The sequence below is a fragment of the Mugil cephalus genome, chromosome 4 (genome assembly GCF_022458985.1).
Source record: "Mugil cephalus isolate CIBA_MC_2020 chromosome 4, CIBA_Mcephalus_1.1, whole genome shotgun sequence".
NCBI lineage: Eukaryota > Metazoa > Chordata > Actinopteri > Mugiliformes > Mugilidae > Mugil > Mugil cephalus.
Genome location: NC_061773.1, coordinates 22255780 through 22526391, shown reverse-complemented (window position 1 = coordinate 22526391; position 270612 = coordinate 22255780). Strand labels below are relative to the sequence as shown.

Here is a 270612-nt window from a genome sequence, read left to right as displayed (position 1 = left end):
TGCAGGGTTACACCCTCTGGAAGACATTTAATAACTGAAATTGGAAGATGTGAGGAGTCTGAAACCCGGGACCTGCTGCTGCAAGAAGGGAGATTCATCACCGAGGCATTCTTGAGGAAAGAGACTGACAGGGCAGTGTTTATTTCTGTCGGCTGAAGGCCAGTGACTGCATGTGAGTGTGACGGCTCAGACAAGCTAGCTCACAGCTGGCCTCAACCTCTGTCTGTTTATTCGTTCAAATTCCAGAAATTACACGGAAGGCCATGAATCGCGAAGGAACCGCCCAGGACATATTTCTTTTAATCAAGCATTCAGGTGAAGTTGCTGCTTGAAATATTTCAAGAAACGCCTCGATCCAACTCTCTCAGCATCTGTGGTTTCCCACTCTGCAGGAACTGCCGTCTCTTGAACATTCCTCTCGTGTTTTTCTTTCACAAAGAGAAAGCCATGCTAATTTGTCTTTCCCCCTAAATTACAAAAATATGTGGGTGACGTTCTTGAAATGTGGTCCGCACTTCAACTTTAATGTGGGCATTCAAGCCACTGAAGATGTTTTGCTGTTTGTTGAGATCAGCATGAGAAATACTTTCATTAAACCTGTATACAAAAACTGAAAAGCCAAGCCATGGAGTGCAATATGCATAATGTTGACAAGAAACAAGAAATGGCTGGAACATAAACGTCTGAAGCTGTAAACACCACACTGACATATCAAAAAAAAGCTTTTGTACACATGTTAACGGTAAGGATGTATATAAAAATACAAATCAAGTTGATTATCACATCAATCACATCAGTCTATGTTGCTTAGTAGTGCTTTGGGACTGTGAGGTCATTGGTCCAATCCCATCATATGTGCCTTGAGCATTCACCTAAAAAGGCTCAATCTTCTCCCTGGGTAACTTGCATGCTGTCCATTGCTCAAAGCCTACTTACTGGAATGTGTTAAATGTAGGGAATAAATTGTATGTGTGTAAATAAAGCTGACATGATTTCCAATGTTTTGAGTTGATCCAAAATTCTCAAGACTTTGTTTGACCCAAAACTAGAACCAGATGTAACAATAGTGATGTCACCAGAAGTGATAATTTGACTAAAGTTGTTGTGGAAAAAAACACTGACACAAATAACGTCCCTCTCACCCTCACGGGATGGTATCTGTGTCATCCTCAACTCGGGTCCTCTACCAGAGGCCTGAATGTTTGTGGGTTCTGCACAATATCTTAGCTGTTCCTAGGACTTCGCTCTCCCGGACTTAGGCTTCAGGTGTTGTTCCTGGGATCCAGGCACGCCTTAACCTTCCACATCCGTTCCAGCTGCTCTTTCAACCCTTGGTACTTCTCAACCTTTTCGTATTCCTTGTTTCTGATGTTGGCGTCAGGTGGTATCACCACATCGATCACCACCACCTTCTTCTGCTCTTTATCCACCACTATGTCGTGTTGCTTAGCCAGGTTCTGTTTGCCAGTCTGGAACATGAAGTCCCACAAAACATTGGCCCTGTTCTCAACCACCTTCTGTGGTGTGGCCCATTGGGATTTTGGGTGCTTCTATTCCATACTGGGTACAGATGTTCCAATCATATGCCTCCCTGTTGGTATTACATGATGGATAAGTATCTGCTTGTATTTCTCAGCATTGAGGACACCATTAATCCTGACCGAATCCCCAAGTCCATTTGCAGAAATGCAGCTCCAAACTTGCATGGAGCCTCCACCATGCTTCACCATTGCCTGCAGAGACTCATTATTGTAGCACTCTCCAACCTTTCGGTGAACAAATCGCTTTCTGCTACAGCCAAATATTTCAAATTTTGACTCATCAGTCCAGAGCACCTGCTGCCATTTTTCTGCACCACAGTATGTATGCATAGTTGAGCCGCTTGGCCTTGTTTCCATGTCAGAGGATTTTTGGCTGCAACTCTTCTATGAAGACCACGTCTGGCCAGACTTCTCTGGACAGTAGACGGGTGTACCTGGGTCCCACTGATTTCTGCCAGTTCTGAGCTGATGGTACTGCTGGACATCTTCCAATTTGGAAGGGACAATAAGCTTGATGTGTTTGTTATCTGCTGCTCTTTCTTTGGCCGATCACTGCGTCTGCGATCCTACAAAATCCCTGACTTTGCGAAAGTGTACTTACAACGACTGATGCTGGTTTGAAGGCAAAGGGTAGTAACGCCAAATATTGACGGAACTTCCATTTTTCTTTCCTTCGCTCACTTGGCATTTTGTAAGTTAATAAATCAATCATTATTTATATTTTTGAAAGCATTCTTAGTTTACAGAATTCTTTCCACACCTGCCTAAAACTTTTGCACAGTATTGTTTATATAATTGTTGTCATTCATTTCATTAACTGAAATATCGCTTGGTTTGAGGATTGTCCTAGCTCTTAACGGTAGTTTTAAGTTGAGCTGAGTGTTGCTCATAACATACAAAGGATCAATTTTGCTTTAGAGAATCATGATGAAGTAGATGTGGAGCGTTAATTTGTTGCTCGGCTAACTATAAACTTTAAAACCTTGTCTAATGCTTTCTCTGCAGGTAGCGTACATTTGGTGCCGTCAGTTTAGACTGTATGAATATGTAGTATCAGAAAATGTTGTACTGTAGCATTTACATGGAAATTAAATTAATGACATGCTTACATTATCAGTTCATGAAGGAAGAGCCCCAAGAACATACATTGAATAGTGTACAACTCAGCTATCTACACTCCATTTCAGAAGATCTTGTCAGTACACCATAAAGCTGACTACCAATCACCATTAGACATCAAAAGAAGAAAGAGCCCAAATTTATTAGAACTACTAAAACCACATGTCACAAAACCATCCAAATTTCATACTTTATTAGACTTTTAACATTAGTGATCGTCTAGGGAGCAAATATTCATATGAATATGACAATTGTACATCTGCAAGTGTTGTTGCAGTGTTCTCTGAGGATGTAAGGCAATCTATTATTGTTTTCGTTTTGTGTCAAGGTCCAGACAAATCCAGGCTTTCTTCTCACCAGATACGTGACAGTGGAGCTAAGAGTGGCCGGGATGAAAGCAGGCCACAGCGGGTTGACACTCAGTTTTGACCCTTCCAGCGCTTCATGAAAACCAGATGGGCTGTACATCTAAACTGAGGAAGGGGGTGGGGGGGTGGGGGGTTGGGGGGGTCGCCTAATCTTCATGAGTCACAGAATGTGGAAATTTTATAGACATTACATGTAGGTATTCCCGCAGTGAACCAGACGTAACTAGACAAAGTAAAGTACACAGATTTCAGATGGAGCGTCGGAGCTCAGGAGATAATGCCTCAGACGGGAAGTCTGGAGCACACACCCTCACCAGTTCACTGAGCAGCCATATAAACAACATGCTAAATACAGACGTAAACACATCACACTCATTTATGTACACAGAAAAACAGAGCAGGATGAGACCCTGAGCGCTCCATCTTCGCTGCCTCTCTCCCTCCCTCCGTGTCTAATCCCTTCCTAGTGGTGGTGGGGGCCCCGAGGCAAGCGAACAGGACCCCTTCAGTGATTTACTCGAAACCAGCGGTTGCCCACATAAACCTCCATGCACACTTAGACACAGCAGCATACAGCCTTGACAGTCTATAAAGCGTGACTCACACTGAGTGTACACACAGAAATCATCATTAAAGAGCGGGAACCCACCAGCTCTCCTCTTAGCAATCTACCCCCAGCATCATTTCTTGGATCAATTACCTGACTCTATTTGTTCTCATGGCTTGTAGTCATTAACTTTACGTTTCACAGGTTGTTTTCATTTAACACAGGGGAAAAACACTTTATCAGCATTCATCATTCATGGACCGTGTCCTGCTCTTGTAGCAGGGCCAGGTTTTTTACAGCACGTCTCAGCAATATTAATATCAAGTTTTCTGTCTCTGTGGCAAATGTCTGAATAGCTTTCTGCTGTAATCACTCCCGTCTTGATGAGACAAGTTGAAAGCAGGAAGGAGAAGACAAAGAGGTGATCTGTCTCTCCCCTGTTTCACTTTCCCAGGATGAAGTGCCTTATCAGCGTCTGGAGATCTGCTTTTGTGACTGTGACATCATTTCCTGCCCGAACCCAGCCTGTCAAGATTAGGAGGCCCGAGGCATTTAGGCATTTGTGATCTTTCGACAAAACAGGAGGGGCAGAAGTGCTGGCTTCTTCCCCATCAATATCTGTCCACAGCGCAGATGTTTTTTTTGTGTGTGAGGCATTTCTAGGCCCTCTACGGGCCGATGTTTTGAGTAGCTTGTCGTTCTGTGTGGCACTAAAGACAAAATAAGTGAAGAAAAGGTGCGCATTCAAGTACAGTCCAGGTGTCAGTGGGACTCTGGGACTCGGTGCATGTGCGTGCTTGTCTCTCACTCTTGCTTCGCGTGCCGTCCAGGCGAGTGACACATTTCGACATTAAGTGTTGAACGCATATCCATCTGTCCATTTGAGTTCTACCTATCGTGCTCCATTTTTATGACTAATAAAAGACAGGACAGAGGCGCCGCCAACTCTTTAAATTGCTTTCCATCTGGCCCACTTTAATAGATTTGTTCCCCCTGAGATTTCGTAATGAGACATTACATCCTAATACAGTGAGGAGGTCTAACTGGGATACAGATATGTCCTTTCTGTGGCCAACTGTCGTCCTTATAGCAATGCTAAGACTCACAAACATAGCAAATAATACAACAAATCCATTTACTCTCATTTACTGTGTGAAAGTGATGCCTAGGTGATATATATATAGAAAGTTGTCTTGGCAATATGCACTAAGCCATATGTAAAATTCATTACAATCATGTATTGATGCCCACAGTGCAGCAGTTCGGATATCCCCACGGTCATGCTCTCAACATCTCAGATAACGCTGCCCTCGTATTATAATATCACAAAATCCTTTTTTATCACAAATCCACAAAATGAGCTTCAATCCCTTTTGGAAAACAATGCGCTTTGACGATGAATTTCACTCTGCGATACAGCCTGAGTCTGTATCTGTGTGAGGGCTCAGTTGATCAGACGCTAAGAATAATGGGCCGTGCTCGCTCTGCAGGAAAGGAATGAGGCATTAAAGGCAAACTGGAAGCATCTTGAAAATGAAATACCGTCCCATATTCTTCCTGCAGGCTTTAGCAGGAAGTCCAGGCAGGTAATTGTATGTGAAGTGTTTACGGTTCGGTAACATCACATCCACTGCCAGTGTCGTTATTGAGGTGAGAGGTGGAAATATGGAGTATGTACATGCTGTTGGTACTGGTTATTAGATATTTTTATATAGATATATAAGTGAAACTCTCATGGTAGACAAACTAAGCAGTTCCACATGTTTTGGTCGGTCCCTTTCTGTCCTGGTGTGTTTTTTATGCATGACACAGCGCTGAGAGCCTTTAACCTCAGCTGGCCACTGCTGAGTGCGCATCCAGTGTAGGAAGCAGGTGTTAAATTCATAACAGCACCCTGAGAATTCTCAGAGGAAACAAAAAAAAAGTGTCTGTAAGCTGAGGCACAAGAATGTGGGAGGCTTGGGAATTTGCCTCCCCGAGTGTCTTTCCCCCTCTTTTCCTTATTAGAATAAATAAATTCTAAGAGCCATAGTAACCCTAATGTAAGATAATGCACATTGCTCAACAGAAAACAAGATACTAACAAAAAATAACATATTCTAACTGTGCTTGAAATGTTTACGCTGATCGCCTTGCTGCGACACCACTTAAACAGGCCTAAAGTATGCTGCGATTCTCTATGCTGGCCAATCCTGAGTTCAGGCAGGAGGCGGACATGCCATGACATAGCCTGGCTGGCCTGACGTCTCTCCGCATTGTTTAACCAGCGGTCCCACTACTCAACGTGGCGCTAATGACCTCGCGAATTGATCACTAGAAGCTTTTGATGTGTTCCTGGATGACGACCGTGCATGTGTGCCCACCTGAAGCGCCGTGGGTTACGGGGCTCTGCACAACAGCAAGTTCATATTTATCATCATCATCACAATCAGATTATTTATATTGCGGGAAGGAGGAAACAGACCAGAGGCCACAACTAATGCTGCAAATTGCGAGCGATGCAGATCCTGTCTAAACAGTCCAATTGGTTGGGAGCCAAAAGGGAAATGAGCGGCACTTTGCAGCATTTCTGTCATGCTTAGGCTGTCATGGTATTGGAGTTTAGGTTAAGGAGAATTAATGTTGTTTTATTCAGTTAGTTTTTACTTCCCTTTCGTTGCCTAGTTCATGTTTTACTTTGAAAGAATCGCTTGACCCGAGTTGTTGTGAGTTTTACTTCTTTCCTGTGTGTTTTTTCCCGCCCTTGTGATTGTCCGATTGTTTCCATCTGTGTCTTGTTACCCTTTCCTTCCTTGTGCGTGTCGTCTAAGTGCTCTTTGTCTCTTCGTCGTGCTCGCTCTCCCTGTGATGTTCTCCATGAATGTGTTCTCCTGAAGTTTTTCCTGTTTCTAAGTTTTTGAATATTTTCTTAAACTTTTACACTGTTTCCAGGTTTCGTTCATCGTGATTTCATGATTTGGAATTTTTTTTTCCTAACCTACTTCCTGTGTCCTGCATTTGGGTCCTCATTTAGTTTGAACCCTAAGACATATCCGTTCTTAGATTTCATGCATTGTGCTTTGTTACCCATCGATGTCATGCTACGCTCTTGAGTTGAGTCAGAAAACTTTATTTGTCGCAGGGGGAGGGGGCGATTTAAGGCACATGTGAGTATCCTGACTTAAAAAACAAGACACTATATGTACAAAAGCTGTGCTATATACACTACCAGTCAAAAGTTTGAGCACACTCTGATATTTCTTTATTTTTTTGTTGAAGGGTATGCAGTTTCATTTTACTCTGAAATGAAAGCATAGACCAAATAAACAACTGAAGTTAAATTTTTTTTTTTTAAAAAATTATGCAATCAATTTATAACCCAAGATATGTTCTAATCTTTCACCTCTTTGGCTGATTCAAGACTTGTGACATTCTTTCTTTCTAAAATTGAAATCAAATATTTTTCAGAGAGTTCTTCCCAGATTTGTTGCAGAAGTTCCCAGAAATCACAAACCAGCTCATGGGGTTAAAGTCTAGAGACTGGGCCATGGTCCACTTCATGTTTTCAAACTTTCCATCTTGTTTTTATCCTGAGGTAGTTCTGGTGTAGCTTGGATTAAAGTTTTGAGTCATTATCTTGCTGTAGGATGAGGCCCTGACCAACTATACCGAAGGACACTGCGTGCTTCTCTAAAACTTTTGACCAATAGTGTGTATTTGAAACATTCCAAACCATCCTTAGAGAATGTAAACATGGCCGTATGAATAAAATACACAAGGTGCAGACAGGCTAAGTCTAAGCAGGAGTTATTGAGACTTTACATTCACATGTTATCGCAGGGGTAGAATAGATCAGAAAGGACTAACAACAGAAGGCAGGTGCACAAAACAAAAGCCGCCACAGCATTCAGTGCTTTCATTTGGGCAGCCTGTTTTTTAACTCCCCCCTCTGTTACGGTCAGCAAAAAAAATAGTGGTTGATGTTACGCTTGAAGTCAGTCTCTTTTACTTTTGCTTTTTAGTCATAGAGTAGAAATCGCATCCATCTGTGTCACTGGGGGGAAAACACGGTGCCTCCAATTGAACTCAAATTCCTCATTCAACCAGCGGTGTCTGTACCAGCAACTAAAGTATTAGTGGTCAAGATAAACTCAGTGCACTTGAAGACTGTGCCAAGGCGACATTTAATGGTTAATTTCCAAATCTACGTGCTTGTGTAAGCAAAGCTGTTGACACAATGGTGTTTTGGGAGAGCTGTGTATGAAAACATTCCCTGCCGCCAGGCCATGGGAAACGGAGAGACCCAAACATGCAGCTGAGTCACACTACCGCACTCCTGGCCCGTGTTGTTTCAGGTGAAGACGACAACGGTGACAACAGGTGTGTCTGTGTGTGAGAAAAGAGTAGCTCGGACGAGATAATGTTCTACCTCTCTCCCAGCACATGCCCGGTGAACATCTAACAGTGCGCTGAGTTTGAGATGTTTGTTCCTCACTTGATCTGAAATGAAATGAGAGAAAACTGTCTGGTGAGGGGACAGATATCAGCTAAGGCGACGGGAATGTGCAGTGATCAGTTAAAGTCGCAGATTAATGCTGTGTTTCCCAGGGTTTGACATGTGACTAAACACACATCATCATTTTGTAGGGGGAAAAAAAAAACTGAGACAATATGCGAGCTTTATTAAAAAGCCACCGAGTCACCACAAGTCTGAGTAAATCTGATCTGTCAGCTGTCCCCACCCCTCCCTTTTCCCCGTCTTTCCCCGCTATCTGTCTCGTCAACTGTCTCCTCGCGGGCTCGAGGGAAAACTTCCCTCTGACCGCCTCCAACTGCCTTAACCTCTCTGATCTCTCAACGCTTTTTTTTTTCTGTTTCTGTGAAACCCTTGCATCTTCTTTCATGACTTCCTCCTGGTACCCCCCTGTCCTTTCCACCCTCATCCTCCTCTCGTTTCTTGATCTCACTGCTTCAGTTCTTTGCTCCACGCTCCTCTCGCCCCACTCTCTCCTGTCTTGTTTTTTACAGTAAGCAGCCCAGAAGCAGCTGTTGGGAGGGTGGCTGACTCTTTTGTAATCTTCCTGATTTATCACTTCGCAATTGACACTCGAACTGGACGAAGTTTGTAATCCTACACTGAGGCGCTGAGCACGGAGAACTTTTATTTGTGCATCATTACCTCACCCATTCCCACATTGTTCATTATCTCCTTGTCACAAATCATTTTTATTTCCTTTGGAACATTCTATGTTGCCCTTTCCTTTATCCTCTTTGATTGCATTTTAACTTAATGAAGGCATGTCTGCCGACCTAAAACAGTGTCGTTGTTTTTTTGTTATTTTTTTTACTTTTTCCTGCTTTCTTTGGGAGTGCAGCAGATGTTGTGGCTAACCCTATAGTGTTGCCACACAGCTCTGGGCGGACAATGTAAAGGACCAGCCCAGAGCGGACTGCGGTAACAAGATTTACTGTTCAGTGAACAAAAGACAAGGGACTAAATTATCAGGAGGGTGGAGGCGGCCAGAAAAGGTGGATGTGTTCATAAGTTTTCCTTCTTTCGGTTCAGCGAGTAGCAAGTCGTTCCAATTACACACATTGTAGTTATGGCAGTAGTTTATTTTTCTAGGTAAAGTGTTTGTTTTGTTTATGTGAAAAGCCCAGCTCCATTTGCCACACTAATACATGAACATTTGTGCAATGCATAAAATGAGACAGAACTGCAATTATTTAGTTTTAGTGTATTTTAATGGAATATGATGAAAAATGACCCCCCATATATAGGCAACTTCCACTAAACATGTGAGTTCCTGTGCCCCGTTGTGTTTGGTTTCCCTTTGCTATCAGAGCCTGCAGTAACACATACCACCACTAGGTGTCATGCTTCATCAACTGTCACAACCGTGTTGTGATTGTAATTTGAGTCATACAGATGAAACGTCTCTTTCTTCCAAGCACGACCACAGAAAAAGAAAGCTGTGTGCTGTCAGCACTCCGTTTGCCCTCCACATATCATGTCGACTTCAAAGCGGCTGAAACAAGCATTACTTTGAGCGTACACTTCCACCGCAGGAGCAGCCGCTCCTAAAAAGGACAGGATGATAGACTGAAACAAGCCCCAGCCAAGGGAAACGTTCCCCGTGCTGCCAGGTAAAGGTAGTCATTTAACCTGACAAGGTAAATTGATCCAGATGGCACGGGGACTCTAACTGCATTATGACCCTCTCCTCACCTTCCTCCTTGTAAGGTATTATTACCAGCAGGCCCCAAAAACATATGCTTAGCAGTGCCGTGTGATGCACACGCATAGCACATCTGTCTCCACAGAAAGATTTTATTAGCTGGCTTCTACACGCGAGACTTTAAGTCCAACTCCTCCAGCGGAGGAGTGGATGAAAGTGAAACTCGATGTGTCACATAGTTAATCATCCTAAAACGAAGCTCGGTTTGCTGTGAAGAGAAGTGCAATATGAAGGCTAGTGAGGTAAAATGATTCCAAGTATGAGCTCGACAGTGTTTCAGCCAGCGAAGAAGATCAGACGGATTAAGTCACACAGACAAAACAGGATGTGTCTACGCACAGAGTTGTGTGTGTGAGATGGACTGTGCGTGCACTTGTGCGGTGGATCTATGTCTGCAGCTGTGTAAGCAACAGGCCTGACATTCGCATTAATAGCAATGAGCCTAGTCTTCAAGTAAATACCCCGCTCAAGTGCACGGACAACACCCGAATGTTGCACGCTGAACAAAGAACAAAATATACTGTACACGCTGTGCATGCATGGCAGCCTGAAGACCACGGTCAACACACGCCGTGTGATATGTGTAACCTTATTACGGCACAATGACGACGACGGAAACTTTCCGTTCACGAAATGCCAAAATCTTCTGACTTAATTTACCCAGACAATCTATGGCACAGTTGGAAGTGAGATTGAATTACTGATTGCAAATTGTAGATTGTATAATGCAGCTTTTAAAAAGCGACACGCACGACTGACTTCAAACGCGTGCGTGCGCGTTTTCATGCTTTTCAGTGGCTTTTCTGGCACACCTGTCTGTCTGCGCCTGTGTTTGCCCGGGATTGTAAAGCTTTCCATTCTAGGAAAACGTTAAAAGCTTTTTGTTTTTTTAGTGCCGCATCTGCTGTGAATGAAAAAAAAAAAAAAAAAGGCAACTAATACTCACAGGAAAGACCAGATTAATGAAGTCACTCCAGGTCTTTTTATGACTTGTGGATTAATTGTGAAATGTGTATCAGTATAATTTCCTGCTGCGTAAAGAATTTGTGGCAAAGCATTTCGCTCCTGTGGGCCGTATTGCTCAGGTTAGCTAGTAAGTCCGGTTAATTAGAGCAGAGGCAGCTGATCCTGGAGGAGACCACAGGAAGCTAAGAAGTCATGACCTTTAATCCCCCATGACACAACATATCCCACAAGTCTAGTAAGAAAACAACAGATACACTCATGAACACATCGTGTGTGACCAACAGGTGGCTCGACGGACAGATCCCCGAAAAAGGACAGTCAGTGAAACTCACGTTTTTGTTTAGACAGACAGGCCTACGGGTAGGAAATGTGACCTCCAGGATCATTTGAATGGATTTTACCACTTGAGAAAACACACTGACCTACTTTGTCCTACTGGCCATTGTCTAAAATCCGACAGAAATCCATCAATTTATTGTTCCGTCTCACTGTGGGGCCTAAAACCATAGCATGTATCACATCGTTTTGACGCTTTAAATATCAGGCTCACCTGTCTGTTTTTCTTACGGCGTGTGATGTAGTCAAAAATCAGGAATGCGCAAAAACAAGAAAGAGATTGTGAGATGAGAAACCCGCTTGCTGCGAGTCCTCCACTGAAAATTGCACAGATCTGAAAGCGTACAGACAACTGAGCCGAGATAAGCTTCAAAGAAAAGTTTAAGGAAGGTTTCTGACACGGAAGAGATTAATGTAAAAAGTCAAAAACGGGGCTTAAGGATCTGCTCATCGGAGTGACATGGCCTTTAACTTGAAATTCAAATAACACTATTTTATAAATTTTAATGAATTCACTGCGGGAATCATGAGCTGAAGGGAAAGGTTGCATATCACATCACGTATCTGTTAGCACCTGATTTATTTTTTATGTTCTTATTCTATTCATCTATACGTGTCCATGCTTCTCCTTCTGAGCTGTTCTGCATCAAGGTTCCTTCTTTAAACAGTAGTCACCGCTAAAGACTCTCTTGCAAACAGTTCATCTGTTTCTTAGTAATAAAACACAAAACATCTACCGTGACCCCGACGACACCTCACTTCTGAGATGAAACAATAACACTCGCCTCTGGATTTAAAAACACAGGAAAGCGTGAGCCTCATCGGGGCAGACAGGCCCTGAGGCAGAGTGTTTTCTACACTCACGCTGTTGCCTTGCACACCTAGAGGCCAAAAATAAGCGAAAATAAAACCTGAATCTCTGCTCACTCTCGGCTCTTATTTGAGCATCATTAAATTCGGATTATGATATTTGAGTCCCGCGTCAAAAAAAAAAAAAAAAAAAAAAACAGGAAAAAACACAAATAACAGAGGGAAATACACAATTAAAGAAAAACAGTTTGAACTTACCTTGTAAGGTTGCTCGTCCAACTAGAGAATCGCATACTCCTTGCTGTGAAGGTTTGAAATGCTGAAGAGCAAGCTGTAACAACAGCAAGGACCCGTGCGACAGGTGTATCCTTGGAGGAGGAAGGGTGGGGGAAAGAAGGAAAGAAGGAGGGCTTAAACTAAATAGAGACGGGGGAGTTTATTTGAGGTGGATGAATCTTTTTGGGAAGCTGCGGTCGTGCTACAACAAGCCCAACTTTTCAGATCCCTTTGTTCGCTCTCTTTCATTCTCCCCATTTGTGAAGTGTCTAAACTGAAAACATGGCGACCTACATATGATATTTGCCTGGGAAAATCCCATGTTACTATGTGCATTTTAAACCTGAAGAAATGGTAGAAAACCTACACACGTACCCAAACTTTAATCTGAAACAAAGTAATTCTGGCCTCGTTATACACTTCGCAGAGAACACGCTGGCCTTCATAAGGGAAAAGCTGCTGGTGGAGGTTGCTGGAGGTAACCTCTTTTGAATAAATATAGCTGTGTACTATCTCATGCACAGCCCCGACCCTGTTCTCAGCGCGCCCAGTGTGCCTGCCTTCCACCCGTCACAGAAAATGGAGCTCTGAATTTGGGTCAAGCAGCCCCAGGAGTTACGAGGCCGCCTTGTTCAGGCTGCAGCATCACCGCGTGGATTTCATATGTGTGTCATAAAGCATTGGTCATGTTCTCGAGCTTCTTTCTTACCTTGGCGCTCAGGTGCTTTGGCACAAAATTTCTGAGATCAGTACCATGAGGAGCGATGGGCTGGTAGGGAACATACAAACGTGACCTGCACAAAAAATGGAAGTTTTACACACAAGGTGTAGTGTGGTAGACTTGAATTCATGTTCTCAGAGCTGTATATTAGAGTGAGTCTGGCCAACTAGGGAATGGACCTTCTAAGCGTGTTTCATGGGCGCCATGTTACATTCATCTAACCAGTGTTCACCCATAGAGAAGTGGCAGTGACAGAGAATAAAACTGGATTAAAAGCTAAAATATGCCACAGTCCTGTGCTGGAGTCTACGAGAAAACCGTAGAAAACCGTGAACAAAAACGGAGAAAGTTATGGGAGCGGAAGATTAAAAGGAAGAACTGGAGGTCAACTGATTTCTCCTTGTTATTTGAGATAAATGTCAATGTCTCTATTTGACATTTAAGGTTTTATATAGGAAAAATAAAGTTATACCATCATTAATGTGTACCTTGATCTCAAAAATGCCCAACACAAATGAATGAAGTCTGAAGTTAACCAAGCCTCATGCTAGCCTTATGCTAGCTAGTTATCTAGACTAAAAGCTTAGAAAAATAGGAGCTACCGTCATATATACTGTGAAACCCATGCGTACATGTAATTTATGTCCATGTAGATAGTTTAGACAAGTTTATTTTACAGGTAACTTTGCCTCGGATGAACACGGGAGACTGAGGAGAAGGTAAACACAGCTCTGTGACTGATGAGGCGATTGGGCTACAAAGCATTTTACAGGCTCATTTAACATATTTAAAGTAAGTAGACGCTGGGTTATTTAAGTGAGGGCTTTGTACATATTGACAGAAATTGGCAATAACATTTATATAAGCCCGTTAATGGTGAAAATAGGTGATTTATTTCAGTCTTCCCTCCAATGTATCTAACATAGCGCCCATGATTTGAGTTAGCCAGATTCTCTCTAATATATGGCTCTGCATGTACACGTTTGTTGGCCATTGCGCAACCATGAAAATACTTTTGCCCATCCCAGTGGGCTTCTTTAAGGCACAGGAAGAATTAGTTGAGCTCTGAAGATTATGTCTAAGCCTTTGTATTCTTCTTAGGAATATACTGTATTTTTTTTTTTTTTTTTTTTACTGATCTCCTTAATCTAATGCCTTGCAAAAGCATAAGCCTTTTTTTCCGATTTTGCTCTCACCAAAGCCATGATTACCTGGAAATTAATCCTGTAATCTGATCTTTCTCTTTCTTTTCCTCATCAAAGAAAGAATCACATAAAAGATGAATAATACAGTGATGAAAATAGGAAGAATGATGCTAACAGTAATTAAATGATGACATACTGGGATGAGATGTGCATTGAGTCCAAATTGTAAGAAACAAATAGTCAAAACTCATTTCAGACCTCTGCTAAATTATAACATAATATGTTAATACCGTTTGATCTCAGTATATTAGATATGACTACATTGTGGTTTTCATGAGCTGAAAATTTGACTTGAAACCATTATAATTATGTGTTTTTATTTCTGTCACTTTTTGCTGATATGGGATTCCATATAACGGTGATAATCTCCGTTCGGAGAAAATGCTGTGATCTCAGAGACAGATGGCGTGCTTTTAGACAATGACATGTGGATTTATGGATTGGCGCTTCACATGCTCTGTTCTTCACTTCCAAGACTGTCTCAGTTTAAGCGTGCCTCCTCTTATGGAAAGGATGTTATCTGCAGCTCCCTGCTGTGTTGTTCACGCAGAGATGTAGGCCACTTTAAGTGTGAGCTTTAATCCTTCCCTCTTAAAGTCTTTAATTATTAACAGTGGTTCAGAGACAGGGCATGGACGTGACGCTGTACAACTGCAGACAGTTATCAAACACAAGTTTTTGTGGCGAGTCCTTATCTCATACAGACGTTAAGAGAAGGGGATGCAAAAATTAGGATGGAAGACCACACAGACAGAAAGACTTGACTACGATTTTATTTTTTTTCTTGCAAAAGTTCCCCCCTTTTCCTGCAATTACACTGCGGATTAGCATAGACCAGTATACTCCGATCAAGCATAACATTATGACCACCTTTCGAATATTGTGTAGATCTCCATTGTGCCTCCAAAACAGTTATGGTTCACTAGAGAATTGACTGAAGGTGTCCTGTGGTGTCTGGCAACAGGATGTTGTTAGTGGGGGACCTTGGGTTTTTTGAGTTGTTCCTAAACTGTGTGTGTGTCTGTGTCAGGCTGCATCCTGCTGGAGACGGCTGTTGCCATCAAGCAGTGTCACTGCTATGGGGTCGGGGGGTCATGGTCTGGTCTAGGTGGGTGGTACATGTCTAAGTAACATCCACACGACATGGCAAAAGTTTCCCAGCATAATATTGCATTGTCACGAGATGGTCAATGTTATTTACTATTCCTGTCAGTGGTTTTAATGTTGTGTACGATGTCACCATACTAATAAAAACTTACGGCGACAGAAACTGCCTGCATTGCCACGGCCCTGAGGCTTTGTCTCGCAGGGTTTTACGGCACACTCTGTGGGGTTTGGATGAGGAAACCCCCTCAGGATCAACGTGACATGTAATAGGTGTCAAATTAACAGATTAAACAGAAAACAGCAGTTCTAAGTGTCATAATAATACATTGTAGAAGTGCAAGCACACAAGCATTTTTTCAGTATTTTCTCAAATGTAAAATTAAGTATAGAAATATAAAATAACCCATTGCCATACACATTTTTTTCAAAAAGTGATACCATTGCACAAATTCAACGGTGTGGATTTTTTTTTTCCTCTTCTTTGGATCCTTGACTTTTCCAGCACCTTGAAAAAGACTCGGCCAGGTTGAGCAGTAGGCCTCTTCCAGATAAGACTGTTAAAATGTGTGTTAATGTTTGTTATCACCGTTAAGCTGACAATTCTGAGATCACAGCATAATTTGCTACCTTTTGCTACGATGTATGGAAGAAACTGTTGCAGGCAATACAGATTTTTGCACAAACAAACAATTAATGATGAAAGCACTCGATATGCAATGCTGAAAGTGAGCATTCTGCTCCAAGACCGCATGTTACACAAACAGAAACACTAATGAGCTGGATTGTGATCCGCCGTAGGGGGGCGCAGGTCTGAAACCAAAGCGAAATATCGGGAATTCAACATTTGTTCGCTTTGCCTTTCAGATCTTATCAATGAGATGTGCGGTGGGTGCTTAGCCACACATGACTGCGCTCCTCTGTAGGGATACTAGCTGTCCCAAGGCTAACTCCGACTTCAAAGATGTGTATTTTTGGGCAAATATGACTCATTTCCTCCTGTCAACACTTGAGCATGCACTCAAACAGGCATGTCGTTTGAAGCACAAATACGTTTATGTGCTGTATGAATGAAACATGATTCCTGGGCCCAACTTTGCCGGAAATAGTTTTTCATATGGCAAACAGGTATAGAAGATATTATAGCTTATACTGCATGCTTACTACTGGATTGTTGAAAATAACACAGATATGACTTTGCCTCTAGCTCGGATGTCATTAAATACCTCTGCACAGACCCAGTCAATAGAGACAGTCCTGCTGTGCATTGTGCCACTGTTGGGGATAATATGTGCTGCAAGTAGAGAGCTCAGTCAATCAGTACTGATCTCCTGATGCCAAACACGTACAAATGCAAACAATCCCAATGACTTTGAGTGACTCGATGTTAACATGACGTGACGGAGAAACTAACTCTAAAGATCCTCAACTTTAAATGAAGCCAACAAGCAACCCCCATCAGCAAATCAAAATCAGACAACGTTGGAAAATGACATGAGAGAAGGGAAATTAAAATGAAAGTAGTACAATAGAGCAGTTACTTGCGGAGAAGTGAAGGAGCATAAATCTTTAACTTGAAACAACACGGAATACGAGACATTTATGATGAGGAGGACAGAAGAGGAGAGAACAGAGTCAGACTTAAGATGCAAGTTTTCATTTTATAGTAGTTCTTAATAGTTAAGCAATAATTTATTTTAATGGTCTAATTTTTTTTCCTTTTTTTCTGTGTTTGAAACAGCATTTTCATATATTTTGTATGATTGTGTCCTCTACTTGTTTTTTCGTTGATGGTATTAGCTCGCCTATATAGTAAATGAGGCACTACACTTCTTCTTTAGGTCAGGTTTAGGTTACTTTTTTAGGTTAAAGGTTACATTATTTACAAAAAAGTATCAGTATCGGATCGGTATTGCAGATAGCACCCCGAATTTTACTCATTATCGGATCAGAAAGGAAACTGACGGTATCGGACATCACTAGGAGACACAGAGAAACACAAGAACGTCAGTTCTCTGCGCAAATTATAGCACACTGCGGTGACGTGGTCAGATACCACCGTCTTGAATGGCCCTGGCTGTTTGCTGCTCAAAAAATGCAACAAAAATACTTGAAGCGCAAGACAGTTAGTGGGGCAAGTTTGGTAGGATTTTACGATCCCGTAAAATATAGATGAAATGAAACTTTAAAATGAATTAACTATCAGTCTTCCGGAGCCACAGTCACTGTCACCTGCACTGATTGCAATGACAGATGTACATGAAGATCTTAATGAAATTAGCTGTCTCTTTCATCAGGAGGGTGTACTGTGTAGTATAGATGCAAATAAAACAAGTTATTGAAATATTCACTGTTTTAAAACAGGCATAGTTTCCCAAATTTGCAATTTGCTTTATAAATCTGAAACTATATATTGCATATTGAAACAGTTGATATGTAGTTTCTAAAAAATGAATGAACCCAAACATACATAACAGTGTGAAGCATCTGACCCTTACTGACCCTTGCTGTCTGTATCCATATCACTTGAGACCTCTTACAGACCAAACTGCCTATTGGTTATTGTATAAGTCTCCTGCGTCTCTTCTACAGAGAAAGCTGTCTTGCTGTTAAAGTGTTGACTGTTTTGAGCATGAAATCAAACAGATGTAAACCGCACAACAGGAAGGTGGGCATTAAAGCTGCAGGGGCCAGAGGAAAAAGCAGGTGTTGAGTACATGTAAGTGTAATTTAAAGTGCAAAGGTGTACAATACATGAGCAACAGCAGCCTCTAGTGGATCGCGGGTTCTGGGTGGGTGGGTGACTCCTGCTTGGTTAGAAGCACTGTGCCTGTATGTGTGTGTATGTGTAGAGAGAGAGAGAGTGAGAGAAAGTGAGCATGGGGGCGTACAGACATCAATATTGTGAAGTCTGCACATATACTGTAAAAGTGTAGGTGTGTGCCTGCAGAGCTCAGAAAATTATTAGGCAGAGAAATGTAGCTGCAAGCGAAAGACAGTATGTGCGCGTCAACGTGGGCTCGCCATGCGACTGAATAGCATTTGAATGTATCTGATTTTCGCTTACACTCATCAAAAAGAGGATGTTGCTGCACGGTGGTGGCAGCACTGCAGACGCTCGCTGACACCCACGGAGCATCAGAACGTGACTACCAAGTCTCAAAATCTGACTTTTTTCAAATGCGGCGTTAGCATTTATACATGCAGATGTCAGAAATCTTAGCGGGAGGCGATTAAATGCACTTTATGTCACATGTTTAGTCATCGCTCCTCTGCGGCAGATACCGCTGGGCGTTGAATGAGCTGGGACAGGGACTGCCAGCTGTGAAGCTACGGTATGTGGAGGGATGAATGACGCCCTGAGATCTCACCACCTTCCTTCTTTCATCTTTTATTTAATCTTTCTCCAGAAGGTGGAGAGGATTATTTATATATACATATATATATATATATTTATAGGAAAAAAAGGAAGGGAAGATGTAAGGTGAGACATGTTATAACAATTGTATGTGCAGCTGTACATGCAGCAACATGAAAATGTGACAACAAACAAAATGAATACAAGAAAAGTGTTATTTTTTAAATGTTTTTTTATTTAATTTTTTTATTTAAATACATTAAGTTGCTGAGGCTTGCAAAAAAAGTGAGGGGGAATTCCTTTTTCGGTTAAATTGCTATCAGCTAATCCAAGCTAGGGGTTCAAGCTAGGACTGGAGACATGATATGTTACTTGATTTAAAGGGTCATAAGCTAAAGATAAATTTAAGGCTAACAGCTCTGCATCTCAGATAAACTGAGACATGTTATGGGCAAATAAATAAATAGACAAAAAGGAGAATACAGACAAGGTCTTTCAGGTCAACACTGTTGAACAGGGTGGAGAAGGCCCAGCTAATGGATTCTTAAGTTCATTAGACTTCGTACAACCAAAGCACGACAAACCCTAAAACTGTAACCCCACTGGCAGCCTAGACGAATGACATTTCTGTGTGATCAAATCATGCAGATTAATGACGCAGCGTGTAATTGCACTTTCATTTGGGTGTAATCACTATGTGTCATTTCTAAAATGAAGAACTGAGGATGACCTAACGAGAAGGAAGAAAAAAAAAACAGATAGACTGACATGAATAATTGAATCCCTGGGTTGCAAGGGGCTAAATACAGACACCAAGTCATCAATATCTGGGCTCCTTAATTAGACACTACCAGAGATAATCAAAAGCTAATTGTTGAGAATGATCTTCACAGACACTGACGCTGGCCTCTCAAGAGACTGTGTGAAGAAGAAATCACTTTCTTATCCAAATAGAGCACTTCACGTGTTATCATTTAAGCTTCCTAAACAATCTTTCTGGATACAGCACATATTCTGATCGGTACTGAAGGCAACACATTCACACAAACACACGCATTCCTAGAAGCTTCTAAATCTCCCGTCCTCGGGCCGATGCTGGATGACAGAGTAAAACCTCAATTATGCACATGACTGAGACAGACATGAGTCGTCACTTTGTACCACAGCCCACATAAAATCTTCATACACAGCCTCCGCCGTGAACCGACCGGCCTGAATGTCCTGCAGGTTATCGTGACAGTAAAAACACAGAGAAGACCGAGACTCGAGAATGTGGTTAACGTCTTGAGTGTGAATTGTGTTGTTTTAAGTGGTGTGGGAGCTGGGGAAAAAAAAGTGCAGATGTTCATTAAAAATTCTAAAACAATATTTGAGTTACGCTAATTCTTCTGAATTATTCAAACAGGAACTCAGTAGTTATTAGTAATGGACACTCTTCATGTGTGGCTGCCTATTTGTGTTGGAAAACCAGTATGAGTTTTACATGTTGAAATAACATTTGCTGAACCTCATATGGTCATTTTTGAGAAACGGCAGAACATTCTCCTGGATAACCTGCCTAAATAATACACAGGACTTCTTAATATTCACAAAATAAACTCAAGAAAACAAACAGTGATGAAGACAGAGGCTTTAGTTTCAAATATGATCTTTTTATAATAAATGCTTAGTTGAGTGAAAACCATTGATATGCTGCTAAAGGTGAGCTAGCGGAAATGTGTTTGCCAGTAAAATAAACTAAAATAATTTTCTGCTATTCAGCTCAAGTTGTGGTGGGTTTGACACTGATATTGTATACGTGCTTCTATACATACAGCAAATCAGAAAAGAATCATCCACTTAAAAAATAACGTAATCCGCTAGCTAACGGTTAGCTAACGGTTAACTATGCTACTGAACCGAACAGTGAGTTTCATTGAGCTCTGTGTTTTTTGCTCAAATTAACCATCAAACTAACTAAAAATGTAACTGAGCCTTTAAAAGAGGTCAAATAAATAGAATATTAAAAAAAAAAAAAAAAACAACACATCCAGACTCAACTAACTGACTCATCAAAACAGGACAGAATAGAAACATTACATAATGACTGGTCAGACCAATACAAACAACAACAAGAAGGGGACAACATAGGCAGAAACAGGAAATGCAGTGCCTGGATACACCTCCCCTGACAATGACAAAAGAAATATACAATCCTTAGTTAGAGTACAGTGCAGTGTCAAGCAAATAAAACTTAATGTGTATGTAATGTGCAAGCCATAAACCTGTAAGCATTTCTTATGTTGAATGTGGTGAGACAAGATGCATATTACCGTATGCTGTTTATACGGCCGTAACATCGGTTTATAGTGACAGTGATAGAACAAGTGGAACGACTGGATTGAAAACACAAAAAGCAACTGAAGGAAAGGAACGGCATTTGACTGAGCAAGCGAAATGTTTTTGGAATGCAGCAGGATTTAGCTAAATAATCTTACTAGCTGAAATGCTAACCGTAGCTAGGTAGCAGTTTTGCTAGATTTAGTGACTTACCAGTGGAACCACATACGGCTAAGTCGACTTGTCTTACAGCAGAATGTACAACACTGTGTCAGCAACCATACTTAGTAAAACAAATAGTTTTTTTATTTGCTCGTAACTTTGACACAAAGCTCTGGATCAGCTTTTGTAGACTACTGTTAGGCTACCGGTGGACGCTAGATGCTTAACTCAATGTAGTAAAACCTGTAAAGGCATAACAACATATAAAACCATTGGGAATATCGTTATTTTACACAAGTCAAGTACTAAAAGCTTAAAATGATCGTATTTTGAGGAAAATTATCGTACATACCCAATTTGACGTTGCTCAGGACTATCTGCTGCAGTAAAACATCACCACTGGCCATGTAGTAAAGACTATAGCTTAAGATGCAGTTTTACCTTTTAATAAACAAACAGCACTGTTTGTTTGCTAATACCAAGTACTGAAGAGGTGAAATTAGTGTACATAATGGGATTTTTGGAATTACTGATCGTACAGAGGGTGATAATATCGTACAAATACGATAATTATCTGGCAACGCTGAGGCTGCTCTTATAGAAGCTTCTTTTAAACGCGATAAACATGACCTCATTTGGAGGCAGTATAAGCTACCCACCCATTGGCTTGCTAACCCTTTAACTCTCTCGGTGGCTTCTAGACATCAACAGTAGCAGATGAGCAACAACTTCCATTTGAAGCCAGCATACCATTGCATTTTTTTCAAAATATCTCTGGGACATGATGTCACCCTGCGCTGTTAATCACTACGCCACCATATTTAATGACTATTTGGTTGACGACTGCGAACAACTAGTTAATTAACATTGTGCTCCAGGATGCCAGAATAACATTGAGTATTTAGCACAGTGATTAGCTCGTTACATTATGCTGCCGTTATGGTGAAGAGACACTGTTTTTAGCCGACGATGTCCAAAACTGGATGTGCATCAGGAAGCCTGACTGCGTCCATCTGGACCCCTCCAGGCCCTTGAATGCTTTCAGTGACTCCGGAGTAGGACGACGGGAAGTTAATGAGGTAGTTCTGTGTATCCGGATACTGCAGGTTAGAACATTGCCCTTCCTGGCTGTTTTAAAGCTCAAAAAAAAAAGCACACCTGGGGCATGATAAGAGTCTGTGATATGTAATCTGTTGAGTTTTGCCTTGTACTGGTCGTTTTGTATCTGTTTAAAGTGCAGTAAACTCTGACGGCCAGAGTTTCCCTGCCAATATGGCGGCATCAACAACAAAGTCATGTGACATCCGCAGCTCTATAGTGTTATGTTCATAATAACTTTTTTTTTTTAATTGCAAACACGTCTTTTATAAAAGAAGAAACATTGTGCTAAAGGAGAGGAAAAGAGAAATAAAATGAAATATTCACATGAGTACACTAGGGAATGCCCGATCAAGAAAGGAACCGGTGCAGCCTTCTGGGTTAAACGTCTGCAGTCCATTCAATTAAACGGCTTGCTGGGACACTCAATGCCTCATTCAGGAAATCCATATCAGCTGTGCGCTTCCTGCTATGATAATATATATAATAGATATTTAAAAATATCATAAAGTCTGATGTGGACAATACTGAATATGCTTGGTTTCAGCTTCCAGTAAAATTGAGAGGCAAAGGTTGAGAATTTGTAACGTTAACGCTGTTAAAGCACAACGCAACAAGAGCAATCGTGTCTTTAGAGCTTTGACTTCCACTGTAAATGATGTTATCGCACTTTAACTGGATTCGCTTAAGCTGCGTTGGACGCATTGGATGCGCACTCTCATCGTGTAAAAACAAAGGAAATGATGATGCCTGAAGCGGGGTGTGTAGATAAAGGCAAAGGGAGCTTGCGCGAGCCTGCGGTACAGACACGCATGTCCTTATCACAAACTCACAGAATCTGCTTTTGTGGGGACATTAAAGGAAAACAAACTGGCACAAATGTGAGAAGTGAAAACCTCCTTAAGCATGGCCGACATAAGCATGTTTTATAATAAAGTAAATAAAGTATGAGGACTATGCGTTACATTTATATGTCTGTCACTTACAGATCATATTGATTTACACAGCCCATCTGTATGCAGAAATAAATTAGTGATTCATCTCTGGGAAAACATAAATTGCAGCAGCGTGCACTGCAGCCAGAGCCTTTTCAGTATTAACAGACTCGATGATGCGTTACACTGAAATTGTAAATATGCTCATACGTGAAGCATTAAGAATTAAGTCACATTTCATATGCTATTTCATGTGACTTAGAATTTTTACCTTTATGTTTCTTTGGGGCTCAATATCTTGGGCTGCGTACTGCATTACCATGTGAACAAGCGGGTACAAGGATTTTGAACCGCCAACCCAACGCAGCTGAGCTCAACCTGCAGCTGTAAATCCACTGTAAGTCAATTTATGCACTTGGACAATTGATCAATCGTTTCTCGACATGGCTCGATGCTTGATTAGATACTCTAAGCATGATAAATTTATTTCTGAGTCTGTTTTACTCAAGCTTTGGCTATGTATTGAGAAAATCCTACTCCTACAATGGCTAAGTACAACAAATGTGAGTTTATGCTTCATATAGAAAGAGAGCAGTTCAGAGACAAATTGCAGCTATTTAAGCTAAGCTAAAATATTATAGTTTAAAAAGGCGCCAAAGACAAAGAATTCACGTGAGGCTCATCTACATGTTGTGGGACTATTTTGCACGTTTAATAATAACCACTGTCGCTCCTTCGGTTCTGCCTAATGCAGTATCCCACAAAGGCATAGAAACACTTCGCACTCTGTTGCCTTGTAGGCCTGAATAATATATTAATGCACTAGTGCAGAACAGATGCGTAGTAGCCTATGTATTTATAATGCATAACAGATCATTCAGGGAGATGAACTGGCAGCTGGTGCGGATTTTCTCCGGAGAATCATGACCGGCAATTTCACATTCATGTGAATGGGATTTCTGCACATTGTTCCCAAACAATATTCTGTTTTGTCTTCTGTGTTTAACTAGATTAATAGCTCTTTCTCTGTTTCTTCTCTTGGAACTTCTATTACAGGACATAAACTAATGTCTATGATCTCACTACTTTCACACAGAATTGTTAAGCTTTTCACATATGATCTTGGTTTGATGCCATCAGACAAATCTGTCCCTCTGGAAAATCTACAAAAATCAACAAACATTCATGACGGTGTTAATGAAGAAGAAATGTCTCGACACTGTCATCAGTGAGTTAAAAACTATTCAGGCTTCGTTAGCCTTTGCACTTAAACATGCTCGGTAATCCTTCCGTCTCTACCTTTGCAGAAAAGCTGCTTCTGTTCCCATTTGGCTGATTTTATTCTTTTTCGCCCCCCATCTCTAAATGTCCATGCTAGCATTAAGGAACCATCTGTGGCTGTGTTTCATTGGCCACTGGCTCAGGGCTCTGGTTTTTAAATAGAAGCAATGGAAGACTTAGCCCTAAATGGAGCATGGTCTGGTTTTGGAAATGTGTGTGTGTGTGCATGTGCAAGCACGAATCTGAAAATAAGAGATAGATAATTACAGTGAAATGAAAAATACCATGTTAGGGTTAGAATGATTCCCATTGTCTGTTTAATATATGGCGGATAGAGCGGTCAACGTGATCCGTGATCGATAACAGTTCGTTCCGCGTCCTCGTCTCCACCACGCTTTAAAAATTCTCCCGCCTGCAGCCAGTGATGGAGCCAGCCTTTTCTAATCGGTTTGTCTGTTGGTGTCACTGACAGTAATGCTGCTCATCCAGCAAACCACAGCAGAGAAAATGGTGCCACGACAGACTGGTGAAATATTTCATGGATCTTGCTACACACATTGAAGGATCTTAACTTCCTCATTTCAGTTTGTTGGCGATGGTCGCTCCCAGGTACTTGTACTCCTCCACCACCTCCACACCCCCACTCAGGATGCAAAGTTGTTTCCTTCCTCCTGAAATCGATCATCATCCCTTCGATCTTGTCCACATTAAGCAGCAGCCGACTTATTTCAGCCCACTCCACAAATTTATCCACACCCAGCAACCTCAAAGTGATCAGAAAACTTCATGAGTTGTGCTTAAAGCCACATGGTACCCTGAATGCCCTCCTGCATCGGCACTCTGTTTCCATGTTTACATACAATGTAGAGTTACATCACTATTTCTGTGTCATCACAAGTCATTACAGCGTCGGCACCACTGCCGCACAGTCGATGGATTTGCATTTTTTCAAAAAAAATCACTGTCAATTAAGTTTTTGCTGTGGGTACAGCTTCACCAGACGTGTTTCTGACACACAGAATATTACTGAGCTTTTCTTCAGATCTGCAAGCATCAGACATTTCAGGCAGCTCTTGCCAACCAGTTGCAGTTCTCTCTAGGCACAATAACTCTTAACTTTTGGAACTAACATACTAGTTTGGATTTCAAGCCTTTATAAAGTGTGCATGTATGTGTGTGTGTGTTTATTTGTACAGCTGTCTTTCTGAGGACCAGCTTGAGTTTTACACCATCAGAGTGAGGACATCCGTGCAAAGTGAAGATGGACTTCTTATTTGCAATGGGCAATGGTTAGTCATTCATTATGTCAGTGAATGTCCTCACTAAGATATTTCTACAAACATTTTTTTTTTCTGTCCATGTGTTAATGCTTTGTTTTCTTTTTGTCTGCCTCTATACAGTTTACTTTGTGTATACTTTGGGTTACTGCAGAAGGGAGGAGGCGTTTTTTATATATGTATTTTTTAGTTTTCTGCCAAATAATTAATTTTGCTTAATTGCACATTAACATGAATCCAACATATTTTAGCGAAGGGATAAATAGAGGCTATCTTTCAGTCACCACTTCACACAGAGCGCCGCAGGAGCCGAGACCCGTCAATCTAAGCTTCTTGTACACAGTAGGCCCCGCCCCTATCGCTGCTGAGCCAATCACGATATTACACTCTGACTCTGTCCCCAGGTGAAATCTCAGACACACGCTGCAGAAGAGGAGCTAGCAGTGCAGCTCGCTCCCATCAGCCAACTACTGAAGCCACAGCGTTTTGGTGAATCGCTGTCCCTACTACATTTAGCTATATTTAAAGGTAAAGGTATGTATGTTTATGGCAGTTGCACAGCCACCCTACTGGTGCACATGTCCGAAATGTAAACCTGTGTTATTTGAATAGCTTAATATTGAATTCAAAATGATAATGTATATTTATAAATAGCACTAGGCCAAGTTTAATAAAGAACACATATAGTAGGTAGGGGGTCCCTACTTAATCTCTCCATCAGTTTGGGGGTCCTTGGCCTGAAAAACATTGAAGACCCCTGGCGTAGACTATACATAGGTGCCAAAGCTTGTGCGTGTCAGTGTCTGTGGTCGCAGATCATGTGACTGAGCAGATGTCGACGTGGTTAGTCTGCTGATGAGAACAGAAGGAGAGACGCAAGCTTGAAAACCGTAAAGAGAAATAAACTGGGTTTGTTTGGTGAGTGAGAGGCGGCACATTTTTCTGACATTTCTTCCGGTGACATTTACAGTCTGACAGAGAGAGAAGAGAATACAGAGAGAAAGACACGTAACAACAAAACAATGTGGAAATTTGTCTCTTTGTCTCATGATGAATGGACTGAGGCTGCCGCGCTGCCTTTGCTTTGCTTTCACACAGGAAATAATTGACATAACCTCTGAGAGCTCAACACAGATCAATTATCTGGGTTTTTGTGTCAGAGCCGTCTTGTTAAGAGTCTGACAGCGGGGAAAGGTCAGAGAGTCAGCTGATAGTGCTGGTACACCTCATTCAGTGGGAGAGGAGGTGTTAGGTGAAATTAAGACAAAGGCTTTACAGTAGATTAATAGCTTTGTGCCAAAAAATTTGGATTATAACACACTCTGTGTGATGACAACAACATATTTTCTTTCATTTTGAAAGTTATGAGGAATTTGTGGAGGCCCGGAAAGTCATTTACAGATGTACAGATATGGCTTGAGATGAATTGTGCAATATGTTCCAGTAAAAAAAAAAAAAAAAACAGAACAGGAAGGGACTCCTCAGGACAAGCAAAAGAGGCTACATTAACGACCGGCTGGATTTTTATATATATATATGTATTTTGGCTGGACTAAAACTGGTCAAGGGCATAGTGTAATAATAAATAAAAAAATAAATCTGCAGCTGTTTGTTTCTAATTCTTCTCATTCAAATATGAAAAGGCTTAGTCTCCCTTCCTCTACAGAGGCAGAGAGATTAATTCATTTAATTTTCAGTCTGCATGGGATAAAAAAAAAATACTGACGACAACTAGTTATAATGATATACTGTAGCATTACCATTACCCTAACCATACAATGGTTATTTTTAAGAGGGTATTATAATAATTCCCAGAGCACTTCCATCTGATTGTTCAAAGATAAATGTTCTCTTTTCAGTCACACGTAAAAGTCCAGCACTACAATGCGCTTTTGATTGCTAAAGTCCAAGGCCTGCTTTCGTCTGAGGCAGTAACCTTCACTGGACATAATCAACCAACAGTTTCTCCCAGTGGCCCATAAACTCCCCCATGTTGCTGTCACTGACTTCAAGTCTCATTTTTCGGTCTTCACTCCGGGGACCGGAGTCATGGAAGGAAATCTGGCTAAAACCAGAAACAAGCCATCCACAGTCTTGCTGCGACCTCCTGTCAACGTCTGAGCTCTGAAAAGCTCAGCCATTCTATCAGCTGAGGCCTGTGGAATAATCTGTATAATTAATGCTGAATGCATCTATTCTCTGTTGTATTTCACTTGTGTTTGCTAAAATTGGCCTTCAGTGTGCCTGGCTGGACTCAAACAGCACAGTTTGAAACGGCCCTGTTTGTTCGGGCAGGAGGTAAAATAGTCGCAAAGCTATTCCACAAAGGCACTCATCACCCGAACAACCACAAAGACATTTCCAGGATGCCAAGAAGAGATTTGTGTTCTTGGGAAGGATGACGTGCCATCGCCATGCTTACGGTTGATCTGCCAGTGTCAGTTCTCCTGACTGAAATATTTCAATTGTTATTACATGGAGTGACATGAAATTTGGCATAGGCAATCATGCTCCACGCAAAATAAGTAATAATGATCGCGATGATCATTTAAATTTTTTGAATACTTCAGTGTATGACCAAAAACTATAAAAGGGCGTTAAAAAAAAGGCAACTGGACTCGTAGAGTTCCTTGGAGATGTTTTGCAGTTCATCTAAGGTGCTTCTTCAGGATGAATGAGAACCTTCACAAATATTTATAAAAAACTATAAAAGCACAGCTTGAGCGCTTTGATAAATTTAACAGATGTTGACATGATAATTTCATGAACAATGATGGCAAACATTACCTGCTGAAGAGAAAGATGTTACAGATGTTAAAGCCACATGGACTAAAGTGTGACCACAGGCTGCTAGTGGGTGGGGCTTAGCTGGAGGCAAAATAATCCACGGGAATATGTTAGCTAATACGAGACAATGGTGGAAGCAAACACCATTTTTTTTATATAAATGAGGGAATTCACTCTCCAGGATCACTAGTGTAACTTGAAAAATAATTACTACACTGGACAAATTTGGCCGATGAGTACTCAGTAACACAATAGATGGACAGTCTGATGGGATTACCTAATGTGCAATGGTCGGACACTTGATAGAGAAGCCAAGCATGTACACTAAAGAAAAAATGACACGTATCTCATCATTCTAACGTTAGATAGCCAAAATTGTTGATGATCGCTTTGGTCCAATCCTCATTTCATCTTTTTGACTCTTGAGGGTCTTGCTATTTTGAGCGCGAATGCATTGACGCTGAGGTGCATAGAAACATGTAGGACAGTACCTGGGTGATGTACATATAACGGTGAAGTGATGGACTCCTCTCACCCGCAACTGTCACCATTGAGTGTGAAAAGAACGGCAAAGGAAACTACAGTTAAGGTTGGAATAGTGAACAGATTTATATTATCCATGTCCATACAAAGTGTTTTTGTAACCTTCTGCTGTTATCTTCTACTTTTCGGCTCTTTGTGTGTTTATTGGGTTAATTTAACTGCCTGCAATGATCGTAGGCCGCAAAATGCAGCAGCAAGTGTCAGCTCAGTAGATAAGCTGGTAAAATGCTTTCAGTGAATAACACAACTTCCTTGATTTGAAACAGCACTAACCCATTTAAATTCATGTATTATGTAAGCTAATGAACAGCGCACACACTTTTTAATATGGCCATGTAATAATGGAAATATGTAATGTGGGCTTTTGTTAGTCTTGTTCAAAAGAACAATATAACTTTGGACAAATTCAGCTCCATAATTGCGTAGCTTAAGTCCCTAACATCATTTACTATTCTTTAAAGCTACAACATCTGAGGTGATAATGAATCAGATGAGCAGAGAGAATTATTTTTTTGTTGTTTGTATCACATTTGAGAGGTGCTGACAGGGCCATATATAGCACTGGAATCGCAGTCGACTGAAATCTCACATTCGAGCGGTACAGTACACTTCATAATACACTCACGCTACAGGCAGCGCGTGCTTATTTTATGCACTGGGATAACAACCTGACTATTTCTCTTAAAGACTGATTTGTTAGCATGCATTGGGAGAGATCTTTGGATGCCTGTTTGTGCGCTTTGTAGTCCGGGTCCCATGTGGAGTCATTGTGGGACAAAGAGCAGCGGCTGAACTGGATGTTTCGCAGCAGATCAACAAACTGCACGGGGTAGCATTACAATGAATAGTAATGATGTGGATAATGCGGATTTGTTGCACTTATAATAATAGAAAATATAAATCAAATGTTGTTTCATTTCCACCACCTCCATAACCTGACCGTGCCCTTTCCTCACTGCGGGAAGCTTTAAATTTCAAATCCAATTACACAGCAAGCACAAAGCGGTGTGCAACTGACAACAGCTGCCGATTCAGACGGTAACATGTAGCAGAGATGGACACGTGCATCGGTATGAATGTGCCTTAGCGCCCGTGTGCGTGTTTTCGTTCGTACGTCGGCAGTGCTCGCTTTCGGCTGAGTTTATGAAGCTTTCAGCCTCCATTAAAATGAGTGATCGCACAGGAGGACAGGTGTTTGGCATGGGTCGACGCTTGAGAGCGGATGGTCATGACTTGATTAGCGGGGTGCAAACCAGGCAGGCGGATTTAGAAATGGAAGAAAAAAATGTTTTTCTTTAAAAAGAAAAAAAAAATCAGCAATGAATCAAGAAATCTCAAGAGAGAAGTCATTGATATTAAGTTCAAAGTTAAAAAGCTATTAAAAGTGACTAATTAAAAGTTATTAAGAGAGTAGAAATCATGTGGCGTAATGGTAAACTGCCACTGTATTATTTCTTCTTCTAATTCCCAGTGTCCAACGAAACACACAAAAAGAAAAATGTGGCAAAGTTCTGCGTACCTACGCAACACCAAGCTCAGATTTGAATCACAGCTCTAATGACTGCCCTTCTACTTCTGTTTTCAATAGTTAATGAGCTGCCAAGCCTGTTCTGACACCACATGCAGTTAATCAGTGTTGTCTGCGAGGTTGATGAGCAGGTGCAGACATCGTGCACAAACAGAGCCATTTCCTTAATTAGTCCGGGCCATAGTCACACCAGCGTTCATGGAACAGAGCGAAAGGGCCTCTCCCTTTCTGAGAAACGGCGTGACTAATTTTGACTTGCAGAGCTGAAACTCAAAACTTCGTTTTATTTTTCACAAAAAAAATAAAATAAAAATGGAGCAGCTTTCTGGTGTGTCTGCATGTGTGGGGCATCAGAAGTTTACTTTGAGGACGCCGCACTTTTGAGGAGACAGAGCAAAGGGAGAGGCAAAAACAAAACTCACAGCCCTGGAAGACCAGCTTATGTGTGAGCTGGCAGCAAATCGGGAAAGCATGGAGAGAGAACAGGAGCCGCGACTTCATGTACCATTCCTCAGCTGTGCACTTTGATTTGGAATAATGACTCATTGGAAAAGCTTCTTTCTGTGTCACATTTAGCTTTTAATACACTAACCATCTAATGTATTTTTGATCCCTCATTTTTCAGAAATGTGCGACTCAAAGAAGGCAAAGATGAAAAAGGAGGATGTACATAAGAGAAATACATACCCTCTTTTCAACAAGAGCAAGAAGGAGTTTGAAAATAACCCAGCTGAGACAATGAAAGTTAAGACGGTGAGAGAAGAATTAAGAAAATATTTTAAATAGTAATAGTAAAATAATTCATTTTTTCCAGTAGGGGTGTGGAAAGAATCCAGTATTTGCTAAAAGTATATGTATTTGTATTCAAATAAAATTCAAAATACGTGTAAAAATCGATTTTTTTGAGTTACACTTTTAATTTAGGATATGTATGTGTAAAGAATAAGTATTCTATATTATGGATCTATATGCAGTATTGGTTGGTGTTTTGCATTAAATGCAGCTAATAGAGGTGATTCAGGCTGACTTAAAGGGGCAGAACATGACTGTGATGATGATTTAGTGTGAGACTGTGGCTAGGTGGGTTGAGTGGTTATCGGTTCAATCCCTGCAATGTACCACAAGCCAAGTGTCCTTGAGCAAGACACTGAACCTCCAGTTGCGCCCATTGCGTGGCACTGTTGTGTGAATGTCTGTGTGCTTTGTGTAAGCGAACAGGTAGATGTGTCTGTTTCTGTGAAGCTCTTTGCGTATCAATAGGTGGAAAATCGCCTTATAAAAGCGAGGCCGTTTACCATTTACCATGAGACAATAGTCTGAAGTACCGAGCTAACAGATGAATGCCGACATGAGAGAACTTGACTGCAGATGCCTCAATACTAATGTAACACAACAGAATAATCTCCTGGTCAAACTCTGCTTCCCAACAATGATATGTTGCCTCTGCAACCCAGTTAAGGTAAAAACAAACTGTTTTCCAAAACTAGTGATGCAGTTAAGTCGTTTTTCATCCAGTCAGAGCCTCCTCTGTTACGGACTCGAGATTTTTCACCCTGACTCACAAAAAATGTTCAGTGCGTTAACATGGGGAAAGGCGACTTTTTGATAGGACGTTTGTCTTGTTCTCAAATATAAAATTTATAAATATTTGTTGAATATTTGTAAAAAAAACAACAACAAAAAACAAACATGTTATTTGTGTCTTTCCGAATGCTGTATTCGAGTTCGCCTGTACCACTACTTTCCAGCTTGAGACAAACTGGTGCGTTATTGATGCTAAATAAATAAACTGATCTGAAGAAGCACGTTGCCCTTCACCGTCCAGGAAAAAAAATATGTTCGTTGGCCTCGGTTTATAGTCACCATCTTCCCATTGCTGCCTGAGTACATGCCAACAGTGACCGTGTGCTAAAAACCCAGTCTCATTTTTTGAAAGCTTAAAATTATTTACATTTGACTAATGAATTATGTCGAATTTGATATTAACAGTTGCAAGTCTCATGTTTTCTAAAATACCAAATAATGAAAATAATTGTGGCCCAGACAGACCTCTCTTATCACTGTATGTCTCACATGTCTTGCAAGTTTTGAATAATGGCGATCAAATGTCAGCATTTTTGAGAAAGTCTTTCTGTGAAAAACTTAAAAAACATAATATATTGCCCTTCTGCTCAAGAACACACAGAATCAACTGTGTTTTGTAGGCATGTAGGCCTTTATTTACTGAAGCACTTATTTTTATGGAATAGTTTTGCCTGTGAACTCTAGTCCCATGTTGGGGTCATGAAGGAGAGTCGCTGCACATACACAAGGAATTTTACATTTTTCCGATGTTCATTCAGTGGCACACTTAATCTCATTTTCTCAGCGTGTGTGTGTGTGTGTGTGTGTCTGCATGCATGCGTGGGTGTGTGTGTGCACGGGAGAGATTGGGAGACCATCTGTTTATCATCTCGACTATCACAGACATTACTGCTCTATTCTCTACTTCATTTGAATCTATTAATGAATTGCAAACAAATGCATGTTTACCTCAATGACTTCTATGGAATTTAAATGCAATCTGCTGCTTTGGCAATTAAAGTAAATAAGCTAAAATATAAATTAATGGCGTTTTGTTACGTCTAGCTATATGGGCTTTAATGAATGCCGTAATTAAATACTATCCTGTAAAGCAATCACTGAGGGAAAGCACAACTAAATGCCCGTTAATGCATTTGATTGCTTATGATTACTCCCGCTCCTGTGCGCTGTGAACGTTGTGCCCTGACACCCGCAGAAAAAAACTCACCTCCCCTAATTAAGCAGGTAATCCTCCCTCACATTCCCTTCGTACGCAGCACAGATGCTGCTGAAAGAGACATGCAGGGAGGGAGAAAGAGCTGGAGAGCTGCTTTGATTCAAATGCACATGAGCTGGGATTATCTAAAGGGTTCGTGCCGAAGCAGACACGATCAGAAATCATGCAGGTGTGCCTTCCGTGTCTTGTGGGTACAGGTCTGGATCTCGGGGGCTCATCCTTTCAGCTCGTCCTGTGAGAAAGCGGAGCTAGAAGAAAGGGGCTATGAAAGGGTAAGGCACAAAGCCTGTCTTTTGTTGCACCTAAGCCTGTAGATTCTTGTCTCTTCTGGAGAAAGAGTCAAATCAGTTGTGGAGGAGTCACCTCATTACAAGTTAGGTTCAAAGCATTTGCCCCAAAGTACTTGAAGGGAGGTCTGATGGACGAGTGATCAATAAGCAACAACACTGTCCTGCTTTGGAGGAAAATGGTTGCTGTATTGCACAGAAATTGATTGAGTGAGAGAGAAAGAGTGATGCTTTGGAACAGAATCACACTAAACTACCATGCTTCAAAGCACTGGTTCTTGTACTCCTACTTCAAGCTAAAAATGATAAAACAGAAGTCAGAAATGCTGATTAAAAAGCCAATTAACTCATTTGTAATAGGCTCACCGTGTGAGTGTGCAAGAAAAAGAGAGCGTCATAATGCATCGAGATAAACGCCGACCCATAAAGAGATACTTGCATTTCTTCATGGCCGTCACCTCCTGGGATCAGAGCAATCAAATATGACAGGTGGAAACAGGCATCTAATAAAGCAGTAACCCTGGAGTCCTCCTGCTGCATTAGCTTGACTAAATCTTGTTTGATGTCTTACCACACGCCAGTCTTTCTCAGTCTATAGACGACGCTCCGTGTTTCCTGCTTTAGCGGTCTGTGGGTGTTATGATTTCATAATAATAAAAGTCCCGGTCGTATACCCTTAGCGTGCTCCAAACCGAATTTAGATCGACTGACATCATAAAACAGGTGACGGCAAGAACACGAGCAAAGCGTTTGGCCTAGTTTGGCTGAGGACTGAGAGCTGTCCGTGGTGCTGATTCCATTGCATACTGTACCTTTCTCTCTTTTACCGCTTTCCTCTCTTTCGGCTCCCTACTTTATTTGTAGTACACACAGACTCCATATGGGAATAAAGAGAAGGTTTACAAAAGGAACTCCCTGCTCAGAAACAAATGAAAAAAAATGAGAAAAACAGGTGGGCAGATCCGGTGTTATTAGATGGCTAGAATTAAAGAAAGAATTGGACACAAACAGTGTCTGGACACACCTTCTTATTCTGAAGTTTTTCTTTATTCTTACTCATTTATATATTCATGTCTTCACTATTCATCCGAAAATGAAGATTGCACAATAAGTCGTATCCAAACATTCGACCCCCGCTGCGTATTTGCCTGCATTTTGGTTTATCCGTGCCTTATGTTTAAAATTGTCGTTTTCAAATGCTTTTGTTTGATTGTTTTGTTTGGAATCCGTCCGTGAAGGGTGTGAAAATGTTTTGGCAGCAACTTCAAGTCACAAGCGACATGATTGTTTGAAGCTGAACCCCCAGAATGTGCAGACTGAGTCTAGACTTTCCACTATAAAAGATAACAGGCCTTCAATCAAAAATAATAGGGGCACCACTTCAATTTCTCCTAATCCAAAGCAGATGTAGACTTTGTGGTCATGAGTGGTTGATGATGGCGTTACAGGTACCAGTATTTGTTCTGAAATGCTGGAAAGCTGGGACATTTAGAGCTTTTAATACCAATGGACATTCATTTTCTCTCTCATCATATTTTCCCAGTCTGTATAACATGTACAAAAACAAAATGTCAAACGCATTTTGACACGTATAATTTCCTTCATGTCTTAACACCAATTTTGGTGTTAACACCAATGAATGCACTCACCTAAATCTCAATTTAGCGAATGAATTCAAGCCAAATAATTACATCCACACAAATGAGATCACACTTTTGGACATACATCCCCTTGCCAGTACATTAGGTACACTGGTGAACACAGATTCTACCATCACACCTTGTTCAAGTGATGTCGAAACAACCCCAGAAAGGTTGTTATTCAACGGTATGATAATTTCCGAGGATGTAGTTTGTGGTGCTGTTAAACTGGTTTAAATTAAACGCTGAATTGTTTCTGTTATTTACCCTTGGTCGCTGGCTACCAACCTCAAAAACAACAGAAACATGTGTCTATACAACTCAGTGCAACAACAAACTGCTGCCTCCGCCAAAATGAAAACACAGTTAAATCAGCAGCTCTTTCAATGATTTGACCTTCATGAAGCTAAGATTTAGTGCGTAACTGTAAACCGAGAAAGCGTTTCCACTCGTGTAAGTCAGCCTTTTGCGCGTCCATTTGGATTTGCATAGTTAAGGGCATCACTCTGAAGAAGACTTGATATTTATTGTGATGGATTTTCATTCCAAATGAAATGAAAGTGAGAGGTAGACGGATGCTTGACGAACTGCCTGGTTATGGCTGGTGTTGCTAGTACAGAGGAGCCTCATAATGAAATAACTTGAAAACAGCTGAATGCAGCTTAACTAACTACAACCGGATGAATGGTGCCCTCCGCCCCCTCCCCCTCCCCTCTCCCCTTCCTCTCTCTCCCCCTCTCTCCTCTCTCTCTCTCTCTCCTCTCTCTCTTTGGAGTTTGTTGGTTGCAGCAGTGTCTCAGTCTCTATCCCGGCTCGCCTGACAGACGGAGGCAGTCCTCCTCTCCTTCCACCTACCTGTCTGTCCGCCTGTTTACACGTCTGCCTTTAAACGTGCAGATAGAGCTCGGCGATGGAAACGCCTGTGGACCGGGGCTCTTGCTCTCTCCCCCACCGGAGACGCGCCAACTCACAGGACAAATAAGGCGTCAAAGGACAAACACCGGCTTTCAACGGAAACCACCAACACCACCACCACCGCTACTGCTGCTGTTGCTCCTGCTCCTCGTCACTGCTCGCCACTGTGTCCCTCTTCTTCTTCCTACTCCTCCTCCACCTCCTCCTCCTCCTCCTCCTCCTCTTCCTCTTCCTCTCCGTGAGCACGTCTTCGCAAACAGATGCCCTGCTCGGGAAGTTACGACCAAGACACGGATAAATCCTCCCAAGTCTCCAGCTTTGAAGAAGCGCTCTCGCCCGAAGGTAAGGCTGCTCCACCAAAGAGACCAAAATTATAATAATAATAATAATAATAATAATGATAATAATAAAGATAAAAAAATAAACTGTTGAATTACCGGTTGATGTTTGTGTCTAGCAGCCCACGTAGCGCCCACTGAACGCATGTGTGTTTTACATATTAAGTCAAAACCCGTCAGACAGGAGTGAACATTTCGGATAAAGTGGGTGGGAGGGTGAGTCATGCTGATTCCTCTGCTTTTTTTTTTTTTTTTTTTGGAGCCAGTACTTACACTGCGCCTTTGCGGGTTTAAAAGACACCCATGTTATTTCCTGGAGAGGAAAACATGAAAATCACAGACGCTCTCGCAGGACTTGTGCTTGGCTCGTGTGGTCAAACAAAACGATGGGCGACGTGTCCACCCCAGCGAGGTTTTGACGTGCGTGTGGAGGGATGGCTCCTCAGTATTATCTTTGACAGGAGGAGAAATGTGCGAGGGATGCTTGGTGTCAGATTGGGTTGATGATAAACTGTGTTAAGCAGCGGCTCCTGGATTAGTTCCTTTGTGTAAATTAAAGACACATTGTGAGTAGAATAATAAAGAAAAAAGAACCCCAACATTCCTTTTGGCACTAATAGACACGCTGTGGTTTAACCATCTGAAGCTTGTTTTTGTTGATGTGCTCTCCTTGGTGTTGGTGTTTTCTTCCTGCTGTTGAAGTAGCACATCTCCAGTTAGTACATGCTGTTCTTTTTAAATGGGAGATGCAATTTGTCCATCGAGGTTTAATGTATTTTAAAGCTTCATATCACATGTTAAAGTAGACACAAGGAAATTTTGTGGGCCACGATGTCGGGTGGCACCCAAGGCAAAGGGTCTCTGTTCAGTGGTGCAAAAAGCGCGACTTCTTTTCTCTTAAAAACACCCAGCCCAGGCCGTGTTCATGGCTACGACTTAAGTGGGTTATCCTGTTGTTTTTTGCACTGAGAATTTGCACAACCGCATCTGAAAAAAACATACATTTAGAAAAAAAAAAGACGGAGACGGGGAGAGAAGAAATGGACACTTCAGAGACATCGATTTCGCACAGGCTCCCAGTCCCGTATTTACAAGGTCAATTACTCCACAAACTCAAATGAATCACCCATCCGGCCCTGTCCATTGAGCAGCCCTTTCCTCGCAGCGTGGCTGAGCGGGAAGCCAGCTCAGCCACGCTGAGGACAGAGAAGACGTTCACCGCGAAGAGAATCGGAATCAGCAACGTCGGCCAAAGACGACCTGTGAAAACCGGAGAGGGGCCTCTTTCAGAAAGAAGCGACACCATTAAACTGATCCGCGTCCAGCTGTGCTCGGCCGGGTTTCCTAATCAAGATAAATCAATGGTATTTTTCCCCAACAGTTTAATCAAATTAGTGCGGCTCTACTGTACAGATGACATGAGGTGACTTGTAATGAGTAGATGTGCTGCTTTGATCCTTTAGTAGGTTGCAGTGTCTTACATTCCATCAAATTAACAATGGATTTAGGTCTAGCTACCCTTTTAGCACGGCTTTTTGAGTGACCTGAAAAGCAGCCTAACTGCTGCGTTAGTGGCCTCAATTTGCTTCAGCTGCAAAAAAAAAGAAAAAAGAAAAAACCTAAAAAAAAAAAACAGAAAACGCTAGTAGGCCATGCTAACTCATAGCCATTTATGCCCATCTCCCCTCTCTTGTACTCTCGCTGTTTCTCATCCACTTTCACACACTCCACCTCTCTCTCCCCCCTGCTAGTATGCACTCACTCAAACTGTGTCTCATCGCATCTCATCACTCTCAGCAGCACTCTGCCCCCTCTGCTTGTCTCCGGCAGTCGCGCGCACGCACACCCGCACAAAAAAAAGAAGCACACCAGCCCTCAGCCATGTTGGATATTATTTGATGAAATCTGTGATCTTTGCACTTATCTCTCATCCTGAGCCACGGTTTCTTCCTCTTTATTTCCTTCGCGTTCATTCGCCGGTACCCCGCGCTTACTGTAGAGTTGACGTCGGCTCTTCCCGAAGACTTCCCTGACCTCAAAACAAGGTTGTAAGTGTCCGCGTTTTTTTTAAGCCGCGTATCGTACAGTCGGAGAGAACAGGCGTCAACTTCCAGTCCCTGATGGAATTTCAAGGCCAGGTCATTTCTATTTTCTCTATTTGCGCAGTGGAGAGATGACATATTGCGGAGGTCCATTTATAATGTATAGAGGAGTCCTGTATTAAATATCTGCTCAGTCAGGGAGGCTAGATTACACCATATTGCATCAATGGAGGAATGAGGGCAGTTTGAGGAAATTGAAAAAAAAATCCTCTTGCGGAGAGTGTGCGAGGGCGCTGCGACTCTTCGGAGTGTGTGGCCTCGGTGATAATTAATATTTAAGTGGACGCTTTAATGTTTTACTGCAGCAAATATGAGTTATGATGGTATCTTATAGGAAAAGCCAAAAAGCTGACATCACTGTTCCTAAAGTTTCCGGCATGAAACATAAAAAAAAAGTCTACAAAAGATCAGTTTGATGGTCTGTTCCCTTCACAAATATGGTTAACAGACACAATTTAAACGGCTCACTAGACAGATAAGGTGCCGTCGCTCCTCCCCAGTTGAGAAACAGTGTCTGCAGAGGAGACCAAATATTTTATATCTCTGTGTTCTTTTTCTCCATCTCAGTTAAGCTTTGAAAAAATAGATCACAGCTTTGCATCTTTTTGCAGTGTTGTCCGAGGCTTTTAGGATCAAGCGCGCGCGTCTGTTTACAGTTTATTTACCTTTCGTGGCAGTTGCTTGGCATAAGAGCCAAACAAACCGGAATAATGCGCGCGGTGGAAATGTCAGTTGATCGTTGTTTTTGCTGTTTGCTTGTAAAAGAGTCATATTTGTGGGATACTGTATGGCGCGCAAATTGACTTAGTCGAGACGCAGGAATCTGAACAACGGCACTGACAGATAACTGGATTATGTTAAGCAAAAAGCTCAAAGTCCTTATCAGTTCATTTATTTAGGAAAATGCGGCGAATGCCAGGAAGGATAATGTCAGCGAACCGAAGGAGCTATTGTCATTCAAATTAGTCACAGCACATTTCCGTCTGCTGATTACTGAATATAGCTAAAACTGTGTATAATTTTGGAAAATGATCCTGTCGGCGTCAGTGCTACCCTTCCTTGTTTGTGCTTTTTTGTCCTTCTTTCTTTTTACCTGTCAGACGTTTCAGTTCTCCTAAGCACAAAGTGTCTTTACTTTAAAAATAAAACAAAAGAGGCCGCGTGCCCCTCCCACTCTCGGTACCTCACTTCCCCCCTTGAAATCACAACACTGCATTGTGGGAGTATCTGACGAGAAGTAGGACACTTTTGACATCAATTAAAACCTGCTCTACTTGTCCAAAACACGACGCTATCCTCTCTAATTAGAGCCTACGTCTCGCGTCCCCACAGGCCGCGGGGTAGGGAATAGGTGCCAAGCCTGCTTTTCACCTGCCCTGCAGCTAATAGCCGTGCTGGCTGCGCTGTGCTGGGACAGGAGGGTAGGCACAGGTTCATGCTGGCCAGAGGGAGCCTTACCGCCCAGGCTGTTGTAATTCTGCGCACAACAGGACATGCTACTATTGTTGGTGCGATGCCAGGGCTCACTCACAAATAGCTTTTTGTGCAGCTATTAGTCAAGGATTGTCTGTCCACCAAATTCTCACTGGGCCTTCAATCGCCTGTGCTACTTTCAGAAGCAAAAGAGCCACATAAACAGCCTTCCAGCATTAACTTACAGTTGTCAGCGATGTGAGGGAAAGGCAACCTGTGAAAACGGGAGGTTAGAGTTCTGAAAAGCACACGACTTTGAACTCAACCTAATCTAATGTCCAAACTAGTTGACCCCAGTGTCTATTAAGTAGTGAGCATTGCTGCATTTTGTTTTAAAGGAAAACATAAAAATCTGTTTGCAAGTGCTGCAAACGACATTTTGTGAAGTATCACAGTGCAACAACACGCATGGCATATCATCTAAAGATGGGAGGCTAACTTGTTCGAGTCCATTTTAGGTTTCTAACTTGAGTCTTGAAGAATTACGGGCATGTGCATGCGGATCAGTCCTAAATCTCTTGCTTTCATTTCAGTATAAAATAATAAGGTTGAAGTTTCTGGATATGCTGCAAGTACTAACCTTTGGTTGATATGGTTATTTCTGATTCGTTTCAGCTAATACTGGTGCTGGATAGAGAGCGCACAATGAACTGTGGTCAAGTTATAAATCAGAGAAAACATTCAGGATTATTGTCTTTCCTGTACCCAACTGATTAGTTGAAGATTATATTATAAAAAAAACGACTCCTGAGGCATGTCGTTCAGTCCAGAACTATCCAGTAAAGACTTTCCTGGCCAGATTCTAAATTATAACTTATGCAAAAGTATTTCATATTGATTTGTCGAATGTACATCTGCTGCCTACTGTGCTTGAATCGGTGCATTCAAATAACCATCCATCCAAGTTTCCGTGCTCCACAGTCTTCTCCTACAAGCCGTAAGGAGCATTAAATCCTTAGTCAACATAAGGTCCAGAGGTATGGTCGGGATAATTATCATGTTTCCAGCTCAAAGCCATCTGCAGTACGCACACCGTAATAAATACACGCCGCATCTGAATGGAGCACAGTCTCTGGATAATGACATCCAGTCCGTGGACCTTTGCGTTTTGCATGTTCACTTGGTATTAAAACGCGTTCTCATTATTGTCTGTAGTGCGGCCGTATTGTGATCCACTCTCGGTATGCAAATTAGTTAGGCCTAGCTGGCTGGCATGTCAACAAACACGGTGTCCCAGGGCGGGGGAAGCAATGTGGTCGCAATGCATGCGTTGGCTTTTATTACTTTTTCCATCTGCGAAGCTGACATTGCTGCTGCTTTCTGTTGTTTTTTTTTTCCTGTCTTGTACGTGTCAGCAGGAAGAGGAGGAGTTTGATTTGCTGGAGTTGGATTGCTTCAGGGAAACGTCCAGTGGTCAGTCAGTCGCTGTCTGAGCAGCCATATAAATGTTCCTTCTTTGAAGTTTGAAGGATTTAATTTCTTTGTGCATCAGTAATTAATTTGCCCCTTTTCAGCATAGTAATTTTCAGGAGAGCTGCATTTTAGCTGTTTGGGCCGAGGAGAGAAATTATTTCTTTTAATGTGATTGAATACATTTCCATAAATAGAGAATCAGAGCAAACTACCACGGCTGAATTATGAAGCGTGCTAGTGGAGCGCGACACACCGTTCAGGTGGACCCGTGTTGATTTTGTGCCAGAAATGTTTACATGTCCGTGAAAAATCCATTTCCTGTGTGTCGGCATTAAGTGGTGGCCGTTTCTAACTGGAATGCAGAAGTCCTTTGAAATGCTTCTCTCACAGTGAGCAGATCTGCCGGCCTAGTCAGGGAGTTGTTTTTTTTAAAAAAAAAAAAAACGTTAACTCATTGATCTGTATCAGATGTATTTCTGGCACTGGTGAATTTGTTTTTAGTTTGCACCGCTTTAGTCATTCTCGGCTAAAGAAGATGACAGAAACTTTTATTTTATTTATAGGGCAATTATTTTTTTTCCCCGAGGGTGACCGTTTGAATGCAAATCGTGCAATCATTAAGAAATTGTGCTGATAATAAGTTGAGTCGAAAGAAGGAGATGGAACAAGAAGTGGTGTTAAAGACGATTCTTTCCTGCTGTTATCACTTCTTTCCTAACCTTAATCCTGCACCCTTCCAGCAGCTGCCCACCCAGCCGCTGCATCCTTCTCCCTTGCCAGAGAGCCTCCTAATAACAAGGCTGTTCCACACTCCGGCCTGCATTAAGATGCAAACCCCTCTCTCTCTCTCTCGCTCTTTCTCAATGGCCTTAATCCTTTCCTCCTCTCTGCTATGAATGATAGCCTCAGCAACCAGTCTCCTGTCTCTGGCAGGCACATGCCTGTTGCTAAACATAATGGTGAGAAAATGGCTGCAGTCAGAGATGTGTCTTGGTGAGAAGAGGTCAGGCTGTCAGCTGCTCAGTCATAACGGTCAGAGACATGGGAACCTGGTAGAGAATAAAGGTCCCTGTCAGGACCACATCAGAGAACGTGGTGTCTTGGATGGTAGATGCAAACTAAGCATGTTGGCCGAAAAACGGCAGTCAGGAAATGTAATCATTTAAAAATATACCGATAAATAAAACACAAGATGATTGACAGGTTGTGTAACTATTGCAACGTCTATTGAGGATTTGCTGTAGTGCTACGTTGCACCACCATTCTTGCTGCAGCAACTGATTTCCCCTAAGTGTCATCTAATTGTGAGACGACTTGAATTCTCTGGACAAAGTAAGGAAAAGGTCCCTGTTTCTGTTGACTAGTTGGGAAAAATGAGTCTGGTAGCTTTCCAGTTTAGCTAGCTATTTTAGGGCCATGCTAATGACAGTGTCAGATTACAGAGAGTAGCTCTATCGGTTAACATCTCTTTGTGTTCAGAAGCACCATTACTCTGATGCATAAAAACAGCAGAAATATTCACTAAAAGCTCCTTCCAGCAAATAAACAGTTCATTTCTAGCCTCGGGGCCAAACCTGCTGGTGGTCACAAGTCCCTCCGTTTGGACCTGATCATAATCCGGCAAGGATCTTCCAGGTCAATCAAATTATTTTGGCGGTGTTGATGCGGTGCAGGGCAGGAGACATGGTTCTCTAGTGATCTGAGTGAAATGGAGTTGAATTTGAATACAAAAAAATTACTTGGTTGGTTCTGCGAGTATCAAATTGCGTGCAGAGCTTTTTCCTCATGTCCTGGTTGAAAGATGCCCGATAATGAAATCCAAAGGATACGTTTTACGATGGAGGCCAGGTCAACACCTTGTGCAGTTATTCATCTTTTCCTAAACCGTTGATGTGTCTGTGACAGGCTGCATCCTGCTGGGGATGGGTTGTACATGTCTAAGTAATGGCCACATTAATGCCAGGCCCGGAAGTAGATCATTGTATTGTCACAAGATGGTCAGTGTTATTTACTTCTCCTGTCAGTGGTTTAAATGTTGTGTATTTAACCAAGCAGCGAATGGTTCAGAATGTGTGTGGAGCATTTGGGAAAAACAGCCACTGACCTGTATGCATTTAAAGATGAATTGATTATTGGTTGTTGACCTGGCTACTGGTTAAGGAAGTTGTTTGAAATGTGCACTCCTGAGTTCAGTTTGGAAATAGTTTGACAAGTGTACTTATCAGTCATTATTTGCAGTATATACTGTACTGTAGCACCATTTCTCAGTGCTGTTGGTTTGTAACTTGGCCCCAGCAGCTCTCCGTCGTACTCGCACATAAACACTCTACCTGATTATGCTTGCCATAGCTGCCCCTGTGCTCTCCTGCCAGCTTTCTAATAGCAGGAGAGAATTGTTCTTTATTAGCAGCGAGACCACTTCCCGGCCGGACAGAGACTCATCGAGATGCAAGACCCCCGCCGGAGCACTGAGGGAAAAAATTAAATTAGAGGACACAAGAACAAGCAGAGGGGAGGCCAACCTCTATGTTCAATTTTCTTGTTAAATCTACTCACAATGCCTCAGTAATCATCTCTCCAGGTTTCTCCTTTCACACACACACATGCACACACACGCATGTTTGTATGGCTATCTTTGTGAGGACACTCACTGACATAATTATTTCCTTAACTGTTACCCTAATCCAGGGGTTTTCAATGTTTTTTAGGCCCCCAAACTGATGGAGAGTAGCTCTCTCTCCCCCTTATCCCTTTACTAAAATATGTTGGATTCATGTTAATTTGTATTTAAAGAAATTTAAATTTGTGGGGGAAAATTGAAAAAATATATATAAGAAATGTCTAATCAACCAAAAATTTTGCGACCTCCCTGCAGTGCCTCCGTGCAAACCCTTAGGGTTGCAGACCCCCTATTGAAGACCTATGCCCAAACCATGACGTAATTGTAACCTTTACCCTGCAGAGCTGTCAGCTTCTGACATTTAGTTTTTAATGTTGGCTAAAAATAAAAAATGTAAATAGTTCACTCATTAATTTGATAACAAGCTTAAGCCCAGTCCACATGTAAAGCTATTAGCTCATTGCCCATTACTTTGTCAGTGAGTAACCTTCTTCTATATTTCCCATCCCAAATGATCCTGAGAAACAAGTAGCACTTAGAGATCTTGCTTCTGTACGGACCGAGTTAACTCCTCTTATTGGCACTGCTCTCTATTTGAAAAGAGGTAAATCTGCCGGTGCTACATCTAAGTTCCCTGAACACTCTGAGCCTGACATCAGCATGGTGACTCTGGTGGTGGAAACCAAAACCACAGACATACGGTGTTTCCATGTAGTAAACATTGGGGGGTTTTGTGAAAGTCATATGTCAATAAAGTGCATCAGTGTAGGTTGTTCAACGTGGTCCCCGCCCACTTTGCACATGCAGCGTTTTGTGTTTCGCTACGACTCACTGCATTTCATTCACTGCTTTGAGTCGACACCTCTGCTGGCCTCCTCCTGTGTTCGTTTGCACCCCATAAGTTAAGCTGTTGTTTGGGAAATTGTGTGCACTCCCACGTATTTACATCCTTAGACAAATATGAAGCAGTAAACCCTTTTATGCCACAAACACCAAGGCAAGTTCTTGTCTGATTCTGATCTTTTGGAAGACGAAGGTTCTCGGGTAAAGTGTCAGTCTAACGGTTGAACAAACACACGGCACCTGGTCCTTAAATACACAAACCAAAAGCATCCTGGTCTGCGCTCAAATTAACCGGGACTTGACCCAAAGACTTTTATGGCCGCATTGTTGCTCTCATGTGGCCTCAGAACGATACATGTGTGTTTGTAAATGCATCCCGACTGTTACGCTACAGTACAAGTTACAATACAAGTCAATAGTATGACAAATCACTGAGTTAATTTAAACTAATACCATAACCTTCAGGAAGCTAAGATTTGCTGTTGGGATGCATTTATTTTCATTACTGTACTCAATTAATTGTCCAGTGAGTGTGTGTATATATTACTGTGCAAGTAATAGACCCAAACTATACTCACACAAGATTAGTTTTTGTATAAACAGAGGGCTGGATAACTTGGCACCATATCAAGATTAAGCATCCAGTGGATATGTAAGAGCCTTTAACTTAATTGGACTAATAAACTTTATTTTTATACTGATGCTGCAGCCTAAGAGCAACATCTTTATCCTTGCTTTGATCTCTACAAGGCAGCAGATAATTCCTTTCATTTTGTCCAGTTTCCTTTAGTCTAAGGGCTACAGTTGTCTTTCTTTCTTTCCTTTTTTTTTTGCCTTCAAGTACCTTGAGGTGTAGACAGCCATTTCTCATCTGGCTTCTTCATCCCTATGAATGAAAATAGATTTCATAATATTCCAGAAGAAGAAGAAGAAGAAGAAGAAGATGATGCTTGTTGGCGTTCAGAAAAGAACAGTCTGACACCGTCCGTATTGGTAGAATCTAAAGTGCGTAAAGCCACCCACGCCGACTGGTGCACATTTATATGACAATGTCGCAGACCGTGATGCGTAGCTGCGTTGTTGCATTGGGCTGACTTTTTGACGTGGATTGTATATCATCCAAATACAGCATTCGCCACGCGCTTACTAATACAGCGTGGCAATTAATGTCGCTGAAAAGACCCAAGGAACCAAGCTGCAAACGCATACTGAGAAGGTTTCCCTCACTAATTGCCTGACACGATGCGGATGGATCTGTTGCCCAAGGCATAACTTATTAGCCACTTGATTGTGTTCTAAGAGGGCTTTGATTAGTGTGTGCAGCTCATGGGAGAGCGTTATTGTCTCATGTCTGATTCCAACTGAAAGTGCTTGTCGTCCTAATGAAAACTGGAGATGGTCATTTTGATAAAGCTTTGTTTAAGTGTTGAGACCGTGCGCAGCTTAATATTTTCGGCTGCATGCGTGAATGCACATTGCGTAATTATTTACGTCCGGCCTTACAGCTTTTGTGTTCGCTGCTCCATTGTTTAAGTTTTAGCCTCTTTTTTCCCTTGATCCTCTTTTTATTATTTTCTTGTTTCATTCTTTTAATATATATATATATTTTTTTTAGTTGCATTGTCTCTTTAATATGCCCTGCGTTTGAAATAGAAATAACCCTGTTGTGGCTTTCGATATGAGTTGTTTTGGAGTAATTACTGGAGTCCTCTGCAGCGCAGACCTGCAGGTGACTCATAAAGGATATCACCGAGTGAGGGAGAAAACAGGGACGGGGGGAAAGTGAGGATGGTGGAGATAAGCAGACAGTGGAGCTGCCAGGTTCAGATGCCGGTTCCAGAAGTGCAGATGAACAAATCTGACACAAATGTATTAGTAACGTGGTATATTAATAAATCTATATATTAATGACAAAGATTTCTTATCTACTGACATTATACAGATGTTTGCTGTTCTCAGACCATGTCCACTAAAGCTATGTTGTTGTTTTTTTCTTTTCTTTGCTGTGCTTAGCTTCTAGAGGAGCATTTTCATGTGACTAAAGGACTAAAGGCATTTGCACATCAAGTCTGCATTGTATTCTTTTGTTGAATAAAAATACAGGACAGTAGGCCTTTGCACTAATTATTTAGTGCACTGACATAGAATGATTACAATAACATCATAAAATGTACTCATGATGACTCATTATCTGAATCTCTAGCTCCTGATTTTCTTTTATGCTGTGTAATGTCTCAAAGCATTAGCATTTTAGCATGCTGACATGCTAAAATGAGCTAATTCTGAATGTTAGAATGTTTGCGTTATCATTATCAGTATATGTCATCAAAAGTACGTGCGGCTGGACGCCCTCATGTTTTTTTAGAACTATATGATGAAAACCATTAAAATTATGAAATGCTGCTTGTTTATCTTTTAATTTCAGAAACTGGTCACTGAATATGCATTTTTTCGCTAACCTTTCCAAGACTTTAACATGATACTTTCTGATGTGGGCTTCTCCACCGCATCATATAAACACCATCACTTCAGAAAGCCTTACAACGTTAGCCTTGGAAAACCAAAAGCTTATCCAGTTATGGAAGATTAACTGGCTGTGTTTGCCATCAAACCATGAGTTAGTCTTGACTGACTGGCCTTACGTGACCTTAGCTTTTCTGAGGCGAGTGAAGCTAATTATATGATCCTTTTTGCTGAACCACAGAAGCTTAACGCTGGGGTAACCTTCCTCCCCTACTCTTATTGAGCAGACTCATTGACAACTTGTCATTGCACTTGATGAGTTGTGGAGGTAGGAATAAGCCCTCTTGGCAGTGGAGCACCAAACATTATTACCATCGGTGAGAGCTTTTAACATTCAGTGGTAAAGGTAAAAAATCTTAATAGACTACCTTCAGGTTTCTGTTTAAAGGCAATAAAATATTTCCTTAACGGATCCATACTGGTCTTTATTGACACAATTTCTGTTAGATGAGTAAGATACAGTAAGTGATATTTAAGTTAATTTAATTTTAAATCACTGAAATCAAAGCCCCATGGTTAAAAAGCGCCGCTCCAAGTTCTTATTTAACAATAAATGGAGGCCAGGCGTGTACCTGGGGGATAAATGTTGTCAGTGACACCAGCCAAACCTTACAGTGAAGTCTAAAATTGGATTACTTGTCAACCGATGCCAGAGTTAGAGGTCTGGTAAAAAAAAATCCTGCCGGCTGCATTCTGCACTGTGGCAGGAGATGAACAGATTTATATAACAGCCAAGATTTCATGCCCTTTACTCGATAAGTTTTTATCCCCTCCTGTATGACATTGAAAAAGCCGGTATCTTGTGCTCTGTCTGGTCTCAAGATGACTTTATTAGAGCTGATGCTCCATTCGATACACCTGTGGTGGAGTTATTAAGCCTTTATCAATGAATGATAGAAGGTGTATGCAGGTAATGAAAAGCTCTGCCGCACAATGAAACACAGGGAAACGCTTTACAGCTGAGTGCAGCTGATATACGTTGTGTTGGGCTCCTCCGGTAAACCGCACACAATGAGGAGCGAGCCGAGCTTTCTAACACTCATAACTCATCTACATATCACACTACTTACATCCCACTCTCTCTTTTTGAAGACAACCGCACAGTGCTACAAGCTCATTGTTGTTTTTTGAATAATTCATTTTTCATTTTTATTTTTTGCAGCAAATGCATTCAGTTAGCTGCTTCAGCAAGAAAATGACAGAAAAATACAAATTCAGAGAACACTGCAGTCAGGGAGCATGATGGCAAGACATGCAACTGGCTACAAGTCCGTGTCTTGCCTTGCCATCGTGCTTTAAGTTGACTTGTTATAAATGTGGAGGAAATGTGGCCCTGTGAATGAAACAACATGCTTATTTAATTAGCCTATTTGCACTGGACTAGTTTTACCTGGGGAGCTCCGCTAATTTAATTGCGCGGAGGTCATCCGTGAACTTAATCCCGGCCATGTCTGTAATTTGTGAAGTAAAAATTACCTACCCCATTTCTCCCAACAAAGAGGTCCTGTGATGATTCTAATCCGGTGTGAATCGGCATCTTTGTGATTTGTGTGTGCTTATTTACTTTTTCAAAGACTTTTGTTTTATTTATGGCTTTTTTTATTCAGCTTCTTGTTAGGGTGCATAGTTGAGATGCTGCTGAGCCATTCATCCATTTAGATGGATGAAATCATTAAATCAAGCATTAATGTGTGGGGCTGATTTAAATGCGGCCAGGTTGTTTGTAGGTTCATCCCAAGGATAAATAGTATCATTATATTTTATTTTTAAAAATACTTGTTTTATATAAAGCTATTTAAGCTATTTTGTCCAAATGAGCCACATGAAACACAGACGTAAGGAGGATGTTTCTGAATCACATGACGTCCTCAGGTAAAACTAATCCCATGCGAATTAAGCTATTGTCAGTCAACTGGAAAACTATCGTATAGTTGCCCTTTTATATCATATAGGCCCTGAAACTATTATATAAATATCTGGTCCACTCTGAGACCGTTCTTCACACTTTGTCTCTGGCTCCAAAATCGCAAGATGGTGCTGCCCATATCCCAGGGAAAATAATAATGTAAGGAAGTGGAGATGTGGTGTTCATATTTATATACAGTCTATGTAACAATGAATTTTCTTTTAAAACAGTCATGGTGCTTCTCCTTTGTTTTAACATTTTTATAAAACATATAAAAATGTAATACAATATATAAAAATTGACTAAAAGTATGCCAGTTTTATGAAGTCATTAAATAGGCTTTAATAGAATATTATGCTCATTAAACAACCAGTTCTAGTTGCAGGAGAAGAGAACGTTTCTGCGGAGCGTGTCGTTGACCTTTTAAGTGCTGCTTGATCCACGCTTTATGTCTTGAGGCTTCAGTAATAATAATGAAGCCCGGCCACTGTAATTTTAAACATGCTCCACTGATGATGTAATGCGGAAGTCCTTTTTAAAATAAACTAATCCCCCTGATACAATGTATTCATTCAGGCTACACTCGGCTGAGAGGCATTTCCAATATGATTAATGTCAGTGTATATCATCATATGAACCCTGTGACCTCAATTTTACAGTCCAGACATTGTCAATTCCAGCATTCGCCAATGACAGTGAGTCGCCCAAAACATTTCATTCACTGGCTAAAAGGAAGATTTTGTTTTCAGTTGGACAGGATGTTAAGAGTTTTTTCAACCCTGGACATATTTTTCTGCTCTGTTTGTTTGGTGGCGCATAAGGTTTAGCCGAAAACTGTTGTGAGCTTTTTACATAAAATTTGAGCAGTGGATGAAAGTTTACCTGGAACATTTCTATCATACAAAACTGTGTTAGTCAGAAAGGGAAATTGTAAATTTATTTGTGGAGCAATTTGTTACGTGTAACAGAAAATTCATCTTTGATCTTTCGTGTAGAGTCACGCAGTGTGAAGAGAAAACATGCCACAAAAGGACCTTCCATGATGCAGTGCTCCTCTTCAGTTTTCGCCTGTGATGTCCCGCAAATAGCATTCATGGCATCCAGCAGAGAGATTTTGTTCTCCTTCCACAAAATTGAATCTGCTGTTCAGAAGTGGCTGTGATTACGCTGCTGACAAGCTCCACATAAACAGTTGACACAATTTCTGCTATTTTAGCCGTTTGCCAAAAACATACTAAAGTCTGACGGATATTGGCTAAAAGTAGAGCCTCAGCTTTTATTCCCATCCAAAACAGAGGAAAACTATGCAAAAGGGATGCATATTACAATTTTATACGTCCCCGCACTTCCCCCTATTGAAAGGATGAGACAAAGAAGAACTCATTTGCAGGCAACAGGCCGCCTCAGTTGTGGAACCTGTGGACATCACCAAAGGGTTTTCTCCTTTGCGATGTTTTGCCAGGATTTTCCTTCAGTTGTTCGTTCATGTGTCTAATGCATCAAGTCGAGATCAAGCAACTCGGCCGTTGCGGAATATTCCACTTCTTCTTCCACTTGTGTATGATGATGTATAATTTTCAATGTAATGCCTCAAATAATGAAAGAATGTATAAAAATCAATTTGGGAGAGGTTTAGTCAATGAGAAAATCGGAACTGTTGAATGAACAAGGATCAACCAAAAGCAATAGAAAACTGCAAATTCACGTGACCTGATTTTTCTTCTGCGTGTGGAGACTCTGCAGGCGCACCAGCTGCATGCAGCCACCATGAATCTGGCCCGTGTAAGTTAATGCCATTACTGAGCAGATTAAAATAAATCATATTTGAAGAGCATTTATTTATACACTGCGATAAAAGAAATACAAATAGACTGCATTTGGCAAATGGCCACAATTTTTATAAATGCATGTGCGATTACGCTGAATGGTTCTGCATTACACTTCCCTGACTGCCCATTGTATGAATACATTTAAAACGGGACTGAAATGACACAATGGACTGGATGCACTGTCATACTTGTGCATGACTGCTGCTCTCTGTCTGTCTAGCCTCCAGTCATGACCTAATCAATGCCTTATCAATGGCACCCAACATGGTTATTTGACTCTGCCGGGGCCAACAGAGAGAGCGGCTGGCTGGTGAAATGACGCTTAAACCGCAAGCGGGACAAATCAGTTGATTTCAGAAGGGAAGCAACATTGACTGCACTAGAGCACTTACTGTGATTAACAGCTTGATTTGACTAAGCTCTTTGCCTTGGGTGGGGGTTACTGTGTGCACGCGTGTGGGTGTCTGTGTGACACACTGCGTTTTCTGTTTTGGTGGCAATTATGTGTTTTTTGTTTCTTTCCCCTCTCAATAAGTCCACAGCCATACTAGCGGCACCAGCGTGAGGATTTATTTAAACACGGCATTGCTTTGCTTTGCTTTGAGCTAAACGTCTAAATGTCTGTGTGCTCACAGCGCCAGTGCTAACATGCTGATGCTTAGCATGAGTAACGTTTGCTGTGTTTGGCATCCTAGCTTAGCATGTTTGAGGGCTCATTGGCTCTGTAATGGGATTATTGATTTTCAAGTTGGACAGATTGAAACTGGTGAGAGATGAGGGGTCAGAGGGGCTTCTCGTGGTAAATGGTCTTGTTTTTATGTAGAGATTTCTACCTATCGTTACTCACAGTGTTTTACAGTCACAGATGCATTTACCCAGCAGCCAGCCGGCCAGATACATTCAACTTCAAAGCTGGCGCGACATGAACAGTAGAATGGTTTCATCCTCTGGAGACCAGGAATGTCTGTAATAAATTTTATTTTATGGCATTCCATGCAGTCGTTGCTGACATGTTTCAGATCAGTGACCTTCGGTGGTGACCTTTCTCTCATCATGTAATGCAGTCAGCTGGGGCTGATCAGGTCTGAGTGTCAGTGACCTACATTAACAAAGCACTGAAGGGACACTTATGATATGTTGGTCTGCGAGGCCTCACGAGAATGAGTATCGATTTTATTCGTCCATTAATACACACACACTCCAGTTACATGTTGCTCATATATATGTGTGTGTGTGTGTGTGTGTATATATATATATACTTTTCGTTACAGCAGCTCCTACCCAAACTGTACCAGTGTTAACCTGTTTAATCCCAGTTTTTTAGGTTAGGTTATATACTCTGCAACAATTGTTGCATTTATTATTTTTTTTTTTTTTAATTGCATTTCAGGGTTTCGTTTTCATTTGAGCCTTTATTGCGCGGTGGGGTGTCAACCTCTGGGCATCTTCTTATTCAGTTTGGTAGCGTACTGTGGGGGAATCACTAGTATCACGTGATATTGTCCATCCCTTAGGGGTTTGGGGTTGTGTAGAAAAAACAAGCAACTAATACAGAATAAACACCATAAAACTTAGCATAACACTTGGCATGACTATGTTTTATGCAAGCGGCAACAAATGTTGTCATGCTTATATTTACTCTTCTTATGACCAAACAATGCACAAAGGCATATAGTTCACATCATATATCAGTAGTAGACCCTTTTAAGTATGCATGTTGAAAATATTTTAGTTATTCCATTACATTAAGGTATTTCACCTACTTCCTCATGTAAAAGTTTCCTTCCGGAGGCGCAGACTGTAAGTAAAGAGGCCTAGTGATGTGACCATTCACACTACAAATACATACAAGTATATGAAAATAATGAAGGGAAGCATGTGTTATTGCACATCTCAGGATCAGTATAGTTATAAACATGTGTTATTGCACATAGTAAAGACCAGAGTCCCCTAGCATGCAGGGAATATGTACTAGTATAAGAGATGAATTATTGTACATTATCAGTATGAATGTGTTTATAAATAAATATGGGTTATGACACTCAGAGTGAGGAGTTGCACAGGTTAATGGCCACAAGCAGGAATCTATACATGTACATCTAGCAGGATACACTCTAACTCTCACCCTAGCAGTGAAAGCTAACTTGAAGGAACTCAATAAATAAGAAAAATAACAGCTATGTGGCAGAGAAGGCAGCAAAAAAGAAACATTCTTCCCCACGTAAATGCTCAAGGTACCGGTGCATGCTCAGTGGTGCACTCATACAAGAGAGCACTGACGATAACAGGATGGTCATTGTTGCCTCAAGGCTGTTTCATACCGACAGATGCTTGTTTTCCTGCTCCTGCGGTGACCAGTGCTCGTCCTGAAGCAGATTCTCCTGCAGTGATTTTCCTGTGATCCACAGGAGTTGTTGGGTGTAATATAAACGGCTGGAGAAATGAATTGTGTCACGTAGGAATAAAACAGAATTTTGTGATCTGCCATAAGCGGAGTAAGTGTCCCACGGCAATGGTCGATAAGTTCATCGCGTCACGAATGGCGATTCGGTCAGTGAGCCATATGGACACGATTCAGCGTGTTCAGCGAAGTTCAGCGTGAATTTGAATGATTTTATTACTAATATGAGCTGTTCGTGGATCCATGACAATTGCAGGCCAATTTGGACGGTCTCGAAACATCAGATCACTCTGTTGTTTTAAGTTCAATGACCTGAGTGTTAATCAGCTCTTCTAAACTGCTAGGCTTCGATACACTGACTTGCTTGACATCTCACAGGTCATGTCGTGGGCCCAAGGTCATTAACAGAAGCCGCCCTGTGATTGCGTGAGTCTGCTGAGCCATCTGGACATCGACTGTGTGTCCAAGACGCTGTTACGACAACGCTGACCTTCACAAAGACAGTACACTCTGCTCTTGTCTTGTCGGTGTTGTTGGCTGACCACATGATCCACGTGACAATGAAACCCACACCTTTCCTCTCTGAGAGTACAACAGGAAGTACAGCAGAAAGCACTGTAACAAACCTTCGCAAATGCTTTTTTTTTTTTTTTTTTGTATGAATCTGTGAGCTCAGTTCAGTCCAGTTCCTCGTGCTTTAAATGGGACAAGGGACCTGATTGCCAGCGCTGCTCTCAGTGGAAATGAGACTGGTGAGGAGCAGGTATAAGTGACGCTGAAGTATAACGAAGGCAGTCAATACAATGGAAGGATGTGGAGATGGAGTTGGGGGCATGCAGCAGATGGTCTAGGGCTGCTGAAACGGCCACGCATGGTCACCGCATTCACACTTACAGATATGTGCATGTGCACACACAAAAACGCACACTCAGACTCACAATGAAGCCAAAAATAACCTAGCAATTTCGACAATACCTCGGAAAAATTGACATGCGGAGCAAACTGTTCTTCGGCGAGTCTGCACTTCCAGCAGCACCGCAGCTTCTGTAAGAAAACAGAGAGCATGTTGACGGGCAGCCCGAGGATCGCATGTGTCTCCGTTTGAGGGGGGATAGGACAGACAAATGCATGTGTTTGGACTGGTCTGTAGCAATTTGGCTGATTGGACGCATCAAACGTGGATTATTTTGAAGTGGAAAGCTCCGATTTGTTCAAATCTGTGCTCCGTTCTGAGCAATCTGATACCGGAGTGCTCTGAGGTCAGCTTCTGTCTCTTTCAGTGCCCGTGCATTGTCTTCTCTGCGGTCTGTCCGCTCCTTTCCCTTCCCTTACTCTTTTTTCTTTGCTCCCACCCCTTTCCTCCCTCGCCTCTTCAAACTGCCACTGTCCTTGTTTTTGACCTATATAATGACCTGGACTATGTCCTGACAACACAAGGAACCATCAGATTTATTTATTTATTTATTTATTTTTTACCCCTACGCCAGCTGTAGCTGCACCAACTACAGTAACTGAACATGTGGGAGTATGTAGAAGTATGGTTTAAGATGACTCTGTGTAATCGTTATTGACTCAGGGCAAAACCCAGAATACTGATGTGCTTTATGAACCAACTGCAGATTTCACATCGGCTTGATTTGTGTCAATACTTCTTCCAGCGAATGTTCCGAATACGAAAGTTTGGCAGGGATTGATCCATCCAAGTTATTTCAGGTTATTGCTCTAGCATTTGACGATGGCTACGGGAGGATTACCATGGCAGTTGATTAAGAGAATAAATAAAAAACTGTTAACACTGATGTGACTCATGCCACCAAAGCCTGCTTGCTTTTCTTCAGCGGGATTTCATGCACCACTTTGCATGAGCTCCGCAGAACAATCTCAGATGGCACATGCTGCCATACCTGGGGACATTCGTTAAATATGCAAGGGAAGACTGCAAGCTCCTTGACTGGCGCTCACCTACTTTCTGGTACCTTTTCGTCTCGTCTGCTTCGACACATCGGCCTGCTCTAATTTAAGGAAATGATTAAGGGGAGAATAATCTTTTTGCAAAGGCAAACTCCGCCCCAACCGCAAAAAGAGGAAGCTCTCAACTTCTCAGCGTGGCATCTGCAACGGGATTAGCAAATCGCTCTGACATTTGAACCCTAGGGTAGAGCTAGCTGGTGAAGTTAGGCTGCTGATAGTTGATAGCGATTGGGTTGTGACAGCGCCTGTTGGTGTTATTGTAAATGGTTATAGTGCGCCAGCGCTATCCCTGGGAGAGCTTGTGTCGTGGTTTTTATGATGGGGTCAGATTTAAGAAGGATTGCTAGTTAATCCCTCAGGGGTCGCCCATTCTCTGAGATAATGGGTCACTTCAGCCGCAGTCAGACAGAAGAGAGGTAGGTTGTAGCGAGTAATAATGCGTTGCAGAAACAATATGGGCTAGGCTGAGATATTCTATAAAGGCTTCTTCGGATTGCTGTACATTTTTGTACGGGCTGTGTAATTCTCAAGGTCTAATCCAGTTCAAGGACAATCATGGCAGAACATAGCATCTATGAATCCACCAGCCTTTCAAAGATGCACCTGTAGCCTTAGGTGCCGACCGTTTGTCTCAGCTGTGATTGTTTTATGTATTGTGTTGAGCTCTGTCCTTTGCCGGATGAGTTTCAGGCGATTCCGTCGCCAACGTCCATGATCTTTAGCCTCGGAACACTTGAAATGTCAACCATATCAAATTTCCGAATTTCCTAAATATAGCAAAAGAAAAGTCGGATGCTTTTAGCGTCCTCCGCGAATTAACAAAATCCCCGATGAACCTGCCCTCGTTCGCTCCACTTTGTCTACTCATAAGTGTGCTAATGCAGCGCGCCAGCTGTAGCCATTCCCGGTCGAAAAGGTATTCAGGCGGACCTGAGCCACATCTGAACACAGAGGTCAGGACTAGTTCAGCTCATTAGAATACTGTGCTACTACTGCAGCAGGCCGGCGCTGTAAGCCTGAGTGAGTCAGCTTCTTCAAAGCACTGGCCTCATTTGGGGATGTGTTATGTGTTTATGCAAAATTGTTTTTGTGGCAGATGTTCATAGGTTTGTCACCTGGAGTTATAATAACCTACAGATACTGACCTTCCTCTGGAGTATTAACTGTTTGTCTTTTCGAATTATTAGTTCTATGTTTTTATCTGATGTGTTGCATTCTTTCAATTGTTATTCTTTTTTTTTTTAGCTATTTTTTGCTAGGACAAAAATCCACAGAAAAAATGCCCCCAGCTGTGAATCAAACCGGGCATCTACTGCTCTATCTAGCATTCACCCAAACCACTCCTCCATCATCAAGTCTTTCTGTCCCATTTTTTTTTTATTTATTATTTTTTTTTTACAGCAACTGATTAGCACAATAAAGCACGATTCTCTTGTCAGTTGTAATCACGGCGCACAACTTTGCAAAGCGGAAATATGAAGCGGCGCTTCGAGACGCGGGCGTTCGGATACGAGGCCGGGGAGAGACTTTGCAAACGGACGCGTTTGCAGGTACGCGGGGAGTTGGTCTCCGCATAAAGCCTTTTCAGAAATGTTAATACAAGTACAAAATGAGTGCTCAGGCCCCAGAGGGTCTTCACATCCCAGAGTTCGCCTTTTTTCAAACAATAAAAGTCTGCAGAGCTAATTCCGTGTAATTCTAATTTGGTGCACCCCGGGCCCAGTTTTGTGCTTTTCACGCTAATTCAGTGTTCGCACACTTCACACCACCGCAACAAACCTGGCAAAGATTCTTATGCGCCTCTAGTCAAAACAGCTCAAAAACAAAAGCTTGGCAACTCCATGTGTGCATATATTTAAGTGTTTAATATACCAATATGTTTTCTCTCCCCCCGTGTTTTCGTTTTTAACACACTCATTTTAATACGAATGATCCTTAAATTATGCATGACAAGCACGAATGTGTTGGGTGCACATAAGTGGAAGATTAAGCCGAATCCTTTAGTTGTAAAATCACAGGCTAGCTGTCATTATTTTTGTTAAGTACGCAGTGGCTTTCTGGCTTTGTTATTTCTTTCATTAACATGTTTAATTGCTATTTCTTACTTTTACTACTGTACTGTATTTAATTGCATTTGAATTAACATTCTTTTTATGAATTCAATAAAATTGTAAAATACAGAAGAAATGAGTCACAAGTTTGAGAAATGTTTCTGTTTTACGAAAGCCCGACCAGTTCTCCTGTAACGGCATACGTTGTCACGGTTTTGCCGGAGCTGTGCTAAATTCATCAAAAGGTTTATTAAAACTAAACTTGGCAGCGCCACAAACCCGCGGCGTGCCGTGCAAAGGGAGTGAAAGTGTGTGTCTCTGGGAGATTGCGACGCTAGCTCCAATCCCAGGCTCTAAACCGCAACCCCGCATGACAAGACGGGCCGAGGGAATCACTGGAGCGTTTGCACTTCTTATCGGAAAGGACGCGGCGCTCATCTGCGTGGTGGAAAAGGCCAGGTTTGCGAAGATGTTAAAAAATAATCGATTCCAGTATAAACCGCCAGGCAGCAAATATCTTGCAGAGTCTTGCAGAATCACGAGAGGAAAAAAAAGAAAAAGGGAGAAGATGTTGTTTTACTCAGCGACAACAGATCTCTGGACCAGCAGAACCATGTAACCTGAAATGAGGCCGACTGCTGATTTTACTCACGAGGACTATTCTTATGTGTTCTTTGTTGGTGTTAATTTTCTGCTTAGCAATGTCATGTTTTTGGCCATATCCAAAGTGCTCCCTCCTAACCTTGCTCACTCCTTCCCCAGCCTCTCCTTTACTCCCACTTCTTTATCTACTGAGTGCGCTGAGATGCTCTTTATCAGTGATTTGGCAGAGAGAGTGTCGCTTACATCCATCTAGTCCTCCACAGTCAGCTGTTTGAGCTAAACACTTTGTTTCAGCTACACAGCGTAAACACAGGCCGACACAGACCTAGGAAGTTACACAAAACCACCTTCTTGGTTGTTTGCTTTAAAAGCTGTACTAATCTTTGTATGTGTTTGTTTTGACTTTCAATCTGCTCACGTAATCTGAAATGGGCCACTCGTGTGATAAAGCCTCAGCCGCGGCTGCGCAGCCTCATTTGACTTTACATTTACCGCATTTGACAGCCCGCAACTTTAATAGTTTGGTTCACTTTAACGTTTTGTTGTTTGCTGTCTGCCCAGTGGGATGGGTATCATTAAGGTTTTATCCGATACCGATGCCAAACCGGTGCTTTTGAAACGGTGATGGTGTTTAAAGAATGGAAATCACACAAACTATAAAAATTACCTTTTTATTTTGTTAAGGCATATTTGTGACGTGCATGTTGAACAGAATATCAATTTAAGTAATATAAATACGACTAAGACCAATAAAAATGTTAATTCACAATAAACCGTCATAGTTCTCATAATAAAATCGATGTGACGATCAAAGACGGTACATTTCTAAGCTTTTTTTAAAAAAACAAAATGCTATGCGTCATCAGATGTTTAATCAAACTCAAGGTGTTACCTTCCTTGCAAAATATCTTGCTGAGTCTGCAGCTTTTGAGGTGAAGTGCAACTTTTGACCGTTTTACCTTACCCCGGATTTGCACCGGACTGATGTGACATCACATGTAGCGTCGGCTCAGCAGTAGAGCTAAGGGGCCGGTAATTAAAAATTCAGTAGCACAGAAATGAAGCAAGGAAATCTGTTTTTCGGTCTGGTCACTTACGTCAGCACCGGTGCCATTATGGTGCTGGGCGTCTGTACACATCCCTACCGCCCAGCATGCAACAGGCAAAGTTAATGACTAGCTGGTCATAGTGGAGTATTTAGCTGCTAAAAAGTCAAATAGGTTCCCACAGAATTGATGGAAACCAAACAAGAGTTGTTGCAGTGAATATTTATCAGCTCATAGCAAGGCAGAACGCGTTTATGGCTTGGTCCACACTCCTCAAGTAACCAAATGAATCAATTATGCGCATAGATCAATATTAATAATGTGCCGTGCAGATAGCGGCTAATAAATAAACCGTTGTTGTAATCTCTGATCATACAGCTTGAAATAGGGAGAACTTTGTGTGGCGTGTCTTTGGTTTGTTGAAAAATCTCACTTCAACTGATCCAGTCTGAATGTAAGGCAAACATTGTGTTCTCTGCTGCAGCGTGTGAACTGAAACTCTGCAGCTTGCTTACAAGTTTCTGTGCACCTCAGGGAGTCAATGAAAGAGGCAACCGGAGCTGCTTCATACTCAAATAGTTTGTTAAAAATAAATTTGACCAGTGGCTTTGTTCTTAACATCTGTTCCCCTTTTTCTCCTTTGATTTCTGAGAATGGTGTGGACTGGTGTGTGGTCCCATTATGGTAAATTATGTAGCTGAGTGGTTCAACATCCAAATGTATGCACCACTACTCTGTACAGGATATAAGAGATAAATACTCGGAGCTCTGATGAAATATCAAACTGCCTGTGTTCTTCTTGATATGTTACAAAATAGCACGTCATTATTCATTCGGAAACGTTACACATCTACATTTAAATGTAGAATGACCTGAATTTTGACTGGCTGCTGTGAGTGTGAATGCCTACAGCTGTGCGAGTGACGCATTGCAGCCCTGATCTAATCGTTCGTACACAACAGCTGAGAAGTTTGCCAGTGAAGAAGCGTTTTTCTTCTCTGTTCAATCAGATGATGTTCTTCTCCTGCTGGTACAATACAGACCTGCGAGTGCAGAACAAGGTAGTGCCATTGGATAAACAGAACATCAATATATATATATTTGCTTTTATCCCTTCGTCATGTGGAAGAGTTACTTGTAGGTGTCCCGAGATGAATTTTCAAATCACAGTATTGATCTATTCAGATAACCGCCTCGCCAGCCCATTGTTCTGCACGTCAATACGATAACCGTGCACAGCGTACAGAACATCCAGTGCTATCGTTATGTGTCAGTGCAGGGAGTAGGATGATGTTGTGTAGATGTGGAAGTACAGGGTCCTGTACAGAGCTGGAGAGTTGGAGCTTGATCCTGGAGGCCAGATCGGTCGTCCCACAGCTTCACAGTCGGCATCAGTTGTTAGTGATGCCCTTTTATAAAAGTTTAACTGTGGTGAATCTCTGCTTCTTACTTTTAACCAGAGACTCTGGTTAAGGAGTATTTTAAAAATATATACAGTACCTAAGTTAAAGCTGCATTTGCACTTTTAGTTTTTCCTTGCCTCATGCATTTTTGATCAAGTCCGCAACAGCATCTCCATGTGCTTAAGAAAGCTGGAATCCACCTTTGCACCACTGAAGCGAGGCCTGAAAGTACAGGACGCATGGCACGTGGAGATGTGATGTAACCCGCAGTCAGCATTATGATAAATGAAATGCAATAAATATAAACACATTACCATGTGACTGAGTGGACTATTGCTGTAAGTGCACTGGACAGTGTATCATTATTCAAATATGAGCCGCCTCTATTTAAATAACCTTCATTTACATATCCGGACAGCAAATTTAAATTTTTTTCCCCATAGATTAAGAGTTTTAAATAAAGAAAAAAAAGAACACATTGCCCCACGTTTTTATTCCATTTATTTCCATTTTTTTAATGGGACAGGTTTTTATGCTGCCCAGGGTTGCGCAAGTGTAGACGGAGGCTATATTATAGTAATCTAAACCAGAGTGATGGGACCATGAATCAGGAGCCAGAGAAAATAAGCTCTGTGGTGAAGCTGCCTCCACAGCGTTGCTTTCCCTTTCTCTTTGACCCCCCTCCTCCCCCTCCTTCCCCCCCTCTCGCTCCATAAGTGTAACCCAGCTGGATTTTGTCTCCATGGCGATTCTTATGGGTCTGTTTGGCAAGGTCACCTTCGCTGGAGAGTAAATGTCACCCATAAAAGACGGAGGAAGCCATCTTTAGAAAACAAAAAACAAGATTTTTTTATTTAATTATTTTTTTTAAGACAACTACAAGGGACTGTGACTAATAAGCAGCAAATGAGGAGGGAGGGAAATAAAGGGGTTGGTAGTGGGGGAGAGAGACGTCAAGGGAGAAGGAAGGAGATGGTGGAAAGCAACAGAAAAGAGGGAACAGGAAGGGGGAGGGGTGCATAAACAAACGAATCCATGAGCGGACCTCAGACCGGTTAGCGAATGATGTATGGACCGCTCACTACGTACACCGACTTCCTTGGATGAAGGCTCACATCGCTGGGTGCACATGATGAAGCCAGCTGCCTGTTGCAATACAGTATATATCCGTACTCACAAACTTCAAACACCTTTTGTCCTCGTTTGCTTCCCTCCACCCTGCCTCCACCTTCCGTGGCTCTCCCCTTTTGCTAAAAGTTCACCCGCTCCGCCTGGCTGCGGGCCCCGGCCTGCACCCCCTGCGGAGTGCGCTGTAGGTGGCCTTCGCCTTGGGACATTAATATTTCAGACTCTCTCAGCGCTCGCGCTCGTGGGGGTACACGGTCCGCTCAGAGCCCGGAGGGGGGGGGGGGGGGGGGGGGGGGGGGGGGGGGGGAGGTGCTGACGGAGAAACAGAAAACCCGGGAGAAGGTCAGAGCCTGATGAGGGATAAATTACAGTGGGAGGGGCGAGGAGACGGAAGCACTGAGAGGTGTGGATGGATGTGGTGCGAACAAATGAATAAGAATGTAAAAGGGAGAATGCAAGATTCACCGTGGCATGTGAGAGTACGCAGATTGATAGGTGGGGCAGTTGCTGATTGCACATCGTTTCCACTGTGTTTCTGTATTGATGGCGGCCGGATTTGTCTGGATTCGTAAATGTAGTGTTGCACGGTGAAGCAAACCTTGGGAAGGACAGAGTGAGAATGAGATAGAGGAGAAAGAGGTAAATAATTGTGATGATGCTAATGATCTGTATATTTATGACGCCGAGGATCCATTTGTTTGAGGAGAACATTAAGCAGTTAATTGTCTATTGAAAATGAGGTAATAACAGAGAGAGACAGATGAGAATACAAGGAGCAAAGTGGCCAAGAGACAGATGAATCTACGAATGGATGCAAAAAAAATAAAAAAGTAAATAAATAAAAAACGGGATGGAGAGATGGATGGATGAACAGAGGGGAGTTTCACCAGACGCAGATGCATACCCCATCTGACTGCTGATGACAGAGAGCCTCGTTGCCTCTCTTCCTCCTCACCCCCTCGTCCTTTTGTCTGAGTGTGAAAGAGCTTCGCTGGCCAACTGTTGCTACGACTACAGCTGTTGCCACAATGGTGGTCATTAGGGTTCGTTACCACAGAAAAGGACGGTCCCGGGGGCAATCAGAGAGGAGACGCTGCACCCACTGTGGCTGTCGATATGCGCTGAAGTTTTTTTTATGGGCGTCGTGTCAAAGCACTCATTGGAGTAGCTTAGAGTTAATTAGCCAACATGATGTTAAATTGATTAGAAACTCAGCTTGATCTTTCGCTGACCTGTGAGCGTATGCGGAATTCATCATCGTTATGTAACTGAGCAGGTTCAGTAGGTCAGAATACAGAACAGGATGCCATGGCATTAGACTCTTCTGCCGTGTCGGTGGCTCTGTCGGGGCTGCAGCAGAGCATTAGGATGAAAGCAAATATTAGCATGAGGAAAAAAAATTAGAATGCTAACGATGTTTACCACGCTTGTCATTTTTGTTTGGTTGACGTTAGCATGCTGTCTTGAGTCCACGGCCGAGGATAATAGGAATTTTATTTTTCAGAAATACCTCAGTCATCAAGAAAAGCATTGAATAGATGAATTATTCACTATGGGTGTCCAAATGTTTTTGCAATCTGCCTGTGAAGGTTCTCAGCCATCCTCCAAAAAAAAACAAACCGAAACAGGGGCTACTGGACTTGTTAGATATCTTGAAGATGTTTCACCACTTATCCAAGAGGGTTCATGGGCTCCTAATGACTGACGGGGAGTTTAGGTGTTTATTAGGAAAGTCACTGGGTGGTTCCCACGTTAAACAACCTCATACAGATATTTGCAATCCGTGCCAGATGAGATATTTCTTCTCGAGTCCCTTAAAGGAAAACGCTGCTGTGCTTCGTACACAGGAACATGTACACTCATAGGAATGACATTGTCTGGGCAATCTTATGTGCTCACTACAAATGAGTAAATTAACCTAATATATACTGTGGTAACTTGTATCCAACAACAGAATAGTGGTACTTAATGAAAGTGAGTGAGCGGACACAATGTAAAATTTGCATGGTGCTGTGCTCACTGCTTCTAATCTAACAACTGTAGCTTCCTCCGCTGACATTTTCTGTATGTGGTCGTTACAGCTGGTTGATGGCGCCTCTCCTCCCACTGCATAGCTACAACAGAGCCCATTTAGGTTTTTAACTGTGATAAGTACACCATCTGGGTACTCAAAGTGTGCTGCATGCTGCCATACTTGTCAGCGTGAACGCACTTGTTCGCTCAAAGCAGAGAGTATTGAACTACAGGATTTGATCTTTGGGCACCAGGAATGTCTATGTGTTTAATAGCTGTAGACACACACAATTAATTGCATATTCTCCTTTTTTTTTTTCAAGTTGTCATTGACAACTTTTAGCATGTCGCTGTCACTACAGCATTTGTCAGCAATGATGGACTAGTTCAAGGAGTAAAAGTATGCCGGAGCAAAATAACTTGCATATAGGGGACAAGAAGTGGAGCAGGAAGTAGAGCAGGAAAGTAGCACTCGTGCTGATCTAAAGCACGTCTCTGCAGCGTTCCCCCGGGAGTGAGCTTTACTTATACTCTTCAAATGACCAGTGAGATATTTGACCACGGCAGAGACGGGTAATCATTGATCCTTTGAACAAAGGAAAGGACGAGTGAACGCTGAGACACCTCGGACCTGTCGATTATGTCACCCTGAGGGAAAGCGAGCGTGGTTGTGACGTGTTGATGTGATGCGAATCCCCTGGTGAGATGATAAAACCCTGTATAATTGCACCCCAGTTACCTTGGTGTGTGTTGTGTGCGCGCAAATATGAGGCTATTAAGTAGCTGTCATTATCTCTGTAAACAGAGAGGTCGATGAAAGATCCACCTTTGGAGGCTTAAAAGACCTAGCCATGACCCACCATTCTAGCTCGTAGTGACTAGTTATACTCCTGTAACTGGCTGGAGAGGATAGTGTGTAAATCGTCCACATCCAAAGTGCACCGAGGTTAACGTGCAGACACGACATTATACGAGACAAGTAGGTTGTGTAAAAGGGGAAAAAAGACAGGTAAAAAAATGTAGTTAAAAATAGATTTTTTTCTTTTTACTTCAAAATCTAGTCTCTGAAGGAATGAAGTTGATTGTTGATTTACAAAGTGCCTGTGTCAGTCAGAACAAAGCAGCGATGTGAGCAACCAACCGGGAGTTAGCAAAAACATAGATGGGAGAAAGAAAGCAAGCCAAGAAGACGTGTGCAAAGGGTTTATGAAAAAACAATTAGACGGAGTGGCAAAGCAAAACATCCGTGGGTCAACAGATGGAGAAATGAGAGATGAATGGGAGATGACAAAGACCTGGGGCTGATGAGCAGCGCAGAGGCCGCGTGGCCTGCAGTGAAACACTTAGATCTGGCTCAGAGTGGCTGCTTCAGTCAGCTGAAAGTGTGTCACAGGAAAGCTAGGCTAATAACGCACCGTGCTAACGTTGCTTCCGTGAGTCCGCGCTGCGTTCAGGCCTCGCGGTTAGCGCTTGCTGTTACTGTTAGAGCAATGAAAAAACATAGCTTGTCCACGGGCAAAGCAGGCCTGTAGTGAAACTGTGAGAGCCCGCACTTGTCACTAATTGTTGCTAAGTCGGTAGAAAAGTTGTTTTTTTTTTCTCCACAGATGACCCTAAAAGGTGGTTGGCAAAGAACCAGAACTCAGAATGCTAAAAACCAAAGCTGTGTGCACTTTCCAGGATCAATACAAAACTGTCAGAATCATTGATCTCAGTGCATGCAGTGGTATCAAAGCTAACATTAGCTTATTATTATTAATATAATACCTCCTCATTTGTAGTGAATAGTACTTATTTAGTTTATTGTCAACACGAAACATTTGAAATGACAAATTGTTAATAATTTTTCAATGCTCCGGTTGTAATGGCCTGTTATTTTACGCTAAACAGTATAGATACCACATATTTCTTTTCTTTCTTTTACATTTATACAGATTCATACTTATTTTGACCTTGTTTAGCCATTATGCTACATCTTGTAGGTCCTGGTTACATTGTTGTTTAGCATTACACATGATTACTAGTAACCAATTGACCCTTTGTTGGCCTTCTGCTCATTTGCTGACCCACCAACCAGAAGGCTGCTACCATGGTTACCGTTGCTAGCATACTTAAGGGTAGACAAACAGTGAGCGGCATTCTGTCAATGGAATGAAAGTGAGATTAAGAATGGAAGGATTAAGACAAGGAAACTGGTTAAAGGTGTGCAAAACGGTTAGCAACCACGCTAACAACGATGTCTGAAAAAGTTTGTTTGTACCATTCCTACATTCACATTTCTGAAAGCTCCACCTTTGCAGCTGTTATCCTTCTGTGCATGTTGGTAAGAGCATGATATAAAGAATAAGACGATCTGCTCATCAAACATTAATCAACACCACCACTGGTGGTCAGAAACCTCTCCATAAATACAAGGCCACGCAATGCGTCAGAACCGATGCACAGCAAATCTTGGCCCCTGGAGATGTTCTTCTTGGTGTCGTTCATGCTGTTTGTAATATCTCTCTGTGAAAATAGGCCTCATTACTGCTGCAGTCTCATGAATGCCACAGACACGTTTGATTATGGCTGCAGGCTGTCAATTATACTTCAGACGTCATTATGCGTTCCAGTGGATTGGTTTGATTTCTAGAAACCTTTCTCGCGAGAAAGGAGTCGTAATTAGTTGTGGTATTGGCAGTTGTGGAATTATGACGCACACAAACACAGATACACGCACGTATAAGTTATATTCAGTTATGAGTCACTCACTCGGTTGAATGCAAATATTTTTGCAGGGAGCTTAGACACATGGATCACACAGCTGGTGGCTAATGAAAGATGAACCCAGCAGATAAGCCCGGATGACTCTCGGAGCAGTTTAGACGTTTAGCCTGCCTCGGAGCTTTGAAGTAGCTCCGCTCTGTAGCTGCAGTGTCTCTGTAGCTGCAGCGGTAAGGTGAAGGTCAGTTACAGTTACTGATCCGCCCTGCCGACTAATATCCATGCAGATGTCATCACCCTCAGAGAAGATGAGAAAAACACTCCTGTTTTTATGAATTCCCTTGCTGAATTTAATTAAAATACACTTTGCAGCGATGTATTATTAAATACTTAGCGGTTTTATCTTCCTTAGATTAAAGATTAGATAACAGCAAAGACAAGGCTCTGTAATAATGAGAGCATTAAAAACCCGTTTGCAAACAGGAAACAGTGTTCAAACTTAAATAAGTCAAATTATTGCAATGATTGTAAGTCAGGATGCTCTTGAACCATAAAACAACCACTACAGCAACTTCTGTTGTCAGCTTGAGCGCTGCATATTGTCTGAGTATCGGTGTCAATTCGCCCTCTTTGTCTCATCCATCACTTCCCGTCTCTCTCCATTACAGCCCGTCTAAATGAAACCATAAAAGTTCAGCAACAACAGAACAGAACTTTCATATTTTCTCGGGAATAAATGTACTCTAAGAGTTATTGCGCTGTTCTTTTGAGCTTGTTATCACTAAAAAGTATTAGCTTCATAGGTGACACATGAAAGTGATGTAGACATTTCACAAGTCAAGACATCACACAGGAGGAACCCTCGGAGGACTTGTGCAGAGAGCTGAAGCTGCATGCAGAAAAGCATGTTCACTGGAATAGTGACTGAATCCACAGTTACACTTGAAGAGGTCATGATAGGTATCTGAGTAGCAGAACATTTAATTTACAATAAGTTAATTATTAAGGATAAATCGTTTTAATTTATGGATATCAAGATGAATGTATTAATCTCCAGACAACACGTCTTCTGGATGTCACTTCTTTCTTCTTAAAATGTTAATTATCTATTCATTTTGTTTTTATTTTTATTTTAAGCCAGTGTTTAAAAGGATAAAACTTGTGACATGAATGTGTAAGCTCAACAGTATAATACAAATTTAGCCCTTTTAATGGAAATTCTTACCTGAAAACATTCTTACATCTTATGTCCTGTTTCACTTTATTGTCAAGTGTTGAAGATCCTGCAGCTGTTTCAGCAGCTCATGTTCAAAGAGGTAACTCAGTGCACCCGGGGGTAATCGGACCACAGTAAAAAAAGAAAAAGACGACAGAATAAACTAATAATAGCTACTAAATAATAGAGGGCACCGTTTGAGGTAGCAACTGAATCATAGCAGTCTCGTTCATTGTGTCTTCTTGTGTCGTGCAGGCATTTTTCATTGGAAATAGTCGACTGCTTGCAAACATTTAATGTCAGACTGAAGCAGCAGTCTAAAATTAGGGTCTGTTTTTAACTCTCTGTAGGATGTTTGGCCCCAAAACGCTCTAAATCGCTGTATTAGTGACTGTATTAGGAGATAAAACTTGTTGGAGGCATTCTCTTGGTGCTGTTTCTGCTGTGCTGAGTTCTTTGAAAGTCACCCCTGGATATGAAATATATAGCACCATACACACTTCCTGAGGGCCACCTGCAGGAAACAGTACCCAAAAGTCATATTATATAATCAGTTGAATGTTTTTTTTTTTTTTTGATGTGCTTTTCTGCGATTTTACTGCTCCGGGAAGCAATTTCCTAATCTCATCTATGGTTTTTAATTGAAATGCTTTATCATTGTCATTTTCCTATCTGGAAAAGCTAATTGATTTTCCAACTGAATGAAAGACAATAAGAACTCTTGAAGACAGTGGAATCTTCACAGCAGTCTTTGTCTGGTTATATATATTTGTATGTTAACTGATCATTGTATTACACATTAAATATGCACAGCTGACGAGCCGCCTCTCTTCTGCAGGATTCCCTCCTCTCTGAGCCTGCAGCCCTCCGACTCCAACAACAAACTCTTCAGCCGCTCCAATAAGGTACAGTTCGGCCGTGCTTCTGTTTGCCTCCGACCCTCAGGAAAAGTGATGTTCGGTCTCCATTGTGTTGCATCTCCTGCCAGCAGTAGCGAGCTAGTGCCGATGTGACATTGACCTGCTTGTTGCTGTTGTTGGATGTATGGGGAATGACTGAACCAACGAGAGAATTAGCTCCAAAGCTACAGAGAGACAGCACGCCTTGACCTTGTCTAGATTGAACTAGATCCTGAAGGCATTTAGACTGTCAGACCGCAAAAAAAAAAAAGAAAAAGAAAAAAAAATTGCATGTGGGCGGCAGAACTTGTTGTCCTTTGTACAGGCTAATAAATCTCAGGGGGCCTGTGTTTGCTGGGGCTCAGAACTGATCGGAATAGAAATGTCAGCGTGTTTGATGTTAAATAGTTTGAATGTAGCATGAGTACAGTAAGTGCACTGGTGTTCTGCTGTTGCGTGGATGAAAGGGCATGTTGTGCTGTGCAGACGCTTGCACGGTGTTGCCTGCAGAGCAGCGAGCGCCGATGGAACATAGCTGCAGCGCTCAGCATCATGAGTGTCCTCGGCCTCACGGGGCTTCCCCGAGGTACGACGCTGGACTCGCCATTTCACACTGGATTAATTTCATTCTGAGCGCAAATCTCTTCTGCGATACTGTCCGTATAGCAAGCTGACACTCATGCCGTGGAGCAGAGGAGCATGCGGGGGAAATACTTTGCATGCAGGGCGGCCGCAGAGACTCTGAGGTGCAGGCAAAGAATTCGTTTGCATCTTATATTCTGCAGAGGCCGCGTTGTTTGTTGCATTTGAGAGCGCGCGGGTGAAAGTGGTCAGAAGTCAAATTAGCAGTTTTTCTCTCAGAATCGCAAGGAGAAAGAAAAGCTGCAGGGATCCATTTCTGTGTACTTAAATTTCCGGAGTCCCTGGTGGCACCACCTCGTGCCTGTGTACTCTGAGAAACGAATCGATATATTTTCTGCGGCATTAGTGATCTTTTTTTCTTTTTCGGTTCCACCGAGCTGCTCCGCGTACGTAGAAAGCAGAGACCCATTCATCGGGGCACACATCAGAGGCGAGAAGTTGAAAAGCCCACCTCCTTTACAGGCTTAGAGACAAAAAACACATTTATTAAATGTTTGAACAAATGCTGACCCCTGCAAATATTGATTGAATCAATATTGCCTTAAATAAAACCGCACTGTTCCTGTGGAGGAATCAGGCTTGGAAAAAGCACTGGAGAACATGGACTTTTAGACACTGAGCAGACATCCATGTACTTCCCCGGTAGCAGTTGTATAAGAAGAAATGTGAGTATCCTTTAATTAATGCTTTAGACTTTAGCAGAGACATATTATTTATATTTTGCCTTTGATTATTTAACAAATGCATTTTTTTAACAGTGATTTAAATAACATACACATTTTTCATTTACAAAGTGGGACATTTAAAGTCACCCTTAAGCACCCTCCTAGGATTTGAACCAGTATTTCAGTTAATTATGCACCCATATGCTCAAAGCGGGGCTGTTGTCAACGGCCATAAGCAGCACCTTCTTATGCCACACTGCATATTTTATTAACACTGATATGGGTGGATTTGCAGTCAAGATATTCAAATTTTTTACATTTTTTTCCCCCCTCCACATATTGAAATTTCTTTAAATACACATCAACATGTGTCCAACCTATTTTAGTAAAGGGATAAATGGAGGCCAGTCAGCCCATCACTCATTTGGCAATACAGCGTGATGTCTCAACAGCGCACCGTTTCACACAGAGCGCCACACTAGCCAAGGCCTGTCAATCTTTAAGCCTCCTGTACACAGTTGCACAGCCATCCTAACCTTGTACGTGTTTTTAAAAAAAAAAAAAAAAAAACTGTATTATTTGAATAGCTTAATATTGAAAGCAAAATGATAATATGTATATTTATAAAGAGCACTAGGCCAGGTCTAATAGGTAGGGGGTCCCTACTCAATCTCTCCATCAGTTTGGGGTTCCTTGGCCTGAAAAACGTTGAAGACGCCTGTTTTAAAACATTTGCCATGCACCACGATTGCTCATCCATCATAGGAAACTGACAAAATTCAAGATTCCCCCCTGTCGCTCTGAGCTTAAGATCCATTAAGATATAATGAAGAAGCTGTGTGTGTCTCTCAGCTGCATGCAGCAGGCCACTGTCACAGCTTGCACTCCGACAGGGGATTTTGTCTCTCATGAGAACACTTTGTTTTGGTAATTTGCATAGTGGCCAAGGCTGGGCTTGAACGAAGTCGCAGTGAAATTCCTCGTTGCATTTATCAAAGTTATTTCTAGAGTACTAAGTACGATGTGGTCAAAAGAATTAAAGCGCAGATGTATCTGAGATGAGTGTAGCGCTTCACTAGCTCTAATAGTCACTGGGCCCTATAATGGAACAGTAATTAGATATTGTAAGGCTGCTGCATCGCTCATTCTTTTGTGTTATTTGCAGAGCTACATTTGGGAGGAAAGAAACGTTCCCCCTCCTCCGACTCCTAGTGGCGCCAGTGAGCTTCAGTCATGCTAACCTTTGGAAAAAACGCCGATACTCTTAATTTGCATGATCTGACTACTCCTGTTAAAGTACCTGTGCTCACACGCCACCGTCTCTCCTCCTTCCGTCTGTGGGAGCGTGTGCGCCGAGTCCAGTTTGTGTAGGAATTGCATTAACAAGGTTTAATCCTTCGCATGGCTTATTGGATACAAATCCCTACCAAAGCTTTTAAAGCCTCTGCCTTTTCATTTCTCTCCCTCTCTCTGCCTCCATCTACGTATCCATCCATCACCGCGGTGCTACTTTCCACATTTCTCTTTGGTGGCACGGCGTTTGAGTGGCTTTTCCCGCTTGTCCATTTTGGTGGTCGACTCATCACACGGTGTAGAACGTGATTCTGTTTATTACACATACTAGACATAACTCAACTGAGGATGGTTTGGCTGTGCAGAGCCACGCCCGGACGGTCATCCCTCCTTGCTGCGATGCTCACTTCACATCACAAACCTCTCTACAAAAACATTCCTTTGCCGAAAGAAAAAAAAAGTGACGTTTCAAAGTTTGTCAGCAAACAGCGCCTCTCTTACTCTTCATAAGTTGACTGGGGACAGCTGCAGAAATTAATGCTCGGGGCGTATTCTTGATTACCCCGTCTTTCACAGGCACAGCTGTATGTCTGCATAAGCAAGATGTTATCATCAAGAACCACCGCAGCCTCTATTTTTCGCATTGCTTCGACTACGAAAGATTAGAAAGAGAATTCAGACAGATCTCGTAGTGCTCATTTTCCGTGCATTTACTGTGATTTTCTGCACAGCTACAGGAAATAAATCCCCCGCAGCTAAGAACTGTTTGGATGTGGGGCTGAACGAGGTGGGGTTGCGGGGTCACTGGTTTGAATCCCTTAAACAGCCACGGCTGAAGGGGCCTTGGGTAATGTACATAACCCCTAGACTGACCACCAGGCCAAAGCGGACGGGCTACAGAGAATAGACTCCAAGTATAATGTACATATTTGGCCATTAAACAGCTAGCAGAGTGCTTGTTGTTCTCATTTGTCATGCATGTTCACATGTTTTGTTACAAAGCAAAAAAAAAAACAAGAGGGAGGGATAATAGCGTTTTAATGGTTAGAAGATTAGCACAGGCCCCCTCCTGCAGGATAAATCATCAGCATCTTTAACCATACAACTAAAATGCTAATAAGGCCACACACAGACATATAGAGCGCTGTAATTCCTAAAATTTGATTTCATAGGGACTGTAATATCTTTTCTGTTCCTCTTTCTTTCTCATTATTTGAAGTGTCTCGTTTGGTTCAAAGTGTTCAGACAAAAATGATTATCTGGATAAATGTGCCTATTATTAACATGTGAATTCTATTTTAATAACCCCACCACCAATTTCTGGCGGATTTAAATACCAGCATCACACAATGTAGCCTAATTAATGCGACGGAGATGGATGCTTCACGTTCTCGCGCGTGATCTTGATCCAGATAATATTTGAGGAAAGAAAGTGTGTTTTAACATTAACCTGTGGCACAAACGTAATTGAGAAATGGTTCTGTGGAATGTCTGGTATTCAACCAGTCTCATATGGAAATGATTTCAAGGGTCCTGATAAAGTTCTCGTGTGAAGGTCCCATTTTATTATTTCATATATAAGTTATGTCTCATTTGCTGCACTTGGCTTGACTTTAAGGAATAACCCCACGGTGTGGCTGCTCTGTTTGAATTTTATCACTGCCGAGCAGTTTGGTCAAGTTATATGTTGCACTGAAATGTAAGCTTGCACTGTACATTATCTCACATCCCATCAGCCGTTAAACTGCCATTTCAGATACTGGCTTGAAAGATGACCTCAGCACGGTGTCGAAAAGAAATTGTCCCCGGGGTCATGTTTCAGTTTCATTTACCCTCCACCTCACCCCCACCGTGCATGATTTAGCTGAGTTTTTTTTTGCTGCATGCAATGACAGCGAGTTGTATAGGAAAGCACTACGACGTAGCACCTGAGAGCCAGTGACAGCTGGAGCCATATCCTGTCATTATCACAGAGCGCTTCCCCTATGTGACTCTCGCTCCATGACATCTCACTCGTGAAAACACTTCTTCACTCCCTTCCTATTCTTCACTCTTCCTTTCCCAGATCCTCCCTCTTTGCTCACTGTGATAAATACCATGTCTCCCCCACCTCCCCGTCCTCTCCTTACATCTAGTGACTTATCTGTATTTCCCTCTCCAGTCTGCGGGACCATCTGGCCGCCTGTCCCGAGCCTTGTTTCTGTCTGCGGTATCTTTGCTCTATGAATCCATTTGACAAGATTAATAACGTCAACCTCAGACACATATAAGCTGCTCATTTTTATAGGCTCATTGGGAGGAGATAAGTTCGTCGTTGCTCTCGAGCAGATGAGGAGGCTTTTTCATGTTTCTTTTTTTCCTCAACCATGACAATGCCAATAAGTAGGATTCATTTAAACATTTTTTTAAAAAGTGTGAATATTATTTTGACGACAAAGACAAAATTAATTGAAGTCACTGTTGATTTTACGAACAAAACATGAAAAAATTGCTATTTTCCATAAGAAGCCCTGATGAGAGGGTGCAGACATAATGCTTAAACTTTTTTGATAGAGCTTCACTGTGGCAATACCAAAGTAAAAGCTAAACCAGTATGTCTAAAATGTAGGGTAAAACTAAATAGTAGCAATGTAGTATTCTAATTTACCACTTATACTGCATAATACCATACATACTTCATAAACACACAGTAAGTGTATACGTTCTCTCCATAACTGCAGTGTAGGTTATAAGCTCCACCTCCTCCATGTTAGTGGATGGGAGAGGATGTAATTTAATATAATACTGATGCATACTCAAGTGTCCATTTTGCTGAAAAGTGATAAGAGCACTGTATTAATTAAACATAAATGTGAGTGAGTCCGGGGGAAGTGTGGGCAGGTCCTTGATAACGCAGCTCTTGAGCATTTCCCATTACACTGTTTGCTTTACTCTGTGTTTCCTATTTTATTTTGTAAAGTTCTTTCTTGATGTTTCTTGTCTTGTGTTACTTGGTGTGTTTTCCCCCTGTGACTGTTGAATTGGTTTCTCCTTGTTTGCTCCGCTCTCAGTTGTTTCGCCTCTGTCTCGCCACCCCACTGCATACTGCATATAGCCCAGCCACACCCTGTTTTGCCCACACTTTCCCATGTTCCAGTGTTTCTGTCTTGGTTTTGGTTCATATATTTTTGCATTACTTTTTTTTTTTTGGTTAATCCTGCTATCCCTGCGGTGCCTTTTGGTGTCTTGGGTCCTATTTCTACCATACCTGCACACACCATACTGCACACATTCTGGTTCCAAACTCACAATATGACGTCGCTCATGTGCCCGGACAAATGGCGTCAGTGCCAAGTGGGGACACATTATCCATACAGTCAATGGCTTTGACAAGAAGTGGGCTTCGGTTTGGAGGGTGTTTGCTGCGTGCATTGTCTGCCTGTCTGCACACTGCTTCAAGTGAGTTAGATGCAGAGAAAAAAATCCAAAGTCATTATACTTGGCCATTAAAGCTGATTTACATTAAATGGCCCAATTAATGCAGAGACTTTGTACCATATACAGTATAACTCTGTCCCTAAAAACTACAGCCCTGAGGCCCTGTTAGAAGAGCTCTCAAAGGTCCAGATACACAAAACCCCAAAAATGAACTAGTGGTGTCGGCTGTGGTGCTGCCTCATGTTAACTGTGTCTGCATCCACTGAAAAAGGTTTCGAGCCAACAGCGAACAAGCACCTGTTCTGCACCTGAATAAGAGGAATATAACTCTCCACTCCAGCAGATGGTAGTAGTCTGTAACTGTCGTTCAAAAAGGAAAAGAGAAAGACCTCAGGCTAGCTAGGAAGAATTAGAGGAAGCTTGTGACAGACCAGGCGGCAACCTCCAGGTCATCAGAGTCATCAAGTGGCCTTTTAAGGCTGGCTACAAGGGTGCAAATTTCCATAGACTCCCATGTTAAAAGTCCAACTACAGCATTATTTAGGGCGCTCCCACTTTGACTGACAGGCGGTAGTTTGAGCTAAAAGGTAGCAGAAAGTTGAGTGGGCAGGTCTCAACATCCAGGCTGCTTTAGCTCCACTTGCAATGACATGCCCATATTTGGACTATCCGAGTGTGGGCGGAGTCAAGCTCGCCCAACATGGCGACTCCCGGGGCTCCGCCCACTTTGGCCTTAATTTTCTAGATTGACAATCCAGATGAGTTTGTTCATAGTATATACAGTCAATGCTACAGACCCGTTGTTGACTCTGCTGCAGTCAACAATCCGCCAATCCACTCAATCTGCCAAAAAGCCTCCGACAGTTGTCCGGGTAGTGCCAAGGGGCTGGGATAGCTGCAAGTTAAGCAGCTAAATCTGATATTAGCCCAATGCCTGACCCAAAGAAAAAGCTTTTGTAGACAAAAGAACTATAGCAATACAGAGGGAAAAGCACTGAACGACAGCAAGTCAATCCTGTAACTTTTACCATCCACCATTAAAATATCTTCAGTTCATGTGACAGCTCTTCATTTACTCATCCTGCGGTTACAGAGCAAAATCGCAACGATGAGTCAAAACCTTTGGAGTACACCTGCTTACGCCTGCTGCCAAAACAGCTCTGACTCCATGGACTCCACGAGAGCTGTGCTCTCTGGCACTGACCCAAGGCGTTGACATTCAAATCAAGCCCCCTATTGACTTGAGCAGAATACAGAGGCAATGCAGAGGCCGCTAACCTTTCCCAGGGTAGTGGTCATTACCCCTCCTATCACAGACAATGAAATCAGGCATCACTCCCCGTCACTGAACGACAATTGGGATGGTTTTGGTAGCACAACACTGCCCAGGCCTGTTTTATGCACAATATTGAGGAAGCACCATTCAATATGAGGTCCATAAGTGTTTCCCTGCCTGACCTGAATTTTCATTCTTTTGTTTTTCGTTGCCGAAAATACATAGTGATAACAGACAGAGTTAAATTGTTCATATATTGACCAAAGACTGATTTGGAACATTGTACAGCCTTTTTTTCTATTTATTTCCTAATCTGTTCACCCTTTTTGACACCTTGGTTTTGTCTTGTGAAACCATGTAGGTGGTCCCCCTCCACCAGATTGGCTGCGTCACTCTATAATCCAGTTGTGAGCCTGTGATTCACAGCATCCCCTCTCTGCACAATTCTAATTATATTTTCTAAATATACTAAACATACATTCTCACCAAAAAATAAAAAAATAATACTCAAAGCACATCTTCTCCTCGGGAAGGAAACAGGAAGATTCATGACATTGACATTCAAACCCACTATAGTCACATCTCATTATAACACCATTGACACACAGCCTTTGGCTAAGCTTGGCACCCAGGTAAACTGCACACGGCAGCTTTGTGATGATTCAAGCAGGATGTTAACGTTTAACCGCTGTTCTGTGTTTCCTACCTCAATTATGGTGTCAACCCCTCCAGACACAATATGTTCTTTAATTTCCCTCACACATCTCGCAGCCTCATTTTACCCTCAACTTGTGTCTCTTTTCAACAGCAGTCCCATTTATCGCGTGTGCTAATTAACGAGGCCGGCCTCAATTAAAGCAGTAATGGGACGATATGGAGAAAACAAACTGAGACACATGGCACAATTTCTTTGTTAGCCTTACCGTGAAGACCTCTCACTGAGGGGGGCTTGTTTTAGCCGTGATTTATTTTGTGATGAAAAACAATATCCATGGCTTGTCTGGCTAAAAAATTATATGACTTGCCATCTGAAAGAAGCTCGAAAATTTGTCAAACAGAATACAGAGCTATGTACATACATGGTGCCTGGAAAACAGCCTTTTTAGGGACTGCGATGGCCCAGTTTTGCAGCACAAGCATTGTCAATGACTGTCTTTTTGGGTGAACAAACTGAATGAGACTAAGCATTAATGCATTATCTTTGCTTTTATCCACGGACCATACGATGAATATAAGTGGTATTCATACGCATTACTGCACTGGTTCTCTTCTGCAAAAATATATATGAATATATTATTTTAAGCATATATATATATATATATATATACATATATATATCTCTTCAGAACGTTCAATGTTAAATTTGTGCATCAGCTATGCACTTTCTTTATCTGGTAGCTCAAGTCTGAAGTTAATATTTTTAATAGTATTTTATATATTTCTAAGTCTATGTATTTGGTCATTGAGTAATATTATTTATCTTTGCAAAAATGTGCTGTGAATTCCACAAGTTCATAAACACAAGCATGATTATTATTGCTGATGAAAAAGACAATCGTGGCCTCGAGGCCATAAAGGCTTTTTCTTTGGTATTTCCAGTTCATTAGTATGTTAATTTCCTGCGGTTCCAGTTTTCTAAATGCGCAACAGAGAATGATTTAAATCTCTGCGCGGCGATTGTGCTCCGTATTTCAACACTGCTGCGGGACCTGGATTACGAGAAAGAAACGCGCTGATAATATTCAGATGCGGATCGATGAATATCATTTCACATTCTTTTGTGCACTCAGCGTGGTCTTTACGATGACAGAGCTTTAAAGCTCCGCAGGAGAGACGCTCCTTGAGAAGCTGTAGCGGCGGGCCGCTCACCTCCACTTCCCTTCGGGGAGGCACATTTTTCCAGGCTTTTCTTTCCTTTCTAATGAGGAGACGGGGGCTGTGCAAGCAAAGGGCTTTGTTCCGTGTCAGTGATCGAAAGGTGGAGACGACGGCGCCGCGTGTATCGATGCTGTGGTCTTGAACAGAACACAGGGACTTGCCAACAATTTGCATCGTGAAGAAGCAGGCTCCAGATGTTAGCAGGTGTAGCGCTCATTAGCACTCCCAGTGAGAACGAGACAATGAGATATGGTTGTTGAAAGTCGGATGGGGAGGCAGCCTAAAGGTTAGATAGCATTCAGGAAGTATGTTCAAATTGTAACTGAGAGGCTGATAATTTGTATTCTCACTCAGCCTTATCTTAACAGCTGTAGTAGCGGCTATAACAGCCGTGGTGGAAACTTGCTAATAATTGGGAGAAAAAGACTTTCTCAGGGCAGGATAACTTAACATGACATTTTTGTTGTTCCTATGGCACTCTGAGGCATGGGATTTGATGTGTCGCTGCCACAACAATGTCATTTCACCACTTATTGTCCCTCCTCAGTTGTCTAAAGTGATTGACAGCTTCCTGATATTCTGTTATTTCTGGCAACTCTGACAGGGCACCTGAACTATTTTCTCCATTCAGAAAAGAACCGATTCCAGGAGCGTCTTGCCACAAGGGGACAGTGCTACTAAAATTTAGGTCTACCTAGAATGACAGGTATCTTCGGTGGAGATAGATAGGACGGACACAGACAAACAGAACGCTGTGAAATCTTTTTTTTTTACCTTTTGTCCAGTTGTGAATGTTAAATCTGATGCTACACAAAAACTAATAATCCAATCAAGTCAATATTTTAGATAACCATGGTCGTACCCATGACTGATCTGAAAATAAAATGCCACAGCCACACAACATTGGTTTTATGGAAAATAGCAAATTTTTCACGTTTTTTTCGTACAATCAACAGTGACTTCAAGTAATCAAACTGGCATTTTAAGGGTTAAAATTTCTCTGTCATTTTGGACATGGATGTTTTTGACGCCTTTTACATCCCAATTTTCCTTAACAGTCGCTACCAATATGTTAACTGAAAACCTAGCTACACTTACAGCTCTGGAAACCCGTAATGAACGATGATAGTTTTTCATTCAACTGTTTTTATTTTTGAAAGTATCTACTTTTTCCTTATCAGTTTTAAAGGATGACTTCTGAGATTGCTCTGTCTCTGCATTGATCTCGATTTATGCAACACATCTTGTTCTCTTGATTGCATCTCTGCCATGGAAACCTTAATAACCACTCAAATACATAGTCCCTTCTTAAGCAGCTCTTTCTCCGAGCAAATGTCTTTCAAACGTTGCCATAACATTATTATTGATATAGCCTATATATATATATATATAGCTATAAGTAGACGACATCTCTTTCTCTTTCTTTCCCTCTTAGTTTTTTGTTGTGGAGACAAAAAAATAAATAAATCTGCCCCAACTCAGATAAATTTGGTCATAAAATGCAACCCAGCAGTCGTACTCCTGATTTTTAATGCAACATAATATCTAATATCCCCCATCATTCAGGCCCAACTGAGTCCAACAATTCAGCGCTGTGACATAATTTTTCACCGTCATTCTTCCTGTGAATGAACATGGAAAAAAAAACCCTGGTCTGAGGACATGACTAAGTGCACAAATCTTTTTTTTAAGACGCCATGCACTATTAATCCTCCAGAAGGAATAAAGGATTTAGATTAAGCCCTCGCAGCTGCCATGCAATGCTAACTTGCTGGCATAGCGCTGGCACACTGACGCTTTTTTTTTCAAATTACAGAAGAACCAGCTTTAAACCCATCAAACTGCACACAGCTAATACATTGCACTACATTTCTCTAGACTGAACAGAATTAACAGCAAATACAGGGGAACTCTGATGCAATGTAGTCAGCAGCAACATTTCGCCAAGAGGACTCTGTATTCCAGTTTCTGTTCTGAGGCTGTCTCTGCAATAAGGCTAACGCACTTAAATGGTTCACGGACCCTGGGGAGTCTGGGAGGAGATAGGATTATGGTCAGCTGGGGCTTTGGCATCATCAACACGTCACTGCAGGATGTCAAAATGTCAAGCCATGTGTAAAGCTTTATTAAACACCCCTGTCCACATCATCATTCCTTTTCGTGTTGCACGGACACATAATGATGTCGACAGCTGTACCAAACTGAGGCCATTTCGGACTCAACCGCTCACCTCCTTCTTTTTCCGTCTTCACCCTTTTCAGTCCGCTGTGTTTCAAACTCCCTTTGTTCCTCTAGCTTTTCCACTTTCATTGGCCGGCGCTGTGGCATCGTATCCCGGCCCTTCAGTAAGCCAAAGTAGTCATTGTGAAGCTATTAGCATGGTATGCCTGAGCCTTTCCGGAACCATGACGCGTGACTATGTCCGACTTAGGATTTCAAACCACCTGCTGTCTGCTCTAAATCTGGGATAGAGGGGTAGATAAATGGAAATGAATGATGGGAAGGGATGGTAGAGTGTGTGTGGTGTTTTATTTGTTTGTTTTCCTTCTTCCCTCTCTGAGCCACTGTTGACCATGGCCCCCAGTAGTCTGTTGCAGGGGAGTGGATGAGCACATCTGGTGTGTGTGTGTGTGTGTGTGTGGGGAAGTTGAGCATCCCATCTGGCCGGGCAAAAAAAAAAAAAAAAACAGGGCCGAAGCCCGGAGCAGGCAGTAGGAGGAGGAGGGGTTGTCACTCACGTCTGTGCAGATGCGCACATCTGTCCGTCTTCCTCGCAAATAACAACACAAATGCAGGCGGCACAAAAATAGGGGGCAACAGATACCACACGCATCGTAGGATCAATCTTTCTGTGGGTTACCGTGCACTGGTACAGCACTTATAGGCTGACATAAATATCTTATGATGCTGAGTGCACCATATAGGCCTGAGGCAGGTGTCCAAACCCTGAGGAAGAAACCAGCAAAAATAGCATCCACACACAAACACACACTTGCACTCAGAGTGACTCTGCTTCTTAGAGGCTGAGAGGTTTAGCCCCTCGCAAATCAATGCTCTGCCTCTTCATCTCAGTGTTGTAGTTTCTTATCCGCATCATCTGAACTCTGGTTAAAATGACTGCCTTTAGTAAACTGTGTATCTCAGAAGCTATATGTTGTTACCAAATGTCAATGTACATGGTGCCTGAAGTGTTAAAGCTTTCGGTTTCTGTGCATGAATCTGCCTCACGGTCACGGCATGCGCTATACAACCTTCGATGTTCACTGACATTTAAAAGGGTTAAACTCATAGAATAGCCGAATACATTTGCTTGAGCTGCCTCCTTTAATTAATTTGATCATGCTAATTAAGAATGCAAGTTACCATTTGCTAAACTCCGTCTAGAATACATTTACATCACACATTTGCCGAATGACTCATCTCTGCCAGCATACCGTTCTGTGCAGGGCAAACATCGGTGGCTCTGTCTAAGAGATAGGTAAAATACTTTCACCAGACCCAATAAAATATAATATAATTTAGTACAAACTTTCATGGCCTTCAACTTTTCGTAAAATGTCAACTCTGACTGTAATGGAAATTTCAATTTACAAGGTTGTGAGTACCACGAGGTGGAGAATTCATGCGGATTCACCTTGTGAACATGGTAAAAAATTAAATTTGAAATCCGTCAGCTGGAAACCTGAAATGTAATGTCTAAAGCGTAGGTCTTCAACAGGGGGTTTGAGACCCCTAGGGGGTCCACCGAGGTACTCCAGGAGGGGTCATTAAATCTTTGGTTGACTGGACATTTTCATATATATATATATATTAATTTCCTTCCACAAATTTCAATTTCTTTAAATACACATTAACATGAATCCAACATATTTTAGTAAATGGATAAGGGACAGCTTAATATTAAATGCAAAACGATAATATTAATAATAATGTATATCTGTAAATAGGTCAAGTTTACTATAGAACACATATAGTATGTAGGTATTGCATTTGGAAATGAAGGTCTTGACAGACTTGACAACAGTAAGTGGGGGGCTCAGCCTGACTTAGCAACTACTTTATAAAGCAGCTCTGCTGATTGTGTTTTTAAATAAAAATGATGAGATCTAAAAGGCCTTTGTTGACAAATGTAACTCCGTCTTTAGTGCTTGGCCTCATTTTGTCTCTTTAATATACTAACAGGCTTAATTAGGGCACAAGTATGAGGACGGATGACAAAGCAGTGCTTTTTACTCTCCTCAAACCTCAGCGTCAAAAAAAGGAAACGCATTCCCTCTTAATTACATAATACGCTTTTGGCACAGAAAGAGTGCGGTTACCTGCTGGAAGTCCACTGCCGCTGCCTAATGGGCAGAAACGACACATGCATTAGGTTTAAATTTGTACAGTGAAATTTCGGCTTGACCAGGCTACATATTCTCTGATGTAGAACAACACTGAAGACCAAATATAACAATGTTAACAAAGAGAAGAGCTGACACGTTCATACAGACTCTAGTGTTATTTTCAGTCCGCTGTCAAAGTTATTTAGGGATGAGAGCTCACTCAGACTTTGTTTTGAATTGCTGTTAATCTTTGGACTCCGTTCAGCGACAGCCATTAATGATGAACACAGACCTTATCAGCGTGGGTGCCAGGATGAGACAGTTTCCTGTGTCCTGCAGTCAACCCCCCCCACCTCCCTCCCCCTTATCCCCACCAGAGACACACTGTGTACTTGGCACAGGAAGCGGTGCTATCACATTTTGTGTCACGGCCACGCAGTCGTATTGAATGTGAGAGGAGGACCAGCAGTAAGTCAAGCTTGGGTTTTCAAGGCTCTGCAAAAGTCATCACATCGAGGTGGAGCAGGAGCTGTAAGGATGAAAAGAAAGAAAGAAAGAATACACAAAACCACTTTCCCGATATATCATCACCATCTACTGTATGCGTGTGAAACACTGTGTGCGTGTGTGTAGACGTATCCATGCTCGTTTCCCTTGTACCTTCCTCCATTGCTGCCATTTATTCCCCGCTGACTTCGCTTCCAGAAAGCATTTTGTTCCAGCGCAAGAGGCTGCCGAACAAACGGCAAAGTCACATCAAGCTGACAGGTCAACCGAACCCATTGTACTCTGACAAAAATGGACACTTGAAAGTGAAAGAACCCCCCCCTCAAACTTTACAAAAGTTTTGTAGTGAGTGAAGGCTGTTTTGCTCCTTTTGAGTGATAGCTGAGCTGATTCACTTAATGTTCAAATGTCCAAAAAAGGGTTAGAAGCACTGATGTAATGAGTAGAATAATATACATTTGAGGCTAGTGCAGTGGTGCGTACAGTAAATGCGCCGACACAAAAAAGTTGATTTTAAATTAAATACAATTTTTAGAGGCGCTCCATTGCGACAAGTGCTATTTTTAGAACGTGTCCCTGCGGGCTAGTAAGCTAGTAAGCTACTTTGCTTGCTAGCTAGTCCTTGCTTGTCCTAGCTCACCTTGTTTTCCCTTTTCTAATTACAGAGTACAGACTGCTGCCACCTACTGGTAGGGAGAGCTATGTCTTCTCGTGCAGGGATATGACACGTGAGCTAGTTTTTGTGGTGAGTTTTAGGTTCCACTCTTTGTTGGAATCGACCTTCGTTGCCACTAGTTCCTAGGGTGTGTTTTTAAGGCTGTAGCATATAATTTTAAAGATTTACAAAGTAACCCCATTAAAGAAACCCTGCGTAATTCAAAATTTTCTGTACTTCACGTCAAAAGATGCAGACTTGGCAACCGAAGGAGATACGTGCAGAGGAGGTAACACCTCGAATTTGATTAAACATCTGACGACGCATAGCATTCTTTTAAAAGCTTTGAAATGTATCGTCTTTGATAGCCTGCAAGACCCCACGCCAATCAGCCTAGAACCCTACGCAGAGCCTGACACCGTAGCCTGACGTGCACCTACCCAGAAATGGAACTGTGTATCACTGCGACACACTGCTTTTGTCAAAGGTTTCAGTTTCAGAAAGTGAGGCAGTAAGTGGAAAGCGGAGCAGGAATTAGAAGAAAAAATTAACCCGGCTGGCAAAAAAGACAAGGCGCCGACTTGCGTTGGGGCGGCGCTTTTTGGCTCACACCGGAGTGAGCTACATGCGTAGGTAGGTTAGACTTTCTGTGACCCGCAGTAATTTAAATGAGCCTTAATTACTGTTGTGTGATTACTGGCGGCCCTGTTGTGCTTGAATTGAGATGATGATTGTGTACTAGCAGGAGGCGTGCACATTCGAAGTGGTTAAAAATTTAACATATTCCAACGAGTTTTAAGATGACTGCCATACTAGTGTATCCTTCTGATCAGCATATACAGAGGAGTAATTTTGCAAACAGCAACAGATGTAGAAAGATGTTTTACTGCAGACACTTCCATACGCTTATTAAGATTCACACCACTAGGACCCACAACAGCGTATGTGATGCACAGTACAAATATTTAACACAAGGGCTGGATGGGATTTGCCTTAAAATACGCACGCGTGTACTGTAAATTACATCTCTCTCCAGCTGAAGACTGTCCATTCAATAAAGAAACTGACAGCAGAATTACATGTTGTGTTGAGTCTACAGGCGCCGTTAGCTCATGTCAGTGGACCGGGACCTTCCCTCTTCCTCGTAAAGCTGCAGTGGCAAAGACGTAAGCTTCTCAATTAGCTTGGGATTGGTTTGAGTGAGACAAGCTCATGTAATAATGTCAAAGTGGCTAAGCCCCCGGGCATCTTTAAAGAGCTTTCAGCAGCAGCCACACAGGGAGAAGGACGGAGGGGGAGGATAGGAGGAAGTACGGAACGACAGGGTTGAGTAAAGAGACCTTTTTTAGCACAACCAGGAGGTGGAAATAGTGGAGGAATGACATCTCATTAGGTTAAAGTGACATACAGTAGCAATTACGAAGGCGATGGATAATGCGAATGGTTGAGAATGAAGGAAGGGGAAGTCGGCGACCTCTCACCAGCAAACACACAGCTGGAAGTCAGAGATGACTAAGCTTTATTTCCGTGGATTTGCCAGTGCCTGAGCACCTCCAAAGCCTCTGGCAGAGGCACATTAATGTTCCCACTCTTCAAAAGAATCTCCCAATGCCTCTGTGATTTACATTAAAGAGGACTAATAGAGTTGGTGTAGTTATGGGTGACATATTCAATTCGACTTAGCATTTTTAATGTGATGTGTTAAGTCTCAGTGGGCGATAAAAAAACTCGAGTCCTGTCGAGTCAGAAGCACTGTTTGTGTAGTGGAGGAGTTGCTTCGAGATGCTTCATTCCTGCACAATACCCCGGACCTTAGTGAGGACCAGTGGGCAGAAACAGTCCTCTCCTCACTAGGCTTCAGCTAAATGTGACACGTAAGATTTCTTTCCTTGCAAATGAAAGTAGAGCAGCGCTCATGCTGCTTACACCCACTGTGCCGAATGCCTCTCCCTTTCATGCTGATTAAATTCTTCTCACCTGTGAATCTTCAGCCTCAGCCAAACTCCCTGGAGACGTATATAACACTTTATTAATCAGCCAACCAGGTCGGAGAAATGTGCCAGCTCACCCTCGTCTTGTTTCCTCCTCGAATCATGCGTAAGTTCAGCGGGAGAACGCGTCCGGTGACACATCCGACAGTCGGTGAATCACCTATTAACATCCTGCGGATGACTCTCAGGGAAACGAGTATGCGTGTCCGCTCTCTCGTCATTAAATGAGCACCTCGGCTTGTGAGTGACAAAAAAGTAGAAACGCCAGTTACCCTGCTCACTCCTCTCTACAGGTAGTACTACACGATTACGTAATGACTGTTTGTCACGGTTAGATGGCTCGTAGCTCAGAGCACTCCTTATAGTTTACACCAATCTGCCACAACATTAAAACCACTGACAGGAGAAGTAAATAACATGATCATCTTTTGACAATATAATTTTCTGCTCGGACACGTTTGGACCTGTCTTTTATTCATGTGGATGTTATTTAGGCGTGTACCACCCACCTAGACCAGACCAGGCATCCCCACCCCATATCAGTCCAGCCGGATACAGCCTGACATAGACTCACACAAAACTGTTTAGGAATAACTCAAAACAGCAGCTCAAGGTGTTGGCCTGGCCTCCAAATTCCCTAAATCCCAAACTGATCAAGTATCTGTGGGATGCACTGGAACAAGTCTGGTCTGCAGAGGCCCCCCTCTCCTCCCCCCGAACCCATCGAGTTGTCTAAACTGTGACAACTTCACTTACAGTTTCTCCTCCATCTCACGCCCCTAGAAACCAGACACTCTTTAAAAGGATGATGATGGACTGCGTGCGATCACTTTCCTCTTTACAGTTTCAATACAACGGATGCAGTTCAGTCTATTCAATTGTTTCCTATGAAACACTATTTACATGTGTGTGTGTGTGTGTATTTATGTGTCTCATTGTGTTTACAACAACAGAAGTAGCAGGGGAATATAGATTTCCAGCTAACTATAGTTCCATTCATCATGTTTTAGTTTGGGACTACCCTCCACGCTGGTGTATGGAGCAGGAGGAATTGTGTCAGTGGCGATTACTAGGATCACTGAGACCACTAGGGTTCACCGCAGCACGTCATAGCCGTTTTGAGGGACCCCGTGGGACTGTGTCACAGATGTGGAAATAGAGATCTGGGGCACTTTCTGATTCAGCTACGGCCTCCTCAGCAGGAGAAGCGGTGATTAAATCGTCTCCACAAGAGGTCGGCTTGTGCTCGACTGATAATACGAGATGATGGTGCTTGACTTTGGAGGTTGTCGATATCAATCACGAAGCCTTGGGAGGAGACCCGAGGGTAAGCACAGAATTCGCTGAAGGATATCCTGTCTGACCTGGAAACGCCTCTGGATCCCCCAGGAGGAACCGGAAAATGTTGTAGCGCGCTCAGCCTGTCGACACCACTACCCAGCTATGGATAAGGTGACGCAAATGGATGCATACACAGATTATGGTTTATCCACGTGACGATTAATACCTGGTAAAACAAAAAAATGCATCAGGTAGTGCTTCCTGTTCAATCCCATCTATCGCCTGAAAATCCACAAAGACAAATTTGCATCCAGTAACTTTGACAAGCAAATGTTGTCCTTAAACACTTTATCTCCACTGTTTGTATCTTGGTTCTGGTGCCATGAAGGCAAATGAACTGCCAGAAAAGAGTAGCTGAAAGCAGAGCATTGCCTTTTACCTTGGCATTGAACCCTACCAGAGGAAGAACCTGGGAGCATTGTTTAAAGTGTGAAACAGCGCTGAGCCCTTGATTCCTTATAAACCCAGAAGAGGTACCAAGCAGCATTTCAATGATATGATCAGTATTTCTTTTCTGTATTGCAGTAACCACGTAGTGTATTCTTGGGATTGCGAATCCGGTGATTATAGGCAGACAAAGCCTTGCGTTGCCCTGGGACTTTCTTAACCATGTACCTTGGAAGAAGATAATAAGCTTTACGCTTTGTAATTAGAAATCACAGTGCAGAAAGCACAGTAGCTATAATATATAGCCTTTGTCGTTCATGTCATCTGCCCATTGTTTTCATATTTTTAAGTCTGATGTTGAAAAGAAAAAAAAAAGATTTCTATTTTCTATGGTTAAAAAAATACAGTGAAAAGCTTTATATTGCACCAGTGCACCAATGACAGTCAGGTACACACACAAAAAACAGCTTTGGTTTATGTATCTATTTTATACAAGTCATCTGTTTGAATTGTATCAAGGCTTAATGTTAAGTCTAAAAAAAGGCTGCTTTGACTGACAGCTGGGTACCGTCCCAGGTTATTAGCTGTCTGGCTAGGCATCAACCACCCACCTTAGCTGAACTCAAATGGCGCCCCTTTGACAGTGTTTTGATCAGATGAAGGTTGGTGTAGTAAAGCACCGCAAAGATGGCAACAATCAGAGGTTCTGAAGCACTCCACAGGAAATCTGTCACGCACGGTTTATCCATCCAGTCAATGGGAATAACCAAAGCCACTCACCCTCATGGGCATATGGATGCTTTTACCTCAATTTTGTTGCATTGCATTTTAAAGTTAATAATGTTTCTGTCTAGACCAAAGTGGTGGATGCACAGGCAGCAAGTTGATGTATGTGGTGCATGAAATGTTCTTCATCAAAGGAGCAGATTAGCATTTAAGTCGGGAGCAACTATTTCATGTCCTTAATGTTCCAGATCTGAATCTTGTACTGTGGCACATAAAAGACAGTGAATGCATTGCCTACCTGGGTGCACACACACAGAAACTGCCAATCAAAGCTGTATCTGTGTTTCAGCATCAGAAGCCATCTGCTGAGAATTCCTTCTGATTGTATTTATCTTTAGATAACATCATGCATATGTAGCAGGGATGAAACGCCACGGAGAGCCTGTACACCCAGGAGTGATATTACATGCCTCGTACGTGAGAGTTACATCAGTCTTTATACAGAAAAGTAAAGGGACATCTGTATGCACCACTGTTCCCCTATTTCACACAGCCTCCTGAGGGATGACAGTATTACAGTCACTGCATCGGATAAAAAAAATAGACTTTAATATACCTTTTGATATTTAACTCACATTTTAACTTCCAAACACTCCTCCTCTAATCAGTGTCACTCTTCAGAAGCCTCAACATTTCCTGCTTTCCCGCCATTTAAATGTATTTATCAGCATCGTTCAACATCAGTCTTTGGCAGAAATGTCAACAGATGATGTCCTCGGTAATAGCAGCCGCCGCCGATCGTTCGCCTGTTCCTCCGAGGCAAACAACTGACGCAGATGAAGTGATTATGTCAATTTCCAGCATGACGAAATCTCTGTTTATTCTTGGAGGAACACCTGCAAAGTGGTACGTACACAATCTCGTTGATGCTGATCTGAAGCAGATGCTCGTGTGCTGGTGCTCGAAGACCGTCCAGATGTCTGTCGCGTGCTCATCCTTAGCGGGGAGGGAAAACACAAAGCGGACTGCAGGGCACACGCGGACCATTTAGAGACTATTATTCTGAGAAAAAGCTTATTGAGTCCACTCTGTACTTAGCCTAGATTCCTCTCCGGGCCCTTCTGTCCCTTTTCCCCTCACTTAAAGTGGTTTGCTGAAGCTGCTTATACATCTGCATTATCTCTGCCAGCACGGGGAGATACATATAATTGGATTTCATTGTTTATTAAACTATGGACTTTGAGGAAAAGTCACTTTTGAACACACTGAAGCACGTTCTTCGCCACTGTGTGCGCAGTCCTTTCCAGGTCAAATAAGCACAACTCTGACACATTATGTCTTGGGGGATCTCAAATAACCTTGAGCGTGTAAAATTAATTGCATGCTGGTATGTCATGTGCGGTGTGAATTGTGTCTGAAGTGATCATGAATATATTCAGCGGTTGATTTGAGATATTTTAAGACCGCGACCTCCCCGCAGTTGCCTCAGTAGCGAAGGCAGAAGTGCTAACCAGCGAGCTGCTTTAAGTCGCCGCCAGTGTGAAAAGGAAGATGGTAAATAATACTTAGCTTAAGCTGAAACCTGTAATACAGCAGGTAACTAATCCATTGCGGTGAGTCGAGAATAGAACAACCGGCTTTAATAAAAGCTTATAATCGCGCATGCCGCCTTCCTGCCGTCTAGCTGTCTTAACGGGCCATTGTTGCGGCTCAGTTGATGTAGCACTCTTTTGTCAGTCAGAGTGGTCTTTCTTTATCTTTATAAACATCCCATGGGCTTTTACAGTAGGCCAGTCTGTTCTTGTCCTACTTTTCTACTCGCCGGTGCTCCCTCTTTGTTGTCTGTGAAATGTGACATGCCGACTTTCCTCTCACTGACCTCTCGGAGGTATCAGGCGGCCGAGCCACTGGCCGCGGCATTAGGGCGGCTCGCTCCGCATCCATCCGTCTTGTTTGCCTCTGTGAAATTCGATTCCCTCCTCCCCACTGACATCCATCCATCTCTTTCTCCTCATAAATCTGCGCCGTCTTTTCAAGTGCTGCGAGCTGCGTCATTTGTTTCAGTTAAGGCTTCATTCACCCGGCTCACTTTCCCCTTGTACTCTGCACTCCAAGCTGCTGGCCTGTAACTCACAAAGAGCCTGGTGACGCCGCGTCCAAGTCTAACAATATCGCTGCGGCAGGGAGGGAATGAGCTTCGACTTCTTGCCGTCAGCTGCTGCTCTAAACCAATAAACAGGATGTTAAATTGAGAATCACTGCCATAGCCAGGTTGTTGGCAGTACCTTCAGCCATATTCCAGACGGTGATAATAGCATCATTGGTAATGTTATGGGTATCAACAGGCTGTAATTGAATGTGGCTTAGTTACACATATATATCTATGTCTCCCACTGGGGTTTGGAAAGAGCCTTCCGAGGCACGCCCTGCATTAAAGACAGCCGAGAGTTTAATAACAGTAATGCCGATTTAATGGCGGCTACCTGCCAACGTAATTGAAAATATTTAGGTGTCATATCACGTCTTTGTTTTCGGGGGGTTTGTATTCGCACCTTGTTACATCTCTGAAAATAGAAGTTAATCACCGAGTGTCTCTCTCTCCGGTGACGTTTTTATTGCACACTGCCCACGCTGCACGGGAAATAATATTGTTACCGCTAAGACCACACATTCACAAACTTGTTAACCTCGAGGCCTGCGTTGCCATGCGGCCACCTTGCTTAGATGCAGAATAACCACATTTTCCCTGGTTGCTTCACTGACATGAGTTCTTCTTGGTTGTTTATAGAGCATAGCTGGCAGCTGATACCTTGTTGTTGCACTGCTGTAGTCACTGACATGGTTACATAAGCTCAGAACAGGCATATGGATGTGCCTCTAATGCAGTAGATATCTGTATGTATTAAAGCCCCTGCCTGCGTATCACTCATGCTAACAGAATACTTCTGTGAATATCAATGTTGGTCCACTGATGCCGAATATGTTGACCGGTGCGTTATACTTTCTAAAGATCATCGTGACGTCCAGTCGGGGATTAATTGAATGTGCTCTGAATTTTTTCTGAGGATATCATCCAGGCTGTTACTGGTTTAATATATTATCCTTAGGACAGCTGAGGTGTGGTAAACGGGCCACTGGCCATATTGCACATGGCGCGGTTTCCAGGTAAAAACCCATGTAGGAGAGGCCTGCCAAGGATCTACAACTGGTCCCGGCTTTACCGCCAGAAACATTGCAGGAGTCTGAATATCTACAAATATGTACATGTAAGTTGGGGAACATGTATTAGTCCATTTTCTGCAAAAAAAAAAAAAAATCTGCAACAGTTATCACCCAGAGGCACATAATTTTAATGCAAGTATTGGCGTTATATTATTTTACTGTAATACTGTTTACAAGCGTAACACTGGCCAATGTCTTTCATTGAAAATAGATATTTATTCCCCAGCTTACATGTACATACGTGTAGATACTCAGCGTCCTGCAGTGACTCTGGCAGAAAAAGCCAGTGCCAGATGTAGATTTCTTGGCAGGCCTCTCCAGCATGGGCTTTCACCTGGACAGATGGCCTGTGGCCCATTCAGCCACACCCAGCTTGTAGTGAGTACTGTTTGTAGGCTTATATAATAAATCAATAGTAGAGTGGATGATAGCTTCATTAAACATTTGCACCAGCTAAGTAATCCTCGATTAAACATTTCTGCATACACACTCATACACACACACCACACTCACACACAAACGTAGACACTTGAAGCAAAGGACTTTTATTGCTACTTCCAAACACATAAAAACAAGCAAGGCATAAATGATCAATTTGCCGCTTCACACAGCCCAATACACTGGTCCTCCATGTTTGCCTGCATGCGCGTATATGAGGCTCTTTTGTCTCTCTCTTCGACCATTCAACCCCGTGCAATAGCTGCAGCCGACAAGAGATCAGTGTTGTCTACCTTGGGTTTCTGCTCCTTCGTCCACTGTGCATGTGTCGGTGTGAATCAAAGGAATAGTTCTTAATGTGCAGGTGCCATGGATGCATGTCTCCTGGTATTGACTCTACGTGTATGTTTTGGTGTGTTCCGTGCACAAGTGCAACGTGCTTATCGTGTGCATGTGTCTGTTAGCTGAAGACAAGTGCGACTCTCTCTTGGGCCAGGTCCTGCGGAGCTGGCGTGTGGCTTTCACAGTCGGCCTGCATTTTTACCAGCGGCCTCCGTTTATACCGTCTGCCACTTGACTGTTCGCAGCCGAAACATATAAGGATTTTATGGCTTATAGCAGATACAGCTGAGGGCAGCATTGCTGCAAGATTTATGCTGTATTTGATGTTCAGACTTGGAATACAACACAGAGGATGTTTTAATGTGCAACTCAAAGACAGCTATTCACAGTCCTGGCACTCCAGTTGTGCAGGGTGGATTAGGATACTGCGTTTGCAGAGTATGTTGACCAAACAAAGTTAGTAGTTTATCCCTTTCAAGGCTAGATTATGATTTATCCTTTTCTCTATTGTCTAAAAAAGATATTAAAGTGTATTGAAAAGGGGTATAAATATATTAATCGACTAAGATCAGCTTAGCCGAGCCTTAGCAGAGTACATGTGAGCAGGGACTGATGTTTCAAGACTGATTTATTCTAATTAAGTGGTCTCTCTAATTGGTTTGGACAGCTAATTGACTGCTACCTTTTAATTAAAGCAAATTAATAGGAACAAACTTCTCTGCCACCAACCGGTTCCCTTCAGAGGTTGTTTGACGTCTAAGTTTCTTCATTAAAATGACAGGGGCAAAACAAATTTCATAAATGTTTGACTGTGTAAATAATAGATCATGCCGTCGTCTGTGTTGTACAGATGTTATTAAAACAAGGATTACCTTGCATTAAATTAATAGGTATAATTGTATGTACCTCACTATAGTAAAGCAGGGTTTTTTTCATTATGACGGGGCTAACTATGCAGGGCCATGCCATGAAAAGACCACGTTCCACGGAAAGTTGTTGCCCGGGCCCACTTAAGAAGCTCAAATAACTTTGAGAGAAACGCATTGAATTTCCAATATCTTCTACACCAAAAAAAAAAAAAAAAAGATCTCTGCCAGTGGTAAGCTTTTAGTGTGAAGCTGAGAGAGCAGTATATACTGGTTTATCAAGGAGAACCTTTGAATAGTTTTTCATCTGAACATAGCGAGCCACGTGGGAATTACTGAGGGCCCTGTCTGTGCTAGGAGCTTAGCACTACACCAGTTAGCTAGGATCAACTCCACTAGTTCAAAACATAAATTGGATCTTCAGTTATTACTTTTCGGTTGGTGCTGCCTTGCGTTGAGTTTTCAAAAATGTAATAAATTGTAAATTACAAAAGAAAGCAAAATAATCCACTTTGACTGGAGATCAATGGTCATTGGTCCAGTTACATTTTTGTTGATGATGCTGAAAAGTAAATATTGATGCCAAAATCACATTATCTACTGGTGTGTTTCCTACTAACACTGCGTCGGCTGTTGGTTTGATTTGGAACTTTTGGAAGAAAATTGCAAACTAATTAAAGTTCAATGGATGGGCAGGAGAAGAAACTTGGCTCCCGCTGAAAGAGCGCCGTTTTCATCTTACTCTTTTGTATGACTCTGAGCCATGAGAGACCGAGCTTGCTCTTTTTCCACCACTTTCTCTCTGTACTCCATTCCCTCGCTGAGGGCACGGGAAAAAAAAGTTCAAAGGACCATTATGAAAACAGACGGCAGTCCTCAAACACATTCTGACATGCAGGAGAGCAGGGTACCTCTGTTCTTCCATTGAGAACGGGGAGCTGATAAAAGCCCCGAAGCCACAGAAATGTATTTTTGTGTTGAAGAATGCTTTAATTTCACCCAAGTATGAAAAACTATTCTTTCACAAATAATGCGCGCTTTCATTTTTCCAGTGTAACGGCCTGATTTTATTTTGTCACCATGAAGGTTTCAAAAATGAAGACCTCAAATATGAGTGCCACTTAACACCCTTCGAAGTTCCAGCTTTGTTGTTGAGCACGTCAGTGCTACACCCAGTGACATTATGTAATTAAAAATATTTCCTCACAAAACACAGGTTTTGTGACTCAACAGTATATGCTCTAGATGGAATGGAGCAGAACACAATTTGCCAGCCAGTTAATTTATACCAAAAGTATAAGCACATTTTTGGACTTCACTTCTTATGTCCTTGTATGTGTTAGTACATACTGAACTTTCAACTCTGCAGTCAGTACAATACATTCATTTTTACACAGAATAAGATGTTACATTCCCTTGTGCCAAGATCCGAGGCAAAACACATTTAGAAACTCAGTCCAACTGAAAACCGACCAGGCTAGCAGTCAGCTACCAGCTAGCAACCAACAAGAATACACCATGCTAACTAGCCTAGCCAACGAGAGTAGCCAGTATGCCACTATTGATTGGTTATGCTGTGAATTGCGTGTGATAATCTAAAAAATAATCTAAAAAAACAAAACATCAATATGCGCAGTTAATCACCAATAAAAAAGACAAAGAGTGTAGAAGTATGTTCTACTATTTGAACATACAGCAGCTTGTTCAACGAAATACTATTTTGGGGAAGATAAATTGAGACAAGATGAGATGAATTGAGATGAGAAGTGAGCTGAAGTGAGATCAGATCAGATCAAGTTGAGATGCTGAGATGAGATGAGATGAGATGAGATGAGATGAGATGAGATGAGATGAGATGCAAGGTACAAGAAAAACAGTAACTGTACCAGGCATAGCTATCTAACTACAGTCTGGTACAACACCAACCAAAAAAACAAAAAAAAAAACAAAACCTAGAATATGTGTATTGGACATGAATTAAAACTAATACAAATGCATAGACATAATAAATAAGATAACATGTCTGTTAAAGATATATTGAAAATTAATACCAATCAAAGACATTCAATTATATATACATGGGCATAATGTTGCTGAGAGTCAGTTGTAGGAAAATGTGTCTCTTCAAACTTAAGAAAATTCACACGAAAAGTTACATAATGATAAACACCAAATGTCAGAAGAAAGCTCTTTTGAAGCTGCATCTGCAGACTGCCTGCAAGCTAATATCACTCAAATGTCTTTCGAGATCAAAGGGGTTACTCTGAAATTAACACCAATAAATGAAAGTGATGCTAGTGGAGCTCGTCTCTTCTCTCACATAAACACTCTCATATTTCAATATTGCAGTGACCACAATTAATCCAGTTGTCAGATCTGCTGCCAGCTACTGAGTTGTCTGAGAAGGTCCTCCTTCATCCAGGTCACGGTGATCCAAGAGGAGTTTTAAAAAAGGGCACCTGGACTTGTGGAGTTTTGAGAAGTCGCTCATCCAAGTAGCTTCTTCAGTTCTGAGATACTGGTGGGAAAAGTTTTAAATAGGAAACTCTGTAAAATCCATCAGAAACTTGCTGGACTTGTTTCTGTAGGACCCAGAAACTGGGTTGTGCGAGTGGGGTTGAAACTTCTGGGTTTTACCCACAGAGTTTTCCTGTTTAAACCTCAAATTCCCACCAGCCTCTTAGAACTAAAGAAGCTTCTCAGATGAGCAGTGAAGTTTCTTTTCAAACCTCTACAAATCTGGTTGCCTTCACTAAACACTTTTTGTATTACGGCTGCTGAGTTGTTAGCACGGTTATAGCGTACAGAGACTTTGGGAATGAGCATGACTCTTTCTGTCACGCTGCCTCTCTTGTAGCACTTCTTTTCAGTCACACTTAGGTTGCCTCCCATCTGCTCCCTGAATACAGCAAACTGCACAAGTATGAGGCGTTCGTCGTCTCGAGGAAATGGCCCAACAGCTGCCTAAAGAACTCTCACATCTGTTTGCCTTTTCACCAGATTTTCTTCTTGAACTTGAGCTCGTTTCTACAACACTTATGAAACTGGGTGGACAGTAGGAGCGATTGCGTCATCAGGGTTTGCTTTACAAAGCCTCTTGTGAGTGGATTTCACAGTTGAGGACTGATGACTGATGATTGTTTGATTTGGAGAAGGTGACTTCCATGTTTTATTCTCTATGGAACGGGCTCATTACTGTTACAGGGTAAACTATTAAACTTGATGTGTAACTTTTGGTTCTACTCTGCTGTAGGTGACATGAAAGACAACATTGCTGTTATTCTTCTGCCCATCACAGCATAAAGTCCACCCGAACCATTTTCTTGGTCCAGCAGATCTTTGCCTTAGAATAATCAGGCAGGATTGAACTTGGTTCCAGATTACAGTAATGCAGTAGTTTCAAAAGACTCTGCTGATGTTGTGTCTCATGAGCGAGGTGTTTAAAAATACGTGTAGCATGTTTTACTTCCAATTAATGTGATGAATTCATTGATTAATTAATATCAACACCTGTAATCATTGTGCAGCAACAGGAAGATGCTTTAACTGCAGTCTCCGATTTGAGAGAGAGGCTATGCATAATTTGCAAGGAAGGCACAGCGGCAACTTCATTAATTATTTAAATATACTGACACGGCACCTGAATTTGAAGGTAAATTGTTTTCACATCGCAGTCGAACAGTAAAGTCATCTGGAGCTGTTGTCGGGGTGAGCAGCATTGAAACTGTGCAGCCATTCTTATTAAAACCCAAAATTTGATTTGAAACACATCAAAAAGGATCATCAGAGTTATCATTTCTTACCACTCATAATACTGTTTCAGGGTATTGGAGGCTGTAGCTGTTGGATACGTGAATGTGCGCCCATGTGTTCAGCAGTGATCCCTAAAAATTGTTCCTGCTCCACGAGGCCAAGCTCAGAGCAAATTGCCTCTGAATCGATTCAGAGCCTCACAGGTTTATATTCTGTCTAGTCTCCTCGAAATTACGTGTCTATAGAAGAAAGTTTGGCAAAGTGCGTTTTCCCAATTATGGTTGGATGCGACGTAATTGCTTCTCTGAATTAATGGAGTTCCATATTAGTGGGTGGACAAATTGCATCAGCAAATGTGGTTTTAATCCTGGGAACAAGTAAGTAACAATTAATGGCTTTAGTAAAGGTAAATAAACATGTTGTCAAATCACTGTAAAAGTTTCACATATTAAAGCGTTTGGGGATTTAATTGGTAGGATTTGTTAGTTGCTGTTTGTAAACACACAATTCAAACTTGATGAGGGAGAGTGAGAAAGAAGCGGTGGTCATGCTTGCTAGAGAGTGAATGAAGAGAGGGAGCGGCGTTTAAAAAAAGGAAAAACTATTTATGAATCTGGTTTTAAAGCAGCTACACTCTAAAACTCAGAATCAGAATCTCTTTATTGAACAAATGTACAATGTACAAAGGAATTTTACCTCGTATATCAGTGTCACGTAGCATTAAATAAAAATTAACTTAGGAAGAAAGACGAAAAATCAATAGATACAATTGAAATTTACAGTGATGCAATGACTGGAATAATTACAGACAAGAAATGGCTGTTGCCGTGGATGGTGCATGCAGAAATTTGGTGTGTGCCACTGTTTTAAGTGTCTAAGGGAATGGTGGGGGGATGGGGGCCTAGGAGGGTTTGTTCAAACATTGTAAACATCAGCTGTGTCGAGTTTCACTCTTAACTTAACAGAGTGTTGAGTGGAACTGAGCGGCGCATGGCGAAGCTAATGAACGTGACTCAGGAGTTTATTGAAATCAATGCATCACAGAAAACAGAGAAGACCTGTGAGTAGATGGTTGATGGTTCTGGAGGAGGCTGAACATGGTCCACTGAGACATGTCACCAAGGAAATGCCTGTTGGGCCAGTTTCATGTGTTTTGTTGCGCATCAGCGCAAAAGCAGAGTTGGATTTGCGGCACAGGGATCATAGATACGCCTCGGTTACGCCATATCTACAGCTTGGAAGGGAATCCCAACTATAAATTAAATTGCAACATAACACTTTTGGAGGTCAACAGCCCTTCAGGAAGGTGTTGTGTTGCTGGACTTTGTTTGACCATAGAGTGCGTGTTTCATCCTGTAGCTTCTCTGCTCTTTGTTTGTCTAGCTGAGTCCCGCCCTTGGTCTAACTGATACACACACTTGCAGCTCTCTGTACGTCTATGACACAGACAGCAGAGGAGACAGACATAGCAAGTGATGTAACGTGGTCACTACTCGCCACGTTTATTTATTTTTTTTTATACAGCGCCTCTCACACTCTGCTCTTTAATAATGGCCACAGGCTACACACCGACTGTCTAAAGGCTGCAGTCCAGGAATGCAGCAACATTAGAAGAAAATAACATTGCTTTATGTACACAGAGGGCAGAGAATATAAGCGAGGGGGCAGAGTCTCTGCAGATAAACACACACCTTGAGTGGATTATAAGAGGTGACTCAGACAGAATATCTTTCTCTGAATGCATTATTAAATACACGTGTACTTTTTTTTTTATTGTTATTACGAAATGTCTACGTATTTGACCTTTGAAATGAGACGCTGCTACGTTTCCTCACTTTGTTACAACAACTGCAATTACTTTTCATTCTAAATGTATTTATTGTTGAAGTAAGGGATGAAATATGTGGCCTGACTTGACCTAACCAGGCTTAAAGATGTTGGGCAGTGCATGCTAACAGGTAAAGCACTGGATATTGTCATTGCACACAACGTAAAAGGCAATAAGAAAATTATGTGACAGCATAATTGTGGTGTTTTATATTAATATTTGCACTATTGCGTCATTTTTTTAATTTATATATGCTCCATATCTTTCTACTTCACCTGTTGCTGATCTCAAAGGTGGCGAGGGAAGATGCGACTGGTCATTATCGAAGTTTGCTCATGCTCCGCCTAACTAGTAATAGCCTGTCTTCCTCACTGCACCCACCTGCGCCAGGCATTGCTTGGCGTGCAGCAGTGTCTAGTCTGCTCGACTGAAAAAAAAAAACGTATTGATCATTTTTTTTGTTCAAGGCTAGAGTTGGAGCTTTGTGTGGTCTTCGCTGCGTGCACTGCTATTTGCCTGCCCCTTTGGTTTTCCAACACAGAAAATAAAACGCTTGCATCGGCTCACCTTGAATCCTCGCCGTAGCAAAACAAATCAACAGGTTGCTTCTATGTGAATGAGAAATCCCGCTTCAGCTTAATATCAAAGCGTCACTGGGAAAATCATACTACCCCTCAAGGGCTTTTGATAGGCCAATATTATGCGCCTCTGCGTGTGTTCCTGTGTTTTCTCAAGTGCAAACTGCATTTTGCTTGGTGTAATCCTCAAACATCAACAGGCTTAATTCAGCTGCCAAATCTCAAACCTCTTATCTCATGCAATCATTTCTCAAATGAGGCCAGTTTCCATCGGGACCCCCCAACGCATGCATACATGGAGTCCTATGTCGGCGTGAGAGATTTTCCCCCAACCAGCGAGCAGACATTTATAATGCATTCCGTAAATGAAGAGCCCAATCAGCAGATCCCTCCAGCCTGATGCCTCAATCTGTTTCCCAATCTCATTTCTAATTTATTTTACTCTGCCCCAACAAACCCGGAGCCGTGAAGTGCAGTTTGACATTAATCCTTCAAATTTGCGGCGTTCAATGAAGCGAGGCAAGAGTGGTTTGGCATGAATCCTGTTCACAATTCAATAACCAGAACCCCGTGAAGTGCCCTTCATTTGTCTTCTATTCAAGTTTGTCCGTGCTTTATGAATGAGCTTTAAAATGTGTGAGGACCTGAAGTGAAAAGAATCCCAGTGGTTTCCTGAAATAGCTTTAGCTATGAATGGAAAGTGGAGGGACAACAAGAGACTTTCAGTGTGTTTGTCATTGACTGTCTTACTTATTAAAAATTGCCAATATGTTAATATGGACTTAATATACGTCAGTTTATTGTGACCTGTGTTAATAATGGTTGTTGTCACTGGCTCCGCTGGACTGTGTTTTTGTTCTTGTCATTTAGATTCTTTTGAATAACACTTTGAAGCCGATAGGAGGTGACCTTTAACTCTGCTAAGAGGTGTGTGTCTGTGTGTCTTTGCAATTTTTCTTGACATTTTATGGCAAAAGGTCACAGTGCTTTTGAGTTTTGTGTTTGTTGATTCTGTCCCAAAAATCAAAGCTAAACACGGCTGTGTTTTTTCGCAATTTTTTACAATGGTCGCGTAGATCTCAGGGAACTCCGCTGCACGGTTGGCACTTAAAGTGTCGTCTTATTAAACTCAGACAGAGGGACCCTTTCAAATTTCCAAGCCGCTACCATCTCTCGCTTTAATTTCAGATTCCTCACAATTGGCTCTTATTTTCTTCCTTTGGTCTCCCTTCACCTTAGCTGCTCGAAATAAAAGCACTCTCGGCTTCACACCAACGTGCCGTCTAAGATTTCTGTGATTCTTAAATGTCTGAAGATATTTTATTTTATTTATTTCCTTAAATTGGCTTGGTGAGATGCGTAATATTCTGAAACCTTTTTTTTTAAAATGAATTTGAGTCAATCTGGAAGACGTCTCTTCTTCCAAACGTCGCTTTTGTTCAAAATGAACTCATGAAGATATGTGTGTGGAATCCGAGAAACCCTTGTGGATGTTTTTCTGTGCTGTATACATGAAAGGCAGGAGCTGGCAACTCAATTTACATTGAATAATTGTTTACCTGCCATCTGTTGTCTTTTTGTACCTGTCACAATCAAATGTTTCTAGCTCAAAATATAAGTGTAATGTGGCGTAGCACACTGAACACTGCGGAGTTGGAATGTCTACGTCAAGGTTGTACCTTTCTATATTTTAACGCTTGTGGGGCCGACGAACAAAGGAATGTTCTTACTGAATTCTTGAGGATGAGATGAACCCGTAATGCTAAATAAGAGTCCTACAATGCAGTTTGATGCTTGACCGCAGAGAGTTGTTCTCCCACTGATTTTAGCTGGCAGTTGTCAAGTATGAGCCTTTTGTAGTCTGCGGCGAGAAGCTTCAGCTGCTTCTGTCCTACGCTTAATATATTCAATGAAAGAGAAAAAACACTGTCTGCAGTGCTCACATGATCTCGTGTCAAACAGCGATTTGACTCCTGTGCGTATAGTCTGTTTCAACCCTGATCCAACACTGGACGCCTGTGGCTTTGCTAAGACTGCAGGTGTTATAAAAGCAACCGGAATATGGATGAGTGGGAGACTGTCGTGATTGAAATGTGCTAAAGCGAGTCTGCGCCTTCGTACCGGGAGGTGTGGGAGAGGAGGAAGAGAGAGGAAACTAGGGCACACAAGAATAAAGTAGACAACAAGGTGGAGCTGCTTTCCACTTCTCTACGGCTCCGAGCTCGCGTGCAAGTCGCCCTCAGGCTCTGGTCCTCAATCAGATTATTTTATCCCAATTTGCAATGCTGCATGGCAAAGCCTTATCCTTAGCCCTGTGTGTGTGTGTGTGTTGGTGTGTTTCCGCGTGTGGGTGCTTGTGTGTCTGTAGGAAAAATAGCTCAGGTTTACTTGTCGGGTTGACAAGAAAAGCATGTCGTGGCTGCATGGGTTCATAACACACAGAAGCGCTGACACAGTTTTCCTTGTATCTCTTCCAGGAAACCTCCCACTACTCAGATCGAGGCTTCTGAGAAATGAGCTGCCAATGTAAGTCCTTCGGCTGACCTAAGCACTCGGCTACTAATGTTGCTTTTAAATTAATTGAAAGGGCTAAAAGTTATAATTGAGCACACAAACACTCTCGCACGCCCTGACACGTCGCTTTAAAAACCGGAGCTAACCTTTAGCTTCACTTCACCGCACTGAGCGCAAGAGACGGGATTCACCACTGACATCATTGATTAGTGGGTAATTACTATTCTCTGCAAACACACTGACGGGACATCAAAGGATGACTCACCGCAGGAGAAGCCGGAGAAATTCACCTTTCAAACGCGGCCCCGGCTTTCCGTCTGTATTAACATATAGACGTGCCACTTCTGGGTTTAATTTGCCGCCCCAAGCACAAGGAAGGCTTAGGGCACTATCAATAACAGATGACGCGGGCAACACTGGCTTTCTGTAGACCTGGAAAAGTGGTGTCGCACTTTGATGCACTTTCTGAGGCAGCGCAGTCGGTCAGTGTTACTCCCAGCTAACATGACACACTTCAACTTCCAGAGATGCGTTTGCAGAACTTTTTTTCCTCATCGTGTTTTCACCAGCGTAACCACATAACAAGCGCACTGCAGACACGTCCCATATCCATCACTTCAGTAGCTGAATTTTTAAACCGACCGATATTGTTTGGCCAGTCGGGGGGTGGGGTGGGGGCGCAGTTTACTGCAGTGTAAACACATCGGGATTCATTATCGCCCTCTGATAGCACATGTGTGAGCACATATTTCCTGTTCAGACCGCCAGCACAAACAGAGCAACATCAGCATCGTTTGGATTTGAGCTACAGCTCAGCTGGAGAACATTCACACTCTCCAGCGTCGTTGAGGGAAATCCAAGTGTTGACAAGGTTTTACAACGTCGTTCCTGTTACCGGCTGACTTTGTTTCCTGTTTTAATGCTGGGCAGGGAGCAATATGCTGCGTTCATCTGAGCTTTTTCACTTATGTTGAGCTGTGCAAAATCTCAAGGAATGTAATCAAATATGGACGGTGGATATTGTAGAGGACAGCTGTTAGCATAATAAACCTTCCAGACAGTTTTCTAGAGGGTTTTGGCTGATTTCTTCAGTTTGTGTCGTCCCCCCCCCCATGATGTAAAGCGTATTGCAAGTCAATATTTTTCTCTATTCCAGTGCAACAAATTGTCTCATCCAGACACTCATATCTAAATAGTTATTTTAAAAAAAAAACTTAATGGGATATAGTTTGCATTTTTGTCATATTATATTTGGCTGGAAATATACAGCCTTGGACTTTTTTTTAAGTATGCACCACAGACATGTGAATCTGGCCCTTTCACCAGTTAGAGGTCACTGAAATATCCACCAGATTCCGCAGATTATATTCACAAACACGGCCACTTCGCACACGCTGCCACGTATTCATTGTCGAGCCACCGTCCCCCCGTTACCGCGCACACGCCTGCACACACGCAGGACAAAGTCTTTGTCGTTTCCCTCTAATATTTACATCCACGCTTCCTGTATCGCGCTCACACGCGGAGAGATGTGAATGCGCATACAAATATAGCTCTTGACATTCATACATGCGAGCGCTCGAACAGACGCTGCCGCTGACCCACACATATTTGCACTTTTATGCAGAAACAGGGGAGCTGCCAGCTGTGCTGCTGTGCTAAGGAGATAACAGGAGGCTCCAATCACAGGTCTCCTCTCAATCCATCCCGTAACACCCCTGATGGGGAGTCTCCCTGAGGAGGAGGATGAGAGGTTGTAGCAGACATCACACTCACAATAGGCCACGCTGGAAGTGATAGAATTGGATCTGGAGGTTGCGTTTGACACCGGCTTTTGTGCGGCAGCTACGCGCAAGGGGTGCGCGGTTTCTTGATAACGAATTAATCAAACAAATGTTCACTGTAGCCTCACAAAAGAAGAGCAGAGAGGATGCAGCCACATTACTGAAGCAGCATGGCCAAAAGTGATCTCACTCTGAATGAGAATGTAGGGAGGGGAGCAGGGCTGCACTGGACGGTGATTGATGCATTACTCTCTCGTAGCTGTCTGCTAACCGAAAGGAGGGGACTGTGGGATTTTCCTCGAATCGCTCCTTTTGTCTCGTCACACTTCCACTCCTGTACAGTCGCTCTGTACACTACCAGTATACAGCGCTTCATCCGGAGATATTAAAAAGCCTCTTATGTGTGCAGACGGTGAGGATGACGCGTGGAAACACGTTGTATTGTTAAAGTGCTCTCACGGTGTCGCACACTGAAAATAATCTTCCGAAGAAAAAGGAACTTTTTTTTCCTATTCCTATTTAATCCTATTCAGTGCCGTGTTTAAGGTGGCAAACTGTTTTTCCACCGTTTTTTTGTTTCAGATGCACGAAAAGCAAAACTGAAACGTTGTTTTTTTTCCCCCAGAGATGAGCGGTGCTGCTACCTCTGTACCTCTGTGTATTTTTAGGTGAGTCACCCCAGAGAAACATTTGTTAAATGGATACTTTCTGATATCTCTGGTCCGGCCTTCTCGCAAACGCGCAGCCCACTCACACTGTGAGCAGGGCATGTAAAAAATTAATTAATGTCACTGTGTGTTACTATGTCAAGGTCAACATGCTCTCTGACTCAGAAATCCTATCAACGGAGATCCACATTTTCTGCTTTAGTGCAGTTTAACAAGGTAATGAGTCTCCGTGGTGATATTCAGCCACAGAAGGATGGAAAGCTCGTGGGAGACGGCTGATTAAGCAGACTTATGAAGTAGTGAAATGACTGTAATTTGTAAATCGCAGCCAGAAACGGCACGAAAGAAAACCCATTCATTGTTTGCAAATTCTAAACACACAAACACAGCGTTGAACTACGGCTTCTTTATGCTCTTCATTCGTTTTCTTTTAATGTAACAATGCATTTTCGCCTCATAACTGAACGGAAACACCGGGGTGACAGTGTATTTTTAAACAGTACAGTACATTCCACCTGTCTCTTGTTAAAAGTAGTCGTCCTAGTTTCATCTTTCTGTCTGTGTTCTGAGTCAATAAACATCTCAGCCCCGCAGGAGTGTGTCCAATCCACAATTCCACGGTAGCTAACACATGAATAGAGCCATTTCACCTTCCCAAACACAAGTAACAGGATTCATGTTTCTGTGCGCTTCTCTTTTTTTCCCAATTTGAGTCTGTTTAAGCAGAAAAAGTGGACCAGGACAGGGTGAAAAATGTGTATGGCACGTGCATGAAAGCTAGCAAAGGTGATGAAGGCCAATTGGATGAGGAAGCCGAGGTGATCCTAGTCCACAACGAAGGGAGCGGGTTACAAGTTGACCTTCGCTCCAGTAATATCATCTGAAAACTGAATGTGTTCTTGGTGACACTGAGAGATCAAACTGAACTGAACCCGGGGGCAATTTGATAAGCAGCTGAGAGATCCAGCGCAGACATTCATGTCTCCCTGGGGATGGATTATTTCGTGCGCTGATTAAGGGGACATATTATGCAAAAAAAACACTTTTTCATATAGGTGTTTAACATAATTGCATCTCCAGTGTGTGTGGCTGATGACCCACCAGTTATGAGAAGAGACCTCCTCATCTCCTCATTTATTTCCTTTCTCTATCAATCACAATCTCAATGTCAGAAGGTGAGCGTGCACGTTTTCATAACCAGTCGGATTGATCTTCCTGTCTCATTTTGCTGATTTATCCATTGTACTCACATTACCCGTCCAAAAAGGGGCGTGGCCGCTTGCTCCTCATTTGCATTTAACCTCGCGAGATCCAAGCTTTTGTTTGATATGCATTTTTAATTAGTAGGACAGAAAACTTAAGCTTTCATAACTTAACACTGGATGTATAATGATAATAATAATGTATTTGTAAATAGAACTAGTAGTGTAGGGGGTCCCTACTTACCATTGCTACCACTAGATGGCCGACTAAAGTGTCCACTAACGAGGACAATGGGTTAAAATAAAGCAGAATAAGATGTGATAAAACCTAAAACTTAATGTACCCATATGAGGACGCAGGGATGATGAAATGTCAAATCTGTGCAGTATTTTGAGCTGAAAGTCGACATGTGAGATTTTGACTAATGTCTTCAAAAGGATAAAAACCTTTCACCTGTCACCATCAGAATATTAATTTGTTAGCTAGCTGTGTTAGCTTTCGTTAATTCTTATCTCCCTCAACTTTGCCTAATTAGTAAATGGAAACTGGCACACTTAGCTGAGATGGCAAATCTTACAAACAGTATACCTGCTTAACATCAGCGTGTTTCACTGGGGATATGTCAGCATCTTGACGCTTACAGTAGCTCAGTTCCGTGTCTAACTGCAGCATCACAGAGCTGCCAGGGTGGCTCCAGACAATTTTGTCTTGTTTACCTCTTAGCAGCAAAAGGGTTCCCCAGAGCAAACTCGGAGAAATGAGGCCTGCTATATTATTATGTTATGTTGTTACGACGTCTCGCCCGTTAGCAAGAAACTGCCTACTTACACATCCATCAAGCGCTGAGAGAGCCGTTGTCATCCTGTCACAGTTTCTTTCCAGCAAATCCTGAGGAAAATGCCCAAGCTAAGCTTTCTTGATACTTTCATAACCAGTCTCTCGTGCCTGCTTTATGCTGGACAGGCAAAATGCGTTCCATTAGTCTTGGCTTGTTTCAGAAAACAACATTGCGGGGCTGTTGGAGCAAGCTAGTCAGAAATCACATATTTATTTAATAGTGGCACTTTATTTACTGGCAACTGTTTAATGTGACTGTCAGCTCTCAGGATGTGCATGCACCATGTAGTCCAGGGGTCTTTAACATTTTTCAGGCCAAGGACCCCCAAACTGGTTTTCTATATTAAACTCAGCCCAGTGCTATTTATAAAAATACATTATTAGCATTTTTCATTCGAATGAAGTTATTAAAATAATACACAGGTTCAAATATTCATTTTTTTTTATTTCAAACTTGTGCAACAGTAACATCTTCTGACTCCATTTATCCCTTTACTAAAATATGTTGTATTCCTGTTAATGTGTATTTGAAGAAATTGTAATTTAATATATATATATATATATATCAAAGAGTTTGTGACCCCCCCTGCAATATCTCCATGGACCCCCTAGGGTTCGCGGACCCCCTGTTGTAGACCTAAGGTCTAGTCGCACTGAAAATTTGACCATGCAGTGCAACATAATTGTACATTTGAAAATGCGTGTTTTTACAGTAGCAGTATGATGCTAAATGTGGTGATTAGTGTCTCTTTTGTCAGTTTCATGCCAGCGTGAACGACTGTGACCTTTACACGGGGAGCAGAAGTAAACGATGTGTACATCCAGGTTGCAGTAAACCACGCACACATGCACAAATGCACACACACACATGTTCTTAAATACACCCGTGTGTCAGCTCTCTGCGTGGTGTGAAGCAGTATAAACTGTAGATGCGTATGTCTCCGCCTTTTCTGCCGGGTTTTATGACTGTTGCCATGACAGTGGCTCATCCCTGCGCCATTGACGGGTTGATAATTTGACAGACGGCCATTAGGGTATTATTGTGACGTCGCGCGGGGATTGTGAGACGTGAATGCAGCGTTGACCCACTTGCCTAACCCCCTCCAATCACATGTTGAACACTGGCATCCTGACAGGAAGTGACTTTTCACTCTTCCCTTTCGCAGCGGGAAAGTCTCCTTGCACTGCAGCTTCAAAGGCGCGTGTGTGTTTCAGACTGAACTGTGGCTATTGTGCGTCAAGTCAAGGGCACGTCGAGAGGTTTTAAAGCTTATCCTGGTGGGATTTGTAGCTGTGTTGCGGTCGCACGTAACGGGCTGGGGGTTGCTGCTGATAGCTCACACACGTGCAGCTCATTCACAGTGCAGGACATCGCTCAGATAAACCTGAGGAGTGAGATTTTGGAGCTTTAGTGACGAAGTTTACTTTACTTATAAACTGTGTCTTCCCTCTTGGCGTCAACCCCAGTTCTGGTTTTAGTCAGTAACATGAAAGACTGCCGGAACACTGACCGCTGCGTCAAGTTTTGTGTTTGTGATGTTATTTGTGTTGTTTGCCATAATTTCGAGACAGCCTGGGCAGCTCTTATAGCACTAGGTGTGTTTTTTTTTTTTTGGATATCAAAGACCTGGCAAGGTTTTTCATAAGATAATGCTGGGATCTTTTGGCTTTTGAAGTGGATCCCTGCTGCGAGTGGAATATGGTTCTCTGCGTGAGAACGTGTGTTTGAATTGTGTCTTTGGATTCAAGCTTCCTAATATATGTGCATTCAGAAAAAGAAACTGTCTGTTCCCTCGCGTGTGTGTGTGTTTGTGTGCACGCACACGCATGTGCACGTTTCTGTCTGTTTGCATTAGTCCCTCGGACTTGCCCTCAATCTAGAGATGGAGGACGCAGCTGTAGCCCACAACCCTCCTCGCTCTGTGCCTGACTGTGCGCGGCACCCGGCGAGAGGCTCCCATCTCCATGTTATTCCCAAATATAAAAATACACTCCAGAATAAAGTAGTCACGTCGGTCCGCCGCCTTTTCAACTAAGAATTGGGTTCGGATCAGACTGGATATATATCACAAGGTTAGTGTTTGATCCTTTCCGATTCTAATAAAAGAATCTAACCCACTATCTGTGATCCCTACATTTTTAGCATTTGGTTCACATCTTTTCCACGTCTGTCCTAATGCAATATTCACATGCCCATATTAGTTGCTTTAATCATTCATTCTTAGAGTGAAGAGACCATCCTCCTGGCGCGAACCCATAGTCTTCTGTCTGTAGTCTTGTGCATGCATTAGACTTGAACTTAACCTTTAATGTTCTACCACAGGCTCTTCTGAAATGTTTCGGGATTGATTGACAACTGACATATTGTGTGCTGTGTACTCACTGGTCTGTAAAAACTGATTTGTCCCAGAGGATTCACAAAAGGAAAAAACTGAAAATAGTGTATGTTGAAGTGATCTTTCATTGTTATTGCTTTAGTATTTCACAGTGTCTCTGGTTTATAGGATATTGTTCTCCAAACATAAACTGATATAAAATACATTTACATACATAATCGGATATCACTGCTGTCACGTCGAGGTCCTGCAAGTGGGATATGAAAGATTTTATTTATTTTAATGCTTGAATTCAAAGTTGGTGTTGATTATTCTCTCATGCGTCCTGTTAAAACTTGTTATTTCTGTAGCCTGGAAGCAAGTGTGAATAGTTTGGTCGGGCTTTATGCGACGATGCGAAGTAGTCGTACACGTCATCTTAGCAGCGTGGAGTAGAATTAGTTTCAGACAAATTTTCTGATTTTCTTCTAGGAGCATCCAAATACACGCAGAGGTGTTTTTTCCCCCTCTGTATCAGTTAAAACACGCCACATAATGACATTTAAAGGACGGTACCATTTCTAACAGACAGGTAAACCGTATAATTCATTTACTTTATGCTAAAACACAGTGATGGAATGTTAGCAGGCTGTGTGATAGTGTATTTTTGGACCCGAGCTGTGTGACATCTTATTGACAGCTGCCGTATTTATCTTCATTTGTAATTTGCTGATGTTTCACACGAGGCTTTCCTCATTTGAACCCTGATTTAAAAAACAAAGACAAAAATAGCAGCAACAACACAACACGTCTTCAAAAGCGGAAATCGTTTTTTTTGAGGGCATGGAAAGTTCCATCTCCGCCTTCACAAGCCGCGAAGTGGTGCCGCTGTCTTTCACCGGCTTCCTTTCTGGCTCACAGTCTTCAGAGATGGGCTAAAATGAGTGGGTCATCTATCACAACAGAGGGGAGAGTGGTAAATTTATAGCTGTGAAAATAGGCCAGAGCGCAGCGCTGATGGAATAGATAGGGTGTAATTAGGACAAGGTTAGGCTGCTTTGCACGCACACGCGCGCACATGCGCACGCACGCGCACTGTTTATTATTAATGGCGCGACACACATGCATGAGAGCGCGCGTGTCGACATGCGTGCGGGAACGTTCACTCGCACGCGGAGACCTTTTTTTTTTTTTTTCTTTTCAATTTCACTTGCAAAGCCTTGAAACTTAAAGCTCTGGAAATTCTGATCTGTGAAGCGGTCCAAGCCAATTAATATCCCTCGCGCACGCATATGCCTCCCATATTCACACTCATTTACACCCTCACACCTTTTTCTGGAATAAACACATGCATCAGATGCTAACCGACACACATCTCCTCCTCCTCCTCCGGTAAGATCTGATTCCACCGCTCAGCTAAAAAGTTCTTTGCAAAAAAAAAAAAATCAAAAAAAAAAATGGAACCCTCTTGACAGTAATGTTTCTCTTTCTTCTTCTTTTTACCTGCCGCCTTTCTGTCTTCAACATTTCCTCACCGTCTCCCCGGTGCACAGTTTGCAACACATTTACTCATTTTCACACTTGCTCATTCCCTTTAGATTGCTTTCATTTTCACTGCCGTCAAAAAAAAACCACACCTTCCTCCCCACAGCTTTTCCCTCACTTCCTTCTGTCCCTTCCTCCACAGCGGCAGCCTGGAAGCGTTCGTCTGTCCCTCTTACATGCAGCACACAGCGCCTTTAGACGCAGCACACCGACACACGCGCGGCCGCAGAGCTGCCCCCTGTCTTCCAGGGCAGTGCTGTAAGCCTGTGGAGCAGATGGGCTCGGGGCTGACTGACTGAGCTGTGCTCTGACAAACTGCCTGTCTGTAACGACGACGCTCGGTCGAGGGAATGATGTCCTTTGCACAGTCTCGTCATCTAAATCTGGCCACCAACAGACTTGACAATCTAGAAACTGGCAACTGGTCAAGAAATCTGGCTACTCACAGACTACACGAGAGGTTTTTTGGACTGTAGAATCTAGCTGTCTGTCTAATGTTTAGTGGTAATGATGCTCAGGTTAGTGAATGAAAATAATGGCTGTACCTACTCTCACATCATTTAGAATAAGGGTCCCTGTTTGTATTTGAAGCCAGGAAATCCCAGTAAATATGTAAATGCCCTAAATGTTATTATAATCAGGCTGAGTGAAATCATGATTTGGTCACTTTCCATCGTAAATTCTGATAGGCGTGTGCACAACTGTTGTAAATAGAAAATAGAATAAATAGAAAAAAGGACGAGAAGACTGACTGAACACTAACGTTGATGTAATGATGAAAGTGATGGCACAAATGTCCCTGTTAGTATCCACCATCCCAAGATTTTATATTTTTACTTTGTGCAGCCATTTAACAAATTCCTCAATCTTATTAAACGTTTGCATAAACAATCTGTCGCCGTGCTTTAGTATTCTGGATAGCAGTGGAGGAAAGTACATTAATTCCTTGATTGTGTATTCACATTTCATGATAGTACTATTCTCTAACACCACATTGTAGAGGTATGTCGCATTGTTTTATTTAACCTTCCTATTACCTTCAAATTTACAAGCATTTTGTATCGCTAAACCTGCACAAGATGGTTATAATTATAATAAAATGTTTGTTTGTTGGCTACCTAAACAACTCCACATATACATCCAGAACATCTGCTACTGTGGACAAATATGCAGATCATAAAATCTCACTGATTGACCTTAAATTGGAAAGAGACAAGTGACAACATATCGTTTCTAAGTACATATTCTTAACATTGTGAATGTGAAAATCTATCTTCAAAAAACTATTATCCACAATAATAACTTGTGTCCGCATCAGTTTCCCCATTAAATTAGGAAAAGTCATTAAATATGGAGCAGGAAAAATAAAAAATGTAATATATTTAGGGATATTATACATTAAATGTAGTCAAGGATAAAAAGAGGGTTAAAACATTTACAAGGCCTGTGATGGAAACAGACATTTCCAGACATTGTTAAAGATAAATGCTTTTTTGCAACAAAATTGTGTAAAATTTGAAATGTCTGAGTTTTGACAGTCATATTAAAGATTTCCCCTCAAAAATGTCAACATTTTCAAATGGCCCAAGAGTTTTAAATAGAGCATACAGTGTTTAAATAGAAAAGGAGTTTATTCTTTGCCTTCCCTAACCTGTTATTGAATTCAGGATGCCTCCAGCTCACCTGGGGCAGGCTTAGAGCTACTGGACTAAACAACACCTAATCATAATATAAAATTACATTAATTACATACATTAAAACACTGCTTCCACATTATATCACGTAAAATGTATTAATATTAATGTCAAATGTAAAAATACATCAATAACGGGGAATTTTTTCTGTATTTCCTCTCCATATTTTAGTATTTTTTGCTGAATATAGGATTTAAAATAAGTTGCACTTTTACTTTTAATGGAGTTTTTGTTTTACATGAATGTACTTTTATGTATATTAAGTATGTGAATGCAACTAGAACCAGTGCAAACAAGCAAAAATCTAAGCGGAAATGAACTTTCTAGTACAAGATCATCAGAAGAGATACTGAAAAGATACACATGGGATTTTAATTATTAATTTGTTATTAATCATTTGCCATTCTCACAATCACATTGATTCTCTCCACATTTTGTTTTTCATGCTGACATGAACAAATCATAATAAGTGCTTCAACAAGCTGAGCTCATGGAGCCCGGCACAAACAGCTTGTATTGAGTGTGCCGCCCTCTTCTGGTCACCGGTGTGAACTGCGTGTTCCTCAGACTCAAGAGTGGCTGATAGATTGAATAAGGTCATGAATCGGAGTCGGTGCCAAACACCCCTTTTTTTCCCACTGGAGGAGCAGATGGTAGCTCCCCAGTGCACGAGGTAGGGAGATGCTACCACCAGACGCTCCAAGCAGGGTGCAAAAACACACACAAACTCACACACATTAACCCCGTCCGCATGCATTTGTGAGCCTGCTAATGATGTACTTGTGCATGTGCTCATCTCTCCAGTGCCCAGCTAATACAGTCAGGAAATTTTAATAAACTCATTTCAATGTGCGTCTTCACCTGAATCGGCTCATGTCACAGTGACTGTGCAGCCGGGTTTGCATCGCAAGCGCTGACATCAGTGGTTGTACATGATGCGTGTACATTAGCTGCCAGGCCATATGAAACTCCTAACCCAGACGTTAACGCGCAACGGCTTCCAGGCGTTATGAGTCATCCTGGCGAGCTCCAGCCGCCATGTTACCCCCATTTTCACTGAGAGGACGGTGATTGATAAGAAACATTGTGAAAGACCCGCTGAGTGTAAAGAACCTTTCTACTTTGACGATATCTGTGCATAAACAACAGCTTTTACAACATTTTGGTGAAATTTCGAAGAATACTCCGGGGGTGAAATTTTTTGTGCTTAATTGCTCATAATAATCACGCTCTCTGCAGGACTCTTCGAACTAAAAGGTGGATTTGGGGCCACAGTTGTGCGCTGCTGCCAATCTGTTCGCCGTGTCCTTAAGGACCTATGAATCAGCTTGCCTTCTTAATTAGCTCTTCAGTGCTGCTCTATCAAATATAAATGCACTGGAATTGACTAAAGATTACAGGAAGTGTCAAATAATAGACGCATTTACAGTTTGTATTCCACACAGGTCATGTTCCTCGGCCGAAATGGAGTATATAGGTAGAGTTATTTATTGTAAACAAAATCAGGAGATTGCGCTTAAAACTTTTTGATTGGCAGCCATTGCCGCCTCCCATTAATAATTCAGCTTTCTCCGTCGTCCTGAGCCGCACTGATTGACACTTTGAGGAGGGAACGCTAAGCTCGAGCTGAGTGGCGTGTTATGACGGGATATGAGGCAGCTAGCTAATGTGCTGTAAAAGGATTTAGAGGATTTGACCCTATCAGCAGAGATGGCACTCAGAGAAGCTCTGTTAATGACACTAAATGAGTCTGTGCCCTGCAGCATGCTAATAATGGAGGTAGCGAAAGCCAGCTTATAATTTATATGGAGATTATTTGCAGAAAGTTAATTGCGAGAAGTGTATCAAAGTAAATGGGTGCGCGCATGCTTCCCTGTAAAGGTGGCATCAGCGAATTACAATCATTTGAAATTGGCCTGAAAATCAAATGTAGCTCCTTCATCCTCGCTTATTATGCGTCTCCGAATGAGAGCGTTCGAGTTTTTAAAGCAAACATCCCCCTTTACTACATTTTAACAAGAAGTCGATTCTTTCAGGGAAATGAATTGTGTTCATTTAAAAAAAAAAAGAAGCTGTGTTAAAAGTTCAAATGAGCTGCCTCAGCAGGAAATGAAGGAGGGAGTTAAACGAATGAGCAGCCCCGTCTCCCCTTCTGTTGTTTGTTTTTGCCGACGCGTTTCGCCGAAAAGAGTGCGCGGCTAAAATTACAGCGGGGGCCGTGATGGTTGATATCTAGCTCACCACTTACCCTCAAGATACCCGCCAGCAAACAGCAGCACCTGTAAATGTATGAATTCGCAGTTAATGGATGTCGGCCTGCCTCGCTGATTTTCTCTAGATGAAGATTAAAAGTATCGTGCTGAAATGAGATTCAGTTTTTAATCGCTTTATTTGTTGTTGTTTTGTTTTGTTTTTTCGCGTCTGCTGAAACCTGCAGGAACTCTGATAACAGGATTTTCATCTTTTTTTCCAATCAAACCTCAATATACTGCATGCTGTGATGCACTACAGCTACTGTTAATTTCACACAGCAGAGGAAATATGTGGTGTGTGCATTGCTTCTCCACAGTAAGGGGAATAATGACTAGAGATTACTCATGAGAATTGGAAAATGAGCTTTAAAGCTGAGAAAAATCATCAGGAAAAACTCGCAATAGTAGAAAAATGTTACAGAAGGAAATCTTCCTGGTCGCATCCACATGGTTTAGAAAAAGAAACAATATTTCTGAGGTTTTTGATGAGCTCTTATAAATCTGAACTGACAACACATTCTTCACAAACCAGGAAACATTTAATAAAAACATTGTCGATTAGCAAATATGTGGACTTTCCACATGATAAGGATCCTCATACCTGTCAGAAGATTAAAAAAAACACACAAAAAAAAACATGTCTATCAGCTTTGCTATAGTGTCACATAATATCCCTCCATTATCAACCTTCATGTTCCATGGAGCGTCGTCCTTGCTGCCTTGCCAGGCAGGGCATTGGCACAGCTTGACTAGGAAGACAAGGAGGTGTGGCTGCCAACTCCTGCTGCCCACCGCCCACTGGTCAAATCCTCTTTACTGGTTTCACTATGACAGTCTGCTCACGGTCCGTGGTTAGCCATGCAAACATAGGACAGGATCTTGGTCAATAATGCCGGGGATACCCACTGGACGTGGGACGAGGGGGAGAGTGAAGAGTGGAGAAAGAGAAAAAGAAACAGATGGAATAAAAAAACTACTACGGGATTAAGGAAAGGGCTCTCCCACAGATTGGCTGTTCTGTACCACAGCCTACTTGTAGGACGAGGCAGCAGGTAGCGCAGTCACCTCTCCTAAACTCTCTTAAATCCATCATCTTTTGTTTGTTGTGTTGAGCACATAACACAGTCTCCTCAGCTCCAATACATTGTTTCTGCGCTGATTAATGTCTTTTTTTTTCTTCTAAATGCAATTAGGGAGAATAACTTAGATATTTGTTCACTGACTGCCAAAAGCTCCACATAGCGAAGGAGGTTTTCTGGAGTTACAGATGACAGTCAGCAATTGTTCTCTTACCCGTAATGTATGCCCTGACCTACCCACTACAGCTCTTCTTTGTTCCACGCATTGCTTTCCATTCATTTCTAACATTTTAACACAGATGTTTTCTGTGGGAGGCAGTGGAAAGCTTGCCCATTTACTAAACGGTAACAGTCCAACAGCTACTCTGCTTGTAGTCTGGATCGGAAGATGTCTGTGCGGCTGTGCAGATGGTCAGTGTTGAGATTAGTTAGTGTGTCTTTTTGCTGTTATACCTAACAGGTCTAAACCCCTTTCTTTCTCTCTCTGTTGTGTCTTTTGTTTATCTAGGAATCTCCTTCAAGATCATCTACTTGGCCTGGAGGTCTTTTAGAGGGTAGGACCTCCTCGCCACAATGAAAGGCTTGGGGACCAACCGTAACAGACACCTGTCTGATTCCTGTGACCCTTCCACAGGCCATTCAGAGGCCCTCTACCCTCAGAAGACCAGCACGCTGCCACGCAGCCCATATCTCCTGAGTCCTGCAATGGACCACTATGGCACCATGGACCCCCACCTTTACCCCTCAGCCAACCCGGGCTCCCTTCCTCCAGATTGCATGCTGCCCCTCAATAACCAGCTGTCCAACAGCAGCACATTTCCCAGGATCCACTACAACTCTTATGACCAGTCTGACTTCTCTCCTCCCGGGGACAGCATTGGGGGGATAAGTACAGGGACTATGGGGACATCAATGTCCATGGGCATGGGGACGGGCATGGGAATGACAGGGCTGAGTGGACGCACACCTATGATTACGAGCGGCTCGGCGACTATATCGCATCACATGACAAAGAACCAGGCGCCGCACAGTCTGCTGGAGTTTGATAAGCAGCTACCCGGGGGTCGTGACGGATTCAGCACGCTGCAGTTTCATCGAACGTCCGCTGTTGCTGCTGCTAAGCAACGTACAGACAGTCCCGGTCGCATTCGTTACATGCTGCACTCAGTGCAAAAGCTGTTTGCAAAGTCCCAGTCACTAGAGAGCCACAACATGAAGGGAAATGTCAATGGACGCTCTACTGGCAGCGGCGGAGGCTCATCTAGCACCGAGGACGGAGGGAAACAGAATCGGAGAGCCAAAAGTAAAGACCGGAGTACAAAATCAGAGGCGACCGCCAAGCGAAGGCCACGCTCCAACATGTCCGGCTACTGGAGCTCAGACGATTTGGACAGCAGTGATTTGAGCAGCTACCACAACACCATGGCCATGATGACCCTAGGACGTCCAACTGGCCATGAAAGTCAGGGAGGGCAGAGCAGATACATCCACAGTGGTTACAACACTATCAGCTCTTCTAAAAGCACCAATGACATGAAGTTTCAGGCACTTCCTGGGCCTGGGGGTGGAGGAGGTGGTGGACTTGGTGGAACGGGAGGTATGGTTATGAATGATAATGACTATATGAAAGGAGGGTCTTGGTCCACACTGACGATGGGCCACCCGAGACAGGTGATCCAGAAAGGCTCAGCTACTCTGGACAGGTCCATGCTGAAGTCCAAGTCCTGCCAACAGGAACTGACCTGCAACTACCTGCAGGTTGGACGAAGGGTGAGTAGACATTAAGTTGATGTTTTCGATAAAAAATTCCATTATATAGTGTTTATTATGTACAACAACACGTATCGAAAACTAATTTTAACCACATAATTGTGCCTGCAGAGTGACTGGAGCAGCACATTAGGCCGCAGCGGGGGTGCCAATGAAATCCCGTGTCGGCGGATGCGGAGTGGGAGCTATGTAAAAGCCATGGGAGACATGGAAGACAGCGACGATTCGGAGGGGAGCCCCAAGCCCTCTCCAAAATCTGCTGCTCGCCGCCAGAGCTACCTCAGGGCTACACAGCAGTCTCTGAGCGACCAGCTACCCCCACGCAAGTAAGAAAAGTACTCATTTGTGATTTTAAGACGCTCAGGAATAACTGACAATTTTATGTTTTTTGTACAATCCACAAGGTTGAAACACTGTGGTGACAATATGAAAATACTGATGTAACTCCCAATATGACAGACTGGTAGAGACAACAGTTATTATATTAATTGTATAACGTAAGTACTATAAAAAAGGCCATTACATCATCGTCATGATGGATGGAAGGAAATATACAGTATGTATTTTTCATTTTATTGCATAGGTTAAGAGCCTCAGATAGCGCTTGTATTTGAAAAGTTAGTGATATTCCTGCCTCTAAAAAGTGTTGATTTTTGAGAGAACGCCCAGATACACACAGTTAAAAATACTGATTGGCAAAACCTCTTAACAATCAAAAGAAAGGAAACAAGCCACCCATTTCTGTGCGCACAGGACGGAAACCATCAGGCGAAACCTTTGTGCAGGAAAGCAAATTCGGACACAAGTACACACAGTCCACGCTGCGCTTACTCACGCATAGAAGTGGTGTCAGACTCCCCGCTGCTGTCCACATGCCAGCCCTAATACACACACCTCGGCTGTGATTTACCTTCCTACTCTTGGCCCCACAAATCAGCATTCTGACTGAGATAATACAGACACATTAGTGGCGTTTAAACAATATGACTCTGACTTTTGTTTGCACTCAACCAGCAAATTACCACGAATCACTGTGACTGACTGAGATTGCGCCTCCCTTGTGCTTAAATTACATGCTTTCTGAAGCAGACTCATTGCACAGTGTGTGACGCAGGCGCGGTGACTGTGCCTTTTCGCAACATGGAATAAAGTAGTACACTCACATTCTTTCGTATAATTTCTGTCACATTGTAAGAAAATTTAAGACGTAGCACGCTTTCTGTTGTCTAATCAGATATCAGACCATTGCAAAGAATATTACAGAGTTAATAACAGCAGCCTGATGTCTGGAAGGAGCTGCTTAATCACTGTCTGCGTAGATTTGCTATAAAAGTCTATGAAATGTTAATCCTTCAAGATATTCTTACAGATTAGCATGCTTTGATAGACATATTTGGCAACATCCATTGTATTTAGATACATAAACCTAGTCAACATGAGTAGTTCAGCTGCACTATCTAAGGGTAGTGTGGACCCGTGGTTGGAGAAGCGGCTTTGAGACCAAAAGGTTTGTATGTCCCTAAACTGAACACTGGGACAATCCACCATGAGGGATCAATCAAGGAAAGAATAACCTATTAAAGATCCAGTATGCATGATATAGTGCCATCTAGTGGGGAGGTTACATATTGCAATCAACTAAATACCCTCCTGTTCCAAGCTGTGGAGAGGATCTGCCTGCTACGTGAATGTAAATACTAAGGTTCTAAAGTAACATAAAAGACGACAATTTTTATTTTTAGGCGACTATGCGTATGAAAACAAATAAATATTCTGTTCCATTTCTACCAATAGATATAGATAGATTCTAAATTTTACACAATCGTCCATCTTGTTTGGTTTGTTGTCGAAGGTACAGTGCAGTTCTTTTACATATAAATGAATGCCCATTACTTGCCCTTTCCAACAGAGTTCAAAAAATGCACCAGGTAAGGTTCAGAAATAACCTGAGAAGCTCACAGCAAACATTTGTGATTTCCTGTCTAATAAAGTGCCACTGAAGTCTTGACCTTTTCACAGTTTCTTTTCCCCCTCCGTGCGCCTTGGTAGCAGGTGAAGTCTGTGGGCATGGTAATTACTGCCAAGTATCATATGTACATGATATGTAGAATGTCATGAGGGCTTTTATATGGGATGGATCTTGTCCTCGTCTTTTTTTTCTAGCTGCACGACTATATGCACAAACAGTAGGTGTATTTGTGGTTGGATCAAACACGTGGAGAAACTCAGACTCTGGCCTACTGGTCATACACATCTCCACCTATTGTGGGATGTGTATGGTAAAAAAAATAAATAAATAAACCCCTGTGTAGAAAACTAAGCTTTATTCTTCCCTAAAGCGTGCTTGAATGACTAACTAACCCTAATACCCCTGCCAATCCCTGATTACTGTCTTCTGGTCTGCGCCTACCCTGATTGGCGCGAGCAGCAGAACCCTGGATTTCACCTTCTTGCAGGGGGAGCTGGATGCGCTGTGGTCTCCACTCCACAGTGTGTCCTCTCTGCACCAGCTGGGCAGGTCAATGAGCAGGTTAGTGATAGGTCTGTGAGCCACTTCTCAGGGGTGTGGCGCAACCCACTTCTGACTGAGTGATCCATTACCAATCACTTTGCACTGCTCCCCTCAGATAAATGAAACGTCTTTAGAGAGGAAACTCCAAATGGCAAATTCATTTCCTGCTGCCAACAACTGCTAACTTCCCTTAAGCTTGTACATCTGCCCAATGCTTGTAGGTGAAAGGTAACCGAGTTTAACATGGTTCAAATTAGGGAATGAAGGGACATCTGTGTCCGTAGACCACAGCATGGCACTTTACTGCCATGTTACTATCACTGTGTGCCAACAAAGAATGTGTAAAACACGATTAGACTGATTGAAGCTAAATCAGTTCTTTGGTTTTGGCACCATGACAGCTGCGTACATGCCTCGAAAAACATCTCAGGCTTTGCATGCTCAAATGCTTTAATGACTGATGCTAAAATTAGAGGAAATTTGAAACAGAGAGAGGATTTTGACTCGCGAAAGACTCATAAATAAAAGTGCAAATGAAAAGGATGACGTGAGTGGCAAACTCGCCGTCCTTTTATTTCTCTTTCAAATCCTGGTTTTGCTGATCAGTCATGATCATTGTGTCACTTCTCCGTCACGGTGTATTAACGTCAACTGTCTTTTCATCTGTTTTTTTTTTTTTTATTCTCTTGTATTTTGTATTCCCTAACATATGTTCTTTGTCTTGTTTTTTTATTTTCACCGTACTCCCCTCCTTCCCAGCTGTCTTCCATCTCTCAGAGAGCTCTCCAATAACCGCAGCTTGGACAACCTGGACTGCATTGGGGGTACGGGCTCCTCTTTGCCGCTCTGGGATGACGATGACTTCAGCCAGGCCTGCAGTACCTTGGGCAGACGTAGTTGCCTGGGACAGGTCAGTGCTTGAATACGCGACATGTGCTGTTTGTGGACGATCAGAGGCCTGTTTCTGTCTGTCTGTATGTGTCTTTCTTTCTCTCATTAGCTCAATAGATATTTTTGAATAAGAGCATGTTTGCTGAGCATTTGCATCATTTAGCTCCCAGCAAGCTTTGTACATTCAAATCACTTTTACTTTCAAAGACCCCTTTGTCTGCGTTGAGCTAAACTCATTTCCATAGAATGATTTGCATCTTCAGAGATACAGTTTAGATGGCTGTAATAAAACGAGCGTGTAGTGAACAAAGATTCTCTGTTTTCCAACAGTATCTCACATTTATACTAAGAACCTGAAAGCCAAACGAGTGACAGCACCATTAGCACCCTACTCAAGGTCACTCAGATGATGAACAACCATGCAAAGTGGTTCTGATCTTCCTCTATGAAATGAGGCAGTGCAGCTAATTCATATATATGTAATAATTTACTGCTTAAGTGTGCATGCATAGCAGCACACAAAATGAATATATATTAATAGATATTATATTTCAGACATGCTAAGGTTATGTAAATCAATCTAAGCCGTCTCTAAACTTTTGCATGACTGTGTGATTATGAGTGGGTGTAACCACCAAGACTCTCTGCTTCCTATTCTTGTCTTTGGTTCCGACTCTCCTTCATTTACCTCCTTATTTCCTTCAATTACCAGCCGGTGAATCATCAAAATGTCATTTCTGTCAACACAGACTTCCACGAAGCTGCTTCTTACTCTCCAAAAGATGTCAGTAACGTCAGGAACGCCTGACAAAGCGATGTTTCTTGTTATGGCATTACTTGGATTGAACGTTGACAGGATTTTTGTAGCTGTTTCGTAGGAAATAAAATTGAAAAAAGACTCGTCCTCAGGGAAGTAGGAAGAGCAGCCTTTGTTTCCTGGGTTAATCAGCTTTGTACTCTGCACTGCTTGGCACGAACTGTAACTTTTGACACCGTTAAATGTTGTTTTTTTTCCCTTTTGATGCCATTTTATTGCGTCCCATCAGAGACGCCAACACTCTCAGGCCTCAGACAGTGGCCAGTGATGGACTGCTACACCGGTACTCATCTTGTCCTTACCTCCCTCTAGCTACGAGACCTGGAAAGGAGTCATCATTACGAAGACCACAGCTCAGAGTCAACATTCAGAGATTCACGTTCCCACTCTCAGGACAACTCGGAGCCTCCAGATCTGCCCATGCCGACGTGCTTCCGATCCCGCAGCCACAGCTACCTGAGAGCAATCCAGGCAGGCTGCTCCCAAGATGACGACACGGCGTCCATAGACTCAGGCTGCTCCCCGCCTCCCACTGACACCACTGTTCGCACCTACAGCACCAGCACTGGTGAGTCACTGGGTGCAAAGCAAATGGTAAATTTCCTCAAAGTGAATGTATTTGACTTGTTATGTTACCAGACATATACTGTGTACTCTCAATGATTTCACATGCACATGCACATACCACAAATCTGTTCAGGTGATGTATTGGTTGATGGTGTTTGCAAATTTGACAGATTTCACAATCTCATGGGCCAATTCTTCCATTGCTTTGTATTTTCCTTAACATTACTTTGAATACTCTTCATAGTCCTGGTCCACTGTGGAACGCTAGTCCTCCAACGCACACTCGGCAGCACATTTAGCTTAAATGCAGCCTTTTTTGCCCATGCTAGACGGCCTTTCTGCACAATGGAAGACATGGAAAGAACAGTTTGGCTCTTACCTGATAGCTGCAGGCTTGGACAAAGCCCCAAAGGAGAAACAACTTGCAATTTTTCTTCAACGTTTTGGGACAGACAGACCACGCATCCTACCCCCACACACAGGTAACAATTTGAAACCTGCTCCTCTCTCCCTGAAAAGAAAAATAAAACAATAATAATAAAGATGAACAATGATTAAAACATGCAAAAAAGTTTCCAGACCTAAAAAATTACAATAATGATCATTATAAAAGTGTTAATAAATGTCAAGATTTTTGGCCAGGGATGCACACACAGCAGCAGTGGGTGCTCTGTTGTTGGCAAAGATGTTCTGTGTTTGCTTTCAGCTTCTGATGCTCCTTTGTTGAGAGCATGGGTTCCTGTGCATGTTTCATTTTTTTTTTCATACCCCAGAGCATCCACAATGTGGCGCTCTTCGCCACAGTCTGCTGAATGTAGGGTTTAAGCACATGATGCCTTCATGTTCATGGTATTTTTCAATTCCTTTGTGGTATTGCAGAATATTTACAGGATCAGTTCCAGATAAAAGTTGTAACAACGGGTAACAGCAGATGTTTTTGAGAAACAAAGACAAGCTATTTGCACATAAAATAAGCTTCATCTTTTTATTGCAATATTACCTCCCTCTGTTTTTGTTGTGTATCAGTGCAGGCTAGTGGTGTGAGAAGAAGACAACTTTGAAAAGCTGTTTCCTGCATTAAAGTAACAACAGCATGTGAGAATTTCAGAATAATTCCAGTTATTAGCAGTAAAATTGTACACCGCTTTAATGGGCAGCTGGTGAGAGTGATGCTGATTTTAATTACTTCATTAACAGCTGAGTATTTAGCAAATTACCCTAATATGGACACAGTCATTCTAAATTGGTCGTAGCTGTGCATGTGAGTGTGAATGGTTGTTGGTCTCTTTGCGTTCGCCCTGCGATAGACTGGCGACCTGTCCAGGGTGTACCCGGCCTCTCGCCCGATGACAGCTGGGCTGGACTCCAGCCTCCCTCACAGGTGTCAAACATACAGCCCACGGCCCAAAAGCGACCCGCCAGAGGGTCTAATGTGGTCAGTGAGAGGAATTTGCAAAGTGCAAACTGAAATGAGGTCGACACCCCTGCTCTAGTGGACAAGAGGATCAGAGTCTGATTATAGTCTCATTTTGATATTCTTTGTATGTTATTGTATGAAATTGCGTCTCTAAAAACCTCCACCATCCATCGCCTTTATCGAACAACTGTTTAGTGTTAGATTATCCGAGGCGCTCATGAAGGCACCGCCAGACGAGCCTCACCACCACGCCTCCCTGGAGCTCAGAGCGGCTCCCGACGACAGGCACTGAAAGCCGGCTTCACTTCACCGCTGCGCGGCCGAGACGGCGAATGTCACAGCTGCCTTTAATATAGCTGAAAATAGTTTTAACCCAAGACACCGCGGTGCTTTTCGGCCGGGTAAGTCATTTACCAATACAGCTTTTAGCCCCGCGTGCTTTGCGTTAATGCCCTCGCTGGTTTTACGGAAAGTTTCTTCCTGTGGTGCAGTCCCGACTGAATTATCATTTCATATCTTGAGTTGGTACTGTGTGTGTGGACTCATATGAGTGACATGCTTCTGCGTGTGGTGTGCAGTCTTTCGTTCATTGTATTCACTTCTTAATTAAAGTTACTTCTTCTTGGAAAATTGGCCTTGACTGGGGATTATTTGTCCCACATGGTGATGTGTGTATTGCAGAATGAATTAAATTCTATTTTGAGGTCACATTTAACAAACTGAAAAACCCATTCTAGTCGTGCTGAACACACTCACAATTACACAGTGGTACTGAGATGATGATTTTGTTGTGAGGGGGCATGGTGGTAGTTACAGGCAGCTTGTCTGTTACTGGATTAAAACAATAGAGATGGACAGTGGCGGACAATTTGGCAAGCAGCACTGATCTGTTAAATGGGGCGTCACAATCCACCTTTTGTTTCTCATTGTTGTTGCATCTCATCCGGCTCCAACTGACCACATCACAGCAACAACCAATCAGCTCAGTGGTATTTAGTAGCTAAAGTTTAACTGGTTTAATCAGGCTCAGCCCCGTCCTTCACAGTGTTTCATGTGAGGTAATTGGATCTCAGTGGATCTTCCACAGTGGCGGATTCATTGGTGACATGTCAAGGATATTATTTTACTACCGTTCAAATTGCGTTGAATGATATTCTGACTTATTTTGTCTCAGGTGGCCAATGGACAGTATTCCCATCTGTCACAAAGTGCTCAAAAAGCAAAAAAGTAATGCATCATAACAGCCCTGCACTAGATCGCCCTTCCTGTCTGTTGTAATGTACTGTTTATGTTGAAAAGATATGTCTGATATGGGATGTGTGATCATTTTAGGGGGGTGTAGTTTATGGCTGCTAAACCTAATCCTAACTGGACTGAATTAAACACAAAGGTGGTCCTGTTATTTAGCTTAGCCCACTGACAAGAATGATTGTCAGACTTGTGTTGGTGCAGTACAATAGAATCCGGTTGTATTCCAAAATGCAAACACAGCTGAATCAGCTGTTTTAGTACCATACATTTCATGGACTAAGATTTGGTGCAGCACTCTTCTATTAGCGTGCATCGGTTTACAAGAATTAAAAATACGCATGCTACCAGCCGCAATGGTGTTGTGGGAGCTGTTGCTGGTTAGCGAGGGCAACATTAAGCATGCTATTCAAAAGCCCCATTTTCAAGGATTTCTCTTTCTCTGTTTCTTCAGAGAATGTAGCTAAAATGTGATGTCTTAGAATGTACTATATTGCTGATGCATTCAGATGGTGATTATTAAATTTGCAAGAGGGTGATTAGTGGTCAGTCATGTGGGGTTTTTTTTGGAAACCGTGTCCAGGTCCTGTAACGTCTTGCAGCTAATTGTTTTCCTGCCGCGAAAATTGTGTCTGCGCACCACCGGGGATGGCAGTGGACAACAGAACCACTGTCCAGATGGCATAAAAGCAGCAGTGCCCAGTGCCCACTCCAGATTCCACATTAACATTTTGGCACAAAGCCTCTGGTTGTTTCTGTTGTTACAGTCCCCTCTGAAGAGCAGCCCTCGTTATCTTTACACAGATTTGACTTAATTAAAAAGCAACAGTGTTTTTGGCTTCGTGGTGGTTTTTGTCGCTCTTTTCTGTGTGTTTAGCTTCAGAAAAGGCTTCGCTGGCATACTAGTGTCAGTAACTGGGCGAGTTTTATGCTTGCACAGCTGCTGCATATTTGCGTGGCTGAGTCCTGTAAAGTAAGCAAGTGCATGAAATAGTCTAATTTGAGAATGTGGCACTAACTATTCATCTGGCTGTGGGACATTTCTGCTGTGTCTGCAAATTGTGGCATTTATCACAAATCAGCTAGATTCTGTTTTCCAAGCTAACCTTCATTTTTTTTTTTGTAGCTTTGGTCATTATTCTGTATGAGGGGTGGGTAGTGCGTTGAAACTACAAACTCGTTTTAAACTGGTCTGGTTGCTTATGCGGTTGTTCCGTGCATGTCATTGTTAATGCTAGATTAATAGCTGTATCTCATCTCAGCGTTCTCACTGGGACAATGGTGTGAAGGATATGACATATCCTGACACGCCAGATGGTTTGTTGCAGAGAACCATCTGAGAAGTTGTCCTTGGAAACTAGCCGGAGGAACGGGAACTTCCGAGCAAAAAAAAAAATAAATAAAAATACTTGGCTGGTAATTAGATGAACCATTTGTCTATTATGGGCTAACTTCAGTCAGACCAGTAAAGCATATGACGCAGCAGGAGAGGAGGAAATAGGAGGAAGAGCTGTGAAAGCTTCCAAGCAGTCAGTATAACTATAGGAAAGCTAGAAACTACTCCACAGAAATCGAGGACAGCGTATTTTTTGAGGTCAGTTGGAAACGGTGCCGCTGACAAGTTCATTTTTATCTATTCTAACATAGTCTCCGTATTTGTAGTTATGGCACGGCAGTCTGTTGATAGTAGCCATGCTTATGGCTGCTATCTGTCGTTGCTACACATGTTCAGCACGAATAAAGTTTTACAGGTTAACCAGCAGCTTAGTTTAATGTGGTGGCACACTCTTGTTTGCAGTTGGGGAAAAAAACAATGAAATTCCTGCACTGTTTCCTAATTACCTCAAAAATACATTGTCTTTGGCATTCCTACGCTTTAGTTTCCTGTTGCTTATTGGCCAGCATGTGCAGCAACACTGATGTATTAGTAGTAAGCTATAATCAGTTGATTGTATTTGCTCGGTCCATTTACCGTGTCCGGCTCTGCTACTTTATCTCCTGTCTAATCTCAGAGGCAGATGTCGGTTATGATTTTGGAGCTTGTGTTGGAGTTTTTTTTTGTGGGCAAAGCAGATTTGGTGGCATTAGGACTCGAGGGTAAATTCTGCTCGGCATGACGGTAGCGTGATGTGACACTTGGAGAACTGCGGGACAGGTGCACAAACACAGAGACATACATGCACACGTCTGATGCCTTCTCACTGACGGCGGCTGGGATGCAGCCGGGGCGACAGCAAATAACGTAGCTGCCACGACGGCGACTGGCTTATTCTGCCCACCACCTATCTGTCATGAGAGGGAACGTGGACCTCTTCAGCTGTCTCAGCAGGTTGTGCTAAGGCAAGGATGCTGGACTACTGACATATACATATATATATAACTATGAGCTTGAAGCACATTTGTTTGACAGAATTTCTATGTGGCACAAGGCTAAGAGAGGACAAAAGCAGCTCTACAATAATGACACGTTGCTTCGCCAGCCTCTGAATGAGAAGGAAAGCTTTAACAGGAAATCACAGGCTTGATCGGGCCACTGTTTAAAATGTGTAGCTGCCTTAAGACAATAAATGCGTAACACTTTCACTATCGTGCATCCTCATACATTTGCAGTGATGTTTGTCGGCTCATTACTCATCCTCTTTGTTATTTTCACTTGTAGGAATGAAGACAAGGGCCAGGTCTGGACATGGCCCAGATTAGTGGTTTGGGTGTGTTGTCTCCAGTGTTTACAAATGATGTCAGTGTGCTGGCATTACCGGAATGAGACCTGGAGTGCCTTAGAGTAGTATCACAACTGCGACAAGAGCCAGCACTTACTTAAATTGGATTTCCTGGACCTTGATGGGCGTTGTATACGTGCGTGTGCTACATTAGTGTGTCTAGGATTTATTTGTATTTTACATTTTCAAACATGTCATTTGCAAATAATGAATTATTCCAGGGGTGGGGTGTCTGGGTTAGTTGGGTGGTACATGTCTAAGTAATATCCACATGAATGCCAGGTCCGCAAGTTTCCCAGCAGAAACTTGCAATGTCACAAGACGGTCAGTGTGGTTTTAATGTTGTGGCTGAGCAGTGTGTTCTTTTCATGCTGTTAAACAAAACAGCCACTGTTTAGAAAAAAAGGAATTTGCAGCCCCGTGTATGATTAGTTCCAACAAACGGGTGCTAATAAACAACAGGGTAATATGTTGCTCATGTAAAATCTTTGGCTGAAATAGCTGTGCAGGAAGAATAAAACATAGCATAGGTGGTCACACGTGAAGAATTTAGTGTGTGTGAATAGTGTTGGCCTTTTGTGTGTGTAAAATTTGCCTGTGGTCAGTCCACTGACTTATGGAGTGGCAGAGCTTTTCCAGCCACTTGCATAACTTTGGTGGGATTTAAGTGGTGATGAGAGTAAAGGTGACATAGTCACACACGTCAGCTGAGCACGTGGATTTGAAAATATTTACAACTAAACGGCTGTGATTCGCTGTAGGACCATTCGGTTGCACACAGATTTATTTAGTTATTTCAGTAGAAACACATCTCATTATGAAAATGAAATACCATGCTCTTATAAGAACTGAGTCCAGCTATGCCAGGCTAGAACGGTATGTGTGAGGTCTTGTGAGTGTTATGTCAGGTGAGGTTGCGCACACATTAGAGATAAAGCTAAAAAGCGGATTATGCTGAACAACAACCCTTTTGTTTGAGTGTTTTCACAGCTGCTCACATGTTTGCTGCAAGGCCTTTTCAAAAAATCCTTGATGGCTCGTCGGGATTTTTGACCACAAACTTCAGTGGAAGAGTAAACTGTGTTTGTTTAGTTGGTTCCTTATCTCTTATTACAACCTTTGGGTTATCGCCTCAATTTCCAGCGATTGTAGTCTCTGTCTGTGCAGGACACAGACCACACGCTGTTTGAATATAGTTTGAGTCTTTTTGTGATCTACATGGGAAATTTGGGATCTTTTAATTTTCACTTTCACTGATTTGTGTGAATGTAATCCAAATCATAACGTATCTATCTATGGCAGCAATCACAGGATTTGCTGTTCAACTTGACCAGCTGAAGGCGACACGAAATGTCTTTGGGTAAAACACTGAACCTTAAGTTGCAAAAAAAAAAAAAAAAGCTGTAAATGCCGTGAGGTAGAAAATTGCTTCTTGATGGCAGCCCATTTACCATTTACATGATCTCTATCGATGCACTGTTATTATTTACTTCTCCGCTGACAGGAGAAGTAAATAACACTGAGCATCTTGTGACAATGTAATGTTCTGTTGGGAAACATTTGGACCTGACATTCGTGTGGATGTTACAAAGACATGTATCTCCCACCTACAATTCGTATTCATCATATTTTTTCATTCATATTTTATTGAGTAATAAAACCAGCTATTTACGTAGCATGATGGCCGTGTTGATTTCATGTACATGTAAGTTCTCACTGTTAATGCAAAACCGTGTCAAATAGTCCAAGACCAACAAACTATGTATAATTGTTGGTGCACCATACAAGGTATGATTGAATGGGTGGTAAAAACATGTTTCCACCTTGCCCTAGTTTTTAGTGTTTTTTTTTCCAGATCATTTCATTAGTGTCATGCATTCCTTTATCTTACACTTTAACCACCATTAAAGCTAAGTTGAAGACAATGGGAACCATCTCTTTGCTTTTAAGTGCATTACAATTTCGCATGACTTACTAAACTGCCCCGTCTGTTTTCCCTCCCTCTGACGCGTCTGCGGTTAGTTTACCTCTCTGTTACGTCCTCTATAGCTGGAGGACGTATTTGGTCTGGCGTTAGGATGTACTCTAGATAAACTGTTCAACCTTATTTGGTTTTGAGTGTCAGACGGTACGCAAATTGCTTTACTGATTCCATCACCTGTCTCATGATCGAGGCTCTGTGTGATTTCATTTATTCACCTGCCCGGATTGGTTCGTTGGTTCGTTTGCACGCTGTTCCTCCCTGATTTGATTTTCCACTTTACGGTTTGCGTCCCGGATTCTGCTGGTTTTCAGGTTTCGTGTGACAGTGTCCCTGTGTGTTTATGTTCAGCTGAAGAGTTCAGCTCTGGGCAGGCAGGGAAAAATTCGTTAGTCAGTTCTGAGAGTGGCGCTGATGGGAAAACGGGCGATGCTTTGAGCCGTTTCCAGTTCTACTTATTTATTTTTTTTGTCATTGGTTTGTGCTTGAAATCCCTGGTAGCGTCTAGCCTGGCAACAATTCGCTAAAACACTCGTCATTAGTAACGTTTTTTCTCTTCATTTCTTTCTCTCCTGTCTCGTTACCTTCAGTCTCCACATGCATAACCACCTGTAAGAAGGTTGCGCCTCCGCCCGTGCCGCCCCGTACCACCTCCAAGCCCTACATCTCGGTGACGGTGCAGAGCAGCACGGAGTCAGCCCAGGACAACTACTTGGACCAGCACGACAGGAGGTCCGAGGTCAACAGCCAGTCGAGCCACGCTCACAGCAACTCCTCTGACAGCCTCGACAGCACCCGCGCCAACAGCCTGGCTCGGGGCATCCGCCGTCCTCCGCACATTATCCCCACTCCCATCGCCACCCCGAGAGAGCCGATCGCCCCCGCCACCGCCAATGCTTCCACTGAGACAAGTGACTCGGTAGTACAGCACGAATCCCTGAAATCAGCGTTTAACAAAGGGAATCTAGCGGCAGAGGAGCCCCTAGTAGCTCCAGTACCCAGACGGAAACTTTCCTCCATTGGTATACAGGTAGGACGGTGGCTGTTGTGCTATTGCTTGATTATCCAGAGCTTGTAGATGTTAGTCTGTGTTGTTATTTTACCCATGAAAGCAGGCTAACACAGTTTCAGACCTGTAGTTACATTTGCTACATTTACATGGGCAATGTTTATTCTCCACTTAACTACATACACGGATGCTAAATGAAATGATGCACTGAGTCATAAACCAAAATCAAAATCAGAAAATAACTTTTTTTTTAACCGAGTGATTCATTCAGCAGAAGAACACGACTAAGACCGGACCCGTGATTTCTGCGTTGCTACTCACATCACTTTGATTTCCATTCATCTTTTGAAGAACTCGTTTTTGTCCCCTCTGTGAATGCACTACCAATCAAAAGTTTGGGCACAGCTTCTCATGCAATTCAGATTGAATGAGAGGGTGTGTCTGGTAGTGTGTATGTCTCGTCAAACATTCTCATATAAACCACAGAACGTTGATGATCATCAGTCTGCTCCGATTGAGGCCTTTTTATTCTGGCTGAGCTGTTGTATCACTCGTAGAATAAGTGTCCGTGTTGTCTTTCATTCTGCCATTTGAGCTTGAATCAATGAGTCTGTGTCCTGAGTGCATCACATCAATGTAAAATGTGTGTTGCAAGCCGAAGGTTTCCCTCCTGTGGATCATTACATTTGGCTGTTCATCGTTAGAGCTGGATATATGTATAGTATCAAAAGCAAACATGTATATTTGTGCATACGATTTTTTTATTTTTTATTATCTGTTATACATTTTCCAGATCCTGCACATTAAGAGAAGTCACAGTAGCTGTTAATCATGATATTTACTCGAAGACCAAGCAAAGTCTCTGGGAAGCAGAGAGCTGACCACTGACTATTGTTGTTTTTTTTTGTTTGTTTTTTTTTTCCCCTCATGACTCTTTATCTCCTGTAAGGTCGACTGTATTCAGGAAGTTCCACGAGAAGAGACCCCACCACTGGCCAAATTTCAGTCAATTGGAGTACAGGTGGAGGACGGGTGGCAGTAAGTCCTCTTCCTGTCCTTTTAACAACGTGAGGAATTTATATTATAGCCACACACACACACACTGCTCTGACTGTTCTTTCCTTTTCCAGGAACTTTGTTGGTGTGAATTTCCCAATGTCTTTGTGTGTTGTGTTTGTGATGTTGAGGCAAATTGTTAGCATTTGCATTTTAAAGATCCCCTCCAGATCTGTTCAAATATATAAAAAAAACTATTGTAATAATAATAATAATAAATAATCATTTTGTGCACAATAAGTACAGGATTAAAAAAAAATACTTAAATGCTTCCTCCTTCTTTGAAAAATCCAGTATTTATCTAGATACCTCCCATAATTTATACTGGATCAGCGTCACTTTCTAAAATCATTTGCTCAAGTAGTATTGTGTCTAGTATTGTGTTTGTGTGTATTTTATCTCGATTCTGGGGTAAAAACAGAGCAACTTCCCGCTTGTAGCATATTAATTTGAAGATCTTTCTGAGTAGAGGAAGATTTTAAATATGTCTTTATTTTCTTCTGTATTTAAGACTCGTTTCTTGTCTGTTGCTGTGCAGTTTGCCTTCTGTGCTTGTGGTCTTTTGAATGCCAGGAAGTTCTTGGGCACCTCAAGTCTTCCTCTTGCATTCTCTTACTTTTGCATGTTGCGTTTAGAGTTTCGTGCACAGCAGCCGCTGCTTTGACTCCCGACGGGCATTTCTCAAATACGGCCTGGCTGAACAACAGCCGCTCTGTGTTTTTTGGACAATTCTCACAGAACCAAATTTTTTTGCCAATGCCGTTCACAGATTTGTGTTGCTTCTCAGCTGTGTCAGTTTGAGTTCAGAAATTACAAAAACAAGGCTCATGAGGCTCTCCAGGTGTGTCTGTAATTCCCTACAGTATTGAAGCTCTCATGATACTCCACTATCGAACTTAACTGCCACTTGCAAGTGTTTCCTGAATGATGACAGGAAATAATGTTCATGTTCAGCCTGTTTTTCCATTTGCCGTACGCAAACAAGAAGCAGGCTTCAGTTAACACCACCCTGAGTGCACTATTATCCTTATCATACAGAAACCAGTCTCCTATAGATTTATTTATATCAATGTGGACCAGCGCAAGTGACTCAAGGATAAAACTGAGCATTGCTCATTGTTCCACTAAGTCAGACAGGTGTTGTGCAAAAAAAAAAAAAACTTTTTTTTTTTCATAAAAGTGACTCTCATCTGGTTTTGTTTCAGACTCAGTCGCTCCAGTAGCATGGCCTCAAAACAAGAAACCGACTCAGACACGCAGGACATCCCCGTCATCTCCCACATCAACAATGCCAAACCCTATGAGAAGAAAATCATGGTCAATAGTGCCAGCCAATCCATGAGCTCCCCCCCTGGACACGACTCGCTAGACAACGGAGACCCGGAAATGGTCGACGCCTCTTCACCTCCGCCGCCCAGACAGATCCTCAACCGCTCCACCACACGAAGCAGCTCTTCCTCTTTCTCTGAAAGCCTGGACCCAGCATTGGATCCCTCGTCTCTACCGCCTCCGGACCCCTGGCTGGACAGCGGGAACGGGGGCATCAGCAGTGTCCCTCAGAGCGGAGGAGGAGGAGGAGGGGGAGGAGGAGGAGGAGGAGGGACGCTGTGTCGGAGAGACGGCCACTGGTTCTTGAAGCTGCTGCAGGCCGAGACGGGACGCATGGAAGGCTGGTGCCAACAGATGGAACAGGAAACCAAAGACAACCAACTCTCAGAGGAGGGTGAGGATGGCAGGACACTCACTGGAGCTCTAGTTCTCTTAGTCGAATTGTGTCCTGGTTGTAAGTTGCGAAGCGGGAAAAGCCTATTTTTTTTTAAATATAAAATCTTTGCCGTATCTTGAAATTCTATAAAACTCTCCAAAGTTCAATTATCACCCCAAATTAGCAGCTGCATTGCAAAATATCTGATTATTTTGGTAGAAAAGCATTGTATTTTCAGATCAGATGTTAGTGACTCGATAAGTGCATAAACATCCAGTCACGTCTTAAAATTCTGTCATGTGAGTCACTAACAGTGGACGAGGATCAGCTGAATCATTTAGTTTTAAATTCGGTCCGTTTTTGAGAGATTTTGAAATCGAAGGCGCCCGGTCATGTTTATTTGGCCGGAAAAGAGCGCAACACATGTGTCCTGTCAAATCACCGCTGAAGTCAAACGCGTGTGGGCCCTAAATCTTGAGCCTTCTTCCTTGGTCTGTCTGTGTCTCAGTTGCGTGGTTTAGAGCTCAGTTGTGGCCCTCAGCTTCGGGCCCTACAATCACTTTGTCAGACATACACAGCATGGAAGGGATGAGGCCGTAATACCTGGGTTTACCACACACAAGCAGGCCTGTAATCTCCAGAATTACACAAATCTAGTCTGGAACTGATTAAACCTCCAGATTAGATTAGTGCCCCAACATTGGACTGAGGCGTGCAGCAGAAAGCAGACACACAAATGCACACTGCACACACAAACAAACGGACAGACAGATGTGAAGGCATCGGATGTTCAGCTTTTCATCATTATATGCACAAAGCTGCGTGTGTCTATGCCAGTCTGTTTTCACACTTGAATGTTAATGGATGTGATTTTACAGTGAAGTAGTCATTTAATCTAATCCAAATTTGCTGTCTGGATCTGGGTCTCGTCACATTATAATCACATTGCCATAACTTTGAAATCCAGTGATCAGATCTCAGTCCAAATTTTGTCGGGCCGATGTTTGTCCTAATTTTGCCTCGACAGACATGGAGTATGTGGAGTATGTTACTTGCGAAGTATCTATATAAACTTGGATTGGCATTGTTCAATACACTTAAACCCCATTCCTGCCACTCTTTAGTGTCTGATGGGCAGTGCACTGACAGGCATTCCTTGTATGCTAGGTGTACCCCAAGGACCTTATTTTGGCCTCCTATGGTTTTGATCTGTATGGTTCTTCCCAAGGCAGTGGAAACTGACAATTAATGTACCGTAGTGTGCACAGAAATGTGTATACCTGGAAACACAAGAGTTCATGTGAAAGGAAAAAATAACAGTGCTTTGTTTGTTTTTCCTCCCTGTAGTGCTGGGGAAGGTTCGCAGTGCAGTAGGAAGTGCCCAGCTCCTTATATCTCAGAAGTTCCAGCAGTTCCGGGGACTGTGCGACCAAAACTTGGTGCGTATGTCTTCTTTGTTGACACGTTTACACAAACAATATTACTCAGTTGTAATCATTGTGATTATATATTCCAACTATATGGACACTAAATAAAATGATATGTCAAAATTACATGTATACGTATGTTACAAAGGCATCAATCTGAACTTTTTTTGTGGTTCTACTTGGAGCGCTGAAGTCTTAGGTGCTAATATTTTCCCAATGAACAAAATAAGATTGCACCTCTGTATCCAGTAAAGAATTCCACCTGATCAGGCCAGTCCGCTTCAACTGAGTTGGTTACGTAAGGAATATTGTTCTGGTTATTGGAGGATATGAGTGTCCGTTTAAACATAGCCCGTGATGCTTCCACTCTGGACATTAATCTGAAACCAAAACCAGTATCATATTTAGGTTATTCTCTCCTTACTTGCTTTAAAAAAACTAATCTGAGCCCAACCATGACGCATAGAGTAAGTAATGGAACATCAGGAGCTTATACAAAGAAAATGGCTTTATACAAATTATAACCCACTGCCAGTACAGAGCAAGTAGCATAACAAATAACAAACACTGCACACTCGTGATTTGTCACCAAATGTCTGGAGATCACAGAAGCGAGTGCAGCTGCTTAAATATGTAGTGGAGGCCGCACAAACGAAAGCCTGGAGCATTACAATCGGTGGCCGTGTCAGATTAAAATATGTCAGAGCAGTGTTGACTTTTTGTCCGTCTGCCAATACCGACAGGCTTTGCAGACCCAATTATTATCCTGAACAATTGTGTAATTTTTTGTTGTGCTTCTCTGGATAAGCATATTGCCCTTTTTTTCACCTTAGCAGTGATGAGGCATCATTTTAAGTATTTGTTGTATACTGCATGTAGCCTTCATGCTCAACAAAAGCCTCGACCTGTTTAATAGCTCCCTCTAGTGCTGAGTGTGAAAAGAGCACTGCATCAGAAACAACATCATTCTTCTTCTCATCTTTTTCACCTCATCAGGTCTACAAAAAACAAAAAGTGAACGTTGTTTTGTTCCAAAGCTATTTTAAAGAAAGTCAAATTACAAAACACAAAACACAAATTGTGTCATTTTGCTGATTGTTTTTGATAAAAGGTCTGGTGCTTCCAGCTGTGGTGGCGCTGCACTAACAGACCATGCTCATCCCACGACAACTGACCCACAGATTTCCTATTCCTGAATGTCCTGAATATTGCATTCTGGACACATCTAGGACAATGTATTTTTAGCCTAATTATAACCTACTAGCCTAGTTTTTCGACCACCGATATCATTTTTACTATCAGGTTAGCTACTTTTACACACCGAAACACACAAAATACACAAATGTGTGTTTTATTGTATTATTATTTGTTGAATTAGTTTTGTGTCATACATTCATCTCTGCGACTGTCTACGATGGTGTTGAAGGTAGGTTCTTTTTTTTTAACCACATATCCATTTAAAAACAAGTTTGTCATGAACCACGATCCATTTTATGGATTTAAGTCTTCTTGACGCTAGAATGGTAAAGATAGTAGCCCATAACAAGTAGGGAGATGGATGTCAAGCTCACCCAACAGCAAAGGCCAAATCAAAATCAAATGGTGTTTTCCACTTTCAAAGGCAAGGCTTTACTTTTTGGGTTCATGTTAGCTAAGGTATAACAAATAAATTCTACTTGTATATTATATATTGCATACGCTTTAATATTTACTATCTTCTTACTCATTCGTTGTTCCCTAATTTTCACCCTTTTGTCGTTACTCTGGTCAGAATGTGAATGCCAACCCGCGGCCCACAGCCCAGGACCTGGCTGGCTTTTGGGACCTTCTGCAGCTCTCCATCGAGGACATCAGTCTCAAATTCGACGAGCTCTACCAACTCAAGTCTAATGACTGGCAGCCCGTGCCATCTGCGGCTGCCCAGTCGCCCCCTGAGCGGAAGGTACTTCCCACCCCTGCTGCCCAGTGCCCTGGCTGGGGTAGGAAAGCCGCCGAAACCGGCCTCTCTCCTCCCACCACCACCACCATTTCTCCCACTCTTTTTTACCCCGGTCCCTGCGTGGGATGGACTCTTAACAGGGCCTCCCCACTGTCCAGTGTAAAGAGGGCAGAGACAACCCTATAGGCATGCATGGAGAAAAGAAATCACCTCAAAGAGGGCTGTCTGTCGGCGTGAAGCCCTGCTTTGAGCATGCATGTGGCATTTTCTGATGTGTGCTGCGGTGGAGCATGGCTGAGATGCGCTGGATCACGTGACTGAACGCAGTCTTGCATTTGCTCTTTAAACGTGTCTGTGTGTCCTTGTCGACGTGTCCTGTCCGTGCTGTGCGTAGCATGCTTTGATGGATGTTTTAACCGTAGCCTTTGTCGCTTTATGTGGCTTATCGATATATTAATCGTGTGTCTTTTGATCCTTCTTTTATTTCACTCCTATGTGCCCATTGATTCATGTTACCATTTCACGTCTTTGAAAATTGTCATTCAAATGACTGTTTTTCCTCAATGTTTGCCTGTTTTTACTGTCACTTTTTTCTGTTTATCGTCACTAAATGTTATTTCAAGCTTCAACAAAATCAGCTTTAGCATAACGTCTTGTCCAAGTCTTGTCTGACGGAGCCTTTCTGAACAGATAGGGGCCAGCTGATGATGGTTGCTTTCCTTATTTCATTGTCTCACTGTTCACTTTGTCTTTTCTCCTCCCTCCTCTCTTCACGTGTCCTCTGCCATGTGTCCTGACACGACAGGACGAGGAGAAGGCGGCTCCTCCGGCGTCAAAGAAGCCTGGTAAGGGGCGACCGACACTGGGCCGCGAGAAGAGCGCCGACTCTTCATCCACCTCTTCTTCGGCTTCGGCAGAGAAGCAGAGGCAAGAGGCTCGCAAGCGCCTGCTGGCTGCTAAGAAGGCTGCCTCGTTTCGCCAGAACTCCGCCACAGAGAGCGCAGACAGCATCGAAATTTATGTCCCCGAGGCCCAGACTCGCCTCTGAGAGAGAGAGAGGAAGAAAGATGTAGGTTCGGATCAAAGGACAGATAAGTGGCACTGAAACACCTGGATACAGGAGAGGACGTTTTTTTTTCTTTTTTGTTTTTTGCAATGCAAATGAGCTATCCTGAGTGAAGATGGATTGATTGAGAAAGGGGGTAGGAGAGATTCCCACAGAATTGGGTTTGGGGGGGGTTGACACATTAATACAATTATAGGCTGGTCCTGGTGGCATCAAAGATAATTAAATAAAACTGAACCCAACAGACTACGAAACAGGAGACTCCTCGTTTGAGGCTGCCATCGAAAACCTCAGCCGAAGGACTTTGTGGTTTCTTCTTACTATTCTTGCTATCATAAAAAAAAAAAAAAATGTTAATGAAGGTATTGTTATTATGACAACTATATCCTAAAGAGTCTATATGAAGACTGTTTTAAAGGTTCCTGTATCCTGGCTATAAGATCTATTAAGCTGACGGAAGGCAATCTGTAATGCTTTCCTGTCTCCCATCCTCCTGCTCTATTCTTCCCAGATCATTGGCCATCTTGTAGCTTTGCACAACACCACCTTGTGGCCATCGCACGCACACTGCACACGCACTACAAACATATGTACGTCTTCCTTGTATTTATTTACTTTATCCATTCTTTGATTTATATAAAAATCCATTTAGATCAAGTTATGTTTTAATATTTTTGGTATGATGCTATTGAAAGCCAGGTCTGAATGGGGTATTTATATACAGTGGTATATAGCTAGCGGTTAATTCTTGTGTGTGTCACTTTTTTTTTTCTTTTTTTTTTTTTAAACACTGGAAAATCTGTTTCTCAATGGTTTTGAAGGAACGCACATCCCAATATCAAACAAGACCAAGCGTGAGGATCTCTGACTGACTCAGAATGGACAGAGGCCAAACGATGCACTGAATATTGTTTTCTTTGTAGGGAGGGGAAACTCTTTTAGACCTTTCTCTCATCCATTACCTTTGGTTTTCGTGTTTGGGTTGTAAATATTTCACAAATTTAGTTCCACCTGTCTACACATCTTTAAGTGCTTTTTATTAAGCCTACTTAGCAAACAGCTCCGAAATGAATCCAGGCCTTTTCGTTAAAGTCCTGCAGCAGGTTAATTAGCGCTTCACTTTTCTTTCCCCCACTGAACGGCACACAGATTACTTTTTCATTCAAAAGTTCTCATTAAAGCATTACATACATAGCCACTGTGTTTTCATCATTATTCAATCCCACTTCCTTTTTCAGTTGTTTTTCGTTTTTTTTTGTGTGTGTGTGTGTTTAACTAAAGATTGTAAGCCAAAGATGAATTCACAGTTTCAGATTCATCTCATAAAAATGTCAGCGGCAGGGAGCTCGACGGTCGACTGTGAAAACAGATGAAGGGGACCATAGCCACAGACACGTACTGATTCAACATTTTGATATGCATGTCCCAGGAAGCTTAAGCTGAGTAGTGCAACGACACAGGTTAGTAGTCGTGCTGGAGCGTTGAGGGTCAGGACACGCCCCTCCTTTGATGCCGAAAACTCTTCATTTCAAGTTTCGTTTCTGACCTCTGGAGGGCAACAGTGGTTTGTTTTTTGATTTACGCACACTGTATGAATACGCATTGACATAGTAGGGGAATGTCACCCTGGTTTGCATTGAGCCAACACATTGCATTAATTGCACATATTTGTTGACCTCTGTTTAATGTGAATCCATTCTGCAGAACACAGGAAGAAGGGGGAAAAAAAACGCTCAGTCATACACCCTGACATGCCTTACATCAACCGCTGTCGCATGCCTGTCTTCCACTCACATTTGGTTTCTTCCAAATGGCACGGAAATAAAACCCAACTGTCCTGTCCTAATTACTTATGTTAAACTTCCCTCTTTGGCTGCAGCGTCGCCCCTTTTCTCACCCAGCCCTGGGCTTTGAATTAGAAAAAGAACCTCAATAACCACCATTCTCATTGCTCTGTCGCGGCGAGGGCTTTCTCTTGACGGTGGGGCCATTGTTTGTCTGTTGTGTTTGCCTGCTGGGACGACTCGGCAAGGAAAATGGCTCAGGGGTGTCAATAGCCAGTTCCCTGTCTTCTGTCAATACTCCTCCTTCCATTTGACTGGGCTGGATAGCATCGTTAGCACCTGAAGGGCTTTTGTGTGACTCAAACTCGGCCGTTGACTTGATTTGATTTTTGACTGCCAGGAAGAGATTGTGTCTGACAAGTGGTTTTCCAAAAGAAAAAAAAAAAGGAAAGTTGTCTCCTAAATATGCAAACAGTTCAACTTATAGTCAATAGTTTTATATATATATATTCGCCATCTTGTGACAATGCAATGTTCTGCTGGGAAACTTTTGGACCTGGCATTTGTGTGGATGTTACTTAAACATGTTGCACCCACCTAGACCACACCATGCACCCCCACCCCATAGCAATGACACAATAAGATGCAGCAACAACTCCAAAAACAACACATAAGAAAAAAGAAAAAAAAAGCAGCACAAGGTGTTGACCTGGCCTCCAAATTCACTAGATCCCAAACTGAGAGCATCTCACATCTGTGGGGCGCACTGGAACAAGCCTGATCCACAGAGGCCCCTCCCCTCAACCCATAGGACACAAAGGGCCCCACTAACAACATTCTGTTACCAGACACCACAGGACGCCCTCAGAAGGCCCGTGTCCATTCTCTGATGAGTCACAAATGTTTTGGAGGTAGACCTACGCAACACTAGGAAGGTGGTCATAATGTTATGCCTGATCTGTGTATGTTGAAAATTTTGGATTCTTATTTTCTCCACGTTTCACACTTTGTTGCGTAACACCAATCCCTGCCCTCAACCTTCCTAACTCAAAGCTTGTAGGTCTGTGTCTGAGTCGAACGCACACAATGTGTTGTACGCTGAGGGGGGGGGGAGTGTGGTTCTACGAGCTAGCCATCGCGGAGAGACGCGTAAAATGCCAAGAGATGTCAGTGACATGCTTTAAGTGACAAAAGAAAACTCAGCTCATGCATTTAAATAAGGCTTTTCTCCAATACACACATATCTCTGAGACACATCTATTTCCTGGCCGGGGGTTAGCCATGATTCGAAGGAGGAGGGGGGTTAGCGCCCTATAAAAGCCATTGATTTGGGGGTGATAATGGCCCCCTATGTGTATGTATGTATGGGGTTTGATGGACGTCACCTTTTCAAGTGCAGTCAAAAGCTTCAACAGCGGTCTGTTTTTTCGATTTAGTTTTGAGAAGTTCCTTTAGACGCTAGTGCGGTTAATCTTCCTTCGACCAGAGTAATAAAGTCAGTGGAATACGTCCATGAACGTGACAAAGCGGTCATCTAAGCGTTAAACGAGAGAAAGAGGAATTTGTATTTTACATTGTGGTATTGGTTAAAATTGTACCATCTCTTCTATGATACAATCGTACCCTTCCCTTTTCTCTTCTTTCTCTAAAAATGGGTATGACGTTATATAAAGCGTACCTATACTATGAGATTATTGTATGTATTTGCTGATTTTTTGGGGCATGCCTGGAAAAAAAAAACAAAAAATAACAACTTTGCCTGGTAAAAGCTAAAGAAAGAGAGTTACCTCAGCTGGGATAACTACCAGTGATTCTCCTCCCATACAGTACTCTGAAGGCCTGCTTGCAAAAAAACAACAACAAAAAAAGGCTCATTAGCATCTCTGCTTTGTTCCACTAAGTTGAGCATAAAACTGGGGAAACGGGTGAGGGCCAGAGGCTCTTACCACCACAAGAGATACGATGTAGCAAAAGAAGAAAAAGAAAAAAAGTGTAAAAAAAAATACTAGAACAAATATTTTATGAAGCAAGCACATATTTTAAAGACTAGGATCTGTTCATTAAATTACTCTATAGGCTGTGTGTGTGTTTCAGGGTTTGATAGTAAAATTTAAAAAAAAAAAAAAAAGGTTGTACCATCCTCCGAGACGACGTCGTGAGTGGGTGTGTCGTTCATAAAATGAGATTTACCTAGTTTCTTGTCACTATACTCTGGTAACATTTAAAGTATATGTGCAATACTGAGTTAAAGGGTTCTTCTTTGATATTAAGATGAAACTAATAGTAATAATAATGATTTATCCCCTACGTGCTTCTTAAAGTCGTCCTCTGTAAATAGAAATCTTTTACAATGCTGTAGACCTATTTATACTATTTCAAGGTTGTTCAAATGTATAATGCAGAGACGTAACATTCAATAAAATGCACACGATACTTTCTCAAAAAGTTCACCGTGGTCGTATCTTCTTGCTGTTGTGTGCTCTTTTGCTAACTTCTGATGATGCCCGGTGATGATTTTTTTTTTTTTTTTTTGAATAAAATGTTGCATATTGATATCTACTGTGTGTTTACGTTCCCCAATTCTGCTACACCTCAGCACAGCTTTCCATTTTGAGACAGGATACACAACCTATTTTCATGTGAAGTGACAAAATGTATCTCTTATTTTGCCCAGATTTATTTATTTATCTTGTTGAATCACATCAGCGCCGTTGATTTATTCCATTTTTACCTGTGTTCTCAGAACTAAGGAAACTGGTTGTTGAAATCACAAGAAAAAAAACTGAGCTATCTTGTCCCAAACCATCATGATCAGGCCTGTATCAGTGACCAGTCTTTATGATTTATGTAACATTTAGCTCAGTGTTACGTAAAGCCTCTCCACGATGGGAGCCGTCTGCTGCATCCGGGAACAAAACTGTCCCCAACAATGGAAACAAACACGGCCACCACCGACACTCCGCTACATATAAACAGACTTGTGTCAATTTGAGCTCGTCGTTCTTGTGACCGCGTCGAGGAAAATAACATTGTTTCAATGACTGCGCTATATTTTGAATGAAATGGTTCTCCCGTCAGTCACTATGACACGGAGTCCGTCTTCTCTCTGAGCGAGCGCCGTGATTGGCTGCCGGCCGACAAGGGGGCGGGATCCGGGGCCGCGATTGGCTGGCTGGCTGTGGATGAGGGCGGGATCATTTCAGCTGCGACTGTCAAGATTGGCAAAGCTCTGGCGCTACTGCTGCGTGCAGGTAAAAGGAACAAGCGACAAAAAAAAAAAAAAAAAAAAAAAAATCAGAAAACATTTATCCTGGCAGAAAGGGAGGACTGCGATGGAAACGTGGAGCCCGTTTGAATGCGGCAGAAATCGAAAATAGAGGCATTTGAGTCGGGCGAATAAAGGCGCAACACCTCTTCGGCGTCTTGGAAGAAAGTGCCGTTGTGTCAACCATCGTTTTGGCTCCCGGGCACGCTTTGTACCGCGAGCAACTTGGACAGCTGCGTGTTTTCAAGAAGCCATCAACAAAGAATGAAAGCATTCAAACGAGGTGAGCGCTACTCGGCTCGTGTTTTTTTTTTTTTGTTTTTTTTTTTGTTTCTCCGCCGTGCACGTTTATCTCTCTCCCTCTCTCTCACACACACACACGCACACACACATATAAAGTGTCCTGTCTGCGAGCCCGTGCGTCTCTGCGCTGTTGGTTCTGCCTGGTATGCGGCGGGGGTTTTGTCGAGAGCAAATGCAGCGTGTGTGTTTGTGTTTAAATTCGGAGGGACAGCTAGCCAGCTAGTTATCTCTGGAGGCAGGCATGGTGTCCATCTGGCGGAGCGACATGCGGGAGGCTGCGCGTCCCTGCCTGCCTCCATTGTGCGCTCCAGATGGCTAATTTACACCGTTTGAATGTAACATTGTGCGTTATTTGCGTGGCTTTTGTTTATTTATTTCCGAGCGCGGGGTACGGCTACCAGTTCGGTCTTGACTGAGCGAGCTGCTGCGAATAAAAAAAGTTGATTTTTTTTTTTTCTTTTCTTTTCAACTCGGTGCTAACGGCCAGATTCAAATCCCGAGCCGTGAAGCCGCCCGTGGAGGAGTTTGGTGCACTATTTCTTTCAAACTTTATTCCCGAGACTCCGACGACGACAACAACAACAAAAGAAGCGAGCTCGTCTCCTCTCCCACACATAAGCTCTGATTTTAGGAACTTATACGTGAAAGAGGAGACATTCGTCAGCATAGAGTCGGCCACTTTGACAACCTGTGAGATAGAACATGTTGCTGATGCCACACTGGGGATTGAGGCGTGTTTTTTTTTAACCAAATCACCCCCACGGTGACTTTACTTCATTTAAATCTCAAATGTCAATGCGGTGGAGTGAAGGCACCTTTTTTTTTTTTTTTTGATGTGGTATCAGTTTTGATGTGGTTTCTTGCAGAGGCTTCAGGGGTAACTTGAAATATCTGTCAAACAAGATCTCTAGTTTTTTTGTTTTATGTTTGTTGTTTTTGGTCAGACTCACTCTCACCAAATTCATGTAATGTTTTTATGCCTCTGTCATATAAGTGAGTGGTTAGCAAAAATATTTTTGGTTAAATCTTGTCAAAATACAGCTTTTTGCTCTATGAGCAACCCTAAACCGACATGAACATACTCTAACATGATTCCACTAAAACCCTTCACTAGTTTTTTGACTTTGAGTTTTTTTTTTTTTCTTTTTTTAAGTTTCCCCTCCACATCTCTCATTTGGTCTCACACATGCCTCGTTGTCCAGGAATGCGGGATTGAAAAGCTCCGTGGAGTGCTCCAGCGGTCTTGAGCTGAGCTAGCATGAGGTGAAAACGGCCTCCTTTGCATGGTCAATAGAGTCCTGGCCCACTGGCTACTGTGATGTTGATATGCACACAATCTCCTTTGTGAAGACAGCCGCTGCCCCGGGGGTCAGGTTTCACCCAGCCCCAGAGAAAGACATTTACTGCATTCTGTGGCCCACCCCTGGGATCAGGCATGCTCCATTTTGAGGGGAGATTCCCTCCAGTGGCCAGCTGGATTTAAACACAAAGCTCAAAACACAAAGATGTTGCCAAAAAATGTTCACACCACTTTTTTTTTTCTTTCATAAAAAGAAAAGAAAGGAAAAAAAAAATAGAACCTCACTTTTAAAATTGGATTAAATCTGGAGGCTTAAAAATAACTGAAATGTTTTTTTGCACTTGTTCACTGCCAAGTGCTCGATCGGCGTCTCTGCTTACACGGCGTCTGCTATTGTGAAGAAGTAGTTTAGGTTTCATTGTGCGTCTGAAAGAAAGTGTGAATGAGTGTCTGTTCGGCCAATCACGAGAGCGGAGCTGTTACCTTACATTTTCTGTGGCGGAACGCGCGCGGAAATCATCGTTTTGGCTTTTATTTTCACTGCCCGAACACAAGTTGTGCGGTGCGACTACACTGGGGGTTATGCCAGCCTACGGACGTGGCGCAAAAACACCTGGTTTAGCAAGTGTCCCCCGTGAAGGTGACTGACATGTGGCCTCTTCTCCCTCAGCTCTGGAAGAAGAGCATCGCCCGGAGCAGGAGCACTCTTCCGCCGTGTCGGACAGCGATGACGGCTCCCCCCTCGACCTGTCGGGGAAGGGGCTCTTCGCCAAGCGCCGCCGCCGCGGGAACCTGCCCAAGGAGGCAGTGCAGATCCTCCGGAGCTGGCTGTACGAGCACCGCTTCAACGCCTACCCGTCGGAGCAGGAGAAGCTCAGCCTGTCGGGTCAGACCAACCTCTCGGTGCTGCAGGTGAGGAAGCGCCGTGTTATTTATTCATTTGTTTATTTGCTGCTGCCTTCCCAGATGTTCTCGGCACTCGCCGGAGGAAATGAAACCTGTGGCGCATGCTGGTTTCTGCATGACAGTGTTATGAGTTTTCTGCTCTAAAGTAAAGATGTATGTGCCTAGAACTTCAGTACCGTGGAGGGTTATCCATTTAAACGCAAACCCTGACAACATTTTAATGCCTCGTGTTCGATGAGCGCAGTGACCAGTTGAAAGCAAAGCAGCGATCGGACTGTACCACCGAGAACAACATTTTCCCAGCCTTCCCTTTTCACTTTGTTGCATCACGAGTAGACATATCCTCTTTCCCTCTCCACACACATGCACGCACAGACAGGCTGCTTTCGATAAGGCGTTACAGATCTGTGCGAGGCGGCGGCAGAGTTTCTTGTTGTGTAGTCAGTTCACTGGAATGCTTTTGCCTGGCTGCTCTGTGGCTCAGCATATTTGAGCTGAGACCTTCATTGCTCCCAGCTGTCTGAGCGCTCTCATCTCAGTCTCTCGCTCTTTTCTGCCCCGCGTGGAAGGCTGTCCCACTAGGGGGGTGGGTGGGTGGGTGTAAGGGAGGCCTCGAGTTGCACATGTAGAAGGGGGAAATGTGGCTGTAGAAATTAAAGGTCTCAGTTCACTCGACGGTCGAATCTGGGCAATTGAGCTTGTGCGGCTTTGAAGTTATTCTGGGCATTGCCTGATTTATGTCGGCGCAGGGACCAAAAACGGTTCCGTTTTCTTTCGGGTCAAATGTCTTTTCACTCAGGCACCATCAGTTGTGTCTGTGCCCTGACTCCCCTCCTCTCCTTTCCAGATCTGCAACTGGTTCATCAACGCGCGCCGCCGCCTGCTCCCCGACCTGCTTCGCAAGGACGGCAAAGATCCCACCAAGTTCACCATCTCCCGTAAAGTCGGCGGGAAAAACGAAGTGCACTCTCCCAACGGAGGCGGAGACAGCTCTCCCGAAAGCAACTCGTCCAGCGGCTCGTCTCAGCAGCGGCCGTCCGTCATCCGCTCCGGCCCCACCCTGGACCTGAGTCTCCTCGGGAGCACGGCGACGGCCATTCTGACGGGCGCGGGCTACCCCGGTAAGGAGGGATCGGTCCAGGCGCTGATGAAGCTGGATACGCAGAGTCTGCTGAGGGAGGCGGAGGAACAGTCGGCCTGCCTCACCGGCACGACGATAGCGGCGAGCCCCACCGGCGGCCTCTTCAACACGCCTCCCCCGACTCCTCCCGAGCTGTTCCCCACCCAGGACTTCAGCGACTTGAGGCTCCTGGTGGACGCAGCTCTGCAGAGGGCAGCGGAGCAGGAGAACCTGAAGAGACTCAAGGAAAGCCAGAGCACGCCCACGGAGTCGGTAAAGACCGAACTAGTCGAGACGCAGTGCAACGCTTACAGCAGCGACATGGGCCTGACGCCACCCCCAGAGGACGGCCAGCAAGTCATGGATCCGTGCAGAGCTCAGAGTCTGATGGAGAAGGCCATGGCTGTCCCGGTGTCGGCTGTGGCGTCCGTCAAGGCGCCACTTCCTGTGTCTTCATCACCCTCCCTACATGCTCCGGTCTTACTGTCAGCCCCGAGGATGTCTCCTCTTCCAGTGAATAAAGTCATCTGGAGTCCCTTGGAGAAGGACACTGCCAGAGCATCCAGCCCAAACCAACCTCAACTTTTCTCAGCCCATCTGCCAACCCTAATGCCAGTCTCTGCCTTAGTCTTAGGACAGCCAAATCCTCAGAAACCAGCTGCTCCTCCAGCCATCACCCCGGCTCCGTCATCCGCTTCAGTCTCGAGTTCCGTTACGTGTTCTGCAAGTGCGCCGGTGCCAGCTACAAGGCCAGTCTCAGTGCCATCGCCGGTCCTCCTGCCCGCCACCAATTGTATGTCTTCTCCAAGCCAGGATTCCTCCACGACGTCGGCTCTCGTTCCAGCCGCTCCTTCCCCGACCATGGTCTCTCACTCAGCCTCCAGAGGATTCCCCGTTCACCTGCCGTTCCACAAGCACCTCTCAGTACCGGTGACAACCCAAGTGTCGCCTGCAGCTTCGGTCACGAGCCCAGCGTCCGTCTCTGCCCAGCCATCAACCGCTGCCGCTGCCTCGTCTACGTCGGCGATAACTCCGCTTCTGGGCCTCACTTCCCACCTCGCTCCTCTCCTCCAGCCCTCCTCCGCGAGCAGCAGCAGCAGCAGCAGCAGCACCACCACCACCACCAGCAGCAGCAGCAGTTCACAGAGGAATTCGGCCGTGGTGCCCGCCGTTTGGAGCATGGTTCACGCTGACGCCAGGCAGCCCAGTTCCCTTCAAGTGGTGAACACCCCCATTACCACAGTGTGGGGCCCTCAGCACAGCCTGCACTCAGTGAGTGAAACTGTTAACTAGGAGCGGGGAACGGGATTTCATAAATCTGGACAACACTGTATATAGGAGAATGTATCTTCATCACCAGTCATTAATCCTGAGCTCACAGAGTACAGTAAAGAAACGGACACAGGGCGATTAGGAGATAAATTTTATTGTTCAATGTGCTGATTTTGACGTGTTGCTGCCACTTCTCAAAAACGAACATTCCTCAGTGCAGTGAAAACCTTTTTTTTTTTTTTTTTTGTACAAAGTTTTTTGACGCCGTTTTGAAACCTCTTTCCATTTTACAGTTTTGAACGAGGAGGAGAATATCCCTCAATTGTACAACATTTCAGTCGGTGTAATTATCAGCACCAGCAGAGGTGGCCTCTACAGTAGCAGTACTGGACTTTATTGAATGTACATAAGACGCTGATCGTCGTCGGCTGCCTGTCACACGTTCACCTCCGGGATAGAGAGAAGGACAGCGGGTTTATTTTCTTCTGTACAGCAACAACTTCATAGTCCTTCGACTAATTCAGGCTGAATTTATTTTTAAGAAACTTTTCTTTACTCCAGTACACCCTCCTTCCCTTGTTGTAGAGGAGCTGAGCTGAGTGGAAATTGATTATACTGCAGCGAGCCCGACTAAATAACCCGCATCAGTGTCTGTGCATCTCCCCCTAGCTGCCGGTCTTTTTATAACTAAGGGGGCTCAGTCGCTCTCATGAATTGTCTGTGTTCTATACACGCTCCCAATTACCCCACACATCTTTATTTGCCAATTACATTTTTTAAAATTGTATTTAAACAGCAGTATTCTCAGTGTTTTTGTCGAATATGCTCCCTGGCCCCAGCTCCAGCTCCAGCAAGGCTGTGAATGAAGGTTGCATGAGTAGCTTGGTTACCTGTCGACATCCGGCTCCTTACAGCTCTTGGAGAAACTTATTCTAAGACACAACGCCACTATCTTATATCGTGCAGAACACTTTATATGTCTCCCCACTTAATAAATTATCCTTATCTCCCTGATGATCTTGGGGCCTTAGGATTGCTCAATGTTTTTCAAAGCTGAATGTCTTATTAGTGAGAGAGGTAAAATAACTAGTAGGCTCTTGGCAAAGCAAATGTAGCACACTTAACAAGCTTTTTTGTTTTTGTACAAAATCCTCATCTGTGCTTTCCACTTTTTTTTTAGAGATGGTTTCCGTAGAGTTTTCTAATCATTCATAATGCTGTAGTTTCCATGAAACTGTGTTAGGATAAACCACAATATACAATGGCTGAACGTCACCTGGGCATCTATTAACCGTAGCAGCGTGCGCGTCGAGGGCGATGTAGACGTACGTGATTAATGCTGTAGCAAGATTGAATCTTCAGTACTGTCGCTGTCCTTTGAGCCGTGAGTTCAAACGGTTCTGTTTCGCTTGTTGTTGCAGTCAGAAGGAGGAAGTTTGATGATTGGTTGTAATACTGCTGAGCACTGACCACCACAATCATTCCCAGAAACCTTTTTTTCTGCATTCTCGTTCATGGCAGACGTGACAACTCCAACACTCGTCTTGTCATGTTTCTGCTACGTTGGTTTGTCAGTCTGCCAACGTTATTTTTTTGTTTTTTTTTGTTTTTTTGTTACAGGTACTCAGTAGACTGATGTGCATTTATACCTCAATTTACACAGGTCATGTCAGGCTTGGGTCATTCGTAGAATGCTAAGTATTAAAGTAATATTTTTATTATTCATATTACATCTTCCCACTGTGACAACACCTTATTAGCTGTGATACTGGAAGTGGCTGGGTTAGCTTTTAAATGGCGATGTTTATATTAGGTTTTAGATGCAAACTGACGCTCTCCAGTCAGAGAAGACTGATGTGATGATGCATGTAAATATTTTCAAGGTCAAGTTTTGTTTTCGTTGTATGTATTGGCATGAACTTTATCTCAAACTGTAGTTTTGTTACAGCTGAATGCATTCAGAAAGGTGTTTTTTTTTTTTTTTTTTTTTTTTTGTTTTGTGAATCATGACTGACCGTTGGCAGTATGACTGGCTGCTGTGCCTTAAACCTACGACTGAGGGATGATGTCCTTGTTTTATATAAAAACTTCTCAATAGTCTGTGCAATATACGCCTTAAACTTTAAATGTGTGTTTTGTATGAACATTTCAAAGAAATAAAAGTTCAGTTTTTTTTTTTTCATAAGTCAGATCTCTGCTGTCTTTTGTTGCCTGGGAAGATGATTCATTTTGTGAGTGACTGAGGCAAAAAGAGATGATGTTAAAGGCCCTGGAGAACATTCGTACAGTCGTCTTTATATGAGTGATGGTTTTTGGACATGATCAGCTATGTCACAAATTTCAAGCAATTTTGGCTCTTTCACTTTGGTTTCCAGACATTGTTGGAGTTTTTCCTTAATGGATCAATTGGGGGGGGGGGGGAATCCAGCTTACAGTGCAAACTGTAATTTATACTTGTACATCACTTTGGCTCGCCCTGTAAAAGCACCTCCCAAACACTAGTCGGCGCTGTGTCAGGCTAATTTTTGTTTCTGTTTTTTGCTGACGATGACTCACCTTTTTAAATGTTTGTACCTTCACACAACCTCTGTTAACCTTTCCTCTTTGTGTTCCATCTTTATTGATCCAAAACGAGCGGAAAATTGTGGAGATGGAGAAGCAGCCGGAAATACTGAGGCGGAAACCAAGCGGACCAATCGCAGCTCTTTGCGGTCTGCGATGCCACAACCTGTAGTTGATAGTTGATTTTCCGATTTATCAAACTAATGTGGAAGCATAAACCAACTATTATTCAGCTGCTAAAGCGAAGTACAGCTGAGTGTAAAAGTTTGCATTAACTTTATGAGTGGTCTTCTCAGATTTCAGTTTTGGCTGAATTGGCGACACCTGTGGTGACTGGTGGTACTACTGCAAATGAGGGCTAATGCTAAAAGTCAGAATTGTAGCAGCAAAGGAAATGATTATTTTAAGAAAGAGGTCAGATAATGTTATCCTTTTTTTCTTTTTTCTGTGGTGAACCTTAACCACATTTCACAATTTGAGCTTGTCAACAACTCACTGTGGCTGCTCTTTATTCGCAAAGTCTCTGAGTAAAAAAGTATGATACTTCCTGTAATATTTCTAACTTGACCCCAAAAATGACAGACGCATTTTGATTGGCAGCCCTCTGACAAGCTTTTTTTGTTTGTGTGACTACTTCTTGGTAAAATCGTCATGTTTTTGACCCCAGTTTGACGCTATCAGTGTGAAACTGCATTTGTAGTAAATGTTCAGTTTGTATTGGAAGCAGCCTCTGAATCCATCAACTATCATCTGAAAACAACGTTCTGTATTTATTTCAAGATATTAGATTATATTAGAAGTATAGTTTTTTTGTAAATGTCCCAGATGCACATTGCAAAATATATAAATGTTCTAATAACTCGTCAGAGAGTTGTAGGTCCAGTCACCACTGTGTGTTATCAGCAATGGATAGTGATTTATTTGTGTGAAAACCGTCAACAATCCCACTGTGATATGATTTTAAAGGTCCAATGTGTACGCTTTAGTGGCATCTAGTGGTAAATTTGTATATTGCAACCACCACCACTGTAACTCTCTTTCACTCCTCTCTGTCGTCCCTTTCCAAGCACTCAGGAAAATCTTAAGTGGATGCCAGTTCAGCATCGACGTGAGAAACATCCTCTCTCACGTCAGTCTCCGTGGAAGCAGATGTAAATATGAACAACTCATTTTAAGCCAGCATTAACACAACATTACACATTTGCAGCTGATTATACATCAAACAGAAAATGGTATGAACATTGCTGCTAAAAGCTCTCCACAGATCCTACACAGTGGTCTTTTGTATCCTGAATATTTAATATAGTGGATAAATTGCTGCACTTTTAAAGCACAATTTTCAAGGTTCTTTGATATTAAATGTTGTAGTGAGTAATGTGTAAATGATCTCTCTCGTAAGAGCGTGTATCAGGAAATATTTTTTATTTTTTTATAACTGTATAAAAGTTACAAATTTTTGGTGGACGCAGAGAATTTAATTTATTTAAATGACTTCCAAATGCAGATTAAAAACACGTCAGCATATCAAAAACAAATATTTTATTTTCCTGGCAAGCACGAGACTCCACTCATGTTAGTCAAATGCGACCATAAATTTGTGGCAGTGAATATTTATTAAATTATCATTGTGAGGTGATGTAGATGAAAGGACAATGGACTGGAAAGTAAACCAAGTGGGTTATTTAAGTGAGTTAATTAATATGTTGTAATATGTATGTTCTTGCATTCAGGTGCGTAATATGAACTACAGTATGCTGGTTTGGTGCTTTGAGTATCTAAATTATAGGGCCTACTTTAAATACGGTACAATCATATGAGAAAAATAAACATCCCAAACAAACATCTACACTTACTTTATTTGCCTGAGCAGTTTCAAGACCTTCCACAACAGAGACATACTAGATCTTTCCGGGGAAAATGCACAACCACCTTATGGTAGGAAGGCAACACCAATACCAACCATTTCATCCAACAGACATTCTCGCCACATTTGATTGTCAAAGTAATCACAGAATGAATTTTTATATTTTTAGAAGGAGCCGTTGCGGTGCTTGTGCAGGCGTGGCGGCTAACTGGCAGGAAGAGGTAAACATGGCCCCGTACTTTATATAACACTCAATCCGGAAGTCCAAACTGCCCCCCACGCGCACACATACACACTGGTGTTTAATCTGTCTCCAAAGTCAAACCGGGATCCTTCCAAATACCAGACGATCTGGTGGAAAAGTTGGTGGAAAAAGCTGCACTAGACTCGTAGCTATGAGATTCAAAGACTGGGACACGCATCTCTTCGCGGTTTATACGAATCTGCAACGATGATAAAAACTGAAAAGTGGCGCGTCCCAAATGAATCCCAACATTCTACCTTCGACGAACATGTAAAATGTAAAACAATTTACTTTTGCCCTTTATTTAAAAAAACCCTCATATACAGTATTCTTATATGAAATCCTACATTACATGAATTCCTCCTCCACAAAGATAGGAGCCTGGGATGGATTTGAGGTGTAGTATGTGTGCTTGTGGCGGGAGGAGGGGGCGTGGGGGGGGGAGGAGAGACAGAGGCAGAGTCGTTTTCTCCCTCTACTCGTCGTCCTTGTCTTTGGCGCCGTGTTTGAGGATGCGGGTGAACTCCGCGTAGTTGAAGTTGCCCTTCTTGTCGATGGGCGCCTCGCGGAACAGCTCGTCCACCTCTTCGTCTGTGAAGCGATCGCCCATGGTGGTCAGCAGCTCTCTCAGGTGGTCCTCGTGGATCACGCCTTGGATGCAGGCAAGAGATGTTGAGGGGAGAGGGAAATAAATGTTGATTGTGTTCAGTGTGTGTGTGTGTATTTTGACTCACCAGACCCCTCCTCGTCGAAGCAGGCAAAGGCGTTGCGGATGACGTCCTCGGGGTCTGTCCCGTTGAGCCTCTCTCCAAACATGGTGAGGAACATGGTGAAGTTAATGGGCCCTGGTGCTTCGCTCATCATCCCTTCCAGGTATTCATCAGAGGGGTTCTTACCTGAGGTACAGTAATATTGCCATATGTGATTGTTCTTAGAAGGTACTGTACCAGGAAGTACAACATATATTTATAGAAAGTTCAGTGGGTTAGAGCCGGGCTCTTCAACGTTTTCAGTTTGGAAAATGTCTAACCAACCAAAGATTTTTCAACCCCCCTGCAATATCTCTGTGGACCCCCTAGGGGTCGCGGACCCCCTGTTGTCCTGAATTCAAGTATTCAAGGATTTTTGTCAGTCGCAACCATACAGAAGCATGAGACAAAAACAAATTTTGCACTTTCTTTATCAAACAGTGTAGATAAAGAATAAAATGAAGTGACGAATAAAAACAGGAACATAGTCTCATGAATTTGTGCACATTTGTGCAAAAGAGCATGAGTTTGTGCAATTCACACAGCTCCACCAGAATAAAGAAGTTAGATAAAGCTGCTGTCATAAAGAATCTACAATTTCTGAAACAGGAAGGCTTCACACACAGATTTATGCTACTGCCACCCCTAAAAATAAGAACAGAATATTTGTTTGTTTTTTAAGAGGTTTGTTAGAATGACGTTGTCTCTTAAGCAGGGTTGACCTTCATATCTCTAAATTTGTCTTGCACTTATTGTTCCTACCTCATCTTCTCATTTAAATGCAATTTATTTTCTTTATTTTTTTAAACCAGATGATAGCTTTGTGACACAGTAGTTTGACAGTAAGGCACCCCTAAATCTCTGACCCTAGAACTGGCCCTGGTGGACGCCAACATGTGTCAATATGTGTGAAAAAGGGTCACGATCTCCACTTAGTTTCCTGGGACATGACACAGAACATTAAGATGCTGCTGTGCATTTGACCTTTTGGATATAAAGGATATAAGTCACTTCCTCTTTGTACCCTATTGGACTTTTCTGTGAAATGTAGTGATAGTTTGCAAATTAACTGACCGTGGGCAAAAGCGTGTTTCCTGTGATAACAGTAACATTTGTCGTTTGACCCCTAAACTCCAATCAGGTTCTCAAGGCATTATCAAGATATTGTGACATTGATAATAACACAGACACATGCAGATTTGCAGCCATGTCCGTCACTGGCACAAAGAAATAATAAATAAGACGTCATGAAAGGACACAGGGACTATTTAAATTCCACATTCAATCAATGGATATAAAGTAAAACAAACATATGACTGATATAACCACAAGTCTGCATAGCAACACTTGTGGTTATATCTAAAAAAAAAAAAAGAACAGACTTATATCTAAAGATAGATTTATTATAGGGACTTTCCAGTAATGTAGTACCGTGCTTCCAGATAGATGGGAAACACACGACACGAGACGATAATCTCTATGCCTGATAACTTCATTAGTTCTTCTAGTTAGTTTCCTTTTTTTTCAGTCTCCAAAGTCTAAAGTAAAGTAACTGAAAATTTATTCAACCATATGTTCACTGATTGAATATTGCTCTCCATGATGTGTAAACTAAAATGCGTCCCTGTAAAAGGACGTTTCTGCTTTTGAACCTCGCATACATAAAACCTGAGATCAACAACGCCGTTTACCCAGAGAGGCCAGCATATCGTGCAGATCCTCCTTGTCGATGAAGCCGTCTCTGTTCTGGTCGATCATGTTGAACGCCTCTTTGAACTCCTGGATCTGCGACTGGTCGAACATGGCGAAGACATTGGAGGTGGCCCTCTGGGGGCGCTTCTTGGTGGTCTTTCCCTTGGCACGTTTGCTGGACATGGTGGCGGCTGGTTCTGGACCTGGGCACAGAGGGTATCTACAGTTCAGATAAAACCAGGCTGATGCTACGGTTAAAGAAAGGTTTGATGCATCGCTTGTTAACACAGCCTGAAACGAATACAAAAAAATGCAGCGCCGACACATATGGGGAAGCTCTTTTATATTTTCTCTTCAGTTTGATTGTTGTAGGTGAATCGTTTTCTCCTCCTAGAGAGAGAAGCACGTGATCTGTAAATGTCGGGAACTGTGATGGGTGTGAAAATGACATGTCTCCACAGTGCACACACACACACACACACACACACACACACACACACACACTGCAGCTAGCTCCACATCCTTCCAGAATTAAACCTGTCACTCATGTCCAGGTCTTCAAGGATTTGTCATTTGTGCGTGTGTGTGTGTTTTTGTGTGAATGTGTTGCGCCATTGTGATACACCCAGTGGTTAGTAACCGACAGAAGATGCAGGGACAGGCTGGTTTGAGCAGACGGCAGCAGGTGACTGTGGCTAATGAGTCACACAGAACTATGACATCATGTGTGAACGCTGCTTGTTACTTACACATCAGTCACCGTGACAAGACCGCGCCCGCGTTCACGCCGCTTTTTAGGACGTCATTTGTTATTTTCGCATTGAAAGTCAAAATGACAGCTGATATACCGCGTATAAAGATAGGAGATACGGTACAGTGTTTACAAAACATCCAATAAAATGACGTCCTTATCCTTAATCCAAAGTGCCGTTTCTGAAACATGTTTAGTAAAGACAGTATTGCTCTTAAATTCTCTTTAAAGTTTGAAAAACGCTGGGTTAAAAACTAATTTAAAAAATAAAAAATGAATTCTTAATATTTCCTTGCATGAATCTGTTAATATGTTTAATGGTAGCATTTAGTACATATCTGAGTAACATAAAAGTATATAATTATCAATAATTCAGTCGCCCTTGGTTTATTAATGCACTACAAAATAGACATATACAAGAGTATTTCTGCATTTCGGTGTGTAAATATACATCTATTATTCAATCTATAATAATCTATAATTTATTTGATTGCATACTACAGTATTGGAAGTATAGGTGTGAACTTCAATAACTTTACTGTCCTATATCTCCAAGTCTGTATAACGCTGTCTTCCCATTTAACAGCCTGGAGCAGCCCTTCATATCTGTGTCTGCTGCCTCTGTGCTGCATGTATGATTCATGAAGGCCTCACAGAATAGCTCCTGACGGCAGGTTTGCCTATCTACACCGTCATTTATCTCCCCTTACTGAGCATAAAGCCTCTTTCTCTGCTCATTTCTATACAAATAAATGCAGCGGCGGTGGAATTCGAAGTTTTACTGCCGATGCAAATCAGCACGGTCGGCCTCGGCGCCCTCCGAAGGTTATGATCTTAATAAATAACGTGACCGTCCGGAGCAGCTTTCGACACGGAGACGTTAAATCCGCGCGCACGGTGGCCTGTCTCATCTTCACCACAGACACATGCCGGATTAGCCTTTCCTTTCGTTCAGCTACTGTTTGGCTGCTGCCGTCCCTTCGTGTGCCAGAAATGAAAGAAGAAATCTGGAAGGTGTGTGCTGTTGGCACCGGTCCTTTCCATTCTCCTTCTCGCAGGCAGTGAGGAAGCTGGAAACAAAACAGTGCCTAGCTGCACTTCTAGATTTCAAGAGCAGAGGAATTCCTCAATCTGATTAGGGCCTCTCTTGTCCACTTAAAACCTTTGCGGGCATTTAAATAGTCCTATCAGTGACATGTAATTATCGGCATTGTGCATTCTTGTTTGGCTCCAGTGATATAGGAGGACACAGTCTAACGGGAGAGGCTGATCAGCGATTAGCCCCAGCATCAATACCTCTGTTTGGACTCCGGACGGTCTTTGACAATGTGTTTATTTCATGACGTTTCAAGGTCCAAGAAAAGAATACCACATTTCCTTTTCCACTAGAGCCGCCGGTGCCTTAGCAACAGTTAAAATCTTCTGCATCCTGCTCAGAGTGAATCAACAATGATTCACAGAGAGGCTGAGAACAACTATTTTTGACCTCGGCAGTGGAAGCGTTTGGCTGACGCGTCTCAGCTTGGCTTGTACAGACAATTGTATCTGTTCTCTGGCCACCACGGCTCCTCTGTGGATCCTTTTATCCACTGGGAGGGGAGGGGGGATGAAAAAGCTCCTCTGTCTCTCTGTCCAGCGAGTACAGACGCACACTTTGATATCGCCAAACGGGCTGTCATCGGCCAGCCTTATTTCGGGTCGCGTAGGTCGCTTCTGCTGGAGTGAGGACTGAGAGGCCAGCGGTCAGGAATTCCGAAAGCAAACACAGTGAGGAGGAATGTAAGATCTCATCACCTATAAAAAGACAAATGCCGGCGGTGCACTGTAGGTTGTATGTGTGTGCGTTAAGAGTGCGTGACCGTGGCACACCTAAATGGGTCAGCTGCATTCAGGAATTCCTCTGCCTAATGTGCCGTAGAGATGAGATGGACGCATTTGTACATTTCCACTGTTCATGCACACGTACACACAGACACAGGTCCAAGATAAATATAGTTTATAAGTTTGGCTACGCCTTGATCAATTGATAAAAAGTTCCATTGTTGCTTATCTGCTACCTTTAATCAAAGATCCACTTCAAAAGCTCCCTGTAACTCTATCCTCCCCCTCACTCTAAGCACTGACAGTTCAGCACTGTGTCACTGAAGGCAGAGAATTCACATCATCCACTCAAAACACACAGTTTAAGAGCACGCTGATGTTACGTAGCCATATTTGTGCATGCCAGAGGGAAGAAAACGTTTAGGGCAGCTTCCTTCTTACCTTGGCTTCAGGTAGAAATTATCTGGGAGTTCTTCAAACTCCTTTTGTGTGGTCCCGACACAGCAGTGGGAAGGGAAGCAGGCAGTCCTACTGAAAAGTTTGCTTAAAGAATCAGACTCCCGGTGGGCCCCTCCCCTTTCCATCCCGGCCAATGGAAAGAGCGGCCCGTCCCGTACAAAGACATCCCAGGCCAGGCCATTTCTCCATACAAGGCAAAAGAATGCACGGGCTGCAGCCTGCTACTGCCGCGGCCGCCGCTCGGGATGTTTGGGGAAAAGGCAGAAATGACAGGAACCACGATAAGGCTGCCTTATTTAGAGAAAAGGGCCTAAACATTTAGAGGCTCTGTGTGGTGGAGAGTGGAAACATGAGAGAGAGGGAGTCGTGAGCAGATGCAGAGCAGCGATTCGGTCGCAGGGCTACGGGCTTCCTTAAATAGGCAGCGTGGCCAGTCATTACTGGAGAAACATCTTAAATTATGTCATCAAGGAAATGTCTTTTTTTGGGTTTGTCACCCCATGACGTTCTATCAACAAAGTGTGCAAAAAAAAAAGCCCTTTAGAAAATAAGTGCATTAAAGTCTTTGTTCTGATGGAGAGCTATTTACTCCAGCAAAGCTGCTGTTTCCATCACATTTTTGGGAAGGTATTAAATACTGTCTGGACAAAATAAATCCCTTTGTAGCATCTTCATTTCCTTAACAGGGCAGTGCATGGTACAGTTTTTTGAGTGTGGCATGCACATACAGTCATACCCCTGGCAAATTGTGACTTAGTTACAAGTTAGTTATAAGTTACTTTTATTCAACCAGCAAGTTGTTGTTGTTTTTTTCACTGGAAATGATACAACAAAAAAGTCCAAAATGATTCATTCCCTTTGCAAACTGTCACAGTCACAGCATGGGAAAATCCACAGTTCTATATCATTACAAATAGTCTGAGCTGTTCTAAAACATCCTTATTACACTGATTCATTGGCTGCATTAATCACCTCAACATGTAAAAAAAAAAAAACAGCAGCTCTCTGCTGTTGGTTTGTGGACAAAGGAGCTCACTGAGGACCTGCGGCTGCACATTATGGCTGCTCACAAGTCAGGGAAGGGCTACGTCTAAATGTTCCCAAGTTCCAGTGGCTACAGTGCAAAGTATTATCAAAAGGTCACACCTGTGCTGGCTAGGAGGGTAGTGAGAGAGGTGAAAACGAATCTAAGGATCGTTGCCAAATCTGCACAAAGAAGGAGACTTGTGTTGTTCTATTTTATGGTCAGATGAAACAAAAATGTAGTTGTCTGCCCACAATCATGTAGAGTAAGAACACCATCTCCACTGTCAAAAAGGCGGTAGGAACCAAATGCTTTGGGGTGTTTTTGGACCAGGGAACCTAATCACAGTAAATGGGACCATGAAAAAAAAAAAGAGGACTACATCAAGATGGTTAGGAAACAAATACATTAAGGTTCTGCAGTGGCCCAGTCAGAGTCCTGACTTGAATCCAATTGAGAATCTGTGGCGCGGGGCTAAAGATCAGGGTGATGGCAAAGAGACCCACCCACCTGAAAGAGTTGAAGGTCATCACAAAAGACAAAAAACAGAAAACAGCAGTGGAGACCTGCAAAAAGATGGTCAGCAATTACAGGATGTGGTTGATTGCTGTAATAGCTGTAATAATGGCTTTTCTATCGAACTGAAAAGGGTATGTATAATTAAATACATGCTACTTTTTGTTCTGATGTAAATAAAAGCTCAGTATGATCTTATTATGGTTTGGGAGAAACCTGTGTCATTTCCAATCAAGAAGAAAAAAAATGCTGATTGAATAAAAGTGACAGTATTGACTTTTGTGTATATGTAGCTGAAAACCCTACACATGTAGTTTATGGAATGAAGTTAATAAAAGGAGAATATATTTCTGTATTTGGGTTCCATTGGAGCATAGTTTCAAGGCTAAGTGTGGAGGCTTCTGTTTTAAATGAAGTCATGTGTGAGTGCAGTGACGCCCTCTGCTGGGCCAAAGTAGTGTTCACTGCTGAAAGCCATTTTACAACAGATGAGGGCAAAAAGTCTTCCCAGTGAACTGTAATAATACTGTTACTAGACTATATTTGTGTCTCATACTGCAATAGAAATGTCAGAGTTTTTTTTAACTTCGTTTTGTTGGCAGGACCAACACATAGAATCGGTCTGTCTAGATGTGATAAAAGACTTTTTTTTGTGTGTGTGACATGTTTCATTGAAAAAGTGAATTAATTGTGCCTTGTATAATGTTTAATATTGATTTTGATTACACACGTGGATTTGAATTTAACTTTACACTGTTTACATTTGCCAGCAGGCAACAAGTTATTAATGGAATATTCACAGATTTAATAGAATAAATATTAAACTTAGATAGACTTTAATGATCCACAAGGAGAAATTGCTTGGTCACAGTAACTTATTTGCACATAAAAGAAACACTAGTAAAAAGAACCACAAGTAAAAAGAAAGATAAAATAAATTAATATTAAAATATAATAAAAAATAAATAAAATAGAAAATAGTGTAAGCAAAAAAAAAAGTTAAAACATGCTGATGCCTGCGTACTTTTAATAATCATAAATGGTAAGACATCACCACCACTCTGTGTCTTTATAAAGCAGAAAGATTCTAACAGCAAAGTAACCGAGTAACAAGGTCAGACATCAGGGAGGAACGTATGATCCCTCATAGATTTAGTGCATTTAGTCAACTGTGTACAATACCTATTGATGCAAGAAACTGCACCTCTTACAATACATCTAGTCTCCACCTAAGGGCTGGCTTCTGAATAATCAAACATGTGAATGTCATTAGCTGCCTCTGCCCTATAGTCTGCATCTTATTTGTCTATTGCTCTGTTTATATTGTCATCTATTGTTTTGGTTTCTGTATTTGTTTTAGCTTTGAGTCAGCTGGATGGCTAACGCCTAGGTTTTAGTGATGAATGACTCTTTTTGTTTTGTAATTTTAACATTTTTTTCCATTCACAGATATGATAATAGTTCTTACAACATCTTCCCAAAAGGACTATAGGTGATTAATGGTAAGCTGATTAATGCTCAATATCCTTTTTAAATAAATAAATAAAGTAAAATGAAATGAAAGGAAAATATAAAAAGGAATGATAGTCAGACGCAGTAGTGTCCATTAACATGGATAACGTGGCGTTAACTGTTACAGAAAAGTGACCTGTTGTACAGTGCTTTTGTAAAGTTCTGAGTTAGTCTAAATTGTCATTACATTACAAAAATCCTAAAGATCATCATTGAAAGCTTTGTTCGTGGGATAGTCATACTGTATGGCGGTGGGTTGCACCCCTTGCTGTGGGTAACACATGAATAATGTGGACTTGGATATGTTATAGGCAGAGGTAGGGTTATTATACAGTATACATCACTTACACTATACTATAATATAATATAATATAATATAATATAATATAATATAATATAATATAATATAATATAATATAATATAATATAATAATATAGTATAATAAATGAATAAATAAAATTAAATGAAAGTCCAGTCCAGTTACCTTTTTAAAAGCCTTTTGGATTACCATGACCTGGATGACTGAGAACCTTAACAAGGAATGATAAGTACAATACTGTTAACATGGATAACGTGGAGTTAACTGAGTTAACAGAAAGGTGAGTTGTTGTACAACTAGACAGAGTCGGGTAAGAATGAATTTCTGAATCAGTCTTGACTGTTATTACAGTACAAAAATCATGAAGACCACAACGCATCGTTGAAAGCTTTGTTTACTATTCCACATCGGAGGCGGGGCTTTTCTTTCTTTTCCAGGTTTCTCATTGGCTGGGGACTGATTGACTGGTGTGGGCGCATGCGCGGTACGGTAGGAAGATGGACGTCTGATCAATCTGAAGAGCAACGCGAAAGGTAAGGTGCTCTCTCCTCTCTCTCCCGAATAAATATAAACATTAGCGTATTAAATATTCGCGGAAAACTTTACGCAGACAGAGGAAGAAGAGTTGCGTTAGTTTGTGAGATTATTTTGCTTGTTTTAACTCGTTTTTACAGTTTCTTCACTCGTGTCGGCTGTCGAGACTGTTGTGTGTTTGAGCGTTGTACCGTAGGCTACGTAAAATTAGTACCCAAGTTTATTTAAGTGTGTGCGTTGTATTTGTGGTTAAATTGATGGCTCACACTCTTTTAACGCGACTTTAAAATATCCTTAGTTTTTTTTTTTCGCTAAACCAAGAGAAACTCCAAAATGAGGTCTCTCGTTCCCTGGGGGCTGGTTTCCTCATCGCTGCCTGAGTCAGTGATGGTGATGTGGCTATTATGTAATCTGGTGTAATAGATATTTCACTGTTCAAATGAAGATGACATTCAGACTGAGGCAACTTCAGTGTCTCCTTGGGAGCAAAGGTCAGCAAAAGCCCCAAAAAGCTTGTTTTGCCACACTACGTGGCTGTGTCTTAACCCTTGAAAAGCCTGTTTTGTATGTGGCACTTTTGAAATCGTTTGTCAGATTTGCAAATGTGCTGGATATCTTCTGTGTTTTGGACTCGCCGTCTCGTCCTTTCCTTAACTGTTTTAAATAATTGCATTTAAATGTTTCACGGGCTAAATAGTTATCAGGTTATCTTTTAAAAAAGATGTCCACCCTGCAGTCCAGTTGGGGAATTTGCAAATGTGCACTTTAGCACATTTGCAGAGAAATGTTACTGAAGGGTTACAAATTACATGGTTGTATGTAAAACATTGTTCCCATTTAAACTTTGGATGGTCATACTAGGTTAGTTGTTACAAAAAGATGAGCTGTTATGCAGCTGGATAGTTGGGTATAAAAGAAGTTCTGTAGCGTTCATTCTCTTATTTCTCTTATTTGTCCCTCAACTGGAGATTTGACTTCAGGCTTTTCTTCTTCCTGCTTTCTCTTTACAGCTGACCTGGCAATTCTAAGCACGTGTCATTGTAAATCCTATAAAAACTGAATCAACAAAGACATTAGTAATATGCACCAGAGGGCCCTGAAATAAACACTCGTTTTATATTTGCATTGCAGGATTAGCCACGTGAAAGGGAAGAATAACGTTGTATTTTTAACTGCGCAACAAAGCTTATGAGCTAACAGCTGCCTGTTAATCCACGGGTGTGAAACTCATTTTAGTTCAGGGCCACGCACAGTCCAATTTAATCTCAAGCGGGGCTGGACCAGTCACACAACTGCCTTCGATTGTCTTCCTTTGTTTTAGTGGAAATACAATGCAGTGTTACGAAGATGTTTACATTTAATGAACTACACTACAGCAAAACATGCAGTCGACAACTTCTTAAGTCATTTTAAGTTCTAGGCAACTCTTCCTGTGCGAACCCTAGAAAAAGCAGTTACTTTTCTTGGAAAAACTGCAGTTAATGTCTCACATTCATCGCATGGACCAGATTAGACCGTGTGGTGAGCAGGTTTTGGTCCGGGTGCCGTAGATTTTGACACCTATGAGTTAATCAGACATTATTTCAGGCCTACCGTTCCCTCGGGTCTTCATCTATATTCGGGGCAGGAAGCGATGTCCGTCCAATATATTTGCTTGAGTTCGTCTCGGGTCGGCTGGGATTATAAAGGATTTTCCAGCGTTGGCTGAGCATGACCGCATGGATAGTGAGCCTGCTCATCTTTGATGGTCCAGAGAGCTGTGGTCATGCCCAGAAACTGTGTGGTCGACCAGTGTGATTGAATAGCCCGGCCAAGCCTTTTAGAAACTGCTGGTCTGGCTGTCATGTGATGAACACGGGAGGAAGTATGAATTCAGTGCGACGGGAGTGTGTGCATGTGAAATTGTGTGAGATAGAGGAAGCATTAGTGAGTTAGTGAATATACTAGGACTCTCTCATAGCTTGCTATATTATTGCATGCTAGCTCAGGACAGAGAGGACTGGTGCTCTGTCAGCTCTGATGACCACTGTGGCGTTTGATTCAGCCTAACAGCTTTAATCGACCGTGCCAACGTAAACAGAATGTAGCCCGACAGTCATAGAAAGAAATGAGGGCGAGCGTTAACTTTGAGAGGCAGGTGAGCTCAATGTGGAACGGAGCGAAGGGTTTTCTCATGTGGACATGGAGGTGAGGTTTCGTGAGGCGGATCCTGGGATTGGAAGATCCGTTATAGTCGTGCTGTATGGCGGAGGGGAGATCGAGGCGACACGCTCTGAGCGTGAGGGGACGCCTGCATCCCTCAATATGGGTAAGACATGAGTAATGTGGACTATGGATGTGTTATAGACAGGGGTAGGGTTATTATACAGTGTACATCACTTACTGGTTGTCTTATACTGTTATAGGAGTATAAAAGATAATTTTCTTATCAAAACTTGCTTTTTGGTTGAGTTGTTAAGTCCAAGGAAGAATTAATTTCTAGGGAATTTTTCAGGTAGTATTAGAAACTGTGCTCTCAGGCTTAGTAGAGTCGGTCTCATCTGGTCTGACTTGAGAAATGTTGTTCCCTGGGTCTGTGACAAACTTAAAAAGCTTTATGAAATTATCCTTTATTGTACTCTATTGGATTATTCAAGAATGACGTGGGAAGGTGCGTCTTCTGGCCTCCAGTTTGTGACTAGAGTTACAGTCCTTTGACATTTGAACACAGAAACGAGCTGTGGTGGTTAAAGTACTGGTTTGACAGGACGAGGGCCTGCGAGGCCGCTTGACGTAACGTGTTTGTTTCTGAATCCCATATAAGCTAATTACATGTGTTTTTTTTTACGTGTCCGTACCTGCTGCAGAAAGAAGGACACTTTTGTTTTCCTAAACCAAGAATCAAAAAAATTCAACTCTGTGTCTTTGTCTCATACTTGTCTGTAATATGGAAATGTCCAGTCTTTCCAATTTGCATTGTTCATCTACCTAGGAACTCCTCCTAGCGAACCTTTTCACATAATCACCCTGACCTGCCAAGAAAACGACTTCAGTGGTTTATTTTATCTTACAGTGGCAAATATTGAGATAACTGTTTAACAGGTCTTGTCTTAACTCCTTGCTGCTGACCTTTGGCACATCAGTAATGTTCAAAATCCAGTTGCAAAGGTCGGAATGATTTACTGAAAACTGTTGCTTAAGGGACACCGGTCTGTTTTGGAGGTTACCTGAGGGGAAAGGTTTGAAATTCCTCTGCCTAAAGCAATTAGTAATCCAGTTGATTATGAGTTCTCTTGAGGAAAACTCACAAATCCACTGAATCTAACATAGGCTTAATATTTTTTCTTTAATGCCGTTTTATTTTTTTATTCCCTGGAGGTATAACTTCACATTATCGGCTTTCGTCTGTAAATCCCTGACTACAGAATCCGCCGAATGCACACAGTAGACACTTTTTGTTGCTGTGTCACGCCGCTTAACCTCACACTTTTTCACTTCTCGCTTTCTGTTTCCAGTCCCAAACCATGAATATTGTGGGCCAGTTGGCGGAGACGGTGTTTGTGACCGTGAAGGAGCTCTACCGTGGCCTTAACCCCGCCACTCTCACAGGAGGCATTGACGTCATCGTGGTGCGACAGCCTGATGGATCTTTCCAATGTTCTCCCTTTCACGTCCGCTTTGGAAAGCTGGGCGTGCTGCGCTCCAAGGAAAAGATTGTCAGTGTTGTATTTGTCTTATTTCAATATCCGTGTTACAGTATTCTTCATCTGTTACTTCATATTGTATTGTGGTTGCTCTTCGTTGATCATAAACACATGAACTTGTGCGATTTTTAGGTCGACATTGAGATTAATGGAGAATCAGTCGACCTGCACATGAAACTGGGAGACAATGGAGAAGCTTTTTTTGTGGAGGAAAACGAAAATATGGAGGTGAGAGGATCAGCATTAAAGGTCACTTGTCTAACTTCTGCAAATTATACTGTTTGTGTTTTTATATTCACTGTACATTGTTCTTTCCCGCCCCTCGCTGACCCAGGTCCCAGCCCACCTTTGCACCTCCCCGATCCCTCTCGAGGTTCCTGAGGAGTTGGACGAGCCCACCGAGGGGACCCCCGCCGCCGGCTCCGGGACGCGCAGGAAGAAACGCCGCCGCAAACGCATGCGCTCCGATACTCACCTCAGAGAAGAGGCCAGCTCCTCGTCAGATGAGAGGGAAAGAGAGAAGGAGTGTGAAAGAGAAACTGAGCAGGCTCAGCAAGAAAGCCCTGCGCCAGAGGATGTGGCCGCACTTTTTCACATCAGGTCAGTCATTACTGTGTGTTCTTAAGGTCAAGTGATTCACTTTCCTCAAAGAGGAATATCTGTAATGTGCTGTATGTGATCATTTCTGGGTATCACTAGCAAGCAATTACAATCCTTTAGGACCATGATTTCATGACAGATTACTTTTAAAGCATGTTTGGAAAATAGGCACTGGTTTGTTTATATATTCTGAGTCTTGAATCTTATCTTTCAACACTTAAAAATAGCACCAGTCAATTCTTAAATAATTAGTACTAACTGCCAAGTGTATTATCAGAATCAGAATTACTTAATCCCATGGGGAAATTACTTTACATCAAAGTGTTTGTACCAGTGTCAGAACAAAAAGCAATGTATGCAGTAAGAATAAGTAGGCAATTATGATAAAAAAAATACACGCATCAATATAAAAAAAATATATATACAAATATGTACAAGTATAATTGAACATGTGTTCTGAGTTGTTGCTCTATAATAACATTATATATATATACATACACATTACATTACCTTGCTGCATTGAATTTGCACTAGTTTTTTATCACAAGCCCTGAATTTCAAACTGCATATGAGGTTTTATTGCAGCATTGTGTGTTTGTGTTCATGAATGTGATGTCTCCTGAAGGGAATTTCTTCAAATGTGGTACTCATTTGTAATCACTGATGAACTGATCTGAATTTGACATTTAAAAGTGACGTCGCACGCCATAAATCAGTCAGGAAATTTCACACAAGGTGTCATGAGATGAAACAACGAACGGCTGATATTTCTTATTCAAAAGGAGAGACTGACATCATTATATTTTACAAAAACCCTCTTTTTTTTAACGTAAAATTCCTGACTTCATATGTCATGTGACTCTGTAGAGGCATACTGATAAGCGAGACAAACCTGACTGGTTGCTGGAGTCATATAACCATGAGGCAGTAGTTCTATTTAACGCTAACATGGCCATGTTTGGGGAAGGTGCTTTGGAACATAAGATAAGATAATACTTTAACATGTCAGTCATCTTTAAATTCCTTGTGCTAGATACACCCTAACATAAAACAGGAAGCTGTCATGTTGATTTACACAGTGTCAATACAGTCTCCCATGTACAGGGAGTTTAAACTATAGTTTGGAGACAAAGTTAAAAGATTTTCTCTTGTGTGTTAAAGTAAATCGGTGTACTATTCGATGTCTGAGGAGCCAGCTGAGGAGGTTGGGGCCACGCAGACCAGAGACACTCATCCACACTCAGAAGGAGAACAGTCACCCTCCGAAAAGTGAGAAAAGTTCATCTTTAGAGTGAATTAGTCACCTTAATAATTAGTTTGTATTGAGCAGCTTCAAAGTTTGGACTTCCATTTATTCAGCACGTTTAGTCCTCACATTAATTCTGTTCTTCTCTCCTTCACAGTAATGTCTTCTACAGCCGGCCATCTTCGCCCAAAAGTGACTCTGAGCTTGTGGTTAAAGCCCAGGGATCATTTGGACCGCAGATGGAGTGGAACTGGGGAGGCTTTCCAGTGGTATGGCGACACACACATATTGTACACACACACACAGTTATATGTGTGTCTATACACATGTAACTGCCCGACACCTTGTCTCAGGCCTCTCACTCTGCCCTCCCACTCACAGCTGTGTCAACCAGAGAAGACATCGCTGGATTTGCCGGACACCCCGTCTTCGGGCAGGTCTCATTTCCGCACAATAGAGCGACAGGACTCCTTTGACATGGACTTTGATCCTGTGATCAGCTGTGGAAGAGTGGGTAGTGTAACTGTGGTCAGACCGCAACCTAGGACTCGTTCCCTTGATTTAGAAAACTACCCCATGCAAGACAGCCCCACCCCTTTTTTGAAGGGGGAAAACTGTCACATTGCCGACTGTAGCTCCAGTGACATCTTCAAGTCTTGCGTGTCATCTCCGAATGCTGACTCCACGCAGACAGTTGAATCTACTCTGGGGAAAGAGGAGAACAGAGACTTGTCCTTTAATTCAGTCACCAACGGTAATGATTCCCTTTCTACCCATAAAAGCCCAGTGAGTGTTCAGCATGTTAACTCCGTGACTGACACTGTTACCGTTGAAAGAAAAAATAGTGTGGTCAATGTGACCAAACACAGCAATGCTCAAAAACACCCCGTAAAAGAGAGCGAAGACGGCACAGCCCCAGAAACTAATCCAAGTAGCATAGAATTATCAAATTCACACCATCAGGGTGTCTCATCTGAGCAAAGGCAACAGGGTTCCAACAGTAATGGTCCTATCAGCGAAGGGGACAGTGGAATAGATCCCTGCGCTGAGGGAGGAGAGGAGAACGGTGTACCTGCAGCGACTGATGGGTCGCCTGGAGGCTCAATTACTGAACTCACTGCGCTGAAAGCTGAAGTGAGAGATGCTGGGGTCACTCTGACTGGTGCAGAGGGTTTATCAAACTCCTCTGATTCCCCTTCCAAAGCGGAGCAACAGGACAAGAAGAAAGGTGAAGTACTTGCCTGAGCATTTATGTCTAATTTTCTATTGTGAGTGTACAGTGTGTCAATGTTCATGTATTAATTGGTCACAGGTAAACGTAATCACCACCTCGGACCGACAGATATTTATTTGGATGACCTGACCAAACTGGACCCTGAGGTGGCTGCCCTTTACTTCCCTAAAAGGTATGATACCACAAAATTAATACGCTTCACAAAATACTACATATGGGGAAAATGGCTCATTTTCAAATAGGGGCAAAGACTTCACGATACTTGAATCACGATTCGATACATTATTGTGATATTATGATATTGCGATATATTACAATATTCTGCATAGTTCACTGAGAAATTTTAAATGCAGCTGAAAATACACATTATATATATGTGTACATCAGATGACAGTGATAATTCATTGGACAAATTGAGTCAAAAAAACAAGATTAATCCAAATGATCCATTTCCACTTTATTGCACTTGTAAAAAAAAAAAAAAGAGTGGTGGAGGTGTGGAAGTCGTTCACGATCAGCCCCAAAACATGACCTTTTTCTTTTTCTGTTAAAATCGATATTCAAAATTCACATTGTATTGGAAGAAAAAGTATCGTGATATGTTGATATATCAATATTTTTTAGCTTTTTAATTATCTCTTTTATTTAATTGGTGAAAAACAAATTGGTGGGTGGTTTTTGAATCTTTAATATATTCAGAGCAATCCAATAATCCCGTTGTTAAATTACAAGCAAAATTAGATTACTTAAACGACCTGGTGTGCCTGTAGTGACGCAGAGGGAGCGCTTCAGCAAGGAGCAGAGCAGGGCTCCTTCTCGGGAAGCCAGTCGCCTCAGTCAGTGGGCAGCAGGGCGATGGACAGCGGTACAGAGTACCTGTCAGATTCCACCTCCTACAACATGGACGTCAGCATGTCTCTCTGCGGACAAGAGGGGGACACCAGCCAAATCACCAAAGGTATGTGTGAATGTGTGTTGGGGTTTCAGTGTTGATGTGTCCTAAGTAAACCAGCCCTAATGTTGCTTTTGCTCTTACGCACAGAAAAGTTTATGGAGCACCTTGTGACGTACCAGGATTTTGTTAATAACCCAGGAATCATAGAGGATCCAAGTCTTGTCATCTGCATAAACTCCAAGTAAGATTTAAAATTCATAAAAATACCATTCACAACGGTGTGCTGACATTCTTTAATTGTTGTTTTAATGTTTTCACAGCTATTACAACTGGGCAGTAGCTGCTCCGATGGTCTTGTCAATGACAACCTTCCAGAAAAATCTGCCAAAGGTATTTTATTGTTTTTGAAACTAATGCTGCTTCTGTAACGTCCAGTTAGAAACATTAATCAAGGGGAATTGGTTGTAAAGTGACATTTGTTGCCTTCTTTGTCACGCGCAGAGTACGATAGAGCGGCTTGTGAAGGACAAGATGCCCAAAAAGTCTGGACGCTGGTGGTTTTCCTGGAGAAGAAGAGACTTGGACAACAGCCAGGTAGAGCATCAGGAACTCATGCTAATAGTTTTTTGTTGTGTTATGACGGTGTAACAGCTGGAAAAGATTTGATACATGTTGGCACCAGTAATAACTGCAGGTTTGTAAGGGTGTAGGATTTGTTTGAGTTCTTGTAATACATAAGACAAATATGTTTTGTGGGAAGGAAGCAAATTAAAACGATTAAATCAGAAGCTTTATTACAGATTATTCCTATTTGAACTGTTTTTGTTTAGAATGGTGCGACTCCTTGTTTTTTTTTCCCAGCAGAAACACTCAAAGGAAGAGCAAGAGGAGCCACTAGCAAGTGTTTCTTCCACAGTAAAGTAAGCCACCTCACCAAGAACTCATACAACACACGTTAAAAAGGGCCCTTATAAAACCGTACATGCTGGCTTTCAGCTGGAACCGTTTCAGCTCTCCCTGCTGTTCCACAGCTGTCGCTCAGCTTGATGGTGTTTTAATGTCGATAAAATTAGGGTGATTATTCTGACTGGATTCACGGGTTGCTGGTACGTTTGTATTTTGTTTATCGTCATTTCGTTTATTTGGTTCTTGGAATTCATCCAATCCAGTGATGATTGACTCACAAAGCAGCCCAAGCAGACATTTTTTTTTAAGGAATGATCATGTCAACAATAGATGGATCTTCTATGTCGCTGTGCTGCCTTTCAAACCGTTGCCTTTACACGATTGCATAAATAGATAAAAGACGAGCTCTGTTAACACTTAACCACTTAAACATATCAAAGCGCAAGACATCTGAATCTAATAAATGATAGACGTGGGTTTTTAGTCATTTCCTCTCCTTCTTTGTTGTATTAATATTCATCACCATATTAGAGAATCTTAAATCAAAGTATTGATGCATGTGTGTTTCTTCAGAGCCACGCTGGATGACATGGACAGTGATGAAGTAGCAGGGCTTGGTAGGAAAGCCATAATTCCCTCCAGTCTATCAACAGAGACCCTTAACGCCGCTCAGTCTATCAGCCAGATGTACCGCAAATCTCTACGCCTGACGTCTAAGCAGATAGTAAGAGATCACCTCACAGACGTTTGCACAGCCCTAACAAAAAAATTCAGAGAGGATGAACCACCAGTATGTTTTTTTTAATGTATATTAATACTCTACAATAACCAGGAGCATCTAAACCTGCGCGACGGAGCCAACAAGGTGGTGTTCAGTGTGACCACCCAGTACCAGGGCACCTGTCGCTGTGAGGCTGCCATCTACCTGTGGAACTGGGACGACCGTGTCATCATATCTGACATAGACGGCACCATCACCAAGTAAAAACCCAGTTTTCTTGCAAGAGAAAGAAGAAAGAACTTAAATGTTGTTGACAAATTTGTTTGTTTTTACGTGCACGTTGGAGCTCAAAGTTTGAATTCTGTGTCCTGCAGGTCTGATGCTCTGGGTCACATTCTACCTCAGTTTGGAAAGGACTGGACACACAAAGGCATCGCCAAACTCTACCACAAAATACACCAGTATGGGACTTCCTGAAATATTCTCCAAAAGAACAAAAACGTTTTCTTGTTGTTCTTGCCTCCATTTCCTTCACACACACAACACACACACACACACACACACACACACACACACACTACTCAAACCAGAACAAGCAGACATAGATCATCAAATGTATTTCCTGCTCATGATGTCATCCTGATGTCATTTTGGCTTCAGCTGTCTTATCAGCACCACCGGATGTTTACCTCTTTCAGACAGTATGCGCTGTTGAAAACACCTAAACGTGTTAAGCGACGTCATGCAGCAGCAAGAAGGTAGAACTGAAGAGCTCTAGTTTTTTTTTATTAATCAGTTTTTTTTCTTGCAGAAATGGCTACAAGTTCCTGTACTGTTCAGCCCGGGCTATCGGAATGGCTGCTATCACTAAAGAGTACTTGCAATGGGTCAATGACAAAGGCACCGTCCTCCCTAAAGGCCCTGTACTGCTGGCTCCCAGCAGCCTTTTTTCAGCACTACACAGGTAACGCGCTCTCGCCGAACGATTGAGCACACAGTGTCCCTCTAAGACGCACAGTATTTACTGTATTTACAGTATTTACTTGTCTGGTCTTTGTCCTTGAAGTTTGAACATGAGTGCAATGCACTCCTGACCCCTAGTGGCCACATAAGGTCTTAGCTGCAGCATGGAAAGAAATATTCTCTCCCTTGCCAATTCATTCAGTCCTGCACTGAACCTACCTTCATTACCGTCAAAATGTTAATTTTATGTTTAAAATGTGTAAGAAAGGTGGTCATTCACTTTGTTGATCATGTAGTTTGTGGTGCTGCTAAATCATATCGAATTAAACACTGAAGTATTTCTGGTATTTATCTAGCCCGCTGACTTAAATGGGCTTGTTAAAATATTAGAAACATGTGTCAATGCAATGCAGTTCTACAAAAATCACAGCCTTCAAAATGAAACCACCACTGAATCAACAGCTCTCTCAGTAATTTTAAACAAATGTTGAATGTTGGCATGAACTGTACCACGTCAACTGGCAAGTGAGTGTAAATAAACATATGCTAGGTAACAAATGTTTAAACAAATAACCTTTTTTTTTCACAATAAACTCTTGACTGTGCAGGGAGGTGATTGAGAAGAAGCCGGAGGTGTTTAAAATCGCCTGTCTCAGTGACATAAGGGACTTGTTCAACCCACAGAGACGGCCTTTCTACGCGGCCTTCGGCAACAGGACTAACGTAAGCTGCAAAATCGCTCTTATAACAGCAGGAGTTTTAATCAGGAAGTGTATTTTTATTTTATACGGACCAACACGTTTTTCATGTATTTAATATATTCTAGCTGGTAGAAATGAAACCTTGCTTGCTAAATATTTTTGATTGTAGATGATTTTTACTGTACATAATACTACAAAGGCTAAGTGAAGGTCTTTTTTTTTTTTTTTTTTTTTACACAGGATGCATACGCCTATAAGCAGGTGGGAGTGTCCGACACCAGAATATTTACGGTCAACCCAAAAGGAGAGCTCATCCGGGAGAAGACTAAAGTCAACAAGTCCTCGTAAGTATGCGGCAAAACATTGAGATGGAAGTACGTTAATGTGAATATATACACATATTGCACAGTTTTAAGCACCTGGATGTATTAAAAAAAGGACTTTATGATATCCAAGACGTGGTATGAAAAAATCCTGGAAGCAAGGAGGAAACCGTACTCCTCTGAGAATGTATGGGTTTACAACAGGGTATGCGCTGACATCATTTCCCACTGGGTGACAAAAACACGGTGAAATGTACCAGTAACTACAACAAGACCGGAGAAAATGTGGATTATCAGATCAAATTATGGACAACTGGACTCGACAATGATCTGAACGAACTACCAAATAACAAATGGTCAACGGACATTGACGTTTGGCCAGAAATCTGATATCCTGATATTTATATGAACCTGATTTCAATGCCAGGAAATACTGTACTGATACTAAAGTATGACCTTTAGGTGCTTTATACAACACAGCTCCAACGGCTTCTTACTAGAGTATTTGGAAAAGTGGATTAGCCTCAGTTACTTTCCATTATGATAAATGTAGCTAAATAAAATATGCAAACACTAGAAGCTTTACTGAGAAGTAACGTTAGCCATACAATGCTGTAGTGTCTGACCGGACGTTAAAAGGGCGACGAGGAGTGATCGCAAATATTCAGTTTATTAATTTATTGTTATTTATTGTTGGAACTGAAATAGTTACTGTTGGACATAACTACGCCAAAATAACGACATCCACAAACATATCTGACGTAACTTAAGAAGTAACTTAAGGTATGACTTCATCAAAACAATACAGCATAAATCAATATTACCTGACTCTAACTGTGAACCAAAACACCAGGTTTCTGTGCCTGGATTCCAGTTGTTTCTTCGTAATGCAGCAATCCGTTCACTTCTCTCTTCTTTGGCAGCCAGAGATATCTGTAAAAATATATCTCCAGCTGCTTTTGAAATCTGTTGTTACAGTCAATCACGCACCAGCACTTCACCTTTTCTTTTAATTAAAGCCTGTTATTCAAACTAATGCTGCTAAACTCCATGTTCAACCGTCACTTTTTACCACTAGGTGGCCGTAACCATGGAGACATCGCTTGCTGTGATGTCACGTGCAAATTCTAATCAAATTTACACTGGGATTATTTAATTTTCCTAAAAATCTTTGCTCTTTCACATGTGTTCATTTGACTACTAAAAATATCATTCGCTTTTTTTTTTCTATTTAACCCCATGTGTGTTTTGCAGGTACAGCCACCTCAGTGAGCTGGTTGAGCATTTCTTCCCCGTGCTCTCTGCTGACGGCAGCTCGTCCTTAGCTCTTGACTGCCCCGACTACAGCAGCTTCTCCTACTGGAAGGAGCCTCTGCCTGAACTGGACCTGGATGCGCTGCTGTAGACACACACCAGCATCCACCCAACCCCATACACGCACACATACCAAGACAAGCTTGTATAATATTGGACATTGCCTTTGATGGACCTTCCGACTGTGGAGCCTGTTTATGAACCACTGTATAAACTGGAGCATAAAGAGGCGACCGTCCCTCCTTAAGCTGCACTTAAAGGAGCCAAATGACAATTTGCATTATACATCTACATTCCAAAATTAGAAACAATCATGCCGTACTGACCATGACTGTTTGCCTCATATTTTGCTATTGGTGTGTGAAAAAGCGGCCTTGAATGTGACAAGTATGCACTTGGACCTTTATATTTTCTTTTGTGGTGTATACCACTGTGATAGTCATCTCAATATATGATTTTAGATTACATATACAGAGTACAGTACAGATTCCACTATAAACATGGACCAAAAGTACCTTTTTAGAAATTCAGAAATGTAGCTTTATTATATTCTTAGCAGGCAGTGCCTTAATGCTGCAAAAGCCCAACGGTTAAGTGACCTGGTTGAAGCCAAAGGGAGGCGACTAAAACAGACCCCGGGACACGCAGCTACCAGACAAACCTGTTATCCTTTATTCTGTGGACAGTAGAGCCATTGTGTGCCTGATTGTTGTTGGTAACAGAAAAGATGAGTGCATTTGAGTGTTTATAGCTGCATGTTCCCTGAAACCAAATATGTTTGGGGTATTTTCGAGTCTGTTTGGCCTTGATGAGTTTGAGATAGCCGAGGTCCGGCCTTGAAAGTCTGGCGTGTTTTTAATTATACTTGAAACCTTTGGCACTTTGGTCTTTTTTTTTCCAGCGTGTTAACTGCTGAGTCGAGGATAAATTCAAAGTAATTTGGTTGAAAGGTGTAATGCCATTATTATTATTATTATTATTATTATTATCGCAGTAATACATGAGTACCGATAAATGTGAGCTACTGATGATGATTGCGGGATTACTGGAAGCACATAACACATCTTCCTTTAAGGCACCCAACTCCAGGGTTGAGAAATGTTTGCACAGTAGAGAATGAGAAGCCGAGACTGACAATGACCTCAGAGGTGGAGTAGCTGGCGCCGTGCCTTCCTGTGATAACCAGACTGTTGTATTTATTATTTGTGCATGATTTTTACCATCCAGCTGTGTGGAGATGCAATAAAGCTTTTACGTGTACAGAAATATAAATGAATTTAAAACAATGTGTAGCTTGATTTTCAGTTAATTAAAATGTTATGTATACTGTGTCAAAGTCTGTTCCAGTTGTCTCGAGATGCTTTAAAGAAATGCCCAGAACACTGAGGCCAAGGTGTCAAACTTCCTTTTAATGGGAAGGCCCTCATAAGGAGGAGTCACACATCTGTGACCTGTGGCTGGCTGGATAATGACACAACCTCACGTGATTTATGTTTTAAATAAATTATACAGCTGCAGCTCCTCCATGGTTTTAATTCATTCTTACAGCGTTATGAATGTTTATGCATAAAATCCTTTATTTTACATAATTTAAACAGAATATAGAAAATAATATTGTAGAGTATTGTTGGCAATGACTTGGAAACTGCGTGGAAAGTTGGTAAAAAAGTTTCAAATAGACGGAGGGACATGAAGACACGACTGTTTGTTCAAGGCGTGGACGTTTCATCCAGCTGATCGGTGCGTCAACACGTTGTTTTTTTCTTTTTTCTATTTTTTTTTTTTTTTTTGCCTCTTACCTGAAGAGGAACATCGACACAAACGGCGCTGCCGAACTCGGTGAGTATTCAAATTTGGATCGCGCTTCTTTCTTTCCTAAATGTGCTTAATGAACTCGTTCGCGCGTCTTCCAGTGTCCTCGCTCCTTTGGGATTAGGCGAACGTGTTTGTGAAGAATAATGTAAACTTCATTATTCTTTATTTTAAAGATGTCTAATAGAGATCAAATGTAATTCTCGAAGCAGAATCCTACTGACGGCGAGTCTGGTTAGTTACAGGCTGAAGTGAACTAAGCCACATGGACGTCTCGCTCGCTGAAAATCGAAACTTAAAACACTTGTGCAGACGTGACGACGCACAACTGTTTATGAGCTGCTGCTGCTGCTGCTGCACTTTGCTCTCCAGTCCTTGTTCATCAGATACAATCCCGCAGTTACATTTCCTCTTTACAGTAGGTGTAATTTATTGCAGTCTTTAATAGAAGTCTATGCATATGCAGAGAGATGGGCTATTTGCATTACTTCGCCATTTACATTTACTTCTGATGTGTTGTTGCCATGTGATCTGCTTTGTCATGCTGGTTGTTAAAACCGACTTCCTGAATTCTATTATTTAATTATTAATTTGTTTTGCCCTGAAGTCTGTCTCGGACCTTTTACATTTAGTAACCCTTTTAATATTTTAAACACAGACTCTGATACTTCGTAGACTCAGTGTGTCAAATAAATAAATAAAAGATTTTTGATACATTTGATACATTTGTCATTGTGAAAAGGAATGATGATAAAATAAATTTGTATGTTTTGGTCTGTGACATGAATGTAATTTCTACATGATTCCAGTCATTTCGATCATTTCTAAAGTCGAAACCGATTAAGCTTGTGTCCTTAGCGCGTGCCAGTGGCTAACTCTATGTACACACTTTTGTCACAGCATTTTCCATGATAGAAGATATTTTTCTGAACAAAAAATTGATCCGTTCATAAGAATATAAAGATCTAACAAGTCAGCATCACTATAGATAATATGTTTTTGATTAACCCTAACCCTAATTGGTTTAAAATTCAAATATTTCCATTTTTGTTGCCCAGTTAGTGCAGACGCCGCTAATTGAATGGCGAATTTAAGCTATTCTACTGGATTCATAATTGCAAATCTGTGCCTCACCAGCCACAAAGCTCACTGCATGTCCCTGATCCATACACATATACAAGAGAAGCAAATAACTAAACTGCATTGTATATGTCTGAAGCTTTACCCTGCCTTTTGTGTTGTTTCATTTCCCAGCACTTGCTGCCATGTCTGTCAGTGAGAATGAAGCAAGCTTCGTCACAGACCATCCTCCCGATTCTTTGGCTATGGAGCTCACGTGCCCCATCTGTTTGCAGCTGTTCTCCAAGCCAGTTTCTCTTCCCTGTGGTCACATCTATTGCCTTGACTGCCTTCAGACCATGGGGGAAGGCCTTGACCAGCACTTCTGTCCTGAGTGCCAGGCCGAGTACCCGGGACCCAAAGCCCTGGTGAAAAACTTTAAAATGTGCAGCATCGTCGACACCTACAAAACCACAGTCAGCCATGCAGCATCAGACCATCAACACTTTAAAGATTGCGAGAGCCAAATGGAGGGTGCAGAGTGTGAGGAAACGATTGACGGTCAAGTTGGGTGCAGTGGCATAGTCAAAATGGAAATGGACGAGCCTAAGTTCAAACTGGCATCGCAGGTCACTGAGTTGACCGTCAAGCTGGAGAATGCCGAGGCTGTTGAGAGGAGAGAAAATGAATGGGAGCTGGAGGTGACCACTGCTAATGCCCAGCTGAGAGAGAAAGTATCCAAACTGTTAGAGCAGATAAAGGATTTGTCACAGAGCTACTGTGACCAGGTGACCCAGATGGTTGAGGAAGAGTTAGGTCCGGGTGAGGCCACTATAAGGAGTCGATGCAGTCAAGCCTCTGAGACGACCAAGCAGCTGAGGCAGGTTGTGCTCACAGCCGAGTCCCTGTTGACGGAGGACGATGAGACCGCATTCAGTGACGATCTCCAACGTCTTCAACCGCGCATCGTGGAGTTACTTGGAGAAGAAGAGGTGGAAGAGGAAGACCTCGTTGAAGCGAAAGTCAACTCCGCGCGAGTCTGTCCCAAGCTGGAAAACATGAACGCGGAGCTGAGGGAAAGACTTGGAGAGGTTCAGCGCACCATCCGGAACACCCTCAACCCTTCAGAGGTGACCTTTGACCCGGAAACAGCCCATCCCAACCTCATTCTCTCTGAGGATTTAAAGACGGTGACTTTCAGCTCTGTCAAACAGCCCTACCCGTCCTCTCCTCAGAGGTTCAACAACTTCTACCAGGTCCTCAGCACACAGAGCTTCTCCGAAGGTGAGCACTGCTGGGAAGTGGAGCTTGAAGGTTCCCCGTGGATCATCGGCGTGTGCTACAGCGGGAAGCTAGCTCGCAACGGGCTGCCTTCTGCTTTGGAAAGCAGCCGGAGCTCCTGGTGTTTGATGTGGTTCAACAACCAGCTGGCAGCATTTGAGCAGAGTCACAGTGTACCACTAAAGAAGACCACGGTGTCGCGCAGGCTTGAAATCAAGCTGAGCTTCAAGACCAACAGGCTGAGCTTCTACAACATCAGCTCCACCGCTGGGAAGACTCATGTGTATACTTTTAAGATTAACCTGACTGAACCAGTGCACCTAGCCTACAGGATGATGACAGGGCACCCCAAAGCCCGTGTCACTATTTCTTCATAATCGGAGCTACGGTTTGTCAAAATGTGCTGCATAGGAAACAGAGTTAAGTAGTCATATCTAAAACACCCAAGCTAACACATGATTTTTATGATTTAAAAAGAACGAGGATCCAAGGCATCCTTCTCTGGTGTTCTCAACTCTCTGGCGTCTAGTAATAAGGTATCCTGTGCAAGCTGCCATCTGTTTATAGCTTGAAATAGTCATTTGAATAAATTCTTTATCGCTTTTCCCTTCTGCCAATAGAAACACATTATTCTTGTTTGAACTTCTGGATATGTTTCTTTATTCATATATAAAGTGTGTCCGGTACTAGATGCTTTGTGTAATCATACAGGACTGCTTCTCAAGTTTACCTTGCCATAAAATATGACTGACATAGCAGTGTGCACAGATATAGTGCTCCAAACGGTACATGGTGAAATGTTTGTATTTTTTGTAGCATAATGCACTCAAATGTAACATAATTTATATGAAGTGTGTGGGGTTTTTTCTGCTTTATCTGATAAATAAATTCCTTGCAAAATTCCCAAGCCTCATGATATGTTGTCATCCTATAATGATTCATCACAGTCATACCCACATTGAAAATAACGTTACATCATGTGCACTTTCTTTGCCAGTAAATCATAAAACGGAAAAGTAGCCTGAGATAAATGCAAACTAGTCAGGGCAAATTAAGGATGAGGATGGTGTTTAACAGGTCACTGAGGTAAACAGGAAACCATATTAACATCAGGTAGAAGTTCATTCAGGTTAGAACAAAATGAAGCTGTTATACTGCATGAATGTGCAAGATATCAATAAAATAGATTACACAAAAGGTAGCAGCAAAGAGGAAAGTTTTCCGTCTTGATTTGAAAGAGCTGAGAGTTGGAGCAGATCTGCAGTTTCCTGGGAGTTTGTTCCAGGTATGTGGGGCATTAAAAAGCTGCTTCTCCATGTTTAGTTTTAACCCTGGGGACAGAAAGCAGAACTGTTGATGTAAGATGTCTGCATGACTCATAACAGTAGATCAGAAATAGTGCTTCATAAACATACAACACTACTTGTGAAACGAAGCCAGTGCATAGACCTCAGCCGCAGCCAGTGTTGATGTGCGGGTCGATATTGAACATCGATACCTCAGATACCAGTCTTTACGCTCTAAAATCGATTCTCACTTCCAAAATATCGATACTTTTGATGCGCCAGTCATTCGAGCGAATGTAACATAAACATGAAAATAACTGAGCTACTGAGTTGTGGCAACGCAACAAACCGCGTGAAACTCCTCAGGTTAAACCGCAACACAGAATACGAGGTTGTTATGATGAGGCGGACAGAAGAGGAGAGAACAGCATCAGAAATAGTTCTTAATCATGAAACAGTAATATATTTTAATGGTCTTATTATTTCACTTGTTCATTTTATAATGTTTGAAACAGTTTCACCTACGTTGTGTGGCTGTGTCTGCCTCTGTTTTTCTGTTGTATCGACTATATAGTAACGAGTCCACTACCTTAACACACTTCCTCGTTTAAAATAAATAAATTACTCCAATGTCTTGTATTCTTCATTAAGCTATAATTTACCCCCTTTTGTTAGATTTACCAGACGCATTAGGTGTGTTTCCACAAAGGCTCGGTATCCGATAGGTGTCGCCGATACCAGCCTGACTCTTACCCACTATCGTATCATACAGGAAATCGGTTGTATCGAACAGCTATGAAAACGCATGCGTCATACTGCCATCTCGCGAGAGTTGCGCTTCTTCTTCCTCTTCCCGGAGAGTGTCAGCTGACCTCTCGGAGAGAAATTTGTTAGGTGAAAGTATCCAGCATAGCGATGTCTCTTATTAATGATCGATGTATCGGTCGGCTGCAGTGTGTATGACAACGGGAGAAGCTTGTGCGCTTATCTTACTGTTCACTAAAGTATTTTACAACAGTTGTAACCTTGGATTTGAGTCTTCTGGATCGGTAAGACGTCAATGTTTACTATCAGAAACTGCCGATACGCTGGTGCTCGTATCACGTTTGTTTTGACGTTTATGAACGTGAGCCAGTCGGCTTTTAAGCCGTGGTGCTTAATTTCGAGTCTCGGGCCGCATTTAGCCCCGGCATTATTATTTCTACCGTGTTTGTTTCCCGTGTATGCGCAGGGGATGTCACTTAATTCACAAACAACCTTCTTCTTTTTCGAGGGAGGCCAGCGAGCTCAACGCAGCAGCGTTACGTCTGCGTCCTCAACTGGTGGATGTGTTTATGTAAAAGTGTGCCCAACATTTCTATATCTTATTTGTGTTCTGCTAGTAATTTATCTTTTCATATTTTTTCCACCCATGCATAGTCCGCCTATATTACTGTTTGTGTGAGTGTTAAATGTTTCTGTACCGCTGCTGCTAACAACTGAGAATTTCCACATTGTGGGATAAATAAATGCATGTCTTATCTTAAATTATCTTATTTTAGCTCAGCTTAAAATCCCTTTAACATTAACTGTGAGTATAACCGCGAGTATAACCTCGAGTAGTGAGTAGCTAATTAAATAAGCTTAACAATTTACTCCAACAATGCCCAAAATAGCAGCCAGCCTCGTTAAATAATGTTTTATGTTGAGAAAGTTGTGACAGGTGTAGTACTACCTCATAAACTCTTAACTCCCTCTTGTCTCTAAAACCACAATCAAATGCCTTTATTGTTCTCATACAGTACAACGGGAGTTAAAGGTCGTTTCCTGTGTGGTTTCTGTAAAAGCAAACGAAAGCAGCATAAAAAAAACATTTAAAAAACCACAATAAGGTTCAAGAGGACAAACGTGTCTCGCGGTGCTTGCAGATGTTCATCTATATTTATTTTCTGCTTCCCCTCAGGCTCTGACACCATGCTAGCCACAGTAACGGCTGTGGTTAGGTTTGCTCAGTACAATGGCAGCACTTCACCCACGCCGCAGCAGAACGCAACATCTCTCTCGACCTGGCAACCCGACACCGAAGCCAACATCACCAAGCCTCACAGGTGTCTCCAGGTTCTGTACGAGGACATCGGAGACTCCAGGTAATCATGTTGTAGGTGAAATAACGGGAAAGTTCCAGAGAGCCCGTAAGGCGCACTGTGATGTTGTTAATCATTTTTGATCAGTTCAGTTTCCCGTCTTATCCACCTCTCTTGTCTTAGGGTGCGGTTCTGGGACATTTTCCTGCTCGTGCCTAACGTGGCCTTCTTTGTGTTCCTGATGTGGAAGCTGCCCTCAGCCAGGGCAAAGATTCGTCTCACCTCCAGCCCCATCTTCGTCACGTTTTACTTGCTGGTAGGACGCCAACTTACAAAAAAAACAATACATCATGTAAAGAGTGTAAACACCTTGATCTTGGGGAATATATATATATATATATATATTATACCTGTAAATTAAGACTAATCCCCTATTTTTCCTTTTTAGTCTTTGAAAGGTTTAAGAAACTTTTAGTCTTTGGTGATGTCATGGCAGTACATTTTCATTTTTCAAACAGTAAGCTGAAGCAACAGTGTCTCAATTATTGCAGCAAAGATAAATTCTTGCCGGGTTAGGTTCACTGCTCTGCTTCATGGTCGGTTCTTTTTCAGTCTCTGTGTTTCATTTCCTGTGGCAGTAACGTAACAAGCAGAACCTTTGAGAATAGATTGTCTCAGCTGTGCAATGACAGGCAAGATAATAAGGAAACTAGTGCAGTGCTTTATCTATAATCTATCCATCCCTTCCAGGATTGATGGTTAATGTATAACAAAGTTTAACAAGTGGTGTTATGTGTTTTTTTTTACATGTGTTTTTGTTTGTTTGTTTTGTTTTAGGTCTTTGTTGTAGCAGGAGTTGGGATCACCAGGGCTATAGTGTCCATGACTGTCAGTGCATCCAGTGCTGCCACCATTGTAGATAAAGTAAGAAAGTACATTATGACGTATAAGTAAAACTCTAAAAGTTTTTAATTGGGTGCAATCATTAAGGTAAAATCTGGGCTCCAAAAGAAAGATACCCCACTCCCAGTTGTATAACCTGCTGTGGCCTCTAAAGTGATCACTTTTTTAAAAAATGTATTTATTTTTTACTTTACTAATATTTCAGCTGGAACTGTTAAGTTATTATTTGTGTAAATAATGAACAAATGATCATTTTCATCTCCTTAATGATATTCTATATTGCAATTATATCTGCTACTAATATACACACACACACACACACACACACATATATGTGTGTGTGTGTGTGTATATATGTATATGTATATATATACATACACATATACATATATATAAGTTTTGGCTGGACATTGAATAAGAGTGCATGATTATTTTCGGGGCTAAAGCAGTATATCTTTTCATTATATGCTAGTTATTCAAGCCCTCCATTATAGGATTTATGCTCTTCTTTTTTTGCAAAAACATGATTGATTATTAATTTTTATTGTATGTAGGAAAAAAAAACATGTAACCATCACAAGACACTCATGTTTACTATAAAATGAAGGAAATGTTGTCTATTTGCAAGAGAAAACTACTTTTTTTTTTACATGTCCATAAATCTACTTTGCATTTCTAATAGTGATTTCTTTGTTGTTTAAATACTCGACACATATTGCGTTATCAGTCATCACGGTATCCTGACAGAGACGTCTTCTGTTAAGGACCCAGAGGGGTTAGCATGAGATGCACTATGAGTGAGGGCTTTCATATCTAAAAGGAAAAGCACGGCTGACATTCCCCACATACCAGACAGATCCCTACGGAGCTCACAGTGATGAAGCAACTGTTTTCATAGTTCTTTGTCCTGACTGCGCTGCTGAAGGAAAACCGATTATGTAACTCTCCTGAGACTGACTTAACATGTGAAGTTATGCATGTCCACGGTTCAATATATGTCTTCCAACAGCTGGTTTGTTCCGCCAGTGGTTTTCATATTCTTTGTTGTCTCTTTAGGTGCTGTGGGAAATCACACGTTTCTTCTTGCTAGCTATCGAGCTCAGTGTGATCATCTTGGGACTAGCTTTTGGTTAGTCTGATACTTTTGGTTTCATTTCCTATTTTCTGTGTTGGTGATTCAGCGTACTTCTGTTTCCGAGTTCCTGTTTTGACATTATTGTTTATCCATTTATTAGGTCACCTGGAGAGTAAGTCCAGTATAAAGCGTGTGCTGGCTATTACTGCTGTGTTGGCTCTGGCATACTCCATCACGCAGGTAATAACGGATGACAAGAGGTTAGATATTGGAAACTTTGCACAGTTCTCGTACTGCATTTTAATGAAGTAAATAATCCATTGCTTTAGGGAACGCTGGAGATACTGTATCCAGACAGTCATTTATCCGCTGAAGACTTCAACATCTACGGCCATGGAGGGCGGCACTTCTGGTTGGCCAGCTCCTGCTTCTTCTTCCTGGTCAGTAACCTGTAGCTCTGAAGCAACATGACCGAACCACACTCGATAACAAGTCTCTCATATTTGACTTGTGCTGGTGTCGTTCTTTTAAACAGGTCTACTCTTTGATCGTGATCTTGCCTAAAACTCCAGTGAGGGACAAGATATCTCTGCCATGTAAGTTAAAGATTTCTGAGATTTTGGTCTCAGATGTTTGATACAGTCACGTACGAAGCTTTGCTCGCCTTTCAACCGCTGCAACAATAGAAGAAACTAGAATTATGACAAAAGTACTGAACTTCCAGGTTTCATTGTCCAAACATCATTTCAAGGTCTTAAATAACATTACCTAACATTATCTCTAACTTTCTGGACCTCACAATCAGACATTCACACTTCTTTCAGGCCGCTGTATTTCCGTGGCTCTACAGGCGACATTACTGTTAATCTCACATCCTCAGGTGCACTTTCTTAGCTAATGTTTGGTAGCTTGAAGACTAAATTAAGTCCTAGTTGCAGAAGTGCTGAGAGTTCAGGGTTCCTCTTAAAGTCCAGAGACATACATGTTTGATTTACTGGTAATCCTAAATAGGCCGTTGGTGTGAGCATGAATAGGTGTTTGCTGTTGACCTGTACAGGCTGTACCCTACCTGTCTTCCAGTGCCATTTGGGATTTGCTCCAGCCCCATGTGGCCATGTGGGGTGTAGTTAGTGGATGCTAACAATTGACGTTTGAAGAAAGGACCATTTTAATCATCACTATATGGGGTGTTTTTTTCCCCCTAGTAAAAATAATTTAAATATGTATATAAATCAAATTTATTTAAAACTAGCCCGGGGCTGCTGAGGTTTTATCATACAACTGTAAAAATTTCATGTAATTACGATAAATGGAAACCTGACACCCACAAGGATGTATAATGCTGTAACGGTGCATATAATGCAGAGCGCTTCCATTAATCTCTGTTTTGGTTCTTGTGCCCAGCTAAGAGGAGTTTCTATGTGTACGCTGCCATCCTGTCTTTACTGAACCTCATCCAGGGCCTGGGCAGCGCTCTGCTGTGTGCTGGAATCATAGAGGGACTCTGGTCAGTATTATTTTCTTTAGCGGTATACACTCACATGTATATATTTACCTGGGAAGTAATGCTCCACAAATATCCAAGAGCTGCCTGACTGTTCTTTAAACCCCAGAGTAACTGAATTCTGTTTTCTGAAACCACTGGGATCACTCTGTGTTTTGGTGGATCCTGTAAAGTTCAGTAAAGCTGTGCTTATGATGAATCTGATGATCTCATTTGATCCCAGAGCGTTTAATAAGACCGTGTACTCTTTCTCTTCCATGAACCAGCTGTGTGGATGTCACCACCTTCCTCTACTTCTCCACCTTTGCTCCACTCATTTATGTCACATTCCTCAAAGGCTTCTTTGGGTAAGTGTTCACACAAAATTTCCAGACTGTCTGTGTGTCCTTTAGACAAAGATATTTGAAGGTATTTAAGTCTTTCATTTTAACTGCGAAAGTAGCATTACTTATAAAGTTCTGACTTTTGATCCAATGTAAGAAGGCAATAAAAATGAGTAATGTGTTTTAGCAAAGCCATAAGCCCTATTCGCACAGGATTAGCTTTATCTGGGGACCTGTGGTAATTTCTAATAATCACGGAGGTCGTCTGTGATCTTGATCCCATGCGAATCGTCCATGTTGGGGATTTATAAAGTAAAACTTAATCTGCAAATTACCTCCCATAACTCTCATAACACAGAGGTCTTCTGATAATACTAATCCAGTGTGAATTGAGATCTCTGTGATTTAGGAGTGAGCTTTTACTTTTTTTGCGACTTCTGTTTAATTTGGGACTTTTTTCTGCCTCTTGTCACTTTAGAATTATTAAGAATGTTCTATAATTCAAAGTGTGGACAGATATTACGGCACAAAGTCGAGATGTCGCTGAACTATTTGCCTATTTAGACTGATGAAATCACTAAATCGACCATTACTGTGTTCATCGGCAAAGGTAGAGCTGATTTAAATACTGCCAGGTCGTTGGTAATTTATTCCCAAGGATAAATAGTATCAAAAATATATTTTTATCGTGCATTATAATTTGCAAAGTAATTAAAACTGTCTCTGACACTCAGTGGAGAGAGATGGAAAGTAGCAGAGCCATAACAACGGAACTTGAATTTGAGAAAAACACAGAGTTTGTTTATCTTACATAAATAATAATTATTATTTGTCCATCAGTCTTATGACATGTTTGGGTCCAGATGCTGTTAATTGATGACATCATTGTTAATTTAACACTTGAAAACTGCTGGCCTTGCATATCTCTTTATGTCACTACTTTTTTTTTTTTTTTTTTCCTTTTCTGCAGCTCAGAGCCAAAGATCCTATTCTCCTACAAGTCACAGGTGGATGAGCCAGACGAAAGCGATGTCCACCTCCCGCCAACCATCGCTGCGACGCTTTCACGCAAAGAGATGACCGACCAGGGCCTGTACTACTCCTCCACCCAGATCGACGGCTCTGGTCCAGGCAGCTCTCGAATGGTCGGAGCGTACCTCGACGACGTTGCCTCCGGACCCTATGGGTCCAGCAGCATTAACAGCATCGAAGCCGACCGCTGGAGACCGATCAACGTGTGAGGAGGAGGATTCGTGCAACTGAACTTTATTGTTGTGCATAAGTTGTGTGTTAGGCCAAAAAAAAAAAAAAAATGCAGAACAAAGCGGCTCGACACAAAGAAGGATACTCTTGCTTGGGGCCAGAATAAATTAACAAGTGAACGCTTAAGGAGAGAACCTTCGCTTGCCTGTTTTTGGAGGACTGAGGTTAGCAATTGCTTTTGTAACACTGTTGCCAGAGTGCACTGCTGCTATAGCTCCATACTAGGAGAACTGCCCTTCATTGTGGCCCTGACAGCCTTGATATTGATCCTGTCCTGCAGGCTTTACCGACAGGACCTTTTCTGTCATTCCTCTGTTGATGTTTTAAACCCGTTTTATGTACCCAGGTCTGTAAAATCAATTTAACATCTGTACATTCCCACTAAAGGCTCCGAGTAACAGCATCTCAGCTGACTCCATCATTAGCTGTGTTAGCTTGTATCAGGTGTGTGGCCTCAGCTTGTACAACTGATCCCCGAGTAAGGGCGTGTGATAATTAATTTCAGTGTGTGTACTTTGTCTTCTGAAATAGGTGCTGTCCCTGCTGTTAACAAGTGAGCTGTGTTTGTGTGATGTGTGACATAGCAATATAATGTTATGGCACTGCTATAACGTTAAAGGTCAGAAAACATCTGTAAGGCTATATATTAGGAATGACAGAGACACAAGAACATTTGAAATCGCGTTTGATGCTTAAGCTCTCTGCTTTTCATTTATTTGAGCTCTTCTGTATTTTCTGCTGTTGCTTTAAATTCTTGCACCAGATAGGTAATTCCTGCTACTGGAAGCGCATTTGCTATTTTGTGCGTGATTTGAAGATAAGAAACCATTTTGTGCATTCCAGTTCAAACATTTTTTTTTTTTATTTCGTAACGGCGTAAGTTATGTTTTTCAGTCCACGGTTCACAAATGTTATTGCAAGTGGTGAAATTAGACCGGAAACAGTATTGGTCAGTTAAATAGTATCTAAGCGGTGCTATTGATACGGCTTCTTTATATGAAAAAAGAGAACCGGTGTAGGGATTTATTGCCGGACATGGAATATAAACTTCATGATTGGGTTTTGATGAGTACAAAATCCCCTTCAAAACAGAGTTTCCACAGTAGCCCAGAACTATTAGTACTACTATAAGATGTCGAGTGGACCTTCGCAGCTTCTACATTCCTACATTACAGCTAATGAAACACTATCAACCCCACCATTATATTATTATAAATCTGATCAATATTGCTCCTTATCTGTATTTTGTTATTTGCAAGTATCGTGAAATCAGTGACTTGTCAGAACCTAATTCATTTAAATCATCTCATATCACATATTATGTGAGTATTATAAGGCCGTGTTTGATATGGATTGATTACTGTGTTTAAGCTAGCAGTATTCATCAGTGATAGTGACATATGCACAAAATGCAGAGGTGCACTTACTTCATAACTCTGAGCGGGAGGGAGTGGGGGTGGGGTGGAGGGGGACAGTAAATTACTCACAAACATGTGTTTCCAAGAATTTTCCTTGTATTCCTTGGGAGTTGGATATTTGGAAATCCATTTGGCTGTTTCGTGACATGAGTTCACATGGTGTGTGGCTGTGTAGTTCCATTCTCTATGCACAAGGTGTTTGATGGTGAAATCATTTTTGCAAATGGTGTTTGAATTGCCTTTTCTTTTCAGCGCATTGATTGTACAGTATTCCGCCCTTGATAGTGCAGTGTGTTGAATGAGCGTTTCATGAACAACTTAATAAACCATGGCCTCTTCACTTCTGGTTATTGTCAGCAAAAAAAAAAAAAAAAAGTAGTTACACTTTTCTACATGTAATGTGATCATCGCAGAAGCTTTATAGTTCACAGCGTGACCAACAAAAAGTCACCACCTGGATTTCACCCAGTAACAAGTTATTTAATCCCAGCTGATGCAATGAGTAGCTTCTCTTTTCTTTAACAGCCATGACTAAAGACACATCCCGTGGTCGTGGAGAAGTTGTTAGTCTGTCAGTGAATCAGTGAATGCGTGCTGTAATCGAAGCTAAACATGTTCCAACTGAATAACAGTGTGTGACCTTTTTTGTTTTTTGGCCAGGCAGTGTACAACCAGGATTTCTTTATTGTTATTATTGACAAAATATATACAGAAAACCACTGTTCAGGATAAAATGCAATTACAAAGCTAATAGACATAAAGCAAAAACACAACAACATTAAGACAATATTATATTTTTCACATAAATTTATTGTTTTGGTCGCTTTGGGGTTTTAACATTTTCAGTATTTTCTAAATAGGAAATCAATATGGCTTTAAAAGCTATAATATTTGGTTGTAGATTAGCAAATCTGCGATAGGGAATATGCAATTTTGGTATAATTATGAGAAGGTTGATTACAAACACTTTGTCTAGGCTTATTTTATCATTTCTCCACAATCATAATTGGTGCCTCTTTGTGTTGTGCCTGTTAACCTCTTATCATTCCTTTTTGCAAAAACAAAAACACAAATAAACACCTATTTAGGACATACCTAAATAGTAAATTTAATGTTGTCCATTAACATTTTGGAGCTCGTGCAAGGTCTTGGTGTCTTTCGAAAGCCAAGACTCTGAAGTTTCTATCACAAAAGTCAGAATCATTCTAAGTGGAATTGTTCTTGAGTGATATAAATTGGTACACATTGGTTGAATCCTATAAAGGCTTTTTTTTTTTATCAATGAAATCAGAAGAATATGACGTATTGCCTGCAGCATTTACTCATACAACGTGTGTACAGAGCTGTGATTTTTTCAGAAAGCTACTGCTGCCCCACATACCACTCAACGGAATGTTAAAAGGTTAAATTCATTAATCTTGATTTTCTCCATAAAAAAAAAAGCGAAACGTTAAAGGGTGCGTCACGGGTTCCGTAGCCGTAGGAGAAACTACAATTCCCATCAGCCTTTCGTCCAGTCATGATACGTTGTCATTGGACCAATGGGCTTTGGGGATACTGCGGTGCCGGAGTGACCTTTATTGGAGTATTTTTTTAACCACTGGCCGCTGTGGAGCGGCGACTCCAGCCGCTTTCGCATTTATGTCTCCCCGTGAGAACTGGCCTTTTATTATCAGCTCTTAAAAGTGTGTGAACGGACAGCAACATGGGAGGAAATGGGAGCACGGCGAGGAAAGTGTCATTCGGACTGGACGAAGACGAGAAGGTCACAGTAATTGAAGGGGTGAAGGTAAGAGACAGCAGACTAGTTTAAGTTCATTTATTAGAAATAGCGACTAACGCCAAACAATAAAAAGGGTTTATGAGGTTTTGTGAGGTGGTCTGAAAGCCTGACAGGTCCCATGTCCTCAACTGAACCGGGTCATGACGCCCCCACTGTCCTGTCCGCTATGTCCCGTGACAGATATAATGTCAGCGTGCTACTCTTATAATAATAGCTAATCACAAAATGCTTGTTAACCCGACATTCACGCAGCCAAATGTCTCTTGCAAGTGCAGTGCTACGGTACTTTGATGGACGCTGCAGTTAATGATATAGTAAAAGCAAATGGGACAAAACAGGTGTAGTCTCACACAGACTATTACCCAGTGCAGACCTGCTAACTGCACAGTAGGGGAATAAACTCGCTTGCCAGTTCATTAGGGACACCAGTGAAAATCAGAGCATACCATGCACTTTATCATTTTTACATTTTCTCTGTACGTATTGGGCAGGAGGGTCAAACTCATTGTTTGATATCAAGTGTGCAAAGAAGAACAAGTAAATTAATACAATGTTTACATTTAATAAACTGTCCTTTAAAATAATTACACATCTTAAATAAAATAATTGCGATTTGGGCTCATTGATGTCTGCCGTTTAGCTCTTCTCTGACTCAAGCAGTGCACGAATTAGGGCTGACAGTTATTTTCATTGACAAATTGCAGTCTACTATGTAATTTTCGCACTTTGCCAATTCATGCTGCAGCCCAGATTAGACCCACTGGTGGCCGTATGTTTGACACCTGTGATATTGGGTGTTTTATATATTTTTTTTATATATGTTTCGCAAGTGTTTTAATTTTGTGTTATATATGTGTGTGCCTTTTAAGCCGGGAGTTTCTGCAATATTTCGTTATGTTCTCTTAATGACAATAAAGACTCTCGGTTCCGGTAACTGCAATTGCAGCACATAGTTATAATGTTCAGATTATATTTTTGCATTTCATTTATTAATTGATTGAATTGGGACAATGCACATTAATCAACATTGGTGCATTAGGCATCAGTGTAAATGCGCCGGACTTAGCACAAATGCGACATTTCAGTTGTAGTTCCAAGGCAGGTACTTACACAACACAAACAACAATATTCTAAGAAAACATTTTGACTCACAAAGAGGTAACTGGACAAAGAACCCTGAGAACAGGCATCAGATTGAGACCAGTATTTAGGCTGCATGAGTACATGTCTGATTTATTTTTAATAGTGAAACAGTATCAGAAAGGTGGTGATTGAACTGAATGATAAGTTCTTTAGAGGACGTAGTTTGTGGTGCTGTTAAACTGGATTGAATGAAGCACTAAAGTGTTTGTGGTATTAAGCATAACCCGCTAACTATTATGGGGTTTTCAAAATAATGGTTACAACACAATACATTTCAATAGTACTACAAACCACAGCCTCCATAATGAAAATACGGTTGAGACATTTTAATACCATAACCTTCACGGAGCCAAGATTTAGTGCAGGACTGTTTTGAATGCTTCCATTTCCAGTAGTGTACCCAGTGACCTTGCAAATCAATAATGTGCTGTAAATAAGTATATGTCCATGTAGGCTGATACCTTGTCTCTGGTCCGCCATTCAAAGTGGTCAGAGAGGTCAGGCACAGCCGTAGACCAGCGCATATCTTGGGTCTGGTGGGGAAGCATTGTACTTGTGTACTAGTTCATCATGCCTGTGTTTATTCCCATAATCTTGTCCAGCTCTCAGAGGATGTTCTCCGGCGTATGAGGGAATCTCAGGGGACCGGCAGCAACAAGCCGACGCTGCGTCCGCCAGACAGCCATAAACCGACAACAAGTAAGCTGCAGTCAAAGGCCTTCCCCTTCTCACAGACTCCTCCTTGGTTGTCATTGTGGAAAGGACAGAAAACACGTAGCATAAGCTGTTCACTCATTCATTTGTAAAACCTAGAATCCGTGTTTAAATTATTATTATTGTTGATTAAAATAATCATTGAATTGAACTGTTGCTTATTGAAATTATTATGATTTTATAGACAGATTTTGTGCTCGTGAGGAACCCAGTGGGTCAGACTTTAACTCTTCAGCAAACTCTACAAACTGATCCATATCACTGTGATGATGGTTTGGTGCTTGTGGGAGACAGTAGGTGACTGTGGATCAGTTATTAGAGCGGTTAGTGGTCCGATCCCCGAAATGTGCTGCATGCCAAAGTGTCCTTGAGCAAGACACTGAACCTCAAGTTGCTCCCATTATTGCGTGACACTGGTTGAATATGTGTGAGCGAATGGGTAGATGTGTCTGTCACTATAAAGTGTTTAAGTACCAATAGGTAGAAAGGCGCTATATAAAAACAAGACCATTTACCATTTGCCATTACCAGTAGACAATAAGTAATGAGAAATAAGTAATAATAAGAAGAGTAAACGGGGACTCGGTTAAAAACTAAATTAAAAGGTGAGTTTTGAGCCTGCCCTTAAAAACATCACCATTCCCAGTGGCTCTTATGTCCTCCAGCAGTTTGTTACACAGACATGGGCCGTAATAATAAAACGAGGCTTCGCCGTGGGTTTTTGTTCTAACCTTGGGAACAGTTAAAAGGCCAGTACTGGAGGACCTCAGGGTCCATGAGGGCTGGTGGGGTAAAAGCCAATGCAGTGATTCTAAAACTGGTGTAATATGAGCCAGCGACAAGAAATCAAAGCATGCGTTAGCTGGCCAGAGAGAGAAACGCTGGCTATATTCTTAAGATGGTGAAAACCTATTTTTGTGGTTTTTCTAATATGTGGAATAAAATCAAGCTCAGAGTGAAAAAGGACAAAACTAAGTGGCTTCATGGTATGAGCAACGGTAGGAAGATGGCTACCAGTACGCAAGCACCAAAAGCCAGACCGTCGAACACATCTATCCATGAGATGCGGGACGAAGTTTTCTCTTCCATCTTAGCAGACAGCTCTTTGATGTGAGCTGATTTCTGCTTCTACATATGCCTCCTGCAGTAAGATCATGGACTTCAGCAGGCGCCGGCCTTGGAATTTGCGTTCGGGGTCTTTCAGTGCGGCCTCGCGGACCTTTGTGCTGTACTTGAAGTCCGGGCAGAAGTCTTCGTAGGCGGTGAGTCCCTCCATCACCTGGTGGACCAGGCACTTGATTTGGGTGGTCCACTCCCCTCGCCCGAGGTTTTGGAGAACGTTACACTTGGACAAGACTTTCGCCGTTAGCAGAGTGATAAACATTGTTAGCTGGTTTTGATTTTGAGTCGTGCTCTGGACTGTGGGTCTGTGGAGTCCTCAGAGACTTTTTCTTGCTCCAGCAGGATGGTTTCAGATACAGGAACTTTGTCATCTTGGTCCATGGAGATTTTAGAGTTGTTAAAAGCTGGAAAGCTGTTTTGAGGCTTCTCTTCAGATAGAGGAGGTTTTTCTCGTTGTGGATGAATGTAAATTGCCATAGACGTATGCTAACTGCATTAGCATGTAGTTGGTGAGTGAAAACGCGAGTGTAAATATGAAGTGCCGCTACTGTTACAGTGGTGCAGTGTTTAGTAGTTTTGTGTAATTTAAAGCACACTCAGCTGTCTGATTTATTTTCATTTGTGCATTTTGAGGTTTATTCAGCAGATAAAATTGTGTTAACATGTACTGCCTCACACACTAAGCATTAGATAGTGTAACTCTAAACTCTGTCTGTCTGTCTAAAAAAGGAAAAGTCTAAAAGTCCAAGTCAGCTTTATAGTCAATTCTGCCATATGTGCGTCACATATAGACTATTGAAATCGGGCTGCTCTAAGATTCACAGTGCAACTAGTTAAATATTAAACTGTAAATGTAAACATCTGAAATCTAAAAAGGAAAAGTCAAGTTGCCATACATATGTTTGATATTTATCTTGTGTATTTTTAGGTCCTAAACCAGCAGGATCCTCCTCTAAAGAAATACAGGAAGAAATGCGTAAAAAGTAGGTACTCGCATGTCAAAATGTCCAGTTTAGTTTGTTCATTGATGTTCATGATCTACACTTTTTTTCCCCACTGAATGTTCACATTGTAAATGTCTTGCGTTTCCTATTCTGTACACATGTCATGTCCGTTGCGTTCCTACAGCGGAATCCTTTCTCCTCTGCACGTCTTGAGTTTTCACCGTCCTTTCAGTCTCATTCTGAAAGGACCTGGACGTTTTGAGTGATTTAAGGACAGCGCGTCTCATACACTCACATAGTCGCTCATATTGTCCTTCTGAGACAAATTTTCTGATATTAGGTTATATCAATAAAACTGTCAGGGAGCCGCTATGACTTTTGTTCACTTTCATGACAGTCAATTGCCTGAATGTGATGTGAATAAAATATTGTATTACAAAGCGAGTTTGTATGTGGAGCAAGCTTGGATAAACATAACTTAGATGTTCATATATGTGCATTAAATTGAGTCTTTTATGTTTACACAGTAACATAATTTGAGAGGTGGCAAATATATAAAACAGCAATAACAATTTTGTTGTCGGACCACCCAGTTCTTTCTCTGCATTTCTCTGTAATCCCAGTCGGGTGGTACCAAACTCATCTTCCAATTAGGATATTTTATGGTAATATGTTAATTTGACTCTGTAGAATAATCACTAGTCTTGTCGTTGCCATAATCTCCATTTCAATTTCAGTCAAGAGTTCTTTTTCTCATAGTTTTTTTTATGAGACACTAGTGAGGATAAGCCATAGTAGATGAGATGAGATTTTCTATGTGACAGAAAGCTGTGAGCCAGACTCAGTTTAAGAGTCAAGTAATAATCCACGTACAAGACAAACAAATGAAACAGTAACAATGGCAAAAACAAATCAGACCCTCTTTCAGTAGTAGCACATTTTCCACTCTGTCTTTACCACAGTGCACAAACTGTCCACAGAATGTCAAGATTTACAGAAACCGTGATCTCTCTGACCTTGGTGTATGTATGTGGCTTTCTGTGTCAACAGCAACCAGCATATCGAGACTTTGACTGGATAAATAAAGGTTAACGTATCTTATCTTCCCCTGCTTTAGCTTTGAGCTTCAACAGTCCATGGTGCAGGAGCAGTTGGCCAGACTGGCCCAGAGGGAGAGGGAGGTTGTAACAGCCGCGGGCCTGGATGAGATGACCCCTGCCGTCATCATTGAGAAGGGGAAGGCCCATGAAGCGCAAGACAAGGCCATGAGACTGGTGAGCGATGCTTTCTCTGCAAATACGTTTCACCTACACGGAGCACCGGAGCTGGGATTGGTCCACTTGGTAGTAAGGTGTTTCCTCTTTAGTACGTCCGGCTGCTCCTCCATCTCCACAATTTTCGAATTCATTGTTTTGGATCTGAGGAGTTTCGGAGATAGAAACATTTGTATGGCTCGTCTTCGGCGAAATTTCGGTGAAAGTTGCCGTTGTTTAAAGTGAAGCAGGAAGTAGAATCAAAAACAAATGGCTCACACCAGCGATGGCTATGTTTAGTTTAGTTTATTTGGATCCCCACTAGCTTATTACTTTAGGCATCAGCTATTCTTCCTGGGGTCCACACAAAAAAAAATAAAATATAAAATAAAATCACAAGCAATCCATACTTAAAGTGTAATACAGCTCTGAAATAACAGTCTACATCATACTGAATCATATCCAAAAAAAGAAAATAATAATAATAATAAAAAAAACATAGACCAACTATAATCCACAATCACTCAAATATATTTTAAGGCGTTTTTTTTTAAAAAAATTCTACTCTTGATCTCTGTTATTGTGACAGGTAAGCTGTTCCAAACTGACATAGCTCTGTCTGAGTAGGTTAATGCATCTCGGTCCTGCAGTATTATAAAAGAGCCTCAAAACTTGGCATCAGTTTAATCACATTCATATTCTCTTATGCAGACGTATCTTCAGAAAGTGAGTTTCAAAAGTTAAAAACATGTTTATCTTAGACATAATTCACTGCTTTCTTATCAATTTATGTCATTTATTTACCTCTGACAGGTTGAGTTCTTCACTTAAAGGACCGTTGTTGAATGCATTTATGTCATATAAAAATCATACTTCTTATATATATATAAATATATATATATATATACACCAAATTTTATCAAACAGACCAATGAGGCAATGATCTGAACTCAATGACACCTTTGATCACATACAGGTTGTATTTTTTGGCAAGATTGATAAATAGCCTTCGACTTGTGACAAACAGCACCCTCTGCTGTTCAGACTGTAAATGTCACTTCTACACTGAGGCTAATATCATGTGTAACTCCTGTGTCTCTTCTGCAGACAGAGGTCAGTCATGATGGCAAAACATATTTACGTACAAACAGATCATCAACACTGCTCAGTCTAACCTTATAGTAGTGCATTTCATTGTCCATGAGTAGTCCAACAGGAAAGAAAAGTGAATGAACTTTATTTCAGTTGTTCAAGATTCTTAGTTTTGTAGGTTGTTACAGCAATTGTGTCGAGCCTTCAAGTCTCACTGAAGACATGAATGTGATGGTGGCGTTTCAGTATATGTACTTTATTAGAGCAACATCCATAGCAGAAAACACCTTCCTTTCTGCAACACTAAATAGTCTGAATCCCCCTGGCTTTCAGCCGTAGTCTGGCTTTTAAAGCACAGTGTGACTGTGTCGTCTTCATGTAGACTCTGTGACATTTCTGCTTTCTCAGGCATCATAGAGATGCAGATCCCGAGAGTCAGAACTGATAAAGGGCAAAAAAAGGCTTTTAAATTTTCTGGCCCCGTCCACCTGGAATGATGTGCAGAAGGACTTGAAATTGACACGACTTGTATCTCTGGGGGAATTCAAGACAATTATAAAAGACAGAGAAATACGTTCAATTGGATCTTGTAATCCAATTGCCTTCTGTAATCATGTCATCCCACTCTTGTTTTTTCTGTAGCGTGTGTCTTGTATTTTATTTGTGCTCTGTTTTCTGTGCTGTGTCTTGGCCAGGTCACTCTTGAAAAAGAGGTTTTGAGTTTTACCTGGTCATAAAGATAATGAGTAAATCAACTGTTCTGTACGTAGTAATCAAACATTTTCACGGAAAATTAGAAAATGACTGTGTCACAAAAGCACATTCCCGTTTGTGTGTGCCTGCATATTAGTTTATTTTCTATACGTGTGTGTGTGTGTGTTAACCTTGGAGAGGGACTTTGTTCTGTTAGTGGCCTGTATAGTGATGAGCGATGATCTGTTGCTTATCGTTAGGGAGCTGTTCTCTCCGTGCTGCCTTCACTCGCTTTGCTTTGATAAAACTAAACAATGTGGATTTCCTACCACCCTTCCCTCTCTCTGTCTTTCTCCTCTCCAATTGATTCGTCCGGCAGTGTCTTTTCCGTGTGCCAGCCGGCTGTAATGAATACTGAATGAAGCTGCTGGCTTAGCATACACTGATACGGGCTCCAAGCATTTAATAATGTTGCCTCGCAATGAGAAACTGAACACTCTTCCCTCAAAGCCTTGTTTTCTACTTTTTCTGTCATGACAAGTCAATACAGCGTGTCAGTGTGTGTGTGTGTTTACACCGGCTACGGGTGCAAAGTAGAATTTAATCTGTTTGTATAAATGAGGGGAGAGTTATTTCGAGTATATTTTATTTGCTTCCAGGGCGCCTAGGCAAGTAATTTGATTTTATAAATTCCCAGGTCTGGAAAAGTATGGAAAATGAAAACTAGTGTATGGAAAAAAATGTTGAATAATGGATTGATGTTTTTTTTTTTAACTAAAATGTTTGTGTGAGAGCACACGGTAGGCTAAGAGCACATAAACAGCTGATGACCACACACTTCCTGAGCGAGCCTTTCTTAATGTCTGCTATTTGTTTAATTTATGATTTATTAATTTATTTTTGTATTTGACTTAATTTAGTTACTTGTTAAAAAGTATTTGAGTTGATGTTTAAGAATCTCAGTGAGCCTAAGTCCTTTTTAACATCCGGTTGTTCAGATGTTCATGTGCCACTTTTCAGAAAAATCATGAATTTATCCTTAACTTATCTGTATGAGTTACATTAACTAGCTATAATCTATTATTTGGTGACATAGCTCCATATATATTCAGAACAATTAGCGTCTGAAATTTTGAAATTTCAAATGTGTAGGAACCCTGTGCTTCTTCTGGGTGATGATAGAAATGAGAGCGTGAGCAGTTCGGAGAGACGCTTGCCTGTCTATTCTCACCTGTCCGTCTTTCTCCGTCTCACCTCTGGCTCTCAACACGTTCATTAATTTACAGCTTGATTTCTGCCCTAAAATGTGGCTCATGCTTAATTAACCTAAAATCAGATTATCACATTGTTGTTGTACTGCTTTCGCCTTTTGAGGAGATTCAAAGAACCCGTGAATAAAAGTTAAAAACTCCTCCGGTAACAAACGCTCAGCAGGGGGGCTTCCCCGTCTTGCGAGCGTTTTCCATCGACCTTGCATCCACGGGCAACAACACAGCTGGAGGCTTAGATTACACACTTCCCCGGCTCCCTTGTTTACCTTTCCGCCCCACTTTGAATAGTTCGGGAGCCGCTTCAATTCTCTCAGGAGAAATCACACACGCGGACGGTTATAATACACAAACACACTGTATATAAAGCGATCACCCCTTCCCGGTTTATTTCCCAACGTGCGCTCCTGGCTCGCCAGCGTGCCGACTGTGTGCGACCGTGGGGGTGAGAAAGAGGAAGCGGAGGAGGCGAGAAGGCAATACCTGTCGAGGAGCTGAGCTGCTCCCCGCGCTGCTGCCTCAGGCTGCCTGTCACAAACGCTCACAGTAGCCATTTACCCCTGCCTCAGCACCGACCGCCAACTCTGGGCCTGCGTGTGTGTGTGTGTTTATCTGCCCCTGCATCTGTCATTGCATAATGCATGTGTGTGTGTTAAACTGGCTCTGTCCATTTGCATCAGAGGAATGTCTGTGTGTGTGTGTGTGTGTGTTGTTTAGATGTGTCTGCTCGCAAGGTTCATTCACAGTTCAGTCAATGCTATGTTGTCATGTTTAAAAGTTTTTTTTTTTTGCATTGGGGTATATTTTAACCTGTTAATTCCATCTACATATAAGGAATATACACTCACCGGCCACTTTATTAGGTACACCTTGCTAGTAAAAGGTTGGACCCTCTTTTGCCTTCAGAACTGCCTTAATTCTTCGTGGCATACTTTCAACAAGGTGCTCAGAGATTTTAGTCCATATTGACACGATGGCATCACGCAGTTGCTGCAGATTTGTCGGCTGCACATCTGCGAAGCAAATCTTCCGTTCCAGTACATTCCAGAGCTGCTCTATTGGATTAAGATCTGGTGACTTGGAGTACAGTGAACTCATTGTCACATTCAAGGAACCAGTTTGAGATGATATGAGCTTTGTGACATGGTGCATTATCCTGCTGGAAGTAGCCGTCAGTAGATGGTCCACTGTGGTCATAAAGGGATGGACATGGTCAGCAACAATACTCAGGTAGGCTGTGGCATTTAAACCATGCTCAGTTTGTACTAAGAAAATATCCCCCACAAGTTGTCTTGATCACCTCTACATGCCCTAAATGCATTGAATTTCAGCCATGTGATTGGCTGATTAGCTATTTGTGTTAACAGGCAATTGAACAGGTGTACCTAATGAAGTGGCAAGTGAGTGTATGTCGATCAAAAGTTGCACTTGATTGCACGTCTACGAAAGCCAACGGCCAATTAGGACATCCCTGCATAAGAGGAAATAACTGCCAGCAGGTGGTGGAAGTTTTTATTTGTCTCTTTGCAAACCAGGAATTTAGAAAAGCTAGAAACATTGGACAGAGCTGATGAATCATGCTGTTTAGTTGTCTACAGTATCTTCATTCCAGATGGCCGCGCCATCATGGAAATATTCTCGTTCGGGAATTATCACATGAGATGAAGATAAAAACGAGAAATTCTGTGTGTGCCTCCCTGACTTTGTTGTTAGCTTATTTTCCTTTCTTCCTTCTCTCTTATCGTGCTCTGATTCACTAAACTAAACCAGCCAGAACTGAGTACGTTCTCAGTCATTCAGGGGTGTGACTGGAGCCAACTGTTGGCCATTAATGGCCCGGCCCGGCCTGGCGGTGCCCACCGGTGCCAAAATGTATCTTTTCTCTCTCAGAGGTGCTGTTGAGATGGAGGGCTGCTCTTTGTGTTTCACGGTTATTGGTCATGTGGGGCCATTTTAATTGCTAGCTCACTTATGTTGAGAAGCTTTGTGTTTTCAGAGAGTGCTGCTGAAATCAGGGTAAATAGCACTGACATCAAGTTAGTTTTAGGTTATTTCAGTTATGATAAATGTAGCTAAATAAAAGATGCTAATGCTAAGAGAGAAGTGACGTTAGCCACACAATAATGTAGCGTCAACGTGGATGTTAAAAGGATGACGAGGAGTTATTGCAAATACTCCCTTTATTGTTTTATTACTATTTATTGTTGGAACCGAAATAGTTACTGTTGGCTGTAACTACGCCAAAATATTAACATCCACAAACGTATCTGACAGTAACTTAAGAAGAAACTTAAGGTATGAATTCATCAAAAACTACAGCATAAATTAATATTACCTGACACTAAATGTGAACCACAACACCAGGTTTCTGTGCCTGGATTCAATTTGTTTCTTCATAATGCAGCGATCCATTCACTTTTCTTCGCGAGTAGGAGATATCTGTACAAATATACCTCTGACTACTTTTCAGATCTGCTATTACAGCTAATCTGTATGTTAAACTGTCACTTTTTGCCACTCAGTGGCCGTAACCACGGAGACTTGCTGTGACGTCACACGCACACCCTCAACACCATAGCAGACCACCTCATTTTAACTTTAACTAGTGACAATGTGCAGACGCTGCTGTTGAATCATTTGTGTTATATATACACTACCGGTCAAAAGTTTTAGAACAGTATCCTCTGGTATAGTTGGTCAGGGCTTCGTCCTACAGCGAGATAATGACCCCAAACTTTAGTCCAAGTTCTACCAGAACTACCTCAGGATAAAAACACGATGGAAAGCCTGAAAACCGCGGCCCAGTCTCCAGACTTTAACCCCATGGAGCTGGTTTGTGATGAACTGGACAGAAGAGTGAACGCTAGGAGTGACTCACATTTCTGGAAACTTCTGCAACAAAACTGGGAAGAACTCTCTGAATAATATTTTCGTTTCAGAAAGAAAGAAAGTCACATGTCGTGTTCACATGTTAAATCAGCCAATAATGGTTCCTCTGATAAGTGGAAGGTTTAGAATAGATTTTTGGGTGTATACATATTGGCTTATACGGCGCGTCGTCCTGTTTTATTCTGATCCTATATTTAACTGTTGCACCTTGAGTGAAGACACAGAAGAGATGACAAGTTACATTAACACCTAGTCTCTTCTCCTCTCCTGCCTTTCATTAGCACCTCCTGTGTTTGTTTTTTTTCTTTCCCCCTGCCTGTTCTCTCCACCTCAGAGGTGTCATTCCTCCTGCACATAAAATGTAATTAGTATGCACAGGTATCCACTGCTGAGAATCTCTCACACGCATGCAGGCTATAACAAGCATCTGCTTCAAACTATCAAATTTCAGAAACCCGGTGAGAGGGAGGGTGTGAAGAATAGACTACCTGCGCGTGGGTCACGGGTGAATGTTTGTAGTCTCGTATGTTAAAAGCTGTTTTTATCTGCTGTCCCAGAGAGGAAGAAAAAATGAAATAAAATAAAATAAGAAACAGTAAACATTACAATAACACAGCTACCGCACGTACGAGCATAACAGAAAGCAAACAGGACAAATTACATGAGCCACAACTGCAAATTTGTCTACTTTTGCAGAAACGCAGTTATTCATACAGTCCTACTGAGAGTTTCTATTGTATTATTGCATGTTAGTATTACATGTATAGATTATGAATGTCTCTGATTCTGTCGTCTTATTTCTAATCCACTCCATTCAGGAGTTTATTAACTCTGGAGGCAATTTTCATGCCAATTGTGCTGTGAAAAAGGGTTTACTTCTCTGCCTTCATGCTGCCTTCATTCTTTATAGCCTATTCACACCCTTCACTCCGACAAACTCGACAGGAAGGTCGAGTTGACTCTGCCTTCAAGTGCGTCATGCTTTCCTAATATTTTACATAAAAGAGTGTGCCTCGATTAAAGCTGTGCGACTGTAGGCTGTGACACGCTTTTTGCAAAAATATATCAGAACCCTCCTTTAACAATAAATAATGATAATCTTGAGATTTTTTTTCTCTTTTTTTTTCTTTTTTTTTTTAATTGGCTTTGCAATTTGAGCTGAAATGTGTGAGAAGAGGCGATGCACCCATTTGGTCACTCCTGATGTCCCTCTTGCACCTCCTCCTTCCTTTAACACCCTCGGCAGACTGTTAAATATATATTTAAGGAGCAGAGCTGGTAGCTCTTCCATTTTATATGTCACTGTCGGGCTGTGTTAACAGGAAAATTAAGCTTTAAGTACGATATCTTCAGCGTTTGAGGCCTTTTATTTATGGGGCTGTTTGTCGTCGGAAACACAGGACACTTTGTCACATATTACTAGTGGTTGCATTTATTATTGATACACAATTCACTGTTATTTGGAACCCAAAGTGCCACTAGATGGCACTGTTGAAGCAGGTTTGGCTCGCCGGGCCCTTTAAAGGCAGGATGAATGCTTGCTCTGCACAGCAACATGTGCTTCTGGGCAACATGTTCTTCCACCATTTATTCCTCCTCTTCCGTCTCTCATCTTTTTTTTTGTATCTGCCTTTGTGTGTGCGCGCGCGCGTATTTGTGCGCGTGCGCTTGTGTGAGTGATAACTCAGAGTGAAGCATTTGACACTGTCCAAAAGAAAGATGATGAAAACCAGGGTGAAAAGCCCAGCATTCATTAGAGTCAGACCTGAGATGACAAACACTCAGACCACAGCAGTTGATGCCACACATGTTAACAGCATTGCCCAGCTGCTGGGTAGAAACGCTGAAAAATGACACTTGACAAGGGTGCAAATGTTGTGCTTTGCGCTGAATATGTGGCCTTTCGGTTACAAGATGTTCTCGCTAAGCAGCAAGCTCGCCTCTGCCGCCTTAAAAAAAACGTCTGATCACTGGTTCTAATTCAGGTCGCTGAATTGTTGTTTTAGCTTCTGTTTCTCTCGCGCTTATTGATTTTTTTTTTTTTTAACGTTTTAATTGAGTGTTCCCTTTATCTCAGAGTTCACATACTGTGCTGGCATTCTTAGAAAATATTCATCTTCAGTTTCCGTCAGCAGTGAACCAGCCTGTGGCTACGTTATTCTGTCAATTCCGGTCCCATCAGTTTGCTTTAGTGTCTGCGTTCCAGTGCCAGATGTGTTAGTTCAGTGGTATTTTAATCACGTTTCATTTTTCATTTTAACCAAGATGACAATTTACGTCTCAAATAAGCACATGCAGAGCTTTTTCACAGCAGACACTTAAGCACAGGTGTAGAGCCCTTAATGGAACCGAGCCATCATTATTACACCTGTTCTTTCCCTTCGGTGTGCACGTCTGCCGTGAAAGAGGGGGCTCTGCTGGTTTCCGTCAAATAATAGGGCAACGTTTTTGAGCAGATAGACACAAATGGCGCTGCAACAAGACTAAGGCCTGGGTCATAGTTGACGCGAGCTACGCATTGGTCGCCATGATGCACCGATGCATTAAAAAAATGTGCAGCCAGATTTTTCAATACGCGACGCAGGTAATACAATCCGTCACCGAGGGAGGCGCTAATGCATGTAATGAGCTTTTATTACACAAAAGAAGAAGACTGTTGGAAGCATAACGTGAGAGGCAGAGAAACTATGCGAGCTTGTACGGGTGCGTCCACTTCACATCCCTACTCTCTTACGAGATTGACGCAGAGAATGCGTTAAATTCTGTAGGGCACATAAACAGCAAGGCGGCGAGTAGGTGGAAGTCAAACTTATCTCTCACTTATTTATAAATAAATAAAGATGAGTCGCAATAAAATAGTGAGCTCATATTTAGGAGATTTTTTTTTATATATTTTTGCAACCTCAAAGCTTAAGGGATAATAATATCTCAATAAACGGCCCTGTTGCTGCCCCCTGGTGTGTGAGCACTGTATTGGATTTTGCTTATGTCCCTTACGTCTTGCGTCCACTGTTTACACCAGGGGTGTCAAACTAATTTTAGTTCAGGGGCCACATACAGCCCAATTTAACCTCAAGGGGGCCGGGCCACTTGCCCAATAGCTTATTACCTGGTAAATAATGACAACTTCAAATGTTTCCCTTTTCTTTAGTGCAAAAAAGTACAGCTACAAGTAATGAACAATTATGAAATTTCTTATTTTGTCAAAAATTGTCAGGTAATATCTTCAGTGTAATTCCACGGGCCAGATTGGACCCTCTGGCGGGCCGGTTTTGGCCCCCGGGCCTTATGTTTGACACCCCTGGTTTACACTATTAGTGGACGTGCGTCGCTCATCTAACGTCGCATCATCGCGTTGACTATGAACCAGGCCCAAGGTTCTCATTCTTTGAGGTTGTATGTGGTTGCAAGTATAAACCCCAAGTAAAAAAAAAAAAATCTTCAAATCTACCAACATCGTCTTTCTCTCTTGACGTGGGAGAGGGCTTTCAAGTCTTTGTCGCCAATGTATGACGGTAGGCAGTGGCTCAGGCAGAAGAGAACACGGCAGCATTGGCCAGAGATGAGACAGGAGAGTAGAATAGTAATAGATTCAGATGTTTCATTGTGACTACCGGCTGACTAGATAGTAAGCCCTGCTTGTTAGCAACAGACAGAAAGAGGAGGATGAAAAGAGAATGAGTGAGAGGGGAGAACAAATAGATCAATAAAAAAATAATTAACTGAAAAACAAGTTGAGGTTTGTCAGTGAGCGAGAGAGGTGTACAAATTGCCGTGGTGTCGGCTCCTGAGTCTGCGGGTGTGACGCACTGTGAAGGAGCACATACGCACGCGCGGATGTAAACGCCGAATTTAATTCTCATATAAACCGACTGAGTATAAAATACAACAGCCACTCAGACACATTCACACGCGGATAAACCACTTGTTATCAGCTGGCGTAATCACAGACTTGACATCTTTTCTGCATGTTAAAGCAGCTAAGCCCTTTGTGCACGCTCACACACACACGCGCGCTCACACACGTACAGCACTTCCCCATCGTCTCGAGCAGCGGTAATTGCTGACGAGCAGCGTGCACACCGCCGGATGAGGAGATTTTGATCGGTGCACAGCAGTGAGCTAGCGCCTCGCACAAATCCTGGCGGTTCAAAGGACAAATGTGTAGGAGTGGAATACCTCTCCCGTCAGAGAGCAGTTGTGATGCAACGAGACAGCTGGACAAGACTTATTATCCTGAGGAAAAGTAATGTTTCCAGGATGATTGCCTTCATAGGAGAGCAGAATGATTCATGTCGCAACAATCAAAGCAGGAGTCAAAGGTTTCTGAATTACCAAGATTTCTCATCCATTAGGCAAATTGTGAGTCTGTTATTGAAAATAAAGACTGCGGCGTTATGTCACTGCCGTGTGCCACAGCCTCCTTTAAGATTATTTTTGAACAATTTTTTTTTTCACACTCGCATCTCATCAATGTTGCCACAGAAAAAGTAATCCGACTACTGATTTCTCCTTTTAATTGAGTTACTTTATTGATTACTTGATTTTAAAAGTAACTAAGATTGCAAGTTACTTTACTCATTACATTCAGCAGCATCTCCTGCTAAGAATGACAGCCGGTTTTGCCAAAAGTGCATTTTCATATTAATTAAAATGCACTATATATATTATATTATATAATATTGTTGTATTTAGCTGACTCAAACTCAAAAAATAGTAGCGGTATTTCCAGCTCGTTAACGCTCATCTCGCTCCTCTCTCCATTGTTGTGTGTCATCCTCATGTAGTCACATATGTCACCCCTCGAGACGTAAAAAAGAAATCAAATATATATCCTTTTATTCAGGAAAATGGGAAAATAGTAAGGCAGAGTGACTTGGATAAGTAACTTTAATGTAATAACTGGTTTGGAAATAGTAAAACGTTAGACTGCGGGTTACTAAAAAAAGTGGTAACATTATATTACTGGCATCACTGCATCTCATCTTTACCAAGGTAGAACTTCAGAGATGTACACGGCCCTATAGGGGCTGATTAGTCGAACTCACTGCTCTGCCATGACACTGAGCAGGAAGTCGACAATAACAACATGGACGTCTCCTAGAAGACAGGTGAGCAGCCCAGTGGGTCGTTGCAGGAAACCAGCAGTGGTTCATCAAGTGTGTGTGTGGAAATACATCACTTAAGACAGGGGTCTTCAAAGTTAGCGCAGCTGGTTAGAGCTTGGTGCTGATAACCACGGGTTTGTTTTCCGCAGTTTCCCCATTGTGGGACAGACCACCCTGCAGTACCTCCACGGATGCCCAAGGGGTCAAGGACCCCCTGTTGAAGACCTGTCACTTAAGATGAAGCCCTTTCTACCGTGACATGCCGGTTCTAAAATACAACAAATGTACTACTACAATTCACACTCATCTGAAAAGGCATCCGCTAACGTTAGCAGAGGACCAGTCCAACACTGAACAACCAATGCAAAATTGAGCCAGTGCAATGTTGTTGAAACAAATATGTATCAGCCATATCGCCTTTGATCGCCATCTAATGGCAGTCAACAAGACAAACACCAATGCACACCTGATAAAACTTTGCATTCCCAGAGATGCCCGGTAAATTTACAATCTTGTATTTGCCGGTAAACGTTATCATCTACTGAAACAGATTTCACAGATTCTACAGACTTTGTTTCACTGTGTGTTGAACCTATCAAAGAAAATGTCTAAAATATTTGTTGAGCTACTTGTGTTGCAAGCGAATAGAGAAGACAGAAGATTCCTATGGGAACTGTTTCTCATCACTGTGCTACCCCGTCTTTCGATCTCCTCTCCATCAAAGCCTGTGTCTCTTACTCAGATGACATCACTCTTTCTGCATCCCCTCTCTCTCTCTCTCTCCTCTCTCTCTCTCTGCTATCTGTCTCTGTGACAGTCTGGGGTGGCAAAGCAGGCGATTATGAAGTGTTAATTCATTTAACCTCCCTCGGCTATGTGACTAAAACACACATTTAATGAGCAAACAGCTAGACTAACCAATTCATGCCATTGGTATCTCTACTGTACCGCGTGCGCATGCGTATTTTGTGTTTGTGGGGCTTCTCTTGCGAGTGTGTGAAGGTGTGCACGTCGCCCACAGGTGTTAGTGTGATGATTCATGCATATGTATGTGCTCTGTTCTCCCGACATGGGGTTGTGCATTTGGAGTGGCTGTGTTAATAACCCTCCGACTCTGACGCAGGCTCCCTCAAAAGCCTCCGTTTGCCGGTAGGTGTTGCATTGGCAAACGATAACGAAAAACTGACGGCAGTGTGTCGAGATGAAAGCATTAACAACTTCAAGCAGAAGTTAGAAAGAGTGCTGTGATATTGTGTAGGTCACTTTGTGCAGTACTGAAGGGGGGAAAAATATATTCTCTACCATATACAGTGTTTCCCCACCGTTATATTGAGGGAAGTCTGGTATTTGTAGTATAATGGTGCACATGCAAAATACATGGGGGCCAATTCTGATAGATAATACAAATACAAATGGCCTTGAGTTTGTGAGTCATAGGATGATTATTAATGAATCACTAATTAATGAAGTGACACTCTGACTTTTCTTTAGACTCAAAACTGGACAACGAAGAATTTTTTAATATACATTATTGGCTCTTGTCTGTCCTAAAATACAATAAATGTGCTGCTGCAATTCACACTCATGAAAAGGCATCTGCTAATGTTAGCGGGGGACCAATGCAACATTGAATAACCAATGCAACATTTAACCAAGCATTGGCACTGACCAATTAAGAGTTAGGAAGGGAAAAAAAGTTGTACCAAATGATTTTAACGCTGCCACACATGTTCTCACTGTACTCGTTCCCAGTGAGATGTGACAGGAAGAACGCTCTCAGTGATTTAGCTCTTATTCTCTGCTCTCTGCCTGTATTTGTGTCTTTCTCCCTTTCTCTCCACCTCTTTCTCCCTAATTAAAAAGCCAAATCAGGAGTTAAATTGTGCAAACTGTCTGCCAGTGACATTCTCCAGCCTAATCCTCATTTTAGCCCGCTTTCCTCATCTCTCTCCCTCTCTCTCTCTCTCTTTCCTCTCCTGATTCCAAGTATAAAACCACACCAAAATCTTTTCTCCCCAAACACATAGATTTATTCAAATGTGCCATTTGCATAATTCAGTATTTACATAATTGATTTTCAAGGAAGCGTTTCTCACCATGTGAGGTGGTATTGGAGACCAAAAGGTCTCATCCTGTCATGCATGCGTACATGCACGCACACACTAACACACACACACACACACACAACACACACACACACACACACACACACACACACACACACACACACACACACACACAGTCTTAGTGAAGTGTCTCTGCCTCTGTTTTTCTGTTTGCTGCTCCCACAGAGACATAGACCCTCGCACCATGTTGCCAGACCGTTGAAATTGCAAGTCTAAATCAAGCATGAAGCGTTGCCAAGCTGGTGCATCTGGTGACCCTCGTGCTACACCCAGCAAACATAATTCAACTAAGCATAGATAATCACACGTATTGAGATCCATTGAACAGGTGTAGTTGTATATAAAGGACATCATACGTTTCACTTTGCTGATAAACTCACCTGTAAAGGCTCTCGCCTGTAAAGTTGATGTAAGATGTTTCTAGCTCTGGATGGCATGAATTGAATCTGTGGAACTCCAATTTGTTGTCATAAAATTTAATTTAATTTATCTCAAAATGCAATATTGTTTCAGTATGGTACACATGTTCAGACAGTGAAAAGCGGCATACACCGAACGGGCCACAACAAGTAAATAACATTGGTCGCCTTGTGACAATGCAATGTTCTTAGGCATATACCAGGGGCCCCCATCCCATGGCAACAACACTCCTTGATGGATGCAGGATGCAGCCTGACACAGACACACACACAAAAACAGTTTAGGAACAGTACAAGCTGTTGACCTGGTCTTCAAATTTACTAGATTCCAAACTGATCAAGTATCTATGGGAAGATCCACAGAGGAACCTTCCAACCAATATGACAAAAAGACCCCCACTAACTACTTTCTGTTGACAACTACTTTGGAGGCACAATGGAGACCTGCACAGTATCAGAAATAGCATAATGTTATGCCTGTTTGGAGTAAAAATAGTTGTGTAAAAAAATAAAAAATAAAGAGAGCTTTAGTTCAAACTGTGGTTCCTTTCTGACTCTTTCTGAATCCTAATAGGAATAAAGCCGGCGTATATACCTTGGGCTTTGAAGTGAGCTTGGTTGTTGGCTGTTAAATTGTTGATGTGAACCTCGGTGCGTCTACTGGCTACTGTTAAATTATGTCTCAATAGTCATTTTTACAGGCATTGGTTGTGTGTGGTTGTCATAGTAACCTGTAGCGTAATCTACCCACACAGAAGTTTATTTGCGATTTCTGTCTTCTGGGGCGGCCCAGTAAACTTTGTGTTACTTTCACACTACATGAAGTAGCCTAATCTAGGTGAAAAAAAATAAATAAATAAATAAAAAATCCTGGGGAATGAGCTTCGGTCTAATAGGAACACTATCCTGGCTCAGCTTTTGCTAGCTCAGTTGATCCAGACTGGTCATCAGGGAACTCACAGCCACAAAAACAATGAGTGGATGTACCTGAAATGCTATTCTCTGCACCGGCCCATGGACTGCAGCAAACAGCCTGTGTGTGTGTGTGTGTGTGTGTGTGTGTTTGTCTGCATCTGTATCTCTATCACAACAATCCCCTTCACCTCTCTCCTAAAGTCTGTCATCTATGGAAATGGGACCTCCACACTCCTGTGAGCGCTCTGTTGGGGTCCACATATACACACACTCTCGTACACACTCGGGCACAGATTCATTTTAGGGGCTGCCACTGAAGAGCGGGGAGGTTAAACAGATGGCATCGGCTGTATCCGTTACACAGATTAAGCAACGCGCACGCACGCACACACACAAACATGTATTCTGCAGCAACTGGCTCTGTGAGTTCACCTCATTTAACTGAATGCTGTTTTTATGAGGCATGGCAACATTAGAGCCACCTACTGCTCTAATCTATCCCTTTCTGTTCTGTGTCTAATACCAGACTGGGAGCACTCGGCAGCAGAGGCAAGACACAGTATGTCCGTCTTAAAATCCTTTGGCTGTAGTGTGACATGTAGTATATGTTGTCAAATATAATTTTATGGCTACACTGAAGACTTATACCAGTCTGTAAATGATCACATAAATGCAGATATAAGCGGATAGCCCTCAGTTCTGGCTAGCCCTACTGAGAGGTGTTGTAAAGGCAGTAAACATACACACATGCTGTGTAACATAACTGCCTTTTAAATATTATTGTGCAGACTAAAACTTAACACTTTGAAACTGTGTATTTTCAGCTTTTCAGCTGCGACCACTATTGCAATGGCCATGCAACGGCTTGGTTGGACTGCAGAAATATTATTCATTTATATTTTTACTACGGCTGCGTTAATGCAGATTAATCCATCATCATGATTAATCTGATTGAAAATTTTAACGCAGTTAACCCATTTGCAGTGGCAACGCATTTCAGACAGTTTGTCCAAGCAGAGTTACCGTCGCACATACGCAAATGGGCAGTTCATCCGGTATTGACAGGCAGCAGAACCAGCAGATAAATATGGAAGTCACTGAACAGCAGAAATTTGAGTACAAAAAACCAAGACGGAACAGTCGTCCGACATGAAGTATCACGCACACTCTGCAGAAAGCTGTTTTCTTTTCACCGGAACACTTTCAGATTAAAACGCCGTATTAACGCGAGCAAACTTTAGTTGAGGGTTCTGCTAGCGCTTCGCCCAATGAGCCAAACTGCATGAAGACGTGCTCGTTAGGTTAAAACCAGCTGTAGCTTTGAGCGTGAGTCTCTGTCTCTTGACCCTGCGATAGGCCCGTGACCTGTCTCGCCCAGTGACAGCTGGCTCCAGCCCCCTTGCGACCGCACAGGCCCTAACTTTGACAAGCGATAACAGAGAATGAATGAGTGAATTTTATAACATGAATACCATCTTCTCCTTTTCTTTCTTATCTGTTTTCTTAATGAGAATCGAGGTGCTTCATCACTTTCAAGACAGTGAGGAATAATGAGGAATATAGGTCGCCATGGGTGTGGGGTGTGGCTACCAGTGGCACCAATGCGGAGAGCAGAGAATAGATTTTTTTTTTTTTTATACTTCATTACCTTGGAAAACTACATGTTACTTCGTCACAGAAAACAGTCTGGGAAATGTTAGATGTATTACGAGACTGTTAGGAGCCAAAATTACATCCCATACGACATCAGACATCTGGCAAATCGGGTTTTATAACTCACAAGTAATCCTCAGCCTAACACGGTGCAGCTTTGATTACTCCGTAACACGTTGTTCTAACTATGTTCCCTCTTGTTCCTCTTTCCAATTCACATGTCTCCTACAGTTATCGCTTTCTCTTTTCTGCATGTTCTCCCGTTCCGCGCGTAATTTCTGGCTGTCCCTTTCCTTTTATTCATCTCGCCCCACCTCCCTTCTTCACGACCATTATATACTTGTTTTTTTTTTTTTTTTTTTCTGCTCTGCTGTGCTTTTCCCATACCCTCTAGTGTCTCACTAACCCCGGTTCCTTCTCTCTCTCCTAGCCAGCAGATTTGGATGCCTGGGTAAGCAACACTACCATTGCCAGAGCCGGCTTTTTTAACTTTTCACGCTCTTCCTCCCTCCCTCCCTCCCTCCCTCCCTTTCCTCTCTCTCTCTCTCTCTCTCTCTCTCTCTCTCTCTCTCTCTCTCTCTCTCTCTCTCTCTCTCTCTCTCTCTCTCTCTCTGTGCTCTATTCAAATGTCATGTTTTCATTGTGCGTTAAAGCGAGGCTGCGAGTGTGCTGCCGCCACCATTCCACACAACAACACTTTGGGAGGTATTCAGCTAGAAAATTACACATCATCTGTGCTGCCGGCAGAGGTGATTTTACACACAAACACACACATCCCTTAAGCATCAAACAGCTTCTGTAGAAAGAAAAACCGCAGTGAGCACAATATAGGAATTTGCAGATGTGCTCTTCGGGGATGCTCGCGTCTGCGGAGTAAGGATAAGATTAGATTGGACTACAATACATGTAATGTCAATCACTGTGTGTCTGCGAGCTTCTATCCACCGTATCAGCAAAGAGCACAGGAGATCAGTAAATCAGACAAGAAAGATGTTATTCTACCTGATCTATATCACTCGCACTAATGCACTGGGTGCAGTAATCAGTCATGACTATGCCATGGTATGGTGTGTGTGTATGTGCCTTTTCATGATACACACTTTCTTTCTCCTCCAGTGCTACATAAATCCAGGCCCTATTTCCACCACACACTCCTTCCTCATTCGCAGCGAGTTTTTCATTGTGTTCATGCACCATATCGTGTTCATGCTGCTGTAGCACAGCTTCACTCATTACCCACATTGCTTAGAAATAATATGTGTTCATGAGTGCCCGTCATGAGCGCTAATTGACAATCAGGCTCACATATGTCGACCTATACAGATTACATGAGTGCATGCTAGAAAGAATTCAACCTTCCCCCGCAAACCATCCGCATAGAAGTATCTATTTATAATGTGATGCAATTCTGCCATCACACGCAATTCGGATTTTACAGCTGTTGTTGAGGGTTCCTCTTTGATGTGCCGCACACTCTTCGCAGCGTGACCAAATCTTTGACGAATGCGTGTAAAAGACCAAAATCCCCAACTAACCCCCAAGGTTGTTTGTGCAACGGTACAGTTCAGCTCAATGCCATTGAAGTTCAAACCGGTTTGTTCATTTCAGCCGGTTTGGATGCATGGTCCTGAAAATAGAGCTGGTGTCGGCTGACGTGAATCTGTACATGCAAAAAGAAAAAAAAAAAAGATTTCTTCTGTGTTCCTGGAGAACATTTCTGTTGTGACAGTTATTTATGTTGTGACTGGATTTGAAATGAGGCGGATCGCTAATGCTCAGCGATGCTGAGCACAGTGAAGAAGAATCACGGCACTGAAGTGTGCTTGAAAGCCAGCTGCACCAAAGTATTTACAGTCAGGTGCTTCATGCCATCACACTGCTTCCTTTCTTTGCTTTACGCACGTATTCTTGTACTGTTGCTTTGTATCTGCAGCTCTGCTAAAGCTCCTCCTTACTCCTCTGTCTTTATTCACGATTTATTTTAATTCATTCATTTGCAAAAAAAAATGTATTTTCCTTAATCCATTTCAAACTATTTATATTAAACCGCTGAAGGGTTTTCATTGCAGAAGTTGCATTAACTCCTCCAGATTCTTCCCTTAAAAGTGCATGTTCTGTCTCTAGCTCCGAGCCGAACTGGCAACTTGTTTTCGCAGTTTAACTTTTTGATGTTTGCCTCCTCCTCTCTCCCTCTGCTTGCATGCTGCTACGCCATGACCCAAACTCTGGGGTCATCCTACAGCCTGTCCGCCGTCTTGCCGCCTGTCAAAGCTCGGTTCAGCGCGCTTATTAGAGCCTTTCACCTCATCCTAACGCCAGCGATGCCATGCCAGCCGCTGCTACAGCTGCGCGAGTCTCATGCCGCCTGAGTAGTTTTGTAAGTTTCATTACATTACATGGACCCACCAGTGAATAGCGATCATTTTTGTGTTACTTTGTAGCGCAGTTGTTTCTTAGCTTGTTATACCTCTTCATCAGTCATTACACATTCATGGCATTATGATGCACCTATAGAATAGTGCGTGGGTGAGGCGACACATAATACGTTCCTAGAAAAACTCTGCTTTGAAAAGGATAAACATGCAATTTTGTGCTATTACCACACACTTAAAGGAAGGTGCAATCATACATATCATCGTTTCCCAAAATGTACGTGTTGTTGAATCTGTTGTTTGCATGTGAAAAAATGTATCTGACGTTTTCATTTATTTATTCATTTTTTTGCATTTTTTCACTTTTTGCACACTTCCTGTCGCTCCTATGGGAAACCTAAAGGCCACGTGAAATGTGGAATCAGCGCTTTCTTCCAAATGTAATGCTATAGTAACTATATTAGGTGATCATATGTATGCCCCAAAGTGTAGTCATTCACACTGTAGTGTGTGATTTAAAAAACCGTGCATGGTGGTTATTGTTGTGCTTGAATAAGAAGTAGAGCTGATTGATACTTTCCGTTCTCTTTGATGTCATATGTGAGATGTGCATTTAGAGTTGTCTTCTGGGCTATATTTACCAGAAACCTGTCTTTTTGCCGCTGAATAGAACAGGTGGCTTCTTTTCTTCGGCTTTTACCATCGGTTGGTACCACACAGCAAATGTGTGCTGCATGCTTATTAGGAAAGGACGCACGTATGTTGATTTAATCCATTGACCAGCACTTCTCTCTTCATAAATGTGAATGTAAAAATGCCAATTGATTTTGTTTATTTATTTTTCTCTTCAGTAGCCTGACTTATTTCCATATTACCCTTATTTTTGCAGTGTAATAACCACCTTATATACATTTTACATGAACAGCTGTTCTTCTATAGCCTCTTTTTTTTCATATACCTCATATTTGTAATGATTTTGTCGTCTTTTGTTCTTTTTCTCAGGCCAAAAGACTGGAGGCAAAAGAAAAGGAGCTGGCCACCCTGTCCAATTTCTACAAAGAGCAATTAGAAATAATGGAGAAAAAGGTAAAGGCCACTTTTCATCATCTAAACATGTAGATTTATCTATGTGAAGGAAAACTAGAGCTCATCGAAAGTATTTCTCCGTGGAAGTGTCCGTTAAATGCTTTATAATCACCGCGTTCCAAGCTGCTTATCAGCAAAGGACGGCCCACAAAACCTGTCCCCTTGCTGTGTGACATTAACTTACGTAAAGCAATCTGAATTTAAATGTTTTTTTTTAAATGGCTTCTTTCTTTGGAGAGTTTTTTTTTTTTTTTTCGTGAGCGAGGTGCTGTGATGTGAAATTTGTGACACATATAACAGCTGCCACTGAAAAGCCTGCAGGATGTCTTCACACATTAGAAATATCAAAACAAATCTTAAAGTGACATATTACTCACTCTCCTTGGAGATTAAACTCTTGTTGAAATACAAGACACTCTTCCCTATCTTGGAAATGTCAAACCCACATACCAGTGTCAGTATGTGAATGTAAATGAATTGAATGTTTCAGCACGCAGCTGAGAGTCACGACATGCTGTTGATGGACCAGCACTCAAGAGAGATTTCACAGGCAGCTTCCGCAGCCTATTGAAATGTGCTGTGCTTTTATCATCACGATGTCCTGTAACCAGCAACCATGTGGTTTTTTCGCAAAATAGAACAAAATGAAAGTGCCTTGTTGGGTGCTTTTAAGAAATTATGTCCCATGTCCCCTTAACCTGAGCGCTAATGCGTTGTCGATATTGTGCTCCCTGTAAGAGACATTGGCTTGAAAAAGCTTGCTTGTGTTGTACAAAGTTAACTTGGACAGATTTGTTAAAAGACTTTGTGAGCAGCGAGTCTGGCACTGGAGAGTAATTTGGAAGCAGAAAAGTGGCTCTCAGGGATGTGCAAAAGGCTGGAAGGACAAGAAGCATGAGAGTAAAACTACAGGATGAAGTAAAGAACAGAGGGGAAGTAACCAGATTGCGGAGGCCATAAGCAGAGGAGAGATGGCACAAATATTTTCTTTTCTTTTGTCCAGGATATGTTGAAGTGAACTTCTTTACACAGTAAAGAAATGAAAAGGTAACAGGTAGAGACACACACACTCACAGCCTTTTCCCCCCTCACCAATACTCTGCTTTCACCTCTTATACCCACAGCTCTCCCTCAAATATTCACTAGACACTCTTTGGGACTCGACTCCCTCTCCAGCCCTCCCCTCCGTCTCTCCCTCCCTGCGGCAGGGCCCATCAGGCAGACGGGGGACCTTATCTGGTCTCTGGCACTCGCCTCCTTTAGGCCTCTGAAAAACCTTTTACATAGCCAAGTTAAATGGAAGAGCCCAGCACGCCATGCAGCAAGCAGCACATACTGCAATGCTTGACGGAGGCGACTGATTGGCAGAAGAGTGCAGGATGCTCTATCTTTCTCTGCTTGCCGCCGCAGTCCCTTTTTCTATCTTTTCTCCCACCCCTCCCCTCGCTCGCTCGCAGCTGACCTGCATGTGGATGAGGGAGTCGGAGAGGGAGAGATAAAGAGGCTATATGGACTGTGCATTAAACAGACAGTCCGTCCTGAGCTGGCGTCCACCTTCCCCCTTCGTTTCCTTCCACTCCATTCATCCACACTTCCTTTTATGCCCCCCCCTCTCCATTTCCCTGCTATCTTTCCTCCTTTCCACTCTCTCATACCTGTTGCAAATTTCCAGCTGGGCTGAAATGAATGACCACTTAAATATTGAATATTGAGACTAAGACTGCTTATGTACACACATAAATGCAAACCGAAACGGTTGAAACATAAACTATGATTTAAATCGTGTCTCGAAGAAAGCTTTTCACAATTTCGCACTGACACGGTTTCTGTTTGCAGACAAAGGACATTGTTAATTGAATATTAGTCCGTGTTCTTATGCCATTGGGAATCTCATAGGCTGGAGCTTTTCCAAACGACTACATTGGTTTTTGTTGGGAAAGAGGCGCGTGCACAGAACAGACAGCCACGCACGTGCAATTTTTTATCCAGTCTTATTTGGATGTTTTGATGATCTGAGCCAAACATTTAAGTCAAAGGTAAGAGGAGGTAGATTAGAAGCTAAATCCACTGGTAATTGATGTGTGATCTTCCCTTGAATCAACATTTTGCTTTGGCTCACCAGCAGCCTCCTCTAATTGACCAATGACCCTGTATATAAGCGCGTGCGCGTGTGTGTTTGTGGTTGATTACCTGTGTGAAAACGCACACAAACTCTCTAATGTCCAGTTTGCCTAAGGGATGAATGGCGATAACCATGTTTGTCTAAAGTCTGTGGATGCTGTTTGAGTCCACTACTGACACACAAATGGGGAGACAGCCTCTGTGTGTGTGTGTGTGTGTGTGTGTGTGTGTGTGTGTGTGTGTGTGGGTGTGGTTAATGTGACAGGTTTCGGTGCACGTTGTCGTTTCAGAGTTGTCCAAGAGTCCCCAATCCGCTGCACAACTTTAAATTTCCACTCCCCTTCACACACACACGCACATTGTACATGTACGCACACATAGAGACTGCAACGCCCTTGTGAACATACCAGTACATCCTCTAATTCTCCTCTTTCCCAATCCTTTCCTCCCTCTTTCTCTCGCTCTCTCTCTCTCAATTATTTTTGGATGACTCCCTAATCTCTCCGCAGTGTACAGGTGGAGCATATCTGTCTTCCCGTGGTAACATACCCTGTGACTCTGTAAACAAGTCTTAGTTTAAAATTCACCCCTTTTAATCCCCTCTTTCCTTCTTTGTCAACTTCTCCTTCCAAAAAAAAAAAAAAAAAAATTTAATCCGCCTTCGTCCAAGCCTGCAGCGTGAAACAACCCCTCCCTTGAAATCCTGACATCAGCCCATCTGAGTCCACAGCTCCCCGGAGAGTGTGTTCAGACAAGAGTGCATGCGAGGATCCCTCTGAACACAACCCTTCACACACAAACAAAGATTTAGTCACACACCTGTATCTATGCGAGCTTATGCAGAAACACAGCACTCGTGCACCCACGGTAATCCCCTCAATGAGCCTTTCCAGCAACCCCAAAACCTCGTTCTCCCCATTGAGGGTTATCAACCCCTTTCTGTCTCTCCACATTGGGTTTTTGTCCCCACGGGTGGAAATGACTGCGAAGAGCTCAGAGTGTGTATGCCAGTGATAATGGCACCACTTCTCTCGAGTCGTGAGAGCTGAGCTGGGGCTGTTGCTTGGGGTCTGTTCTGTCAGCACACACAAAATAACATGTTGCAACACACGAACACAAAACAGCGTGACGGTCCCTGAAACGTGTCAGCTGGATAAGCTGTACCTACCGGTCCAAACACGGCCATCGCACTTCCCTTTTCCTCATTTTCCCCTTATTTCTTTTTTATTGGCATGACCGGAGATATAATAGCTGTATTAGTAATTTCTAGTGCCCTATTTCTCACATAACCGTCAAATAACCATTTTGTTAATCTTCTTGGATAAAAACAGAGAGACGTTTCACTCTTAATGTACCTTTGAATGAGTGCGCTGCGATGCTTTAGCTTGAAATATGAATTTCTTCTCATTTATCCTTCAAGCACACATGATTTACAAAGCGTTATTTTCTGTGAATGGCTGCATTATAAGTAATTACACTTTTGTTATTGCATTCCATTAAGTCGCAGGGGATCCGCGACTTCCGCGGTGCATGCCCTGGCCTGTTCATTTGTTTGGCTATTTTAGATCGGGAGCACTTTATTAACCACTCTCTGACCCCTCCTCAACCTTCATGTCTGTACTTTGGTAGTACACACCAATTGACCTTTCTCGCAGCCAGCATTTCACTGTAAGCGAAGCACAGGTGCAAGTGTACTGCAACACTTAATGGACCTGAGCCTTCATTAAGTCTCTGCCTGCTGTAACTACAAGTTCACTTTACCTTCATACCATCTACTCACTGCTTCCCCTGCTGCTGCTCTATGTCCTGCATAATCAGAGCCACCCATGGGTTTAAGCTCCTATGAAGTCATTTTTTTTTTTTTTTTTTTTATCTTTGCTCGAGCACTGGATGTCCCACAAGGCATCCTCAGACTTTCAAGTTTCAGCTCAGCTTTCCTCTGCTGAGTCTGCCCCCTGAGCCTTTGACCCCTGGCTAAAGGCTAAGCCACTATCATGTCGTTAACTTCTTTTCACATATTCCCAAGGAGCCAGCCAGTACGTAGCCAGCCAAGTTTAAGCTTCCCTCAAACAAGAACTGAGTCTTTAATGTCTGTGATTCCAGGGCTTGTTTTTTTAAAAGAAAAAAAATAATAATTAAAAAAACTGACAAATTAAGGTATTATAGGCAATGGTTAGTGCTTAGTAGCTCAATGAAACGTCTGAGCAGAGGTTCTGAGGTCTTTAGCTGTCTTTTGTACCAAAGGTACATGCTTTGATGAAGTATACTTATAATCTCTGGAGACCCACTTTCAAGGTGTGGTATTTAAGCCTAGCCCATACATTAGTTATGGGGAGACTTGGTGACAAGAAGAATCTAATCCCGATTCCTGCATTAATCCAATACAGCACAGTGAGAAGGCAAAACTTGCAGGGATAAAGACTATATTTGGCATTTCCACATTCGAATTACTGTCACAAAACCCAAACCTGAACACACACACACACACACACACACACACACAAAAAACATTATAGATTAAAACTGAACTGTGGTTGGAAGTATTCTTTTATGTCCCAATGAGCTTCGTCAACGGATTCTATCCACATTTTTATCAAGTTTTAGTTTTTGATTCCTCTTGTGTGGTCTTGGAAATTGTCTCACAGAGTTCTATGTACCGTTATACTCCATAATATGTTTGAACTCACATTGGGCAGTTCAAGATATAAAGATAAATATTGATGCATCTTTTCTTTTGGCCATGCAAACTTTTTCCTTGTCAAAACCACATTACCCGCATTTACAAGTAACACGATGGATACTTGAGTCAGTGCTCTATTCAAGTGCACTCCTCCATCCTATCCTCATGACTTCAATTTTCTGTCTTTTCTTTAAAGAACCAAAGAAAGAAAATGATAGAGGGGCAAATTGTTACATTGTAGTGAATAACCGGAGATAGGATTAAGGAAAAATTGGTATGACATTACTTGAGTCTTCTCCAACACCAGACATTCGGATCAGGAATAGCATGTCTGCAGATCAGTTTGAAATAATGAGATATGAAAATGACTTGGGGGCACCAGAGGAGTAGAGGGCTAAGAATTGTGGGGGAGGTTTGTGTTTGATCCCATCTCTTCTCTTCTCAGTCACTTCAATTATCTTCCTCTCCTATCACTCCATCTATTGGGAATATGGAGAATAATTAAGTAAAAGCTTGAACGCTGCGTTTATTGGTTTAAAATGGTGATTACTGCGCGGTGAATGTTTATGAGAGGGTGGCGAGGGAGATTCGGTTTGTGTTTGGGGTATTCTAGACAAACTGCATTTCATCGGTTTCAATGCAAAGCCTGAAAGATGGCCATCGTTCTCACAGAGTTAATCATTTTAAATGGCCTTTTTTTTTCTTTTTTTTAAACCGTGACTAGATATCTGCATCTCTTACACACTTTAAATTCACTACATCACCCTGTGAGTAGCTCAAATCACGATGCTAAGTAGTTAACACTGATTATTCCTGTGCTGTATATGTTCGTGCCCTCTAGGCACAAGCTGCATCTGAGTTGTAATTGCTATTTAAATGCCAGTGTTTCTTGCATGAAATAAAACATTATGGAGTACCAACAGGCCATCAATGTTCAGATTTGTAAGCAGGCTGTAAAATTCAAAGGTCACTAATTTAACCAATATGATTTCCCATGTGCTTTGTGCATTTTGCTTATCGTTGCTGGCTTATTACAGCTTGAATTAAGTAAAAAAAAAAAAAAAATGTTTGGAAATATGTTAATTTTACATAAATGTGAGCGTTGTTAAAGTATAATTCCTGGAACTAGATTTGAGCACATTGACATACAGTAGTTTGTATTTTCTTTAACCCTTTGAAATGATGTGAAATGAAAGTTGGATCATATTAAGTCATGTAAACATGTCATCAGAAGTGGCCTAGTTGAACATCCTGTTTATACTCGTGATATAAAGTGACGTAAACTCCCCTTCAAAATGTTTGCAGTGCAAAGTTGGTCTGGAACCACTCTGTTGGGAAAGACTTTTGCCCCTTTTTTACGATCTGCAGTGACAATTAAATCCTTAGGACGTCATGGAGCTGAATTTGTTTCTAACAAAATGGCTCTAATTGGTTGTAGAACTATCCAATTGCATACAGAGCATTTGTTTTTCTCTGTATCCTTTGAAACATGCTCCATAATGAAATCCAAATGTCGTATGACTGCACCAGGCTGTACAATTCCTTGAATTGATTCCTGATGATGATTTCTTTCCTTGATTTCTCTCGCTGTGTCTTTATTTTCAGAACTTGGACATCTACAATCAGACGGCTGAACAGTACCACAAAGCAGCTACCAAAGCTGAGGCTCACGTCCGGTAAGTACTAGGAATTAGCTTTATAATATCTCCGTGAAAAGAACCATTGGATGCCCTCGTCAAGTTGTTGCTTCCTTGCTGCCTAATTTCTTCCAAATGTGAGTCTGTCACGACCAAGACGAGTGCTTCTGTTACTCATCTGTTAGCTGAGGTTTCGATCGGTGTCAATCTATGAGCTAACCCTACTGGGTTAAATATAAACGTTAGGCAGACATTGTATTCCATTTTAGAGAGAAATTCTCAACTCGGTGGATCACAGAGAGAAACCAGCTCACAATTTGGCAGAAAGCAGATGTGGTCTGACACAGGAGTGTGAAGGCTATCTGCGACGTTAGTAACACCACACATCCTGACAAGTTAAACAGTTTTGCACACATGTTGACTGGGTGATAATTATTTATTATCACATTTCCTTTCCTGTATAATTGTATTGTGACAAATTCTCAAATTATTATGTCAGGATTCACAATTTTCCTCTCTAGATAAATTGTATGTTAAATCTTTTTGAAAAGTGTCACAGCATGGGACTCAAAATATTTAAGCGTATTCATGTTTTTTCAAAAAGCAGGATTCAGGTTTTCTGCATCACAGTGTAACAAAATGAGTCAACATTTTGAGTTATCTGACAAAACTTCTTCATAAGGTGCATATTCCAAAACAATGCCAAGATGATTCTACAATAATTGTTGAGGATTATACTTTTGTCTCCAAAACCTTAGTATAGAAAAGTATATTTAAGTCACCCTTATACCAATTTACCATCTGAAGTTATTAAGATGTAAGTTAGAAGGTAGTTATTCCATCTAAGAGATAAAATAATCCAGCTCTTTTTCATTTCTCTGTCTCTCTGTCATGCTTTACCATTCTGTAGAAAATATATTCAACCCCTTGGACTAGACACACACAGGGTTGATTACCACCGTTCTTGTCAGGGAAGTGTTACAAAGCCGTTTCTGAGGCTCTGTTCCCCGCCTGCTCCTACTGTGACATTGTAAAAGCAGTGGTGCATCGCTGGGAAAGTAAAAAATCTTGACCTGTTGTCAGATTTATCGAGCACTGATTTCCCCCACTTCCATTTTTGTTGGCTTTGCCAGTTTAGTCTCATCTTTATCCCCCATTCTCTCAGTCGGAAAACTATTCATTTTCCTTTTGTTTTGTTTTTTTATTATCCATACTCGTTGTCTTGCGGTTCACCATGCTGAGCTACCACAGTGGTACATCTGCTAAACTCAGCTCAAATTTTAAACTCTAGTTACAATTAAACATTGCCAAGTATTTGTCTTCTGATGCCAGCAGTATTCAAGTCTCGGAAAATGAAGAATGTAAGTGATCATACAATTAAAAACGTGTGGTATGTCTTATAAAGATAGATATTAAGCATGTCATTTGGGAACTTTCCATGGGATGCTAAAAGTATATGTGGCTTAAATCATTAATAGGTTGTTTGGTTGGTTTGTTGGGCTTTAGCAACATCTCAATAAAGAATATGTCATGCAGTGGAAAAATATTAAACATAGCATCCATAGAATTAAGTGTGTGACTTATTCCTGTGGTAGTATAGCGTTGTACCTCCTACTGCAGTGCATTTCATAGAACGGGTCGGCGCTTATTCCTTTTGCCAGCTTTGTATTGTGCGATGGGCGGCGACCCCATAGACGACACTGCCATCTTCATGCAACTGGCCTATTGAATTCAACAGTGCACAATCATAGTAAAAAATTTGTCCAAACTATTACGATAGCAATGTTTTGCTTTTGTCCGTAGCTGCACGGAAGAGGTCAGGAGATCAGTTCACCACAAGTTTGACGAAGGAAGGCATTTTCCCCTCTCTATCTGTGCCACGCTCACAGGCACACTTTGTATTCAGGCAGCCATGTGCTCGTCATGTTTTGTCAGCGTTTGGGCAGTGTTTCATTGTGCTGTGGTCACGCTGTCATTTCACACTACACTGACCACCCAGTAATTATTCTATTTACCCTCTGCTAAAGAGAGGGGGAGAATTCAGAACAACCGAACATGCTATGTAGCTACAATATGCCTTTCTTCTGTCATTGTATCGACTCTCTTAATCTCTGTATTATTGTCTCCATCTTATTTTTCCAGATTCTAAAAGATTCTGCCCGTCTGACTTTTCTACTTGGTTTCTGCATTTTTATTTCTCTCACCTTCTTTTTTTTTCAACTGCTCTCCTCTTCTGTCTTATTCATCTCACACCTTCCTGGGTAGTTTTGTTCCTGGACATGGATCTGGACTGCTGTTTATAGATTTAAATGGCATGCAAATGTTAGACAACTAATAATAAGTGGAGCAAGAGGCCCTTTAGATTTGTTTCCATATAAAATAGAATAAAGAAATAAGGATATATTAAATAGATTATAGATTAAATAATTAGAAAAAATATTAAATTGTGACTATCATAGTGCAGCTACAATGAGGGAATAGTGGTATTATTTTAAAAGCCCTAAAAGAAATGGACAGAACTCTCATTGGTGGATCAGAAGTCATGAGGTACTCTGCTTGGAGTGATCAAGGTGTAGATTTTCACCATGAGAAAGCCTGAAGGGAGAATTTGTGAACGAGTATGTGATATAGGTTATTTTCCCAGACAGTGGGACTACACTTTGGTAAAAAAAATACAACCATGGTTAGCTGGTAGAAATACTGATCAGGAATGTTAATCCAGATTAATCTGGGGCCCCATTATAACATTTTTTTTGTTGTTGTTGTTGTTATTTCCAGTTGTTTATTAGCAGAGTTTCTAGTCCCATTTTAGCCATTTCCTAGGTGAAATTTCAGGACTGTCCCCAAATAGTTTGAGTGCATACGTTTAAGATAAAAGCTACCTCTCACACTTGAGGTGAGTACTTTGTTGAAAGCAGGGAAACAAGATGGAAGCCCTCTGGGATATTGCCTCTTTTCCTGCACTGGACATGCCACACTCTAAAACATTATCCTCGTGTGGAGACATGAGTGGTAAAATGTTATCTAGTGTAATTTTCTACTTGCCTTGCCCAACTACATGAGGTATTTAGAGAAGTTCATCCATTAACCTTGCCTTGGGGTATCTGACAACCCATATTCCCCAAAAATACCTCACTGAAGAGACCCACGACTTTACAGCTGAGCTTACCTTAAGATCTAAAAATCCATTAATCCTCTTAAAAAACCTTGTTACCCACAAAGTGTTAGCAAAATCAGAGCCAATGTGAAGCTCAGGTTGAAGCCTGTTTGAGGATTCACCATAAAGTAACTGATGACAGTTGTTTCCTTGGGGTTTGTTTTATCTGCTCTATCGTGTATGTGTGTCTACTGTGGGAAGCATGTCCAATTAGTGAAGGAGACAGGTAGCTTACTGTAAGGATCTCTGGGCCCTCCAAAGTAGCAGACTGCCGGTGATTACTAGAGACAGGACCTGGTTGCAATGTGGACCAACAAAGATTTACCATTAAGACTGAAGGGCTGCAGTCACTTACACACCATGCCCCTTTGACTGCCTCTAAAGAGTACAAGAAGAAACACACGCACCCTCCATTGAACCTGCCAGATTTACTGAACTGTTCAGGTAGTTAAGTCAGGGTTTAGACAAGCATGTCCTATCAGCACGCATCATTCCAATCACAAGTTTACTAGTTATAATATTTATCAAGTCGTTGCCTTAAAGTTTGCAAGGCATCATGTCCTAATCAGGGCTCAGCCCAGGTGACTTCTAATTATAGCCCTTTCACATCGAAAATACCGTGTTGATACAGGATTTTCGGACCCGTGTCAGCGGTCAGCAGTCCCGAGTCTGATCTCCCGTGACTGTTTTTTCCTCCCTCTCATACATCATCGCGTCAACAACATCATCATTACACATTTAAGTGCACTGAATCTCCTCTTCTCCACGGATGCAGAGCAGCTCCCAAATCTCTCGGTCTTACCAGTGAAAATGTGCCATATCGCTATACAAGCTGTGTATAAACAGTCGCACATGCGCAGTTCACATTAGGATTCCCTGGTGCAATTTCCCGAACATGACGTAGGGTAATTCACCTATGCGCTTCTATTAACTATCATGTAATAAGACATTTGATTTGTCTGATTGAAACAAAAATCACTGCCCTTCGGAGGTCGGTCTCTTATGGGGGTAGACCAAAACTTTGCACTGTTTATGAGCTGCTCGCAGCCCTGGACCTTCTGCAATGACACAGACTGACTGCCGTCAAGCAACAAAGTCAGAATGTGACAGGTCGACCCAGGTTTCTCGTGTGATGTGAAAGGGACTTCATTCTACCTTTGTAAACAATTTCATCACCAGCCAACTGTGAGTGAATTTTTAAGATGATGTTAATGATGATGGACTTCAGGAGATGCAGTACTCCTTCTACTCTTCTTTACTTCAAAGGAGATGTAAACAAGATGTCACAGGATTACTAATACCTGGCAGTTTGCCTGGATGGCAAACTGGATTGGACAAGAATCTTCATATCTCTCTATAAGAAGAGTTAGAATTGTATCTCTTTCCTGCAGAGTGTTTCCTCCATCCATGTATGTGCTGCAGATATTTTAAGATTCTGTGGTGACCGGTGCCATTTTTCATGTGGTGGTCTGTTGGGACAAAATCCTGACTGTGGACGACGTCAAAAGACTCAGCAAACTTGTCGAGAAGGTCATTTGTACAAGGGTCAAGTTTGTTGGAATGTGTTGTCAAAACTCCTCTCCTTCTCGCATCGGACAGCATCTCTCACACTCTACAAAATGTTTCGGTTAGCCTGAGGAACTGATGATAAAAAAAGACTACCAATGGAAGGTGATAGTAACCCGATATCACTCCCAACTCAAGTGAATTGTCCAACCGGAAGTTTTCTTGATTGAAAAGTTATCAGTGTTGAGATGTCGCGCACACAAACACACATGCGCTGCTTATCTTGTTCCTGCATGTCACCTGTTTTAATGAAACACTGTCCTTATCCCCTCCCATCTCTCTTTCCTTGTATTCCCACCAAGTCAGCTTGGTGAGGATCAATCAGCCAGGCTAACGGAGTGCGAATTTTTATCCTACAGCCCTATCTCCCTTCAACATTTCATCTGTCAGCATATGAAGACACAGACGGAGTTCTGTCTGTCTGGAGTCCTTGACTTGTAGTTGTTCTTGATTGTTATTCCCATTTGAGATAGAGACTTTGTGTTTGGCAGAGTTGAGATAAAATGTTGTTGGTTGCTGTGTAGTGTGAGCTTAGGATCAAAGTGTGTTGCATCTCTCTGTGAAGTTAGGAAAAGTGTTTATTATTATTACTGTAAGAATAATCACAGATACTGAATTATGCTAGTCCTTGGACGCTTTACGGGCTTTATGATCCAAATCTTAAGTCCAGATTTTATGTAAAAGTGGGATTTCTGCCAGCTGAACTATAATGCTGTGAGTGTTATCCTTATGGCAGATTCATAAAAGCTTTACAAAGCCTGTAACAATACAAGATGCATGCTCTGTCATTCCGTTTGATCTCACCCGAGCCATGAAATCTTTGATCCGCTCTTCTGTTCCTCTCCGCTCTGTGTAATATTAAAAACCAAAAGTACAATGCCGTGACTGTTACTTTAAAGGAACCCAAATCCTTCTCATCATACATTAATAACCATTCGCACCACGCACACACACACCCCACCAACACAAAAAAAAACACCATCTTAGACATAGAGAATCATGAAATGCTACGCCCTTACGATCTTTTCTTTTTCTTCATATTGCTTTATTCCCCAATGTCACGCTTTGCAGCAACACAGAACTCAAGCTCTCTTCATAAAAACTACACACTGCCAAGGTGAGGCAGAAAAATAATAAGAAAGTTTAACGATTTGAGCCTAATCTTTCTACCTCAACTCTGCACATATTTATGCAAAACCTCACAGGCAGAAAGCAATTGGAGTGTTGTTTTGCTTCTTTTCCATACGAATGTTAGCTATCAAACTAGCTGGGGCGCTAATGTTTTTCTAATAAGAGCTCACCTTTAATTTCAGTCAAACGAGGCAGTTGCTGCAGATTAGCAGAGGCAATTTTCTGCTTCAGATTCCATTATTAAAACACCCCTGCTATCAGAAAGTTTCTTGTTGAATAGAAAAAAAGAATGAGTTTTTTCTTTTTTTTCCTTCTTGAGTTTGGATTAATACCTTGAGGCTATTGTTGCTGTTATCTCCAGTTCTAAGGGAGTAATTCAGAATGCGAACCAGCTGTCAGAGCGCAATGTCAAATATCAACCAGTCATACAATTTTAATGATGCGACTGAAACTCTTGGCAGCTGATTTCAACACAACAACACCGTCTTCATTTTCCGCGCAACAGTACAAATCCTTAAGGGCTTACAAGTTCTCTTCTTTTAGGTTTAGACGGACCTTTTAATTTGAGCCATTCATCCATAAATCCTATATACTGTATACTAAGGCTCTTAACTATTTTAATAATAACTCAGGCCAACGCATCCGCGAGTGAATCCAGCTCAAACTAAGTTGGTCCACATCTACTACTTAATTAAATAAGTCCTCAAAGCACCTAATTAAACGGATGATGTTCAAACATAACACAACCGTTTGACTCGCAGTCCGCTGACTCCTGATCACCGAGTGTGGCGCCTCATGATATGGCAGAGGTAAAATTGTGATTGCTATGGTTGCCATGGGCTACTGTTTGTCCATACAAGCTGCAAGGGTTATTTGTCATTTAATACATCACTGTCACATTCTCACTCCTTCTGTCTCTCGCTCTCTTTCGCTCAGGTTGCATTCACTTCTCTGTTCATGAATATTCTCTCCGCCAGTGATTTATTTAATCCTGTCGCTCTATCCTCCACTGCACACGCAGGCGCACACAGCCACACACACACTAAGACGACACAGCACACACGGCAGTGCAGGGATGTTTCACCTATACTTGTGTGTGTGTGTGTGTGTTTGCGCATGTGTTTATCTCATGCACAGACATGCAGTGTATTTACAAAACGCAGATCACACACACACACGCGCGCGCACACACACACTCAAACTGCTTTATTGTGTGTATTTGTCAGTGAAGGCAGGGACTACTGAGCTCATTCATATGTGAAGGATGCATGAGTCTGTAATTGCTTTCTGGGATGGCGTGAGGATAGCGGCGTGCGCGTGCGTGCGTGCACAAGAGTCCCTGCCTGCCTGAGAGTGCGCTTGTGTATGTGCACGTGCGCATTTGTGTAAGTGGATGTCAAGTGGTCCACTTCCCTAAATAAAACGGCATGTCCCATCATGTCATCATGTCAAATCATCTTTTAACATGATGGAACATGTTCCTCCTTATCAAACCGAACACTTAATTCCTTCTCTTTCTGTTCATCTCTCGTTCTTTTCTTTTTTTTTGCACCCTCAAATATTATTGTGGGGTGGCATGAAATTAATTTAATTCATTGCTGTGGCCACAAGTGGCACATTCTGATTTATTTTTTTTTCGCAGAGATCTGCAGAATGTCTTGTTTAGAGGCGCAGTGAGGTTTGCTTTGGAAACACTTTGTCTGGAGACAATCATGACATTAAGACCCTTTGAAATAATACATTTAATAGAATTTATATGATCTTGTTTTGCTGTATTTTACTCTCTCTAAAATCCACAGAGCAGGGAGTCCATTCATAAATAAAACAAATGGAAAACTCATGTCATCAAGACAAATAGGCACATACAGTTGCATAGTGATGTAGTACAATATCAGCAGTGCAGCACCAAGCATGGTGGTCCACACTGGCCAGTATGGCCTCCAAGACAGTAGAAGAAGCATTGCAGAATAACAAGTTGTGTCTCTGTGTATGTATGCAAGCGTCTATGTGTGTGTACGTATCTGTCTCCCAGTCCTTTCAGTTGCAAGTTCTGTCACAACAGCAGGTAAATTACCAAGAGCAACAGAGCACTCAAGGATTACCCTCTTGTAGGATTAGTATTCACTACCTGTACGTGTGTTTGTGCACGTGTGTATGCGCCTGTTTGCATCTGAGGGTGTGGATGCGATTGTTTGCTTTTGTCTACACACATGTACTGAGTGTGTGAGTCAGATAAAAAAGAAAAGAGAAAGTTTGACTTTGCTTCCTAAGCTCCTTTGTCGATGCATAATTCATCTCTCTCTACAGGCTGCACCTTAAAGCCTTTGAAACTATCTTAGCTTCTTCAACTGCAGCTAAAACAAACTACAAACAAGCTCAAGATTTTATTTTGTTTTGCTCATCATGAGATTTATTGATGCAAGCCAGTTACTGCTGCTGATGGTGGAGTTTCAATCATGTCCAATGCTCACTTCCAAGTATCTCGTACGTGGTTAAAATTTCCATTTGGCAATCAGAGTTGCGATTAGAAACTGTTTTGGAGGTTAGTTTTTGTCATTATTTTGTTCAGTGTCTCAAAATAAAATTAATGCTGCTCCTGTGAGTTTGCCATTGGGTTTAATAACCAGGCAAGGTCTGATATAAACATGAAGTCTGTATATAAAAAGTTATTACAACCTCTAACAATGACGAGCGTGTTTATTTTAGGGGAGTTTCTTTGAAGTCATAAAGACAAATTTACACTTATTTTAATCCAGTGAAATACTGTTAGCTCTAAAGCTTCCATTATGCTAAAGAAAATTAAGTTTTTTTAATTAGAAATTGTGTTAATTACTTTAAACTGAAAAACTACTTGGAAACATGATAATATTCAAATAGATTAGCCACAAAATTAAAACCCTAACCCTAACAGCAGAAGTAAATAACACTGATTGGACCTGGCATTCACATGGATGTCACTTAAACATGTCCCACCCTCCTAGACCAGAACAGATGCTGCCACCTCATAGCAATGACACTCCAGCAGGATGCAGCCTGACGCAGACACACATGCAAAAGCGGATTTACGAACAACTCAAAAAACATGAAAAACATGACCTGGCCTCCAAATTCTCTAGATCCCAAACTGATAAAGTATCTGAGGGATTATCCACAAAGGCCCTACAATATTCTGTTACCAGACACCACATCACACCGTCACACCCCTGTTTACAAGACCTACGCAAGGTTACTAAGGTGGTCATAATGTTATGCCTGATCTGTGTGTGTATTTTTATATTTTTTGGACCGCGTACTTGTCACTCTCTCCTCTCTCTGTCACACAGCGGCTTTTTAATACAATGTTGAAAAGACAACCTTCAGGTATCACCTGTAGCGAGACAACACAGTCTCTTTGAAATCCATTCGGTGGATTGTCTGAAAACGAACAGTCGTCGTAGGCAAGAGATTTGAGCGATCTACAGTAACTGGAGACACATCCTGTCACACTGAGCCTTCTCTCAATGCTCCTCTTTTTCCAGGCCCCGCCACACCGGACCTTTGTGTACCGAGCTGCAGGACAAAGTGTTCCAGTGCTACAGAGAAAATCCGAAGCAGACCCTGCAGTGCTCCAGCCTGGCCAAACAGTACATCGCCTGCGTCCATCAAGCAAAGAAGGTATGAGGAGGGCGGGTCCTTGTCAGCTTCAGGGCGCGGGTTTGTTTATGTCACTGTATTAGACTTTTATGTGTGTGAATGTTTGTGCGTGACAGGTGATATTGTGCTACTTTAAATTTTCCACATCAATAGTTTATTTCTTCCACCATTACCGCTTCCCTTCCCCTCACTTTCCCTTTGAGTGACGCACTTGGCCGATGTATTCAGAGGAGCTCGTCTTCTGTAAAGGCACAGTTTTTAAATGCGCTTCCAGTTTCCAACGTGAGGACGGTCTGGGATAAGTCAGACCTGGAGGAAGCTCGGCAGTGACAGTGGAACAAAAAGGGCAAAGAGACAAATAATCCTCTTCTGAGGATTGTAATCTACACGTTGGTTACTCTGACACTTCAGATGGGAAGCTTAATCAATGAGACGCGCTTATTGAGCGGATTTCTAAGTCGCCAGGCGTGCACTTTGTTTTGGAACTTTCTGATAGGAAGATTACACCATTATTAGTGTATTAAAATCGGTTTTGGCATTCAGCGCTTTGAAACGCATTCTGCTCGCTGCCGATGCTTTCGCAAATAACGTTCAGACCCTACGCTTATCTACAAAGTGCTTATTTTACCCAATTTCTCCATCAAAAAAACAATAATGAATGGGGCAATTTGCACATTATTATCATGACAAAATGCACTGATACAGCTCCAAAGTAGATAAAAGGCACAAAACAACAATTGGTGAATTTGGCAGTTTAAACAGTCGATAAAAGCGAGGCAAGGGCTCACAATAAAAGCTATCAGACTTTCTAAACTGGTTCAAAAGATGCATTTGCCAGAGGGATGGTGCTCTTTGGGATAAAAACTGCATGTTTGTACATAAGTAAATTTAGTTTTTTTGTGACCACGTTATATAAATTCAAATTTGAAGTGTTTACGTTGTTAAGTGTAAAATGGTTTTGCAGAGCAGAGACAAGCTGTTTTTCCTCTTGTTTAACTCGGATTCAATCAGGAATATGTTCGGCATATAAAGAGTCGAAGCATGAAATACTAGAATTAATTAAAAGCTTTGATGTACGCTGAATAGTGCTGAACCGGCTTAGGCTCTGCACTGTCCTCTGATTTGACTGACGGTCATAAATCTGTCGTCACGGTGGTTTAGATGCCAAATATTATTCCGCTTTATGCTGATGAAAGAATTACAATAACAATTAGTTTATAGATCTCTTTGTGGCACCGCATGTCAAAAGATCAAATTACTCCAGACTTCCACAAGTTAAAAAACCTCAGAGTCTGACGCTTTTTTTTTTTGCTTTTTTTGAGCACTTCAAATGGTTGCTTGCTCGCTTTCGGAAAGAAAAGGGAATCCGAGACATTTTATCGCTGACATCTCCTCTGTCTAACCTTTCTTTATGGGTATAATCTGACTGAGATGAAATCTTTTGTTGAAAGAGTAGCCCGCATTACTCCTTTGAAGCTGGCTGACCTTTAGGAGCCGTATCACAATCTCCAACTTAAAAAGGTATATAAATGTTCATAGATTTGAGATATGAATGTGTAAATGTAAAAGATCCTATATTTAAGTGTGGCATTAAACTATCTCCGCATAATATCCCGTGTTTTGTTAAATCCCCTTTTTCTTTATTGCTCACATGTCCGCCCAGTCTTCACGTGCATCATGTGCTCGTCCTTGTATCTTTCATGCAGCTGACGCTATTGATCCGTCCCCTCCTTTTCAGGCCCCTTCACACACTAAAGCATCTTCCACTGCCACTTGGTGCACTAGTTCTGGACATGGTGCTGTTTTAGTTGGACTGTGGATGCGTCCCTCGGCTCAGACTCTTCATGCCGTTTGTTGAACATGTTTCGCAACATAGACACAGCATATTTGTTCATGCAAATAATCACCAACTTTGCTAAAGCAGCGAGTGAACTTCGTGGGGTGATTCTCTCAGACCTATAAACCACGTATGCGTCGTTTGCCTACTCCCTCTACTCCCTCTGCTTCCACTCATGCCTCAGCTTCTATCTCTGTAATAAAATTTGAGAAAAAGAAAAAAAAAAAACACCAGTGGCATAGATTGAGCAGTAGATTGAGCAGGATCGTGTATAGCGCATTGATTAATGATGAAGAAGCCACAGAGAAAAAGGAGTTTTAATCAAGTCGAGGGATTTTCCCCAGGGACACACAGGGGAGATGAAGGGGACTTGCAGACTGAAAGACTTGAGGTAAAGGTATTAAATTATGTGAAAGGATGCATGCTAGTGCTCTATAAACAATAAGAAGTTATATACTGTACAGCAGTTTCAGCTGCAGCTCACGGGTGCTGCAGTTTGAAATGCAAACTTTGCTCCTTCTCATAATCACAACTTAGTCAAACACGAACACACGATGCATATATCTATCTCTGCTCATCGTGATTAAAACAAATCTAGAAAAAAAAAGCCTTCATTATAACTCTAGTACCTACCTTGAGTAGTAAAGCAAACACACTTTGGTGCAGTTCAAATAAGTTCTGATCGCTAATTCAGCGAACCTTAAATGGTGTCAGTTCGCCAAAATCATACTCTGCTCTAAATAATGGGTCTCAAGTTGTAACCCGCAGCACAAAGGAGTTTGCACATCAAGCCTGTATTATTAGTGTGTAATTGTCACATACACCCTCGCAGTGTGTCAGTCATGTTTAAACACCAACTCAGAATTTCTGTTTTTTTTTTTCGCTCCCTTAAAAAGCCTCTTTGACTTCTCTGCCACTACGCATGTAGACGCGTCCCCAGAAATGTTTTCTGATGAACCGTGAACATATTTTGCCGCCCCCCTGTTCAGGATCAGTGGGACTGTGGAAGGCGGTGGTCTAGTTCTTGTGGTGTAGTTCCAGTATTGCGAGCGGTGCAGTTAATTCTCCGAATTTATTTTTTTAAATTTCTCCTCTGGAATACATAAACCTTACATTTTCTTTTTCTACATTCAAGAAGTGACATAGCTATAAAAACATCCTCACTGCTCACTGACAAATCCATTCTGTTTCTTGTAGAGATTTTTTTTTTTGCTACAAATAAGATCAGATCAGAGATTTAGAAATGCACACGCTAAATATAGGCTGAACACACTCTGTCATGATTAACTTTCTGATAGAAGTCTTTTAAAATCACAGCCGCTTTTAGCGGGACTTACTATTTTCCATAATAATAATATAATGCTGAGCTAAAGTGTGAGTTCAGATGGCACCCAAATGACGGGGTGAAAACAGAGAGATGAGTGGAGCTGCCACCAGAGGCTCCCTATCAGTCTTCCTTAATGAAAACAAATGAGTGGGCAGTCCCTGGACCCCCCTGGACACGCTGGAGCTGTCCAGTCTGCCTGTCTATAAATGGATCTTATAACACCAGCAGCTGAACTCTTCGACTCTTGGAGTTTCACGAGGAAAAACTTTCAGGATTGCTGCATGTGGTTAAGGGTCAAGAGGAATCAATATGCACCACAGATTAAGTTGTGAGAGAGACAGAGAGCACTGCATCGTATTTTATTTATTTAATCTTTTCTGGTAAATACATTATTATTATGCACTCATCTGCACTGGGTTGCATGTTCAGGAGGGACAGAATTTCGAACTGCCTGACATGCCCGTATCCTTCATAATTATGGACTTTGAGAAGTCTCTGCTACACTGAAGGACGTCAGTAATGCACCATGCGCTCCACATATTTTAAGATCCGCTAGTTGGATTTAGAGGCCATTTTTATTCAAACCAAAAAGACAAATAAACTGGCTGTTCTTGCTCAGATAAAACATCTAGAAAAGACATACAACATTTTGGCTTCAGTCATTTTTCAGCTTCGTGCGATAATATAAGACTACTCAATAGACAGCAAAGCTTTTAGCCTGGTGAAAACCTCCCGGCAGCTTAAAAGCTCTCTTCTTTTGTTATCTGTGTCTGCTTGTAAGGACTTTCTAAAGCAGATGCATTCTTCTTCGTGATTAAAGGGAGAGAGCGGTATTTTTTCTGACAAATTAATCTTTGTCTGAAGTTGATACTGTACGGTGCGCACTTTTCTCCAACGTAGTTATCTTTCTCTTTTGTGCCTCTTTCTGTGCCGTATTGAAAACCATATTTGTGCCAAGACTCTTTCCCTCATAGATTGGTGCCACTATAGTAAATTGTTTTAAAATAACAACACCCCTATACACCAGCAGTAAGCTCATATTGTTTTGTCGGTGGTCAGTTCTGTCATTTCCACCCAGCCATATATATATAAATATATATATCTGTTACCCTCTGTCAGACTGTCTGTGTTTGTCAATCAATCTGCCAATGCAACCACCCGCCTGCTTATCTGTCTTTTTTTCTGCCAGAGTCTTGATCTGAACATCACTACAGTATCTATCTCACTTTTTCTGTCTCCCGCTTGAAGTCCGCCCAACTCGCTATCTGCAGTGGCACAGCCTTCCTTATATGTCACTCAGAAGTCCTTTTATGTTTTATGATTCATGCATGCGCACACATACACATTTCCACACATTCTGCCATCCACTAAAGACAGTTGGTTGAGGATGTGCCCTTTCACCTCCTCTCTGCTATCACTCTCCTGTCACATTCTGTGCTCGGGCCATTGTCATGCATATGACCCCTTATGGGTGTGTGTGTGTGTGTGTGTGTGTGTGTGTATTTGTGTGTGTGAGGGATAAATGTCAATTCACCAAGGCCCCACGTTATCATAAGGCCTGGGTGGTTTCGTCTCTGTTTGGTGCGACCTTAGACACTGTCGTATATATATTGTCACTACTTTACGTGGTCGTTTTTAATAGAAGTTAATTTACTCGAGCGTTTTTGTGTGTGCATAAGCGTGAGTGAGTTCACACTTTCCTCTAATCATCTGTCCTCTCATCAACTTGCTTCTCGCTGGAACATAACACAGCTGCCCTCAAAGTCATATTCAAGAGCAAACGTTTGTCAAACCACCTCTTAAAGTAAGTGTCACCCTTCCTCCTCCACAATACTCCGCTGCTGACCATGCGCTGAATGCTAATGCTAGTGCTGTGCTATTCAGTGCCATCAGCAGGGGCTAACAGAATCGGAGCACCACACTTTCCACTGTATCCCACGTACTTAACCCACTTGAACCCGTCAGTCTCCTGACTGTGCTATTTGTCTACTCTGCCGTGGTGAGTGTGTGTGATTGTGTGCTGGCCCCTGAGATTCCTACTGAAGTGCCTCTCCATTTCTGCCTTGATTACTCAAGGCTTACGGAGCAGTGTTTTAGCGAAAAAAAAAAAAAAAAAAGTGTTGAACAGGTGCATACCGATGGTGCTTTACAGTGCAGTAAAGTGATGAAACTATAGACTAAATATAGATTCAATCACTGTCCTGACCTTACATTGTATAAATACGGACGGAGAAACAGCTTCTCAAAAGTGAAGCCAAAGCAAGTAGAGCTCCCCCTGGTGGTGACTGACTGCAGTATAGGTCATGAGCTCCACCTCGTCCATGTTAATGGATGGGACTTGGGCTAGGGTGGTTTCAGTCACTTTAGGTCCTTAATATAATGTGAATGCATGTGGATATTCATTATCATTTTTAACTGATTTAGTATTGATGCATTAGCATTAATTCAAGAAAGCAGTGACTGCGTATCTGTGTCTGTAATTGCGATACAAGTTTACCGGGAGTTTGGAGTGCATGGGTTTACAGATGGATCCTGTTGTTTTGTTTGTGTCATTTTGGCGTTTATGCGCATTACATATATGTATGCATGTCCATATCCGTGCATCTTGTGTATGTGTGTGTGTGGCGCCACCCTACCCCCCGTCATCAAGCATTTCAGATGCCATTTTCTGCACCAGCCACTTTTAACCACATGTTGTTTTTTTTTAAGGAGCTGTACGTTTCTAAATGTAGTGCCAGCAGCATTTTAAGCACCTCTCAGGCGGCATTCAGCCCCAACAAAATGTTTAGACCTCTATTGCCCATGAAAAAGGACTGAATGGCTTTAGTAATGGCAGACTATTTACACTTCGCTATTCCCCATCTTCCTGCTACAGCAAATTACATCAAATCAAGACATTTCATTCAGACCTGTTCAGTTTGTCCACGTGAAGAGGTTGATTGATAGAAAGTGGATAAATTCTGCCATTTCCACCAAAAAAGAGGAGAAAAAAAGGGGGGATAGATTTTTGTAGCAGGGATGAAAAGGGAGGGTGCCTGTCAATAGAGGAATGGATGAAGAGTGATGAAAGTCAGGAAAACTTGGAAGAGAATGATGGGAGTCTCGCTTCCTGCTGTTGAAGAACTCTTCCAGAGGAGGTGCAAGAACAGAGCACGAAATATCATCAGAGACTCCTCACACCCTCTCAATAAACTCTTTGAACTGCTGCCTTCAGGACTCAAAGATTTCTCCCACAAGCTGTTAGACTGGTGAACTGCTGGTCTGACCTGGGAAGGGAAACATGCACCTTGCTCTTTGCCCTTATTTTATTTGAAGTATTTTTAGTAGTTTTTTAACTTAGATGAACTGAGATACCACCTATCTTGCAAATCTCAGTGAGAAGCATCATTTCATTCTGTCTGCATTACAGTTGTGTTTATGTCAAAATGACAATAAAGCTTGATTTGATTTGAAGAAAGACTAAGGCGTGGCTGTCAGTGAGGACACGGTTCATCGGAAACTGTAAGGGAGAGACACAGGGAATGAGTGGATGATGGCAGGAATGTAGAGAGAGTGAATAAAGACAAGAGTTTCTGTCAGTACTGACTTAGTATGTTTACATGCACGTGAAAAAAAAAAAAGAATTATTCCCTTAATCTGACTTTAACTGGACATTTTAAATGCATGTATACGCTTAATTGGACTTTAACCGAACAACACATGTGTGCGTGCGCTACAACTACCGCGCTGGCGTGTGACCCCGGAACTTATGCACTTATGTATGTAATAGTTCAACTGGATAGGGCGCCGTATTGACATGGTATTAACCCGCTGACAAGACACATATCGCCACCTAGTGTGGAGGAGGAGGACATGTCCCCGTCAGTCATCCGTTTTTCTCCGTTGCATGTAAACAGGGACAAGGACGGCACTCAGAAAGTCAAATTTCGAGCGTGGCTCCATTAAGCTGTGCATGAAAACGCACTGAGTGGGAGGGGTGGCGGGGAGTACTGAAGTAGGAAGAAAGAAAGAAGGATGCCACTCTGTCTTTCACTGTTGTGATAGTTAGGAAGAAAAGACTGAGACAATACACGCATATTTTAAATGTGTTAAAGAGAAACTGTGTGAGAAACTAAGAAATATGTGTGTGTTTGTGTGTACGGCTATCAGTAGTAGCAGGTGGTGAGCCCCACTGTGAGCCTTGGCCTGCCTGCTAACTCTAATCTGATAATACAGCCGCTCTATTCGGTGCCAGCCTGCTCCTGCACACAAGCGCACACTGGAGTACTTTAAAATGCTCACAGATGCAGTGAGTTCTGTCTTCTGTTATATACCTGTTATTAATACCTTTTTTATAGAATACTAGCACACCTCCTACACTGATTATAGCCCTGCACGACTGCTACTAAAGCATTTACATATACGTGCGTGCAAATATCTATAATATGCTGCCACATTTCTGACTCTTTCTTCCTTCCCTCCTTCTATTCAACCCTTCTTTCGCATCCATCATCTCCAAGGCGACCACCCCGTGAAAGTACATAAAGATTAGCAGTTCCCTCTCGCGTCCCTCCCCTTCAAGCCGCCAACACTCGTCCCCCGTGCACTCTCTCAAATCTATATAACTCTTCATCAGCATCCAGCCAAAATATCTCATCCGTGCTGCTGCACTCCACTGGCCGTCATCATCAGCGTGTGATTGATTCTCTCCTGCCAGGTTTGAGCTACCACGTGTCTCATTCCATTTGGTAAAGATAAGGTGGTGGGGTAAACTGAGACCAAGGAGACTTGGAAAACTGATACATAATCCGTGTATGTAACTATCTCCGCCTCACATTAACACACGTACGTCATGTTTAGCGATTATCGTAGACGCAGCAGATCGTCGGAATACGAACACTGGCTCGAGTGAATCCTGACTTGACTGGTGCCAGGGGGCTCGTTGTGTTCCTTAATGAGCTTAAATGAAAAGGCGCGGATTATGGATTCTACGCTTGGCCTTTTGCAATCGACCTTGAAGCTCTGATTATTTGCTCATGCTCGAAAATTATACAAAGTTGAGATGAAATATCGTGAGTTATTTCGCCACGATAAATACCAAAATATGAAAGTAGTTTCGCAACATGTTATATTTACTTAGAATATATTCAAAAGATAAATATATCTATATCTATATCTATATATATATATATATATATTATAGTATGATATTTTAAATATATATATATATATATATATATATATATATATATACACATATATTATATATATATATATATACATATATATATATATATATAAAATTCACATATATATAAACATGATATATATTAAAATATATATATATATATATATATACACATATATATATATACACATATATATGTATATATATAAGAAAGAACATGCAATATATTCAAAAAGGAGTGGGAGGAAGTAAAACTTATCTAGTCCCAGTCCTTCTCCATGAGTTATTTAACTTGAATTCTTCCATGTTTTACAAAAGATAAACAAACAAAAAGAAAAGGAAAAAAAATAAAACAGAACAATAACAACCAACAAGGTGAGGCAGTAATTCTTAATTTAGTGCGATACTTCCTGTTTCCTTCCTGAGTATTACATTTTTATATATATATATTTTTTAAATTTCATCAGGTCTGAGTACAAATTATAATACGCCCCATCTCGATTTCTGGAAAGTTTTTGGATGGTAATGAATTATTTGTGCTGTTTGCAGTTCAATAATGTCCATGGGTTTTTACCAGTTTTGACCTTATAAATAGTGAATTGGTGTGTTCTAGATATCCAGCCTTATGAATGATTAGTGGATGCGGTGAAGTTTTATAGTTGCTGCCTCATACTTCAACACAGTAACTTATATACGGTAGAACGAGTGCACAGTAAAAATATGAAATGATTTATGGTCGAGTGTATGTTTTGCTATATTTAATACTCAGATGCTTCGTGATAACTTTTTCTGTACATGTTTTATGACTCTGACTGACTACCTGCCAAGGGTGTGACAGCTGGGATAAGCTCCAGCAACCCCTGTGACCATCTCTAGGTGTTTCTGTTTGTCCACTTTAAGCTAAATTAACTAACCTAGGGGTCTGCCATGCTTTGGGCTGCTCCTGTCTGCCCGTGGGGGAGCCATCCCTCAGGTCCCTTCAGCCTGGGCGGTTGGTCAATCTACAACTACGTGTCTACACCATTGTTGTAATGTTTTTATTTGTGTGAAGCACTTTGTGTGGGTTGCATTTTTGTAGGAAAAGTGCTATATAAATAAAGTTTGATTTGATTTGATTAACCAGCTGAGTAGCACCATACAGGAAGACTGATGGAAGAGTTTAAGGGTGTAACTGATATTTTACAATAAAAGATCTCTTCGGTAATAAATCCACGGAGAGTTATCAATTACATTTTCATCTTCGTAGAAGTTTCATCTCATTGTTTCTGGCTTATCACTCACAGCATAGTTCTGGGCTAACAAAAGGCAGCTGTTATCTCCAACAAAAAAAAAACATACTCGTCTACCTTCCAAGCCGGAAAGATTCAAAGAGTCAAGACTCTCACACACCTCTGCTGACAATCAAACAGAGCATCAGTCCTCAGGACGATCACTCACTCACAACATTTCCTAGACTGGAACCGTCTACACTGAGCTGCACTTTATGCTCACTGTTACAATGTTTACATTTTCTTGTACATATGTTTTACCTTTTTTTTCTTTTTTTTTTTTTTTACTTAAGGGTGTTTTTTCTATTCTATAAGTGTTATTTAAATCTCCACGTGTTTATGCGCGCCTCTAAGCCGAGGTCTCGTTACGTTATTATAATGGCAATAAAGACTCTTGAATCGTATTGTCATGTGCATAGTATAGAGACGTGTTTCCATGTGCAGTGAAATTCTTCTTTTGCCATCCACCCTGAGGGCTAACAATATAGAACATCTATAGATATAGAACATAGAAATAGAATATAGAAACATACATATCATACAAAATATAAAATAACTAGAGTAAATATCGATATGCTGAAGGTAGGCAGACAACCAAACCAGCTATTGAAGCATTTAGCAGCTAAGAAACAGGTATTTCCCTATTTGAAAACCAAAAACAGTGACTGTTGGACTTCACCAGGTGGAAGGAAACACAAATGACCAGTAACATTGCTCAGTAAAGATGCACAAATAAACAAGTCAGTCGTAACACCTTGAAAGGGGATGGATGTTGTGTTCGTAACTCGTTTCTGCTGCATCCCTTAACGTCACTTATTGCAAGCCCGTGTATGTAACCAACGAGCCGGCTAACTGACTTCCTCGATTGACTAATTGACTGTCTGGCTGTCACCCTGACTGCGTAATCAGTGAATGTCTGTGTGTTTATAAAGCAGTCATAGCCACGGCCACTGTGAGCCTCTGATTGACAGTCCTGCCTGGCAACTGTCTCCGTCCCTCCTGAGAGAGGTGGAGAACTGAGAGCTGTTAGCACTGAGCAGAGAAGACAGTTATTGATTTTCTACTTGTCTATTATTTTTGTTTTTCACAGAGAAAAGAGTGTGCCCTTGTGTGTGTGTGTGTGTGTTTGCGCGCGCTTGTGAAGGTCTCTTTATATTTGCTGCAGATGTGTTTTCATGTGTGTCGCTCTGTCTGTATGTTGCCCATTAGCTTATAACCGCGGAAGTGTGAACGAACGTACCACGCTGTTGCTCCTACGTTGCCGTTGAAAGTTGATTCCCAGCCAACTAACACAACAATCTATCTACTCCTCACACGGCTTGCTAATTGGACGGAGACTGGCAGGTGGAAGGAAACATCTGTTTGTGTGTCTGGCTGCAGTGTGTATTATCGTGCGTGTTAAATCTTACCTGAACAGACACTTTTCCAGTGATAATGAAGTCAGAATCAGAATTACTTTATTAATCCCAAGAGGAAATTACTCTTCGTTATTGCAGCTCCTACTCAAAGCGTACCAGTGTTCAGAATAAAGAGCAATGTAGGCAATAAAATTATGTAAGAATATGTAGGCAATTATATTAAGAATACACGCATCCAGGGCTTGACGTTAACACCCGCCAAATGCTGGTGAGTTTCAGCAGTGGCCACTTTGGCAGGCTGAATTCTATACACATTTTCTAATTGCAGTTTTCTCAAACGGCATCTGAAATAATAAATGAAATGCAAAAGAATACTACGACACTACATTTCCCATGAGCACTGTGTGCGGTTGCTCATTGGTCCATTCATGACCGACGGCACCGTAGTCAGGCGTTCTCTTCACAACCACGAACACGGTTGTGAAGAGAACGTGGTGGGAGTGATACTGTGGAGACATATTGAAGGTATCAGAAAACCCGGGGAGGAGACAAACGAAAGAAAAGAGGACAACGGAACGCAGGATGGACAGACGGAGACGAAAAAGCCAATTAACGAAAAATTAGAACACGGCTTTCTTGAATACTTATTGTCGAATCGCCAGTATTCAACAGTAATTATTTCTCAATGGACCTCCGCTGCCCCTGGCAACGAGAGAGACACTGTTGCCCCTGGCAACCAACAACACCCAACTTTAACTCACTTAATATCTAGGAAAATGGAGTATATTACCGAATATAACATTTAATTTATCTGGATACATGGCTGAAAAATAACATGTCCTCGGCAAAGAAAAGAAAAGAAAGGGAAGGAAGCTGATTTTACACAAATAAAATCTCCTTGAATCATTTAGTTGGATGCCATGTTCTAAGTAGGCTTTTAATATGTGATAAAAAAAAAATTGTATGACTATAGACTGCATATTTTCATATAAAAGGAGCTTCAGGCCGATGCAGAACCTTATCGGAGCTGAATACTTGATAATGATCTGTAATGATAAACATTTCTTGATATGTGTGTGCAAGGGTCATTTACATTTAAAATGTTTCTTTCTTTCTTTATTTTTAAAGATCTTTTGGGGCTTTTGCACCTGTATTAGATAGGAACAACTGAACAAGGACAGGAATCAAACCCAGGCTGCAATGAGGACCATAATTTCCCAACAAAAAAAATTTCGGCTAGTGAAAATGCTGCGTGGCTAGTAACTGTTCACGCATCAATGTAGAAAATCATATAAAAATATGTACAAGTATAACTGAACACAGAGCTATGAAGTTATTGTCAACTCTGTACTTTTGATTTAGATTGGAAAAGAATTTGGACAAATGTTATGTTTGACCTGAAAACAACATTAAGATGTGACACTGATAATTTAATTGGCCCTCTCTGTAATGACCGATCAGAAAAGCTAATCAGATGATGAATTGGTGATCGTCTGCAAAAAAAAAAATAAAATGCTCATTGAAACATCCTTAATTATAACATTACCCTTCAGGAGTTTAGGACTTTTTGGCACTGCAGTAGTGTTAGAATGTATTACTTTTAGCTTGATGCACTTAATAAATTGTCCATTAAGTGCATGTGTTACATTCAGAGCAGACCTTGAGCTTGAATTTTTGGCTGCCCTCCCTGCCCAAGGTGAGGTGCGTGAAAAGCTTTTCCCGTCTTTAAATTACCTAAGTGTGGATGGCGGAAGTCCAAATTTGAACCTGGGGCACCAAATTGAACTGTGTGTACTGTGGAGGGGGTGCCAGGGGTCAGTTTGAAATTCAGGAACTACTTCATGCACTATGCATTAGGCGTAATGTTTCATCACGGTGCCGTGTGTGTGTGCGGCAGCACTAACACCCTCTGTTGCCACGTATTTGCAGCAGCACACATGCATATCACCGCGTGCACAAACTTCTTCAAACACAAACAGATACTTGCACACGAATAGTGAGTTTTCATGCACGCACACTCTGTCCCCCTTTATATCTCAGGACGTGAGCGGAACAGTAAAGCTAAATCCCCTTGTCACATTTGCCGCTCATCTCCAATTCAAAGGCACAGGCTGCGATGCCCTCGGATGCACTTGGCAAGTGAACAGCTAACCTGCCCGCCAGCATATCTGCCTGCCAGCCGAGCACAGAGGTAGTTAGCATGCCAACTAGCCCACCCAGCAGCCGCAAACTAATGCTTCACTTGCCCTATGTCTCTTCCTATGAATGTGTGTTTGTATGTGTGCCGACACGTTTGTTGTGTAGTTGCTATAATAAGCTTTCATTTTTCATTCATTAGTTTCACATACAAATAGATACAGAGAGGTGTGGTTACAAACCTTTAGAGGCTTATATGAATGTATTAGACATACTACAGTTAAAATATATACAATACTACATAACAAACACATGTTAAATGGTAGAAAGTGGAAATTTTTATGTAAAAAAAGTAGAATCCTGATAATTTTGTATCATTATGTATGTATGTATTTAAAAAAGAACTGGAGTGGTCCTATTTTTCCAAGTTAATAGACTCAAGCAACAGAGAATTTTTAAGTTTGTTTTTGTATCTGGACAATGACGAGGATGAATCAATTAAGTGTATTTAGTCATTCCACATGGTAGCTGCACGGGAAACTGACCACGGGATGTTTTATACAATGGAAGATGAAGATTCTTATAGTCTGTCAAGTTGGATAATTGTGGAGTTTGGAATTAATTAATTATTTTAAAAAAAATTATATTTAAAACTAAGGGGTAAATCAACAGTCATATATTTCACTGGAAAAACAAATGTGCAAACTTGAAGTTCAGGACTTACCTCTATAGTTTGGCTTTTAATTGAATCTTAACTGCTATTTATTTTCTCATTTACTATTTATCTCTTGTTTTATCTCTTATACTATCTTTGTAGTTTGTGTCGTTGTCGTTTTATGGTGTTATTTTATGACCTTAAGTTAGATTTTTTTATATATTTATTTATCTCATTATTTCCACACCTACGACAGCCTTTCCACAGTTCGTGCTCCTGTTCTAATGTTTACTGTTTTATTTGTTCTACATAATGAATTTTTAAGTTGTGCGTCTATCTATGCGTGTGTGGGTGTGTGTTGGTGTTGGAGGAAGGGGATGTTAGGGCGTTGGGGGGTGCAGGTGGGATTATTGTATACAGCACTTTGTGACACTTTTGGTATGAAAAGTGCTTCACAAATAAAGTCTGACTGATTGATTGAATGTTTGACGGCACAGATAGTTAACAATTACAGTTTAATAAAACAGATGTGCACTTGGAACAATAATTTTGGAAAAAGTTACTAATCTAACAAAACACTTCTGCAACAGTATTGTTTTGTGCAAATAAGATGGAAACTTGTTTGTCCACACAATATTATAGTAAGTTAAATACGGATAAATTAAAGTATAATTTAATAAACTTATTTTTCTTAGAATCCCATGAGATTTTGTGACCTTTTTGCAGACAAAGCCGACCTGTTCTGGCTTTCTACAACATAATCGGCTATGACCGTTTGAGCCTACAAAGAAAATACTTAGTGTTATCTCTTTTTAAAGCCCTGCAAGTTCAATTGGTTCAGCAGTTTGATTAAAAACTAATATACCAGACTGCTCCAAAGGGGATATGTTTTTATCTCTTCTTTTAATCTGTGCAGTTTTTTGCCAAAATGGGACAACGGCAAGGAATTATAATAGTAATTAAGTAATTAATTACAGTTGGCAACTGGCTGGATCATAGAAGAAGATTTCTGCTGTTCAATATGGATTTTTTTTTCTGTTTTGGAAACTTCACCATTTGGAGAAAGACTCCAATACGAAACCAGTCCAAGTTGTCCACTAATCACAACAATCTGTTCTCGTCACTTTTGATTGCATCGCTTTGTATTTTTTGTTCTCATTTTGATGACAAATAATAGCCCATACAAACAGCCCTGTCTCGCAGAGGAGCTATAATGAAACACATGGTTGGTGTTTTAGGTATTGTGGTTTGACATTTAACATCTCTGTAAACACCCAAGTTCAGATTGAGTGCTTTAATCATTCCTTCCAGTCGGAGTTGATGTCCTCCAGATTCGAGAAGACGGGAAACGAGCAGTACAAAGTTGACTCGCTGACCTAAAATGTTTACTGCTCGTGAACATCATGATAACAATCCCGCTAATCAGTTTAAAGACTCCTTTCCAACAGATTTGTCTGGAGTGTATGCTGTAGCTCGCAGATTAAAATCGTAGCTAATCAATAACATATGTATCGTGACCACTACAGAATGTACATGGTAGACAGTTTCTTGCTTATCCTTTAAAAACTTGTCTGGACTGAGAGACTGAATAAAATAGGACCGTTTCCTCTCCAACAACACCACTTTCACTCTCACACTAAATGTATAGTCCACCATCTTCTGCCTTGTCTGTGGTGTCACTTCAGAGCTTGCTGCTATGGCAACAGTGCACTGATAAGCGAGCCAAGGGTAATTTTAAACTTTGGGATTTCAAGGTAAAATTAATAAATAGAGAAGAAAAGCAGCAGAACATGACTGAAGTTATACGCTGCAGCCTCTGCAGAGCACCTGAGGTTGAAGCGCATTGTCTTAGAAGTCAGAGAGTTATTTTCTCAGATACACAAGCTTTCCTTGAGTGTGGCCAAAACATGTCTAAGTGTATGTCTGCTGTACAAACACACCACTTCAGACTGTCCCTGCAGCTACGTATGATTCACTATGATACACCTCCAAGCAGTACAGTATTGATTAATTTTAACTTCTTCATACCAGCATTTTATATTCTGTGAATATGTTTTCTGTGTATATGTATATACATTATGTGTCCACTCCACTTTGAGCCCAGATAGCAAAATCTTGTTTAACCTCCTGAGACCCTACGTCCTCATATGGGGATGTTAAGTTTTAGGTTTGTTGCAGCTTATTCTTCACAAGGAGACACTTTTGTCTGCCGTGTACTGGTGGCCAAGGGTCAATATATGTGTTTATGTATGCTTATTAAGTTTTCTAGTTTGTTATTTTGTTACGCATTGACGGCTTCATTACAATATTGAGTGAAATAATCCCTGTGTCCACACATGAGGACATCATTTTTTTCCTAAAACTACTTCCTGTTCCTAGGCGATGCTTAGTTTTTATAGTACTTAGGTCCTACTAATCCCAAATAAAGAGAAATGGAGAAATTAAAAGCGCATACCAAACAAATGCTTGGGTCTCAGGAGGTTAAAATATGCACCGATGGTGTGTTTGTTGAATGATATATGAATAAATCAAGTGTAAGTATTGAATTAGTCTTTCTGTTATATGATCTAGGCAGATTAAAATAATAGAACTACCTTGATTCAATCTAGTTTAACAGCACCACAAACTACGTCCTCCAAAATTAAAGAACAAACAAGTATTATTTTATTACTATATGAGTATAATGTGTTCCTTTTCACTAGTATACCTAATGTATTGGCAAATGGGTGTCGGCTTCCATCCCTACTGAGATGGATAATTAACAATTCAAAGTTCTGTGGTAGTTGCAATCTTGTCATCTCAAATTATGTTTTGTTTTGTTTTTAAAGATGGTTGCTGACAAACGGGCTATGTCTTCAGGTTATATAAGATCGTCTCCCGCAGTCAGAGAAAGAACTGCAAAGACATGAAAGACAGCTTTGAATGTAACATGTACGCTAATACCATGCTAATGTTCCCTGAGCTTCAAACTGACAGAGAAGTGCTTCGAGTTAAGATTCAGAAACGCGGGAGAAATGCCCGGCTCTCTCCTCCCCTGTATCTTGATATTATCTTGATATTTAGACTTGATATTTCGGTTTTCGGCTGCCGTGTTTATGGGTGAGGGACTGGATTTCCCATAATGCAACCTCCTGTGAGTTTCTCCTTGGGTTCTTGTAAATGTAAATTTATAATATGACAGCTTCTCTTCTCTTCTACCCTCCCCCTCCCTCCTCCTCCCCCCTCCTCCTCTTTCCCAGGCTCCTCTGACGAATCACGGCTGAAGAGAAACGCAAAGAAAGCAGGAGCGAGTGGAGGAGAAGAAGAAAAAGGAGAGAGCATGTCAGATCCGCTTGTTTTGTTCGCCTCCCTCTGCCCTTCTCCTATCCATCCATCCATCCATCCATCCATTTATTTAGCCACCACTATCACTGAATAACACCGTCCTCTTTCTCATTCGCTATCCTTCTTGGTTTTTGAGTGTATTATCTTGACTTGTCACTCCAGAGTGTACGACGTGTTGATTTATTGTCAAGTTGTGCCAGCACACCCCTGCCGTCGCTGAAATAAATCCCAGTGATCCAGTGGTGATGAGACTGCAGGTTGTGTGTCTTTGTGTCCTGTGTGTGTGTGTGCGCGCGCAGTGTGGCGGCGGTGGCGGCGGTGGCGGCGGCGGCGGAGGATGGCTGTCTCTTGTCACAGCTTGCTAATAATGCTTCCACTACTGAAAATGGGGTCGTGTGCACCCTTCTGACAATGCCGTGCAGGCCCAGGGGCTTGATTGTGTGCCGTGCCCATGGTTTCATTAAGCGAAAGAACGGAAGGGAGAGTGAAGGAAATGAGGGATAAATGAAGTGGGCCACAGATGAATAGTGAAGTGTGCATTGATTAATATGTGCGTGTATGTGTGTCAGTTTCCCAAGTTTTTTTTTTTGTTGTTTTTTTTTCTTTCCTCTCTCTCTCTATACTTAACCCATATGCGTGCGTGTCATTACATATAGGTGCTTGCATGAATGCGCGTGCGTACGAGCAACACACTGGACAGGGGCGCATATTGTCCCCGCTAGCTGTGTTTCCATGGTGACAGCAGGAGTTCATGCTAGCAGCAAGGTGTGGAGGAACCTTCCAGATAACCCTGAAGGTCAGCACACAGAGCTACAGCTCGCAGCACCACTCTGTACTCACACACTTAACCCGCTTCCTCCTTTCGTTTGTGTGTGTGCGCGTGTGTGTGTGTGTGTGTGTGTGTGTTTGTGTGTGTCTGAAAGAGAGGAACTCAGTCAAGACGCATTTCCACTTATATATGGACATGGTTGGCCACCCTCGGAATGACAGAGGCTTGTTATCGCACACACACACACACACACACACACACACACACATAACATTATACGCACGTACACACAAAATACGCACAGAATATTAATGGACTTATAATGCTCCGACACGCTTGTTCTCCGACTATAAGTGCACATTCGCACAAGTGGCAGTCGATGTGAGCACAGTGGAGTGTGTTTGTTAATGATAGCTGTGAGGAGTGATCTATTGATCACAGTTTGACTCCCACTTGCCATCGATCACGACATAACATCCACGGTGCCGCTGACCGATCCATACGCTATGAGCTCTGTTATAGAAATCGAGTAAAATGGAAGTGAAATAATAATAAGACCAATTGGTTCTGGCATGCGTGCGTCTGTCCGTCCAGTTTTGTCTGTGAGTCGGCGAATGCCTCCGACTACAAACCGCACTTCCTCGCTGAGGGATTAGGGAGCTCTAGCCCAACAGACACGATGCACGTATTACCTATATTAAAGCCGGCGTCATATTAGAGGTTTCGGCCAGTGGCTCTCATATCCCCTCTCTCTCGCTGACATTTCTTTACAAATACCAGCCTCTATTCACTCTGTTATTGCCTTCCCCCATTCAACAATTCTCTGATTAAACAAGCTCCTGAAAAGCCCAGGCACTGCTATCTGCCATTTGGCTTTTATTAGAAACCCACCCCCTTTAATTAAATTGGTTGAATTACAGAAATATCTGGGATATTCCACCAATATATTGGATAAGAGAGCACAATGGGTGGAAAAAAAATAATGGAAGAATGGTCTTTGTTAGATGTTTTTAATGTGGTTTGCTGGTGAAATGTGATAAACACAATCTTGATGGCGGTGTTTGGAGTTTTTTTTTTTTTTTTTTTATAAGGAAACTGAGGTTTGTCCTGAATTAGTTTCATCTTGGAGTGCGACTCGCATCTGCAACTCATTTATTCCCACTTTCCTGCAGATTTTCTTAAACGAGACGATTTATTTTTCACTCCCTCCTTCTCCCGCAGCTTCGCTTCATTCCCGCACCCTCAGCGCCATGCCTCTCTTTTCCCGCCTTATTACTGTGGAAGACGTGGGATTGAGGTTGCCGTGGAAACCAGCGCGGCTTTGGGTTGGGGGGGGGGAGTCGAGTCGAGTCGGCTGCGCGATGCAGGGTTAGAAGATGGCTGCTCACGCCTCACGATGCGCCACTATTGATTTCCAGTCTTTGGCAATTACTTGGCCCAATTGAGTTCAAGAAAATGTGCATAAAGCGGAGGGCTGGTGTTGTCTGTGGCAACCGGCATACAGTAATTGACTCGCTTTTTTCTGCCCACTTAAGCACATGTGTTTGTCTGTAAAGTGTTTTTTGGTGAGCTGTTGCCTGCCTTAGCTTTAACCCCTCAGGCATCTCGCAGCTCCAGCTGCAGACGGGTCTGACAGTCAGCCACAGAGCCTAATGCTATATGTTTTATCAGCTCTGCGCCGTCTCCTTTGCTCCGCTCTTCAGATGCCGTTTGTCGGCTGTTCTTTCTCATTCCGGTGAGAAGGTGTCAACAAATGAGAGGTAGACTCAGACAAACTGCAGCCCTTTGTAAAAGACTTAATGGGAATCGGTTCAAGTGAAGTCAGACACTTTGCACGCAGCCAGATAAAAAACGCACAGACACAATTCCAGCACATGTACCTACTTCTTTCTGGGGTCCATCCGACACCAGAGTTATTTGCCGTCCTCTTTTCTGCCTCCCTCACAGTTTTTTTCCTCCCCTCTATTGTTCCCTTTTCTCTCAGCCAACTTGGCTTTGTGTACGTGAGGAGTCGACAGTGATTGTAATTGGAGTGTGTGGCTCCATCAATGACAGTCGCCATTCTGCTCCTGCACACACTCGCATGGAGTTCTTCAGCTAATTGAATAGTCTTTTATTAAACTGTGTTAATGTGAACTGGAACTGGCTGCTGGTGAATCAAATTAGACCACCAACAACAACAATACACAAGCGCTCAAAGCTTAGCGAAGCAGAAGGACTGGGTGGAACCTCGGTTTGGAAGGAGAGGAAGAGGTTTCATTTATTATAATGTTGTTTAGAAGATTTATGTTGAGTGTAGAAATGTGGTGTGATCAGAGGAAATGACACGAGCAAAACCTTAAACTTTGAACTAGCCAGGAAAATGCCTGCAGTCTAACGTCTAGCTAACTATCCATGTGAAACTTGCATGACCGGAATCTGTTGACAGCCAGCCAATATTTTTATTTAATTTTTAATCATTTTACCGTCTCCAAAACCCAGTTCCCTACCTTAAAAGTGAGGAGGTTACATGGATGAGTGGTGAAACATGTTCAAGAACCATGACTGAGAATGTCCAAATATTTATCTTTCCCATCTCATTTTCAAATAGTAATTCTTTATACTGTTATACCTTAGTAACTAAGGCGTTGCTGCTCAACACTGTCCAACTTACAAAATCTTCCCCAAAAGCATTATTAAATTATGTGTGGAAATTTGTTCTCCCAATTTAACCCATTAATTCTTGTAGTACCCTCAGCAGCATCTTACTCACTGGAACTAGTGACCCTAGGGTCCTACGTCCACCTCTCTACCCACTAGCCAACAAAAACTCAAAATGGGGAAAGAAGTGTTCCTTCCTTGTTCTCAGATGTCAAACTGAATTATGGGTTGACAAGGAAAGTGACAAAAAAATAAATGCAGGAATTACAGCATTTCACAAGTTTTCAACAGGTGAGTCTTGAGTGTCAGATGTTTATACGGCTGCCGCGCTTTGAGGAGGCTCAGCACTCCCGGCTGCTGTGGAAGCCCCAAGGGCTGCCACCACATAATAGCGTTTGGTGTCATCCGCGGATGATGTCTCGTAATATGAGCCGGGTTTCCGTCCAAGCGGACCAATCAGGGGACGCCAACTCCCAGAAGTCCGTCAGCCAGGGAAAAACTGCAATTGTGAAGAGTGGCCGCCGAAGATGTGCAGCAGACAAATGTTGGGGTCACTAGTTAAGAATTTGCAATGTTCTGTCAACTCATAACCCTCCAATCGCTTACCAGTCATACCCATGTCCTTAAAGTGATTGTGTCCACCAACACAGAAGAGCGTGTGATGGTAAATTGTGGCTCTAAACTGAGCTACAGTGTTTATAATCTCACCTGATTGTGAGTTTATAAGGAACATCTGCCTCCAAACACCAAAAACAGGTCTGGAATCACTATAATTATATGTAAAAAGTCACAGTCAGTTAATACTTGACATGAGCTGCAATGGGATTCTCCAGTGGGAATCACTTTTGGTTTCATCAGTCCAGACAAGAATACAAAAGATGATAGGGCTCCGGAACGAGTGCAAAGATAACTAGGGGGTCCTGAAGCGGCGGGGGACCTGACCCAAATGTCTGGAGTGAAACTGCATGTGACAGAAGGTGGAGCGGTTCAGAAACCCTACGCTGTCATGGAGGAATAAAAAGAGCCGTGGAGGAACAGCCATACGAAGAACGAAATGCTGGAGAAACCCAATACACGAGCGAAGGCGGAAAGTAAGACAATTGAACGAGAGAAAGAGGTCAAGGTTACTAAGGACAACCTATTTCATCTGGGAGCATAGGGCAGAGAGAGGAACGAGGATGGAGGGAGTTGGAAAGGTGGAAAAAAGAAGGAGTGGCTTAGAGGCTGAGGCCGGTGGAGGGAGCTTGAAGAAGATAGCTCCCTTCTTTCTGTTTTATTATATTACACTGGTGGATAAAAAGAATCCGACATCCTCTAAAGTCATTACAGCCCAGTAAGACTGGCTCAGAGGGCAACGCAGCTCCTTAACCCCTCTCAGCACATGCCTGGTGTGTGTGCGCTCCTCTCAGAGGGTGATTGACTGAGAGAAAGGGTGTGCACACGCCTGAAAGTCTGATCAGGCCTGTTTGTGTGTGTGTGTGTATGCATGCACCAAACCAAAGTGGCACATCACTTAATCCTTCCCCAGTAACTAGGATAAGCCACCAGCCTTATCTATCCTTCGCCCCTCTCGTTCCTTCACTCCCTCTTTCCTCTGGAAAACTATTGTCCCTTTTCCCATCATACCCTCCACGCTCCCGCTCCCTCTTTCAATCTTATTATTACCCTCCTCAGCCCCAGACTTTAATGCCTCATTATTCTGTATTTAGGGGCTGGAATCTTCTTCGTGCACCGGCAGTAAGGGCTAACATGGATTTTACATTTCTTTGGTTCTTTATTGCCAGGATTTGAGAGCATCTTTCGGAGGGAAGAAGGATTTTGCTACCATCGACAATCACGCCGCCAGCTCCTGGCATGATGTGATGTAGTGATATTATGGCAGGAAGGGTCACAACAACTACAAATAGGAATGGAGCAACAAGTCAAGGAGCGTCGGAGGTTCTGTTGAAAATACGTTATGTGAACTTGAGTGTTTTGTGAGTAATGGACGAGGCTTCCTGACCTTCTCACTTGTAACTAGATTGGTACACACTGGATTAAACCATAGGTCTTCAACAGTGGGTTTGTGACCCCTAGGGGTCTGCGGAGGTACTGCAAGGGGCGGGGTCACAAAATCTTTGGTTGATTAGACATTTATACACGTACATACATATTTACATACATACATACATACGTACGTACAATAATCCATATTCTAGTATGGCTCTGTAAAGTGGACTAGCGTCCGTTTCAGTTAGTTTCAGTTCAGTTATGATATGATATAGCTAAATAAAAGATGCTCACGCTAAGAGCTTTACTGAGAAGTAATGTTAGCCATATAATATGTAGCATCTGACCGGATGTTAAAAGAACGATGAGGAGTAATCGCAAATATTCAGTTCATTATTTTATTGATATTTATTGTTGGAACTGAAATAGTTACTGTCGGTCGTAACTACACCAAAACAACATCCACAAACTTATATGACAGCCCTCCAGAACATAACTTAAAAAGTAACTTAAGATATGAATTCATCAAAAAATACAGCACAAATTACCTGACACTAAATGTGAACCACAACACCAGGTTTCTGTGCCTCGATTCCAGTTTCTTCGTAATGCAGCGAACCATTTACTTCTCTGTTCTTTGGCAGTCAAAGATATCTGTAAAAATATATCTCAGACCTCTTTTCAAATCTGTTGGTACAGTTAATTGGGCAACAGTTAATTGCACAACAGCTCCTCCAAATTTTTTTAAATCAAATTTATAATTTAGACGGTCTTTTTTTTTTTTAAGTAACCACAGAGACTTTGCTTACTGTGACGTCACAATGAATAGAATAACCTTTGTTTGTCTAACAATGGGGAAATTGCCAAAAGTACAGTGGCCCGTACGGGGATCGAACCCGCGACCTTGGCGTTATTAGCACCACGCTCTAACCAACTGAGCTAACCGGCCTTGAAATCACGCGGTAAATAAGCTTTTAGTCACCACTTCACTCATTGAGCGACAGATGTGCTGTCTCAACAGCGCACTGTTTCACACAGAGCCACACTGGTAGAGACCTGTCAATCTAAGCCTCCTATACACCTTAGGCCCCGCCCCCATCGCTGCTGAGCCAATCACAAGGCCGCATCCAGGTCATGGTAATCCAAACGGTATTGAATAAAGGCAACTAAAGTTTAAAAGTCCAGTTTCCTTTATTCAACACCTTTTGGATTCCCCGCAGTTGCCCCCCAGGTGACATTAGAACTTGAATCTGTCAATTGTGTACCAGTTAGGTATGTTTATGTTCACCGCAGTTGCACATGTTGGAAATGAAAAAAAAAAAAGAAATGACTGTTTGAATCTGTGTCTTATTTGAATAGCTTAATGCTGAATGCAAAATGATGATAATAATGTGTATTTATAAATAGCACTAGGTTGAGTTTAATATAGAACACATATAGTAGGTAGTGGGTCCATCAGTTTGTGGGTCCTTGGCCTGAAAAACTTTAGAGACTCCTGGATAAACAGTTCAGGTTTGTCAGATTACCTCTCATATTTTTCTTATTGTCAGCAAGTCGTAGAGGAAGTGCAAATCCAACACTGAATTTATGCTGCTACGATGTTTTATCCGAGCAGCCAGCGTCTGATATCTTATAAATCGTTGTCATCAATCTGGATAAATGAGCCACGCAGTTGACAGTTACAATGCAAATGGAGCCTGGTGTTTGTTTACATCCAATCCCACATAGCATTGTCTTGTTTGTGTCAATTCCTGCGCAGCAAATTTACAACTGTAACCATAAAACACAACTGCTTACGCCTGCTGGATTGATATTTTCTAAAAAAAAAAAAAAAAAAGCTTCAAGTAAAATGTTTATAAAATAAAAAAAAAGGAGAGGAGGAAAGAAAATATATTTGTCCTGTGTGACCCAAGATTGATGTCTTGAGCAGAAACCAAGGATCCGACCATGGAAGCGCTTAAAGAAGTATTCACGCATGGAGCGATGCATTTGTTGCTTTCCGGATGTGTTGATGGTAAGAAAAACAAAGGATGTTTCCAGCCTCATCCCATCCGTTCAACTTTGACTGTCTCCGGTTTTAGCTGGAAACATACCCAGCGACAACCTCTTTCTGTCTCGCTTGTTGTTTCATGCGTATCTACAGTATTGTCCAATGTAGACAGCTTAATAATAACCTTAATAAATTCCCCTTGATAACATAACAAATAGGAAAATGAAGAGGCGAGATGAAAGTTGTTTCGTTATAGCAGCAATTTTACTTTCTCTGATCTAAACTCTAATCTAAGCACAGTCACATAAGAACAGCAATAAATTAAGTGAGGACAAAAGAAGGAGAGAATTGATGTGAATCCCCAGATATAAGTGTACCCGAATGCCATTTTATTATCATTAATATTATTTTTCTTTCCTTGATTTTCTTCTATTTGTAGCAAATTGAGCAGTTTTTGGTTCTTACTAACAACTTATAACATTACAGTGTAGGTCTTCAACAGGGAGGTACTGCAGGTGGGGGTCGCAAAATCTTTGGTTGATTAGACATTTTTTTCCACACAAAAAGAAACACAAGTACCGAGCTAAACCTGAAAAGACATGCTGTCTCTTTAGGAGTTGCCTGGTCAGGAACTTACCTAGACATGCTATACTGCTTCGAACACATGCTTTCTTCGCGTCCTCCATACACTCACAGAAACGTGTCAATAATGGCAGGGTGCTGTTTGTATAATGATCCTATCTTCCCAGATAGACGGGGCGCTATCGGCTTTGTCTGTCACACAAAGCGAAGAGAGGCAGTGTGAGTACAAGAGGATAAAACCCTCAGCACACACACAAACACACACACACACACACACACACATACACACACACACACACACATCCAACCCTTCCACCACGGTGTCCTCCAATAGACTTCCTGTGTCAACAGAAGCCTTGATTAACTGGGGACGGGCCCGAGCCTTTCGTATCGCTCGGGCAAGAGCGGAGTCACACGCTGAATGTCTATTGAAGACGTCACACTGTAAGTTGCGGCGGTGAAATTACGTTTCGCAATCTGACACAGGATGGAGGCTCATTTCAATTTTCCTTTCAACCCCGCTGCTTTGTTTTTCCGGTCCACGTTTGGGATTAATGCTCAAAGAGAAACATTAAAGAATAGCGCTATACGTGCCTCATCTCTCATCGGAATCATCTAAAATTAAACACAGCCAGTTTCCTCTTCCCACCGACGCTGCGATTTTTACCTTAAACTTCCAATTATCTGCCTTCACTTTCGGCTATCAGTCACTCTCCAGAAAGGATTTCCGCACCCCGCCGCGTGATGTACACCAGCCACACTGTGATCAGTTTAACTCTGATGATGGGCATGTAGGCAGCCCCCATCAAACACGGTTCGTTACAGCGAGGGGAAAAGGAAATTAATATTTAGCTGCTTTCATGTGCGGAGGAGCTGGAGGAGACGTTTGTGGGCGCAGGGGCGTTTCGCAGAGGGCAGGACGCGTGTGTGTGCGTCTGGAGGAGCAGGTAAGTGACAGGGTGACGGACCTCTCGGTGAAGCCTTCTGCTCCTTCACTTGCTGGCAGGGAGTCTGCCAGATGAGACGCTGGCCAGTAACAACAGGGTGACTGAATGTCAATCAGCGGCGCCCCGGAGGTCACGTATGATCAACTTTGTTTAGGAGAAGGCGACGATAAGCTGCAAGAGGGACGTTTGGAATGTTTTAATGAGCCCACCGTGCGCATATTACACTGGCTAACGGGGGGTTTGTGCAGGAGACCTAGGAGTCCCGCCTATAGATGGCAGCATTACACTCAGAGTCCTCCGTGTGTGTCACACCCGATTCCTTGCAAACACTCTGGCACTGTTGAGCCTTAAAGGGAAATTCACTTCTTTAGGAGGAGCTTCGATCTCAGTTTCTTGCTCGAGTTCGGACTTTCTAACCCTCTGCCATGATTCTGTCAGAATTCAACTCGATTTCATTAAAGATTAATGAAAACCCTACTACATCAGAGAGTGTCTCACCCCTTTTTGACGTGCTGAAATGACTCTGTATGAATACATTATGCATTACAGTGAATGTTTAACGCTATAAAAGCACTGTATAAATCCTGCTCCCTTTAAAACTCGGTTAGTTTCCTTTTCTGGGCAGTGCTGCTAACTAGGCCGCGAGGAACCGATCATCCACCCACAACCTACACCCTTCCGCCAGCCTGGAGATGACGCACTGCCCTTCAGTTCAGCATGCTCACAATTTCTCCTGACCCGTCGAGAGCTCAGCGTCAGACCTCGGTGCGTCAACAATGAAAATCCATCCCGGGCCGAGCGCTCCCAGTCGAGAGTTCCTCAACGAGCCGCCACGCAACCCCGCAAGTCTCACCTCAGATACCGATCACTCGGGCTCCGGCTCGTTGGAACACATTCATCAGCGAGCGGTGAGTGTAATTTCACACGATGCATAATTAAACCCGGGTTTCATTTGCTTATTTCCTCCCGTTCGTACATGCGCGCGCCCTTCGACGTGAGCCAATAAAGGAGCGAGCTCATTTTGAAGTTGACTGAGTGATCAGTTCCACCTTTTCCAATATATATGTTAAGGTGCGCGAGACTCATCGGTGAAGTTTGAGACCTGTGATGTCGAGAACATTTGCATATTCATAAATCCAGTGTGGGAGGAACCTGTGTCAGACAAATTATTATTCAAAACTGAATCTTCTCCAGCTCAGACCCAGCCCAGAAGACGGTCGGTGCGCACAGCAACCCACATAAACTGGGTCACGCAATCTGTCGTACAGACGCCTCTACATACCATCACGACCCATGAAATTGATTCTTTTTATCTGTATGTTTGGGAGCATTTTCGCAGCGTGACACAGGTCGCTCCCCCCCCTTTCCCTCCACGCTCCCGTCATACAGTAGCTGGTATGTCTGCGTTGTGCGCGATATACTCATTTCATGCTTCATTTGTCACCTCACAAGCTCCTTTAATAAACAAGACCCTTCGCTGCTGCAGTCTCCCTCCCTGACACCCCTTGCGTTGGTGTGTGCGCCGCCTGTCAGACGACTTGTCACAGGCGCCCGTGCGGGATTAGGTGAGGCGCCGTTTGCTCGGGAAGCTTCGCGCCTTTGCGTCTTTTGTTGGCGAAAGCTTCTCCGTTTCGCGTTCAGGGATTACAACCCCCTGCCATCAACACATCAGTGAATCTGATCGGGCTTGTCTGCGTGTCCCCCTTTCTGCTTCTGTATCTCTGCAGAAAAAGAAAAAACAACAAAAAAAAAAAAAAACATGGCTGGTCAAGGGCTCAAGGGAGTTCGTCTCCTCTCGGCCGAGAATGCATCTGTGATGGGGGTGAGCACGGCTGACACCTGAGGCACACTCGAAAAAAGTTCCACCTCTTCCGGGCGCGCCACACATTTCAAGAAAACTCTGCGATTGCATTTGTTGCTGTAAAACGCTTCTCTTTTATTCACAGGAGGCTTTGAGAACGACGCACAAAGGCGCAGTTGACACAGATGCGACTATAATCACGGCGCTTGTGATTCGGAGAGTTGTCATGTAGGTGTTTGTAGAAATCTTTCTCAGATTTGTTTAATAAACTAAAGCAGACGCGTTCACGACGAGCACGAGGAGGATATCACGGTAATTCGTATTATTTTCACTTTGGGCTGCGCTCTCTATTAAAAAGCAGTTGCCTTGGAGCCTAACGTTGAATTTTGAGTTTATTTTTTCCACTCAGACAGCATGAAGGAGTGTTTATATGTTGTGTTATTAAAAGGGAGAGAGCTCAGACAGTGACTAATCTATTTCCTTTCACACACTGCAGCCAGTAATCACTGTTTTACGGAGCAGCTCACTCATCCATTCATAATGTTATCAAGACACATTATCTGTGTGCTGACGCGTGCTCGTGCGTTTGTGCGCTTGTGTGCTTGTGTGTGGGGGATTTCTTTTTTTTAGGGCGCTTTGGAAGCAGGTGCTAAAAGTGTTTGCGCGGTGTGTGCGTGCATCTTTGTGTCAGTCCGCACTAACGCAACACATTTTTTTATTTTTTTATTTTTGCTCCTCCCTTGCAGCCCGTGGCTCGATCTCACATTGTCAGCCAGTGGAGGTCACACGCTAATGTGTGAACATCGGTCCCTCTGTCCGGCCCTGAAAGGCAGATGAAGCTTTCTGCTGGGACGAGGCCACAAAGACATGTCACACAGCTGTTTTTTTTAGAGACTCTGGCAGTCGGCGCTGCCTCCAGTTGCTCTATATTATCAACATGCAGTGCAGTTTGGAAACCTTAGACAGCAAAAGTTTATGTGTCTTGTGGTTTGCACTGAAATGTGCATGAGAGTACACAAACGGTACCATCTACTACATCCGTTCATGCAACACTTCACTATGTAAATCATAGGTATTCAGTTTTCCCCCACAAATTTGAATTTCTCTAAATATACATTAACATGAATCAAACATATTTTAGTACGGATAAAGGATAGCTTAATACTGAGTGCAAAATTATAATAATAATGTGTTTAATATAGAACATATATAATAGGTACGGGGTCCTTACTTAAAGTTGCCCACTTGAAAACACCAATGATGTGCTGCCTACTGCTGTCGGCTAGGCTAGTTAGCTGGTGTCTCCTTGGCTCTAGCGGTAGCTGACGGCTAGCCTGCTGATCGGCTTTTTTTTTTTTTTTTCAGTTGGACTGGGCTTCTAAATGTGTTTTGCCTCATTGTTTGCAAAGGGGAGAAGGGTTGTAGTCACATATCCCATCACTTCTTACCTACTGCTGTTGGCTAGGCTAGTTAGCTGGTGTCTTCTTATTGGTTGCTAGGCTGACTGCTAGCCTACTGGTCAATTTTTCAGTTGGACTGCACTTCTAAATGTGTTTTGTCTCAGATCTTGGCACAAGGGATTGTAACATCTCATCCTGTGTCATAATGAATGCTCCATCAGTCGTAGATGTTGTAGATGGTACCTAGACTCTAGACTATTAATATCCTGTTGGAGGCCAATTTTTGGACATGAAACATATTTCAACAGAGCCTCTGAACGGCATCAGAAAAAATAAATGATGACGTTATATAAGTCTGGCACACACGTTTTAAAGAGAAGTCTTGCAGTATTAGTGTAGGAACTGTACATGTCTGGGGATATCAGATAAGTATGGCACGTACACATACTGTAGATACGTCAACACTAGGCCATGTTAGCGCGGTCATTGTCAGGCACTGGTCCCCATGGGCGGGTTAGGACCTCAACCACGGTCTCTGCGCGAACCCAGCTCTGTTTCACTGCGCTTGGCCGGCTTCCACCTACACCCGTCACCACCCATTAGATATCATGCAACACAGCACCACAGGATGCATTCTCGTTCACTCTCTGACCTATCTTTCACCACCATGGACAAACAGAGCGGTCAGGGAAGGTCTTCCCCGCTGCATTTCCTCTGTTTCTGATTAGCAGCTGCACCTATCAGACAACAGTGCAACGTACGGGCACGCTGGAAGTAGACCACGTTGATCGGCTGCAAGCCAAGCCTGCAAGGATTCAATGCGTTTTCCTGCACGAAGCTGGTTTGGGTCATGGATTAATTCAATTAAATTTTTTTATTATTTATTCAAATGCTAAAATTAAAGTGTTTAGATTACTGATAACATCTGAGAGCTGAGGTGGACCTTGCAGACCACATTTGATCCGAGAATGCTGCCTTCAGCTTGGCCGGGTAAAAATGGGGAAAATGTATCTGGAAGTCATCAAATACATTTCTTCACCCCATAAAGGGTTTAAAAAAATAAATAAATAACAACAACTTTGGACGGCAACAATTTATTTTAGAGCCAATGCCTTACAGTCTACTTTTATCCAAGAAAGTGCTACCAGTTTTGGAAACATGACCGACATCTTTAATATGTTCTTTGATTGGCTGATTTGGAGCATTTTGCTTCAGTTCAGCGCTCAGGCAGCACAGACTGCTAACGGCACTGATCTATGTAAATTAACTTTACAAGAGAAAACAACAAAAGTCCTCATATTATCAGAATTCTCTGTAGTTCCTCGCACAACAACATGACAAACTGATTAATGTCAAATTTGCTGTGTAATCATGACATTATGCGCGAGCAGACTTCAAACGGAAATGGGGATTTTGCGAGACAAAGCGTATTTCAGATGCAGATGCTCGTGGCAGCAGACAGGTTCTCGGTACGGTGGAGAAATATTTGGGTGACTGGTGCGTCATGTGTTTTTGCGGCTCCCCGATCTGTACGCTGGAAAGCAGCCCGCGCACCTTGACTCATTCCCTTCTCCTCGGGGGGGCCTCTCTGTCTGACTGCAGGGAAAATTGACCTGTGAGTAAAGCGAGCATTTTTAGAGAATGGTTACTTATCGAGCCGGTGCTGAGGAGAGCTGACGACTCATTGACAGGTTTGCACACACGCACACACACATATGTTTTCCTCCCACTCAGAGAAACCTTTTATGAAAAATATCAAGGTAACTTCAAGCTACCAAATCTAGCAAGGATCTATTTTTTGCTCTGCAGTCAAAAGCGTTTTCTTTCTCATCATCCTTGTTTCTTCCCCCTCACCCCGCCCTTACTTTGCGCTCTCACAGGTTCACTATGCACTATGATCCAGTCTTGACAGTGGTACTGTTTCTCCGGTTGGCGTAATTAGTTTTTATTGCTTTTCCCTTGATTTAACAAATTTTTTCTGTTATCAGATTAAAAAGACTTTGGTCCAAGCCCCACAAGATACACGCTTGATCCATCCATCAATCCATCCATCCAATAATATGACAGCCTTTTCATTTCTTTTAGCAAGACAACTCATATTGTTTGGTGACCCAATGGTACAGTGATGTTACTGCGTTGTAATGAATTTCAGGTTGGTTTAAACTTAAAGCCAGGGTGTCTAATTTATTTTGTGGTGTTATTTTGTCCAAATTCGCTCGTAGCCTATTAGCATGTTATAATTCAAGTGTTATGGCTTTATAAAAATCACCCCGTGACAGTATTTTTCCACCAATCACAGACCATTTTACGGAGTGTCGCTGTTTCGGGTGTCCCTGTTGGTGAATCTTCATAAGTCAGTGTGCATTCACGTCCCATTGTTAGTGGAGGCAATATCCCACCCCTTCCCCACCAGTTATTTCATTTGAATGCGTCCATATTTTACAAAAGCAAAACAGTTTCTACGCCATACTGCGGTGATCTAACAGAAGATAAACAAAAAACCAACAACAACAATAAGCTACAAGGTGAGGCAGTAATCCTTAATATAGTGTGATACGTCCTGTTTCCTCCTTATATCTATGCTCCCTGAGTATGATATTTTTATACATTTTTTTTTTAATTTCATCAGGTCTGAGCGTTACTTCACATCTATCTCTAAAATTTCCTCTCAAATTATAACCCCCGTCTCAATTTCCAAAATGCTTTTGGATCATAGGTAGTAATGAATTATTTTTGGCCCCGTGCATTATTTGTGCTTTTTGCAGTTAAACAACGTCCATGAGTTTTACCAGCTTTGACCTTATAAATAGTGAACTGCTGTGTTCTAGATATCCAACCCCATGAATGATTCTTATTGATTTTGTCAACTCACAAACTTCAAACCCAAACTCTATTACATCACCAATTTGAGAAAACTTGCTGTCAATAGAACAGCAACTGCCTTTTCATGTTACTTTAACTCTTGTTATTGAGGCAGCTTTTGATGTTTTAAAAGATTTTATATGACAATTATTATTCGTCCCTTATCAGATCAAGCTGCAGATCATTATGCTAAGTTGATTTAAATGATAGAAACAAGCCAGGATAACTGTGTGACCACAGTTGGGAACATTGCATTTGGTTCATCCAGAATACGTTAATATGGTAAACATACTTTTCAGTCCAGGCTCCAGCAGTTCATCGTCTCCCTGTGCTGACATGGGTGATTCTCAGATGCTTCGCCGATTCCTTTGCATGTCTCGGGTCTCCTTCAGTTTGAAGCCATGATCAAATGCTGTCGGCAGCAAAGCCAGGTGACTGCGCACCAGCTAGGATAAGAACAGTCCAGCCTGAGTCTCTCTCAAAGTCCCAGCTGATCCTGGGAACATGTCAAATACGCTCCCGTCTCCGCAGTTCCGGTTCAGCTCTGAATGCAGACACATGATCTGCAAAACTGTAGACACTTGCCATTCTCCCCTGAGGTGACAAACTGAGTTTCCAGAGAAAACTGAAGATGTCAAACTGGTAAGTAAGCAGCATTACTATCTACTCACTACTGGTAGCTTTATCTGAAGGAAACTTCTGTAGCACCTCAACACCCAGGTCAGTACAGACAGGCTGCGCTAAGCTCATCTTAATTACTATACATAGAGGCTGTGATGTTAAATGTTACTATTATTATTGTTTGGAACCTTTTACTGAATCATGTTGTTACTTGCAACACTGTAGCCAATGCAAAGCCAGTCCACAGTCCAGTGATTGGGGGCCATTTATGATCTAGTCTTCAGACAAAAATGATTATTACTATATATATTATACATCCTATATGTCGTCTTTAGACCAAATGGTTTGTTCAGAGTTGTTCTAATCTTACAAGTTTAATTAAGCTTATATAGTGTAGTTAGCCGAGATTAGAATCGAAGTAACAAGCTGTATCGACACTGAACACTTGTTTCCACATATCACTTTTTCCCAGAGTTAGATATCAGCCTGCTGTGCTGTCCTTCATCATTTATAAGGTTGGATCATGAATTACAGATTGATGAAAGAGGAGGCACGCACAAGGAGGATTCATTCCAGGAGCTACATTTATGATCAATTGTAGCTTGCTAAATGCTAATCCTTTAGACACTCTGCTGCTACTGTCCACTGTTTCAATACGTGTCAGTAAAGAGTCAGTAACTAGATGTAGTGCAAAACATCACCTTTATATGTAGACAAGATTTATTTAACTTCATAGTTAGCTTACTTACCGGGATTGAGGCTGCATCAATGGCAGGTGATGCACTTTATTCTTCCAAGTTATCTTGTAGCCACATGGCTTGTTCCACTGTGATCGCAGACTTTGTGGAGTTGTCCCAGGCAAACCACCCAACCACCTAGTCCTGAACGTGGACAAGACCAAGGAGCTTGTCACTGACTTCAGCAGGAAGAGGACACCAGTGGAGCCCAGCACCATCCAGGACCTGGAGGTGGAAGTACCTGTACACATAAGCAAACGGCTGGACGGCTGGAAGTTCAGTCTAGAGTCTTTCTACCAGTCCGTCATACATAAGTAGGATCCTCAAAGTGATCCAAAAGTCTGGACATGCGATAGGTAGGGAGTTGGAGTAGATGTCCTCCCATCTCAGTGAGGGACAGGAGGACAGCGGATGAACTGCTCTCCCAATCCACCCAACACCTAGTCCTTGGGACAAGACCGCTTTCATGACTATTCAGCGAGAACACCTAGTGAACGCTACAACATACCTACCTGTCACATAAGCAAACGGCTGAACGCGATTCAGTCTATCTTTTACATTACAGTCGCTACATAAGGGTTCCTCGTGGATCCAAAAGTCTGGTCTTAGGTCTACATGTCCTCCACTCGTGGGGATCAGGGGAAGGGATCCTTCTCACATCCACACCAAACTTAGGACGAGAGTCATTCTCAGAGATTGATTCACTCAGCTCCATGTAACGCTACAGATCTCTTATTCCTTCTCCCGGTGTATAACAGCTATCTTTTTGTAACATTAAGCACTCAGCGTTTCTGTGGATCATTAATTGTCTAGTCTATCCACTGACGGGAATACAGAGAGATCATCAATGTCCAGTTTATAATCTTGTCTCATCAATCTATTTGTTCTACAGAAAAAAATCCACAGTTTCATGTCTTTTGTTCTCAGTTGGTCTTAGTCTTAGGGACCTCGGCTGCTTTGGCCGGAAACGAATCTAATGAGGACAGTAAAAGAGTCTTTCACGAGTAGCCCAAATACTGCTTTAGAGAATTTTGAACTGTTTTAAATACACATAAGAATAGATGAATCGATGTGGCAAATGCATCATCCTCTAGAAACTCCTCAGCCGGACAAACTGAACAAAGAAACACAGAGATGCCTCGAGAGCATTTCACGATACCATTCTCTGAGAAAGACACAACGCGCCGCGCCCAGGCCAGCGGCCCAGCTGATCTGATGCTTAGCGACATGACCTTCACGTCTTGCCCAGCGCCACAGAAAGCCCCTCGGGTGCTCTGTCCCTCTCTCTCTCTCTCTCTCTCTCTCTCTCTCTCTCTCTCCCTCTCTCTCCCTCCCTCCCTCTCCTCCCCCCCACCATGCTGCCTGTTTGGGGCTCTCCCTGCTCTGCTCTGGTACCTACTGTCACTAGCTATTCACAGACAGCACAGGCACCGAAGCCAACGCACAGGTGCAGCCGAGCATGATTAAGAGGCCCGCAAAATCGTGCATACACTCAGGCATGCACACAAATGACAAACACCAACAACACACACACACACACACACACACACACAGGTTTAGAGAGAAAATATCTAGGACAGAAGGGTTGGAGGATGGCGCAGACAAATGTGTTATGAGTTCCTCGGTGTTTGCAGGAATGAGAGTCAGCGCGGTTCACAAGTGTTGTGACTGTGCGGTGATTTGTACTTAGTGGTGGGAAGCTTCCAGCGTCGCTGACGTGATGCAGATCAACGCGACATAACGAGGCACACCCTGATCTCAAGTAAGTGGTCATAGCCACCGAGTGTGTGTCCTTTAACAGGGAGAGCTGTAATAAAGCTCCGAGCTGCCCTGTCCCGACATGAACTGGTCACTTACCATCCAGAAGACATGCTTGCTCTGACAGCTTACATTATAATTCATGAGGTGCATGCTAGTTTCCTCCACACACACACACACACACACGCACACACACTACATTTAACCTTGTGGTGTTCCATCCACACAGCAGAGAGACTTTTACTCCCTCCATCTCGGCGTACACACTCACAGCTGCATAGACAGCCTTGCAGCCGTCACGTCTCGCCGTTGCAGATTGTTTTCCTCACAGGGAAAGCAGCGTAATCAGTTGACGTGCTCTGTCGGTGGAGTGAGAGGTTAGTTAACCCGGTTAGTGCTAAAACAATGCTTTCATCTCTGTCTGACTTCATCATTCCACCTTGTGTATTGTTCCCCACCGACTTTGGTGCAGAGTGAAATATTTATGCCAATGGTTCATTCAGTTTTATTTATGTGACATCAATAACAATACCAGTTGTCTCAAGACAGTTTACAAAATCTGAACCCCTCGACCAGAACAAGCACAAAGACGAAACCTACCTTTTAACAGGAAGAGACCTTGAGCAGAACCCAGTTCCTTTGTGACAGAAGGAGAATCTTCTGTCACCATGACGAAATTCACATTTGTTGACTAAAATCAGAGAACGGTGGAACGAGAGTTTGGACATTAGGGGGCGACTTGTAGTTTTATGAGCTGTACTTTCATCAACTGTTCAGTGACTAACGTTGTGTTTTGGTTTGTGGCTAAATTGAACAGGTGGTAATGACACGGTATGTAAACATGCTGTAACACCGATAAGATAACGCCGTACATCAGTGAGAGGGCTGCACAGCGCGTGACGGTCTTTTACACTGCCGACTAAATTTGCACGACAACTTTCAAGCTACTTTAGACCCCATTATTTGACATTAAAGCAACAGTTTTTACTTCAAAACACAATGTATGCTCACGTACAGTTCCAGTTTTCCCAGTGTGTTAACTCAGTTATTGCATTTGTCTCTTCAAGAATGCACTTTTACGGCTGTTCACTAAACTGGGAGTAAGTTGAAATTCACTTTAAATCAGTACACGCACTTTAACACCAGAGTCCATTTCTGCGGACCTAATCTATTCGTGACCGGGCGAAGTGGGAATAGTTACACAGCATGTTGTTGTTCTCCGACGCAGCCATAAGAACATCTGATTTGTGCCAAAGAAAAAAAAGTATAAATAAATTGTTGCAGTGCAAAGTATAAATGGATCTTCAGATGCAGAAAACCAGCACTGGTATGTGAGGTTTCTGCAGTACAGGAAAGGAAAAACAAACATCACGTCACCAGTGACAAGAACAAACCAACACCCAGAAACAACCGTAGAATATTTCTGTTTTGGGCTCATGCTTCCGCCTCTTTCTGCTTCGCCATCTGTGTTTCCTATATTGACTTTGTAAGAAACAAATGGAACGCTGCAATGCAGAGAGGAGTTTCAGAGGAGTGTAACTCCTCTGTGTGTGTGTGTGTGTGTGTGTGTGTGTGTAACGGTCTCTCGGGGCGGCGTGTAAGTTTGAGAAGGGAAAGCGCTACAAAGTTTAATAAAGAATGCGTCTCACTGTGACAGATCTGTCTCGGGAAAGGCCAGGTCAGATTCACACAGATTTTCTCTGTTTTTCTTAAAGGGTTATAAGAAGTTTTTTTTTGTATCAGTGACTGGCTTTCCTTTCGGTTTTCAAATCTCTCTGAGATGCAAAATCCCACGTCCAAAGAGGGTTTAATTGTTCCACTGCTGTACTTTATTTTTCTTCTATGCAGCGAGAACGAGGCCAGCGTGAGCAAATTCCTTGGGTCTGTGCCTGGCCGGACAAGATACTTGGATAGCTGGATAACGTCTGCACTATGAATAGTCAACTCCCATCTGACCTCAGACGACCCAGCGCGCTGTGGCGCGTTCAGACATGCACATGAAGTTGAACTGAAAACGTTCGCAAAAACATGGTCCACTTCTTATGGACGCAGAAGTGTCAGACATTGCCAGTGGGCTCAAGAGCAAAAATGCGTGGGTATTCTCTTCTGTCTACTGTGTGTGCAGCTGTGTGAGTGTGTGGGTGTTGTCGTAGGAGTCGGACGTGACTTGGATATGTCCTGTTAACAAGTACATAAGCACAAGAGAGTGTTTTAGAGGTTTAATTGTTCTGTTTTTGTACGATCTGGGATTTACTTTAGTTAATGTGGTCAGTTATTGTAACATATCCTAAGAGCCTGCCTGAGATTTGATTTCAACAAGGGAGATCTTTTAATGGTATTAACTTAAGAACCTTGTGAACCTTAAGAACCTTGTGAACCTTGTGGTGAATGTTGAGTATTTCCTGAGACCCTGTTTGGTTTTCCTTGCGGTTCCTGTTTTTGTTTTGTAAGCTTATTCCTCGTGTTTCATGTCCTGCTTTATTTCCCTGTGACTGTATGATGATGGTACCTGATCAGTAGTATCACCTGCGCCTCATCCTACCCCATTGTCAATAGTCACCTGCTTTTTCATGTTCCTTTGTGTTTCTGCTGCCACAGAATGCTGTGCTTTTCATGTAACTACAGATTCCTTCATCTTCATTCTTGTTTTTGTTTTGTTTTTTTTAGTTTTTTTTTTTTAGGTATCCTGCCTCAGGGTTATACCTCCTTACCTCATCACAGGTTTAATTCCGCAGACTTACTTAGAAAATGTAAAAAGGCATTAGTGTTCAACATGAATTTTAATACCACAGTAAAAGTTTTTTAATGATCCATGATTTACTGACTGTCTGACCACTGGTGGTTTAAAGCAGCACTATTCAAATATTACATGTGGGGTTCCTCAGGGTTCAGTTTTAGGTCCACTTCTCTTCAGTCTGCCCATCCTCCCACTGTGAAAAATTATCCTAAGACACAACATCTCCTTCCTTTGCTATGTCGATGACACACAGATCTACCTCCACCTCAATTCCCAAAGTGTGAATGACATCCCCCAGATGAAAAAAAAAACTGTTTTAAATACATCAAACACTGGTTGGCTCAGAACTTCTTTCAGTTGAATGAAGACAAGACAGAAGTCTTACTCTTTGCCCCCCCACATCGTACCACTGCTACCACCCTGAACCTCGACCACCTCTTCTCCTGTATCACACCATATACAAAGAACCCCGCGTGTCTTATCTAACAGTGATTTCAGTATTAGTAGGCATGCAAATTCCATTGTCAGGTCCAGTTTCCTCCAGTTCAGAACCATTTCAAATATGGTCCACTTTCTATCACCAACCTAGAAACAGTTATTCATACATTCATATCATCCAAGATGGACTACTGCAACTCCCTCTACTCGGGTTTTACCCAGACCACCATCTCCCATCTCCAACTAGTCCAAAACGCTCCCATTCTTGCATCATTACACTGGCTCCCCATTTTAGGATACACTTCTAAATTCTTCTGTTTATATATATTTATGTATATGTATATATATATACATATATATATACATATACATATACATATATATATACATATACATATACAATATCTCTGAGCTTCTCAGCCCTTACACCACCACCAGAACCCTTAGATCCTCAGACCGTGGTATTTGATCTGTTTTTGTATTTTTCATCTGATCACCCTGGGTGTTAATAGCTTTTCATTTCTTGACACATTGATATTGATATATATTTTACACGTTTTATACGACATGCTGAATGTGAAGCACTTTGGTGCAAATGCTCTTTGCTTTTAACCTGATATATAAATGAAATAAACTTAAACATTCAGTGCTATTACTGCAAATCTTATAACATATATAATAAGAAGAAGAATTTTTATTTTATTTCATGTGGGGGTGACTTTCAGAGCACTCGAGTTCACCTTATACAGAACAGCAATACATAAAACATCATAAGGATGAAACATAGAGTGCAATACAATGAAAGCAGATTTAGATTTTGAGTCTGGATGTGAAACATGTCAGAGAGTCTCTGTTTCAAATGTCAGATGGGAGAGTGTTCCAAAGGCGGCAAGCGGCTCTAAAACCCACGGTAGTCTGTCAGACAGGTGGTGCAATAAGTCTGAGAGTACAGGAGGATGCTTGGTTGTGAAGGGCCTTAACGGTAAGTAGCAGGATCTTGTATTCAGTATGTTATTATGTTATTCTGAAGCCAGCATTGCTGCTGAAGAACTGGGGTCATGTGGTCCATGGAGGGAGTTCAGGAGATGATACGGGCTGCAGCGCTTTGGACCAGTTGAGGTTTATGGAGGGTAGATCAAAAAGCACAGAGTTGCAGTAGTCGATGCGTGCATTGTTATGTCTCATTAACTTGTGGCCTGTAGGTGGTTGCTGTTATCTGGATAATAAACCTGATCATTTGCATTTACAGGCATATGTCTAAGCATTCTTAATTATACCTGCGTTGTGATTTATTCTAAGTATGCATAGAGCAAGTGATACTGCTGTATGCTACTTTTTCCTTTGGTCAAGCGTGCTAAAGTTTGTGAGGTATATATTTCCACTTGCCAGACATTCGGTGTAGTGTAGAATTACCGGGTGCGTTCTCTCTGCAGGTAAATGTCACAGGTTGCAGTGGGCTGAGGTCAAACCGACCGCAACGCTGACTGTCGTGTGCATTCTTGTGCTATGCAAACAGCGAACGGCTGCACAGAGACAGAAGCAGCCTTCTGTCCATCTGTTCTCTTCACAACACAGACTTGGAGGTCTGCTTTAGCCACTAACAGTGCTCTGCGGCTGAGCTTATTTACACATGGAGGCTGCTGTCTGTATCATCACGCGTTACCCAGACTGCAATGGGGTTAGCTCATTCAAGTGTGCACGTGTAGCATAGCCTGACCCATATCTAAGGCCGTTTCGGGATAAAATTGTCTCAGTGGGCGCGGCATAAACTGAGGCTGTAGTCGTCACTGCAGTGGCTCCGGTCCGGTCCCAAGGTTCTGCAAATTCCAGCCTGCACCCCCATCCACTCTCTGCCCATTAATTCCTGTCTTTCTTTACTAATGACTATCCAATAAAAGGCACAAAGGGGCAAAAAAACTAACTTCTATCCTGTGGAAAAACTACAACTAATGCTGATTCAAAACTGAATTTGTGCATTTAAATTGATGTTGACAGGAAAACTGTCCACTACTCACGTGAAGTGTATATATACTGTATCTTCAATGTCTATTTTAACATATCATAATCAATATCATGTTCTTTCTTTACATTGTGTCAATAATTTAGGTCATTTTTAAGCATTTTTAACGCAAACTACTTAATCTAAATGTAATATCTAAACGTCTGCTACACACATGGACGTCCGCTAATGTCCACTAGTATGTGAGGGGGCGTGAAAAGAAAACGTAAAACATCCATAAAAGCGCGCGAGCGAGAGCAGCAGCTTGTGCTCGGAGACACGCGTACTCATCTTCAAGACACTTCCCTCTTCGCGACCCTCTCCCCCCGTCCCCCTCCCCCCTCTCCTTTCTAATATCTACATCTGCGTCTCTTCATTCCTCTCCTCTTATCTATCTGCGACGTTCAGGTGGGACGGTGATGCATC

At 42.1% G+C, this 270612-nt stretch overlaps 7 protein-coding genes and 1 non-coding gene across 15 annotated transcripts; 6 read left to right on the top strand and 2 right to left on the bottom strand.

Moving 5' to 3' along the window:
* The first annotated feature begins 36029 nt into the window (after positions 1 to 36029).
* On the top strand, positions 36030 to 140997 carry dlgap4b (discs, large (Drosophila) homolog-associated protein 4b). Of its 4 annotated transcripts, XM_047583576.1 has the most exons (15): positions 36030 to 36483; positions 68562 to 68628; positions 101230 to 101278; positions 115152 to 116413; positions 116525 to 116739; positions 118842 to 118943; positions 119685 to 119835; positions 120946 to 121201; positions 121530 to 121682; positions 129157 to 129596; positions 130525 to 130613; positions 131837 to 132354; positions 133684 to 133775; positions 135535 to 135705; positions 136508 to 140997. In XM_047583576.1, the coding sequence occupies exons 4-15, from the start codon at positions 115217 to 115219 to the stop codon at positions 136748 to 136750; spliced, it is 3627 nt and encodes a 1208-aa protein (XP_047439532.1). In that variant the 5' UTR covers positions 36030 to 36483; positions 68562 to 68628; positions 101230 to 101278; positions 115152 to 115216; the 3' UTR covers positions 136751 to 140997. The 4 variants fall into 4 exon arrangements, with proteins under 4 accessions (XP_047439532.1, XP_047439533.1, XP_047439534.1 ...); XM_047583577.1 differs by lacking the exon at positions 118842 to 118943; XM_047583578.1 differs by lacking the exon at positions 121530 to 121682.
* A 283-nt stretch (positions 140998 to 141280) lies between these two features.
* LOC125007422 (mucin-5AC-like) lies at positions 141281 to 148897 on the top strand. The gene is made up of 3 exons (XM_047584252.1): positions 141281 to 142100; positions 144091 to 144332; positions 145174 to 148897. The coding sequence occupies exons 1-3, from the start codon at positions 142082 to 142084 to the stop codon at positions 146737 to 146739; spliced, it is 1827 nt and encodes a 608-aa protein (XP_047440208.1). The 5' UTR covers positions 141281 to 142081; the 3' UTR covers positions 146740 to 148897.
* A 1778-nt stretch (positions 148898 to 150675) lies between these two features.
* myl9b (myosin, light chain 9b, regulatory) lies at positions 150676 to 157008 on the bottom strand. Its single transcript, XM_047583128.1, has 4 exons — positions 156843 to 157008; positions 153829 to 154032; positions 152123 to 152284; positions 150676 to 152039 (listed from the first exon to the last, which is right to left on the bottom strand). The coding sequence occupies exons 2-4, from the start codon at positions 154010 to 154012 to the stop codon at positions 151864 to 151866; spliced, it is 522 nt and encodes a 173-aa protein (XP_047439084.1). The 5' UTR covers positions 154013 to 154032; positions 156843 to 157008; the 3' UTR covers positions 150676 to 151863.
* Positions 157009 to 160673: 3665 nt separating this feature from the next.
* On the top strand, positions 160674 to 174688 carry zgc:123305. 3 transcript variants are annotated; one of them, XM_047582280.1, is made up of 20 exons: positions 160674 to 160765; positions 164261 to 164461; positions 164582 to 164677; positions 164784 to 165049; positions 166211 to 166318; positions 166453 to 166564; positions 166677 to 167523; positions 167608 to 167701; positions 168300 to 168487; positions 168572 to 168665; positions 168745 to 168814; positions 168926 to 169018; positions 169286 to 169344; positions 169904 to 170054; positions 170163 to 170311; positions 170426 to 170512; positions 170863 to 171015; positions 171623 to 171737; positions 171956 to 172059; positions 173293 to 174688. In XM_047582280.1, exons 2-20 carry the CDS (start codon positions 164270 to 164272, stop codon positions 173441 to 173443), a joined length of 3129 nt encoding a protein of 1042 aa, XP_047438236.1. In that variant the 5' UTR covers positions 160674 to 160765; positions 164261 to 164269; the 3' UTR covers positions 173444 to 174688. The 3 variants fall into 3 exon arrangements, with proteins under 3 accessions (XP_047438236.1, XP_047438234.1, XP_047438235.1); XM_047582278.1 differs by lacking the exon at positions 160674 to 160765 and adding an exon at positions 162258 to 163074; XM_047582279.1 differs by lacking the exon at positions 160674 to 160765 and adding an exon at positions 162262 to 163074 and having other exon boundaries at positions 169289 to 169344.
* Positions 174689 to 174833: 145 nt separating this feature from the next.
* Positions 174834 to 178406, top strand: trim107 (tripartite motif containing 107). Of its 2 annotated transcripts, none has more exons than XM_047582281.1 (2): positions 174834 to 175191; positions 176419 to 178406. In XM_047582281.1, exon 2 carries the CDS (start codon positions 176430 to 176432, stop codon positions 177879 to 177881), a length of 1452 nt encoding a protein of 483 aa, XP_047438237.1. In that variant the 5' UTR covers positions 174834 to 175191; positions 176419 to 176429; the 3' UTR covers positions 177882 to 178406. The 2 variants fall into 2 exon arrangements, with proteins under 2 accessions (XP_047438237.1, XP_047438238.1); XM_047582282.1 differs by lacking the exon at positions 174834 to 175191 and adding an exon at positions 175204 to 175582.
* Positions 178407 to 179669: 1263 nt separating this feature from the next.
* On the top strand, positions 179670 to 187679 carry tpra1 (transmembrane protein, adipocyte asscociated 1). The gene is made up of 11 exons (XM_047582283.1): positions 179670 to 179839; positions 180733 to 180916; positions 181037 to 181169; positions 181691 to 181777; positions 182813 to 182885; positions 182992 to 183071; positions 183161 to 183271; positions 183367 to 183427; positions 184236 to 184338; positions 184602 to 184682; positions 185629 to 187679. The coding sequence occupies exons 2-11, from the start codon at positions 180744 to 180746 to the stop codon at positions 185897 to 185899; spliced, it is 1173 nt and encodes a 390-aa protein (XP_047438239.1). The 5' UTR covers positions 179670 to 179839; positions 180733 to 180743; the 3' UTR covers positions 185900 to 187679.
* Positions 187680 to 188897: 1218 nt separating this feature from the next.
* On the top strand, positions 188898 to 247160 carry LOC125007015 (MICOS complex subunit mic25a-like). Of its 2 annotated transcripts, XM_047583567.1 has the most exons (9): positions 188898 to 189128; positions 190868 to 190964; positions 193030 to 193084; positions 194163 to 194319; positions 210892 to 210912; positions 213836 to 213919; positions 220326 to 220396; positions 229730 to 229865; positions 246832 to 247160. In XM_047583567.1, the coding sequence occupies exons 1-9, from the start codon at positions 189045 to 189047 to the stop codon at positions 246853 to 246855; spliced, it is 729 nt and encodes a 242-aa protein (XP_047439523.1). In that variant the 5' UTR covers positions 188898 to 189044; the 3' UTR covers positions 246856 to 247160. The 2 variants fall into 2 exon arrangements, with proteins under 2 accessions (XP_047439523.1, XP_047439525.1); XM_047583569.1 differs by lacking the exon at positions 210892 to 210912 and having other exon boundaries at positions 188900 to 189128.
* Positions 247161 to 253189: 6029 nt separating this feature from the next.
* trnai-aau lies at positions 253190 to 253263 on the bottom strand. The gene has a single exon. It is a non-coding gene; the product is annotated as a tRNA-Ile (tRNA).
* Positions 253264 to 270612: the final 17349 nt, after the last annotated feature.

Excerpts from the sequence above, each read along its gene's own strand:
- dlgap4b (XM_047583576.1), top strand. The coding sequence starts at position 115,217 with ATGAAAGGCTTGGGGACCAACCGTAACAGACACCTGTCTGATTCCTGT. Across the intron at positions 119,836-120,945 it reads GACGTAGTTGCCTGGGACAG|CTACGAGACCTGGAAAGGAG; the intron begins GTCAGTGCTTGA and ends ACCTCCCTCTAG. Across the intron at positions 121,683-129,156 it reads CATCCTACCCCCACACACAG|TCTCCACATGCATAACCACC; the intron begins GTAACAATTTGA and ends CGTTACCTTCAG.
- LOC125007422 (XM_047584252.1), top strand. Across the intron at positions 144,333-145,173 it reads CCAACCTCTCGGTGCTGCAG|ATCTGCAACTGGTTCATCAA; the intron begins GTGAGGAAGCGC and ends TCTCCTTTCCAG.
- myl9b (XM_047583128.1), bottom strand. The coding sequence starts at position 154,012 with ATGTCCAGCAAACGTGCCAAGGGAAAGACCACCAAGAAGCGCCCCCAG. Across the intron at positions 152,285-153,828 it reads CGATATGCTGGCCTCTCTGG|GTAAGAACCCCTCTGATGAA; the intron begins GTAAACGGCGTT and ends ACTGTACCTCAG. Across the intron at positions 152,040-152,122 it reads CTTCGACGAGGAGGGGTCTG|GCGTGATCCACGAGGACCAC; the intron begins GTGAGTCAAAAT and ends CCTGCATCCAAG.
- zgc:123305 (XM_047582278.1), top strand. The coding sequence starts at position 163,009 with ATGGCGGAGGGGAGATCGAGGCGACACGCTCTGAGCGTGAGGGGACGC. Across the intron at positions 164,462-164,581 it reads TGCGCTCCAAGGAAAAGATT|GTCGACATTGAGATTAATGG; the intron begins GTCAGTGTTGTA and ends TGCGATTTTTAG. Across the intron at positions 168,488-168,571 it reads CACCAGCCAAATCACCAAAG|AAAAGTTTATGGAGCACCTT; the intron begins GTATGTGTGAAT and ends TCTTACGCACAG.
- trim107 (XM_047582281.1), top strand. The coding sequence starts at position 176,430 with ATGTCTGTCAGTGAGAATGAAGCAAGCTTCGTCACAGACCATCCTCCC.
- tpra1 (XM_047582283.1), top strand. The coding sequence starts at position 180,744 with ATGCTAGCCACAGTAACGGCTGTGGTTAGGTTTGCTCAGTACAATGGC. Across the intron at positions 181,778-182,812 it reads CTGCCACCATTGTAGATAAA|GTGCTGTGGGAAATCACACG; the intron begins GTAAGAAAGTAC and ends TTGTCTCTTTAG. Across the intron at positions 183,428-184,235 it reads GGACAAGATATCTCTGCCAT|CTAAGAGGAGTTTCTATGTG; the intron begins GTAAGTTAAAGA and ends TCTTGTGCCCAG.
- LOC125007015 (XM_047583567.1), top strand. The coding sequence starts at position 189,045 with ATGGGAGGAAATGGGAGCACGGCGAGGAAAGTGTCATTCGGACTGGAC. Across the intron at positions 193,085-194,162 it reads CAGGAAGAAATGCGTAAAAA|CTTTGAGCTTCAACAGTCCA; the intron begins GTAGGTACTCGC and ends CCCCTGCTTTAG. Across the intron at positions 220,397-229,729 it reads AAAGCTGAGGCTCACGTCCG|GCCCCGCCACACCGGACCTT; the intron begins GTAAGTACTAGG and ends CTCTTTTTCCAG.